This window comes from Lytechinus pictus, chromosome 9 (assembly GCF_037042905.1).
Source record: "Lytechinus pictus isolate F3 Inbred chromosome 9, Lp3.0, whole genome shotgun sequence".
In the NCBI taxonomy this organism is placed as follows: Eukaryota; Metazoa; Echinodermata; class Echinoidea; order Temnopleuroida; family Toxopneustidae; genus Lytechinus; species Lytechinus pictus.
The window spans coordinates 10,586,306-10,851,397 of NC_087253.1; the positions used below are offsets into that span (position 1 = coordinate 10,586,306).

General features: G+C 36.1%; 4 protein-coding genes and 1 long non-coding RNA gene across 6 annotated transcripts in view; 2 read left to right on the top strand and 3 right to left on the bottom strand.

Moving 5' to 3' along the window:
• Window positions 1-4,263, bottom strand: part of LOC135155496 (uncharacterized) — an 11,262-nt gene extending 6,999 nt beyond the window's left edge. Inside the window, exons 1-2 of the mRNA XM_064104650.1 lie at window positions 4,036-4,263; window positions 2,185-2,336 (exon numbers count right to left, since the gene is read on the bottom strand). Coding sequence (XP_063960720.1) covers window positions 2,185-2,320 — 136 coding nt within the window. The 5' untranslated portion in view covers window positions 2,321-2,336; window positions 4,036-4,263. The remainder of the gene's footprint in view (window positions 1-2,184; window positions 2,337-4,035) is intronic.
• Window positions 4,264-27,087: 22,824 nt separating this feature from the next.
• On the bottom strand, window positions 27,088-38,292 carry LOC129268307 (uncharacterized). Of its 2 annotated transcripts, none has more exons than XM_064104652.1 (4): window positions 38,087-38,292; window positions 36,245-36,396; window positions 32,928-32,997; window positions 27,088-30,587 (listed from the first exon to the last, which is right to left on the bottom strand). In XM_064104652.1, exons 2-4 carry the CDS (start codon window positions 36,378-36,380, stop codon window positions 29,441-29,443), a joined length of 1,353 nt encoding a protein of 450 aa, XP_063960722.1. In that variant the 5' UTR covers window positions 36,381-36,396; window positions 38,087-38,292; the 3' UTR covers window positions 27,088-29,440. The 2 variants fall into 2 exon arrangements, with proteins under 2 accessions (XP_063960722.1, XP_063960723.1); XM_064104653.1 differs by having other exon boundaries at window positions 37,986-38,180.
• Window positions 38,293-73,413: 35,121 nt separating this feature from the next.
• Window positions 73,414-147,676, top strand: LOC129267772 (uncharacterized). Its single transcript, XM_064105066.1, has 45 exons — window positions 73,414-73,426; window positions 78,682-78,789; window positions 83,701-83,805; window positions 84,977-85,117; window positions 86,261-86,368; window positions 87,307-87,600; window positions 88,409-88,441; window positions 89,402-89,562; window positions 91,118-91,276; window positions 92,059-92,203; window positions 93,073-93,242; window positions 95,783-95,938; window positions 96,424-96,574; window positions 98,252-98,404; window positions 99,738-99,934; window positions 101,332-101,482; window positions 101,758-101,986; window positions 105,933-106,090; window positions 106,703-106,834; window positions 110,274-110,440; window positions 111,819-111,987; window positions 113,004-113,166; window positions 115,152-115,384; window positions 116,466-116,638; window positions 118,026-118,224; window positions 123,074-123,496; window positions 124,486-124,722; window positions 126,053-126,137; window positions 127,263-127,450; window positions 127,686-127,856; window positions 128,100-128,213; window positions 129,790-129,906; window positions 130,633-130,752; window positions 131,346-131,495; window positions 132,112-132,228; window positions 132,924-133,043; window positions 133,961-134,072; window positions 135,534-135,665; window positions 137,637-137,708; window positions 138,766-138,837; window positions 139,387-139,464; window positions 140,004-140,792; window positions 141,148-141,416; window positions 143,340-143,632; window positions 144,601-147,676. The coding sequence occupies exons 1-45, from the start codon at window positions 73,414-73,416 to the stop codon at window positions 144,829-144,831; spliced, it is 7,758 nt and encodes a 2,585-aa protein (XP_063961136.1). The 3' UTR covers window positions 144,832-147,676.
• Window positions 147,677-165,598: 17,922 nt separating this feature from the next.
• Window positions 165,599-173,088, top strand: LOC135155402 (uncharacterized). The gene is made up of 3 exons (XR_010294595.1): window positions 165,599-169,234; window positions 172,237-172,266; window positions 173,017-173,088. It is a non-coding gene; the product is annotated as an uncharacterized LOC135155402 (long non-coding RNA).
• A 15,723-nt stretch (window positions 173,089-188,811) lies between these two features.
• On the bottom strand, window positions 188,812-204,421 carry LOC135155403 (uncharacterized). The gene is made up of 9 exons (XM_064104309.1): window positions 204,111-204,421; window positions 200,417-200,446; window positions 199,613-199,681; window positions 197,948-197,977; window positions 197,146-197,214; window positions 195,310-195,339; window positions 194,508-194,576; window positions 193,573-193,602; window positions 188,812-189,387 (listed from the first exon to the last, which is right to left on the bottom strand). Exons 1-9 carry the CDS (start codon window positions 204,184-204,186, stop codon window positions 189,374-189,376), a joined length of 417 nt encoding a protein of 138 aa, XP_063960379.1. The 5' UTR covers window positions 204,187-204,421; the 3' UTR covers window positions 188,812-189,373.
• Between the last annotated feature and the right edge of the window lie 60,671 nt (window positions 204,422-265,092).

The following is a 265,092-nucleotide window of genomic DNA, read 5'->3' on the forward strand; positions in this document are numbered from 1 at the left end:
ACATGGCAGAAGAAATGTTATATTGAATTTACAAAATCTTGTTTTTGGACAGTAGTTCACTCATAGATCACAAACAATCACATGCACTTTACTGCTCTTTTTAGATAACTATTTTTCCCCATTCATGTTGTACATAATAGAGTATACAGTGGTCAATGGCGGCCATTTTGAATATCAAGGAAATGAATACTTAAAAAAAAAATCATGCCTTAACCCAATCTTAACTGGGCTATTTCAGACCAGTAAATACTGGGGAGGGGGTCAATTTGACCCCCCCCCCTCTCAGATCTCAGCCGCTGATTGCGCGATTGCCGCGAAAATTTACACGAGCGTAGAGCAGGATGTAAACTACAAGACTGAATGGTAAAAGTAAAAAAAAACAATATGTATTTTTAATTAATTAATCATGCAAATAAGCGTATGAAATTTGCCTTAAAATATTTTTTGTATGTTTTTGTCTTTAACTCAATTTATATAGCTAGTAGAATGCTATTTTATGGTGGGAGTATAAATTATTACATTTCCAACAAATATCTACAAAATTTTTCAAAAATGTAATGAATCTCTTATATCTTTTTTTAAATTCTTATGTATTTCCTTTTTTTTTCAAACAGTTTTTGTTTTTTGTTCTTTGTCGGGGCCCCTATTGCGATTATATATAGTCTAAAATAAATAATTTTAAACCCAAAAAATAAAAATAATCATAGATTTATGATTTTTGGTTGAAAAACACAATTTGCATTGACTTTGTACACGGAATCACGGTTTTTGAGCAATTTTGGTTCTGACCTGCATTTACAAAATGTTGCGTAATTTCGAACCGCGTACCTGGGCGTCGCAAATTTGGTCTCAAAAGATGCGCAAGACTTGAAAGTAAAAAGCCAGCAAGCGGCGCGTTCAAAACATTTTGCACGACGGCGTAGTGACGAAATTTGTCGAGGGGGGGGGGGGTCATTGACCCCCCTCCCAGTTTAATAAGGGTTAAGAGACTTTTTCACTCCTGCAACATAATTACAGTCATTTCATAGACAATATGTAGGCAATTTTATGATTTCCATGTGTAATTTGCACGTTTTGGCAGCCATATCGGATTTTTGTCCATTTGTCAAGGTTGCGCGAGTGGCATCATTCAGTCTCGGAATCAGCACCGTCGAATTGACAAGACACCATTAAAAAATATTATATATATAAAGAAAACAAGGTCATGCCTCTTCTAGCCTGGACTAAACATGCTAAAAGGCGGCAAGTGAATACAAAGACGTGGTAGCGCGAATTAGCGCTTCACTGACTCTTTTTAACATCTTTTCCTGAGACGTGTTATTAAACTATTCCTTTAACTTTATACAGTTGGCATTCCGGTATTACTAGAAACAAAACATGTACATGTAGGCGCTATTTGTACACTGTGGGGTTTTCTCTCAGATGCATAATAATCATGATTATAGAAAGCGAACGCCCTGATCAATACCAAGCTTGTAAAAACACAAGCAAATGCTTAAACGCACTGGCTAAATAACGTTAGCTTTACGCATACGCTTTTTTAAAACAATAGCCTAATCGTCAGAAAAGTGTTAGCAACATTTTTGTTTCACAAGGGTGACATGTCATACAAACCTATACAATTTTTATTATTTCATGAAATAACATAAGAAAAGGGAAAGTTGGAAATGAAGTCATCAGCCCACTTATTGAATATCCATAACGGTGTTCATGAACTGTTTCACAAAATATTGCCAGCCCTTAAAATTGAATATTTATTTTTAAAGATTTAGATGAAATATTGCTCGACACTTTTTTTTGTTTATATATCATTATTTTCGGCCCGGAGTACCCCTTTCAATAAAATTCTTTCTGCATCGGACAACTGACAGATTATTAAAACGTAAAATCTATAAACTTCAGGGTTCCGTTTCATGAACATATTTGTCTGACAAGTTGTCAGATCTGACATCTTTCCTTGATTTTGATTGGCTGAGAGACACTGTTACTATAGTAACTGTCGGATCAAATGGGACTTGTCGGATAAAACGTCCGACAAGTCCTTTCATGAAACGCGCGCAGGCCATATTAAGTGGAGACTGTTCAAGTATATATCGCGCTGCGCACTACGAACGCGCATTTTTTTTTTACTGCAGAAAAGGGGAAACTTAAATTCTAACAAGAAAGTTTAAGAGAGGTTTATACCTGGTCGATGATTAGTAAGAGTGACTGAAACTAGGATGAAGATGAGAGATAATGCTCCAAGGAAAAAGAGGATTAGCCCAGTCCGGCGGGTACCGAGCCTCGTCACGGATCCTCTCGGGAAAAATGAGAACTCCATCTCCGTAGTCTACGTCCTGAAAATTCAATGGTCGAAAAATATTGAGCTCTTGATAGTATACATTTTGATCGAGGGGTTTTACATTCTTAATGATTGCGGGAGGTCATTACCATATAATGCGCATGCAATTCTTGTGCTCCTCCCCGAAATTGCGACCCAGGAAAAAAAAAAAAAAAAGGAGAGAAGAGAAAATGAAGAAGAAAGATGAAAGTTGACAGAAAAGTCAATAGAATGAAGGAGTAGGAAGAACTAGAAATATAAAAACTTTCAATTCATTATACGTGTACAATTATAATGAAAACTTAACTAAAAAGTTTCGCCCTCGAACTCCCTTTCCAATGACGCTAAAATTTCCCCTTTTTTCATTTACTGGTTTTCGCCACATTTTTCATTACTAAATTCTCGACAAGAAAATACATTTCTAGAATTTGACATAAAGATATTAAATGAACAAATAATTGTGTATACAAATCATCAAATGTATCATAGATAAACAATTTAAGCGCGCCATTTATTATTTATTAGTAACCTGTTTTGTATGTACCAGAGCGCTCAAAACGTGAATTCTGGGCATTTATTTGTGTAGGCCCTCTTTTGATGGAAAGTAAAGTTGCAAGAGAAAATTGTCATTTCCAATCTATTTTTTAATTAAAAAAAATATATAAAAATTCTATTAACTTAAGAGCCAATCGCGCGATTTGCATGCTGTCGCCAAGCGGAAGACAAAGAAATCAAGATGGCGACGTAAACACGGCCGTAAGCTCTTCCCGTCTTTTCATAAAAATTTTCTCGTTTTTTTAAATGAATTCTTGTTTAAAAATGAAATCAATGTCGTAGAAATGTCGGAAATGAAGTTGTACCCCATGTACACGATTTAGGGCTAGATCTTTTAGAGGGAAAGTAGAAATCTCGGGGGCGAAAGTATCAGGTTTTGGGGCCGTATGAATAGCCGGATGGAAAGCAATTCCAGGCATAGGCGGCGGAAGCGGGTGGGGGGGGGGGACGGGGGGACGCGTCCCCCCCTAAATTTTTGGTGGGGGGGACGGTCCCCCCTAAATCTTTTGTTGATAACCTTTTTTTTTTTTTTTTTTTTTTTTTTTTTTGCTTGTCAAATTTTTTTCCTGCGTCCCCCCTAAAATTTTAGGTTGATAACCTCTTTTTTTTATTTTGCTTGTCAAAATTTTTTTGTGGTCCCCCCTAAAATGTTTCGCTTCCGCCGCCAATGATTCCAGGCTCCATGGGGAGTAAGCCTACGTATAGTATACTGATTTTTACTCTCCAGGAGCCTCCAGGCTATGCTTACTCTCCACGAAGCCAGGAATTCCTTCCCATTCATCTGCATGTACCGCCAAAAAAACCTGAAACTTTCGCCCCCGAGATTTTTACTTTCCTTCTACAAGATCTACTGCTAAATCATGTTTTTTGGCGGTACACGCAGATGAATGTTAAGGAATTCCTGGCTAGGCTTCGTGGAGAGTAATTTAAGCAGATACGTTAGTAAATGATTTTTACTCTCTAGAAGCCTCCTGGCTACCCACACAGGGATTCCTAGTAGATAACAAGGTTATATCATTGAATGGGTGGCAATATTATGATTTTTGTTGTACCACTTACCACAAAAACAAATGAGGTTGAATCATGATGACTACATGTAAAATAGAATCGAAAGAAAAAATGCTCAGAGACAAAAAATAAAACATTGAAAGTTAATTTACCTCCAAGACGAATGATGAGACAAGAATGGTCAAGAGTTGGTTCTTGTCACTTTGCCTGAGAAGACAAAACGGGGAAGGCATGGAGGCCAATCATACGAACAGACCATAGTTTGGAGTTATACCTCGGTCACATTTTCTCTACGGTGGCCGTACGGCGAGTCGAAAACAGCCGTTTTATTCATTTCTATTCAAACCACCTATATGTAGCTGGTACAAAAAATGTTAAAACGGCTGTTTTCGACTCGCCGTACGGCCGCCGTAAAGCAAATGTGACCGAGGTATTACTTCATGGGCAATTTTGGCAAATGACCTTGCATTTCTTTCATGAATGAAAGGCAGATTTCAAAGCAATTTATTATGTAAGCATGCCTTACATAGCCGGATGAGGAAATTGAATAGACCAGGATACGAGCACACCAATGAACACTCTATGAAGGTATTTGATGCTATTCTATTTTGAATGCATTAACATGTGGTTATAACAATGTACTTGGCCAGCTGTGAAATGACAGTCGCTTGTGGACGCATTGTTATTGTTGTTTTTTGTTAGATCTAATGAATAACAAAATTCAAAACAATACATGGCTTATTTGTCGTCTCTTGCAGACTGAATGACATGTCACACCTTAACGAACTCTTTCTATTGCCCGATATATCAACAAGGAAGTTCAATCTTGGCAACTTAGTGACGAAACATTCCTTCAACCTGTGAATAACATATATATTTCAATAGTTGAAATCTACTTTGCATACATTATTTTCAGTTCGATTCAATTCGTATTAGGCAACAATATATTCTGTTTAATTTGAATATGTTAGCAAACAGGGGCCCGTTTCTCAACACCGTCATAAGTCTAACTTCTTGACTAAATCGGAGACAGTGAGCTACTTGTCCGCCAACCGTTTCACGAAGCCCTCTTTACCAAGATCGGGTACAACAACCTCACTAAATATGTATGACACCTCCAAACCTGTCATAACTTCTTTCTTAATGACGTAGTGGCATCACATGGGTAGACTATGACATGCAAAAGTGCCTAGAAATTTTAAAATCATAATCTTACGTAATCAATCATAGAGGTTGAAATTACATCACAAAACAAGTGGGTTAATGCATTCAATGATAATTGTAATACAAAGAAACTATAAAAACTGTTGGTAAAACGCCACAAAACCATTCATTTTGAAATAGTAAATGATTTAATCGGTAAAGATTCTACCACGTCAGGCCATCCATAACTGAACTCATATTTGTTGTTTTCAGACCCCTATTAACAGTTTGATAAATTCTATCTCTAATTTATGCATATAATTTGTCAAATATCGTATGTTTCGGTATCAATGATTAAAAATGTTTCGTCAAACTATATTTTGATGACGTTTGGAATCGTAAAAGACCGTATAATTATCATCATTTTCGAAAGAAAACCGTTAGGGTTTACTTTCGTAAACTATTAAAATTTGATATCCCGGATGTACCCATCTCAACGTCGACAAGTAATTTTTTAGTCATGAAATGAATTATTCATAATTTAATTTTCTCTGCTATTGAATGCTCCAGTCTTCATGGTCTAAGTATGTATGATGCATAATTCACCTGTTCTATTATTTTGAAAAGATTTATTTCCCAATTTATCACAATATTTGCAATTTTGTCATAATTTACTTTTTTAAAATTATGCTATTTTGTGACTAAGGCTACGTCTCGTCTGCTCTTTTTACTGATAGTATCCAGCCTTCACCAATAGGGGGGGGGCCGGAATTTTTTTTCAACCACATTTTCCCTGATAGGCCGCTCGAAGATAATTTTTTTTTTTTTTTTAAGGGGTAGTTTCTAATTACAAAGTGCGAGCTTTTTGTTTATTGTTGTATTTTGTCTTAAAATCTAAACATTTTGGGCAATGTTTATGATTCTAAACGACATGGGTATCCAACTAAATAATTGCTGCGAGCGCGAAGCGCGAGCCGAAATTTTTAATATGCGTTTTGATCTGATAAAAAAATGATATGTTAACGGCAGCTTGTTAGCCATGAAGACGTTACATATTTCAACTATCAAATAATGCGAGTGCGAAGCGCGAGCTGAAATTTTGACATTTTTACCTGAGTAATGGAAAACGATAAGTATATAACTAAATAATTGGTGCGAGCGCGAAGCGCGAGATGAAAAATTCGAGATTTAAATCTAAAATGGGACACTCTATTCATATTTTATAAATCATGAAAAGGATGAGTAATTGGAAATCTTCCAATATTAATAATGCGAGAAGTATATAACTAAATAATTGATGTGAGCGCGAAGCGCGAGCTGCAAATATTCGAGATTTAAACCTAAAAATGGGACACTCTATTCATACTTTGTAAATCATGAAAAGGATGAGTAATTGGAAATCTTCCAATATTAATAATGCGAGCGTGAGCAGATTTTTTTTTCTTTATTTTTACGTTTTGATCTGAGGAATCTGTTAACGGTTGCTTGTTAGCCATGAAGACGTTACATATTTTAACTATCAAATAAAGCGAGCGCGAAGCGCGAGCTGAAAATTTTAACATTTTTACCTGAAGAATGGAAAACGATAAATATATAACTAAATAATTGACGCGAGCGCGAAGCTCGAGCTGAAAAATTCGAGATTTATACCTAAAAATGGGACACTCTATTCATATTTTGTAAATCATGAAAAGGATGAGTAAATCTTCCTATATTAATGCGAGCGCAAAGTGAGAGCAGAATTTTTTTTTCTTTTTAATATACGTTTTGATCTAATAAAAAAAAGGATCTGTTAACGGCTGCTTGTTAGCCATTAAGACGTTACATATATTAACTATCAAATAATGCGAGCGCGAAGTGCGTGCTGAAAATGTTGACATTTCTTCCTGAAGAATGGAAATTCTAAGCACTTTTTGTAATCGTGAAAAGGATAAAGTATATAAATAACAATTGATGCGAGCGCGAAGCGCGATCGGAAAAATTCCTGACACTCTATTCATGATTTGTAAATCATGCATTTTGTAAATCATCAAAAGGATGAGTAATTGGAAAGTTTCCTTCATTAATATTGCGAGCGCAAAGCGCGAGCAGACAACTTTTGATATTGTGATCTGAAACTGGATAATGATTTAAATAGAGAACAATCTAAACGCGTGTTTCATATTTTGAACTAGAATTTGGGTATTCTAAATACCTTTCTTATCATGAAAACCAATAAAGCGAGCGCAAAGCGCGAGCTAAAAATACACTGTAAAAACGCCGGTGTTAATTTAACACCAGCCTGGTATCTATATCAGTCCACACCAGAGAGTGTTGAAACAAGACCAATTAATAATCAAACCGTTATTGGTTTAACACCAATTGGTGTTGCTTAAATGCCAAAATGGTGTTAGCCTAATGCCAAAGCGGTGTTGCTTCAACACCTCTCTGGTGTTGACCGATATAGATACCAGGCTGGTGTTAAACACCGGCGTATTTGCAGTAAGGGACAATTAAAGCTCTGTATTTCAAGCACTTTGTGGGAAAATTGTGAGGTGGATATGGATCACAGTTTAAAAAGAGCTGATATGTTTAATTATTATTACTTTGAGATTTGACATAGGACCGGGACATTCCATGAGGACATTATGTCATGATATGAAAATGATGACAATCTTCCTATTTCTCTTCCTAAGCATGAGAGCGCGAAATCTGTTAATATTATGGCCTGAAAACTGGACATTATTTTAAAACACTTTTGTAATTATGAATAAGATAATATCTTTCAACAATCAATGCGAGCGGTAATTGCGAGCCGTAATTTTTGATAAACTGTCATCAAATGGGGATTTTAAGTAGTTTGTTTTAGAATTAATATTGAGATATACATAACTCACCAATCAAAATGCGAGCGTGCAGGGCTAGCTGATACGTTTTGACAATCTGACCTGAATAGGGATATTTTGATAACTTAATGGAATACAGGAAAATAATAGGTACCTGACAAATCAAATTTTGCGAGCGCGCAGCGCAAGAAGAAAATGTTAATATTCAGACCATAAAACATAAATTTTTACACAGCACTTTTTAAAAATCAATTTGTAAAGCAAACAAAATAATGAAAGTTCAATTTCCTAGCTGAAATATGTTTTATATTTTTACTTCAAAATTTGATATTTTAAGCTCCATGTTGAACAAGATATGTAAATCACCTAAAAGGCAATGCGAGCGCGAAGCGCGAGCGAAAATTTTATATCCCGACATGAAAGATTATTTAAATTATTTTCCAAGTCTTCCCCCATCTTATTTTATTCACTCGTCTTCCTCCTCTTATGTTTTTTCTTCTTTTTTTCTCCTCTCTTTTCCCTTCTTTTTTTTCCCCTTTCTTTCCCTTTTTTTTCTTTTTTGCTCCGCCAATAGGGGGGGGGGGGGGCCAGGCCCCTCGGGCCCCCCTGGATCCGCCTATGGTATCGATATCAAGGTATTCTAGTTAGGAAGCCTTTCGAGAAACAGGTTTAGTAAGATCGGAACTAACTCCGTGGTTGGTGGATAAAGATATTACTAACTTGCCCATGTGTTGAGAAACGGGCCCCAGGTGCTTCGGGGATTCGGAACTTTTTTTAATGTCCTAATGAACATGTATCATGTGTTTTGACATTCATGGCCGTGGGGGGGGGGGGTGCTGTAGCACCCCCAAGATTTTCCTGCATGGAGGACCACAGCACCCCCTGGAAACTAGGTTTGTAGTCTACGCTATAATGTGGAAATTATACCCCAATTTACCTTTATCATTGACCGGCCCCCCTTTTGGCTAGTCGCATATATATATATATATATATGTATATATATATATATATATATCTTCATCCGACAAAGGAAATTATAATTGGTATAGTGTCGAAAATCTGTCTATCTGACGGTCAGTCGGATCGGGGTCGCCCTAGCCACTAACCCGTCTCTGTGGTCTAGTGGTTAAGGCACCGGCGTTCAAAGCTGGGGGCCCGGGTTCGATTCCCGGCAGAGACATTTTTTCGGCATCACCAACTTTTCCAAAGGGTAGATAGCTCTGGGGAACCTTGATTTAAGCTACGCCTACCATTGTTCTCTTCATCCATTTCTTTACAATATATATATATATATATATATATAATTCAGCGTCCCCCTCTCTAAAATCGTTGCCAGAATTCCAAGCCCCTGTTGAATACTCTCAAGCAAAGATTTTTCTTGACGAGCATCGGGGCCGATTGCACGGAAAGGTCTTTGCAAGGATCGTCTTGTCTTTCGTGTCGCCCGTTTTTTATGATGCGCCATGTGACACGCGTTTCAAATAAATTATCTGCCAACATATTTTATTCGTCCGTTAAAATAAACAAAATATTTGTTTATAAAACGATGTGATATCTCATGAAATTGTACAAATTTTTATTTAAAGGCACGCTAACGAATATTATTTGTTTATAATAAATTCAAGAAACACCTAGCCTCTTGTCGAGGCCCTGACGGCTGCTTCCCGAGCGAAGCGCGTGATTTCCTAATTCGCGAAGCGAATTAGGCCTGGCGAGCACTCTAGGTCTGCTTAACGCTTCGCGCGCTATATCCTCGCTTCGCTCTGGAAGCAGCCGCCAGTGCCTCGACAAGAGACTAAGAAACACCCCGTTTATAGCGCATCATAAAAGCTGGGCGACGCGAATGACGGTCCTTGGAAGGACCCCTAGGCTTATACGGGTAGATTGCCAGACATAGCAACTAATGTTAATATGCAAATAAAATTCCAAGTATCGAAATCCTTTCATGTAAGATGAATGCGTACATCCTTACTATGCGCAAATGACGGGAACATTGTACGAATCCTTTGGTCGACTCTGATACACATACTGTATCCTGCATTTTTTTACGTTCTTTTTTTCTCCCTTCCTTTATTTTTGTTTCCAGACGCGTATCCAGCATCAGATCATACAAAGATTTTCATGGGCCAAATTGTCTGGGGACAAAAGTGACTCTATTATTCTTGTGCATGGGCCCATACCGTATTTCTGCGTCATAGTTGATGCTGGATGCGCTAGTGGTTTCCTTCCCTCTTCTTGTCACTCCCTGTGGAACTGTCCTTGGCGTTCAATAGCGCGTTTTCGCCCAGCGTCGTACGACGTAGAACGTAAGGGTCGTGTGCAAAAATCGCCAACTTCCATGGAAACAGAGGCCCGAGCGTTCTTGAGCTCAAATCACGGACGGTTCTTCCGCAAATTAGCGGGCGTCCGCATTAGAACGTAGGATTTGTCAACAGCCGTCAACAGCCAATCAGATCGCTTGTAGAGCGAGCAAGCTGAGCTGAGCCGCGCCGACAGCCAGTTCATAGAGCGCGGGCGCGGGATTTTCCCTAGTAGTGGTGACGTCATGCAGTCTACGTACTTCCGGTCGATCCGGATCCGTTCAGCGATTTGCGAAACTGCTTACAAGCGAGAGTTGAGCGCGACGGACGCACGAACCAAGAGATCGTTCTACGTCGTAGATAGCGTCGTACGACACTGGGCGAAAACGCGCTATTATGTTAAAGAGGAAGTTCACTCTGATATGTCTGACGAAAAGTTTATTTTAGCAAAAACCAAATAGTGATGAAGGTTCAAGGGAAAAAATCCTTCAAAAATTAAAAGAGTTAACAGAATTCTAGCATTTTTTTTTCATTTTTAACGTCATATGCAAATAGCATCCCTATATATCATGTAGTAAAAAAAAAAGAATGAAATGTCACTTTGTTATAAAAAGGTGAACATTGTTTTAATTGAGCCTTCAGTATATCAACAGACAATTGAAGAGCTCACTGGCAAAAAGGGGTTAAGTCCATTTTTCATCAAATTTGATTTTTATGTCTCAGTGTATAGATTTTTAGTAGCTCTATAAGATGATACCAAAGAAAAGTTGACATTCCTATTAAAAAGTGAACTAAAATGGCAAAGAAAAATCACTTTTATTTCAAAGGGGTAAGGACATTTCAGTTTAGTTGCAAAAGGGATGGCCACACATAATTTTTTTTTAAAGAATATCTTAAAAAATATGAAGACAGGTATATTTCTTTTATACCCAATTTTATGTTCTCATGGTTGGGTATCATGAAAATTCAGTTTCGCATAAGAATATGGCAATATGGGAGAATAAAAAATACTTTCTTGGAGTGGACCTAACCCCCTTTGCAACCAAACTCTTCTGAAGAACTCATTTGTCAAAAGGGGTTAGGTCCATTTTTCATAAATTTTATTGTTTTCTGTCTCTAAATCTCTAAATTTTTTTGTCACTCTGATGATACCAAAGAAAATTTGAAATTAAAATGAAAACGTGAACGAAAGTGGCAAAGAAAAATAACTTTTTTGGTCAAAAGAGATTGGATTCATTTCAGTTTACTTGCAAAAAGGGTTAGGTCCACAATAATAATTTTTTTTTTAATGTATAGAAAAAAATTAAGACAGGTAGATTTCTTTAATACCCAATTTTATGTTCACATGATAGGGAAGTACATCATGACAATTTAGTTTTTCATAAGAATATTGCAATAAGTGAGAATAAACAAAAATATGGCTCTTCTCGGAATTGTACAAAGTGGACCAAACCCCATTTGCAACTAAACTCTTCAATTCATTTCACAACCGCCCCTTGCAGACACAAATTGTTAGTCATCATGAACCAATAAAATTGAAATTCATGCACTTAATATTACACTGAGCTGCTCGTAAATGATGTCACAAAATAATAACTTTGAATTTCAATATCTTTCTTAATCTTTAATGGAATTCCTCGATCCTTCACCATTGTTCTTTATATTTCTTTTTATACTGGAATTATTTTCGGGTATTTTTTACAACAAACTTTTCGTCAGGTTGAGCTCGAATGTTTTAGTGATCTTAAAATGAATATCTAACGAGGAGCCAGTCGAAAATGGGGCTAAAACTTAGCAACCACCGATTCTAACTTTTTGCACGTGTCCGTAAGTTTCATGCTCATCAGTGGCGTACCTAGGATTTTCCACAGGGGGGGAAAAACCGTCCGCCAAAAAAATTGACAAGCAAAAAAAAAAAAAAAAAGGGTCTTCAATCAGATATAAAGGATTTCGTACCAGAAAAAAATGACAAGCAAAAAAAAAAGGTCTTCAAGCTCGTCAGGGGGGGGGGGGGCAAAATAGGTCTTCAAGTTCGTCAGGGGGGGGGGCAAAAAAGGTTTTTTAAGCTCGTCAGGGGGGGGGGGCAGGGATACGTCCTTTGCATGGGTTGTGACTCGTCAGGGGGGCAGACTGTCCCCCCTGCCCTCCCCGTAGGTACGCTAGTGATGACAAAATAAACTCCATTACACCACGGTCACATTTGTTCTACGGCGGCCGTACGGCGAGTCGAAAACAGCCGTTTTATTCATTTATACTAAAACCACATATGTAGCTGGTACAAACAAAATGTTAAAACGGCTGTTTTCGACTCGCCGTACGGCCGCCGTAGAACAAATGTGACCAAGGTATTACTCTCATCAAGGTTTGACGTCGCTGATCTAAACAACCTCTGGAACGCGAGATTAGGGTCCGGTAACACAAAAGTTAACGATTAATCATAGACTCGATTTTCAAAATTGATTGTACATTATAGTCAATAGATTCAAACGTAGAAAAGTGTTCTACAATCATTGCTAAGCTTCGTGTTACAGGCCCTATAGATCTGCTTTTCGTGTGCAAAATTCTTTCACGCGATACCGTACCATGCATGCCATTCCAAATTGTTGAAATCCCGCGTTCATGCATGTACGACCATGACGACTGGTCTTCATAGCATATTATGCCTGCCTGAGCTCGCGACGGGACTGTACAATGGCTATCATGACTCCAGCTGGCTGGAGACATGCGAAATGAAGATTATGACATTGATAAGAAGGTGGTTTTTCAAACAAATCGAGTACATATTAAGTGAGGATAAACTTACTGAATTAAGGATTAGATACAGATCATTACATTCCATCAAATCGATATTGCATTTGAAGTGGATTATTGGTGGATCACTGGCAATTGATTCCATGGGTCAGATCACCTCTCCAGCCGAAACCATTTCGCATGCGTGTATATGTAGGCCTACACAGCATTTGCAATAGGCATATCGTGTCTGAATATCATCCGATTTTGCGGCGGTTTTCCTTTTGCTTGCTCCTCCTGCACAAACGATATGCCTCTAGCACACAATGTCATGGGCATTATGTTTTACTTTCCCCAGAAATGGGAGATTAGATTCAAACTTCCGTTGATGAGTGGATACCAGGCGCGACCGTGTGATTTCGAAAAGCACCCTAAACAAGGGAACAAGTCTTTTCCAGATCATGAAAATGCATCTCTTAACAAGCATTTGGCTTGTTAAACCCTACAAGTATTGGAAATATATCCCTCTTTTCAGTATATTAAACATCGTTTTTGACACCTTTATAGCGTTACATAGGCCTATACGTAAGGTACTTGTCCACTCTTTCCCTTTTTACGCGTGGTTGCGCCTGGTATCCACTCGTCAATGGAAGTGGGCCCCCGGGCGGCCTCTCGAGCTCTGGGAGGAATCAAATGTGGCTCTGGAAAGTCGTCCTAAATCGGACATATCGCTGTTACCATAGTAGCAACCAGAATTTTGCACAAGAAACGCAAAATGTTTCCGTTGCAGATGCGAAACGAAAAAAAATCCCATGCAGCGGCGTAGCAGGGGTCGGTGGCCAGGGGGGGGGGGGGGGGGGGGGGGGGCAAGAGCCAAAAATTTCCCGGTCATATCATGGAACAGGCAATGGCGTCATAAGGCAAAAATTTTGATGGGGCGATATGGCGTGTCGTGCATATATATATATATATATAAGCGAGCGAGCAAAACTTTTTTGACATTTTTATTGCAAAAATCAAATTTTGTGATAGATTTTGACATAATGTTAAAAAGATGATATCATATTCACCCTCCTCTCTTTCCTTTTCTCTCTCTTTTTTTTTGTACGCCACGCACGTATGTTCACGGCCTCAACTCAGTGGAGCGCGCCATTGAAAGGCCTTCTCGCCTAGCCGTATTGTTAGCGACGTTCGTGAGCATCACTTTGCTCACTCTCTAAAGTGTCTGCGACATTAAAATCATAAAAACAATGGAATCGTTAAATTTCAGTGAGGCTATGAATGTTTAACATTTACGTTGACTATCAGTGTACCAACATATACCAAATTTAAAAGCAAGTGTTGGTAAGACGTCGAATTATCAGTCATTTCGATGCAATCCCAAAATTGATGAAAATATAACAGAAATTTGATATAGCATTGCAAAATCCTTATTTTCGAATCCCCTTAAATTTTAATATTCTTTAAAAGCATCTGAGTACATTTCCTAGAATTTTTCATAACTGATAACGGTGGTGGATTATTGATTCCAGTTTTTTTAAGGAAATGACAGGCATTTGAAATCAGGTAAATTTTGTTATATTTTTAAAAGAAAATCGTTAGATTCGAACAACTTACTAATAGTTCTCCGAAAGAAGGGTTATATTCTATTTTTTGAGTTGTAAATGATACATGACGATACATTTTACGAGTATATCAATGCATGTTGGATAACCTTTTCCACGGTGAGTTTCGTAATTGAGAGAAAAATCAAGTTCATTCCTAGCACGCGAGCCGCAGAATGATACTATACCCTGGTCAGAAACAGACCATATACGAATGATAATACATGTACATGTCATGAGTATTAAAGGTAGTGGGTGGAATGGATTGCTGTGAGGGGAGGTTATGGAGGCCATCATAATGTGTCTGATTTTGGAAACCGTGCCGGAAAGCAAGTCATGGAAAGCAGCAATTTAGTCATGGAAAAGTCATGGAAAAGTCATGGAATTCTGTTTTCAAATTTCTGTGGGAACCCTGAATATAGAGGTGCTCTGATACGTTTGATAGCTAGATGAACAGATATATGTTATTATAGTATTCTCTCATTATAGTGCGATACGTTAATATACTTAAGTTACACTTTAATTATTCGGCAAGTAGGCCTATCTCTGAGTTAATTGATATATTTGTTTACATGAAAGGTCTAATTGCATTTACAATGTTTAAGATCAATGATAATACATTATTTTGGATCTTTACACATTAGGAGTTAGATATCAACTAACCAGATCACGTTTGTTGTGAACCGTTAAGATTCCAGCCGAGACCAAGGATTGTTTTGTTACAAATAATATAGGCCTAGGCTAGGTCTTGGCCTTGGTGACTCACATGAAGTCCCGTCTGAAAACATTCAGGCCCATGGTCTTCTTTCTACGTCTCAGTTTATCAACCGAATCAATAATAAAAAATGTATATACAGTGTAGTAGAATGTTGCCTCCTAACACTGGCGGATCCATGGGGGAGGGAGGGGGGGGGGGGGTGGCAGAGCCGCGTCACCCTTTTGAGAGGCACAATTAAACTTTGTAATGTAAAAAATGCCGTTAAAACAGAAGTGTGCCCCCCCCCCTTCGAAAGCGAAGTTCTATTTTTATTTTCTGGTTGTCAATTTTTTTCGTGGACGAAATATCCTTAATTTTGGGTTTAAAACCTAACTTATTTAACAGTCTTTATGAATAAGTATGTTTTCAACGTGGATTTTAACTTGGGTGGAGAAGAGTTCTTTACATATGATGGGGTGGTATTCCAAAGTGAAGGGGCAACATGGGCAAAGGACCGTTCTCCATAAGACTTGGCCTGAACACTAGGACAGTTCAAAAGGTCCTTCAGAGCGGATCTATGATTGCGAGATGGTACATATAAAGGTTGTACTTCGTAATTCCGAAGGTTCTTTATTCCGAAGGTTCGTAATTCCGAAACACGTAAATTGCCTATACCTCGATGTTCGTTAATCCGAAAACGTAAAAGGGTTCGTTAATCCGATCATTTGTGGCGTTATTCCGAAGGTTCGTTATTCCGAAGGTTCGATAATCCGAAAACGAAATAAGAAACGATGTTCCGAAGGTTCGTTAAACCGAAAACGAAATAAGGTTCGTTGTTCCGAAGGTTCGTTAATCCGAAAACGAAATAAGGATCGTTAATCATTTCGTTTTCGGACTAACGAATCTTCGGAATTACGAACCTCACTTCGTTTTCGGACTAACGAACCTTCGAAATAACGAACCTCATTTCGTTTTCGGACTAACGAACCTTCGGAATTACGAACCTTCGGAAATACAAACCTTCGGAATAACGAACCTTTGGAATATCCGAACCTTCGGAATAACGATGCTTCGGAATTACGAATGTATGCGCATATAAAAGGCCCCCTCACATCCAACCGAATTGTCCGAAATATGCCTTTGCCATAGCTGGCGAAAGGCTTCTTCTAAAAAATCGACTGTAAATCATATTTCGGTTCGTACACCTTCTGAACTAACAGCTGCGATTAATTAAATTCGCGCGGAAATTTTGAACATGTCTGAAATTCCCGACGAATTGAAAAAATCGTTGGTCATACGTTTGAGTTCGCACCTCGTATTTAGTCTGCAGTAATCGTTCGTGTGTTATTGTCACGCATGGTCCCTCATCGCGCTTTTGCCAAAGTGGACCGATCTCGAAAGAACCCTTAATGAAGCAGCACGATGACACAAACGTACAAGGACGCCCGAATCGGCCGATCTATTCCCTCGTCTTCGTTTCTCATCGCAAGCCATGTATATCAAACCATTGCTCACTGTTCGTCTTATTGGGTTATATCAACCCTTCGCTCGCAAAATCGATATCCTTTGCATGTTATATTTACCCGTCGCTTACCGTTCATTGATAAAAATTGACAATAGTTACTGATCGCATGATTTGACGGAAATTTTATTTGAATTCGTTGAATTCGCGTACATTTCGTGCATTTTTCCCATTCGTCACCCTTCGTCCGCCTACATTCTGTCAGGTGTGAGGGAGCTTTTAATTGACAATCACAATAAGATATTTTGGAGCCTTTGCGTGGAAACACTAATAAGTTAAAGCAGTGCTTTTAACATTGCATGCGAGTCGAGTCAGAGCCAATGCCGTATTTACGACACTGTAATTTTAAGGGAGCTAATCTTGTCCCTAATTACGAAATGAGGGACGTAACAGTCGTGATGGAGCGAGATTTCAGTCTTTCAAGAGTTAGTAATCATCTTTCAGGAGTGAAAGTGTGCATCTGTTTTTAACTTTCATTCCAAAAAGGGTGAAAATTAACTCTTGAAAGAATGTGTTCTTGTTATTCGTTCTGCGTCAAGCTGCGATATTTACTAGACTAAAAAAAGATGGCGCATAGCACATGGTTATTGTTACCGGAGAAGTTTCCGCTGCGAGCAAGAGAACATGTGGGTATTACAGGCCTAAAACATTTCCCATAGACTCGTTTGTTAAAATGGCACTTTAAAAAAATCCTGAAAAATAAAGATAATATTCTGGGGTCGAAAGTTAACTACCAGTGGATAGGATATATATCTGACAATCCATATCTGAGCAGAAAAGGGTCCGTCGACATGCTCATTTAAAAAATAAATAAATAAATTTAGAAAGGAATCTGACTCCTAAGGCATCAAATTCATCGTCTGGAACAGTAAAATAGCCCTTATCCTTCCTCCACTCAAAATATAATTCCATAGTTGGGGATATTTCTTTCGATTTGGGGAAAAGGAAGTTCAGTAATTACCAAAAATAAAATCACTGTTAGATGGACAATCATATTCATACACTTCAAAATTAAGAAAAATGAGAGAGAGAGAGAGAGAAAGAAAGATAATTTCATAAATGGCATGGCTTATAAAGAGGGGGGGGGGTAGACTAGGATTGGAGCACACAGCCACCCCCCTCCCTCCTTAGTTGAGCACAGTATTAGATACCTTACTCTGTGCCTTTTTCTAAATACCTTCTTGAAGGTACCACTCTAGTCCTCTTCAGTAAAGTTCTTAAAAGTCTAAAAATCTCCTCTCTACCCCCTTCCTTTTACATGAGTAATTTGTAAAGGTCTTTCTAACATTAAGTAGATGTGCACTAACACAAACCAATGATGAATCGGAATCGGAATTTCATTTTATCTTACTATTGTTATTCTTTTTCTACTTCATCATTTTTTCCTGGTTACTTGATGCCTTTCGATATATTTTGTGTAAAGCATTCAATGTAATAAATATGTATTCCGTTTCCACATTTGTTCGCCCAAAGTAACAACTTATATTTTCTCCCAATGGGAGCCTAATTTTCTACAAGCTCTGCTTTTTATTTAGGCTCCTTACTTTTTTTTACATTTTGTAGTGTACCTTATGTTTAAATACTTATGTTAGATATTTAATTTGATCTTTGATACACTATGTTTACGAATACATTTGTTATGTATATTATGTTATTTGTTTTAAAAGTGGAATCAATAAATGAATGAATGAATGAAGCGGCCTAGACTCTATACATTGACCAGTCTACATAGATTCCTGGGCTTACATACATATACCTAACCTACTAACGTTATCTGATATAGCCTTGCTAAGCCATTAATTCCATTTTTACCACTTGATGACGTTGAGAAATTGTTTGCTACTGAGGAGTTAAGGCAGGTATTCCATTGACTATAAGGAATTCCCCGATATGTGCCACACCCGTGAAACATTCCCCATAGACTACTGTGTTAAAATGGCACTTGTAAAAAAATTCTTTAAAAATAAACGTGAAATTAGAGGGTCGAATAATTACTACCATTGGATAGGATATATATCTGACATTCCATATCTGGCCAGAAAAAGGTTTCGTAGCCAGCCCATTTAAAAAATAAATCGCCATTTATGAAGATAACCGGGATCAAATTCATCAACTGAAACAATAAAATAGCCCTAATTCTTCCGCCAGTCAAGAAATAGTTCCAAAGTCATTGATTTTTTTTTTTTTTTGGTAAAATAACCATTGCTGGTCTTCTTTATTCATTAAACAAAATATATTCACAGTGCTAACATTTGCCTCCATTTCTGGAGGGAAATACATGGTTTTCTGGATTTCACATTTTCTTCTATCTGTAAACGATATCTTAATAGGTAAAACAAAATATTAAACAGCCTTTGAATCGTTATTTTCTTTTTAGATTCTTTTCCAGCGAAACATTTATAAATGGTATATAAAGCATAATTCAAAATTATATCTACATCATTTTTTTCTTTTGATCTAAATGAAATTCCTGATAATATATGACATGGCTGGAAATGAAAATTTGGCAAAATATATTTCTGTACATTTTCTTCAACTTTTTTCCAAAATATTATCATTATGTTACAAGAGAAAAACATATGACTGCAATCACCTTTTTGATCACAGTAAAAACATTGGTCATTTTCTTTTAATTTCCATCTCAAAAGGTTAGCTGGTGTTGCCAAAATATTATACATGAACTTAAAATTAAAATTGACCAGTACATTGTCCTTAACTAACTTTAACTTAAATAACCAAACATCTGTCCAAATTGGTAAACAGTCAAATACTAAGGTATTACACCAAAATTCCTCTGCTCTAGATTCTTCAGTTTTTATTTGGATCAATTCATAATATATTTTCCTAACTGTCAATTTACTTAATGAAATAATACTATCAACCAATCTAATATCATTATATACATTAACATTGGATCTAAATTCCGAATACTTCTTTTGTAATAAACTTGTATTAGAAAAAAGAGACATGTTGCCACATAACTCAATAGCCTGTCGTATACGAGCATACTGACTGTACCACCTTCCGTCCTTAACTACTATTTTAGCGCTAATCTTATCTATAGGTAGAAAACCCTTATCATCCATTAAATCCCCCACAAACAAAATATCAGAGTTTATCCAATTCATATAAAATAACATTTTCCCTTTGTATAAGATATCTTTATTTAGCCAAATCATTTCTTTTTTATAATTATCCTGTATATCTGCTTGAATATTTCTTGAATAGTTATACCTTTTTAATAAGAAAAACGTTGATATCAAGTTATAATAGAAATAAGGCATCCTGTTTTCCAAAAAACATTTGTTTTTAATATTATATTTACAATTCATAATAACTTGTATACCACCCAGTTGCTGAAACCAGTAATCAAACATACATTTACATCCAGGGTTTAACTCATCACTCAAATATTTACAAAGCCAAAATAAATTCAACGACGCAACTTTTGTTTCAACATCTAACATATTTAGGCCACCTTCCTCTATTGTACTTACTACATTAGTCCGTTTAACCTTTGCGGGTCGTCCTTTCCATAAGAAATTAAAAAATAATTTATCGAGCTCCTTTACTATTTCTTTAGGACAAGAAAGAACTTGTGTTGTATAAATTATTTTCGACATAATCAACGATTTTAATATTAAAATTTTCCCTCTTAACGTAAGGTTTCTCTGTTTCCATATTTGTAACAACTGTTTAATTTTTAATATTCTTTGTTCAGACCAATTCATTTCTAAACTTAAATGCTTCTTTTTGCAAAAATAAATACCAAGAGACTTAACATAAACGTCCTCCCATAATATATTTCCAATATTATTTGTCGGATTGTCGTTTCCCAGCCAAATAGATTTTGTTTTGTTTTCATTTAAATGAATTCCAGAATATGTTTCAAAGTTTCTAATGATATTAATAGCTGTATTGCCTGATATAACTGTCCTAACAAATAATGTCATATCATCTGCTAACTGCAGTATCTTAAAAGTATTCTTATTTTCATGTTTGTAACCAATGCTCAAACCTATGATATTATTATTTTGTCTTATCTGATTTGCAAGGGTTTCAATGCAAAGTATAAATATTAATGCGGATAAGGGACAGCCCTGTCTTATACCCCGCGATGGCTTTATATCTCTTGTTAACCATCCATTCGTTAATATATTAAGATGGGGATCATTATATATAAGTGAAATCCATTTCCTAAAACTATCTTTAAAACCATATATCTTTAAACAAGCATCAATAAACTTCCATTCTAACGTATCGAATGCTTTCTGAAAATCGGCAAATATAATTGCACCATCGGTTTTGTTAAAAATGCTATAATCTATAACATCCTGGATTATTCTGGCATTATAAATACCACTCCTGCCCTTGATATAACCTACTTGGTCTTCATTAATTAAATGAGTTAAAACCTTTTGGAGTCTGTTTGATAGTACTGTAGCAAGTATTTTGTAATCAGTATTAAGTAATGTAATTGGTCGCCAGTTACCCAATTCCATCGAGTCTCCACCTTTAAATAACAAAGTTACAACACCCTTTCTCTGCAAAAAACTAAGCTTACCTTTGCTATAACCTTCATTTAAACTATTTACAACAAGATCTTGTATATCAACCCAAAATTCCCTAAAAAACTCTACTGTTAATCCGTCGATACCGGGTGTTTTATTGAGACTCATTCCCTTTAACGCATTTGTGGCATCTTTAATTGAGATCAGTCCCTCGCATTCTTCGGCTTCACTACCACATAAATGAGGATGATTTATTTCTTTAAGATACGCTTCGATCAACAACAGATCGGGATTTTGTGTTGTGTATAATGAAGAATAAAACTTTTCTACTGACTTCATAATTTTGTCCCTATGAGTTACTATTTTCTTTCCTATCTTTATCCCTGATATATATTTTTTTGTGCTATTCCTATGTTCTAAATTTAAAAAGTATGAAATATTGCTCTCACTTTCTTCAAAATGTGTAACTCTAGACCTAACTTTTGCACCATCGCATTGCTTTTTGTAATACATATTAACCTTTCTTTGAACACTAATCATCCGTTCTTCTATCTCCGAATTACCTGCATAAAGTTGCACATGTAAACATTCTAATTCTTTTTCCAATGAAATTAATTCTTCCTTCTCGGCTTTCCTAAGCTTCTTAGCAAAAGATATAGTATAATCTTTAATTCTCAACTTACATAGGTCCCAAATATAATGAGCGTCACATTCTGTTTTAAATTCATTTTTAGTATGAGTGATAACATTAATGACACCAGTTTTATAATCGCTGTTTTTCAGGAGTGAGTTATTCAATTTCCAGTATGAAGAGCCACGGGCAGCATTACGTGATGAATGTATTGTCATAGTAGTAGCACAATGGTCTGGACACATTGATACCGGTTTAATGGACATATTATAAATGTAATCCACAAACTCATTTTGAACTAGCCAGTAATCTATCCTCGATGACATATTCAGATACTTACTTCTATAGGTATATTGTTTTTTGTTTTTGTTAATTTTCCTCCATACATCAACCATCTTAAATTTTTTAACAAATTGCATATATCCATTTGGTTTCTTATATATTGTTTTATTACCTATCACGTCAATACTTGGATCGTTAACACAATTAAAATCACCTCCTATGATTAAAACATGTGAACCAGTAGTCTTACAATCATAATTACTCATAATCTTTTCCAACTTTAAGAAAAAATATTCTTTATTCTTCTTCTCTGTCGGAGCATAAATATTAACCAAAAATACATTTTTGTCATTCATTTTAGTATCTGTAATCAAAATCCTTCCGTCGTCTGATGAGTAAATCAAATTAACAGGTATTTTGGAATTCTTTTTCACTAAAATTGAAACACCTCTGCTATGATTGCTTCCATATGAATTAAAAACTGTTCCATTCCAGTCTCTTTTAACAATGTTATTTAGATCTTCCGTGAAAAAAGTTTCCTGTAAGAATATAACATCTGTATTTTTCTTCTCCAAATAATGAAATAGTAACCTTCTCTTTTCTTTATTTCTTATCCCTCTCACATTGAGGGACAAAAGAGAGATTCCCTTTACATCATTCATTTCTTGCTCGAACCTTTTCTACGCCTTTTCCTGGTTTTTCTTCGACCTTTCTCCCGCCGACTACCTCTCGAATCACGTGATTGCTCGGATTCTGATTCAAACGACTCGCTATCATCGGATGAGTGATCGACTGGATCTGACGACTTCTCTTCTCGCGCCCACATATCTCGGATACTCTGCTGCTTTTTTTCTAAGCCTCTGTTCTTCTCTTTCGGCCTGACGTCTTGTGCTCTCTCTACCGTAGAACCCTCTGTTGTCACGTGATCATCTCGCTTTCTTTCAGAAGTAGAAACGGAGGATGCCGCCAGTTGCTGGTCACACTCGAACGCTCGATGTCCGGGATTCTTGCATTGTCTGCAGACAAAAGGCTTAGAACAGGTAGATGAGTGGTGCCCCGTCGCTAAGCACCGTGAACACGTTGCTACCGACGCTTCCGTTATCTGACCTTCGTGAAAGATTCGTGCCTTGAAAGTAGCTATGCTGACATGACGGGCAAGCGGCTGACGTGGCTGGTCGATGAAAACAACCCTGTCCCCATTAAGACATGTAGTAAGTTGACCTCCTACTCTCAAGCGTTGTCTAACGACTTTCCCCTTCACAACAAGTTTCCATCCTTCTAATTCAGCTACGATGAGATCATCAGAGACAGATAGTGGAACATCTTTGATAGTGAGCCTCACAGAATTTTCAGATTCGTATGAAATAAATGGGTTTCTGTCATAAACACTCACCATTTGTCCTCTAAGTAGAATTCCACTGCTAATGAGAGCGATCCTTGCCTCTTTACTATCTATGTAGATCCTCCACAAACCTCTAACCTTCTGCACTCCAGTTAAGCGTTGGTGATCAACCACTTTGGCCAAGGCTAGGTACAACTCTTCACCGGTTGCCATGTTATTTTGAACATTAGGTATGTCCCGTTGCCTGATGTAAACTGGTTTCTCTCCCTCCCTTTGAATCGCCATTTATGAAGATAACCGGGATCAAATTCATCAACTGAAACAATAAAATAGCCCTAATTCTTCCGCCAGTCAAGAAATAGTTCCAAAGTCATTGATATATCTTCCCAATTTGGGCAAGGGAAGTTCGGGAGTTATTATTTCTAGAATCAGTGTTAGATTTTCAATCAGATTCATACACTTTTGTCAATCAGCAATATCAAATTGAAAAAAAAAATCGAATGGGTTGGGTGGAACGAATATCTTTTGCCTTCCTGTTGTAATTAGGATGATGGCACCAGAAACATTACATTTTAATTAGCGCCCTCTAAGGGGTGTCTGTATTCTGGTGGCGATGGTGATACCGTTGAGGGTGCCAGAGGTGGTTTATTTTTATATTAAATTGTGGATTAACCATCGATGGACAATGTAAATTCGTGCAATTGTGAATAAAAGTACGTAAAAAAACGTGAATAAGTACAAGTGAAGAGCTCACTTGCAAATCTAATTTGATTTGTATGTCTTAATGTATAGATTTTTAGTAGCTCTATAAGTTGATACCAAAGAAAAGTTGAAATACCTATTAAAAAGTGAACTAAAATAGCAAAGAAAAATCACTTTTTTCAAAAGGGTTAAGGATCATTTCAGTTTAGTTGCAAAGGGGTTAGGTCCACTCAGATTTTTTGGGAAAAGAATATCTTAAAAAATATGAAGACAGGTAGATTTCTGTTATACCCAATTTTATGTTCTCGTGGTAGGGTATCATGAAAATTAATTTTCGCAAAAGAATCTTGCAATATGGGAGAATAAAAAAATGATTTTCTTGGAGTGGACCTAACCCCTTTTGCAACAAAACTCTTCTAAAGAAGCCATTTGTCAAAAGAGGTTAGGTCCATTTTTCATAAATTTTATTGTTTTCTGCCTCTAAACCTCTAAATTTTTAGTCACTCTGATGATACCAAAGACAATTTGAAATTCAAATGAAAACGTGAATGAAAGTGGCAAAGAAAAATCACTTTTTCAATAAAAAGAGATTGGATTCATTTCAGTTTAAAAATCATCATTGTGGACCTAACCCCTTTTGCAACTAAACTCTCTAATTGTTGGATGATAGGACGTGAAGGACTTGCCGCATCATACTTTGACCAAATATATAAATTATAGAATAGCAAAAGAAGGTAGGTCTATTAGTCTGGTAGGGAGATTGGGTTCCCATGCACCCCATTGATATATTTCTTTAACCTACTTTTTTTGTAATCCTTAAGATGTCTTGTGAATGAATTTTGATGTTCCCAAAACGAAATATTTTCCTATTGGGTTCAAATTTAAGATGGCGTCCAAAATGGCCGCCATATTCATGGGATTTGGATTTTTGTACATAGATTCCGACACAAACATTTATTTGCCACAAAATTAGTGTCATATGAAAAATGAATAGATTTTCTACAAGTTGATACTATTCATGGGTGATGTAAAGGTAATTCAGCTGAGAATTTAGTAGGAAAAGTGAAATTTTGATATTTTTTCCAAAAAAATTTGAAAATTTATGAAATACATGATTTACCATAAAAAAAATCTAAAGAAAATGTATGGATCGCCTCAAAAATTTCTAAAAAACTTTCCTAGTATACAACTATTAAGTGGACGAAATTCCAAATCGATATCATTTTTAGTCACAAACTTATAATATCTCAAACTTGAAAAGTCATATAATTACTACTGCCAGATGATGTGAGAGCAATTAGCCAGCTTAATGCTGCTAATTATCTGACTGATTCATGTTAAGTTGTTCGATTGCGTTCCTGAAAGTTGAAACATGTTTGAGTTTTTGCAGTGCACTAAAGTAGTACCAGACTCTTTGGATGATTGAAAAAGGAAAGTGCCATTTCATAAAGATAATGGACAAGTATTATCTTAAGTTGGTTAAAACATGATTTTTTAAATACTAAAATTGATTTTGAATAAAAGGGATTAGAATGCTTTCAAACTGCAATATTTGAGCCTGGAATTGACTGCCCCGATGGATCGTACTTTATTGATTGCAACCTCAACCTGCCCCGACTCCCACCATACCATACCACAAACACATTCTGACTCTGTGGCGATTTTGTTTTTATGTAGGCCTAATCCTTGTGTGTGTGTGTGTGTTTTGTATGAGGCGCCGATTGTACCAACATTATATAGAACAATTATTTGTTATAATCATTAAATAATAACTATTATTTATTTAATTTACATTTTATTTGTAAATAATTACTATTATATAAAATAACATTTGTAACTATTTATATATAATTCCAAGTAATACTTCATTATTTGTAAATAATAATAGTTCGACATTCCATTATCTATAAATAATGATTATTTAATTTTCATCAATTATAAATAATGAAAAACTAAAAGTCAATATTTATAAACAATGAAAAACAAATAATCATTACTTATAAATAATGAAAAACAAATAATCATTATTTATAAATACTGGAAGGTCGAATTATTATTATTTACAAATAACGAAGTACTATTTGGAATTATATATGAATAATTAGAAATGTTATTTTATGTAATAGTAATTATTTACAAATAAAATGTAAAGTATATATAAATAATAGTTATTTAATAAATAATGATTATATAACAAATAATTGTTCTATATAATTTTGGTACAATCGGCACTCATAGACTTGTCATCATGTATTTGCAAAATGCAGATTACATGGCTGAACATGGTTTACCAGAAGTCTTGTGTGCTGTTCTTCTCAGATGTAAATTCTGCCGACTGGACATTATTACTGAACAGCACTTTACCGACTGGTTTTGGCACTTTATAGGCCCACTCCATAATTTGCAAACTATATACTTCAACTTTGGATATTCATCCCACCCCATGTTCTTTACCTCGTCTTAATCGCCTCTCGTCATTTTGCAAAACTAGTGTGTAGGACAAATTGTAAACAACTGTGGAATAATTTTTCTCTTTCCTTTTTTTTTCTTTCTTTTTCTTTCCTTCCTTCTTTCTTTCTCTCCTCCTTTCTTTCTTTCTTTCTTTCTTTCTTTCCTCCTTCCTTTCTTTCCATCTTTCTTTCTTTCTTTCTTTTTCTTTCCTTCTTTCTTTCTTTCTTTCCTTCCTTCTTTATTTTGTTCTTTCTTTCTTTCTCTCTTTCCTTCTTTATTTTTCCCCCTTTTCTCCCCAGTCTTTCATTTTACCAACTGGTACATGGAATTGCCGACTGTCATTTTTATTTTACGGGGGGGGGGGGGTATCACATCCCTTACCCCACCCGTCCCCCCTCTGTAGCTACGGCCCTGCCCTCACACGCCCGTGCAAGTTTACACACCTTAACACAAGCACCAACACACGCACAAAAAGTGATTCATACTATTAATCATAGCCGCCAGTTTTATTAAATTTTTCCATTCATCGGTGTTATGATCAGAGTTTTGTTCCAAAAGGAGCTACTTCCACTTTAAATATTTTTTTTATTTTTTATTTACCACTTTCCCTTAACCACTGCTGTTTTATTTTGATAATATATGACAGTATTATCATCTTATATTAATTAAGTCATGATTTCAAAAATCTAACATTCACCATAAATTTCCACAAAAAAAAGAGAAATTATATCTTTAATGGATTTAGCTCTTTTTGGAACAAAGCCTTTATAAAATGTCAATTTTGCCGATTTAAACCTGTTTGACATTGGAAATTGAACACGATACACGTGAATATGGCTAGCAGCATGGGTGTCGATCACGGGGGGATGGGGGGGATATACCCCCACCCCCCCCCCCAATAATTCAAGTGGGGGGGACGGCCTGTATTATCATCCCACCCAATAATTTAGGGTAGAAAAATTATAATAATGATGAAAAAATGAAAAGTTTGATCATGATGATTATAGTGATGATTATAGTATGCTATCAATCAGTTTGATTCCCTCGCAATTTGTGTATTTTGTTATTAAATAAAACATTCTTTTCCAGGACTTTTAAACAGATGGCTGGAGGTTCAAGATGAAAAAGAATGAAATGTTTATGTATATGATATTTTTTAACACATGACATAAAAGGACCCCGACGAAAAACTTTTGTTGATAGGGTGTTCCATCCCACCAGTGGTGAATAACTCTGCGAGGAATTTGCAATGAGGTCTGACATGAGGCGAAAGATTTTCGGACATTATTGAGACTACCTGAAATAGATGTTGTTCTATTTCACTCTTTTTCTTATTCATTCCCAGAAAATTCAAAGAAAATGAAAAATACCTTTGCGTTTCTATAGAGTATAGGCTAATCACTTCATTTATTTGCATGGTTATACACACTTTACCGATGTATGTCATGGTAGTATTGTTATATATTAAGTTCGGCATTCAGTCAACCTTTGAACAAGAAAATATACCAAAAGGAAGATGAGCACAAAACGAAAGTCACCCCTACTTGTATATCCAAATACCTTGACTTGAACGATAAGTTTTAGTCAGTAATATTTTGCAGGAGAGCATTGATGTCCTCATTACCTATCTTTGTGGAAATGAGGTGCCTATAGTCATGAAAGAGTGAGCCCATATCAAATGCAAAAAAATACTTTTAAAAAGTGTCGTTTGGTGATCAGTAGCTCATATGTACGGTGCTTTTGCTGTATGCGGTTGGATGTAATTAATATGAAACATTTTATCATGCGACCCCATCAGATACCTCTCATGAAAATATTGAGGTTCAGTGAGCTCAATATAATATAATCATATTTTTACAATTTTTTTATAAGTGAAATCAATTAATGGTTTTAGAAAGATTAATCATTCATTTCTCTCTAAAGCGTATCTTCGGATATGAACATCGGATGTATTTCCATGTCATTTTTGTTATTGATATAGACTTGAATAACTAAACTTGATTGATTTGTTTTTCTCATTTTGGCAAAAAGAATTCTCTTTTGAGTTTGGAAAGGGATGACAGTTTTGCATTCTATATGAGCACACTCATGCGGTACGTAAATTTCATTTTAACACATATTATCTGATATTACACACTGATGGTTCAAGAAAATGTTGGAGAAATATCATTACATGAAAGTTGAGTTTTGATTATTTTTAAGTTTGTTTTTGTTTCATGCACTTATAAAGCAATTAAAACATGTTAAAATCCAGGGTTGAAATCGTCTAAGGAATGACGGTAAGCCCGATGGCGCATGAGAAGCCACACACTTTGTAATTTGTGGTAGTCTTAATTTGTTCGAATCTGAATTTTATCATCATGCATTAAGAAGAAAAAAAATATATTGCCAGTCGGGTTAGATTTAAGAGAGAAGTTGTATACATCATGCTCAATAAACAGATCACTTTGTACATGGTCCAGACAATTTTTGTATTTTTTTCTTTCGTATGAGTTTAGAATAGGCTTACTTGTAACACAAATTGAATTTTCAAAAAAATACACTGCAACAATGAAGAAATTTCAAAGAATACCATGCATATCAACCACTCCCAAATGTCCTAACTTGTGATTTTAGTGGGGGTAATGTTAAAAGATCCCCATCCACAAGAACATTTGTGTCAATCATCCCCCCAAACCAAGAATACCGATTGACACCCATGGCTAGCAGAATACACTTCACACCTTTTGTGATGGTTATCAATTGGAAATTCGCCCTTTTTATCAAGCATTTTGCCTCAACAGGGATATTGTCTGGATTGTTAACTTTAAGTTACATCTACATTAAACCAAATGCTAGTTTTTGATTGATCATAATTTCTTTCGCTTTTTGGTAGATCTGTATATCCTCATAGAGCGCATCCATTATGTGTGGATTGTTGCGCAGAGAGTCTTTCATTCTTTCAATTTCAGAACTGTCCAGTCCTTTCTTAATTTGTCCGACATTAATAACACCACGATAGTACTTTGGAAAAGGGAGTTTATACACTTCTTGAAAAAGTTCTAATGACGTGTCGAACTCTTCTGTAAGACCTATCACAGCAAACCAGTTTTCCAAATTCGCAAGGCAATGGTCGAGAAGAGCCCGTCGCTCGCTTGGCGTCATGCTGTATTGTAATGCATTACCCTTAACGAGGTTGGGATATTTCTGTTGAAGTCCCTTAGCAAATAGCCTAAAGTCTGCAGACCAGTTCTGGAAGCGGTTAGCAGCTGCTTTTAATGGGATATATCTCTGAAAATGCATAATGAATGACCTAAATAGGAAACTGCTCCAGTGGAGAGCCCATGCATCAAGCGAAACGTTGACCGAGGATTGATTACATTGTGTTCCATTCTGCTTACAGAATAGATAACTAGACACTAACCTCGAAACCGGCTCTCGGACCATGGTGAAATAAGAACATGGCCGATTTTTCAAATATTCACAGATACCAAAGGTACTTGCTCCCATAAATATGGTCTGGCTTGGTGTTCTACCGTCAATTTCATACTGTTTAAAGATACTTCTCCTACTCTTGTTGTCTATAAGAACCTTTTTGATATTGTACTTTCTACCCAAGTTTGTTATGATGGTCTTTAGCGTTGATCCGCCCGATTTAACGTTATGTAAAAAGGCCACATTCCCCAACCTATACTCGTCTCCATCGGATTCTAGACTTCCGTGAAGAAAGTAGTTTGGTAGCTGGTTGGTTAGTGAGGACGTTGTCAACATACGGGACAGTTTTTCCTCCTCGTTCAAGGGGAGAGGGCGTCCTTTCTTGGCCGAAATACTTCCGTTTATGGCAAATGCTGTTGTCTCTAGAGGATGTGCAGGAGCAGCATCATGGTCACCTCGGGCACCAGGAACTGTCCAGGGAATGTTGGGGTTATCCCCCATTCGGGCACGTGGGCGATAGGTTTGCGGTGGCTTCCTTTGAGCACCATCACTGGAATGAAAATAAGTAGAAGATATCCCTAGAGGTACATGTAATTCAAAGGGATTCGAAACCCAAATGGAGGTTTCCCAGAAAGAAAAGAAAAAAATCAGGAAGAATTGAGAAAATTGGTACAGAACCGGTGGGTGTTTCACCAAGGGCGGAAATCTCTCCCCAAAGGTAAGAGGACCAGGGGCTGGAAAATTTGACAAGCAAAAAAAACCAACAACAACAAAGGTAATCTCCCAAAAAGTAAGGTCATCCCGTCCAAAATATATGATTTATTTCGTCAGCGTAGGGTTATTTTTTGTTCGAATGGGGGGGGGGGGGGGCTCATCTATTGTTGCGCCCCCTCCATACAAAAGATAATCCTCTGCACTGATGACAATGGCAATGCATTGAACATTTTTACAATTAAACTATCAAGATAAACATCTCGCAATATTAGACATTTCTCTCTCTGTCTCTTTTTGTTGGGGGAGGGGATAGTTCAGTTCATTTCAGTTCAGTTATTCGTTTCTTAAGAACAATGAGTACAAATTATAAATATATATACATATTTATATATATATATATATAATAAACACAAGTTCACAAGGTTGACTGGAGGTTCATCAAATGCGAGGTGCGATCTTGCCTTGTGAACTTGTGTTTATTATTCAAAGCTTTTCCTGTGAAGGACATCGAGCACTCTATACAAGGATAGAATTCCCGAAGAACATATATATATATATATATACATATATATATACATACATACAACTATATATAAACTACATATAAACTATAATTCGGATATGTACATCAATAATTTAAAATATAAACATACACAAAAACTTGAAATTAAAATAAATACAATGATATTCGTGTATAATTAGGCCTGTGTACAGTGTACAGTAGCAATATGGTAAATGAAAAGGAGGACTTAAAATGAAGCCAATAGCGGCCTTGTGAGGTAAGTCTCCTAAAATAATAAATGATAATTTCGAGGTTACATTAGTATAATGAAAGCAACTATGAGAACTTAGGTTACAAAGATAAGTAATTAAGAAAACGGACGTACCGTGTAAGACAAGCAAAAAACGTAAAGCAAAATGTATGACGTCATATCACTCTTCATGTTTAATCTTCATTTTTGCCCCCAAATTTGCCAACTAAAAGACTTATTTCCCCCTAACTCTCAGATACACAATTACAATACACGTCAACATAACTTTATCCACCGACCTTATGTAAGAACTAATGTATCCTTAAATTATTTCATAACAACCTGTATCAAGGAGTGGAACAGGTTACCTTCTGATATTAGGAACTGTACAGCTCTTTATCGGTTTAAAGTGCAATGTAAAAAATACCCCTTTGAAAATCTATTATCTTAGTTAATTTAGAAAGTTTTTCTTCCATAGAGTCTATTATGTTTTACATGTATCTCGTAGTTGGCCACCCTAGTCATGTGTGTTTGCATGTGTGTGTGTGTGTGTGTGTGTGTGAGTGTGTTTATGCTGACACTTGTTTAATGTACATTTTGTACATATTTGTAGTTGATATATATGTTTATTATGTATTCTCCTTTGTCATTTTATACATTTAGATCTACATCTTATTTAGAGGTATATAGGGCCCCACTCACAAGCTGTGCTTCTTCGGGGTCCTAGAAAACCGTTCATATTGTATCATGTATTCTTTTGTACCATCTGATCATTGATTTGTACTCATAATATGTCTGTTTTTTTTAAATTGAACTTGAACTCTTCGGAAGGGGACTTGGTATGATCATTTAGGTCCATGGTTAGATCGCTTTGTCAACACAAATGACATTTTTGCAATCACGACGCAGACACTTTCCATAACACATAGAATCTTTCGTCACAAGCCCTTCAACGAACATTCCTTTTTTCTATATCGATGAATCCACGCAGCATTGTCGATCAGAGGCCCGTTACACAAAGCTAAGCAATGATAGTAGCACATTTTTTAACGATTGATTGCATTGAATACAATGTACTATCGATTTTGGAAATCAATCATAGGATTAATCACTAACTATTGTGTGACGGGACCATGGACTTTTGACATACGACATAATTATTTGCAATTTTTCTTCCAGTACGAATCTTCGGACGATTTGCTGCCCCGGTCCACAAACCTTCGACCAAAAACTTCTCAGCTGGCCAATGCGATTTGATTTGTCGAGCATTTCTAAAGGAATTTGTGCGTTGAAAGTGTCTGATCAGTGATTGCGAACATGCCCTAACATGGCGATGGGGTCGCCATGGCAAGTTAAAAATTTCGCGCCATTCAATCACGTCGATGACAACTCAAAGCTTCCGTATAAGTACAAGAGAGACATACCTGATTGATGGTTTAGAGACTTGGTCTCGTATTGGAATGCTGACAGATCTTTTGAAAAATCCTTTATAATCTATGGAAATAAAAAGAGAATTTAGTAAAATATTCTAGAGGCCGCCACATGAAAATAGAACATTTCAAATTCATAGGCCTCAAACGGAGGTCTTCTACAGAAAAGATGTTCCCTTATTCTGGACATCAACCTGAGAGATATTTACATGTATCTTTTTAAGATAAAGGAACATCATTAGATATAGTTAAACACACATGTTCTTCAAATCAGAAGGAGCCTGTTCCATGATATTTCCTTCTTTTTCTTGCGGGGGGGGGGGGCGAGATTTGGAAAAACTGACTTTCCATGGGGAGCAAATCGATCGTTTTGGGGGTAAGTACCATGCCGCTTGGAGTTCAGAGGCGCAACCATGATCAAAACTTATTACTGTAACAAATTTGCCATACAGTAACAGTTAAAAGCTAGTGAAATCCTCCGATTTCATTGGCTGATTTTAAACTTGTCATAGAAATTGTGCAGTTGTTACTCTAACAAGTCTTCATGAAATGGAACCCAGATTTTAATCCTAATTTCGACTAAGGAGCTAAGCTCCTTGATTTAAATTAAATAGGATTTCTAGCAAGATATATCATTTCTTCTGCCAGTTATAAAGTATTGTATTTTGAAATTCAAAATGATCTTTGTTGGCCCTAATATTGTGCACAATGTCAAATGGGGACAAATGATTTTCACAGAATTTGGCCTAGCTTGACTAAATGTGTTTTAAGAGTAAAACAGTGAATGCATTCAAATTATGCCACTCGTGTGACCTTGTGCATTTTCTGCAAATTGGCAAAATCAAATATGGCTGCCGGAACATGCAGATTAAACATGAAAATCATAAAATTGCCTACACATTGTCTATAAGATTCCTGTAATTGTGTTGCAGGAGTGAAAGAGTCTCTAAAAAAAATTTTATTGATTTTTGACAGAATATTCATTTCCTTGATATTCGAATTGGCCGCCATTGACCGTTCGATATGAATTGGGAAAATTGTCTGTCCCCATTTACAATTTTCAAAATACTTAAGGGCCTATGGCGGCCATTTTGAACTTTTAATTCCAGTTTATATCACCTACATGGCAGAAGAAATGTTATATTGAATTTAAAAAAATCTTGTTTTTAGACAGTAGTTCACTCATAGATCACAAACAATCACATGCACTTTACTGCTCTTTTTAGATAACTATTTTTCCCCATTCATGTTGTACATAATAGAGTATACAGTGGTCAATGGCGGCCATTTTGAATATCAAGGAAATGAATACTTTAAAAAAAAAATCATGCCTTAACCCAATCTTAACTGGGCTATTTCAGACCAGTAAATACTGGGGAGGGGGTCAATTTAACCCCCCCCCCTCTCAGATCTCAGCCGCTGATTGCGCGATTGCCGCGAAAATTTACACGAGCGTAGAGCAGGATGTAAACTACAAGACTGAATGGTAAAAGTAAAAAAAACAATATGTATTTTTAATTAATTAATTATGCAAATAAGCGTATGAAATTTGCCTTAAATTATTTTTTTGTATGTTTTTGTCTTTAACTCAATTTATATAGCTAGTAGAATGCTATTTTATGGTGGGAGTATAAATTATTACATTTCCAACAAATATCTACAAAATTTTTCAAAAATGTAATGAATCTCTTATATCTTTTTTTAAATTCTTATGTATTTCCTTTTTTTTTTCAAACAGTTTTTGTTTTTTGTTCTTTGTCGGGGCCCCTATTGCGATTATATATATAGTCTAAAATAAATAATTTTAAACCCAAAAAATAAAAATAATCATACATTTATGATTTTTGGTTGAAAAACACAATTTGCATTGACTTTGTACACGGAATCACGGTTTTTGAGCAATTTTGGTTCTGACCTGCATTTACAAAATGTTGCGTAATTTCGAACCGCGTACCTGGGCGTCGCAAATTTGGTCTCAAAAGATGCGCAAGACTTGAAAGTAAAAAGCCAGCAAGCGGCGCGTTCAAAACATTTTGCACGACGGCGTAGTGACGAAATTTGTCGAGGGGGGGGGGGGGTCATTGACCCCCCTCCCAGTTTAATAAGGGTTAAGAGACTTTTTCACTCCTGCAACATAATTACAGTCATTTCATAGACAATATGTAGGCAATTTTATGATTTCCATGTGTAATTTGCACGTTTTGGCAGCCATATCGGATTTTTGTCCATTTGTCAAGGTTGCGCGAGTGGCATCATTCAGTCTCGGAATCAGCACCGTCGAATTGACAAGACACCATTAAAAAATATTATACATATAAAGAAAACAAGGTCATGCCTCTTCTAGCCTGGACTAAACATGCTAAAAGGCGGCAAGTGAATACAAAGACATGGTAGCGCGAATTAGCGCTTCACTGACTCTTTTTAACATCTTTTCCTGAGACGTGTTATTAAATTATACCTTTAACTTTATACAGTTGGCATTCCGGTATTACTAGAAACAAAACATGTACATGTATGCGCTATTTGTACACTGTGGGGTTTTCTCTCAGATGCATAATAATCATGATTATAGAAAGCGAACGCCCTGATCAATACCAAGCTTGTAAAAACACAAGCAAATGCTTAAACGCACAGGCTAAATAACGTTAGCTTTACGCATACGCTTTTTTAAAACAATAGCCTAATCGTCAGAAAAGTGTTAGCAACATTTTTGTTTCACAAGGGTAACATGTCATACAAACCTATACAATTTTTATTATTTCATGAAATAACATAAGAAAAGGGAAAGTTGGAAATGAAGTCATCAGCCCACTTATTGAATATCCATAACGGTGTTCATGAACTGTTTCACAAAATATTGCCAGCCCTTAAAATTCAATATTTATTTTTAAAGATTTAGATGAAATATTGCTCGACACTTTTTTTTGTTTATATATCATTATTTTCGGCCCGGAGTACCCCTTTCAATAAAATTCTTTCTGCATCGGACAACTGACAGATTATTAAAACGTAAAATCTATAAACTTCAGGGTTCCGTTTCATGAACATATTTGTCTGACAAGTTGTCAGATCTGACATCTTTCCTTGATTTTGATTGGCTGAGAGACACTGTTACTATAGTAACTGTCGGATCAAATGGGACTTGTCGGATAAAACGTCCGACAAGTCCTTTCATGAAACGCGCGCAGGCCATATTAAGTGGAGACTGTTCAAGTATATATCGCGCTGCGCACTACGAACGCGCATTTTTTTTTTACTGCAGAAAAGGGGAAACTTAAATTCTAACAAGAAAGTTTAAGAGAGGTTTATACCTGGTCGATGATTAGTAAGAGTGACTGAAACTAGGATGAAGATGAGAGATAATGCTCCAAGGGAAAAGAGGATTAGCCCAGTCCGGCGGGTACCGAGCCTCGTCACGGATCCTCTCGGGAAAAATGAGAACTCCATCTCCGTAGTCTACGTCCTGAAAATTCAATGGTCGAAAAATATTGAGCTCTTGATAGTATACATTTTGATCGAGGGGTTTTACATTCTTAATGATTGCGGGAGGTCATTACTATATAATGCGCATGCAATTCTTGTGCTCCTCCCCGAAATTGCGACCCAGGAAAAAAAAAAAAAAAAAAGGAGAGAAGAGAAAATGAAGAAGAAAGATGAAAGTTGACAGAAAAGTCAATAGAATGAAGGAGTAGGAAGAACTAGAAATATAAAAACTTTCAATTCATTATACGTGTAAAATTATAATGAAAACTTAACTAAAAAGTTTCGCCCTCGAACTCCCTTTCCAATGACGCTAAAATTTCCCCTTTTTTCATTTACTGGTTTTCGCCACATTTTTCATAACTAAATTCTCGACAAGAAAATACATTTCTAGAATTTGACATAAAGATATTAAATGAACAAATAATTGTGTATACAAATCATCAAATGTATCATAGATAAACAATTTAAGCGCGCCATTTATTATTTATTAGTAACCTGTTTTGTATGTACCAGAGCGCTCAAAACGTGAATTCTGGGCATTTATTTGTGTAGGCCCTCTTTTGATGGAAAGTAAAGTTGCAAGAGAAAATTGTCATTTCCAATCTATTTTTTATTTTAAAAAATATATAAAAATTCTATTAACTTAAGAGCCAATCGCGCGATTTGCATGCTGTCGCCAAGCGGAAGACAAAGAAATCAAGATGGCGACGTAAACACGGCCGTAAGCTCTTCCCGTCTTTTCATAAAAATTTTCTCGTTTTTTAAAATGAATTCTTGTTTAAAAATGAAATCAATGTCGTAGAAATGTCGGAAATGAAGTTGTACCCAATGTACACGATTTAGGGCTAGATCTTTTAGAGGGAAAGTAGAAATCTCGGGGGCGAAAGTATCAGGTTTTGGGGCCGTATGAATAACCGGATGGAAAGCAATTCCAGGCATAGGCGGCGGAAGCGGGGGGGGGGGACGGGGGGACGTGTCCCCCCCTAAATTGTTGGTGGGGGGGACGGTCCCCCTAAATCTTTTGTTGATAACCTTTTTTTTTTTTTTTTTTTTTTTTTTTTTGCTCGTCAAATTTTTTTTCCTGCGTCCCCCCTAAAATTTTAGGTTGATAACCTCTTTTTTTTATTTTGCTTGTCACAAATTGTTTGTGGTCCCCCCTAAAATTTTTCGCTTCCGCCGCCAATGATTCCAGGCTCCATGGGGAGTAAGCCTACGTATAGTATACTGATTTTTACTCTCCAGGAGCCTCCAGGCTATGCTTACTCTCCACGAAGCCAGGAATTCCTTCCCATTCATCTGCATGTACCGCCAAAAAAACCTGAAACTTTCGCCCCCGAGATTTTTACTTTCCTTCTACAAGATCTACTGCTAAATCATGTTTTTTGGCGGTACACGCAGATGAATGTTAAGGAATTCCTGGCTAGGCTTCGTGGAGAGTAAGCAGATACGTTAGTAAATGATTTTTACTCTCTAGAAGCCTCCTGGCTACCCACACAGGGATTCCTAGTAGAGAACAAGGTTATATCGTTGAATGGGTGGCAACATTATGATTTTTGTTGTACCACTTACCACAAAAACAAATGAGGTTGAATCATGATGACTACATGTAAAATAGAATCGAAAGAAAAAATGCTCAGCGACAAAAAATAAAACATTGAAAATTAATTTACCTCCAAGACGAATGATGAGACAAGAATGGTCAAGAGTTGGTTCTTGTCACTTTGCCTGAGAAGACAAAACGGGGAAGGCATGGAGGCCAATCATACGAACAGACCATAGTTTGGAGTTATACCTCGGTCACATTTTCTCTACGGCGGCCGTACGGCGAGTCGAAAACAGCCGTTTTATTCATTTCTATTCAAACCACCTATATGTAGCTGGTACAAAAAATGTTAAAACGGCTGTTTTCGACTCGCCGTACGGCCGCCGTAAAGCAAATGTGACCGAGGTATTACTTCATGGGCAATTTTGGCAAATGACCTTGCATTTCTTTCATGAATGAAAGGCAGATTTCAAAGCAATTTATTATGTAAGCATGCCTTACATAGCCGGATGAGGAAATTGAATAGACAAGGATACGAGCACACCAATGAACACTCTATGAAGGTATTTGATGCTATTCTATTTTGAATGCATTAACATGTAGTTATAACAATGTACTTGGCCAGCTGTGAAATGACAGTCGCTTGTGGACGCATTGTTATTGTTGTTTTTTGTTAGATCTAATGAATAACAAAATTCAAAACAATACATGGCTTATTTGTCGTCTCTTGCAGACTGAATGACATGTCACACCTTAACGAACTCTTTCTATTGCCCGATATATCAACAAGGAAGTTCAATCTTGGCAACTTAGTGACGAAACATTCCTTCAACCTGTGAATAACATATATATTTCAATAGTTGAAATCTACTTTGCATACATTATTTTCAGTTCGATTCAATTCGTATTAGGCAACAATATATTCTGTTTGATTTGAATATGTTAGCAAACAGGGGCCCGTTTCTCAACACCGTCATAAGTCTAACTTCTTGACTAAATCGGAGACAGTGAGCTACTTGTCCGCTAACCGTTTCACGAAGCCCTCTTTACCAAGATCGGGTACAACAACCTCACTAAATATGTATGACACCTCCGAACCTGTCATAACTTCTTTCTTAATGACGTAGTGGCATCACATGGGTAGACTATGACATGCAAAAGTGCCTAGAAATTTTAAAATCATAATCTTACGTAATCAATCATAGAGGTTGAAATTACACCACAAAACAAGTGGGTTAATGCATTCAATGATAATTGTAATACAAAGAAACTATAAAAACTGTTGGTAAAACGCCACAAAACCATTCATTTTGAAATAGTAAATGATTTAATCGGTAAAGATTCTACCACGTCAGGCCATCCATAACTGAACTCATATTTGTTGTTTTCAGACCCCTATTAACATAAATTCTATCTCTAATTTATGCATATAATTTGTCAAATACCGTATGTTTCGGTATCAATGATTAAAAATGTTTCGTCAAACTATATTTTGATGACGTTTGGAATCGTAAAAGACCGTATAATTATCATCATTTTAGAAAGAAAACCGTTAGGGTTTACGTTCGTAAACGATTAAAATTTGATATCCCGGATGTACCCATCTCAACGTCGACAAGTAATTTTTTAGTCATGAAATGAATTATTCATAATTTAATTTTCTCTGCAATTGAATGCTCCAGTCTTCATGGTCTAAGTATGTTTGATGCATAATTCACCTGTTCTATTATTTTGAAAAGATTTATTTCCCAATTCATCATAATATTTGCAATTTTGTCATAATTTACTTTTTGAAAATTATGCTATTTTGTGACTAAGGCTACGTCTCGTCTGCTCTTTTTACTGATAGTATCCAGGGACGGATCCAGCCTTCACCAATAGGGGGGGGGGGCGGAATGTTTTTTTCAACCACATTTTCCCCGATAGGCCGCTCGAAGATAATTTTTTTTTTTTTTTTGAAGGGGTAGTTTCTAATTACAAAGTGCGAGCTTTTTGTTTATTTTTGTATTTTGTCTTAAAATCTAAACATTTTGGGCAATGTTTATGATTCTAAACGACATGTGTATCCAACTAAATAATTGCTGCGAGCGCGAAGTGCGAGCCGAAATTTTTAATATGCGTTTTGATCTGATAAAAAAATGATATGTTAACGGCAGCTTGTTAGCCATGAAGACGTTACATATTTCAACTATCAAATAATGCGAGCGCGAAGCGCGAGCTGAAATTTTGACATTTTTACCTGAGTAATGGAAAACGATAAGTATATAACTAAATAATTGGTGCGAGCGCGAAGCGCGAGCTGAAAAATTCGAGATTTAAATCTAAAATGGGACACTCTATTCATATTTTATAAATCATGAAAAGGATGAGTAATTGGAAATCTTCCAATATTAATAATGCGAGAAGTATATAACTAAATAATTGATGTGAGCGCGAAGCGCGAGCTGCAAATATTCGAGATTTTAACCTAAATATGGGACACTCTATTCATACTTTGTAAATCATGAAAAGGATTAGTAATTGGAAATCTTCCAATATTAATAATGCGAGCGCGAGCAAATTTTTTTTTCTTTATTTTTACATTTTGCTCTGAGGAATCTGTTAACGGTTGCTTGTTAGCCATGAAGACGTTACATATTTTAACTATCAAATAAAGCGAGCGCGAAGCGCGAGCTGAAAATTTTAACATTTTTACCTGAAGAATGGAAAACGATAAATATATAACTAAATAATTGATGCAAGCGCGAAGCTCGAGCTGAAAAATTCGAGATTTAAACCTAAAAATGGGACACTCTATTCATATTTTGTAAATCATGAAAAGGATGAGTAAATCTTCCTATATTAATAATGCGAGCGCAAAGCGAGAGCAGATTTTTTTTTTCTTTTTAATATACGTTTTGATCTAATAAAAACAAAGGATCTGTTAACGGCTGCTTGTTAGCCATTAAGACGTTACATATATTAACTATCAAATAATGCGAGCGCGAAGCGCGTGCTGAAAATTTTGACATTTCTTCCTGAAGAATGGAAATTCTAAGCACTTTTTGTAATCGTGAAAAGGATAAAGTATATAAATAACAATTGATGCGAGCGCGAAGCGCGATCGGAAAAATTCCTGACACTCTATTCATGTTTTGTAAATCATGCATTTTGTAAATCATCAAAAGGATGAGTAATTGGAAAGTTTCCTTCATTAATATTGCGAGCGCAAAGCGCGAGCAGACAACTTTTGATATTGTGATCTGAAACTGGATAATGATTTAAATAGAGAACAATCTAAACGCGTGTTTCAGATTTTGAACTAGAATTTGGGTATTCTAAATACCTTTCTTATCATGAAAACCAATAAAGCGAGCGCAAAGCGCGAGCTAAAATACACTGTAAAAACGCCGGTGTTAATTTAACACCAGCCTGGTATCTATATCAGTCCACATCAGAGAGTGTTGAAACAAGACCAATTAAGAATCAAACCGTTATTGGTTTAACACCAATTGGTGTTGCTTAAATGCCAAAATGGTGTTAGCCTAATGCCAAAGCGGTGTTGCTTCAACACCTCTCTGGTGTTGACCGATATAGATACCAGGCTGGTGTTAAACACCGGCGTATTTGCAGTAAGGGACAATTTAAGCTCTGTATTTCAAGCACTTTGTGGGAAAATTGTGAGGTGGATATGGATCACAGTTTAAAAAGAGCTGATATGTTTCATTATTATTACTTTGAGATTTGACATAGGACCGGGACATTCCATGAGGACATTATGTCATGATATGAAAATGATGACAATCTTCCTATTTCTCTTCCTAAACATGAGAGCGCGAAATCTGTTAATATTATGGCCTGAAAACTGGATATTATTTTAAAACATTTTTGTAATTATGAACAAGATGCATGAGATAATATCTTTCAACAATCAATGCGAGCGGTAATCGCGAGCCGTAATTTTTGATAAACTGTCATCAAATGGGGATTTTAAGTAGTTTGTTTTAGAATTAATATTGAGATATACATAACTCACCAATCAAAATGCGAGCTTGCAGGGCTAGCTGATACGTTTTGACAATCTGACCTGAATAGGGATATTTTGATAACTTAATGGAATACAGGAAAATAATAGGTACCTGACAAATCAAATTTTGCGAGCGCGCAGCGCAAGAAGAAAATGTTAATATTCAGACCATAAAACATAAATTTTTACACAGCACTTTTTAAAAATCAATTTGTAAAGCAAACAAAATAATAAAAGTTCAATGTCCTAGCTGAAATATGTTTTGTATTTTTACTTCAAAATTTGATATTTTAAGCTCCATGTTGTACAAGATATGTAAATCACCTAAAAGGCAATGCGAGCGCGAAGCGCGAGCGAAAATTTTATATCCCGACATGAAAGATTTTTTAAATTATTTTCCAAGTCTTCCCCCATCTTATTTTATTCACTCGTCTTCCTCCTCTTATGTTTTTTCTTCTTTTTTTCTCCTCTCTTTTCCCTTCTTTTTTTCCTTTCTTTCCCTATTTTTTCTTTTTTGCTCCGCCAATAGGGGGGCCCGGGCCCCTCGGGCCCCCCTGGATCCGCCTATGGTATCGATATCAAGGTATTCTAGTTAGGAAGCCTTTCGAGAAACAGGTTTAGTAAGATCGGAACTAACTCCGTGGTTGGTGGATAAAGATATGACTAACTTGTCCATGTGTTGAGAAACGGGCCCCAGGTGCTTCGGGGATTCGGAACTTTTTTTAATGTCCTAATGAACATGTATCATGTGTTTTGACATTCATGGCCGGGGGGGGGGTGCTGTAGCACCCCCAAGATTTTCCTGCATGGAGGACCACAGCACCCCCTGGAAACTAGGTTGGTAGTCTACGCTATGATGTGGAAATTATACCCCAATTTATCTTTATCATTGACCGGCCCCCCTTTTGGCTAGTCGCATATATATATATATAATATATATATATATATATATATATATATATATTATATATATATATATATATATATATATATATATATATATATATATATATATATATATATATAATTTAGCGTCTCCCTCTCTAAAATCGTTGCCAGAATTCCAAGCCCCTGTTGACATACTCTCAAGCAAATATTTTTCTTGACGAGCATCGGGGCCGATTGCACGGAAAGGTCTTTGCAAGGATCGTCTTGTCTTTCGCGTCGCCCGTTTTTTATGATGCGCCATTTGACACGCGTTTCAAATAAATTATCTGCCAACATATATTATTCGTCCGTTAAAATAAACAAAATATTTGTTTATAAAACTATGTGATATCTCATGAAATTGTACAAATTTTTATTTAAAGGCACGCTAACGAATATTATTTGTTTATAATGAATTCAAGAAACACCTAGCCTCTTGTCGAGGCCCTGGCGGCTGCTTCCCGAGCGAAGCGCGTGATTTTCTGCGTCATAGTTGATGCTGGATGCGCTAGTGGTTTCCTTCCCTCTTCTTGTCACTCCCTGTGGAACTGTCCTTGGCGTTCATTATGTTAAAGAGGAAGTTCACTCTGATATGTCTGACGAAAAGTTTATTTTAGCAAAAACCAAATAGTGATGAAGGTTCAAGGGAAAAAATCCTTCAAAAATTAAAAGAGTTAACAGAATTCTAGCATTTTTTTTCATTTTTAACGTCATATGCAAATAGCATCCCTATACACTAGCGTACCTACGGTGGGGGGGGGGGGGGGGGGCAGGGGGGGGGGGCACTCTGCCCCCCCTGACGAGCCACAACCCATACAAAAGACATATACCTGCCCCCCCCCCTGACGAGCTTGAATACCTTTATTGCCCCCCCCCCCCTGATGAGCTTGAAGACCTACAAAAAAAGGAATTAAATGTCACTTAAAGTGACATTTCATTCCTTTTGTTCACCTTTTTATAACAAAGTGACTTTGTTATAAAAAGGTGAACATTGTTTTAATTGAGCCTTCAGTATATCAAGTATATCAACAGACAATTGAAGAGCTCACTGGCAAAAAGGGGTTAAGTCCATTTGTCATCAAATTTGATTTTTATGTCTCAGTGTATAGATTTATAGTAGCTCTATAAGATGATACCAAAGAAAAGTTGACATTCCTATTAAAAAGTGAACCAAAATGGCAAAGAAAAATCACTTTTATTTCAAAGGGGTAAGGACATTTCAGTTTAGTTGCAAAAGGGATGGCCACACATAATTTTTTTTGGAAAAGAATATCTTAAAAAATATGAAGACATGTAGATTTCTTTTATACCCAATTTTATGTTCTCATGGTTGGATATCATGAAAATTCAGTTTCGCATAAGAATATGGCAATATGGGAGAATAAAAAATACTTTCTTGGAGTGGACCTAACCCCTTTCGCCACCAAACTCTTCTGAAGAACTCATTTGTCAAAAGGGGTTAGGTCCATTTTTCATAAATTTTATTGTTTTCTGTCTCTAAATCTCTAAATTTTTTAGTCACTCTGATGATACCAAATAAAATTTGAAATTAAAATGAAAACGTGAACGAAAGTGGCAAAGAAAAATAACTTTTTTGGTCAAAAGAGATTGGATTCATTTCAGTTTACTTGCAAAAAGGGTTAGGTCCACAATAATAATTTTTTTTTAAATGTATAGAAAAAAAATGAAGACAGGTAGATTTCTTTAATACCCAATTTTATGTTCACATGATAGGGAAGTACATCATGACAATTTAGTTTTTCATAAGAATATTGCAATAAGTGAGAATAAACAAAAATATGGCTCTTCTCGGAATTGTACAAAGTGGACCAAACCCCATTTGCAACTAAACTCTTCAATTCATTTCACAACCGCCCCTTGCAGACACAAATTGTTAGTCATCATGAACCAATAAAATTGAAATTCATGCACTTAATATTACACTGAGCTGCTCGTAAATGATGTCACAAAATAATAACTTTGAATTTCAATAGCTTTCTTAATCTTTAATGGAATTCCTCGATCCTTCACCATTGTTCTTTATATTTCTTTTTATACTGGAATTATTTTCGGGTATTTTTTACAACAAACTTTTCGTCAGGTTGAGCTCGAATGTTTTAGTGATCTTAAAATGAATATCTAACGAGGAGCCAGTCGAAAATGGGGCTAAAACTTAGCAACCACCGATTCTAACTTTTTGCACGTGTCCGTAAGTTTCATGCTCATCAGTGGCGTACCTAGGATTTTCCACAGGGGGGGAAAAACCGTCCGCCAAAAAAATTGACAAGCAAAAAAAAAAAAAAGGGGGTCTTCAATCAGATATAAAGGATTTCGTACCAGAAAAAAATGACAAGCAAAAAAAAAAGGTCTTCAAGCTCGTCAGGGGGGGGGGGGCAAAATAGGTCTTCAAGTTCGTCAGGGGGGGGGCAAAAAAGGTTTTTTAAGCTCGTCAGGGGGGGCAGGGATACGTCCTTTGCATGGGATGTGACTCGTCAGGGGGCAGACTGTCCCCCCTGCCCTCCCCGTAGGTACGCTAGTGATGACAAAATAAACTCCATTACACCACGGTCACATTTGTTCTACGGCGGCCGTACGGCGAGTCGAAAACAGCCGTTTTATTCATTTTTACTAAAACCACATATGTAGCTGGTACAAACAAAATGTTAAAACGGCTGTTTTCGACTCGCCGTACGGCCGCCGTAGAACAAATGTGACCAAGGTATTACTCTCATCAAGGTTTGACGTCGCTGATCTAAACAACCTCTGGAACGCGAGATTAGGGTCCAGTAACACAAAAGTTAACGATTAATCATAGACTCGATTTTCAAAATTGATTGTACATTATAGTCAATAGATTCAAACGTAGAAAACTGTTCTACAATCATTGCTAAGCTTCGTGTTACAGGCCCTATAGATCTGCTTTTCGTGTGCAAAATTCTTTCACGCGATACCGTACCATGGCATGTCATTCCAAATTGTTGAAATCCCGCGTTCATGCATGCACGACCATGACGACTGGTCTTCATAGCATATTATGCCTGCCTGAGCTCGCGACGGGACTGTACCATGGCTATCATGACTCCAGCTGGCTTGAGACATGCGAAATGTAGATTATGACATTGATAAGAAGGTGGTTTTTCAAACAAATCGAGTACATATTGAGTGAGGATAAACTTACTGAATTAAGGCTTAGATACAGATCATTACATTCCATCAAATCGATATTGCATTTGAAGTGGATTATTGGTGGATCACTGGCAATTGATTCCATGGGTCAGATCACCTCTCCAGCCGAAACCATTTCGCATGCGTGTATATGTAGGCCTACACAGCATTTGCAATAGGCATATACGTGTCTGAATATCATCCGATTTTGCGGCGGTTTTTCTTTTGCTTGCTCCTCCTGCACAAACGATATGCCTCTAGCACACAATGTCATGGGCATTATGTTTTACTTTCCCCAGAAATGGGAGATTAGATTCAAACTTCCGTTGATGAGTGGATAGCAGGCGCGACCGTGTGATTTCGAAAAGCACCCTAAACAAGGGATCAAGTCTTTTCCAGATCATGAAAATGCATCTCTTAACAAGCATTTGGCTTGTTAAACCCTACAAGTATTGGAAATATATCCCTCTTTCAGTATATTAAACATCGTTTTTGACACCTTTATAGCGTTACATAGGCCTATACGTAAGGTACTTGTCCACTCTTTCCCTTTTTACGCGTGGTTGCGCCTGGTATCCACTCGTCAATGGAAGTGGGCCCCCGGGCGGCCTCTCGAGCTCTGGGAGGAATCAAATGTGGCTCTGGAAAGTCGTCCTAAATCGGACATATCGCTGTTACCATAGTAGCAACCAGAATTTTGCACAAGAAACGCAAAATGTTTCCGTTGCAGATGCGAAACGAAAAAAAATCCCATGCAGCGGCGTAACAGGGGTCGGTGGCCAGGGGGGGCAAGAGCCAAAAATTTCCCGGTCATATCATGGAACAGGCAATGGCGTCATAAGGCAAACATTTTGATGGGGCGATATGGCGTATCGGGCATATATATATATATATATATATATATAAGCGAGCGAAGCGAGCGAGCAAAACTTTTTTGACATTTTTATTGCAAAAATCCAAGTTTGTGATAGATTTGGACATAATGTTAAAAAGATGATATCATATTCACCCTCCTCTCTTTCCATTTTTCTCTCTTTTTTTGTACGCCACGGTGAACAGGATTTTTGTTATGATTGTGAGCATCAGGGCGAAGCTCTATATGCTCGAGGGGGCCGAGTATGGCGCTTCTGGCAAGACGTAGCTTAATATAAGTCCCGAGCGAGCGAAGCGAGCGAGATAAAAAAAAATCACATTTTCATGAGAATCTAACATGAAGATCATGAAGATAGATTTTAACGTGATATTCAGAAAAATATAATACACTTTCCTTTCTTTCCTCATTTTTTTTGTTTGGTTGTAGAACTTTTGGGGGCCATGGTCCAAACCCATCCATATAACAGTGCTTTATGGGTGGGGTCCAGGGCAGAGCCCCGGAACCTCTTGATATCAAAGCCATTTTAAACCTTACAGATGGCCACTTATTTTAATCAAATTGCGTGCATATTTATTAAGCTTTAACACAACACATAAATTCAATGCAGTTGTGTATCGTAATCATCCAAATATTGTGAGGGGCACACCATAGCAAATGTGTGAAAATTTGTAAAAAGTTGCCAGCGAGCGAAGCGAGCCAGAAAAAAAAGGCCTGTTAAAATGAAATTCTAATTATGTGATTGATTTTTACATCATTATAGCAAATATCATGTCATATATTTTTTTTCATTCATCTCATTTCGCTGCCTCCTTTATTTTCTTTTATTTCCCCTTGACTGTGGAACCACCCCCCGGTACGCCAGTGCTTCAACGTAGAGCTTAATGCAGGAAGGGTCCATATAGGGGCCCGTTATAGAACCCATTAAAGGTTACAGATGAAGAGCCCCCACTGCACGGGGTCTTGACTCTTGGACAGAGCCTTTGGAGATTTAGCAAGTTTATGATAGACTTTCATACGACATTATGCTATAATACCATCCATTTTTCTTCCCGCTCGTTATCTCAATCCTCGGCTGCCCGGTAGTGTATACGTTATCTTGTCCCTATTCTTTATTTTCCAATTTAGATTTTGGCTAATTCCATTCTGCCATTATTTCCCGCTTTTGTTTGCCCTTTTTTCATCTTTAATTTATTTCCCTGTCTTACTAATCATGCTAATGTATTTGTATATCGGGGCGAATTGTTCTTTCTCACTTGTTCTTTTTTCCTTCCTTTTCCCGTTATCTTTCCGTTTTCCCTTTTTTATGATTTATCTTAGTTTTCTTTTCCCTTTTCCTTTCCCTTACCCTTCCCTTTCCCCTTTTTTCTTTCCTTTCCCTTCCCCCCTTTTTTTTTCTTTTTCCCGTTTTTTTTTTCCCGGTGAGCTCCACCAGGGGGGGGCAGCTTGCCCCCCCTGCCCCCCCCCCCCCGCCTGTTACGCCACTGATCCCATGTCACACGATTTGCATTGCAGGACAGAGTTTTACGACCATGACGACGGGCCCAAAAGTCTCTTCCAAAATCAACTACCGTCGTAAATAATGCTAAGTTCACACCAACGGCGAATGCCGCGCTTTAAATCGGCGATCAATTCAGCGTCATTTTTTGTTTATTTTTCAAAAAATCTCACGATCTCCTCAGATATGTTATGCTCTGGTAAGCTCTGATACGTAGTTCGTTCCCGCTTTGGGCGACAAATTATTTTCCGAATCGCTACGGCTTCTCACGCTTTGATGCCGATTGATCAGGATTTATTGCTCTTTAAATCACGCATGCTTTATTACTCTTTGATAAGCTTTGATGCGCTTATCACGCTTTAAATAACGCTCTGATACGATTATCAAGCTCTCTTGTGCATTGATAGGCTCTGCTAAGCTATGTTATGCAATGACAAAATTCGAGATTCTGATTGCATCCCGCCTCTGATCCAGAGTATATATAAAGATGCATCTCTGGCAGAAGAACAAGATACGGAAGTTCAATATGTACCAGAGTATGAACCATCTTATGATGTAGAGATGACATTTGTCTCCCCGCTATATAACTACATCCTAGCCCTCGAGGCAGAGGAGAGAGAGGAAGAACAGCAAAGACAAGAGGAGATTGAACTACCAGCAGGAGGGAGAAGACCATTCATCATGTGCTGCTGGACCAGGCCATGGCTCACTGAAGAAAGAAGACAGCAGTATGGCCAGTACACTATCCTCTTGGACACACAACCGAGGTTAGAGGACCCTGTTGTCTTCACAAACTTCACTATAGTGACCCCTGAGGTGTTCGATGAGATCCTTGCGAGAGTGGCACCAGTCATCCAGAAGCAAGAGACTAACTACAGGCACCCTTTGTCAGCTGGCCTCAAACTGGCAATCACCTTGAGACATCTGGCCACTGGGGACAACTACAGATCACTGGCATATGGTTTCAGATGTGGTATCTCAACCATATCAGAGTTGATTCCAGGAGTGTGCAGGGCCATTGTAGAGGCGTATAAAGATGAGGTCTTCAACATACCTACCACCCTGAAGCATGGAGCACCCTTGCCCAGCAGTTTGAACAGAGATGGAATATCCCCCATGCAATGGGTGCCTTGGATGGAAAGCACATAGCCATTAAGAAGCCAGTAAACACAGGCAGTCTCTACCACAACTACAAGGGGTTCTTCTCTATACCACTGCTGGCATTGGTAGATGCAGAGTACAAGTTCATCTGGATTGAGCTGGGAGGTAAAGGACACGTGTCTGACTTCCAGATATTCACATACTCTGAGCTCTTCGAATGCCTAGAAGATTGGTCCATAGGGCTGCCCCCACCATGCCCTCTCCCTGGAGAAAATCAGCCTGATATTCCCTACTTCATCCTGGGTGACGATGCTTTTGCCCTGAAGAGCTGCATGATGAAGCCATACAGTAGAAGAGGGATGACAGATGATCTGCAATTACATGATCTCAAGGAGGAGAAGAGTGGTGGAGAATGCCTTTGGCATCATGGCCAACAGGTTCCGGTGCCTGTTGGGAACACTGGAACAGAAGGTAGATAACGTCAGAGATTTGGTGGAGACTGCTGTGGTGCTCCACAACCTGCTGAGGAAGAGGGTGACGCTGGCAGCCAATGTGGTGGACCACGAATATGAGGAGCACAACTTCGCACCAGGGGCCTGGAGAGATGGACCTCGCTGGGAATATGTTCTGCAACCACCTGCAAGGGGGAACCTCGCCACTGTGGATGCCAGACATCAGAGAGATCATCTCAGAGAGTACTTCGTCTCTCCAGTGGGTGCTGTTGACTGGCAACAAAGAATGGCTGGGGTGGTACTTCCTGATTGGGTTAAAAAGGAGTGGCTCAGATATCGTCAGAAACGGATGATGAAGATAAAGACTTTTGAAGATAAAGACTTTCTGTAAATAAGAACATTCTCCCATATGCACACTTTTTTTTTTTTTGATATAAGTTTGAAATAATTTTTGTATTACGTGTACTTGTGAAGATGTTATTATTATTATTGATACTATTGTTGTTGTTATGGATTTCATCTACTTGTAAAAAATATAAATACAGACTTTATTGATTTTTTACCCATGAAAAATCAAATAATACTACTATTGAAAATCAGTAGTGAAAATTTAAAGGAATCAAGTTGCAGAATTTGAAATTTAGATATGTGATGATTGGCGCTCTGCAGCAGCCGGGCAGCAGCCAGGTAGCTCATTTATTAACTTTGATTTTTGCCTTTTACTCGTATATTGACTGTTATATTGTTTCTATCATCATCTGTGAGTGTTTTTGTCAAACCTGTGATTGAACTGAGCACAAGTTAGGATCTTAGCCATGCACAGTTATTGGAACTTGAATAGCTTATTTCTCCTGTTTTCCGCACTGCTGTGTTGGCTGTACATAGCAGCGATGTACGTTCACACATCGTCGATTGCACCATCGGTGCTGGGGCCGGACCCCGTGACTTCGCTATCGCATTCCCGCTCCATAAATTCACAGAGAATCGCGTACACCCGAGCAGAACTTTATTGCCTACGGAATCTGAAATCTCACCTCTCTCCAGAAACCATAAGAACTTGTAAAGAAGGTGGTATTTTAAAGAAACGTGGATGCAGAGGTGGACGGAAAGTTCAACGCAGAATACAAGTACATGTTACTACTACTAGCCGTCAATGCTTACCTCAGAACGTTAGAAGTAAACCTACATATCAGAATTTGAGGCAAATCTCTAGATCAGAATCTAACTGTATTCCTTTACCCTCAATCTTACCTTCTAATTTGCGCTCAATGAAAAACAAATTTGAGGATTTACTTGGCACATTATCTGTCAATAAACGTGATATTGCTGTTATTACTGAAACCTGGCTTCAGGATAACATTTCGTCAAGTTCACTCAGTATACCTGGCTATGACTTGTTCCGTAATGACCGCATTGGCCGTGTTGGTGGAGGTGTGGCGGCTTATGTTCGTTCTGACATTCAGACTGAGCGGATTGATAATCTTCATGAAGGTGATTTTGAGATTTTATGGTTGAAGCTGATTGTGCCACTAAAACGTATCATTTTTGTGGCTGCTGTGTACTGTCCCCCCAACCTGGGCGTGGTTTTGAACAACGTATATTAAACAAATTGATTTTCTCTTTTGATCAGCTCACAGTACAACATCCCATCAGTAATTTTATTATTTTTGGTGATTTTAATGACTTACATACATCCTCCCTGAGCAATGACCTATTACTAAAACAAATAGTTACATTGCCGACGAGAGGTGATAACATTCTCGACAAGATCTTTACGGATATGGCTGATTATTACTATGTTCCTGAAGTAATTAATCCAATCTCCAAAAGTGATCACAAAACAGTGATTATGAGAGCTTGAACAATCATACCCAAGAAGTCTTCAATAGAAATTGCCTTCAGACCTTTCCGGGAGTCTAACATCCGTGCTTTTGTTGAGGAGATCACGTTTACTAGCTGGAGTCACCTTCTCGAGCACCCGACTGTCGAGGATATGGCTGCTGATTTCCATTAGTTAATGTCAAACGCAGATCTCGGGATAAGCCTTGGATCACTAAACGCATCTTATCGCTAATTAAGAAAGGCAGAGTGCTTTCAAATCAAATAGGATGGCACACTATAGGAATCTTCGCAATCGAGTCAAACGTGAGGTACAAGTGCAAAAGGATAACTTCTATTCTCAGAAAGTCATGATTTTACGGAAATTTTACCCCAAAAGTTGGCATCAGCAAATTCGTAGCATCACTGGGATGAATAAAAGAGCTACATCCCTTTCTGGTTGTGAAATGTGCTCTATCGATCAAGCTAATCTTATTAATGACCATTTTGCTCGTATTTGTAGTCAACTACCTCCGCTTGACATCTCTAGTCTACAGTCTTTCTTACCTGCATCACAACCACCCCCTAGAGTGGAAGCCTATCAGGTTCATCAAGAACTGCGCAAGCTCAATGCTTCTAAATCCTGTCATCATGATGATGTACCTGTCAGACTCATTACTTAATTTGCCCCGGAATTAGCTGAACCATTGGACATGATCTTCAATAGTAGTCTGGAGTCTGGCATCTTCCCTGATTGTTGGAAGAACTCTGACATTGTCCCTATTCCCAAGACTTTCCCCTGTAACTATGTTGATCTTTTAAGACCCATATCTCTTACCCCCACCTTTGCTAATGTTTTTGAGTCATTCTTAACCAAGTGGTTGTATCAGGATATCGGTAATAAGATAGATAAGCAACAGTTTGGTAACATTAAAGGATCATTAAACTCCCACTATCTGATAAGCTTGATTGATTCAATCAAGGGTACTGATAAACCTGCTCATGTTGCCACTTTATGTACTATCGATTATGTTGAGGCGTTTGACCATATAAATCACAATGTATTATTTGAGAAATTGATTGACCTTGGCATTAATCCTAACGTTATTATATTGCTATGTAGCTATCTAAGTAATAGATCTCAAAGTGTTTGGGTTGGGTCTATTCATAGTAATTTAGCAAGAACTACCTGTGGTGTCCCGCAAGGGACAAAGCTCGAACCCATTCTTTTTTTTTATCATGATCAATTACGTTGCTACGACTACTCCCCTAAGATGGAAATATGTGGATGATTTGGGTGTTGCTGAAATCAGATACAAATCACAACCCTCTACCCAACAGGAACATATATCTTTGATTTCCAAATGTTCTTCTGATATGCAAATGACCCCAAAACCAGAGAAATGTAAAATAATGCATATATGCTTTTTAAGAAAACCTACTCCCATGCCGGAGATCAGTATTGGGGATGATGTTCTTCAGTCCATTGAGTCTGTTAAGCTACTTGGTGTCTACTTACAATCCGACATGAAATGGAATATACATGTAGATTATGTCATCAAACAAGCATATAAACGATTGTATATTTTTGGTGTACTTAAGAGATACAGTGTCCCAAGTAATGATTTGGTTGCTATTTATAGCATGTATATTAGGCCACTGGTCGAATATGCCTCACCAGTTTGGTCATCCTCCATAACTGCCCAGCAATTAGATAAGATCGAATGTGTACAAAGGAGGGCCTGTCGTATAATGTTAGGTTATGGTAACTTTATTGATTATATTCATGCCCTTGAGTGTTTGGACATCCCAAGCCTTGCTGATAGGCGCTTACAATTACTTACAATGTTTGTCAGATCTTTTGTACAATCAAGGCATGCATGCATGCTTCCACAACGTAGAGATGCCTTGCCAAATTTCCGTCAGTTGAGGAATTCTGACCCTCTTTGCCGCATACCTTGCCGTACTTCTAGGTACCAAAATTATTCCTACCTCAAGCAGTAAAGATAATCAATGATTTGAAGCTTGTTTGATTTGATTTCATTTCTAACTGGAATCTTTTGTTGATGACTTTTCCATTTTCTCTCTCCTCATTTGGCTTTTTTCTAATCTTTTCCCTTCTGTCTTCTGTTATTCTTTCTTTTCTCTCTCCTCTCTTGGAATTCTCTGCCCCTCCTTGCTTTTCCCCCTTTCCCTTTCCTCTCTCTCCTCTTCTCCTTCCTCTCTCTCCCCTTTCTTCCCTCTCTTTCTCTTTTCTTTTTTCTTTCTCTTTTCCTCTCTCCTCTCTTGGTATTCTCTGCCCCTCCTTGCTTCTTCCCCTTTCTCCTCTCTTCTCCTTCCTTTCTCTTTTTCCCTCTCACTCCCCTTCCTTTTTTCCCTTCTTTTTTTTCTGCCTTTTCTCTCCTATCTTTCTTCAGGAATTATTTGTTGTACTGTTTCAGGTTTTGAATTTAGATGGTTTGCAATTAATCTCCTCATGTGCAATATCAACTCAGTGCTTGGACTTCTTCTGGGAGTCTCTTTCCTCAGCTTTACTTTTCCCTTTTTTGTGCTCGATTCGATTCGATTATTACTTTATTTACATGTTAGTGACCATTGTTAAATGTCTTGTATTGTATAATGAGTTTTTTATTCTTAAGGTTGCCTCTTATTCTCTTTCCAATTTCCACCTCTTGCTTTCCCTTCTCTTGTCTTATCCCTATTTCTTTCCATTTTTTCATCTTTTTCCTCTCCTCCTCTTTCTTCCTAATCTTTCCTTCCCCCTATTCTTCATTGGTGACACTTTGTAGTAATTATGTTATGGCCTTTGATATTTATTTATGATACATTTCTTTTTCATCTGTATGAATTTGTATTGTATTTTATATTTATTTATTTATAATGTTTGCTTTATATTTTGTTATATTTATATTTGTACATGAAAACTTTCACTCATTTCAGTCTTTGACTGCTTGTGATTGTATTTTGATAGTTTTATTGCAATAAAATCCAATATATATATATATGTGCGATAAAATATCTTTAAAATACGCAATTTGTTGTTAAATTGATTATTACAAATTATTACAAATTGATTGTCTTACTAATTCAAAAATTAGTAAGAAAATCAATTTTATATGTGAGACGAATAACCCTTATTGTAACAGAGAAAATAAAACAAAGGAAATAAAATATAAAACATTGTAAAATTAAAAAATTGGTGAAAGAGCGTACAAAGTGGGGTCACCGCTCTGAACCAAGCTCTCTTAAACTCCCCGCTTTACGCAATCCGTGACAGATCGCTTCAAATTTTTAAACAGTTAAAAAAAATTTGGCGCTCTTCTTGCCGAATTTCCCGAATTGCTCAAAGCTTTCTCATGCTCTATTACGGTCTTTACGCTTTAATTAAGCTGTGTTACGCTTTGCCGCCGCTTTGCACGCCGCTTTAAAGCGCCACCAAAGCGCCGTTGGTGTGAACTTAGCATAAGCGTTCGCGTTCTTCAGCGAAAGGTCTGGAATAATCTAATTTAGGTCTCTCTGTTGAAAATGAATGGATTAAACCCGAATATCGTTCTCATTACGTAGATCCGGCAATCGGGTTTCATACACTGCCGTGATTTCACAACTAGCTAATGGCCCAAACAAAAGATGATGAGGTTTTACCAGACATAAGGAACGCACTCAACCAAGCGAAGACGCCAGAGTACCCTATTCAAACGCCATTCCAGTAAATGGTAGGAGAGAGTATCTTATGTGGTCGGCTGTTTTGGTATGGGGTCATTGAGCCGAGCCGCCCACCAAATTGGACGATTTCCTAACTACATGTACATGAAAGGAACCCGTATGACTGTCCACTCCGCGAGGTTTTTATCACAGGTCGCTACTAAACCACTGGAATAAGTAAATTGCTAATTTATGATCGAAGAGAAAACTATAGTATCTTCTTGCAAATCTCGATTTGAAGTCCAAATTATCGTATCATCTTTACTGAGTAAGTGTTTTCTTTTCTTTGCTTAATTTCCTTCTGCTTTGATTTGATAATCGTTCCTAGCTGTTGACCTAAATTTTACAGAAGATCCAAAAATACTATATATATATATATATATACACGTATGTTTCGCGACTTGGAAAGTATGGGATCTATTTTTGTTTCGAAATTTACTACAATTTTCGATAGGTGTGACGAGCTACGAATTTCCCACGAAAAGCGAACAAAACATGTGCTTTTAACTACCAATAATCAAATGCCAATTGAAAATTTTACGAAACTCTTTTGGTCATGACGCTTACTACACTCTTAACAAAAATCAGTCAAATTGACTAGACCAGTAGTCAGCCGGGTGCAACTGATATTGCAGTCACCGATAGTCACATTTCTGCCATATATTATAGTCAGAAATAACTCTGTTTTAGTAAAATACGACCAGAAAATAGTCAAATATGACTAGAATAACAGTTGCACCCAGCTGACCCTATAGTAATTTTTGACTGATTTTTTTTTTTTTTTTGTGCACGGGACTACTCATCACAAACATGTTCATTGAATGAGTGGGGCTACTCAATGTTGGGAAACTCGTGACTAAAAGACTCAAAGTAGCCTGTTCTTAAAAAAATGTAATGTTAAACTTAGTATCGATTGAGGGGAGTTGTGGGGGTGTATTTGTAATTTTTATTTTGTTTTAATATTTTGCATGTTTATATAAAAAGGGTTGAAATTAAGTTGTCATAATACATGTAGTTTCTATATATGCTTTTCATTCACTTTTCATTTTTAATGTAGACCTCTTTTCACGAAAAACTCCCCCCCCCCCTTTCCTCACGTCTATCTCTTTTTTCTCTATATTTCTCTCTTCTCATAACCTGCACTGTAAAACTGTGGTGTTAAAACTGACACCAGTTGGTGTCTATAGAGGACCACATGTACCCTGATGTGTTAAAATTACACCCGAGAGGTTAAACATAACACCAACGAGTGTAAACGTAACAACCATAGGTGTTTAACTTATACTACAAATTTAACACCGGTGTAAAATAAATTGTGTGGTCCTCTTTGCACACCGGTTAACACCACGGCTTTTGCTGTGTGTCTGACAGCTTCCCTTTCGTTTACTTCATGCATAAGAATAAGAATCCCCTTTTGTCATCTACAAATTTATGTGATTTCTTGTTAAACCATGCATGGTTAAACTACACAACTCTCCGGTGAATGTGCATGGAAGCCCTATAGAACTGCATACACCTGTAAACTGCTAAAATGGGAAACAGAGAACGTGTGATATAACATAATGTACTGCTGGATTCTGTACGGTGTTACTCTAGCGGACAGACCTAAACCGTTATTTTTTTATTTTTTTGTTGGGGAAGGGGAATGCTTCTACTCAGTAAAAACGATGTTTAAAAGAAGTGTTTATTAAACATCTTAAACAACAAAGTTGATTTTTTTTAATTATTCAATTTTCTCAATAAATTAAGCATGGTTGTTTGATCTGTTAATCAACTACTGTAAGGTTTATAAAGTAGAAAGCGTTGTATATTTTTTTAAACAGGTGTTTTACTATATATATTTGCTTAAGAAAAGCCTTCCCATAACGACATATCATCCGGACAATTACATGAATGTTAGAAAATCTTTCAAATTTTGTAGCAAATATACGGTATATAGATCATTGTTTAAATGACAGTCAAAAATTCATTTACAAGTTATGCAAAGTGGTCTCCAAATCCGCAAATTTCCTTTTACCAGTTTGGAGGACCATTCGAGCAATACATTAATTAGATACATAGGACCGACTATACACACAGTTTTTTTTGTACGCTTAAAGGACAAGTCCACTGCAACAAAAAGTTGATTTGAATAAAAAGAGAAAAATCCAACAAGCATAACACTGAAAATTTCATCAAAATCGGATGTAAATAAGAAAGTTATGACATTTTAAAGTTTCGCTTAATTTCACAAAACAGTTATATGCCTATGCACATCCTGGCTGGTATGCAAATGAGGAGACTATGACGTCATCCACTTACTATTTCTTTTGTATTTTATTATATGAAATATTCTAATTTTCTCATTGTCAAGTGATATAACGATTAATTCCTCCCTGAACATGTGGAATTAGCATTGTTTAATACTATATGGTTCAGTCAAGTTGGTCCTTTTTGTCAAATCTATAAAAAATGAAATATTGTATAATTCAAACAATAAAAAACAAAAGAAATAGTGAGTGATGGACATGATCGACTGACTCACCTCGTTGTGCATATCACTGTCTTGTAAAAAATAAGCAAAACTTTGAATTGTCATAACTTTCTTATTTTACATCCGATTTTGATGAAATTTTCAGCACTATGCTTGTATGATTTTTCTCTATTTATTCAAGTCAGCATTTTCCTGGGGTGGACTTGACCTTTAAGTAGCAAACATTTTTGGGGTGTCTTTTTATGTTTCCTGTTGGGTAATATAAAGGTCGTTATGTCACATCTAATAATTAAGTATAAAAATATAAACAAATGTGGAAAAACCTATCGAATTCGCAGTGCATTACAAAGAGAAACATCCTTAGCCAGAAACATAACCATGAATAATATTTGTTATAAAAATCAAGTTTGACGAAACTTCGGAGTCAAACTGTTTTTTTTTTATCTTCTCCAAATTAAAGGCGTCTCGGGGTTTTATTCCACCACCGGATTCCGTTTCACCTTCAACTTATAGTCTCCACCTCTCTCCAAAACAAGATAGGAAAAAAGTAATCTCTTAATCGGTCTCTTTCGTCTTGTCCGTGATTGTATACGACAATAATGATTACGTCAGAACAGATTTAAAAAAAAATGTCTTCTTTACATGTTTTTATTTGTCCCACTTCAGGGAAAGTCACCAGTGGATGCGTGCGTCATTATTAGTTGTCGGAGTACTATTCATCCGTTTCATCAAAAGGTTCTGTCACCAGCACCAAAGCGGACTTGATCTCGTTGGTGGTTCATTATCTGTCAGTTATTTCTAAAGACAATCATTTACGCCAACGCCAACAAGTAAAGACCTCCAAGAAATGTCCACTTCTTGAACATAACTGGCAAATATTCTCCAACTGAGATCCTGACGATTCTATCAAGAGACAACGTTTAAATTAGGAACCGCGAATATCTATCATCATTATCGACAGCAACAACGTCTTTTTACATAATCGGAGAGACTTCAACTGATGGAAATATAAAATTGATGTATTTATTTGAATCCAGAGCTCTGATAGTTAAAGCGGTAACGAATCCATCAGGCAGATTAGGATGAAATTCATTTTCGGGGGCACAGTTGTATTTTGCTACATTGCTACAAGTAAGTGATTCCTATCATTGGCATTACCATTATTATTAGTTTCCTCCCGTGTCCGTAAGTGATATCCATTCAATATTAATATTTGTTAATATGTTCGTCTCTTTTTCGGACGCTTCCAAGAATGAATCAACAATGGTACGCCAGGATTTGCGATCTGACATGAGAGTTGGTAAATAATGTAACAAATTATTTGTATCCCTACATAATGTATTCAACACAGTTTAAAGGTCTCCGTTCTCTGGTTTTATGAGGGAGGCGCAACAAAGCTATGTCAGAAATAACTTCCTTCTTACTACTCTTCTTAAACCCCACAAATAGTTTAGGAATCAAGTTTCGTATATATTTTATTTGTTCGTTACTAAAGCCACGGGATGAAGAAGGAATTATTGAAAGCTCCATTATTCCTCTTTGCAATGTGATCAATGTGATCAAGGAATGCGCAGTCCTCACAAATCATAAATAATTATGTCAAAAATCTCATTATTGCAAATTTGAAGTTTTCAGTATACAGAAAACTCACGCCTGGTCGATTATAATTCGTATAATGGATTGATGTGTTTGGGATAATCTTCACTTCAACAATCTTCTTTTAAACAATTAAGCTGTTGGTTTTCTACTTGAACAAACTTTTTTTTAATTTTTTTCTCGCCTTTTTTTTTCTCAAAGTATTGACTCTTTTTTTGGCAAAACAAATTGGTTATAAGAAATCAAGATTTTGGTTAGAAGGCGATGTATTTTGCAAAAGAAAAAATATCCTTCCTGATTTTGCCATGTTTGCCCTATTTTCTGAGTAACCGCACATCAAATTATAACAAAATCACACCAGTAAGCCCACAATTGAAAAGAACGATTAAACGGCTTTCAGGATACCACTTTCACTATTCATATTTTAGTAACACAAAAATACGCCATCCCTCAAACTTGAGTTGCGGAACTATTTTAAGGGTTTATATTCATTTTTATTTACTTCAGGGAATTCAAAATTAACAACCTCTATGTACTATGTATACCACAAACGATGGAAACAAAAGACTTGAGTAATATTGAAGATCAAAGTAATTTTCTGTATTACATCTATCGTTTGAAAGATTTTAAGAACAAAATAAATTATTTTTACATGCTTGTCGATAATTGTGTACTTCATCCCTAAAAAGTGGGGAAATACTACCAACGAAAATGCATGTAATACCGAAAAAGTCAGAAAAACTGTACACACCGAAATTGCATATTCAATTAACCAAATACACGTCATAAAAAACAAACTTTAATACACTTTCTGAAAAGAAATTTCCTTACAAATAATATGACACCATTCTTCTTTAGTATACGCTTGTACGCTTCGGTAATCAGAAGGTATTCTTGAACTTTGGGTTTTAATATTTCATTGCATTTATGCTTTTAAAGGAGAATGAAACTCTTGGAGCAAGTTAGCTTTTGTCAAAGCAGAAAAATCAAAGAATAAGATCAACAAAAGTTTGAGTAAAATAGGACTAGCAATAAAAGAGTTATGAGCATTTGAATGTCGAGATCACTAATGCTATGGAGATCCTCCCATTGGCAATGCGACCAAGATCTGTGATGTCACACACGTACAACTCTCCCATTTGGACACTGAAAATATACCCCAAAACATCTCTTTTTGCTCATTCTAATCATATGACAAATGATTCATCAATGATATAATGTTGTGAAACCTCTGTACTTGTCATCTCATAAAGAGAACACCTCACCTTGTGATAGACTCTATAAAAGTGAGAATATAAGTGAAATAAGTACTAGAGTAATGAGGGAGTTGTACGTGTGTGATATCACAGATCTTGGTCGCATTGCCGATGGGAGGATCTACATGGCACTAGTGATCTCAATATTCAAATGCTCATAACTTTCTTATTATTCATTCAATCTTCCTCAAACTTTCAACAATATGTTTCTTTGATGTTTCTCTTTGATATGGATTCAGCAGGTTTCAAGGGTTTCATTCTCCTTTAAGCAGATCGAACTTTACATCGCAACAAAGAATAGGCGCACCTTATGCTTAAGGAGGCATAAACAATATATCACATGGAAACGGTATCAAATTATGTGATAAGATATTCGTTCAGTAAATATTTTTGATAGTTTGATGTAATAATGATAAGGACCGTCATTAAATTGGTGATTTTCGAGGTGTCTGTATATATAGACATCGTTGGGTAAGTTTATTCATTTACCTATATATCAATTGATTAATTGATCATTCTGTTATTTTGTTTCACTTCAGCAGGGTAGCCCAATCAATAATAGACATGCTGCTTTACATGGGGACCCTGCACAAAACAAAAAATACAAACATTGACATAAACAGAAAATACTCAAGAGTGAAATATATCTATGGAAGCTCTGCTGGTCAAACTTATCAAGAAAACCATATCTTATGACAAAAACCTGAAAACAAATCAAATTATTAAATCACATTATAACGGGATGTGATTAATAATTTGCAATATTTAAGATCCATAAAGAATATTCTTTATCAAAGTATACCATGGTGAAAATCGAAGGTGGTATACTGGGTCTTGTATGAAATGCATAGTAAACCTGTAATTTTGAAAAACAAAAATCAAAGCAAGTATTTATGAATACAAGTATGTAATGATGATTCCCAACGTCATCAATTCTATTATTGTTATAATAATCAGTTACTTTCGCTTTCTACTTGAAAGGAATATACATGTATAGATGACTAAAGAATGGCTTGCAGTTTTAGATAGACAGAATAGTAGAGAGGAGAAAATAATAAAAATACAACATAATTTACCGAACTATAAGATGGTGCTACAGTATGTGAAAGATAAAAGGCAAATATCATTATACTTATTGATATGTGTGTGTACACTGTATATCCATGTGTATATAGGCGATATCAAAAAGTTTAATCCTCAAAAAATATTCTACACACAAAATAACTTATCAAAATTTCCTTTCTCATGATTTATAAAAATGCAGAACGTTTGAGAATCTCATTCTTTCAATAAGTTTTGAATGTTATAGATTTTATACCTCGTCGGAATTTCATTTGAACATAGTGACTTTAAACGTTCTGTTCCTCTAATTAAGGATTCATTCTCAAATGTTTAAGATCATTATTATCCAAAAAATAATTAATCAAATTTGTTTCAATATTATATTTCCAATATTCATTGAATTGATCTCAGATTTTAGTTATTTATTTACCATTTCAATGATCTTAAATGTTATTAACTGTCGTATCAATCATTGTAAATTTTAAGGAATTCAGCTGTAAGGCTGCTTTTTGCAATTTCTTTTTTCATACCGAAATGAATTGATAAATAAATCAATAAATTAGTAGTAGTAGGAATAGTATCATAATTTTATTATTATCGTTATCGGTATTGTTATCATTATAATATGAGTGGGCTATAAACGGGTGATTTTTGGTTTTACTGTGGCAACAGTTTTTTTGTATTCCTTTTACCTTATCTCAACATGAAATTACAATATTATTTGTCGCGGGTCCGAGAAAAAAGTGAGCCTGGCCAAAATCCAAAATGGCCCCCAAAACCCCCCCCCCCCCCAAAAAAAAAATCACAGTTTTGGCCACAACTTCTTTATTTGGTGGTCTTTTTCTCTGGTTTTGGTGTCTATTCATATGTTTTTGGGGGCAGGCCATTTGTTTTCCCTAAAATTAGTACTTATAAACCTTTATTTGTAGAGTTAAGAGGTGATTTTACTTAAATTTACCAATTTTTAGACCCTTTTTTTTTCAGCCCAAAATTAGGTTCCATCGTTTCGTGGTTCTTGGATATCAGACGATACTAGTTGACCAGTAGTAGGCAGCTTTATATAGCTATATTGCTTTTATTTCTCTAAATTGGGTTGGCGGATATTTGGGAAATAGGGCTACATCTTATCAAATAAAATAAAATGTCATTTATCCAGAGGGGCTGTACAGTATACAATATACTGTACATACTACTGTACACTGCATACATGCATTGACCACCATGACATAACAAGTCCTGTATATAAACTATAGTGTCATAGTAGTGAGCTCCTGAGGTTTAGAATTAGATTGTGACTTGTGAATTTGATTGCTTGTTAGCTGATGTTAGTGATGTACATGATGTAACCCGATGATAAACATAAATTGCACATAAGCATCACGTACGTGTACATAAATGTACGTACATCACATTTTAGCCATATCTTCTTCATTTGGAGGCTTGTTTTTACCTGGTGGTCTAACCCTATGTTTATGGGGTCAGGTATATACCATGGTAATGCTGATCAACGGCCAATCAGAATCAATGATTCCATGCAAGTTACCATTGGATGGCAAAGTTACCAAAATAGCCACAGTGTAAGTGCCATAATGAGGCCGGGGTTGACTATAATCTATTGTTAATGATATTTACCTCTATCTGCCCCCTGAATTAGCATAATTGACAAAAAATTTCTGAGACAAAACATACAGTATCTTCAATTTCTCAATAGCTCATTTCTATGACACTATAGTTTATATACAGACCTTGTCATGGTGGTCCATGCATGGACATACATGTATGCAGTTCAGTATGTATGTACAATACAATGTATGCTGTATAGCCCCTATGGATTAATAAAAACAAATATTTTATAATATATTTTTGGCAAATATCCATAAGACCCAAAGTAGAGAAATAAGAGCAATATAGCTATATGAAACTACTTGCTTTTGTGGAACTTGTATCGTCCAATATCCAAGAACCACAAGACGATGAAACCTAAGTTTGGCTGAAAAAAAGGGTCTAAAAATGTGTAAATTTAGGTAAAATCACATTTTAACTCTACAAATAATAGGTTTTAAGTACTCATTTCAGGTAAAACACATTGCCTGCCCCCAAAACATATGAACAAACACCAAAACCAGAGAAAAAGACCGCCAAATAAAAAAGTTGTGGCCAAAACTGTGATTTTAGGGGGTTTTGGCTGCCATTTTGGATTTTGGCCCGGCACATTTTTTTTCTCGGACCCGAGACCAAAAATATTGTCATTTCATGTTGAGATACATTACAAGGAATAAATAAAAACTGTTGCCATATTAAAATGACAAAAAAAGTATTTTTGACCCATGTATAGCGCACTCCTAATTATAATTATTTTTTATTGAAATTAGTGTTGTTATATTATCATTATATAGAGCCTTTATAACGATCAGAGTTCATTTTATCTTGCCTTTCAAATTGGCAAAAATCGCTAATTTCCCATTCTCTTTCGAACTTTAGAAAATATTCAAGTACGAATTGTCTAATAGAGCCATTTTTGTGCCATTGGCCCAAATTTGGTTGAACCCATGGCTTATGCAGATTTTCTGTACAAATTACGCTTATTTTCCGCGTTCATTGAATAATCCGGACCTTTCGTTTGAGGACGCGCACGCTTATTTACGACGTTAGTTGATTTTGGAAGAGACTTTTTGGGCCCGTCATTATGGTCGTCCTGCAATGCAAATTGTGTGACATGAGATTTTTTTTTCGTTTCGCATCTGCGACGGAAACATTCAATATGCGTTTCGTGTGCAAAATTTTGGTTGCTACTATGGTAACAGCGATATATCTCATTGAGGACGACTTTCCAAAGCCACATTTGACTCCTCCTAGAGCTCGAGAGGCCGCCCGGGGGGCCCACTTCCATTGATTAGTGGATCCCAGGAGCGACCACGCGTAAAAGGGGACAGAGTGGGCAGGTACGTTACGTATAGGCCTATGTAACGTTATAAGGGTGTCAAAACGATGTTTAAAATGCTGACAAAAAAGGGATATCCAATACTTGTAGGGTTTCACAAGCCAAATTCTTGTTAAGAGATGCATTTTCATAATCTGGAAAAGAATTACTTCCCAGCTTGTTTAGGGTATTTTTCGAAACCCCATGGTCGTGCCTGGTATCCACTCATTAATGGAAGTGGTCCCCCCGGAATTTGAATCTAATCCCCATTTCTGGGGGAAGTAAAACATAATGCCCATTACATCGTGTGCGAGAGGCATATCGTTTGTGTAGAAGGAATAAACAAAAGAAACAAAAGAAACAAAAAGAAACGAGTTCAAATGTATTACATAATGGTGTGCACATATCAACTCACGCGAAATGTTCGGCTGGAGAGGTTGATCTGACCCATGAAATCAATTGCCAGTGATACACCAATAATCCACATTAAATGTAATATCGATTCGATGGACTGTAATGATCTATATCTAAGCCTTCATTCAGTAAGTTTTTCCTCACTCAATATGTACTCGATTTGTTTGAAAAACCACTTTCTTATCCATGTCATAATCTATTTTAGGTCTTCATTTCGAATATCTCAAACCATCAGTCGTAATATACATGCTATGTATGGTGCGAGTGTCGCAGAAAAGGATTTTGCACACGAAAAGCAGATCTGTAGGGCCTGTAACCCCCCTGTAACACAAAGTTTAGCATTGATTGTAGAGCAGTTTTCTACGTTTGATTCTATTGACTATAATGCACATTCAATCTTAAAAATCAAGTGTATGATTAAGCGTTAACTTTTGTGTTAGGGGACCCTAATATTAGCGTCCGTGAGGATTGCGAAAGGTCCCAATTGTCCAATGCTGATGCGCACTTTCCTCACAGTTCTCCAAATTGACGCCTGTTGCCATGGTTAAGTACGCTAGTTTATTCATGAGTCCAATGTTTGAAGAGTGGACTCATGAATAAAATAGCGTGGATAATAGCGGCAACAGGCTTCAATTCGGCGCACTGTGGCAAAAGCGCGCATCAGCGTTGGACATTTTTTTATATAAACACGGTAATAAGCGTAATTTATACAGGAAATCTGCATAAACCATTGGTTCAAATGGTGGTTTTAAAAACCACCTTTGGAATTCGGGCCATTATGTTTGAATATCTACGTGATGAATACTTTTATTGTGTTTTAATATTAGGTTAATTTAAAAAAACCTGACTATTACTACGCAAGAAATGGCACTTTGGCATTGCTTGTTATTATCAACCACGCATTTTAAGGACACATTGTGTGCAATTTGTTGTACTTAATCTTTATACAATCGTTAAAAAATGAATCAACTTTACTTTGATGCCTACAGTTCAGTCTTTGCGTCTGTGCATTGATTAATTTCCAGTCACATTCACATCAAGCAGGTTATCTTGAAGATTAAACAAGGAAAGTCCTCTCCTTTTTAAAAACAAAATTAACGTGGCATGTTAAAGAGATGGTCCGGGCTGAAAATATTTATATCTAAATAAATATAGAGTAAAATTAACAGCAAAATGCTGAAAATTTCATCAAAATCGGATAACAAATAACGAAGTTATCGAATTTTAAAGTTTATCAATATTTTGTGCAAACAGTTAGATGCACATTGTCATGAATATACATTACGTGGGCTGATGATGTCACATCCCCACTTCCCTTTTTCTATTACATGAAATCGTAATTGTTTCATTTTTTCATACATGTGTAAATTATGTGCCTCCATTATGATGAAATAAGTTGCGGCAATAAATATGCAATGCACTTAATCAGTTGTCAATCCAATTGTTTTAGTTCTTGGTAGAAAATTTTAGAATAAACCCAATTTCGTATAATTAAATACTAAAGACCAAGTGGGGATATGACATCATCAGCCCACCTAATGAATATTCACGAAGACATGCCTAGAACTGTTTCACCAGAATAATGCAAGTCTTTAAAATTCAATAACTTCGTTATTTGTTATCCGATTTTGATGAAATGTTCAGCATTTTGCTCTGTGAATTTTACTCTATTTATTGAGATATAAATATTTCCAGCCTGGACCACCCGTTTAAGTGTTGAGGAAATATAGATGACAATATACAGGAAAAGTAATATGTAACATGAAACAAATATATATATATATCCATTGAATTTTTTAAGTGATATGTAAAACGAAAGGTATTTTGCCCACACAACAAGCCGGGTTGTGCTTGATGTAAAAACCAATTAACCTAAAATGAAAATTACACATTATATGTAAAGAACCAATTAACCTGAAATGATAATTACATATTATATGACAATAGGGCTTACACAATGCACGATGTCCCGTGAATTGTTTATGAGCACGCGAATGCTAAGAACGCTCTGTATAATTAATTGCCCACGTCTGAACGAAATCGAACATCGTTTCACATAAATCGATAACCTGACTTATAATGGCAGGATGATGGGGGGACATTGATAGTAGGGCATACAGACGCCTCCCATATCCTTGATTTTTTTTTCATTTCTTCGGCAAACACCATTAGTTACGGTTATTGTACTCCCATTTATAATGATCCACATGTATGTGATTGCCAAGGGATGGGAAATCGGGAAATCGCCTTGGTTGACTAGATATCGATTGCCAACTGAATAAATGGCTGAGGGAATAAAATTGCAATCGATCATTATATTTGACAGACTTGGTACACATCCTTTAAACCTATCTTTTAAATTTAGATTTTGAAAATTATAGACTACGCGGGGGTATACGATTATAAAAAAAATGTATGACAAAGAGAACTGGGTAAGAGCACTCAAACCATTAAAAAAAAATTAATATGATAGGGATGACGATGATGGCGATGATGGTGGTGATGATGACGAACATGATGGTGATGATGATGATGACCATGATTAAAATGAAATACATACAATTATGATGATGATACTACTATTACTACTACTACTACTACTACTACTATAATTATTGTAGATGTCAATAATTCAGTAATAAGGATGATGATGATAGTAATAGTAATAGTAAAAAGGATGATGATGATGATAATAAAAATGATGATGATGATGGTGATGATGATAATAATGAGGAGGAAAAATGAAAATAATAAATTAAAATGATAATTAATAACTATGATTAAGCGCTTGTTAACTCTGTGTAGTGGGCCTATTGAAGCTGCTAATTACTGAGTGTATTATTTTATCCTTATTTTTTTCAAATAAAAGTAAAAGGCCTTTTCTATTCAACACATGATCCGCGGTAAGACATAGATAGAAGCGGTAAAATGTAATGGCAGGTGATCAACGACATATTTTTCAGTAATAGCAGCAGCAGTAGAAGTAGTAGTAGTAGTAGTAGAAGTAGTAACAGCAGCAGCAATAGTGGTATTTGTAGTAGTAGTAGTACTAGTATTATTATTATTATTAGTAGTAGTAGTAGGAGGAGGAGGAGGAGGAGGAGTAAAGTTGCAGAAGGGGTAGTGGTAGTAGTAGTAGTAGTAGTAGTACTAGAAGGAGTGTAGTTACCGTAGTGGTGGTAATAGTAGTAGTAGTAGTAGTAAATGTAGTGAGAGCATCAGTTGGATAATCAGCAGTTGTATAGCAGTAGTGGTAGTAGTATTAGTAGTATTTGTAGTAGAAGTAGTAGTAGTAGTAGTAGTAGCAGTTGTAGTAATAGTAGTAGTAATAGTAGTAGGATCAAAGCAGCAGCTGCAATTATAGTAGTGATAATAGTAATAATAGTAGTGGTAGTAGAAATAGTAGTTATAATAGTAACAGTAAAAGTAGTAGCAGCAGCATCAGTATGAGCAGCAGCAGCAGCAGCAGTAGTAGTAGTAGTAGGAGTAGAAGTAGTACTAATAGTAGCAGTTGTAAAAATAGTAACCATAACAGTTACATTTTAGTAGAAGAAAAAGAAGAAGAAGAAGAAGTAGTAGTAGTGTGTTGAAATCGTGCTAAAGGGTGACAAGTTTGTTAAATGATGAACGCTTTATTTCAAAATGTCATGAATGTACTATCCAAAATGTGTAATGAAAATAAACGAAACCATATACTTGGAGATTCTAATCTGAATCTACTAAACGTGAGTACAAATCGAAATGTGAATTCACGAACTATGAATGCACTTTCTTTTTATCTTATGATATCAAAACCTACAAGAATAGCGCAGTCTTGTGCCACATTGATTGACATTTTCACTAATGACAAGTATTGGATCGTAAAGAATGGTATATTGATTGCAGATATATCAGACCATCTACCTATATTTACCCTGACTCAAAGAGATGCTAAATCATGCAAATCTTCAACCGGCCCTGATTGTCATATGTCTGAAAAAACGTTATTCCGAGTTTCGGAACACTTAAGTACTTCCTGGTAGAGAATCTTAGAAAGTGTAACGGTGGGAATGGCATATGACAGGTTAATGATTATATTGTGAATGATATCTTTAATACCGCCTTTTCAATAGTTAAAAGAAAAAATCTATAAACACGAAAGGAAGCCCTAGCGTATGCCTGGCATATTAATATCATGCAAGAAAAAGCTATTTTGTATTCAAGTTTTTTAAAGAATCCATCGGATATTAAACACACAAATTATAAAGGTATCGAAATATTCTTACAAAAACGATTCGAATTGCCAAACAAGAATACTATACCAAGAAAATATGTGATAATAAAAAAAAAGAGAGTAGAAAATTGTGGTGGGCTATTAAAGGAAGTCTTATATAGGAATATCTATAAAGAAAACTTTGTCTCTAAACTTCAATACAAATGATGGTTGTGTTATCGATGATCCTACTGTAATATCAAACAGATTTTACCAATAATTTCTAAATATTGGAAATGAATCTATCAATTCATCAAAATAATATTAAGATTTCTCATTGCTTGAGTTTCCTGAAAGGTCATGTGTTTCAATCTATGTATTTAAAACTGATAGACGAATATGAAATTTTTGAGGTAGTACACAAGTCAAATCAGAGGAAAAGTCCTGGTTATGATAATATTAGTACCATGATTGTAAAAAAAAACATAGACTTATTAACGTTACCACTTCATTATATTCAACTTGTCATTTGAATCTGGTGTAGTACCGCAGGGCCTTTAATCAGCTAAAGTGTCACCCATATATAAAAAGGGGCATGGAGATCTTTTTGTAAAATTTAAGTGTTGCCTCTTGAATGTCTATTTCATACACGTTTGCTTTCATTTTTAAAGAAAAATAAAATGTAATCATATTTTCAATATGGATTTAGATCCGGCCATTCAACCATATTAGCAGTCACCGACTTCTTAGATCAAGTGGTAAATGTTCTTGACAATAAGAAACATAAAATTGCTTTATATCGTGATATTTAAAAAGCCTTCGATTGTATCAATCATTAATTACTATTAAACAATTTACAATTCATGCAAAATCGAGGGATAGTGTTTGACTGGATTCAGGATTACTTAAATAACATAAGACAGTTTGTAAATTGTAATGGTGTTCACTCGAGTGAACTTCAAATTTCATATGGAATTCCACAAGGTTCGATTCTTGGGCCCCTATTTTTTCTAATATACATTAATGATCTTGCTAATGTCTCTGAAGTACTCTCATGTAAATTATTTGCAGATAATATAATTTTTTCAGTGATCCAGATTTAATATCACTAATGCATAAGATGAACAGATAAGTAAGTAAGGTTTTCGACTGGTTTAAGGTTGATGATTTAAGTGTTAACCTATATAAAACAAAATATATGCATTTTACTACTCCAAATACAAAATATGATAGAAATTTATTGAAATATGAATATAACAAATTCTGCTATATGTAACAGTATTACTAGGATCTGTTACCGGCAGCTTGTTAGCCATGAAGACGTTACATATTTCAACTATCAAATAATGCGAAGCGCGAGCTGAAAATTTTGACATTTTTACCTGAAGAATGAAAAAGGTTAAGAATATAACTAAATAATTAATGCGAGCGCGAAGCGCGAGCTGAAAAATTCGAGATTCAAACCTAAAAATTTGACACTCTATTCATATTTTGTAAATAATGAAAATGATGAGTAATTGGAAATCGGCTTCTTACATTGATAATGCGAGCGCAAAGCGCGAGCACAAATTGTTTTATTTATTTTTGATATACGCTTTGATCTGATCTGTTAACGGCTGCGAGTTAGCCATGATGACGTTACATATTTTAACTACCAAATAATGCGAGCGCGAAGTGCGAGCTGGAAATTTTGACATTTCTACCTCAAGAATGGAAATTCTAAGCAATTTTTGTAATCGTGAAAAGGATAAGTATATAACTAAACAATTGATGCGAGCGCGAAGCACGAGCTGAAAAATTCGAGATTCAAACCTAAAAATTGGACACTCTATTCATATTTTGTAAATAATGAAAATGATGAGTAATTGGAAATCGGCTTCCTACATTAATAATGCGAGCGCAAAGCGCGAGCACAAATTGTTTTATTTATTTTTGATACACGCTTTGATCTGATCTGTTAACGGCTGCGAGTTAGCCATGATGACGTTACATATTTTAACTACCAAATAATGCGAGCGCGAAGTGCGAACTGGGAATTTTGAAATTTCTACGTCAAGAATGGAAATTCTAAGCACTTTTTGTAATCGCGAAAAGGGTATATAACTAAACAATTGATGCGAGCGCGAAGCGCAAGCGGAAAATTTCAGGACACTCTATTCATGATAATTGTAAATCATAAAAATGAGTAATTGGAAATTTTCCTACATTAATAATGCGAGCGCAAAGCGCGAGCAGACAATTTTTAATATTGTGATCTGAAACTGGATAATGATTTAAATAGAGAACAAGCTGCGTATCTAAATAAACGCGTGTTTCAGATTTCGACTTAGAACATGTAGAATTAGGGTAATTCAAATACATTTCTTATCATGAAAATCAATAAAGCGAGCGCAAAGCGCGAGCTAAAAATATATGATATTCCGCTCTAAAAAGGGTCAATTTAAGCTCTGTTTTTCAAGCACTTTGTGGGAAAATTGTGAGGTGGATATGGATCACAGTTAAAAGAGCTGATAAGTTTCATTATTATTACTTTGAGTTTTGACATAGGACCGGGACATTATGTCATCATATGGAAATGATGACTATCTTCCTATTTCTCTTCCTAAGCATGAGAGCGCGAAATCTCTTTATATTATGGCCTGAAAACTGGAAATTTAAAGCATTTTTGTAATTATGAATAAGATGCATGAGTTGATATATTTCAACAATCAATGCGAGCGGAAATCGCGAGCCGAAATTTCTGATAAACTGCATGTGATCAAGTGGGGATTTTAAGTAGTTTGTTTTAGAATTAATATTGAGATAAACATAACTCACCAATCAAAATGCGAGCATGCAGCGCTAGCTGATACGTTTTCACAATCTGACCTGAATAGGGATATTTTGATAACTTTATGGAATACAGGAAAATAATAGGTACCTGACAAATCAAATTTCGCGAGCGCGCAGCGCAAGCAGAAAACGTTAATATTCAGACCATAAAACAAAAATCTTTACAGAACACTTTAAAAAAATCAAATTTGCAAATCAAACAAAATAATGAAAGTTAAATTTTCGAGCTGAAATATGTTTTGTATATTGACTTCAAGATTTGATATTTAAGCTCCATATTAAGCAAGATATGTAAATCACCTAAAAGGCGATGCTAGCGCGAAGCGCGAGCAAAAATTTTATATCCCGGCATGAAAGATTTTCTATTATTACTTTCCAAGTCTTCTCCTTATCTTATTCACTCGTCTTCCTCCTTTTATGTTTCCCTTTCTTTTTTTCTCCTCTCTTTTCCCTTCTTCTTCTCTTTTTTTCTTACTTTCCCTTTTTTCCCTTTTTTTTTGCTCCGCCAATAGGGGGGGGGGGGCGGGCCCCTTGATCCCCCCTGGATCCGCCTATGCTGTCATGCCGTGCATACCCACATGAAAAAAAACCCACCACGCACGTGCGGGTCTCCATGTGGGTGCTCGCGTGTACCCCGGCGTCGTACAGGAACGGCTCATAGACGGCTAGCTGCGCTGCTTTTGAACGCGAATTTACCCACCGTTAATTGCATCGAAAAGTTACATGACAGTTGTTTTTTTTCTTTATATTTTTTAAGGGGAATCAACTCTCATTTCCTTGAGAAGGTATGCACATATCCCCCCCCCCCCCAGATGGTCACACTTGTTTTGTGGCAAAAACATGGGGGGACATTTGATATTGTGTCCCCCCTGAAAAAAATCATGGGGGGACACGTCCCTCCCGTCCCCCACCGATTGACGCCCATGGTAACTGCGATGCATGATTTAATAAATACCATACCGAATAGCATATACACAGAAACAGCGCGAACAAGTCGTTATTAGAATGATATATGATAAACTCCAGAAACGGAGGGAAATGAGACTGCAATGTTTCATAAAGGAGTATGATTTAAAGAAAAATGATAAAGTAAATCTCGGTCAAACTTCATCTCTTTTTAACCTTATATCTTGTCAATATGAAAAAAAATAGTGTCATGGCATAAAGTCATGACTTTAGAAGGTACGGCCGATTTTATGACACGTTCAAGGTTGAAAATTGCATAGCCGGGGGATGTATCTCAATTATTATGGTCAGGCAAGGTTTAGCCGGTGACCGACACATCTTCATCATTGTGTTGGATTATTTAAACTGAGGCATTGATGAAAATACTGCTTTTATCTCTATTCATGCATTGACCAGGCCACTAAATATCGCGATATGTCTTGAATGAAAGAAATGAAAGGATGGACGAGACAATCAAATCATCATCATACTCGCCACGCATGATCCTTTGATGGACACGTGACCCACGCCCGTTCTTCCTCCGTAAAATGATCAGGGCCCCGTCTTACAAAGAGTTAGGATTGATCTGATCAACCTCAACTATATGGAAATCCGTCAAGGTCATAAATCTTTTCTACAGGAAATTTGGAGAATGTCATTTGCAAAGAAAGAAAACCGCACAGAATTTTCAACATGAAAAACCCCGATGGATGTCTGAATATGCAATTTATCTATATAATATTTTGAACAAAGATGCATTTTAGATGTCGACGGTGAATGCTTTATTATCTGTTGAAATCACATAAAAGCAGCAAAACCAATAAACAAGGTTACATTGCAGTAAACACGCGACATTAAGGGGATTAACCTCTTTTACGCCATGTATTTGAAGGTCCTTTTTATTGAGTCGGAATGTGTGTTAAAATGATGTTGATCACTCTCGGTTTTTTAAGATAAATCAAGGCCTATTCTTATGATGTCACATCACTGATATATTGTCGCATTTCGCCCTAAAATAAATTTTTTATTCAAATTCATTAAAGATACATAATATAATCATAAATCATATGAAACTAAGTCCGAAAGAAAGTTTCTCTCTGGGGAAATACACTAAAATAACTTCTTGCATTCATCTATTTATTCATCTTTATTTATGTATTATATTTTTCAAGGGGTTAACACACATGATTTTAACCCTAAACTGACCGGGGGGGGGGGGGGGTTGAATCACCCCCCTCAACATTTTCTGTGATTATTTCGCCGCACGAATTTTTTTTTACCGCGCCACTCACAGAGTTTATACTTTTCAGTCTCGCGCATCTTTTGAAACAAAATTTGCGACGCCCGGGTACGCGGTTCTGAAATTACGCATCATTTTGTAAGTGCATGTCAGACCAAAAATTGTTCCAAAACGTGATTTTGTGTACAAAGTCAATGCAAATTGAGTTTTCTCATCTTATTCATAAAGATATGATTATTTTTGCTTTAAACAGCTGAGATCAATTGATTTTAGCATAATTATGCTTCAAAAAGGTTGTGCAATAAATTTGGTGAAAAAACAAAGAAAAACAAAGAAATACATAAGAAATTCATAAAACAATAAAATACATAAGAAATTGATTTCCAAACCGAAGTTTTTTTCAATTGCGATTGTTAAGAATGCTACAAAAAGTATTTTCACCAAAAATAGCATTCTAGGAGCTTTATTTAGTGAATTAGAGCAAAAAGTATGATTTATGCATAAATTAGCATAATTAATTCATATAAAATAAAATCTCATTATTTTGGAAAATTTTACCATACAGCCTTGTAGATTACATCGCACACTACCAGCGTGCAAATGTTTGCGGCGCTCACGCGATCGGTGGCCGAGATCTCAGGGGGGGGGGGTGAATCAACCCCCCCCCCCCCGGCCACAGAACAGCCAAAAAAGCCCGGCCTATTTAGGGTTAATAGCATTATTATGATTATGGTGTTTGATTTGCTGCGGATAGATTTGATTGGTCATGTTCGAATTGTAGCAAGAATACCAGATTTCCAAAAATATGGATACGTTTATTTTTCATTCTCATATTAAGTTGAATGTAATTACATAGACGAACACTATTTGTCAAACTAATGAATGTGCTGGTGATTACCTGTCCGATCGAAGAGGCCGAAAGAAAAATAATCATCAACATCAGCCGAAATCCTAACATGCTTTAAAGGGGAATCCAGCCTTGGTCATAAAATGTTGTGTTGGAAAGAAGAAAAATAAATAAAAAAGAATGGTGAAAGCTTGAAAGAAATCGGATAAGCAATAAGAAAGTTATGACTGTTTTAAAATCGAGATCCCTAATACTATATAGATTTCAAATTGGCAACTGAGTAAGAACATTATGACAAGGGGCAAGGACAAATTTCTCGTAGGCCATGTACTTAATTATCAGGGATTTGTGATTTTCTCCTAAGTACCCTTTCCACTGGGGCAGTAATCTAAATATGACACAGGTAGCATATTGTTTTATGTCCTTATGAAAGAAAATTACAGTTTGAAGTAAAATTTTTGAAAATAATGACATTTTAGCCATTTTATGTATTGGAGTACATGGAATAGTAGTCATTGCCTTAAGGCGACCGCACACCTTACGACTGGTCTGCGACCCGATTTTGGAACAAATCGCATTTTTCTCATTTTCTGAAGATGTGAATGGGACATATCATTTTATTTGAGGTTAAAATTAATTGAAATAATAATATTATAACCATTTTGAAAGATTGCAAGCCCTTATTTTGGAGTAAAGACCAAATTAGTTTCAAGTCGTAGCCAATCGTACGACTGCTATGACGTCATTACGACTAGATATTAAATTCGCTTTTATTCTGAAAAGGATGATAGCATAGTCACAAATTTGATCATAGGTATTCATATGATGATTTAGAACATTACACAGTAAGATATTCCAAGTCTCAATATTAGCATAAAATTCTACTACATTTTATTCTGAAATCGGGTCGCAGACCAGTCGCAAGGTGTGCGGTCGCCATTACATCACTAATCCATCATACATGCGGCTAATTTGAAGTCTCCATGGCTATAGTGATTACCAATATTTACAAATTTTAAAAAAATCATAACTTTCTTATTGTTTGTCCGATATTGTTCAAACTTTTACCTATCAGCTTGTCTGATTTTTCTTTTTCCTCTAAAAACAAGTTTTTATTTTGGTTGGATTCGCCTTTAACCAATTTTGTAATTATGGCCACCATCTTTGTTATTTCTGTAGTAATATTTCGGACACACATGATTATTTTTATCTGTATACCATCCTAATTCATTTGTGTTTCATCGTTTTACATATGTTTATATATAAATGTAAGAAATTTTACATGCAAAGCATCTTTGGCAACTTTGGTCCATGGTTGATACATGTATATATATATATATATGGTAAATAGTGGTAATGAAAAACGAGCTGTGATTGGATAGATTAGTACCAAGTGACCTCTTTTCAAAAAGTTATGTTGTAATAATAATGATAATATTGGCATTCATGTAGCGCTTTATCAATCTACGACTGCTCAAAGCGCTTCACAATTTTTATTGTACATATGTACAATATAACTTTCGATTTTTTTTTAGGGTAAAGGAGAATATCGCTTAATGGCAATGCTCGCTTTTAGCCAGTCATTCCTGCGCGTCTGCATTTACGAAGCGCACGCAATGCGTCACTTGAATCTTGATTTTATAGTGACGTCACGTTTTCATTATGGACGGTACATTTGGTACGTGTGCAACCGTGACGGTACGAATGTTTAGCATTCAGCCTCCTATTTGCTCGCGTACAACAAGCTTAGTAGGGTTGTACAATGTACTATAGCATATAATGAACGTGCTATCATACAGTATTACTGGACTATATGAACTCCAAATATAAAGTTATCCATCGTGCAGATGTATTTCACCTCGGCCTTCGGCTTCGATGATAAACCTGCAGTCGGGATAATTTTATATTTGTCGTACATATAATCCTTTATGTTGTAAAATAGATCGTGCACTTTAATTATGATATGATATAAAATAATATATACATATATATGTATATATATATATATATATATATATATATATATGTATATATATATATATATATATATATATATACACACACAAACACACACACACACATGTATATATATATATATATATATACAGTGCGTATAAAAAAAAACACTTAGAAAAAATCCTGTAAAATTATACATTTGTAATATCCTGAAGATTTTTCCACATGTTTACATTGGTACAGATCCATTTAAGCAAATGATGTGTAAGTGTCGAACAAATATTTCCGCTTGAATAAGCACCACTTACCTTTGAAAAGTTAGTGATAAATGATTTGCGCAGAACTTTGACATAGTTATGCGAAAAAAAAGTAGACCTTAATCATGAAGAACACGTGGAATTTAGCTAGTAAAATTGATTTGAAGATATCTTTTACCTTTTTTAACTTGTTTCCTTGCCCAAAACGCTTCGAAGAGTGCATTACGCCCCACCCCACTCTGTCACAAACCGAGGCCATCGTGACGATATTTGCTTTACACTGAGCTGTGACTTACATGAAATGGCTTAGGCTTGATTTTTATTATGTTAATCATTGTCAAGCTTGGGAAAAGTGTGGAGAAACAAGTATTTAATAAAAAATGAAATGTAAACCCACTTTAAATGATAAAAACTTAGTGAAAAAATGCTGGAGATGTCTGATATAAACGTTTGTTCAGATTCAGTTATGTCCTCAGGTCCAGCTGCCACAAAAAGGGTAAAGGTTGTGCTTACTAAGTGTTGAAATTTAAATTTTGGTGGCAAAATTGTCACAAAATGCTTGAATGTATATCCGTTTCATTTCAATTGACTAAAAGTGCAAGGAAAACGTATGAGAAATGTTTCGCAAGGTAAGTTTGATTTCGCCCTTTCCCCTTGACACAGCGTGAAAACGAGCGTTTTTGCGCAAACAGATTTCTGCGAGCTTTACAAAAAATGGATAGTGCTCACTCAAGTGTAATATTCTGTCATAACTTTTACTTTCATTGGATAGATGAGACCCAAACTCAGGAATATATATGAAAAAATTACCCATATGTTTTATATTTTTTGATTCCCAGGGCTTTTACAAATTGTAAAAAAAAATTATATATATATATATATATATATATATATATATGAAAGAAATGAATGAAGAGACAATGGTAGGCGTAGCTTAAATCAAGTTTCACCAGAGCTATCTACCCTTTGGATGCCCTTTGTACATGCATAATTTCATAAATATATATATGTATATATATATATATATATATAAACATGATTTCGTTATTGTTATTCATAATATTGCCATCATTATTAATATCTTTATCATTATTACTTTTTCTCATTATTAATTTTTCTTAAGGATCTTTCTTGTGTGCCTTCTACTTACTGCGACAATCTTATTCCATGTGTCCCCCCCCCCTCCATACAGTTCTTGCTCAATGGGATTGCATCAGTTTGTTAAACCGAGGAGAATACTACGGGAACACAACTATATACTGCGATAATTATGCATGCGGTGACGAGTGCAACAGCTTTGGTAAGAACGGGCTCGCAAGAGGGGATTGGTGTATTAGCTCAGCTACCCCCACGCTTTCTTTAATAAACTTCCTGCACAAGATCCACCCCCCCCCCCACAGAAACACACTCACTTCATGAGTTTTCATTACATTTTGAGGCAAGAAATGGTTTATTCGATAAATATAATTTACATTCATTTATGATCTCAACCCGTGCCGGCCGAATGATCATATGTTATCGTAAATAATTCTTCTGGATGGATATTAAGTTTCCATATACTGCTGTTAATACTACTTAATACCCCTATTACTCTTACTACTACTACTACTCACTACTACTACTACTATAACTACTACTACTACTCATAATGGTTAGTTTCGGTCATGTTCGCTCATTAGGTTTACGTAGCAGACGATGCAGCCTGCTAGTTTATACTATATGTACGCAGACCCTATTGCAAATCAAAATCGATTCCGGACTCGATACATGTACTACTAAATATTTGCCATCTCAAACTAAAGCTATATTATAAATATCAGTAAACAAAGTTTTATAGTACAGGAACATTGTTACTTTCAACATTAAATATGTTAGTTAATTTTGTTTGGATTGTAAATGAAAAGGGTCTAGGAACGTAAACTATCATACGTTAGACTTGTGACGTTGTACTCAGAAATATGCCATGTTCTGCCTGCTCGATCTCAAAGTTTGGAAGAAAAATGAGATGTAACCACTCTACCAGTCATAAAGTATTATACATCAACATGTAGGTAATCAATTTAGCATTGAGATGCAATCAATCTCGACCTTTTTTACCTTTACGGATATTTCAGTGGGACAACAAAGATGCAAGTGTCTCGAAAATATGGGTGGTTTCGGACCGTTTGCCATAGCAAGAGTTGTGAACATGGACAATTTCAAATGAACAGCGAGACGTAAATAGTGAATTAATTGTAATAATATTTACAACAAATTAATGGAATTGGATAAAATATTCACACTATTATCAATTCGGTGTGAGATTATATATTAATAGTTATAAAGATATACCCGGATTTTGCAATATTACGCTCGTGAAAACGACTGTTCCCTGTGTTGAAGCTGTGTGTGTAGACTTTCGGACATTCAAATGCACGCGACTAGCCATTATGTTACTACTACTACTACCACCACTACTACTACTACTACTACTAATAATAATAATAATACCATTACCTATTGATAGTACTTCTACTGCTGCAACTACTATATCATACCCACTGCATACTTCTATTACTTGTACAGCTGCTACTACTACTATATAGTACAACTACTACTACTACTACTGCTGCTACTACTACTACTACTACTACTACTACTACTACAACTACTACTACTACTACCAATAATAATAATAATACCATTACATATTGATAGTACTTCTACTGCTGCAACTACTATATCATACCCACTGCATACTTCTATTACTTGTACAGCTACTACTACTATATATTACTACTACTACTACTACAACTACTACTACTACTACTACTACTACTAATAATAATAATAATACCATTACCTATTGATAGTACTTCTACTGCTGTTACTACTATATCATACCCACTGCATACTTCTATTACTTGTACAGCTACTACTACTATATAGTACTACTACTACTACTACTACTACTACTGCTGCTACTACTACTACTACTACAACTACTACTACTACTACTACTAATAATAATAATACCATTACCTATTGATAGTACTTCTACTGCTGCAACTACTATATCATACCCACTGCATACTTCTATTACTTGTACAGCTACTACTACTATATAGTACTACTACTACTACTACTACTGCTTCTACTACTACTACTACTACTACTACAACTACTACTACTAATAATAATACCATTACCTATTGATAGTACTTCTACTGCTGCAACTACTATATCATACCCACTGCATACCTATATTACTTGTACAGCTACTACTACTATATAGTACTACTACTACTACTATATAGTACTACTACTACTAATAATAATAATACCATTACCTATTGATAGTACTTCTACTGCTGCAACTACTATATCATACCCACGGCATACCTATATTACTTGTACAGCTACTACTACTATATAATACTACTACTACTACTACTGCTGCTGCTGCTGCTACTACTACTACTACTACTACAACTACTACTACTACTACTAATAATAATAATAGTACCATTACCTATTGATAGTACTTCTACTGCTGCAACTACTATATCATACCCACTGCATACTTCCATTACTTGTACAGCTAGTACTACTACTACTACTACTGCTGCTACTACTACTACTACTACTACAACTACTACTACTAATACTACTACTAATAATAATAATACCATTACCTATTGATAGTACTTCTACTGCTGCAACTACTATATCATACCCACTGCATACCTCTATTACTTGTACAGCTACTACTACTACTACGAATAATAATAATACCATTACCTATTGATAGTACTTCTACTGCTGCAACTACTATATCATACCCACTGCATACTTATATTGCTTGTACAGCTAGAACTACTATATATTAATACTACTACTACTACAGCTACTACTACTACTATTAATAATAATAATAATAATACAATTACCTATTGATAGTACTTCTACTGCTGCAACTACTATATCATACCCACTGCATACTTCTATTGCTTGTACAGCTGCTACTACTACTATATAGTACTACTACTACTACTACTACTGCTGCTGCTACTACTACTACTACTACTACTACTACAACTACTACTACTACTACTAATAATAATAATAATACCATTACATATTGATAGTACTTCTACTGCTGCAACTACTATATCATACCCACTGCATACTTCTATTACTTGTACAGCTACTACTACTACTATATACTACTACTACTACTACTACTACTACTGCTGCTACTACTACTACTACTACTACTACTACAACTACTAGTACTACTACTACTAATAATAATAATACCATTACCTATTGATAGTACTTCTACTGCTGCAACTACTATATCATACCCACTGCATACCTCTATTACTTGTACAGCTACTACTACTACTACGAATAATAATAATACCATTACCTATTGATAGTACTTCTACTGCTGCAACTACTATATCATACCCACTGCATACTTATATTGCTTGTACAGCTAGAACTACTATATATTAATACTACTACTACTACAGCTACTACTACTACTATTAATAATAATAATAATAATACAATTACCTATTGATAGTACTTCTACTGCTGCAACTACTATATCATACCCACTGCATACTTCTATTGCTTGTACAGCTGCTACTACTACTATATAGTACTACTACTACTACTACTACTGCTGCTGCTACTACTACTACTACTACTACTACAACTACTACTACTACTACTAATAATAATAATAATACCATTACATATTGATAGTACTTCTACTGCTGCAACTACTATATCATACCCACTGCATACTTCTATTACTTGTACAGCTACTACTACTATATACTACTACTACTACTACTACTACTACTACTACTACAACTACTAGTACTACTACTACTAATAATAATAATACCATTACCTATTGATAGTACTTCTACTGCTGCAACTACTATATCATACCCACTGCATACCTCTATTACTTGTACAGCTACTACTACTATATATTACTATTACTACTACTACTAATAATAATACCATTACCTATTGATAGTACTTCTACTGCTGCAACTACTATATCATACCCACTGCATACTTCTATTACTTGTACAGCTACTACTACTATATAGTACTACTAGTACTACTACTACTGCTGCTACTACTACTACTACTACAACTACTACTACTACTAATAATAATAATAATACCATTACCTATTGATAGTACTTCTACTGCTGCAACTACTATATCATACCCACTGCATACTTCTATTACTTGTACAGCTACTACTACTATATATTACTACTACTACTACTACTACTACTACTGCTGTTGCTGCTGCTGCTGCTGCTAATGTTGATGATGATACTATTACTACTACGGCGACGACGATCTACTACACTACATGGCGTCCCACAAAAAAGGAAATCCGTTTTTAGAGGCAAATTTCAAAATGATAAAAGCATGTTTTTACTTTGAATTTTATACGTATGATAAGAGTAGACTCTCATCTTTAATTTGAGACCAACAGCTTAACAAATAATTCATGCATGGTAGATTACAAACAATAAATATTGAGGTGTATCAAACGATTTGCGCAGAAACTCACGTGCTAACCTGAACCAACTCTCATTTTTTAGGAATCAGTGAGAGAAACGTAACAAAGAATGCAAAAGAAATGCTAATGAGCAAATCGCGGAATAAGCACGGTTGTCGTATCACGAATTAATCTTGTCCAACTTTACTGCGCAACCTGATATTGACATTAAAATTTCAAACTCGTCTTGCTCATTGATGCGTGAAGTTTTCGTCACGTATTAAGTATCAAAACGTAGAGGAATAATTGAATTGTAAGATGATGTAAGTGAAATATCATAATTAATTTGCCTTTAGAAAAAAGATGTTGGGAATCACAGTTTCCTTTTTTTGGACACACTGTAAATTATACCAACTCCATACAAGTTCTATTACTTTTACAACTACTACTACTACTGATAGTACTATTACTACTACGAGGACGATCTACTACTGCTTATACTGCAATTATTACTACTAAAAACAAAGTTGAGGAATTCTATCTAAGATAAATTTTGGGATGATAATCGATTTTATAATTTACCCAAAAACATCTTGATATGCGCCCCCTCCCCCTTCCAAAAACAAAATCCTTTGATCTGATATTCAAAGAAATAATATATATAATTTTGATATACTGCCAATTGTACAGGTTTTAGTCCCGGTCCGGTATGTGATTTCACGGGTTATGACTTGTTACCTTCGTGCTTCAATGACTTTGGTGATCAGGTGACGTGCGACGTACCGCCGTGTCATGGTAAGTAAACAGCAGATTTTCAATGCAATTGAAAAGTGGTCTTTCAGACGTGAGAAAACGTTCTTTTTTCCCCACAATCACGACAATTTACCTGTTTATTGGTAAGCTTTAATTCGCTAAATAGGCTGTAACCTTCGTCAGACCTTATCGGAACTGAAAATTAAACATGTTTATTATGCATGATAATATTGGTTAAAATTCTTTATTTTTTCATTTGATGTTATGTTTGTAGTGGTTGTTTCCATTGCTTTGACAACTATTCATTGTTCCTCATCGGTGAATTTTATGTAAGGCGTATCTTTATTTTTACTTCCCCATTTTATCAATCCAATATTCAGCATCCCCTTAAAACAAAAGAAAAACAAATAAAGATAAATAAATGAAACTTGAAACTATGGGGCAAATGAGGGGCGAATTAAATAACTTTTTTTTAATGAGGGGGGGGGGGGGAATTGCGCACACCAAAATTTTGCCTGTACGATAAAATCAAGTGCGGAGCGAAAACAAAACTTTTTAGTATAGGCCCTATACTGACTTGAAAAGAGACTTGTTAATGATTGTTTACAGTGACTCGTGGAGATGATATCTCAGCAAATAAATAATGCGGCACGAAGCGCTAGGTGAAAATTTTTAATATCCTGAGATAAGAACGTTATAAGCGCTTTTTGTAACCATGTATTAATAAACCAAATCATAATAATGATAATTATAATGATAATGATTATAACAATGACAATAATAATAATGATAATAATTATGATAATAGTAATGATATTTATATGATAATGATAATGATAATAATGATGATAATAATAATAATAATGATAATAATAATGAGATTTTTATGATAATGATAATGATTATAATGATAATTATAATGATGATAATCATAATGATAATAATGATAAAAATAATAATAATGATAATAATAATAGTAATGATGATAATAATGATATCTATATGATAACGATAATGATTATATTGATGATAATGATAATGCTAATAGATAGTAATGATGATAATGATAAAAATAATAATGATAAAGATAATAATAATAATAATGATATTAATAATTAATAATAACAATCATAATAATCGTAAATCGTAAGGTCTGCGGCGGCCTTTAATACTCCCGTGATATACTCCCTTTTATGTTAATTTGACCCTCCAGAGCATGCTGGGTGTTACTCAGTGACCACCAAGGGATCTGACTATCGAGGCCAAGCCAGCCATACCGAGAATGGTTACCGGTGTCAGCCGTGGAACGACGTCGTAGAGGAGTCCTGGGATGCTTCATCTTACCCCGACACAGGTAAATCGTAGTCTCGACGCACAGACATGAATTCCACACGTTTTACAATTAGTACACCGTGTCTAAAGGAGGAGACTATCATGCAAATTGTCAAAACGTAGGAAATTTGTTATTCCTTGTCTGATTTTGATGAAATTTAAAGTGTTTTTTTTTCTTCTGAAATTACCCTTATCTCTTCAGGTCCCATACTTTCCTGGTTGGAGTATCCGGCCTTTAGAATCAACCACTAAATTGTGATTGACAAACACTGTCTCTATGGCCCTACCATGAACAATGCAGATTTTTTTTTCCGTATCATCGCACTTCCACTTTAGCGCTCTTTGCGAGTTAAGAACCTTTAATTTACAGAAAAAAAATTAAAGTAGACTTAGCTCCCTTTGATAGAAAATTTTTCAAATACATTTAGAAATTGCGCAAGATAAAGGTACAATTATTATTAGTCGGGAGTTCTGACTTAATATGATTTTAAAGTTCAGGATTGCACCCTAAATGAAATGAAGTGATTCAAAATCACCTGCTACTGTACACAGCCTGAAATGCTTGTGTGGTCCATACAAGATGTGACTTTGCAAAGTGTCAGTTCCATCATATTATTACTTGCAACGTCCTTGATTGGTCAATCTTTGCACACTTTTAAAATAGTGCATAATAGTTTAAATGCCGTCATTTAAGGTGCAAGAATGGTACACGCATGCTGCTATTTTTGTCAACCCCACTGGTTCAGATTTCAATCCCAGTTTCATTTTGTGTGAATATGCTGATATCAAAGACTTCAGATTTTTAACCCCGATGTATTTACCTTTGTCCCCGGGGAAAGGGGGGGGGGGGGACTCGACTGATAACATGATGCCTTTGTGCCGCACTAAAAACGAAAATAGGGGGCCCTGGAGCGAAACTTTGGTCTTAAAATGGGAGTCTCCGGAACTGCTCTGGATTCAACGATTGCTAAAAATCCAATGCTCTGGAGCGGCGCAAATAATTATGTGTTTCTCCAGAAGGGAGAAAAGGGAATTGATATGGTTTTCTAAGCTGGAATAACATTTAAGGCTGAAAATGGGGGTCTCGATCGCGACACATAGGTATCAAACATACTTGTTAAAGCCCGACGCTTTTTTTTTTTTCCGTCCACTTCACTCAACCCAGGTTTAGAAGATAACTTTTGCCGGAATCCTAATGATCGGGACAGACCATGGTGCTTCTACGTTGATCGTGACGGTCATACCAACTGGACCTACTGTGCTATATCACCATGTAAGTGCATCAATTTTCATTGTAAAACTTTGCTTATTCTTGACAAAGATCATTCGACATAGCTTATTAGCATATTTTTTTCGAAAAGATGAATGTGCATTATTTTGTATTGTGAGACTGTATACAAAGTATCGGTTTTTTTTTAAGATTTTTTTTTTTTAAAGATGCAAGGGCATCATTGTGTATTTTTAGACTCTTTATTCTTGACAAAGGCCATTCGAAATAGTTTACTAGTAACGGAGGTTTTTTTTAGATCATTTATTTTTCGAAAAAAATGAAAGGGCAGCATTTTGCATTGTGAGACTTTGCTTATTCTTGACAAAGATCATTCGAAAAAGCTTATCAGTATCAAGGGTTTATTTTGTTTCAGATCAATATTTTCGGAAAGATGAAGGTGTATCATTTTGTATTTTAAGATTGTGTTTATTCCTGACAAAGATCATTTGAAATAGCTTATTAGTATAGGTTTTATTTTAAGGTCAATTATTTAGGAAATATGAAAGTGCATTATTTTTTATTGTGAGAATCTTGACAAAAATCATTCGAAATACATGTAGCTTATTAGTAACGAAGATTTTTTTTTTTTTTTTTTTTTTGGGGGGGGGTTTAAAGATCTATTTTCTAGAAAAAAAAATGGCACCCAATTCTTACAATGTCATTTTATATAAAGCAGCTTCATACACTCCCCCTGTTTTATGGATCGAAATTTCCTTAAAACAAATGATAGGCCTACAGTAGACAAATTCAAAACAGCTTTTAAAATACGTATACTTATTCGTTCTTCCAAACTGTTCCTCGATTCGACAAAGTGAACCCAGTAACACATCCAATCATTTTCTTTACATTCTGTAGCGTATAGGGACAAACTTGTAATTAGTGATAGGTACTGAAAATGTAGGCGTATGCATTTGGACATTTTAGACTTCTCATTCGCACAGGTAAAACCACCGCTCTCTCTGAGTTTACACGCATTAAAAACTCGTACAACACCGATGTACCTGATCCTCCGGGAAACAATTGGAATTCGCTATACTTCGACGAACACACTTTGGATGTAGAGGAGAAGTGCGCCCTCTTATGTCTGGAAGAGACGGAATTTCCCTGTCGTCAATTTCACGTAGCCCTTGGGCCTGGTTACTGTGAGTGGTTAGAGTACGGTGAATACCACCACGGCAACCCGGTCGATTATCGATACGACACGAAGGGAGATGTATTTCTAAGAAAAGACACTTGTAAGTACTTTAAACCCGTCAAGTTATTTAAACCTTTTAAAACACTTTGTTTAAAACATTGAACAATGGTTGTTACAATGACATGATTAAAACTGAACAACGTGTTTAACATTTTAAACAGCGTTTAAACATCGTGTTGTTGCCCCTAGATCAACTAAGTCCTATGCATAATTGGCTTAGAGCCATCACGTGACCATTCATCTATTTAAGCTTACAGTAAAATATGACGATGACTGGTAAATGATTGTTTCTGCTGACGGGTAATGCTTTTGATGTGAAAATTGTTAACACACAAGGATGCACAATACTATAATGCATGCATGCTATATATCATATTATATTATATATTTATATCATTATATATAGTATATATTATAGTTTTCTCAAGATACCCTTGCTCACGTGTCAGAACTGGTCAATCGTGCGAATAGTTCTGACTACAAAGGTAACCCCATAACAGAAATGTTCGAAAGCCAATTAAAATCAAGGATTACATGAAGGTACCAATGAACGGCAAAGTTGCTACAAAAGTAACTTTGTGTGAAACAGGACATTGGGCATCTTTAATTAAGAAAGGAAATTCCTGAAGTCGTCCGATAATTATGTAACAGAATTGACCATTTTATACAATTTCCCTTGTCACTGAGGAAAATGTCGAATTCCAAACCCCTTTAAATTTATATACACAGCGCTGGTATGAGGGTTCAAGTTAAATAAAAAAATATTCGCATTTATTCCAAACGGGATGCATACTTCATTTTTGTATTAGTGCCTATTTGTTTTAACATATGGATTCTGTCTTTTTCAGATTGTGACGGATTTTACCGTGGTGTCACTGCAAGTAAGTTAGCCTTTTTTCGCCAATTCATACAAAAGTCCAGCTTGTACCAAATCACGTAATTTATGAGGCATAAACGGAGGTGGAAAGATGACATTATTACATTCATTTCGTTATTCGCGTGCAACTTTCAACTTGAAGAAACGCATTCTGATTTGACTTTCATTTCCCAAAAATATAATTAGTACAAATTTTATTAATTTGAGATAAAACAAAACATAGTAACGGCATTTTGAGGTATATATATTTTTTTTTACAAATCATGTACGTTTCCTAATCCATGTAATGTATGACTCAATCCGAGGAATATGTGAAGCATAACGATCTAGTGGTTCTGACTCTCGCTTTTAAAACAAAAGATCTTGGGTTCGATCCCTGCCTTGGCGTTGTGTCATCCAGCAGGAAATTGTTCCACATTATTCTGCAATTAACTAGGGTGACGTATAAATGGGTACCCACAGGAAGTAACTTCTTAAAAAAACATACTGTAAGCACCGGAGTCGACTCGCCTAGTCTAGCTAGGGTAAAGTAGAAATGTCTTTAACTTCGAGCAAGGTTGATATCTTAAAAATACAAATCAGGGGCCGCGGGATAGTTTTCAAAATGGGGGAATGAGCCAAAAGTGGGGGGGGGGCTAACCATGCAAAAAGATCACAATCATATGGTCATTCTTACGTTTTTGTACACGTATTTGGAAAAAAGTGGGGGGCTGAAGCCCCCCGCTTCCGCGGCCCCTGCAAATAACAATAATATCATTATTACTGTTATCGTTAGTGTTTTCATTAAGTAGAATATAGTAGTATTAATATTAGTATTACATGTATTATAATTGTTTTATCATAATTAGTAGGAGGAATATCATCATCATTATTATTATCAGCATCTTCATCATCAGTACCGTCATCATCACAACCATTTCTTAATTGTTATATTTTCATTATTATCATGCTTGTTATCCAAAAGGCACATGCAGTCTACCTCTTGGAATGGAATCAAGCTGGATACCAGATGCTGACATCCAGGCATCCAGTTACCTTGATGAAGACCACGCCCCAAGCTTTGCTCGTCTCCATAGTGACTCTTCATGGATACCCGACCCAGCCGATCGCGAACCATTTATTCAGGTAGGTGTTATGCCATATCCCCCCGGTTCACTTCTCTGTCTTGGTTGTTACTAACGAATTTTCGCAACTACTAAGCGGACGCTTTCTGGAACGTTGATAATATAGTAGAAATGCCCTTCAAATCGCAACTGCTTAAATTTCATTGTCAAAAATTTGTGAACCCGAGCTGTTAAAAGATGCAAATAATTATGTCTCTTGTCCTGGGTTCACGACGACACTGCTATTTTGATTCACCATTTTCGACAAAGGCTGCTTTGTGATCAAGGGCTTTTGACAATAGATTCTCAACGTTCCGAAAAAGGTCTACGTAGTATTGCGAAAACTCCCTCTTAAATGCGTCATAAATCAGAAGCAGATCCAGAATTTTTCGTAATGGTTGCATTTAGGCCCCAGATATAAGGGCATTCTGTTCTGTGGAAGGGGGCATCTGCTCTCCATTCTAATGTTTTTTAAATAAATATTATGGGGTACACCCGTACTTTCCATCCCGTGGACAGTCCCCTGTTCATCGTAATTGGTATGCATTTTTACCTATTAATCACGGCGTCCCGAATTCAGATTCTATTCTTTAAGTTATCTGTTTTGATTCGGACAAAATAAGAGAATTTTCAAAACTTTCAAAGGACAGATTCAAGAATCTAGTAATTGTATTAGAAATGCCCGCCAAATGACAACAGATAAAAGTATTTGTTGAAAATCGTTGAAACGGAACAGCAGTTTCGTCCCGAGTTTTGGAGCTTTTGAAAAATTATCTCGTTTGTTCAGAGTGCAGGACGAAACTGCCCTTTTGATGCACCAATTTTTGACAAAAACTTCTAAATTGTTCTTTGTCATGACGGGCGTTTGATAATACATTTTCTATGTTCTTGAATACGTCATGCGTTGTGTAGCAAAAGTCCCCTAATATAGAATATTTTTCGTGTGATTGAATCTACTTGACTGCATTCTAAACTCCAGTTTAACTTTGGCCGTTGTCTAATTCTTAGCTTGAATTATGGAAAACCGAAAAATAAAGTCTCAAGTTTATTTCCATTACCTTTACTGTGCGATCTTTGTCCCATTTTTGAATCAATAGTTACAAAAAATGAAGTAAAATCAATGATAGTATATGCCTTTGGTAAGTTGCTAATTCATCTACTGCCGACTCGTCCACTAACCAAATGGTCTACTTTCATTTAGTCTAATGCCATTCCGTCCATCAAAATTTCGTCTAACGAACATTGATATAATACCCATTTGGTCCAATCATCACTTTGTCCAATCACCATTTCGTTTATGACCATTTCGTCACACAACCAGTTGGTCTAATATCCATTTCATTTTCATTCGTTTTGCACAAATTAACACTTTGTCCAATTAGACCCAATGGTTTATGAACTAGTGGACCAACATGTTATTAGACGAAATGGTGAGTGGACGAATTGGCAATCAGACCAAGTGGATGGTGTATAAACTAATGGTAGACCAAACGATAGTAGAGGAGTTGGCATTTGGACGAATTGGCATTAGACGAATTGGAAGTAACCCATGCTTTTAATGTTATTGACACATGCAGGTCAGGTTTCCAGAGCGGATGATGATCACTGGACTCCTGATACAAGGTGGTGGAGAGAGAGACACCATGTTTACCTCGCTGTTTCATCTGACTTTTAGTGTACCTGGATACGACCGTGTTATCTTTTATAAACGATCATTATACGATAACAGTATACAGGTTAGTTTAATATTATACGACCCTGGCAGTAAGCAGCCCCCCCCCCCCCCTCCCACAAAAAGTATCGCTTGTACAACGGTCACCAATAGAGTACACGAAAATCTACAATTTTACTTATGAAAATGCAAAAGCATGTCCATGACAAAATTGGGTTCTTCGTTCCTTCTCCTTCTCGAGTATTTTCCGAAAATTCAACGCGTCTTACACCATCCCCCCAAAAAATCTACAAATGGTCATGTAAATTAATGATAATAACAATAATAATAATAGCTTATTTAATTAACACTAGGAGCCCTCTTAAACTACTAACCTTATTTTTAACGGGCCCTGTATAACTTATGTTATTATTACCTTTCTTCGTTTTTCAACTCTGAGCACCTGACAAGAAGGTCCCATCTTTAAAGTATTTGGTGTGACTCGACTCGGAAAGGGATCGAACCCACGATCTCATTTTCATAAGGCGAGCGCTGTTCCACTGAGCGACAACCTTCCGTATTTCTTTGATTTGTAGATTATAGTTATTTATACATTTTACAAGTCGTTGTTTTTATTCTATGACCATTTATATACCCTGCAGTTTTTCTTTGGATGTAAAATGATTTTTTTTTGCTCATCCAATATGTCAAAAGATTTAAAATCTTACATGTTTTGGGATCTCATGTCTATCCACGTCTAATGCCATTACTTGTTTCGTCACTCTGAGTAGTCTAGAGTAACGTCCACATTCTGTTGTAGCATACAACTTCATGCAACTTGTAATGTAATTTTATCCTTTAACTCAGTTCTTTTCAGGAAATTTAGAGTCTACCTGCGTGGTCCAGGTCCTCTTTGAGAGGCCTATCTTGACTCATGAGATCCAAGTCTGGCCCTATGTACGATCTGGTCCTGTTGCTCTTAGATTAGAGTTCCTCGGGTGTAAAGACAATGGTAAGTCGACCATTTATTTTCTAAATTTTATTTAGCATTATATCAGATTTTGGTTCGTCTACATCCTTTTCGTTTTCTATCTAAGTTGGCAACTATTAGGCAATTTAACTCAATTAGACCTACAACATTGTCTAATTTGCAGTAGGTCTAAGGAATTACTCGTGTTGTCTGGTAATAGCTTGCTCTAAAACCACTTAATCTATATCATTAGAGTCTGATGAACTCTTTATGGATGAATTTCCATTTGAAAAGTGCAAAATGTCAAGTACACGAAGTGGATATGTAGGACCAGTTGTGAATTAGACTAAATGACGGTTAGACAAAGTGAACATTATACTAAGTCGGACGATAAGTAGACCAAATTGATAGTAAACCAAGGCCCTGTTGCATAAAAGTTTCTATTATGGTAACTTTGCCATCCAATGGTAACTACCATGGTAACGATGCTCAACAGCCAATCAACATGAAGGATTCCATGTAAGTTACCATTAGATGGCAAAGTTACCATAACGATACTTTTTATGCAACGGGCCCATGTGGGTTAAGCCATGATGGTGTTGGAAGACCTGCAAATTGTACATTTTGCAAGTAACTACGCGAACTACGCAATTATGAATACAAACTCACATGCAAGTTTGTTTGAGCGCATTCCTTATTGGCTTGAAATCCATTTGCATAACCATTTAGAGCCAAACTTCCTGGGAAAATAGAAACTGTCAATTATTTAATCATTATTGATGATTTCGTGACTGAATAATGGTTATGTAATGACACTCTCACACGTCAAAAGATGGTGGTCTTCGTTTATACCTGTTATGTAATTATTTCAAACACTGACAGCCTTTAACTATTTTCGCGTTGATTCACAGGCTGTGACGAAAGTATCACAGGTGACTCCATTCCTGCAGCTTATTTGGAGGCATCGAGTTTTGGGCAATCGGGCGATTCTGAGGGTGCTTTTCATTTAAACCCATTCAGAAGGGGAGATATTGGCTGGATACCCGGGCCACCGTGGAGAGACCCTAACCCGTGGTTACAGGTAATGGGGCTTTTTAGCAATCACTTCGTAGACGCTTTCTATAACGCAGAGAATCTGTTGTCAAAAGTCGTTCACAACAAAGCAGCCTTTGTCAAACATCACTGAATCAAAACAGCAATGCCGCCCTGGACATGTTTGCCATTTTGTGTCCGGTTCGAATCTTCCCACGATGTGCTGTCCCAGTCCATCAACATTCGACAATGACTTCTAAGCCGTCTATTGTGATTTGACCGGCATTTTCAATAGATTCTCAATGTTGCAGAAAAGTACACTGCAGAAGTGCTGAAATACGCAAATTAATGCGTTGCCCTTATTCTTTAGTAGAGTTCATTATGCTATAATTATGGGAAGCCAAACATGTAAAATATTAGTATGAATCATATATTTTCTTAAATTAAGTGTGCTCTATCCAAAAGCCTTAATGGTGAATAGAACTATTTTAGTTATGATTCTATGGGGTGTTGCAAGAAAATATTTACAATCAATTGCAAATATTCTGTTGCAATTTTACAACTGATCGTTCCATGTTAGATGTAGCAAATCAGATGAAACTTCTTGTTTCAAGGAGCAGATTAGCAATCAATCACTAATTTGCAATTAACTGCAAGACATATGATTGATTTAGGGACCAAAAATGCAACTTGCAACTAGTGATCGCAAGTTTCTTGCAACACCCCATAAGACAATTATGAATGATTCAAAGGTCAAATGAGCTGATAGAGACTTGGACTTTATAATTTGTGTCACAATTGGCTTTCCATAAAGATCAATTTTAAACTAGAGTTTGAACTAAACTAGATATGATATTACAGGCTAATGTATTGCAAGACCATCAACAAAATGTCATCTATTACACCGCTATGCAAGTTAAATTGGATAGTGTCCATCTGCAAATTCTTGCTCTTTTACGAATATCAGGTTATTTTAAGGCGTCATTCCTACAAACTACCCTACTTTACAACCCGTGCAACTAACTCTATGCCACCGTTACACAATAATACACTTCCCCAACACCTTCCACCTTCAAACACATCAACCCTCCACACCACGCCACCACACACACCAATCAACCCTTCATCGCCCTGTCGCCCTCATACACCAATTAATGAACACTCCTGCTTCCATCACACGGTAGTCCACCATCCTCCCACACCCTGTCAACTTAGCACTCTAATACAACCTCCCACAACCTGCTACCCCCAGACACTTATCTACCCCCCCCCCTATAAGCTGTCACCCTCACACACTTATCCACCTTCCTATACCATACCACCCCACACAGCAATACACCCTTACACACTAAAATACAATCCACACACACACTCATTCACCCTCCTACACTATGTCACCCACACAACAATGCACCCTCGCACATTAAAAGATCATCACACACACTTATCCACCCTCCTACACAATTACACACACACACACCAAAACGCCCTCACACACTAAAATACCATCCCACACCCTGCATCCCACGGACACTTATCCACCCTCCTACACAATTACACCCACACACCAAAACGCCCTCACACACTAAAAGACCATCCCATACCCTGGATGCCACACACACTTATCCACCCTCCTATACCATCCCACACCCTGCATCCTACACACACTTATCCACCATCCTATGCCGTGCCACCCCACGCACCAATACACCCTCACGCACTAAAAGACCGTCCCACACTCTGCCTTCCACCCACACTTATCCACCCTCCTATACCATCCCACACCCTGCATTCCTCACACACTTATCCACCCTCCTATACCATGTCACCCCATGCACCAATACACTTTCACACACTAAAGGACCATTCCACACACACTTATGCACCCTTCTACACCATGCCACCCAACACCAATACACCCTGACACACTAAAAGACCATCCACACTCTGCATCCCACGGACACTTATCCACCCTCCTACACAATTACACCACACACCAAAACGCCCTCACACACTAAAAGACCATCCCATACCCTGGATGCCACACACATTTATCCACCCTCCTCTACCATGCAACCACACACCAATACACCCTCGCACACTAAAAGGCCATCACACGCACTTCATCCCACACAGTAATCCACTCTCCTTCACTCTGCATCCGTCGCACACTTATCCACCCTCCCACACCCTACATCACTTACACACTAATGCATCCTACCATATACCGCCACCCCACACAAATACACCCTCCCACACAGCAAACCACCATCCCTCACTCAGTCACCCTCACACACCTATACCACCCTACCACGCCCTGCCCCGCACCACCCACCAACACACCACCCCAACATGTCACCCTAGCAGATTAATATAGCCTCCCACTCCTTGCCACCCTCACACACCGATACAACCTCAAGCACCAAGCGATCCGCACACAGCTGTCCACTCCTACAACATGGCACCCTCCCACAGCGAACGCTCCGACGCCATGCCACATGCCCCCCCATAACACACACACCCACAAACCATGACACCCGTCCACGCCTGTGTATTTATCATTCGTTGTAACAATTATTTTTTTTCTAGGTTACGTTCTTCCGGGGCCATAATGTGGTTGGCATGATGAGCCGGAAGTGTGCGGATGAAACTCAAGGGCTCGGATGGCTGACTGTGCTTGATCTAGAATGGGCCTCCTCTGGAAATACAATTATTTCTCAAAATAACAGCCAAAAACTTTATAATGTAAGTTATAAGGATTATTACTCTTCCTCACATCAGTTTGTTCATGACAAGTTGGAAATCGCCTTTTTCTCTTCCTCACAACAGTTTGTTCATGGAAAGTTGGAATTCGCCATGTACAGCCAGCAATACAAAAGCTGATGAGGGATGATGATAATGGTTTAAACAGTAAAATAATTAATATGTCGAACATCAGTCATTCATCAAATGTGAAATTCGCCATGTAAAGCCCCCATTACAACATTTGATTATTATCACTATCACTATCATTATTAAGTAGACCATATATTTAAAGTCCAATGATAAAGACGAATAAACAAATGTGATTAAGAATAATGCTTTTAATAAAGTGCTAATCTTTTTACCAACACTTCTCTTTCTCTCCTCTTCCTCTCCTTTGTTTTCTCAAGCGCGTATAAACTTATTTGTTATGTGTTATGCGCTATACAAATACTTATTATTGTTATTTATTTCTATTACTCATCCAGCTTGTTCTAAACTACACTGGAGAGGGGTCACTTGCTCGACTGTACTTTGAGGATGTGATTTATGACACCCGTGTTGTTCGAATAATTCCTACAGAATGGGGCGGAGAGTACCAGTGTTTGTCAATGGTTCTGATGGGTTGTGACTACAGTGGTAAGTAGTGGCGTACAGATTGGGGCTTGGGGGCACTTGCCCCCTCCTCCTTCCCTAAAAAAAAACCAATATATATTCACGACCAAGAAAAAAACATGAAAGGAAATATAAGAAAGGAAATATTACTTTGAATTTATTTATCAAAAACCTTTATTCAAATCTTTGTTTATATGTCATTGTGAATGTGCTTACATATAACATTTGGTCATCCTTCTTTCGAGTGAACATTGAATTCAAATTCAAAGTACATAAACCTGCACATACCTGAGGTCTGTTCTATGAACGTTACAACTATCTTGACAGCTACCCGTGGTAACAGGGCCCAGCTTCCAATACCGGTGACATTTCCATGATAATTACAATAATAGCAAACCTACAATAGTCTTTTTGAAATGAACCCCTCTTGTATGGATTTCTTCTGGCCTACCATGGGTTCAGTGCAAACACAGTTAAAACACGAAGAACGTGTTTGAACATTATTGATACCAATTGCCCTTCCCCTGCTCTCTTTGCTACCCACTTCTTCTCTCCTCATTATCGTTTACCACTTCCGTCATTCTGTACGTTGGCCGATAAACCGGACATGTTGGCTCAGTGGTAGAGCTCCACCTGAGGAACGAGAGGTTGTGGGTTCGATCACAGTCCGAGTCACACCACAGATTTTTTTTAAATGGGACCTGCTTGCCTTCTTGAAAAGCGCTCTACATATTAAAATGGAGAATGATAATACGAGTTATGTTATGCAGTGCCCGCAGGGAGAACAGTTCATAAGAGCTGAAGCGGTTACCCTGGGTAAATGAGAATTATTATTATTATTGTGATAGTGGTGGTGATTTTAACACCTGATAGCTAAGAAAGCCTGAATGTTTGTAAGCAAGCAACCAGAGGACTGACGGCTTAACGTCCTCTCTGAAGGACCTGGTAATTAGGATTAAAGTTGAAGTTCACCGCACAAAAATGTTGATTTGAATCAATAAAGAAAAAGCGGACAAGCATAATGCTGAAAATTTCATCAAAATCAGATGTAAAATAAGAATGTAATGATATTTCAAAAATCCGCTTATTTTTCACCAAATATTTATTTGCACATTTTAGTTACATGCAAATCACAGAGTTGATGATGTCCCTCACTATTCAATTTTTTTTTATTGTCTGAAATATACAATTCAATTTTTGCAGATTTGACAAGAAGGACAAACTTGACTGAACCATAAAATGCTTAACAATGGTTATTCCACATGTTTGTTTCACAAGACAACAAGGAGAAAATATGAATAATTATGTCATATTTCATATAATGAAATACGAAAGAAAAGTGAGTAAGTTATGTCATCAGTTCCCTCATTTGCATATCGACTAGGATGTGCATGTAACTGTTTTGTGAAATTAAGCGAAACTTAAAAATGTCATAACTTTCTTTTTATACATCTGATTTTGATGAGATGATTATGCTTCTTGGATTTTTCGCGTTTAGTCAAAATCACCTTGTTTGTTGGGGGTGGACTTGTCATTTTATACCTTACCAAAGATCACTAGCGCACCAAGCGGGAATCGAACCCGGGTCGAATCCGAAACCCCCGCTCTACCGACTGAGCTATCGCCCCTCCTCATTACTATCATTATTATAATTATTATTGATATTAGCAGTAGTATCATCATTATTGGTGTTGTTAACAGAACATTCGGAGAGTCTTGATGACATAGATCATGAGCAACTGATCACTGACGTAACCTGTCTTGGATGCAATACCAATAGTCTATCGCAGTGGCGTCTTCACCACTACGCATCTGATGGGTCAAGTGGAATTGCATTCCCAACACAAACTGAAAGTAAGTTTCCTTGCTTCTTCCCACCACTATAATACAATTACAAATTAATCGAAATATAATAGATGAAGTAAAAATAATCTGTGATACAGGATGTTTCATAACAAATTGAAAGCAAGAACCACCGATATACTTATTTATTTATCACGTTGTTTATTCGCGTATCCTTTAAAAAGACAGGGTTGTCCAGGTCAAGCCTTTCAAGGGAGCCCTGTCAGTGTGCATTCATACAAACATGGCATATATACCGAAATAAAAACAGTGAATGAAAATAAATAATGACAGAGGTTTTTCAACCACAAATGAAGGATATTTCGTACCCGAAAAAAAATGACAAGCAAAAAATAAATAAAAAATTCCTATCAAATAGCTTCGTTGACCTGAGGAGACCAGTCAAGATGCTGGTTTATATCGACTCCTAGATATTTAGCCTCGTTTGTATTCTGAAACGTTTCACTATTCATTTTTATTTCTAAATTTCTGTTTTGCAAACAACATGACTTTGGTTTTATCTGTGTTATTAATCATACCGTTCTTCCAAAACCATTCTGTAAGGATATCAATGTTTCTTTGGATCTGTTTTTGTGAAAAATTGCTTCCATTACTTTGGATGAAAATAGCTGTATCATCTGCATACAGAGATAAGTGTGTTTTAGGTTGGAATGGCAAGCTAGTAACATCATTAACGTACATACAAGAAATCAACAGATCAAGGGCCCCAGAATAGAGCCCTGGGGCACTCCTGAATAAACAGGGAGAAAATCACTGAGGGTGCCCTCAAAATATACACACTGCATTCTATCGACCAGGTACTTTTGCAGTCTCACTCCAAACCAAGTAAAAAATCACTCTTGAAAGATTGAAATCTCATTCCGTCAGGACTGGTCCCTCATCTCACTCAGAGAGGAGAGTGATTAGGGGCCAGATTAGACTCAATGGCCCGTATTCTGAAGTCGGGTTTAACTTAACCTCAGGTTTAAAGTTGTGGTTTAAGTATGGGAAGCCAAAAGTGTCAAAATTTGTATTAAGTTGTATGTTTCTTATGTTTACTGTGCTCTTTCCTGATTCATCGATGGTGAAGACAATCATCTATTTATACTTCCTAGACAATTATGAATGATTTGAGAGCCAAATGAGCTGAAATATGATACCTCTATGTTAGTGATTTATGCAACAATTGCCTATCCATACTTAACCACAACTTTAAACCTAAGTTTAAGTTAAACCCGACTTCAGAATACGGGCCTTTGCATTTAGAGAGTACGCCCCTCAAAAGCACTTGGATACTCTTATTTCGGTGTTAATATTGACAATGTTATACTTGTTTTCTCTTCAGAATGGGTTCAGATTCAGTTTGGACGGATGTTCATTGTCTCGGGGTTAGACACACAAGGAGGAACTGGACTGAATATATCGTTTGTAACCGATCTTGAGAGTCACATAGATGAGTACACCCTCTCCTACCAGACAACCTTCGATGAGGACGAACAAGGAGCTTGGAGAAAGCTCGTTGATATGGGAGGAGAACCTTTGGTATGAAAACAGGGTGACACGACATGTGCTCCGTTATTGATATCTCAGAGGGCAAAGGATGAGAGTCAGTACTGTAAAGATAAGGATTAGGGTTTATTTGATATTGAAGTTAGGTTGTATGTTTGGCATATAATGGGCAGATTCTCCTTCGTAGCGATTGTCGCCAGAGCAAATGTCATGGAAACGAAAACAGAAACTCTGGCCCGATTCAACTGTGGCCATGGTTTAACTCTGTGTCACAATTATTGGAACCTACCAATTAAAAACAAAATGGAAATACATAAATTAAATGTGCACATGGTTCTTTCATCGTGATTTCAATGATGAAGAGACGTGTTTCAATTTTTATCCCGAGTCAGTTATGAATAGCTAGGTGTCAAGTGAGCAGACCAATTGAAATTCTTCTATGACAAATACCTGTCATTATTGGCGATCCATAGTTAAACTACAATTTTAGACTAGAGTTTGACTTAGTCTCAGTCTCTTCCTTCATCGCTCCCTTCAGTATTTTACTCCTTCTCTCTCTCCTCCATTCTTCGTTATGTCTTCTTTTCCTTTGCATTTCTGGCATCGTCTCGTATTTCCTTCATCTGATTATTATTTCTCGCCATTACTCATCGTCTTTTTATTCCTATTATTTCATTTTCACATATTGTATATTCTTACACCTACACATGCGAATGAGTCCCATATTTTTTCATTCTTTGATATATCATTTTAGGGGATCCACGCTCTACATGTAGAAGCAATGTTTTTTAGTGGATCCCCTCATTTTCATACAAAATTTTGTTTAAACTATTTTACAAAGGTGTTGGACTTTGAAGTAGATTTGTAATCATTGTAATCATATTTGATTTTAATTTGTAATTGTTTATATAAGATGTATATTTGATTTGTATTTGTTTATAATGTTAATGTTGGAAATAAAAATTAAAAAAAATTATGAACTAGACCAGACCAAATACGGGCCAATGTGTCCTACATGTACGTCAGTTTAAAATATATTCCCTTCTCTTTCTACTCCGCCCTTTTTTCTTCATTTTCTTTTCCCCTTTCTCTCCCTCTCCTCTCGCTACGTCAAGTTATACCTTACCTTCAACCTTTATAGAATTTCCTCTTTTATATTCCTGATGGTAACGACTGATTTCGATTTGAAAAAAGGATACATCTTTACAAAATAAGGGTTTGTATGCTTGCAACATTTTACAAATCTCTTTCATCCATTTTATAGAAAGGATGTTGCTTATGTCTTCATAATGATCGATTGTTTTCCATAAGAGCCAGAACTCGCATCTTCTCTACAATGCTTATAGAACAGAGACGAACAATATAAGTCCGTTCGGGTGTGCAGTTTGAACTGTTCTAAGAATTGCTTCTAATTTATTTCATCCAATCAGATCTTTTACGGTCTCAGAGATCCATTCGGAGTGACTACCAGCAAGATTGATCAACCCTTCTTGGCGGTCCGTCTTCGCATTCATCTGCGTCAACGTGAATACGTATATTGGGGCAGGGTGCGCTTCCGAATACGGGGGACTGAATTAACTGGTAAATATCCCGCTCCCCCTTTCCTATCAGTGACGTACTTTGTTTGACCAGGTGAACTTAAGCCACGTGAGCCACTTTAAGGGGATACAAAAATGGACGGAAAGGGGAACAAAAAAACGACACACGACGAAAGGGGAGGTGAACATGTCCTTGAAACTTTATCCCAAAAAAAGTAAGCCGTCGGTATAATATATACATACATAAATATATACATGTATTAACCTCTATCATGAGTTCGTATCCTCATGATATCCTTCTGTATCGATTTCTTTTAGATATCTCTCAGTTGTGCACTGACAATCAGATCCTCTTCAGAGGCTACTGCATCGGGGTGATTGAAACCGAAGGCGACGGCATTTGCAACGATGCCTTCCTACCGGGTAGCTACCCGTTGGCCATCAAGTCGCAGGACATCCAGAATCTCCTCCTGGAGAACCGAGAGCGTTTGCCGGTGGCAAAGGAACTCGTCATCGGATTGAGGTCGGATGTGAATGGAGTTTACAGGTAGGTGTCGTTGTTGGCGGTTCCAGGGACGAATTCAGGACTGACCTGGGCCTCATCTTTATTTATTTATTTATTAACTCATTGCAACCATGACAGTTGGATTATTGACAATGCAAAAATGAAAGTAGTACAATTAAATACACAATTACATGTGGAACAATGTACACTGTACATCAATATCAAAACAAACCGGGAAATAATCAGTATAAAAAGGAAAACGGAATATAAAGAATAAGCAAGGAATGAAAACAAGAATATCTATTCAAAGTTGACAAAATACTCACAGGTCGAAGAGTTGCTATTGTCAACCTGAACTATGTGGAAACTTGCACTTTATCCTTTGAAAACAAAGAGGTGCACATCCAATTGGCAAAACAACGATGAATGTATGGAGTATACATCATATTTAGAGAAAGTGTTGCATTTTTTATGTTGGCGTAGCAGGCTTTCCAAGTTCTGGTTAGTCGGATCAATCACAGCTCTTTATACAATTGGCCCCTGGAGAGGGGAAGGGGTCTACATATGTCAAGCAAATTAGTCCAGGATAGAAGAGGCATAACCTTGTTTTTTTATATATACAATATTTTTTTATGGTTTCTTGTCAATTCGAGGGTGCTGATTACGAATCTGAATGATGCCACTCGTGTAACCTTGAGCATTTTCCGCAAATTGGCAAAATCCAATATGGCCGCCAAAATATGCAAATTACCCATGAAAATCCTAAAATTATCCACACATTGGCTATGAAATGCATGAAATTGTGTGGCAGGAGTGAAATACTCTCTGAAAAATTAACTTTTGACAAAATATTTATTTTCCTGATAATTAAAATGGCCGCCAAAGGCCCTTGTATACTCTATTATGTACAATATGAATAGGGAAAACGAATTTTCACAAAAATTAGCACTAAAGTGCAAAAAATCGCGATGTATGAACGAAGTAATATATGCAAATCATCATTACTAACGAGATATATCATTTATTATGTCATATATGGGAACATTTCTGTATTTTGATATCTAAAATAGCCGCCACTGGCTCAAAGAGTATGTATAATGGCAATGGCCGAGGCCAAAAAAATCACAAGAGTGATCACTAAAATGCATATTATTAAGATTAAACGAGTGGAATACTGACTAAAAACATAATTTTTAATCGAAATATATTATAAATATGCCATGTATGTGATGAATGTTTTATTTTGATATTCAAAATGGCTGCCAAAGGCCCTAAAAAGTATTATGCACAATGAGAAAGAGGAGCAAAGAAATCACAGGAGAGAGCACTAAAATGCATATATATGTGATAAATTAATGGGATACTGTCTAAAAACATATTTCCTAACGAAATATATCATTCAGGTTTCAAGTTTGTGTTAAATACTGTATTTTGACTTTCAAAATGGCCGCCATAGACATTAACAGTATTATGTACAATTCAAAGTGGGAAACCAATATTCACAGGAGTGAGCACCATAAATGCACGTAATAGTGATCAATGAGTAAAATATTGTCTGAAAGCATAATTTCTATTAAGATATATCATTTATTCTGCCAGTTAGGTGATAAATACTGTTATTGGAAAGTCAAAATGGCCGCTACAGGCCCTTATGGTATTATGCACAATGTGAATGGGAACAATTATTTCAACAGAATTTGACTTTGCTTGGCCAAATGAGTGAAATATTGTCTGAAAACATGATTTATAACAAAATATATCATATCTTATGTAATTTAGGTGATAAAACTGTATTTCAACACTCAAAATGCCTGTCATATGCCCATTTTGTGAACATTGTTTATCTCCACTCAAATTGTACGATAAGGGCCTATGGTGGCCATTTTCAATTTAAAAATGCAGCATTTATCAACTTAATTACACATGATGATATATCTCGGTAGAAGCCATGGTTTTAGACAATATTTCACCCTTTCACAATTCACAATTCACAATTATATGCAATATTTAGAGTCAAGCAAAGCCAAATTCTGTCAAAGTTATATGTCCCATGTTACAACGTACACAATACTTTTAGGACCTATGGCAGCCATTTTGGATTTCAAAGTACAGCATTTATTACCTCCACGACCAATGTGTGATGTATTTAGTTAGAAATCATGTTTAAGACAATTTTTTTACTCGTATATCACAGTTATATGCATTTTATGATTCTCACTCTTGTGAAAATTAGTTTGTCCATTCGCATTGTACATGATAAATATAGGGCTTATGGCTGGCAGCCATTTTGAATGTAAAAATTCAGTATTTATCACATAAATGGCATATTAATGGCAATTATGTTTTTAGTCAGCATTCCACTCGTTTAATCTTAATAATATGCATTTTAGTGCTCACTCTTGTCATTTTTGGCCCCGGCCATTGCCATTGTACATACTCTTTGGGCCAGTGGCGGCTATTTTAGATATCAAAATACAGCAATATCCCCATATATGACATAATAAATGATATACCTCGTTAGTAATGATGATTTGCATATATTACTTCGTTCATATATCGCGATTTTTTGCGGTTTAGTGCTAATTTTTAGTGAAAATTAGTTTTCCCTATTCATATTGTACATAATAGAGTATACAATGGCCTATTGCGGCCATTTTGAATATCAGGAAAATAAATATTTTGTCAAAAGTTATTTTCCAGAGAGTATTTCACTCCTGCCACACGATTTCATGCATTTCATAGCCAATGTGCGGACAATTTTAGGATTTTCATGGGTAATTTGCATATTTGGGCGGCCATATTGGATTTTGCCAATTTGCGGAAGATGCTCAAGGTTACACGAGTGGCATCATCCAGATTCGTAATCAGCACCCTCGAATTGACAAGAAACCATCAAAAAATATTGTATATATAAAAAAACAAGGTTTGGTCAAGTTTCTATGGGGCCTATCCTGGACTAAATACTGAATAGAAGAGTTTTATTCAAATGTCGAAACTTGTCAGATTAATCAGAGATTAATAACAATAATAGCTAATTTTTCTAAAGCGCTTATCCCAGAATGGCTCAAAGCGCGTTACAGCATATTATTACCCCGGTCATTGGATTCATTTCAATCCCGCTCGAAAAAGTGCACAAATTCCACTCCCTGGGGAGCATCCCTTGCTTTCATCGCAGCCTCATTATGGCGCTGGCAAAATCAAACATACAATATCTTTCGCATCCTACCGGGTACCCATTTTGCACCTGGGTCGAGAGTGGCAAAGTGTGGATTAACGCCTTGCCAAAGGACGCTAGATCGCGGTGGGATTCGAACACACGACCCTCTGTTTACAAGGCGAGAGTCAGAACCACTACACCACAGCTCTTCTAATACTGTAGCAGGAGGGGCATCGGTAGGCCTATAGCACCCAATGTGTATCCCTTCACTACCATTAGTGTTATAATCATGATGTCAGCTGTATGATATTATTCATGAGGATTAAAATTCCTTATTTTCGTATCTGTATCCTTATCTTGTATCCTTAAAAGGTTATTCATCTTTTTCGTGGTTTCAAAGGAAATAAAAATATCAACACGAATAAGAAGGCTTTATGAATATACAACAAATGAAGTTTATTGCAGACTATTGATGGATCAGGCTCATCGAACTAATTTAAATGTCTAATTTTCTATACATTTATTTGTTATGTATTACATGAATTATTGATTTGATTATTTGATTTGTGGACAAAAGGTGAATAAGGTCTTTCTTTGAAAGAAAAATCTTGGATCCTTATCCTTATACCCTTATTTAATAAACCAGCCATATTTCAAAATCGTGTCCGTTCACTAGAACTAGTCATTAGTAAAATACATTAGCCAGCTTTCATGTAACCTTAAAAATAGATAAATGGTCACGTGATAGATTTTAGCCAATCATTTGACAAGTATTCATATCACCATCAAGCTTCTCAAAATATCTTATTATCTATCTTTTTTCAACTTTAGCTGGCCAGATGGCACTCCTGTGCTCTACGACAACTTTGCCCCTTTCACAGTGGCGCCGATAGGAAAAGAAAAGTGCTCTTTCATTAATTTCTTCAACTGTTTTGTTTGGGAGTTATATGATTGCACCCCTTCAGATCGATCTACAATATGCCAGGGTGGTAGGTCATATCTCTCTTATTTATCTTGTTTGATTGGCATTGTAAGAAGTGTTAACCCTTTTTCTTTAAGGTCAAGTCCACCCCAGAAAAATGTTGATTTGAATCAGTAGAGAAATATGAAATGAGCATATTGCTGAAAATTTCAGCATTAGTTTGGTAGTAGACAGTCACACATTGGCTCGTATTCTGGGCCCCGTCTTACAGAGAGTAACCATTGATCCAATCAATCTTAACTCTATGGAAATTCATCAGTGTCATAATTTCTTCTACAGGAAATTTGCAAAATGTTCTTTGTAAACAAAGGAGATCACACCAGATTGTCAAGAAATCAATGAATTTATGGATATACATTCATATCTATAATTTTTTGAACAAACAAGCATTTTATATGTTGACTTTGCTGGCTTTCCATAGTTGCGATTGATCGGATCGATCGCAACTCTGTGGTAAGACGGGCCCCTGAACTTGTGTTCAAGTTAAGCTCTGATTTAAAGTTGCGGTTTAATTATGGAAAGCCGGGTGTGACACAGCATTCAAACAGAGGAGGTTTGAAAGGATGGAACAAATGTGGCATTATAATATTTTGTATTATACTTCTACTCGAATCCATAGATTTGAACGAATGTTTGGTCGCTGGTCATAACTGTGCTCACAACTGTGTCAACGATGATGGAGGATATCACTGTGAATGCAGAGATGACTTCCGACTTCGGGTTGACTTTCAAGAACATGAAGAATGTGAAGGTAGGATATTCACTCTTTGAAATCAATGTGGATGCATGCCTGACATATCATTCCTTATTCTAATCGAACAACCCACCCAAATCATGAGTATCATAATGTTTAGTACGATGGATGTTAGTGATTATCATTCAGAAGAAACAATGCAAATCTTGTTTTCTTTTTATTACTGTGTCAGTTGGCGTAGTAGGCCTGATGGATATAACCATATTTATATCTACTGGCGTAAAGTTTCACAATTTTGTAATGTCATTAGTATGAAGTTTAACGACCGACACTCTCTTTTTCTAATATTCTTCCTGTCTTATTTTTTTTTATATCGTTACTATAAGTTTTATTGTAAGTTTTATTGTTTTCATCACTATCATCATCATTAGTAGTGATATTGTCACCATTATTGTTTCTACAAGCATTACCATTGTTTTATTTATTTATTTATTTCAGTTTTATTTACGCAGGGTAGCCCTTTCAGTTATAGAACTGATTTACAAAGAGGCCCTGCAACGATAAAAAGAACATATACATATTTTACAATGGACATATGAATAAGATTAAATCATACAATAAACATAACATTAGGAAACGTATACATGTAAATTAAAAAACAAATAACATTAGGAAGCGTATACATATAAATTTAAAAAAATCCAAGTGGGGTCTAAAAGTAAGGCTTCAGCTGAAAGAATTTGCATTTAGTTTTGAATGCTTGAAGGGATGTCGAATTTCTAAGATTAGAAGGAAGCTTATTCCAGAGGAACGGACCATAATATTGAAAGGACTTTTTCATGATTTCAGTTTTAGGTTTGGGAATAAGGAGAGGGGAGTTTAAGGCGTATCTGGTTTGTATCAGAGGAGAGCGAAATAATATAAGATTCAAAAGATATTCTGGGGCAAGTTTATTTATAACCTTAAACATATATAAACAGAATTGATAACTGACTCTTTGAGAAACAGACTGCCATTTTAATTTTTCAAGTAGAATAGTGTGAGGAGTAATAAAGTCAGCATTTAGAATTAAGCGAGCATATCGATTTTGTAAGCGTTGTAATTTTTTTTATTAAGAATTGTGAAGATTTGCCCCATATTACCAAACCGTAGTCAATATGTGGGAGAATGAGCCCATTGTAAAGCATAGTGAGGACTTTGTCGGGCAAGTATTGTTTAATTTGACGTATAAATCCATTGGTCCTTGAGATTTTCTTACAAGTTTTATCAATATGTTCATTAAATTTGAGTAAATCATCAAAGATAATTCCAAGGTACTTAAAGTTATTAACCTGCTCAATAACTTGAGAATTATATTTGATCATAATTTGTATTGAGATAATTTTCCTACGTGTACCAAACAACATTACTTTACTCTTACTGGTATTTAACTTTAAATCATTCCCCTCAACCCATAACATTAACTTATCAAATTTGGATTGTAGCCGAGCCTGGATTGAATGGATGTCTTTACCTTTACAAAAGAGTGCTGTATCATCAGCATAAAGACATATGTTTGTATCTTCCTCGAAATTTAAATTGCATATATCATTAATGAAAATTACAAAGAGTAGGGGCCCCAAAATTGATCCCTGTGGTATGCCTACCTCAATATCACAAATCGTTGACAATTTACCATTAACACATACACTCTGGGAGCGACCCAATAAATAATTTTTAAACCATGTCAATTCAGAATCCTGGATACCATAGTCATACAATTTATCAAGCAAAATGCTATGGTCAACAAGATCGAATGCCCGTTTAAAATCCAAGAACAGGGCTCCAACAATGTACCCATAATCAATATTAACATGTAAATAATCATTAACATCGATCAATACAGTGGTTGTTGAGAATAGAGGTCGGAACCCAGATTGGGAACTACTGAGTATATTCTTTGATACAAGATATGTGTACAGTTGTTTATGTAAAGCCCTTTCCAGTATTTTCATAATATGACTCAATACAGATCCATGTATAGGCCTATAGTTGCTTGCCAGGTTTTTATCACCCGATTTAAAGACAGGGTTGACTTTTGCCAATTTCCAATCAGGCATTGAGAGCCCAGTTAAAATAGAGACATTAAAAATATGCGTTAGGGGCTTACTGATAAAATATGATACTGCTTCCTTCAATAAACGGGGGTGCATACCGTCAAGTCCACTTGACATATTTACAGACATATGTAAGAGTTCTTTAGAAACGAACTCCTCAGTTATCTTTTCAAAGTGGAATCTACTAAGGGTGACTGGGTTTTGCCTTGTATGCCTGGTTGCATAACTATTGCCTACAGTTGTTAGAAAAATACTCGTTAAAAGCATTTGCCACATTAATGTCTTCTGCCAATACACCACTTTCGGTACGCAATCCAGTACAAAAGGAAGTCTTAGACTGTTGAGACAGACTTTTTAAAGTTTTCCAAGTACGACCAGCATCACAAATATTCTTCTCAAATTCACTGATGTAGTATTGTTTTTTTAGGTGCTTACCAAGATTATTAACCTGATTTCTAACTCGTTGAAATTATGTGTATTCTATATTCTTTCATAAATGACCTTTCCACTTATAAATCATGTGGAAAATTGTGATGAGACATAACGCATCCAGGATAGCTGTTCTCGACGAACAAGTTACATGGACGAGAACATGAGGAGAGTGCGCTGGTATGTTGGCCAAAATGGTGGAGCGTCCGCCTCACAACCGTGAGGTCGGGAGTTCAAGCCCTGGGCAGCGTCAGACCATAAAAGACTAACATCTGTCAGACCAAAATACGTTCAAACACGGGAGTTGCTGTAGCTGTGATTGGCGATCAATGATTTAAGGGATATAGAGCAAATAGAGCAAGGTCGATCTGCGGGTCGATCTGGCGCTGCCTCAATAATAATAATAATAAACAGTTCTTGTATAGCGCATATCACGATTATGAATAATGTCTCTATGCGCTTCCAAAGGACTTGGATATTATTACCCCAGCTGTAGCTTGGCAGCCGTAATTACTAAGATTACAGCGCACACGCATTTCAAGGAATAAATTCCTGCCAGGTACCCATTCACCTCACCTGGGTAGAGTGCAGCACAATTTGGATAAATTTCTTGCCGAAGGAAATTACGCCATGGCTGGGATTCGAACCCACAACCCTCTGTTTCAAAGTCCGGAGACTCCGGAGAGTCCGGAGAAAAATAGCTGCAGGGCCCGCGATCAATTGGGCAATATGGATGTTCGGCGGATCTTTATTTCTCGTTTATGTTTCGAAATATAAAACATGGATTTTTTTTTTTTTATCTATTATGAAAACACATTGACAAACCATTATATTGAGAGCATACTAAACAAGTTTGGCAATAAATCATAAATGTATTCATTTGATGGATACGAATTACATTTTCACAACTATCACCACTATTATTGATTAGATTCAGGAATATTCAGACACAAGACATTTTTTCATTTCAGATGTATGTTTCAATTCATTTGATGCTGGCTATCTTCCATGGGTGAACCTTCGCACGGGAACCTGCTTTCATCCAGTCATTCAGAGCGGAACCTATGAAGAAGCTGTAGAGAGCTGTCAGCTTATTTACGGAAGATTACCTAGTCTACTGGAAGTGAGCCATTTACAGGTGAGTGCATTTTGACGTTGAACGTGTGCCTTTAAAAAAATCGTAGCCTTAGATCATCACACCAGCAACTTCTTAAGACTCCCAAGACACGTGGAGCATATGGTGCGCGAGCTTTCTCTCCCTCAGCACTTTACCTCTGGAATGATTTGCCGTTGAATTTAAGAATTATACCATCACTGGAGACCTTCAAATCAAAACTGAAGTCTCATCTTTTCTAACAGTATTAGTTATTGGCACTTTGACACTCACAATAATAATAATGATAATTCAATATTTATATAGCGCCTAACAAAATTTCTCTAAGCGCTTTACATCACAAAACCTAACTACTTAACTTAATAAACTAAACTCACTTATCAACTTAACTACCTTACATAACTAAACATCCAACGTAACTTCCTTACATATCTAAAATACTAACTTAACTACGGGCATATTAACTGTAAAAAAATCATACTATTTACGGAAGAGAAATGTCTTAAGTGCTACTTTAAAGGAACTTAGAGAAGAATGTGATCTTAAGCTATAAAACTCATCCAAACTTTCTCATTCTTTCTATTCCTGTGCGCCTCGGAATAGAATATTTCTAGATAGATGGCGCTATATATATATATAAATGCCTATTATTAATATGTGCAAAAGAGATTATTTCTTTTCTATTCAGGGAAAAAATCATTTTTTACAAAGTACGTTTTTTTTTATTTTGTCGATTGATACGGGTTTTTCCCCTCTGCTTTCACATTGTTATAGAAGAGAAATTTGGCAGTTTAATTTCATTTGTAATCATTTTAAAAATATTCGTAATCTCATTGATATTGATATATTTATTTGTTTGATTGTTTATTGATTGTATACATACACAGAATCTTTATTTATATGAATTGTGATTGTAAACTTATTGATTTGAAAGAAGAAGAAAATAAAATATTATTTAAAAAAAAAAAAAATCATTATTATTATTATTGGCAATCACTTTCAAAGATTAAATTAATCAGTATCGGTGCAGTGTTGTAATATGAATAGCAAGGAGGAGCGCTAGAGCTTACTTAAAAAAGACTTACTGAAAAATGTTGATGGTTTATTGCAGGTATATGTATGATAATTTAGACAGGGCAATAAATCATGGCAATTACATGATTATTCTTGTCTAGAACCCAAGCCCAACATGTTCCAAAATATGCCTACTTCCCCCGTATATTTTTCAATTAAATGCCACTTGAAGTGAAGTGTGTCGATCTTTTCATTATTTTTAACGAACCTGGCATTAGGTTGCATTGTTCATAAATTTTGGGGGTCTTTTAAGACTCTCTGCATGTGGGCTCTTGTGAAGTTTGATATAATAGCCGAACATCATTTGTTTTATTTTTGTTATGTACAGGACTTCTTCAATATCACGGGTGAGTTTCTTTGGGCAGCACCACCTCCCGGCTTTGAAGCACCCAAGACGAACAACCCTCTCTGTTATGCAGCCGAATTTCCTGCCGTTGGCAATATATCTGCCGGACTATCTCCATGCAACGGGACACTGCAGTTTGCATGCATAAGAGGTACGGCTAAATCTATAATGATAATAATAGTAGTAATAATACTAAGTTTTTATAATAATAATGGTAATAGTAACAATAATAATATTGATAACAATATTAATGGTAATATTATTGATGATAATGATAACAATAACAATAATAATGTTAATGATAATATTAATTAAAAAAAAATAATACTAATAATCCAAATAATAATAGTAATAATTATAATGATAATGGTATTAAAGAGAATATTTTATATTGCGCAAGTACTTTAATAATGTATTCGACATCGATACTGCACCAATATTGATAATGCCTCCATTTCTATTGCGCACATGTCGATTCAAAAGTATGATCCGGGCGCTTAATAATATAACGTTGTAAATAGTAAATTTTCAAACGAATTTCTTACATACATGAATGAAAAAAAAAGGTCTATAGGAGAGTTTATTTGGAATAGCTGAAGAGAAGATGAGATATGAATTGTGTCGGCAATCGAGTTCCAGAGACGTGGTGCAGCAGCAAAGAATTCCTTATTTCATGTCCATTTTGTTCTGGGTTCTTTAAATTGATGAATTAAATGCGATATTACATGTAGTAGAAGAGGGATGAATGAGACAGGATATATAAGAAGATGCTCGGTTATAATCTCTAATATTACCCTCTTTATCTAGTGTACTGTAAATATGTGGGGGGGCTGCTTCACATTTTGGTAATATCTTAATTTTAAGTCAGTTATGCAAGTTATTACTTTCCTGGCTTATATGTTTACATGTATATCGAAACTAAGGACCCCTCTGTAAACCAGCGTTGATATGTTGTGAACACTGAGTAGGGCACCCCCCCCCCCCCGTCTTTTAATTAATCTATTTTCTGTAATTGTAAATATTATGTATATCATTGTTACTGTTTTAAATTGACGGAAAATAAAAACAATGCAGAAGTGAAATTGAAGTTCTTTCAACAGAGTATCCTCTACTATTTTATTTATTTTTTCACTATTGTTTTATTTACTTTTTTGTCTTCGGCCTCAGACGTCTCCAACACGAAGATACAGGATCTCTTGGATGATGACGTCAGGAATATTACCCTCGATGTCTCATTCGGGTACATTGAATTGCGTGCCTACTCTCCGTGGTATTATACAGGGACCACAATATCTATTACCATCGTTGGACTTCCCGGACTGCAAACAAGGTAAAATTTTAAAAACCCGAATTTTAGGAAGACCGAGATTACGTTTAAAGCTGTCCTGCTGGGTTCCTACGGGAGTAACCATAAGCAGAAACATGAACAGAAACAGATTGAGGTCGTGTGGTCCAGTGATTAAAGCATTGGACTCATAATCGAAAGGTTGTGAGTTCAAATCCACACTCTGCCATTGTCTAGCGCTCTCCCCCCTTTTCACATTTGATGCACCCGTCCAACACAATGATGATGATGATGATTATGATGATGATGATGATGGGTTCTTGTAAAGCGCCGGTTTCCGCCTCAGCTGGGCGCTCAGGGCGCTTGCTCAAAAAAAGGAAATATCTCACAAATTTCAATAATTTCAAACAGTGTTTAGAATCATCATTCAGTTCAAATACTGTACTAGTAATGCTACAATTGAGTTATTCTTGCGATAATGTTGGAGTGGGGAACAGAAAGGTCTTCAGTTAAGACTAAAAAGTTGATTGGGTCTGTGCTCTCCTGATAAATTGGGGAAGGCTATTCCACAGCTTTGGTCCAGAGATGTAGAAGGCTCTGTCACGCGATACACAAACAATACATAAACAAGCACACTCACACCCCATCCCACACTCACCCTCTCCCCCACACACAAACCTTTACACGTGGGTCCAACTTTGTTTTCGTTATTAACTTTCTCCGTCCGTTACGTGTGCCTATACGCAGCCAGATGCATACATAAATGAAACGCTACACTTTACATTACTTTTTTTTTTCTTTCATATAAAGATTTTATTCAAAATCAAACACGAAATCAATTCAATTTACAGAAAAATCATGAAGCGAACATGTTTACAACAACTGTACAGGCGTACTATTATCTATTGATAAAACAAAATTATGATGTTTTTGACTAAGAACCCTTTCAATTTCACAATAGCGTTTCAATACGTTCTTAAAAGAACTAAAATACAACCGATCTCCCTTACAACGTGTCGAAAAAATAAAATATTTAGCGTAAAGAATATAACGGTTTACAGTAGAGTATTGAGCGTCAGGGCAACCAAACAAAAATAAATTCTTATTCAAATACAGGTTTACATTACTTACAAAATGTTTTATTATAATAAATGACGTCATCGACACAATCATCATAATTATTGTCATGTGGGTACCACGGTTGTTACAAATAAACATGAAATGAAGTCTCTCTAGGTGTTTCGCGTTTCATGTTAAATGTCGATTACTGAATCTGTTACACAATACAAGGCGGTAGGATTTTACACAAAGAACACAATCATGCATTTGTGGAGGCGTCGTGATGTAGAGGTTCCGTCACTTGACTCTTAAACCAAGGATCGAGCCTCGAGGTTTCGAATTCCACCCAGCGCTAATTTCCTTTGGCAAGGCACTTATCCCCGTTTGTCACTCTCCACCAAGGTGTTAAATGGGTACTCGGTAGGATGAGAACGTCACTTTTGTTAGATTGGCACGTGTGCACCGATAAACTATTGCCTAGCCAGGATACTCCTGAGGGAGTCGAGATGATGGACTTTATGTGTGGAACAGTGATGGATCCTATGACCGCGGGGTGATAATAATTAAAATGTAAAGCTCTTAGAAACCAACGTATGAAGCGCTGTATATGTAACTGTTATCATTATTATTATTCCTCTATACAGGATCAAGTCCGTATTTTTTCTTGCTCTAACAAAAAGCACCAAATTATTTCAAGTGCAACTAAGAACTTTACACCACTAGTGTCCAAGAGTCTTTCTTATCAATCTGGTTGTACCCAAGATAGCTGCCTTCTGAATGTCGTACATCCAAAGGTGAGGAGAGATCTTGGTTATGCAGGCTTCCATTCCCTTCTTCACCATTCCTGAGTGACCAATGACGACTGGTGTGACCTCTGCCTTTACGTTCCACATCCTCTCGATCTAAATCCAAAATCTCAAAATATTATTATTATTACTATCATTATGAATTATCATTTCTCATCCCTTTAGGATAGATATATTAAACATGGAATTGCGGACCTTCAACGATGGTGTGCTAGGTAACAGATGCTTGGATACACTGTCTATCTACGATCCCACCACACAAGGCTATCGTGAAATATGTGGACATCTTCCACCGTTCCGTCTCATCATGCCACCTGATATCGTATTAGAGATATCGATAGGAGAGCTCCAGGCGACCATGGAACCCCTAGGCTTCAGTCTGTACTACGAGATAGTTGGTAGGTGCCCCCTTTTTCATAATGGGTGATATGCATATTTAGTTAAACCTGGGTTAACTCAGACCACAATGTTGTGGATTGCCAGTTGTCAATTCATTCACCAATTAAAAATTTATTCTTATCCTGCTGCAAAAAAAAATTAAAAAAATTAAGATTGAGTCCTGAAATGGAAAGAATAGGAAAATGCAAAATATTATTAATTTCTCTAAATCAGTCGATATTTTATGATTGCCAGCAACATGGATTAAATATTATGAGGCCCAGCATTCCATAGAAGTGTCGTTTATAATTAGAGTTTTATTTAGAATAGGGTTATAAACCTAGGTTTAATCATCAGAATCCCATCCAATTAGGATAGCAATTACTTAAAATCTTTTGTTTTTCTTTTGCTTGTACTACGAGATTTGGGTAGGCGCCTTGGAATATGTCGATTCTTGAATTAGATTTAAAAATAAGATACGATTTGGAGAGGAAGGGTTTTTTCTTAGCTGGTGGAAGTTGGCGTTAGGTATCAGTGGGATTGGGGGAGGGAGTATGTGAATCAATCTAGTGCAAATTTCAGAAATACAAGAACTGTTAAAGGTCATATCCAAACTAGAGATTCTAAATACCACATCTTCCCCATTTAACACGATGATATTTTCAGCATTATGTGTATTATATTTGTTTTACTTGTTATTCAAATCCACATAAACAAAAAGTTGATTTTAATCAAATAAAAAAAAATCTAATAAACATAATGCTGAAAATATCATCATGTAAAGTGGGGAAGATGTGATATTAAGAATTTAGCTTATATTTCCAAAACACAGTGATATGCAAATGAAAGAGTCGAAGATGTCACTGACTACCTATTCTTATTCTATTTTACTGTTGGATTCATACAATTGAATGAATCTGAGTTTGATTAGACAGTTTATATATTTTCTGTATTTGATTTCATTATTTCTCATATTTTTTAATTGAATTATAACTTTTCAAGACTTTCAGAGGGAGCAATGCATTTGATTAGACAGGTTCCATATTTTCTGTATATAATTTGGTTATTCTCATAATTTTCATTTAATTATAACTTTTCAAGACTGTCGGCGGGAGCAGTGCATCACGGGATGCGGAGAGAGCAGTCTGGTATATGAAGACGGCATCCTAGGAACGTCTCCCTTTCCATCAACCTTCTCACCATTCAGCGAATGCCAGGTCCAAGTATTAGGACCACCAGATCAATACATCGCGATCAATTTCACGGACTACAGAGTAATATTTTAATATCTTTTATTAAAAAAAATCATTCAATTCAATTAAAGTATCTATTTCCTCATTCATTAAAAAGAACACAATTAGAACAAAATTATCTATAACACAAAGAAAATATGAGTAACAACAAAAACAAAGGTTTCAACAGAACATAACCGAAAACAAATAGTGCTATTAATAAAATAACGGTCGGTGCATAGTGATAACAATATAGATGAACAAAGTAATGAATGGTAATGTGGCATGCGCGAAAAAGCCATTAAAAGGCTTATCAAAACGCGCATACTCAAGATATGTTAATCATTAAAATGAAATTCAATATTTGATGTAGATGCGGTAAGTGGAAAAGAAATAGAGATACGAATTATGATTTCATCCAAAACAAAGCATCTAAATCAAACTAACGTGAAACAACCTTTCTTTCGATATCTGTTTTCTTTATGCCAATCAGTGACGAAATGAGCCCCCCCAAAAAAAAAAAAATAATAATAATAATAATGATAATAATGAAAAAAATTACATTATTACATAATATTTAGAAAATAAAATCATATCCTACCCCTTTATTTCTTTTAATTTCCTTCTTTATTTTTTTTTTTTTGGCATTGGGCTTTTTGCGGGTGGGGTCATGCCCCAAGCCCCCCCCCCCCCTTCTGTATGCCAATCAATTTAATGAAATGCATATTCAATTAAAATAATTGTTTAATAAGTTGAGCAGTTGAAGCTTTTAAATGCTGAAATGGTAAATGGTAGTAACTTTTTTACCTGATTGCTAAGATAGCATCAATGCTTGTAAGCAAGTAACCAGAGGACCGACGACTTACGGTCTTTTCCGAGGGACCTGTTAATGAGGATCTAGATGCCTTACCAAAAGGGCACTAGCGCACCAAATGGGAATCGAACCCGGGTCACCGAAATACGAAACACCCGCTCTACCGACTGGGCTACCACGCCTATATATTCTGGTATCTTTAGAATGCTAATGAATCATACTTTTGTGTAATATCAGTTGCATGATTATCTCTATTGGATAATTCTCTAAGAAACGGTCATGAAACTCAGATTTTTTCTTTTTATTGATACGTACACCCATATATACTAAGATAACCATGCAGGTATCATAAGAATGCTAATAAATAATAATTGTATTATTACCAGTCTCATAATTGTCAATTGGATATTTCTTCTCAGCAACACTTATTAAAGTCAGGGTTTTTATACACCCATATATACTTAGATGACCAGTTCAGGTATCTTTAGAATGCTAGTAACTCATACTTCTATATAATATCAGTTTCTTGATTGATTATCAATAGGAAAATTATCTCAGAAACACTCTCATTAAAGTCGGGTTTTATTTTTATTGATACACCCTATACGTATTTAGATGAACATGATGGGGTCTATGGACATGTGCTCTGACCTTCTTGTGCTCACATCACGAGGTGATTGGAATCAACCTATCGAGAGGGGATGTACCGTTTTCCCATCATTTCTCATCACAAACACCAGTCAAGTAGATGTTCGTCTCTCTCTTGGTTTAGAAATGACTTCAGACGGATTTCAAGCACATGTCACCTTTGTTGGTAGGTTAAGTTTATTTATTTCTGGGGGCCGTTTCGTAAAGCTGTTCGTAAGTTAAGAGCGACTTTAAGATTGACTGGTGAATTTTTCTAGATAATGCGCTATATCATCACCATTGAACATTTTGGTGCGTACAATTTACCACAAGAAAGGATACCAGTCGTTCTTAAATTCGCTTTATAACTTATCATCATATCTTATCCTATCCTAAAATCCTACATCCTAATCCTACATCCTAATCCTACATCCTATTCCTTTCATCCTACACCTATCCACTGAATCCTGTCATTGATTCCTATATAAAGAGCAACTTTTCTACACTTGGCAGAATACAGTTAATATCATTTTCCACATTTAACCTTGAAAATTTCACTTAGAATAATATGTTTCGACTATAAATGATATGGTAATGGAGCCACATACTTTTCTGAAACTTTTCATGGTGGAAATTTAGAATAAACATAAATACTAATTATTATAGCAATATTACCTAAAATTTTGGTCATTTACTGATGTAATGAATATTCATGAGTGCATAATCATTATGTCCAGATGAGGCAGGTATGGCAGCGGTGTTCCGATGTTGGTCCAACGTTGGGTAACGTTGATCCAACGTTGGTCTAATGTTGGTCCAATGTTGATGGAAAGTTGATACAACGTTAGTCCAATGTTAGTCCAACGTTGGCGTAAACGTTGATTCAATGTTTGTCTAATATCGGTTCAACGTTGGTGTAACGTTGCTTCTTTGTTGGTCTAATTTTAAACAAATCCAATGATGCGCCATTTCCATCAGTTTTCAACACTGTGCCATCATCATCTGTAACCTGTTCATGATTCTGTCAAAAAACATTACAACTATTATTACAACTATTCATTTCTTTTCATTTTTTCTGTTACAAGTCTCTTCACATAATTAAGAGGAATCAAGAGAATTACGTGTGATATTTATTGAGGCCTTTGTAGCATTTAAACACTTTTTACATCCTCTTTTGCTCAAACAAGACTAATACCAAACATAGGCATATGTAATAAGAATCAAGATGTATTACATTTTCTTGCGAGTTGCAATCTCTGTTTCTGTCTACAATTGTTTGATGACTCGGTATGAAATGCCAATTGCAACGTCAGTAATCATCACAAAAACTCACATGTGTAATTGCAGTCTCTCAGTATTTACAAAATCTAAAAAGGAGGTCGCGTAACTTGGCCTCACTCAGAGTAACGTAGCTACTGCCTGCTGTAACTTAAGAGCGCCTCTTTTTCATTAAGATCAAGTCAACTGAGATCTCAATATGCAAGGCCATGGCCTAGTCTCGCTCATGCCATAACTCTTAAATGATATTTCAGCGTTAAGTGTAAGCATGCCTCACGTAGCACCTACAGGTTTGACTGCAGTTGGAAAACACTCCGTCCAGGCTAGGCCAGGCACGACCGACCAGGTCAATTCAAGGCAGCGTATAATATAATAAATAAGGCAGGAATGCCAGGAAGCAAATCATTGGGTGATTTCAAGTACGGCCGGTGTTCGGTGTTGAGAGCGTGAAAGGGCTGCTGAACTGAGCTCCAACACCGAGTGTAATATTTTTTCATTAAAATGTATTAAAACTCTAAATTGCTCTCATCTTAACTGTAAAAGATAATTTTACGGGGATGGTTCGTCGTGTTCGCCCCCTGTCCGTGAGCTACAGGAGGCAGTGCAGTGACTGGTGTTAAGTACTTACACGAAAATAGTAGCGTCGGACTGTATGCACACAGAAGCTGACTCCGGGATCTTTCGGAGGGGATCAACAGTTGCAGTTACCGACTATCTGCAAGTGCAAAGAAAATTTCACTGTAGTTTGTAGGTCCTAAATATGCAGCTAGATATTCGGGAATTTAATTGTCTATATCCAGTTCAAATTCTGCCAGATTCTTCAAGTTCAAAATTGAAGGAAGCAGACTACACAGAAGAAGGAGTCTGACGTCGACGCGTCGCGACTAATTCTGCGCATCAGAATAGTATGGTATTTTTAAATAGGCACATTTGATGCTTGCATTTCCTTCAATTTCTTCTAGCTATGTGCAGTAGGCCTATATCTCGTACTTACTGTGAGAGGCCTAGCCAGCTGCAAAGGACGAGGGCGTTTCTGGAAATTCTGGTCTTGAACTGCATTTGTTTTCTTGTTTTTCTCCTTTATTTTCTATATATTAATCGACACATTTTCAGCCCCCGGTAGCCTGATCTATTCTATCCCGTCTTTATTTTTGTTTTCCCCTTTAAATTCCTCTTTCCCTTCCCATTATTTTCATTCTCGATTTCTTTTCCCCTTATTGCTGGGAGGATACAAGGGTGACATGGATAGACAAGCAAACTTACTTGATCACCCCCCCCCCCGGCCCCATTGGATTTTATGCGAGTAGTTGTCGTCTGTATATCAATTCTCAAATGAGCCAGTTCTGTTAATTCTCAACACTGTGTATATTATGCCGGGATATTATGTTGACGGTCAAACAAATATCCACCAAACTATAATTTCCAACATTGTGTCAATGTTAACTGTCAACAACTCTCCAATAAACTAGTTTCCAATGTTGTCAACGTTGTGCCATTGTCGGTTGTTCAACAAATCTCCATCGAACTAATTTCCAACATTGTCAACATTGTGCCATTGTCGGCTGTTCAGTAACTATCTAATCAAACATGTTTCCAACGTTGTGCCATTATCGACTGTACAACAAATCTCCAATAAACTAGTTTCCAACGTTGTCCACGTTGTGCCAATGTCCGTTGTTCAACAACTCTCCATCTAATTAGTTTCCAGCTTAATTGTCAACGTTGTACTCATTGTCGACTATCCAACTAATCTCCAACCTACCATTTTCCAACATTGTGCCATTGTCGATGTCCCACTTGGCACAAATGTTCCTTGACTCAAGAGAAATAGATTCTTCCAAAGAGACACGCTGTATCTATGCAAATAAGCAAGAAATTTGCATAAATTTGCATATTATGTCGATATAGTGAAAACAAGTATTTAAGAATATATATTTAACCAGAACTGCCAGAAAATTGGAAATAAAGACTTAGGGTAAGAAAGGGAAGAAAATTGTCATAAAATGATTGGGATATCCTTGTTTATTATTACCTAATTTACATAATTATGCAAATTATAATTTAAAACAGAGTATTTTTTCATGAATCCTGAACTGTTTTATAAATAACAGCAATTAATACACAATGTCAACATTCTACCTGAAAGAGAATATATCAGCGAAAACATCGATATGCTTCATGACAGTATTAGTGTCTTAATTTGCTAAGAAAGAGGTCAAATATGTCAAAATGTAAGACGTGGTTTTGCGCTAAAACGAGACCAAAACAACCTCTATGTCACAGGCACACTCTGAATTCCAAAGGGTGCTGTCTATGGAGAATAATACACGCAGCACACCCCCCGGAAAATCTTGCGGGTGCTTCAGCCCCCGCTTCCCAGTGTCAGGACCTCCTCTATATAGTGTAGATGCTATCTTTAAAAGTGCCCTTTTCCAGATGAGGGCTTCATTGAGACGAAATTTTTAAATGTACATGTATATTGTCAAAACAAAATAAAGGGTTGGGCAACTTCGACAGGCCACCGTCATGTACACGAACTAATTTTATGCGATATAAAACAATGCCTTCTATGTTTTTTTTTTTTCAAGAGGAAAAACTAAAGAGGCTTTACTGTGTGTAATAGAAATGCATCTTTCTTCCGATTGGGCTCTAAAAATATTTAAATTTAACATAGAGTGGAATCAATAAAGGGGTTTGAGTATTTTAGAGCTTATGTGTGGCTGTTCTTCAATGTACCACAGCTCTTCTACATGTCAATTGTAGAGTATTTTCTCAATCTATTCCAAGATATCAATACAAACAAAAGTAATCTTTTAAGAGTTCTAAAGACAATAAACTATTTTTTAATACATAAAACCAAAAGGGGAAAGGGTATCCTAGGCATGCTCCTGTTGGGTTACAGCCTTTACTGTGTTAGAGCATTATTACAAACGGCAGAGCAATAACAATAATAATAATATTAATAATAATTATAATAATATCAATAGTGATGAATTTAAATATAAGAATATAAATATAAAAGTTGCTTTATGATACCCAAAAAAATACAATTTGCCTTGCCGATGTCTTTAAAACAAGATATTTTTGTATTTAGTGTCGAAATACGGAGAGGGGATGGGGTAAATTCGGAGGGCTCCCGTGGGCTTAAATATTAAAACAAAAATAAAAAACTTTTTTTCAGGAATCATGTTAACTGATGTCTCATACATCTGTCTTTTCCAAGTCGATTATACTAGTCAAACTGGTTTTGTAAGGTAGCGGGAATGCCGTGGGGATGCAGTTTTGCCACTTCGGGGTCTCCAAAAAGATATATGTTTTAATAAAGTTAAAATATGGATTGAGGTATAGGATACATTTGTCATGATTCATGTGCCAGAGCTTTATTAAAGCAGTAACCTGCAAAGCAGTGTCTCCTGTAAATTTTCCAAGAGAAACAAATAAAACAAATGCTGTTTTACCGATACCGAAATGCATTTTGCCCGTATATACCATAGATTACGGTGTGGCAGACACACCAACACAAGTTTTGTAGAGTGGCCGAACATTACCCCTAGGCAATTGATTAACCCGTTGACTGCTGAACTCCGTAATTCCAATATACTTTATAGAGTACGTGACCATCCAACTCAAGTAGGCAATTTGGTTAAACTGTTGACTACTGGATTCTGTAGTTTCCACATGCTTTGTAGAGTGACCAAACAGTTCCAGTTATGGCAATGGGTTAATCGTCTCTCAATGTTCTTAAAAACTGTATCTAGATAAGCCCGGATGTTTTGAGAGCAGCTTAGACCAATGCATGTCTACTCCCTACGAGTGTGGTGGAACCTCGGGCATCATCCTTTCCCCGAACTACCCAGAACTCACCCGAAGTGTCGAGGTGTGTTCGTGGACCATCACAACTCCAGTGAATTCCTACATCAGGCTCAACATCACAGACTTCGTCTTCAACCTTGATTGCCCTCGCCAACGTCTGGAGATTATCGAGCAAAATGCAGAGACAGGGGTGCCCACCCAACTGGCTGTATTTTGCGGAGATAATCCACCATCGGGGATCTTGGAGAGTAATCTGAATTCTGTATCTGTTGTGCTATACCTCGAAAACCGCCTTTTGGGGATAAGACTGTCGTTAGAGTACGAAGCAGCCTACTTCGAACGGCCCTATTCCAATGGATCAGTTTCAGGTAAGAAATAAGCCCCCAGGGGAGCTTTGTCATTGCAAGATGTATACACCAGGCTCGTCCACAAAGGCACTAAAAAGGACATGTTTTACGATCGGGCCATGTACGCACGTGCAGTGAAAATGGTATCACAATAGTCAATATATTGTATCATGTCACAAAACTTTTATTTAAGTAGATAAAACGTGACTTGCTCCGGTACGTGCTCTGAAATCGAATCCAGATTGCAAATTATAGGGGGCCCTTTTCGAAATTCATACGAGATCGGTGTCCACCTTCAAATTCAAATTAAGATTAAAATTCATTTATTTCACATCTCTTGAAAAAAGTATATCAGAGTATCATAAAGTAAACACAACAATAACAAGTGTACAATTTAGACAGTAACAAAAGGAAATTGATCTAGGCTACTCCCTTTAATATTCATTACTGGTAATAAAACCAAACAATATCTTCCAATCAACTTTTGAGATTGAAAACAAAGATCTCAAAATCAAACCAAATCAGTAGACTGGTAGAACAAAAGAATAATTAAAAGCAAAAAATAAAAAAATAAAAAAACAAGGATGTGATGACAGTGCCACCCACTCTCCTGGAAATACTCAGGGCTGTAGGAAAAATGGTCTATGTATTATAATAGTTCATTTACTTAGCGCAATATATATAGCCTCTTGGTGAGTCAACTGTGCCTAATTGTAGACATTTTCACCCCTAAAAACTTTAAAATCCACTCTTAATAGGCGCAAATCTCACACCCTCGGGACCGGTCCTTCGTCTCAATCCGAGAGGAGTGAGATAAGGGGCCAGTTAAGTTCTATTGAATTTAATGTGTATGTGTGTGTGAGAGGGTGTCTATGTGTGTGTGTGTGGGAGGAGGTTCTGTGTGTGTGAGAGGGTGTGAGGGTGTGTGTAGGCAAACCAGGATGCCCGGTGTAGGCCTAACTTAGTAACTATACTTCACTGTTGTCTATAATTATGATTTTAATTTGTAGAGCAACATTGCCCACCCACTCGAGCAGGTGACGCAAGAGCTTGGGACTATTTCAACGGGAATTGCTATCTATTCGTCCAACATCCAAATGATCTGACATGGATGGCTGCCGAAGACGAATGCACAACCGTTGCCGAATCGGGCCATCTTGTCAGTATACGAAGTAGGGAAGAGGCGATGTTTATCCACTACATGCTGACGTCACAATGGCCTGTGCAAGGAATTGACACGTACATCGGTACGTAGAATGTTCTGTAATTTATATTATATCCGAATATTAGTGATTTGAACATATAGAGTAAAATCAATAAAAGCAACGCCCAGAATGAAAAATACGGTGCTTAATTTCCGATAGTTCTCTTTAGAGTGCACGTCTTTAAAACCTTAATTGTGATAATCGCAAAATTCTAGTACTTTCAACTAGATGATTAACGTATGAAAGTCGTACTATTCGAAAATCATGATTGCGTTTCTTTCGAGCCCGCCAATAACAATTGTTCTATTGTTCATTCCACTTTTCACAATTAAATCAAATTAACTTTATGGTGTTACTAATCAAGGTGTTTCTATCTCGGGGTGTTTCGTGTGTCTTAAAGTCGCACGTAAATGTCCAGTTGCGTGATATATGAAATTAAGGCATCAATGACTTGGTCAAAGCTGCAAAGTGGACGCTTGCAACATGGATATTTATCAATAAGAATGGGTGCCAGTGGGCATTAGCACTAAACATGACCTTTAAGTCATACTTAACTCTTTGTGACCCCCCCCCCCCCCGGCCAATGCATCAAGTTTATGCAGGCACACCAAAACAGTATGAAAATTGTGCAAAAACACACTGTGATTTAGATTTTTAGAAGTTAACGTTAACTTTTGTTAATATTTACCATTATATATATTTACGCAGATGATGTAAGTATGATACACATTTTATATCTTAAAGTGATCATTTCACTTTGTTCTGATTTAAAAAATTCTCCTTTTGGTTCCTGAAAATGGGCTAAACATTAGGCTTATAGTGTAAAAATACCATCCCAAAAGTTTCAAAGTATTATATTTACAGGATCAATTTTAAAACCTTGGAGATGTAAACCAAAGTTTGAAATAATTGGGAGTTGGTTTCAATGACTATGTGTATACAGGGAATCTGTGCACCACAACACATTAATTCTAGATGAACACAGCATGACCAACATACAGTGTGTACAAGGTATACGCTGAATGTACAGTGCAGCTAATAGTGTGTGTATAGGAGATACACACAACAGAAGGCAGTCAAAATAGCCAACGGACTTTTTGAATTGGAGAAAACTGGTCATAAGCTGCACCCGTCTACTAGACGGTTCTCAAAATCAGGCTAATAAATTGCTACTTGTATCTAAATTAGAGTTTTTCATCCTATATTGTGGTCTGTTTCAGGGTTTTTGAGGACAAATACAGGCACTCATACGCACGTTTCAACTCAGTTTGAGAATTTTTTAAATCAGCTGCTCACAAAGTTAAACGATCCCTTTAATATTTTGATAATTTTTTTGTCTGTAATATTCAAACGCGATAATATATTATATCAGGTTTGGGTAGCAGAACTTATAGTGGTATATTTCAATGGACGGATGGATCCCCGATGACGTACACCGATTGGTATATTCCACCTTTGTAAGTAAATATTATCTATACCCATACTAATCATATTAACAATGACATTTGTGTAGTTGCTTTCCTGCAATTATCCACATACTGTACATAAAGACATACTTGCATACACCCTGTCACACCCCAAGCCTCTCTTTCTCACGCACACGTTCACACGGCACACACCCACACCTTAAATGCACATTCATTCTAAGTATACGATCGCACACACGCATATACACCAATGGTATACACACATAGCCTCCACCACACATTAATGTGCACACCCTTAAACACACACACACACACACACACATACACACCCGCACTGTAGCCTCAGCTTCTCTGTAAAGCACACACCCTCACCCACACGACCGCTTACCTTTTCTCTCTCACACACAAACACCCAGAACATCTCCCCCATAGGCGTACACACATCATACGTACACACACGCACAATACCACCCCCCCCCCCCTCTTTCTCTCTCTATCTCTCTCTCTTGGAAATCCACAACCTATCGAAAAATGCAGTAGAAAAGTTCCCTTTTTTGCATTAATCACTAGTTTGCACAATCACGTAGGTTCACTGAATACTCTAACTTAATGATGACCCAAACTGTCCTGCAGTGAGAAGCTAAAGATGTAATGATGATGATGCAAAAAAAAAACTGATAATAATAATTGTATAATGATAAAAGAAGCATTCTTATGGAGCGCACTCGTCTTTTCAAAAAAGATATCAATGCACATCAAGGAAAAAATAAGAAGTGAATGGCGAAGGGAAGTTGCTGAAATGTTATAATTGTATCATTGTCAGACGATATATATTCTCAATGCAGATTAAAATTGCAAAATTGCCTTAAACTTGCCTGAACTTGCCTTAAAATGTGTGTGATCGTATTCCAGAGTTTCGGCGCTACATGCGCTAGCCCACAATAAGTCCTTCGAGAAAGATCTTCGATTTTGAACAAGTTCATGTTTCTCAAGTTACTCAGACGTGTATGTCATGAAATCACTTAAATTAGAGTCACAAGGTCTCAAACTATTACGTGACCTGACCAACAACCACTGCAATGGTCTAAACACAGATGATACGGATTCATATCATTTTGTGGTAAAGAAAGTAATAATTTTTCAATATCGTCGTAGCCCGCAAGGCCAGCCGGATAGTGAAATTATTCGACCCCTAAACGAGCCTGATGGAGGTGGACTTGATGCCTGCACTCAGATTGAGATTAATAGCATCCGATCGACTGCCTCCTGGCATGATATCCCTTGTCTGGCTCGATCCAGTAACCAGTTCATCTGCAAGGTTCCAGCCATATCAAGTAACGCAGGTATTCTTTTATACTTCCTTTTTGGCAACTTTGGATAATATTATATTCGCGAGATAATTATCATGGTTATTTCTCATCAATTTCACCTTTTGGGAGTAAACCTCACCATGATTTAGCACAACATTACAGATTAATATTCAGACACAAATTGTCAGAGAATTCGTTTTTTATCTGCCCAAAGGATATCCCAACACTTGGTCTTAGTCTTCTTGGTTATTTTTTCTTTTGCTTTCAGATATCAGGAGCATGGTCTCAGTGCAGCCCGAATACATAAATCCATCCAGTGTTCCTAACTGCCCGACTACGATGATTACATGTGGGACTAGGGAGTGTGTCCATAGTGTGTATACATGTGACCGACATGAAGATTGTTCGGATGGCACCGACGAAAGAAATTGCCCAGATAGTGAGTATCGGATAATCTTTGATAAAACCTGAAAAAAATGAACATAAAACCTATATTTTCACATTGCTTAAGGTTTTTTGGATGCAGCGATTTTGTTCTTTTCTCTCGAAGCGACGAAGATCATGATTAAAAAATATGACGCCGTAGATACTGAGCAGTGCTACGCTAATTCAAAGCTATCTGACCTTAAATTCCATCTTAAATATACACATAAAACTGTATTTTCCACTTCAACATTAACAGTTACAAGCTGTTCGTCATCCGAATTTCAATGTGAGGATGGTGAATGCATCCCGATCTCCTTTTATTGTGACAATATAGACAACTGTGATGATGGATCAGATGAGGAAGATTGTGGTAAGTAAAAATAAAACAAATAATCACCGTTAATGAATCAGCCCCACTGAAAAGTGCACAGGGCCCCCACAGTGAGTGCCACAGTTTGTTCACAGTGTGTAATTCAATGTGTAATCCCCTTCACACTATTGATTTTGAACATTTAAATAGTGTGAATCATATATGCACATTGCCCACCATGTGAACACGCTGTGAACAGTCACACCGTTGAGGTTTCCACAGTTATCTTCACATTGTTGAATTTGAGCCTTTTAACAGTGTGAATGATACTTTCACATAAACAGAGTTTGGTAACGTAAACACACTGTTATCACATTGTGTGGCACTGTGTTCTTACCAGGGGAAACTATCAGGTCGAAGCGAGCTCGATGTGGCAATTTGTTTCCGTTGCGAAGCTGAGGAAATGTGATATGTCATGTGTAATATGCCCTATAATGTGTGCAACCAGCATGACCAGCTCGCTGAGATCATCACCTGAAATAAAACAGTGATTATGTGCTTTATATTCCTCATAAAGGAAGATAATAATAATCGTAATACTCTACAAGAATGAAAATGTATGAAAATCGAGGTTTCCCTGAAAATTTTTAATTCACTCGACTTGATTTTATGCATTGTCCCATCTGTAAAATAGTTTGACACTCTTTGAGCGGTCTAAAGCAGAATATTGTAAGCATAATTGTTCAAGCCTCCTGGAAACTAACCCTAAATTGCATGTATTTAATAATGATAATAATAAAACATTGCTTATATAGCGCATATAACGATGATAAAATCATGTCTCTATGCGCTTTAGAAAGAAGAATAGAAAGAATGGAGAAGAAAGAAAAGCCTGTTCACAGAGGAGCAAATATATAATATCAATTAATAGGTACATGTATATCTTATTTTACAAAAAGGAATGTCTTCAAAAGGGACTTAAACGATTCTACATTATTAGCTTGTTTAACAATATCAGGTAATTTATTCCAAAGTTCAGCAGAGGACATTTTGAATGAACGAGCGCCGTAGAATTGAGTGTTAATTTTGGGAACTACAAGGAGAGATTTGTTGTTTGACCTTAATTTTCTTTGGGGTACATACTGTTCAATGAGTTCTTTGAGATAGAATGACGATTGACCTTGTAAGCATTGGTATGTTAGGAGTAATATCTTGTATTCAATACGGGATTTTACAGGAAGCCAGTGTAATTCTTGTAGTATGGGTGTTATGTGTTCGCTGCGCCTCGTTCTTGTTATGAGTCTCGCTGCCGAGTTTTTGATCCTTTGAAGTTTACGAATTTGATTATCAGGAAGGCGATACAAAATGCTATTACAAAAATCAATACTTTTCAAGTGGGGCCGAAATCAATGATCATGCCCAGGGATGATTACGCGATGTTCTTTAAATAATAATGATAATGAACACTGGTAATAATATAGGTACGTAATAAATGATAAGTTGCATTCCAAACTGCTGTTAATTAGTTTGCTGCTTGATATATTTCAAAATCCTTTTTGTGCGCGTTAAATTCAGAACCTCAGTATTTTCGGTTCATATTATAACTTTTAATCGGGCGTCCATTCTCTCTTTTTAGCACCTTACACCTGTAATGAGGGGCAATTTCGCTGTGATAACGGCCGGTGTATAGCGGATAATCTAATATGTGATTTGGTGGATCATTGCTTTGATAACTCGGATGAAACTAGTTGCGGTGAGTAGACATGTAGGCACTCTATTCCGTTCGCTATTTTTTTTTTGCCTGATTACAATATATTTTACTTAATTGGGAAATACATTGCAATTATAATATGCGATCTTATATCATGTTAGCTATGGCTTATCAAATAATTGATTTAGACATCATAGAGGGAATTATCAGGGTAAATCAGGAAGTGTTGAGCTAAGCAGAGATAAAAGTGCTAACGGATGGTCAGAAAAAAAGGGAAAATTACGAGGTAATTTAGATAAAGAATGGAGTTATATTCATCTTTGTAACATATAATCAAAATTCTTGTTGGATGTTAGGCATAAGATTTTCCGTATTATTGCTTCATAATACCACCGAGTAAGTATGGAAAGAACTTTGTATCTAAAAAATAATCAGTTCAATGAACAAACACATCAGGGACATTGTTATATATTATGGAATGGTATGTTCTCTAGAATAATTCATCTGGTACATTTTTACGTTTGGATAATCAAGGGTTATTCTTTGCTGTAAAATACATTTAAATTCGATTTGTGTAAGGTATGACTGCAATAAATATTCCAGATGTCTATGAAGTAACAGTTCTGCATGAGTTGCATTTAAACTTTAATCAAATTTGTTTGCAAAATATACTCTCACTTAAATCAACACGAAAATAGATACTTAAAAGTGTTTATTACACAATCGTAAAAGTATACTCTATATAAGCCAGTATCTGTATATGTTTAGGGTCTTCTTCTGAGAACATCTTCACGTGTTATAGCGGTGATGATCATCCACTCTCTGTGCAATGTGATGGCATCGTGGACTGTATTGGAAGTTCTGCAGAAGATGAACTGTCGACATGTGGTAATTGATTAATCAATTAATTCCCTTTTATCTTTTCTTCTAAATATTCTTTGTACAAAAATCGTCGGTATTTTTGGTACGAAATATTCTATAAAGGCAACATAACCACATGGAATAGGAGAAATACAACTTGGGCATCTCTTTCGAAAATATTTGTTAGCGTGAAAAGAAAATGAAAAAAATATATATACTTTTCGATTTTTTTTTATGAAGGGAAGCAAAGATCTTTCTTCAAATGTGATTCTGTTCAGAAACCATGCAACAAATTCTTCAATTTTGTTTTACTTTCTTGTCTATGTGTAAAATGAATGTTACATGCCGCATGAAATTTAAAAACAAAAATATTAGTTTTACGAAAGTGATCCATTTATTACTTTGAATTATGAAAACATAATATCACTGTAAAGTATTAATGTTTTGGGGAGTTTTGTTTTAATAGAGGGGACCCAATTACTCTTACCTTCACTAGAGCAGGGGGGGATTCTAAAAACGTATATCAATCATTACCTGTTCTATTCTGTAACCTCAAATTGCGTTTCTCCGTCACAAAGATATCATGAATTGTTTTGTTTTGGGTTTTTTTTTCTCTCTAGAATACAGACAACTGAACCATGGATGTAATGCTGATGAAATCCAATGTAATAACGGTGCTTGCGTGAGTAGAGACTCGCAGTGTATCTATGATATTGATCCTAGTGCCTACATCACAGGATGCCGAGACGTGTCCCATCTAAGGTTGTGTGGTAGGTTGACAATCCATTCCGGTGCATGCATCTTCCGATAATTACAACACTTTGGTGTTAATTGGTGTACGTAGACGGCCACACCAACCATTCAACTCTGGTGTTAAGCGTTTGGTGTTCAACACTAATTGATCTTTTATACACTCTGGTGTTATGTTAAATCTATAGGGTGTAATTCTAACACCTCAGTGTGCTGTCGATCTACATGTGGGGGCACGAACTAATGCCAGTTTTGACACCCCGATTTTTATAATATCAAGTAACAATGTTCAAGTGGTGGCAATTTATCATTCATATGTTTTTAACTGAATTATAAATGCTTACTGATTAGCATGATTTGAGCTGGGCAATAGTTGTAACATTTACTCAGCCCTGCTAAAAATATAAAACAAATATAGACTGCCCTTTTATTCATACATTAATTGAAACAACCCTCAATTATTGTAGGACTGGTATAAGCTTTACAGTTTCCATCGACATTCAATCCTGGGATAATAGTAGGACTATTATAGTATCAAGATCACTTCGGGGCAATAGATTTTACTATTGACCTAATGTGCAGTCAATATCAGGGCACCATTTTGCATTTATTACGTGTTGTCTTCTATCCATGCAGATGACTTTGAATGCCCGGCCTATTTCACGAAGTGCCCCGGATCATACTGTATCCCGCTGAGGTTTCGATGTAACGGTGTCTGGGACTGTGCAAATGGAGAAGATGAAATGGAATGCAGTGAGTAGATTTAATTGGTATATTACATTCCCATCTGTGTTCCTATTGTTCAGAACATACTGAAACTGTTGGTTATTTATTTTGGGAATGCCCCTTCACCCGTTGATTTTTAGATCATTTTGAAATATTTTTTTTTGGAGATATGATATGCTAAGTATTATATATCAAAACACACCATCCATTACTTGTTCCATATTCCAACGTTTGATACATTAATTTCCCCAAAAATATCATTTTTATGATTTATCGATAAGTCGCAGGTATCTTGAAAGTAGCAAGGATTTGATTTGCTTTTCTTCCTTGTTTTTTGTTTTATATGTAAACAATTTCAAATACAACACACTTTAAATTTCAGGGTTTTGTACGGTTTTATGTTGGCCGGTGTATTTAAGATTCCCTTAGAGATATACTGATATGGTTAAGTCATTGACATTCATTTAGTTTTTTTTTTCAACCGTGATAAGTTTGGGATCTCCATGGGATAAATGGGTAATGTGTGTGCGTGTGCGTACGTGGGTGTGTGTTGAATGAGAGTTGAGCGGGCAAGCCATGGCCTGATGACCGGAAATATATATATATATGTGTATATATATCGGGTAATATATCTGTATAGCGCTTAAAAACGTTGTTGCGATGTACATAATGTATTAAGTACAGTATAAAGGCAGATTATTATCATTGTTACTTTTCCACAGGTAGTTTCGTGTGCCCGACAGGAACATACAGCTGTAGACGCTCGACAATTTGCCTTCCACCGAACCAGGTCTGTGATGGAATTCGACATTGTTCCGACGCTGACGATGAGCAATTTTGCGGTAAAACTATTCCTCTTGTTCTCTTCTATTATTTGATTATGAAATCTGTCCTTATTATGTTTTGCCATATTTTTGAAGAAAAGCTCAAGGACAGAATCAATCTTAATGGAAGGAGTAAAATGAGAGGAACAATTCGACACAGGTTTAATCGAAATCGGTTACAGATTTATTGAAAGGTTAAGAGTGATGCAACGCTTCCTATAGGGATCCTCAATCTGGCAAACGTTCTTGCAAATGGCTGATCTTGTGGACATTACTCCTTTTTTTTGTACACACATTTTCAGATTTCCCTTTTATTTTGCACATTCTAATGATCTATTTCTGATCTTAATATATGTGATATAAATTATCTTTCCAATGACATACGTTGTCCCGCTCAGAAGGAGGGAAGATTTTTTTAAAACTTAATAGTGCATTATTTTATAGAATTAAACCAAAAATCAAAATAGATCAAAATAATGCATCATTTTAAATAATACTGTTAAACCGGGTTTAAAATTTCTACATCTCAATTTCTTTTTCTAAGAAATTTTGTAATAAAGGCTTTTATTTATTCTCCTGTGGGAGAGCCTTAATTGGTGTAGTGGTTCTGACTCTCGCCTTGTAATCAAAGGGTCGTATGGCCTAGCGTCCTTTTGGCAAGGCATTTAATCCACATATTGCCACTCTCCACCCAGGTGCTAAATGGGTATCCGGTAGGATGCAAAAGTCAGTGTAGCTTGTCCAGTACTGTATGCGCCCAACCGGCGACTGACTGGAATACTCCCCAGTTAGTGGAGGATATGTTGCGTGCGGGAATGACTGCTTGAATCCGATGAACGCGGTAATAAAATATCTGTAAAGCGCTTAGACACGTCGTTCCGATGTATTAGGTGTTTATATGAAAGCTGAATATTATTAATATTTTCTCCTGACAGGTGTAACATGCCCAGTTGGTTGTAACTGTACTGGGCTGGTCTTCTCCTGCGATCGACCAACAACTCAAGAAGAAGATCCTTCTTACGTTTTCTCCCCGACAGCTAGAAAGATGTGAGTATGGAATACTCCACTCCTCTCGCGACAAAAAAAGATCATCATTGATAAAACCTAATAGTAATACTAACCCTGAACGATTATTTTAGGACAGTATGAAGAAGATACATTATTATTTCAGATAAAATAATTTCCTTTTTTCTTGTTTAATATAATATTTTTATTTAAAATCAAATCAAACACAAAAACAATTCAATTTACAGGATGATCAAGATGCAAACATGTTTACAATAACTGCACATGCATACTTTTATTTAATTATAAAACAAAATTATTTTTTTGACAACAACGTTTCAATACATTCTTTAAAAAGCTTCGTTTTTGTCTCACCTGCATAGCAGAGTCAGACTATAGGCGCAGCTTTTCCGACGGCGGCGGCAGCGACGGCGGCAGCGGCGTCGACACCAAATGTTAACCGAAGATTAAGTTTTTGAAATGACAGCATAACTTAGAAATATATGGACCTAGTTCATGAAACTTGGACATAAGGTTAATCAAGTATTATTGAATATCCTGCATGAGTTTCACGTCACATGACCAAGGTCATAGGTCATTTAGGGTCAATGAACTTTGGCCAAATTGGGGGTATTTGTTGAATTACCATCATAACTTTGAAAGTATATTGGTCTAGTTCATAAAACTTGGACATAAGAATAATCAAGTATCACTAAACATCCTGTGCGCATTTCAGGTCACATGACCAAGGTCAAAGGTCAATGAACTTTGGCCATAATGGGGATATCTGTTGAATTACCATCATAACTTTAAAAGTTTATGGATCTGACTCATGAAACTTGGACATAAGGGTAATCAAGTATCACTGAACATCCTGTGCGAGTTTCAGGTCACATGATCAAGGTCAAAGGTCATGTAAGATCAATGAGCTTTGGCCATGTTGGGGGTATTTGTTGAATTACCATCATAACTCTAAGTATATTGGTCTAGTTCATAAAACTTGGACATAAGAGTCGTCAAGTATCACTGAACATCTCATGCGAGTTTCAGGTCACATGACCAAAGTCAAAGGTCATTTAAGGTCATTGAACTTTGGCCATTTTAGAGGTAATTATTAGATTGCTGTCATAACTTTCAAAGTTTATAGATATAGTGTATAAAATGTGGATATAGGGGTAATCAAGTATCACTGACAAAATTTAGGTTACATGATCAAGGTCAAATGTCAATGAACGTAGTATTGTATCATTATATGAATGGTGTTTTTTGTGAATAATTATTTTATAGTAGTTTTCAAAGTCAGCACTGCTGCTATATTGAATCGCGTGATGCAGGTGAGACCGCCAGAGGCATTCCACTTGTTAATTGTTGAGGAGCAAATTAATATTTAAGCTAATAACAGAGAACCGTCCCTGGCGACTTGGTTGGAAGCTTAGGTCACATTTTGTATCATTGTATATTATTTTCAATCAACTCTCATAAGTTTCTCTTGCTATAATACAGTTCCATAATGTCAGTGCCTCTCATACTTGGACCAGACGTTCATACATTAGACGAAGATCAGGTGTCAGACGAAGATCACGTGACACCCTATTATTCCTTCAATCCAGTCGATCATCCATTCCTAGCCGAATTGTAAGTAATATGTTCGCATATAATGACATTAATAATGTTGATTATCATAGTCATTATTATAACAATAGTATCAATTATTGTTATTATTGTTACCATAATTATCATTATCACTGAAACAAAATAATAATGAAAGAAAGCCAAGTCCAGAGTGGTCTGTGGTGGTACAGATATTTTATTCCAAGAAAAACAGCCTCGCTGCAGAGACATAAATAATAAAAATACATTGTAAATACAAATTGATAAAATAAAATCATATGACCCATGAACAACATTTATTCCATGTGACAATTTCCAATTATTTCAATAAATAGCTTATACAATATGATAATTATAAGTCTCAATATGACATTTCTTTATTCTTGCGTCACACATGAGGGTTGATAAAAATATACATATATATCGTCCATAACTAAACTGCAGTTTGGATAAAAATGCAAAAAACAATTTCTGAATATTACATAATAAAAAGACAGGTTTTATTGCAATACGATTCAATTAAAATGAACTCACCGCCCACACTTCTCAATTCCTCTGGGTTAATGTACTCTGGTAATTACAGTGTATGCAAACATCCTTTAGTAAATCATTGCATATATGTTGAGCTAAAGGGAAAATAAAACAATAAACTACAATCAACATCATGAAACAGATCTGACGGTAAGTGGGTTACAGTCGCATATTAATGTAAAAACATTTATAAAAATCTTAACTTCAACCAGTAAAAGCTTAACTCATGCCAACAAATCAATATTACATATTCCCTGTGGTAAATCTGTATTTGTAAAATCATAGGACTTCGGAGGCATAAAATATGTCAGTTTACATACTAAAAATTCATATAAAGTAATCCCGAAGGCATCAATAATTATTTAGTAAGAGTAAAATACATGACCATACAAAGTTTACAAGTATACAGTAGTATAATAACAATAATCATTAACTTACTTGTACTTTGACTCAAACTGACACGGGGAAGACAACCTGCTTCTTCAAAAGCTCAATCTCTTCTGCCCTCTTCCCGCCAATTCTTGCGCTAGCTGGCTTGAAAAGAAAGCCTCCTATACCTATTGGGGGTACATTATTGCTACCCCCAATTGACTCTTGATTGGTCAAGAGATCAACCCAGCCAAGTATATCCAGGGATGCTTAAATGCATACCTGAATACACTTTGAACAATATTTGTTCACCAAACTACAGCTAATTTAAACAGCCTGGTGCAACCCAATAGGGGTAGCCAATTTCACATTACAACAATAATAATAACGATGATAATGAATTTCCTTCATAGCCTCTTCAGCTCCTATGAACTGTTCCCCCCAGCGGGCCCTGTCATGCCATTATTATCCTTCTCCATTTAAATACGTCGAGCGCCTGACAGGAAGTCAGAAGGTATTATATTTAGTACTATTCGACCGGGGATCGACCCATGACCCCCCGCTCATCTACCACTGATCCACCATGTTCAGTCCACTTCACCATTACGTTCTATGTTTTGGGGGTTTACGACTTAATTTATCATGTGAAAATGATTATTTTTTATAATTTTACGACAGCATATTGCTTAAATTCACCTTAACTCATCGTCGGGCCTTTAACTATCCCCATCATGGTACACAACTAAAGTACATCAAATTTGCAACTTTTTCATGGTATTGTCATGGTAATACCATGTCAACCACGAAAAGATAATGTCATGGTAAATTAAGAACATGAAAAAATAGTATTACCATGGTACTATAGAAGTGGCGAGGGAGTAGTGCGCACGCAATTGGGGTGGAGGTGTGTTAATTTGGTTTTGTGTATGTGTGAGGAAGTGTGTGAGAGGGAAGGGTGTGTGGGTATGTGCGTGTGTGCCTCATGTTACATTGAATGATGTATTCATATCAAAATAAAAAACATAGATTATAAATAACTTTATTTAAAAAGAAAAAAAATATAATCCGTTTCTGTATTCCCATTTTTTTTTCTAGAGAGCTTGTGGATGATAATATCGAGACAATTCCCTCCACTTCATTCACCCAAAACCAAGATCTATACTACTTGTGAGTAATCTTTACTATTTCGTTTGTAAGGGGCTTAATATTCTCGCTCTGTCTTTGAAAGTGTCTTCAAAATATGTTGATCGAAATGTCATGATAATGAAGATTGAAATACTCTAATAGCTCTTTCACCCCCTTAGTATATCTGTTTAATATAATATAGTATACTGCCATGATTGTTTAATGAATTATAAGGGGAAACTTTTGTGTTGCCCTCCAGTATAGAATGTAGAATAATTGCTAGAATAAAAGATAATGCCCTATTTGTTACCCATGCAGGAAACTCTCCTCTGATTTGAACAGAAAGAGAAGATTCCATCGAGCATGAAACTGAAAAATTCATCACAATCGGGTGTAAAGTAAGAAAGTTATGATATTTCAAAGTTTCGCTTAATTTTACAACACAGTTATATGCACATCCTGGCCTGTACGCAATAGAGAGGACTGATGACATCGCCCACCCACCATTTCTTTTTCTATTTCACTATCATATGAAATATGGAATATTTAATATGTGAAACAAATTATTATTCCTACCTCAACGTGTGAAATCACCATTGTTTTACCATTTTGTGGTTCAGTCATTATCGTCAAATCTGAAAAATTGAAATATTGTATAATTCAAGCATTAAAACACAAAAGAAACAGTGAGTGAGGGACGCCATCGATTCTCTCATTTGCATATCACTGGGTTGTGCATATATTAACTTTTTTTGAAAAATAAGCGAAACCGTTGAAAATCATAACTTGCTTTATTTTACATCCGAATGTCATGAAATTTTGCTCGTTTGATTTTTCTCTGTTAATTAAAATCAATATCCTTCTACGTTGGACTTGATTTTTAAAGAGTTTGCTGTTGATCTCAATAAGTTCCTATATTGTTCAAGTAAGAAGAATAATGACAATACGATTAGAATGCCTTTCCTCACCATCAAAATTCCCTGGCGCCGCCAATGACTAGTACCTATTTCATAATGTCAGTAGTAGTAGTAGTGACTCTAGGATCTTTATGATAATCGTGCTTTCTTTTTATTTTTCCTTTTCGCGTTTTTTAATATAGGTCTCTCCGTCAAAATCCAATTCAGTACATTGAATTTGGTGCTTTCGCCAACTTGACAAATCTCCGAGTATTGTAAGTATAAATCTTAAGTATATTCAAATAGTACACCTGTCAAGTGTTCGTAATAAATATGAACACTCCTATTTAGGGACAACAAAATTGCCATTTCGACCCTTATGAATGGGTTATAAATTACTTATTTTCCAGTTATGCATCATTTTAAAGCTTAGGATGAACCTTTTCAAGCTGTAAGAAATCTCAAAATTCTTTTTGGCAACCCACCTTTGCTTTTGGGGCGGGGTCACTATTCTACATCGTGTTAATTTAGATGAATAATCTCGGGAGCGTTTCATGACAGGACTTGTGGGATGTTTTATCCGACAATTGCCATAGTAACAGTGCTTCTCAGCCAATCAAAATGAAGGAAGATGTCAGAATTGTCCACGAAGTGCTCCATAATCAATACGTAATCATTGACCTGTTGAAATGTGATGTCTTTGATCAAAACCAATCGATAATGATCAAACTGTATACCGTCCTTCGTTAAGTTTACAAGTTACTTCAATGCGTTTTACCATGCACACTCCTTTGTTTTTATCATTTTAATCCAACCTATTTCAGGGATATACGGGAAACAACTATACCCAGTACCGATGCCATCCGAAAAGCTTTACAGGAAATTCCGTCTCTTGATAAAGTGTAAGTAGTCTCTTGTGCTAATAGTACATTCGTCTTATCACTATGTTTTTATACCATCATCTTCAAAAGCCAGTTTCGCTGTGATATTGCAGATTGAAGTATGGATAAATACTGTAATGTAAATGTTTGACGGGAGTAATGTTACTTTTTATGGAGCGGTGGAACCTAATTAATCCGAGCGGGAGATTCAATGCGAGGGCAGAAAGGGAGACACACAATTGGAATAAAATAGACCTATCTTACATTTTCTTTAAAAAGAGCATGTAGTATACCAAGTTGTACACCACACAAGTTAATAAACCATCTCTTAATATCGTTACTTGCTTCTGGCTTTGTTTCAACATTCATGCCAGCTTTCACGTTTTGTACCTTTCAACAATCTGGCAAAACATGAATGATTTGTATTGTTACAAGTTAATATGAGCTCGAAGGAATTTCACAAAACTTATTCTCACGTTATTCCAAAGGAGGTTAAGGCTGTTCTTAATGATATTTTCTCCGAATTGATGACCTATTATTTCTATATTTCTTGCCACCAGGTATGCAGATAGCTTTGCGTTTTGCTGCATGTTGGATCTTCATCCAGCTGATGCGTCGGACAGCAGCGGTTGCATCGCGCCAATAGACCAGTTTTCATCGTGCGACGACCTCCTGAAGGAGAACACGCTCCGCGTGGCCATGTGGATCCTAGGTATCAGCGCTCTGGCGGGTAACCTCTGCACTATTGGTCTCAGAGTATTCCGTCGGAAGTCGGTCTCGTCCACACGCATCCAAGCGAAATTGATCACCCACTTGGCCGTATCCGATCTGCTGATGGGTGTTTATATGTTGATCATTGCCATCGCCGATCAATACTACATGGGGGTTTACGCAATCAATGCAGATAGGTGGAGGGGTAGTGTGGTGTGCCGGATAGCCGGTCTTATGTCCACGCTCTCCAGTGAAGTATCCGTTTTCATTATCATGCTCATCAGCGTAGATCGCGTCCTTTGTATTGTGTTTTCCCGGCATCACCATCTACAGTTCTCAAACAAGTCCTCTTCGGTATGCCTCGCGGTGATGTGGGCCGCCGCTCTTGTCATTTCGCTGGTACCAGCCTTCCCCCTGAACTACTTTGGTGATCGATTCTACGGCAGGTCCAGCGTATGTCTAGGGCTCCCTCTTTCGGCGGACAGACCTGATGGGTGGGAATACTCCCTTTCTATATTCCTGGGGTTGAACCTTGTTTGTTTCCTGATAACCGCCCTCTGTTATGTTGCCATATTCGTCACTGTTCATCGGTCGGCCAAAAAAGTGGTGAAGGCTAAAGACACAGGCAGACACGTTAAGTGAGTACAAAGAACGATGATTTGTCTTTCTACACCATAAAATGATATTACTTGTTCATTTCTATATTTTTTTATAGTGGACAGTGGGCCCACCCCTCCCCTTCCCAAAGAGATCAAATCTTTCTTTTTTTATATGATTTTTCCATCATTTGGAAACTGCAGCTCATAATTCTTTGAAAAATATAAAACTCGACAAATCAAATGAACATAAGTTAAACATAACCAAAAGTAAACATTACTTTTTCTCTGCAATCTTGAGAATGCAGTTTCTCAATTATCTGATTATGAAAATTCGCAAAATGTCCATCGATTTAGTGACTTCAAATTTTGCATCTGCACATTCTTTCTTATACAGAAACGGAACTAGTATGCAGGTCAAATTGGCAACGCGAATGGCGATGATAGTGGGTACGGATTTTATATGCTGGATGCCAATCATCATTATGGGTTTGCTGGCATCAAGTGGAGCCGTTGAAATACCACCCGATGTCTACGCGTGGACAGCCGTCTTTATCCTCCCACTCAATTCATCTCTTAATCCTTATCTCTATACCATCTCCACCGTTTGGCAACAACGTAAGGCAAAACAGAGACAGAAGGAGTTGAGAGAATCGGAAGGAACACGTGAGTTTGATATGTTTATGAGGTTGAAAATCGGATTTCCACGTCCAGTATGTATTCAGATTAATATGAACTTGTTTGAGATGGTTATCGGATCTCATTAATGATATCCAATGAAAGTGTTTCCTCGTCTAGTTCAAAGGTCATTTGAGGTCAAAGAACTGACAGTTTATTATCAATATGTTTTTCTTCATAGTTTTTGTGAAAACCATTTCATATGCTTTCTTATTCTATGAGGCTTGAATGAAATGACTATCAAGTTCCCAGGACGATAAGAGTAATAATAATAATGATAATAGGCATTTATATAGCGCCATCTATCTAGAAATAGTATATTCCGAGGCGCGTTGTTATTATTATTAACCGGGCTTTAGCTCGAGCTGCCTTTCAGCGATCATGCATTCAAAGAATAAATCCTGCCGGTTACCCATTTACCTCACCTGGGCTGAGTGCAGCACAATGTGGATAAATTTCTTGATGAAGGAAATTACTCCATGGCTGGGATTCGAACCCACGACCCTCTGTTTCAAAGTCAGAAGACTAATCCACTGGGCCACAACGCTCCAGAGTAGCATTGCCCCTTGGGTTAAAGTAAGGAAAACAGTCTAAAAGTAGACCTTCACACAAACATCTTTATTTTGATAAGCCTGAAATCGCAACGTAAAGTAAGGAAAATAGTTCAAGTCGTTTCAAAACAAAAATAGAGTAGACTGACATCATGCCACAAAGTAAAAATATATGGTCTAAAATATATGCAATTTCTTTATTCTAAAAGGATTTATACATATTAATAGGCCCGTATTCTGAAGTCGGGTTTAACTTAGACCATGTCTAAGTCTGTGCTAAAGTTATGGGAAGCCAAACGTTTCAAAATTTTGTTTACAATGAATGCTTCTCATGATAACTGTGCTCTTCACTAATTAATAAATTGTGAAGACAATTGTCATACTTATCCTTCCCAGGCAGTTAATAATATTTATATAGTCAAATGAGCTAATACATTGAACCTCTACTGTTAGAGATTTATGTAACAACTGGCTTTCCATAGTTAAACCACAACTTAAAACCAGAGTTTAAATTAAACCCGACTTCAGAATACGGGCCGTAGGGTTGGTAAATATTTAGAAATAATAGCTGCTGTTGTTAAAAAATCAAAAGGATTTTTTTTTTCAATTTTGTGAGAATCATTAAAAGTAATCCCTATTTAAAATATTTTAACAAAATTATTTCAAAATAGCAGATATTATTCAAATACAGAGCCTGGCAGGAATACCACAGGGAATTGGTACAGTACAAAAGTACCACAGGGAATTTTATAATTTGCATATCACAGGAGTATAATACTGACATTACGAACGTCTGTGAGACAAACTTAGCTCCTTCGGTAATTTTTCATTTTATCACACAAGTACCACTAGCAACACGTGTGCAGTGCCACAAGAATTTGGATATGCATTTCACCCTTGTGGTAGATTCGTTGTCCGTGCTATTACAGTTTACCGTGAAGGACAACAGCACTGTTGAATGGTTTGTGTGTGGTATATTTTGTGGGTTTTTTTCTGAGTGGTATTTCCTGTGATATTTTAGTACTACACTTCAGCCGTAGATTTTATGAGGTACTTCATTTTCCCTGGTCTTTTTTTCGGTAGTACCAACAGAAATACCACAGGCATGGCAAAGAGTATTTTCGTGATGATTGTATTTTTTGTTTCATGTGTTCATGTCACAAAGTCAACACAGCTGATACATTGAATTGTGTAATGCAGGCGAGACTGCCAACGGCGCGTTCCACTTGTATGAATTGAATTTGACTAATTTGATTAATGTTGGCCAACTAGCTATCTACTTTTGCAAACTACGTCGCTGTTGACGCATGTCTCTAAATAGCTCAAGTCACATAACTATTTCTGTTCTCTCTATTTACAGAATTATCTGTTTCCGCAGCTGTGGTTGCATTACCAGAGAGGGCGCCATTTAACGGTGTTCCTCAGGAGAAGTACACCCACCTTACCACCGAATGTATTCTCACACCTTATAACGCCCAGAACATTGCCAGGAATTTAGTTCCGCTATCAAAATACATCGAAGATAGAGGACATCCGCCCTCTGTTGTTGACTCTTCGTTGATTTTAAGTGATGTTCGGAGGGCCCTGGCTTACCTCAAATCGAAGTCTATCACGAATTTCTCAATAACAGAAGATCGGATTGCTCTACAATTGGTGAGGAACGGTTTGTTTGTTTGAAAATACTTGTAGTTAACTCGTAGCGAAAGACTAGTATTATTTGTGTGATATGTTTGTGTTTGCTTGGTAAGATGATGTAAGACAATGTGTATTCTGTCGGAATTAACTATTGTTGGTATTGCTATTAAAGGATGCCAACACACCAAAAAAATATGGAAGAAAAGGAAAGGATTCGTGCTTAAAAATATATATAATTATATTGGAAGTGTGAAATATATTGTAACACATTTAACATTAACATCATTGAGGGAAAATGATGACGTCAGCTGTATGGTGCCTTGTCCCCCCCCCCCTTCATCAAAATACTCCTGCTCCAACCCTGTGGTTCGTCATGTCAAGTTGCCATAAATTACCATAATTCATCAATTCACTCTCACTGCCAAATGTGGCAATGAAAGAATTAATACTATTTCATCTTTGTTGGGAGATTTTGAAAAAAGAAATGTTTAGTCTGACATTCTGACTGCAGCAATTTCGACCATTTAAAGAACGAACAGAAAGAGTTTTGGTCAACCCTCAATGCTTCCTCATCCAAGATTGATAATAACTGTGATAAAATTGAAAATAGCACAGTTGTTGTAAACGTTCATATATGCGCTTCTAAAAGACTAAGATAATAATAGAACGATCATAGAAATAATAAGGTGTCAGTATTGTTATTACTATTAGTAGTAGTAGTAGTAGTGGTGTTTTTTTTTTCAATTATTAGTAGCAGTTGTAGTAGTAGTAATTTCACTCCATTATAACAATGATAATAATAATTATTTTCATTTTAAAATGAATTTTCTACTTTACTAATGTTATCATTATTATAATTGTTGCTGTTGTAAATATTATATCCATGTAATGTATTTTGTTAATTGTACACTGGTTATGGACGTGTCAGTATCCAGCCTGAAGGCAACCTACTCAATCGGTCTATATCTTCTTTACATCTCTTTCAGAACTCAAATGAAGAAGTCGTTCGAGCATTCCTCGTGAATTGCGACACGGCCCTGCTCGAAGCAACCTCTTCTCCTAAAACCGACAAGAGAGGGAGTATTCACAGACATTTTATGAATACTCTCATGGAAAACATTAAGGATTTGAATACAGCAAATGGCCAACCAAATGGACAGGGATCTTTTAAAACAGGCTCGGCAAGGAAGAGATCAACGATAGAAAATACAAAATAATTCTCTGATGAATTATATAATTGTCAGTCACTGACAATGTATTAAATAGATTACATGGTTTGCGGTCGATTTCAAATCTTATAGACTTAAAATGAAAAATATATATATTATGCAATATGTTTTGATTGTAATCCTACGGAATTTACGAACATTGAAATGAATTGAACATAATATGACAATTATGTAACGCTCAAACCTTCTTTGAATTCGAACGAGGAACAACATTTTTATGATACGGTTCGAATATGAAAATTAGCCAGCCGACGGTATATTTTCTCTGCCTATATTGCATGTTATTATATAATTTTTTTTCAGTCCAGTTTAATTCATTTATTTCAATTCTAAATCTTTTTATAATAATTCATGAAACATATGAGCAAATAGAATAGAGACATTCGTTTACATTAAACATTAAAAAGAATAAAAGCTACAATACATGAAACTGAAAACCATTAATATCAGTTTGTGATCGAAATAGTAAGAAATCATATTTATTTAAACTTTTTACACCAAGAATGTAAAGACGGCATTGACAAATTATTTAATGTTGAAAATCATCATTGCTGAAAGTTATTTTTACACGAGAGGCATATTTTGTACACATAACTTTGAAAATCATCATTGCTGAAAGTTATTTTTACACGAGAGGCATATTTTGTACACATAACTTTGAAAATCATCATTGCTGAAAGTTATTTTTACACGAGAGGCATATTTTGTACACATAACTTTGAATTACCTGAGTCTTCTTTTTATCGGATTTTCATCAAATTCTAGCCCTTTGCTTGTCGAATTTTTACTCTATTTATTTTAATACTTTTTTTAGCATGTGCACTTTTTAATAATGTCTCGTGTTTTTGTTTTGTTTGGATTTTATGTGTTGGGGAGTAAAAGAAAAGATGGCTGATTCCCAATGGGGAAAAATACAGTTTACATCGTGTATGGCAATGTGAACACATAGACCAACGTTGATATTCTGATCTCGGGCGTGTATTAAACTCTGGTTCAAAAGTATTGTTTACTATGGATAGCCGATCGTGGCACAGATAATAGTACTATACTACACTTTTTATTCATCAACTCATTTGACCCTGATATCCTTTTTCAAAGTCCGCAAATGATAAGTGAACTATGGCATATAAACAGATATTTGCATTTGTTGGCTTCCCGTAGTTTAAGTCAGAGTTAGACCGTGGTTTAAGTAACTTAGACTTAGTTAACTTAAAATTCAACTGGACTTCAAAATACGGACCATAGTCAAGATATGCAGGCCATTACGTCCTAGGCATGTAGTGAAATATTTCATGCAGGTAATGTGTTGTTTCGAAAACATAGTTTTTATTTCGATTTCATCCATTTACAAGGTCAGAATATATTTCTCTTAAATAAAGAAATGTCATGACAACAGAAAGAGTATGCATTTTTGTACCAGTAAAGGAAAATGTTTTCAGCCTTTTCCTGGTATAGGAAATATCTCAGATATTATATGTCGGAAACCGTCGGAAGGGAAACGAGCGTAATGGTTCAAAATATTGTCTAAGGATCACATTTAAATATATCCTTGCGAAATCTAAAGACAGTAAAATACAACTCTTTAAAAGATTTTTTATACTGTAAATATATGGGATCTTTATATTAAATATCAAGCACAATTTTATTATATGCACGGAATTATGCCTGTGATCATTGATGAAATTATTTTTTTTTATTAAATTGACAACGAGGCTATGAAGAAATTTTCTATCTATTTTTATAGAATGGTTATATATATTTTTGTTTCTTGCAATATCTTTTCGACATCTTGTCTTTTTCATGATGCTGTAATGCATTATGCCTTGATAATCTTTTTCATAGTGTGTGCGCTGGAAAATTGCACACTATTATCTTTACCATTTTACAAACAGATGGTACCCACACGGTACTACGGTTGTACCTTAATGGTACACAAGATGTTTTTATTGGTACCACAGGAATGAAAGGTGTACCACACACGTTCAATGGTATCACTGTGTGATACTCCTGTGGTACCCGTGGTGTACAAATGAGTACCACAAAAATTTCCAATATATTGTTAATCTTATCAGCATTATTATTATTATTATATCATTACCATCATAAATAGCTACGTCGCAGGCTTGTAATAGTTTAAGGAGTTTGAATCTTTTTATTTTATCTATTGAACATGACTCGATAATCAATTTGTTTATTACTCAATGTTTATTTGACATTCTTCTCCATGTAGTATACATTGATGTTATTCAGGTGAACAATATTCAGTAGCCTATCATTCATTTCCTATAATTTCATTTCATTTTTGTTTATATTCTTTCCACTACTTCACTCACTCTTTTAAAATTTCTTTTTTTCTATCTCGTTTTTCTCCTTATTTTTCTTCTTTTTTATTTTATGTACGTCAATGATTAGACTTGTCTGCCTGTAATGCAATTTTACTGCTTTAACTTTCCCCCCTTCTTCAAACCCTCCTCCTATTTATCCTTCTACTTCTTTATCTCTCTCCTTCTACTCCTCCTCTTTCTTCTTTCTCTTCTATCCTTTTATTCCTGAATTTGTATGTTTATTCTTTTCCCTTTTTTCCTATTTCGCCGGCCGTCCATGCCATTTACCTATTTTATTTCTCCCCGATCCCGTTACACGATGAAAAGAGGGTATTAATCATATCTGCAACATTTAATCAAATAATTGAGCCAAGGCAACGCTTTTAATGTGAAGTGGCGTTTTTCTTTCGTTATTTGTAATACAAACAGATGTTCAACATTTTCGCAAAAGTATATTAAGATACCCCCTGTCTGCACGATGAATTTGAATAAAACATTTCAGAAAAAGATGATTTGCGTCAAGAGTTATATTTCATTTATTACATCAACACCTTAGTATGTGACATCGTTAGTGTATATTATATGCGACAAAGATATTTTATTCCTACAAGTTCAAATAAGGTTACTAATTCCAATAGCAATACTCGGCTTTTATGTATCGTTAATAATAATTGGAATGACGTGTCAAAACGTTTTTCAAGCAATTTCTAAATGGTCATTGGATCTTAGCATGCACGCACACAATTAAATACACTTTCTCCACTCCCTGGGGAGCACTCTTACAAGAGCTTTGAAACAATTCTAAGCAGACTACATAGATTTTCACATTCTAAATAATACATATCTAGCACAAAATGGGTGGATATTGACTAAGAGCAGATCTACGCCTTGCCTAATTAATTCAATTCAATAAATGGTTTATTTAGCAATAAGCATATATAAAGTTCATCTTAAAGGTGATGACCCCTTAAAGTATACATCCAAAGAAAATTCACGAAAGTGATGATTATAGACAAATTATATATGAATGGAAAGGTCTTGCAAGAAATGAAATTATTAGAGACCCTTCTCAGCCGCCCCCAGACAGACAATCACGCGATCAAAAACAGTCAAGAATAATGACGTCACATGATCGACTCACTCGGCTCTCTGTGCAAGCCAGCAGTACACTGATAACTGATTCACCTTCCTGGTCTCTATTTTTCTTCGAATTTACCGTTTTCTTCATGTATTGTGATATCCGAATTCTGTTTTCGACAACTTTAGACTATAAGGGAACCAGAACTGTGTTATTTTGCCAGTTTTTTATTGAATTGTGAACTGGAAAGATCGATTTTGTCCACTCGACAGTCTTCGTTGTGTTGCTCTACTAACTATTGAAAAACTCCAAGCTGCACGGTCCCATTCACTTGCTCCCGATGCATGTTGCAGGCTACGCTGTTTGATCCAGTCAAAAGTCAAGGTAAGCATGTTTGGAAACTGTACTTGTTCTGACGATGCATTCAGGTCAGATGACAGATACAGATCTGATATAAGTTTAGAATCATGCATTTTGGCATAACTACTATTAAAATTTAAAAGTTTTTATTTTAGAAATAATGTTTTTGCACAATTCCAGCAGATTTTTTCTTCAGATTTCTAAAACTGGTCAGGACTCAGGCAGGCGATTAAATTATTTAGGAGCACTGGTAAGGACCATGGCTGAAAATCTGCTGTTTCAGAGGAATGTTTAAGTTGTTATTATACACATAATTATATCACCATGATAGGGGAAATAAACCCTCCCAAAACAATTAGTGACATAAATTGGTGCGATACTTTTTTTATTTTTTATTTTTTTATTTTTTTTTTTTTTTATAGTTATAATAATAAGTAAAGAAATGAATTGGTCGCCAGAAAGGTTGATGAAAATAAAACTGATTTTGAATTCATGGAGGCAAAGAAATTTAACGTATAAAGGGAAAATACTTATTTAAAAAACTCTTGTGATATCAAAGCTCGCATATATAGCACAAATTGTGCCATGTCCGCTTTATTAAATCTATAGGAATATGATAAACTTTTCCAAAATTTATCATGGGGCTCAAAAATAAAAGTTAAAAAGGAATGTAATTTATGATAAATCCTTTTCAAGACGGGGGTTTAGGTATGAGAGATATTCAGACACAATTTATGTCTTACAACCTAAAATGGTTGTTTAACTTTTTAAGCAGTCTTGATTCGAATGTTAAAACGGGAAAATGGAATATACTTTTTACGTACTGGATTGATAAAATTGGTATTGAAGTAGTAATGAATTGCAATTGTTCACCAAAACATCTACGATTTATTAAAGGTAAAATACCTGAATTTTATTAGGAGTTGCTGTATACTTGGTTCATGGTCAAACAAACACCAATTTCAAAAGAAAAAACAACTTTCTTATAAAATAAAGGAGTATTTAATAAAAGAAATGTTATGGCTGAATAATGATATTACTTTCAAAGGAAATGTATTGTTATTTAGAAATTGGATAAGATCCAACATATTATTTATTGGTGATTTAGTTAGTAATTTAACCATTTTCTAAACAATGAAGAACTTAAATCCAAACTTGTATACAAGGATGGTAGATGGTTAAGTGAATATGCCAAAGTGAGAACAGCAATTAATCAACATTGGATCAAATGCATAAAGGAAAATGAACGGATTGTAAATAGGCAAATACAGTTTACGTACTCTACTGTGAAAATTGTAAAAACACGAAGTAAGCGTAGAGTGTGTTAAATTGAAACAAATTTATAATGATCTCTTGACTTTAAAAAAGAAGACGTCTAGAGCAATTTGTTACTGGAATAAAATTTTTAACCCAAATCCTGCGATTAATTGGAAATCCCTTTGGTTATATAAGTTAAAATATGTTTGTGATAATTCTCTCATTCAATTTAATTTTAAGTTTATGGACAATATTTTGCCAGTTCCATCCAAATTGTTATGGAATTTAAAAGACTCTGATATTTGTAATTATTGTGACCAAAAGGGAGATTTAATGCATGCATTTTTCTTTTGTGATTCAGTTAAACCATACTTTAGGCGAAACATCTGTTGTATAAGAATTTTGTGTTTTTACCTCAGTTTGCCATATTTAACTTAGGTACAAAGATAGAAAATATCAATGATATAAGATTATTTATTAACTACGCACTTTTTCTATTTATAGAGCAGCAATTATACATATAAGAAACAAAAATGCGACACATAATATTTTGAACGATTATTTGTCTTTATTGTTAAGAGATCGTATAGAGGTAGAAACAAACAAAAGCAAAACAAATGAGATAAATATTGAGTTGTGGAAAAGGGTCCTTGGAGGATTGTAATTCCTTTTTAATTCAATTCATTGCTGTCATCGTATTCCGACAATCTGTAGTTTTCCTTGTCTGTACCTTAAATTATAGTATAGGCCTACAGTGTTGTTTTGGTTTTTTTTTTCATTTGAAAAAAGGAAATTTTGTAATAGCCTGTAATTTTTATGTGGATTTGATATGTAATAAATGAGACCAGAAATGGTATAAAGAGAAAAAAAAAATCTTGATCATGTCAATTTTTCATCATTTTATTATGTCACCATCATCATCATCACAATCATGATCATCATCATTATCATCATCATCATCACCACCACCACCACCACCATCAGGCATCTTCATCATCACCACCACCATCAGGCATCACCACCACCACCACCACCACCATCAGGCATCACCACCACCACTATCACTCAGGCATCACCATCATGGCATGACTAAAGGCAAAGCCCGGACTAAAGTAAAGACTTTTAAAGTATAATGTCGAGATAGACTACATGTATATACGCTAGACATGATATCATTCATTATTTCATATCATTGACTAGACAGGAATAACCGTCGTTTCTGTGGATTTATTCAACAATTTGTGACATTTTACTATACTCCCCATTCACCATATGTGTTGGTGAGTGAGCCAACGCAGTTCAGCGGAACAACCAAAATACAGAGACTGAAGCTTTTGCCTTTGGTCTAATCATTGACATTGTCTCATATCATTGATGATCATTGTCTCATCCAGCCAAATTAAAAGTTAAAAAAAAACCTACTGTACCTTCAAATTCAATATAAGAAATCTCGTCTACTGCTATCTCATCAGTAACCTTCCATGTGGAGATAATTGACTCAGTAAGTGGAATCAAAATTCTTGAAAAAATTCATTCACTCACCCATTCATAGACTAGAGTGCGTGAATATAGTACGTGTACACACGGCATGCAGTCATAAATACATTCAGCACACATGCAATCGACTCTCATTTGTTTATTACACGACTTTTCGACAACAGATGGGGATATTCGAAAAAAAATCGCAGCTCAGCGATCAATCCACTCAGAAACTATAATTATCTCTATCATTCCCCGGCCCCCCACTCGGGGTCGGAAGGACATCATGCGTGTTCCCAAAATGTCCGGTAAAGGGGTACCGGTACTTTTTCGCGGGACAAGTCCGGCCCGCGAATTGTAAAAAAAGGGGGTGTATTTCTTTTTTCACCCGGAGATTTCTTTAAAAAGGGGGTGTTTTTTATCTCACTCTTTATCTCCTGAGAAATTTCAGGGGGTTATAAAATATTTTGAATAACATAAAAAAATTGATCAAATCCCGGGATCAATAAAATTCCTGAAATTCCTGCTAGTTTTGAAAGCTCATCATTCAGGGTGATTTCATTTTGAAAAGTAAAGTACGGACCTTTTGTTGGAATGATAGCTCACCTGAGATAGGGGGTATATACAAAGAGCAGTGTTCCGGATCTAGGGGGGTCTGCAAGGCAAATCCGGCCCGCGAATTGTAAAAAAAGGGGGTTTATTTCTATTTTCACCCGGAGATATCTTTAAAAAGGGGGTGTTTTTTATCTCTCTCTTAAGCTCCTGAGAAATTTCAGGGCCGGGTTTATAAACTATTTTGAATAACATAGAAAAATGGATCAAATCCCGGGATCAAAATTCCTGAAATTCCTGCTAGTTTTGAAAGCTCATCATTCAGGGTGATTTCATTTTGAAAAGTAAAGTACGGACCTTTTGTTGGAATGAGAGCTCACCTGAGATAGGGGGTATATACATAAAGCAGTGTTCCGGATCTAGGGGGGTCTGCAAGGCAAATCCGGCCCGCGAATTGTAAAAAAAGGGGGTTTATTTCTATTTTCACCCGGAGATTTCTTTAAAAAGGGGGTGTTTTTTATCTCACTCTTTATCTCCTGAGAAATTTTAGGGGGTTATAAAATATTTTGAATAACATAAAAAATTTGATCAAATCCTGGGATCAATAAAATTCCTGAAATTCCTGCTAGTTTTGAAAGCTCATCATTCAGGGTGATTTCATTTTGAAAAGTAAAGTACGGACCTTTTGTTGGAATGAGAGCTCACCTGAGATAGGGGGTATATACATAAAGCAGTGTTCCGGATCTAGGGGGGTCTGCAAGGCAAATCCGGCCCGCGAATTGTAAAAAAAGGGGGTTTATTTCTAATTTCACCCGGAGATATCTTTAAAAAGGGGGTGTTTTTTATCTCTCTCTTTAGCTCCTGAGAAATTTCAGGGCCGGGTTTATAAACTATTTTGAATAACATAGAAAAATGGATCAAATCCCGGGATCAATAAAATTCCTGAAATTCCTGCTAGTTTTGAAAGCTCATCATTCAGGGTGATTTCATTTTGAAAAGTAAAGTACGGACCTTTTGTTGGAATGAGAGCTCACCTGAGATAGGGGGTATATACATAGAGCAGTGTTCCGGATCTAGAGGGGTCTGCAAGGCAAATCCGGCCCGCGAATTGTAAAAAAAGGGGGTTTATTTCTATTTTCACCCGGAGATATCTTTAAAAAGGGGGTGTTTTTTATCTCTCTCTTTAGCTCCTGACAAATTTCAGGGGCGGGTTTATAAAATATTTTGAATAACATAGAAAAATGGATCAAATCCCGGGATCAATAAAATTCCTGAAATTCCTGCTAGTTTTGAAAGCTCATCATTCAGGGTGATTTCATTTTGAAAAGTAAAGTACGGACCTTTTGTTGGAATGAGAGCTCACCTGAGATAGGGGGTATATACATAGAGCAGTGTTCCGGATCTAGAGGGGTCTGCAAGGCAAATCCGGCCCGCGAATTGTAAAAAAAGGGGGTTTATTTCTATTTTCACCCGGAGATTTCTTTAAAAAGGGGGTGTTTTTTATCTCACTCTTTAGCTCCTGAGAAATTTCAGGGGGTTATAAAATATTTTGAATAACATAAAAAAATTGATCAAATCCCGGGATCAATAAAATTCCTGAAATTCCTGCTAGTTTTGAAAGCTCATCATTCAGGGTGATTTCATTTTGAAAAGTAAAGTACGGACCTTTTGTTGGAATGAGAGCTCACCTGAGATAGGGGGTATATACAAAGAGCAGTGTTCCGGATCTAGGGGGGTCTGCAAGGCAAATCCGGTCCGCGAATTGTAAAAAAAAGGGGGTTTATTTCTATTTTCACCCGGAGATATCTTTAAAAAGGGGGTGTTTTTTATCTCTCTCTTTAGCTCCTGAGAAATTTCAGGGCCGGGTTTATAAACTATTTTGAATAACATAGAAAAATGGATCAAATCCCGGGATCAATAAAATTCCTGAAATTCCTGCCAGTTTTGAAAGCTCATCATTCAGGGTGATTTCATTTTGAAAAGTAAAGTACGGACCTTTTGTTGGAATGAGAGCTCACCTGAGATAGGGGGTATATACATAGAGCAGTGTTCCGGATCTAGAGGGGTCTGCAAGGCAAATCCGGCCCGCGAATTGTAAAAAAAGGGGGTTTATTTCTATTTTCACCCGGAGATTTCTTTAAAAATGGGGTGTTTTTTATCTCACTCTTTAGCTCCTGAGAAATTTCAGGGGGTTATAAAATATTTTGAATAACATAAAAAAATTGATCAAATCCCGGGATCAATAAAATTCCTGAAATTCAAGCTAGTTTTGAAAGCTCATCATTCAGGATGATTTCATTTTGAAAAGTAAAGTACGGACCTTTTGTTGGAATGAGAGCTCACCTGAGATAGGGGGTATATACATTGAGCAGTGTTCCGGATCAAGGGGGGTCTCCAAGGCAGAAAAAGCCCGCGAAAAGCCCTCGAAAGGGGGTTCAGAAACTTTGGCAGACCATCGATAGGAGGGTGCTTTCAAAGGGAGGGAACGAGCATAGGCGTGCCCTAATTAACACTGAGTGGGGGGGGGGGCGGGCGGGGGAAGTTCACTCTGACAAAAAAATATTTAAACAAATCAGTTCTAGATTTAATGGGATTGATCTCAGATTCGTAGAGGAGTTGATACATGTAAATGCTAAACCTTTTTTTCTTACTGTAACCCCTTTTTTTGGTTATTGGTATTCCAGACCAACAATTCCTAAATAGGCCTCAACTTTTGACAGTTTTGTTACCTTTTTTTCTCTAAAATATCATCTGTCGTATTAGCCCAATTTCATATTGGTATACCCCCATCCAAAGAAAGATGTATTGATTGCCTGTTTTAAAAAAAATATCCTTGATGAAAATATTTTTTTCTTTTATCAAATAGGCCTATTCATTTAAAATATAAAACCCCGACAAAACGTAAAGCACTGAAATCCTATACGAAACAGAAATAATAATAATATAACAAATGTGAATACAGCCAGATGCGGATCCAGGATTTTCCAAAAAGGGGGGGGGCAAATTTTTCAGAGGAAAATTTTGACCCAAAAAAAGGTTTTCAACCACAAATAAAGGATATTTCGAACCCGAAAAATTTTGACAAGCAAAAAAAAAAAAAAAAGTCTTCAATTTAAAAAGAGGGGGCACACCTCAGTTTTAATGCCATTTTTACATTACAAATTTTAATTTTGCTTCTCAAAGGGGGGGGGGACGTGCCCCCTGTGATACAAATGAAAATGATACAAATTTATTATTTTTAACATAAATATAATGTTCAACAGCCCGGTAGTAATTTAACATACAGATTGGAAAGCGTTTAATGATAATGAATATCTGGATTTGTTTAAAATGACACGATATTTGGAGTACAAAGTAATGAAATTTAATTGAACTACTATTATGTTTATATAATCCAAATAAAAAAATACTTAAAGTGACTTAATTAAACAAAACTAAGTAAAAAAAATTAAAAAAAGAAGGGGGTTGATTGGTTTAACGATTTGTTTACTGTTTTATTCTATACTAGCAGAGCCCGTGGAAATTCCACGGGTTTTGGGGGTGTGATTAAGTTAAATAGAATTCGTTGTATATTGACAGGTTTATTCAAGATAGGGAAAGAAATAAACATTTGCATTTCTTAAGGGAAGGTTGTGGTTTGAAAGGAATGTGAAAGTTAGGTTTTTATTTGAAGTCGTAATTTGTTTTGAAAAATATATGATTGATTAAAGGTAATAGTGAGAAAGTAAAAAGTGATAAAGAGTCTAGGATTTGGTTAATAAAAGAAATACAGATAAGAGAATTAAAATGCTATTAAAGTTGGACGAATATGATATTTAGTTAAAGTAGGGTTTAAAAATATTGCCCTTCATTTTAACTATAAAAAGGGAAGTTTAAAAAGTATTTGGTTTTGGAGGATTTACATTAACCCTTTTATTTACTTGTTCAACGTATTTCATTGCATTAGCTGATATTCATTTTATCGCCCCCGCCTTTTATTTATTTTTTTTTTTTTACTGTTTTTCATTTATATTGGTCCCAAAAAGTAAAGAAGGAAGAAAACATTTTAAAAAGACGCAAGTTTATTTTTTTTATTTTATTTTTTTTTTTTGGTCCCCTTAGTCACTAAAAAAAAGGAATACAGAAAGAAAATAATAAGGAAGTATAAAGGTAAGAAAGGACGAAAGAAAAGAAAGAAGAAGAAGTGTAAGGTAAAGAAAGGATAAATAAAAGGGAAAAAAGAAAGAACAAAGTGAAAGGAGTCAAAGGGGAAAAAATGTAAAATAAAAAGAAAAAAGTATGAAAGCAATGGGGAAAAAACAAAGAACAAAAGAATCAAAGAAGGAATGAAAGAAATGAAGCAAGCAAATTAAGATAGAAAGAACGAAAGACAGAAAATTCATAAAAGAAGAGGAAGGCCTTATTTGGCGCAGTTGGGAACATTCATTGTTGATGTTAATGTATATCTATTATAAGGATATAAATGAAGAATAGGAAAAAGTAAAAAAATAAAAATAAAAGTATGGAAGGTAACTTATACGAAACGAAGAAAGAAGGATTGACAGAAGGAAAGAATTTAAAGAAATATAGAAGGAAGGAAAGAAAAGTGAACATGTGTCCAATTACTGATTTGCATATGTGCATTCCCTGCATACCATGCAAAGAGTAAAGGAGAAGTCCACCCCACCAAAAAATTAATTTGAATTTAAGGGAAAATAAAGTATTGCAGAAAATATCATAAAAACTATGATTCAAAATTTAAAAAATTACTATTTTGACATTGAGAAATTTGCCTAATTTTACAAAACAATTATATGCTCATCTTGGTCAATGTGCAAATTACAGAACCCATTATGTCACACACACACTCTAATTTCTTGTGTATTTTTTTTTTGTTTGATACATGTACATGACATGTATATTTTATTTTAATTTTCTCATTTTCTTTAACAAATTTTGAGAGGGATTTTAATTCCTCCATTAACATTCGTAGTTTCCATGAATGTAACATATTGTGATTCGATGAAGAGTTTTTATATCAAATTTGCTAAAATTGATATAATAAAATGCAACCAAAATTTAGAAAGTAATGTGATGTGAGTGACATAATCAACTCTATTTGCATACCATTGTTTTGTGTATATAACTGTTTTGTGTTAAAAAAGGGAAATTTCTCTATTGATTCAAAGATTTTTTGTTGATGTGCACTTGACCTGTAACTCACTTCCCTTCCCACCCCTGCCCAAATAAGTGTAATCAAGAACTTGAAAATCAAAAGTGATTAAGAAGAAGTAAGATTTAATCATAGTTATTAATAGCTCCATGATTTAATAATACAGGCTTAAATAGAAATTCACATGAAAGTAAAAAGAGAATAAAGCTGGGTAGGAACGGGGAAGGAATATGATTTAAAGAAAAAGCTAAAATATATCCACACCACCCCCGAAAAAAAAAGACTTCTTCCGTCGTGTTCGATCCAGGGTCCCTGCAATCGTTAAACATTGTACTTGTGGGTTTTTAATGCGATACCAAATGTTGTTAGTCTGTGCGCTGCTGTTGACCATCAGAACGCGGCGTTCGGAGCGAGACGACCCACGTGACGCGTCTGTCGTCTGTCATGGTCGAATGTCGGGCTACAACACGCAAGTCTACGGGGATTTTCGGTGGAAGAATCGGACGATGACTTGGGCGTGCGAGGTCGTGATGGGCTTGGAGTGCGGCGAGTCCGTGAAGTGTGGCAGGCCCGACACGCGGTGCGATTTTGGAGCCCGGGCGTGGCGGATCCCGGGAGGAGATACGGTTCAACCGATCACCCCCGTCCGGGCTTAGAGTATTTATGTAATAGATAATGTATATAGAGTTGCTCTGATTTGTTTTCTTTTTTATTTGTTTCCCTTGTTATGTAATGTACTTTGCAAGGATATTTTTTCATATTTTTTGTTTGTCTGATCTTATATGTTTTAAACGATTGATTAAGTAAGTTTATAACATATTCTCATCCATGTTGCAACGTTCCATAATATATAATGTAGTACATGTTAATTTTTTTTTTTTTATGAGTTCCATGTCCTTAACTTGTGGAGCGTTGTGGCCCAGATTTAGTCTACGGACTTTGAAACAGAGGGTCATGGGTTCGAATCCCAGCCATGGCGTAATTTCCTTCGGCAAGAAATTTATCCACATTGTGCTGCACTCGATCCAGGTGAGGTGAATGGGTACCCAGCAGGATTAATTCCTTGAATGCATGAGCGCTGGAAGGCAGCTCGAGCTAAGGCCGGGGTAATAATAACAACGCGCCTCGGAATAGAATATTTCTAGATAGATGGCGCTATATAAATGCCTATATATTATTTATTATTATTACCCGGTAGGATTTATTCCTTGAACGGCTTTAATTAGCGCCTATTAATATGGCGGCTTAGAGCTACAGCCGGGGTAATAATATGATACCAAGTATCAAAGCGCAGTTGAGTATTATGCACATAGTAACTGCGCTATATAAATGGATATAATTATCATTATTAGTATGCAATACTATGATTCATTCATTCATTCGTTCATTCATTCATTCATTCGTTCATTCATTCGTTCGTGCAGTCATTCGTTCGTTCGTTCATTCATTCATTTATTTATTTATTTATTAAACAATATTTCAATAGGGTGCCCTTTCAGCAAAAGCTGGTATCAAAAGGGGCCCTAAAAGCATAAAAACAAGACATGTATATACAAGTGGTAAAACATACAAGGTTAACAAGGTAAAAACATTATATAAATCATACATATTAGAACACAGAAAGGCATGCAAAATTGAGTTATTAAAATATTTGTGGCACAGGAATCATTGACATTTTAACATTTGCTGGACATTATATATGATTTGAGTTCTTTTTTAAAACTAGAGAGGGTGGATAGGGTTTTTAAATGAAGGGGTAAGGAATTGAACATTGATATTGAGGAAATAATGAATGAGCATTTATAGTATTCAGTATTGCATTTTGGGACATCGAGCTGTAGATTGGAGGCGGATCGTGTATTTACGTTATGTTTTTCGGATACTAATTTAAAATTTTCATTAAAAAAGTCGGAAGATAAGTTATTTAAGCTCTTAAATATAAATATACATCGAAAATACATTACTCTTTGGGGAAAGGAGAACCATTCAAGTTTTTTAAATAACTGATCAGACGGGGTGAGGACGTTTGCTTTGAGTATTATTCTGGCAGCACGTTTCTGAAGTTTTATTATTTGATTTGTTTGTGTGATAAATCTTAAACCCCATACCTCACAACAATAGTCAATTTGACTTTGGATTAAACAGTTATAGATTAGTTTTGCAGTGGTAACATCAATGAATGGATTAGCCCTTTTCAGTATGGCGAGAGCAGCACATACTTTTTTACTAACGTGTTCTACATGATCATGCCAAAGAAGTTTATCGTCTATTATGACACCTAAACACTTAGTGGAGTGAACCTTATTTATTACTTTACCATCATTCGTTCGTTCATTCGTTCATTCAGTTCAAAATTTTGAATGTTGCATCATCTTAAAGATTATTCAAAATATTTCCTTTTTTAAATATAAGGCATTTTAATTTGCACCATTGAGCTATTTACACGTTTTTGGAAGTTCATACGGTGGCCTGCGATGGCAGGGGCGGATCTAGACCAAAAGCTTCGGTCTCTGTTATGTTGGTTGTTCAGCTGAACTCCGTTGGCTTCACTCACCAAATACAGAGACCGAAGTTCTAGCGCGATCTGTACAGGGGACTCAATGGCCATATGTTTATGTACTTAAGATCGGATAAAACGGGGAAGTGAATTTGCGCGACAGCCGAGGTAAGTCACTGTTTTTGTTCCTTTTAACTTGATTTTTCTCCGTTTTTTGGCAATTGATGCCAAGAGGGAATATCAATTTGCATTTTGGTCGCGTGAATTTTCAAAATTTTTACTCATTAAAGACAAAAATTGAAGAGCCCCGACGGGGGGATTTTGCATTGCAAGTCCCCTAATGGTGGCTGCACGCTAGCGAGCCGTCTGTGTATGAGGAGAAATTAAAAAAAAAATAAAATGTTAAAAAACTCCTCGAAACAGACGGCTGCCAGCTGTCTAGGGCGGATCCAGCTTTCGCCAATAGGGGGGGGGGGCGAACAAAATTACCCATATTTTCCCCGATCGGCCGCTCAAAGTTGATTTTCATTTGTTTCTTTGAAAGGGGTAGTCCTAACAGTCACTTCTTAGCTTTATTCTCCCAAAACATATATAAGCCCTAATTGAATAGTACGAGCACGAGCTATTTTTAAAAGAAAATTTCATGTATTTTGTCCTGAAAATTGAACATTCTGAGCAATGATTGCGATCAGTTCGATTATCTATTTAGTAAGCCTACGTCATATGCACGGAGTTGACATCAAGAGTTACAAGTTGATATATAGGATGATATATGATTAACTTATGACTAATATTTGGTAATGTAAGTTAGGTGGCTATTTATAAAAGTCTTTCCTCGCAGTATATAGACATACCTCTGGGTCGTGTGGTCTAGTGGTTAGAGCATTGTAAGGTTGTGAGTTCGAATCCCCGCTCTTCCATTGTCTCCACTTTGATTAGAAAAAAACCCGAGAGTAAATTCTGCCATCGACAGTGTCAGCTACTACTACATGTATGCATGATAAACATAGAATTAAAATTTTCCTATGCACTTTATGAGTTGTGACCGACTTTGTTATGTTCAAAAACAAATTTATCGTCTCTCGGCAGCCGCTATCAGTGAGTCTTCATGTGCCGAACCATACGGAATGCGGTTCAAAATATGGTTTGGAGCAGTGAGATCAATCAACTTGTTCGGTTTTCTAAGACATATTTCATCATTTTTATTAAAAACAAAACCAATCATCTGCGTAGACAACGAGATTTATTCTTAAAGGACAAGACCACTCCAACAAAAAATAGATTTGAATAAAAAGAAAAAAAATCTAACAAGCATAACACTGAAAATATCATCAAATCGGATGTGAAATAAGAAAGTTATGACATTTTAAAGTATCGCTTAATTTCACAAAACAGTTATATTCACATCCTGGTCGTTATGCAAATGAGCGGACTGATGACATCTCCAACTCACTATTTCTTCTGTATTTTATTATTTGAAATATTCTAATTTTCTCCTCATTGTAAGTGAAAAAACGAGTAATTCCTCCCTGAACATGTGGAATTAGCCTAGCTTAATACTATGGTTCAGTCAAGTTCGTCCCTATTATCAAATATGTTAAGAATGGAATATTGTATTATTCAAACAATAAAAAAACCAAAAGAAATAGTGAGTGAGGGACACCATCGACTGTCTCATTTGCATGTCACTGAATTGTGCATATCACTGTTTAACAAAATATAAGCGAAACTTGAAAATGTAATAACTTTCTTATTTTACATCCAATTTTGATAAAATTATGCTGGTTTGGTTTTTATCTATTTATTCAAATCAACATTTTTATGGGGTGGACTACACCTTTAAGTGTGAAGAGGCAAATAAAAAAAATACTTTCCGGTGATATGTGGTAAGGAAATAAAGTGCAGTCACATCATAATGATGTAGGTAATATTACATTTCACCACATTAAAATGGATAAATTAAGGTTTGTGATTGAAAATGACTGAACGAATTAAGAGCATAGAATAATGAACTCGTTGAAACTACGTACATACATGGCATATGGACGGATGTCGAGAGATACGTATATTCAACCTTCAAAGACGACAAATAAGTATTCTCAACAAGTTTATCTCAGTTATACTGCACGTACTCGCACGATTCTGCAACTTATTTTGATGCAACCCAACATACACTACCTGAAAATTCTGAGACATCCTCCACAGCAAAAAAATGTGGTGTTAACCGGTGTACATAGATGACCACACCGGTAATTTTACACCGGTGTTACTGATTGACAGTGTTAGTTTAACACCTGTAGGTGTTATTACAACGCCTTTGGTTGTTACATTTACACTCTTTGGTGTTATGTTCAATCTCTAGGGTTTAATTTGAACACCTCAGGGTGTGGTCCTCTATTAACACCAACTGGTGTCAGTTTTAACACCATAGTTTTTACAGTGCGGGGGTTGTCGTGTGGGCTGCTTATGTCTAGTGGCTGTCTCACGGGCCATGTTTGTTTAATTTTGGTCTCGTGGGTCAACTTTTATAGGTCACACGGGCCTAACTACAACTGGCAGGCCAAAGATATTCATTCGAGCCAACTCATTGCTCAATTTTGAAATTGATATTGCTGATTGACAAAAATGAATGAATATGATTGACAATCTAACACTGATTCTAGGGAGGGTACCTACTGAACTTCCTTTTTCCAAATTCGAAAGATATATCACTACTTTGGAACTATTTTTTTTTACTGGCGGAAGAATTAGGGCCATTTTACTCTCTCAATTAAGTGATGAATTTGATCCTGTCAGGTGTAGTCTTCATAAATGCCGGTTTATTTTTAAAATGAGCCGGTCGAGGTACCCTTTTCTGGTCAGATATGGAATCTCAGACATATATCCTGTCCACTGGTAGTAAACCCTCGAATTTCCTCCTTATTTTGTATGAATTTTTTTTAAGTGCCACTTTAACACACGAATCTATGGGAAATGAATTAGGCCTGTGATACCTTTATGTAGTGTCTATCTCGTAGACCTTTAACGTCCAGTCTCTATCTCTAGAAAGTTGTCGGATTCGTGGGACTATTTTGATTAAAGGGGTACTCCAGGCTGAAAATAATATGATTTAAACAGATAAAGACAAATCAGACAAACCAAACATTGAAAATTTGATCAAAATCGGACAACGAATAACACAGTTATGGCATTTTAAAGATTTGCATTATTCCGGTGAAACAGTTCTTGGCATATCTTCATGAATATTCAATAAGCAAATTGATGATGTCATATCCCTACTTGTTATTTTGTGTTTTATTATATGAAATTTGGTTTATTCATTTTTTCTACCAAGAACTGAAAAAATAGGATTGACAACTGATTTAGTGCATTGGATATTCATTGCTGCAACTTATTTCATTATAGAGGAGACATATTATTCATACATGTATGAAAAAATGAAACAATTACGATTTCAAGTTAATAACATAAGAAAAAGGAAAGTGGGGATGTGACATCATTAGCCCACCTAATGACAATTCATTATGACGTGCATAATAACTGTTTTCACAAAATATTGCTAAACTTCAAAATTCAATAATTCCGTTATTTGTTATCCGATTTTGATGAAATTTTCAGCATTTTGCTTTGTGGATTTTACTCCATTTATTTAGGTATAAATATTTTCAGCCCGGAGTACCCTTTCTTTTTCCGTTGGCCTATTTGACAGAGTGTCGATCTCTTTGGACAGATGACTCGCGGGCTATCGGATTTGCCGGCTGTCGGTCTCGCGGGCGGTCGGTCTCATTGGTTATCGCTCTCGTGAATGCCGGCCTCATGGGTTTTACCCCTATACCTTGGGAACACCCCATCCACATTCTTTTTATCAAGGAATTTTGTTCATTAGCGCTTACAAACTGTTTGCGAATTGTTACAGGTACTTCTAAAACTCCAAGGCCTTTAAATGATTATTCCATGCACGAACTAAGTTTGTTTGAAAGTTTGTACATAAGTATTTGATGATGGTATATCAATCAAGGCCCTGGTTATAGGACTAGAACAACGCCTATGGTATGATTCAATTATCTTTATTATTATATCAAAAAAAGACACTTAGCAATTACTCAAATAACTGTACAGTCTTCAATCCTTTGTTAATTCAGACTACATTTCAGAATTTACAGAGAATATATATACAGAAATCAATATTGATCAGTTTAATTATCTAGGCCTATACAGTAAATATCATGGTCTACATTACAAATACTTGAGTTGAAATCAAGAAATATAACTTACAAGATGCATACATGATATAATTTAAAAACCTTTGCTCTATACTTGTGGGTCATGTGGTCTAGTGGTTAAAATATTTTTCAATTCAATTCAATTCAAATAAACATTTATTTTCTTCCATTTCAAAACACTTTTCATAAACATTAGTTCATACAAAAATCAAATTGTTATGAGGAATATAAATATGTACATGTTTGGTATAAAGAAGAAGGCGTATACCCTAAAAGCCGAGGCTTGTGACGGGATACGCCTATAGACAGAAATACAATACAAAATACAATACAAATGAAAGGGCAGAGAAAAGAAGAGAAGGAAATGGAACGAGAGAGGGAGACGTGAGCGGGAGGCGGGCATGAATTACTGTATAAAATAGAATGCTCAACAAATGTATCAGTGGGGGCAAAAATATAAATGCCGCAACAACAATTGTCCATGGTTCATGTTAACTTAAAGTCAAAAGGAAACGTAAGTTGAAAAATATTCATATATAAAATGACAGAAGAAGTTTTTTCATTTTATACTTAAAGCTACTTGACGATAGAGATTGTTTTATGTAATCCGGTATTTCGTTCCATATTTTGGGGCCAGTATAACGAATGTTGTGTTGAAAGATTATTTTTCTATGTTTGGGAATGAATATTTGATTATTTGAGCGGGTATCAAAATTATGTATGTTGGAAACATGCGTAAATAAATCACGAAATCTGTGTGGAATTTGAGAATTTAAACACCTGTAGAGAAACTGACATTGTCGAAGTTTATTGATGTCGTCTAATTTCAACAATTTTAGGGAATGAAACAAATTTTTACTAGTATTTGCTAGTGGTATATTGTAATCTGGAGAAATAATACGCACAATTTTATTTTGAAGGGAACATAATTTCTTAAGATGTGTTTGGTATGTGTTCGCCCAGACCAAATTACAGTAATAAAAATATGGCAAGATTAAAGAGCAATATAATGTACGCAATACAGTTTTAGGCAAGTAAAAACTTAGGCGATGTATTATTCCAATATTTTTTGCAACTTTGTTCTCAATTTCATTTATGTGATGTATCCATGTTAAATTACTATCAATAATAACGCCAAGAAACCTTGTATTTTCAACTCTGGGAATAATTTGGTTGTTAAGTTTCACCACTACATGATTAAAATCAATACGCCTTGTGGAGTTACGGAATATAATGTAATTGCATTTTTTATAGTTAATGGTAAGCTTGTTTGCACAAAACCATTTACAAACATTTGTTAGTTCAGTATTTACAGTTTCACACAAGTGATGAAGATTTCTATCAGAATAAACAATATTGGTATCGTCGGCGTACATGATAAAGGAAAGGAGATTGGACGAACGATAAATGTCATTAATAAATAGAATAAACAAAAGTGGGCCAAGCAATGACCCTTGTGGTACTCCACATTTAATTGTCTTAAATTCAGACTGAACGGAGTTATAAACGGTGCATTGTTTCCGATTTGAGAGGTAACTAGAAAAAAGGTCGAGGGCAGTTCCACGAATACCATAGTTAGTTAGTTTTGATAAAAGTATAATATGATTAATTGTGTCAAACGCCTTTGACAAGTCAATAAATATCCCTATTGCGAATGAGTCGTGCTCAAAGGAGTCAATTATGGTATTTGTTAATTCGAGAAGAGCTAGTTCTGTTGAGTGGTCACTACGAAATCCGTATTGAGATTCAAAAAGACACTTGGTATTTTCAAGAAAATTATAGGCCCTTTTATAAATAATCTTGTCCAATATTTTAGAAAATATACAGAGCACTGATATGGGTCTATAATTACCGATCTGCTCTTTGTCACCAGCTTTAAAAATTGGAGAAACTCGCGCAATTTTCATTTTTTCAGGAAACACCCCAGAGGTTAACGATAGATTGAATATATGACATAAAGGTTCGCTAATTAGTTCGATTACAAGTTTAACAATCTTAGGTGAGCATTCATCAAGACCTGGGGCTTTATTGTTATCGAAACGCATGACAATGTTACATATTGCACGTTGGCTTACCGGATTTAAAAACAAAGATTTTGAATTTGGTTCAGATAGATAAGTTCTGAAATCTGTATTATTTTGAGGAGTGATATTAGCTAGCTTTGGACCGATTTCAACGAAAAAATTATTAAAAGCATTTGCTATTTGGAACGGGTCTGACGACCGACCTTCGTCACAAACTATGGTGTTGGAGGTTGATTTTTTTCTTTTATTTAATATTGATTTGATCATTTGCCATGTACGATTTATATTATTTTTATATTCTTCAAATTTAGATTTATAATAATGTTTTTTAGCCTGCCGTTTCAAACAGTTAACTAGTTTAAGAGAATCTTTGTATTTAAGTTCGTTTCTAACTGTTGGTTTATGGATATATTTTTTATATAGATTGTTTTTATGTCGAATAGATTGAAGCAAACCATCGGTCATCCAGCATTTCAGTTTGATTTTCTTACTAGGTGTTTTTTTTTATGGAAAATTGTTATTATACAATGTAGTAAATTTGGTTATGAATATATCATATGATTCATTAGCATCCTGCATATTAAAAATTTCATCCCAATTTGAATTTTCGATTTCGCTTTTAAATTTCGCAATATTTTGTGATGTAAAAGACCTACGGAGTACGTTATGATTTGTCGATTTAATTTTACTAACATTCATGTAAGTTATATGAAATATTGGTAAGTGATCTGACACGTCAGAGTATATCACTCCACCGTTACTATCTAAGTCAAATTGATTTGTCAAAAAATTATCTAAAAGGGTGGCACTTGTCTTAGTAATTCTTGTGGGCCTGTGAATTAAAGGGAGAAAAAAATTACTGAAAAGACAGTTCACAAAGTTCTTACTTTGAGAATTTGAGTTGTGTTTTAAAATATCTATATTTAAGTCGCCCGTCAAAAATACCCTTTTATTTTCCCTAAAAAGACGGATCAAAAGGCTATCAAACTCTTCAATAAATGAATTAATGTCCAACGATGGGGCTCTATACAGGGTTCCTACAATGATATTTTTCCCTGAGCACTGTTCCAGTTCGATGAATAAAGAATCGCATGTTGCTTCGCTTAAATTAAGGTCACTGCGTACTACGAAATTAAAAGAGTCATGGATATACATTCCAACTCCACCACCTCTAGAATATTTCCTATTATTGCAAATAAACGAGTAGTTAGGCATATAAACAAGGGGACTTTCGAATCTTAGCCAGGTTTCGGATATGGCAATTATATCAAATGTAAATTTCAAAGAGTTAAGACAGCTTGAAATGTCATCAAAAGAATTTAAAAGACTTCTGGCATTAAAGTGAATGCTTGAAAATTTACCGCTGCTCGGGACACCAATATTTTCAAAGTTTGTATTAAATTCTTCATAACAATAGTACCGAGAGTCATTTGAACTCTCAGTATAGAATTGGAAGTCTGGGTCAACATCGTCATTTGGGACAATGCTTTCATGTGCTAAAAAAGGATCAAAATGTAAGTGAGAAATTCTATCAAAATTGTCTTCTAAGGGTTCATCAGCCGATATTACATCATCGAGCTCGTTATCATTCAACTGGTTGAAAGGAAATAATTGTTCAAGACAGTGTTTACAACAAGAAAAATATTCGTTCCAGTCATGGTTCCGACACATTTGCTTACACATGTAACAATATATGCGATTTAGGTCACTGAATTCTTGTATAGGTTCACTCGTCATCAAAGTAAAAATTTGTCGCTTTATCATGTAGGAATTTCAATCCAGACTGATACCTAATTTGACAAATGTCATTAAAATATATTAGGTTACATACTATGTGTATTGTAGCTTTGGCTTTGGGAAAGATAACAAAACCTATGCAAATTGTTGTTGCAAATTGAATGAGTGCGAACCAAATAAATACATATTGAACGTTAATTGCACGTCGTTTGGTATACACGGTAAAGTCATGCCCACAAGAAGGTTGGAGGAAGAGAATAAAGTTAGTAGAAAAGGAAATATGTGAAGAAGAAGAATTTGCCCTTATAATTAAGCTAATTTGGTACAAAATTATAAACATCGTGGATATAAAATCAGTAGAAAAGTTCATCGTATAACCACTAATAACCACTATAAGGAGCCATGCAATTATAAGGCAAAAGAATGATTAAGTGGATGCGTCTGCATCAAAAAGTAATATGCATTACGACATGAATTATTCAAAATAAATTGCTATGAATGCTATCATATCTCTTTCCTTATACACATTTTGGGAGTAAAAATAAATACCATAAATCTGATTTTTTTTTTTAATACATTTTTCGTGGTCTTGTCATAAATAAAGACATGAGTTCTTCTTGAGAAATTAACAATAGTTGGACAAGATAAACTTCAGACAATCAAAACTATAAAAAATAGATTGAATCAAAAGACGAGACTACCTGCATACACCATAGTTTGATGATTTTTTTTATATATAAAGACAATGAGACAAGTATAAAACGCAAATGCATGCAGTTAACTTTCCATCCATATCTTTTTTACATAACTGATATGTGCATCTATATTCTGTAATCAAGTAAATTTCCAAAAATCTTGACAGTGCAATGTTGCTATATAGAATTAAATACTTCATATTCTTCAAAATTGTGATAAAGAAACTTCGTCTAACAGTAAAATGACCCTTCAGCAGATTCTTGTTTTATCTTATTCTTTTTGTTTACAAGCTATAGGTACATCAATTTGTTTACAATAGTTTTGTTTCATAGATCAAAGTTGCACATCTGAGCAGAAAAAAAAAGAGAAAAAAAGAAAAAAAAAAAATTGAACTCATCATCGTAAGGTCGTGGGTTCGAATCCCCACTTTGATTAAAAAAGACCCATTTTCCGCTGTCTCCTACTATACCTGACTATCTTAGACGTAAAAGGCTTCCTATGTTATCTAAAAGTTGTGATTGACTTGATTGAAAGTTCGGAAAATAAATTTCTAGTCTCTCGGCAGACAGCTGAGTGGGAAAAATGATTATAAGATAACATTTCTATTAAGAGAAAAACACAAGCAATCATTCAGGTTACCAATGACTTTCAATCTTGTCTGTGACGCGGCAAATTAAAGAAAAACCAAGAAAGTGCCATCACATCATGATAATAGTATAACCTTCCACCACATTTAATGATTGGATTTGGTGATTGAACACGACTGAATGAAAATCATATAGAATAATAAACTCGTTGAAACTACATAAAGAGGGATGTCTTTACAGATACATACTCAGACGTCGAAGACGACAACGGTATTCGCTTAATTTCAACAAGTTTATCTGATACCTGACTGGCACGATCCTGCAACCGCTATTCCGGTCTTGAAACAAGATGAAGTCCGCACGACTCGCCATCCCCCTCTTCTTGGTATTCATCTTCTGTGTTTACCAAGCTTCTTCAGCTCCTGGTAAGTAAATAATGACAATACAGTTTTTCTTTCCAAATGTTTGCTTGGGTAAAGATAGAAAGAATCAAAGAAACAAATCAATGACATTTTGAGGAAACACTGCATGCAGAAATAATAATAATGATAATGAGCATTTGAATGTTGAGATCGATGTAACTTCTGAAAGCTTCCATCCTTCCTGGGCAATTGTTGGTCCTGAAAAGGACCTACCCAAAACCATATGTTGCGATCGCTACATGCTCCCGTTGGTAATGCGACCAAAAATGTATGTTTCAGGCTTGTATATACAACTCCCCATTTACTTTTCTGCATGCATATTTTGCTTAACTTGTTATTTTTCCCAAGTCTAACCTGAGCTTAGGACTTTCAGTCTTGTACATGATTCCCCAATTACTTTTTTTACACACTGCATAAACTCCGATGTTGATTTAGTACCAGCCAGGAATTATTATGTACACACCAGGGAAGTGTTAAACAACACCAGTTTGGTTATGGTCTAACACCAGATAAGTGTTTAACTTTATACAACACCAATTAGTGTTAAAACAGCATTGGTTTGATTCCAAACTGGTGTTGTTCCAATATCTCTCCGGTGTGGACATATTTTTCATTTCATTTTCATTTCAAATAAACATTTATTTTCCTCCATTTTACAAAATTTCTTCGTTTTTGTTAACAAGAATTCATATGAAATCAATTTCCATAAAGAATATAAATATATACAACTTATGTGTACAGAGGAAGGCATAGGTCCCTAGAAGCACATGCTTGTGGCGGGATACGCCTGTGGACATTTGAATATATATAATACACAAAATACAATACAAAGATATAGAATACAGGCTGGTGGTAAATCAATACCGGAGTTTTATGTGTTATTTTTTCTTCATGGGAGGACATGCCAGAGGTTTCATGGATAAAGAGTATTATGAGAATGATAGAAATATACATTTTGGGGGTAGATTTTCCGTATATAGGCCTCCAAAGGGCCAGAACACATCTGCGTACGACATAGGGTCGCATTGCCAATGAGAGCTATATGATCTTCGTATCATTTCGAAATTCAAATGCTCATGACTTTCTTTCTGTTCGTATATACATTTTTTTCTCAAGCTTTCATTGATATTCTTCTATTTTGTTTCACTACGGGCTCACTTATGGTTCTAGTTTTTCGTTCTCTTTTAATGGGAGCAACACTGATTCTATACTTATACTGATCGTTAATGTAGTGATTGTTGTTTAAAATCATAAAGCTGTGTCATTGGTGACTGGTGGTGATTTTTTTTTACCTGATTGCTAAGAAAGCATGAATGCTTGTAAGCAAGCAACCAGAGGACCGACGGCTAAAGGTCCTCTCCGAAGGACCTGGTACTGAGGATTAAAGGGATGGTCCGGGCTGAAAGTATTTATAGCTTAATAAATAGAGTAAAATTCACTGAGCAAAATGCCAAAAATTTCATCAAAATCGGATAACAAATAACAAAGTTATTGAATGTTAAAGTTTAGCAATATTTTGTGAAAACAATCATCATGAATATTCATTAGGTGGGCTGATGATGTCACATCCCTACTTGTTCTTTTGTATTTTATTATATGAAATTAGGTTTATTCAATTTTTTTCCTCCAAGAACTAGAAAAATTGGATTGGCAACTGATCTATAGTGCATTAGATATTTATTGCTGCAACTTATTTCATTTATTATGAAAAAAAAAAAAACTTAAGAAAACGGAAAGTGGAGATGTGACATCATCAGCCCACCTAATGAATATTCATGACGACTGTTTTCATAAAATATTGCTAAACTTTAAACTTCAATAACTTTATTTTCGGCATTTTGCTCAGTGAATTCTACTCTATGTATAAAGATATAAATATTTTCAGCCCGGACCATCCCTTTAATGCCTTACCAAGTGGCCCTAGGGCACCAGGTGGGAATCGAACCCGGGTCACCGGAATACGAATCCCCCGCTCTACCGACTGAGCTATCGCGCCTGAATAAAATAATTTTGATGAGATTTTTAAAAGATTGAGTCGAAAGATATACATTTTTTTTTTTTCAGGGAGGCTACATGGAAATCCACAATGTGGGGCATGCGTGACAATATGTGATCTTCCCCCATTTTTTAAAATAACATTTTGAATGACAAGGTTATCAGAAGTGGTGATTGAGATGAGTGTAAATTGGCCCGTCGTAATTCGGTATTAAAATAAAGATTTAATAGTTAAATTAAGATATGCTAATGTTTTAGTTGTTCACTTTTCATTTCATTCATGAATCAGCACCGCAAACTTTTCCGAGGAAAATTTTGTAAAGGCCTCCCCCAGGTTTTCAACGACAAATTAAGGATATTTCGTACCCGAAAAAAATTGACAAACCAAAAAAAAAAAAAAAAAGTTTTCATGGCATTTTTACATTACAAATTTTTAATTTTGCTTCTCAAGGGGGGGGGGCACGTGCCCCCTGTGCCCCCCTGGATCCGCGTCTGTTGTCATTCAAAATGTAAAAAAAAATGGGAGAAGGTCACATATTGTCACGCATGCCCCACATTGTGGATTTAGCCTCCCTGAAGAAAAAAAATGTATATCTTTCGACTCAGTCTTAAAAATCTCCTCCAAATTAGTTTATTCAATTCTTAGCTCTCAATGCGCCTCGAGCACTCTACCATGTATACAGAGTGAATTTTACGCTTTACAAGTAACATTTCGAATATACTTCTTATTTATTTTAATAAATTAAAATAGCTTATTCCTATTAGAAACATTCGTCGAAATAACTGGGGGATGGGTGGGGAAAAACTGAACGGCGAACACGGGAATGTGGAAATGGTGATCGTGTAGTTAGGGAGTTATTTAAAAAAAAACAGAAATGGATAATTTCAGGATGCAACTTAATAACATAAAGAGTAGGCATCATAAACTCGTACTCAGTTTTCTTTAATAGTAATTTCAATAACTATTCTCCTTCTTTATTCAATATCTTTGATTTCTGTTCTACATGTAGCTAAAGATGGGGCCGAGGAAGCAATATATGGTAAGATTGAATCCTACTATCTAATTTGATGCTTTAGTGGAGATATAATAAAAAAATATATATAATGAAGAAATGTGTCAAATAAACAGACGGGAGATCAAAAGAATAAGAATAAGGAATTAGATAGACAAATATCACAAGGATATTAACAAGAAGAAGAGGGAGAAGAGGCAGTAAGTGTGTATGTGCATGACCTTTAACTGACCTTTGCGTAATTTAAATGTCCAGTGATCCATAAATTTACATTTGTTTTTCATTAGCTTTAATTTGATACCAAATATGGTATGTTTATTCCTTAAAATAAGAAAATCTTAATTAAGAGGTGTGTGAAAAAAGGGCTTGGGCTATGACGGCAATATGAAAAAATGCGCAAGGGTGCCGAGGTGGCACCCGTCGGATTTTTGAAATAGACACCCCATACTACAACTTCCAGCAAAAAAAAATTGCAGTCGTACCCAATTTGACTGTCATGCAATAAATTTGATCATATCTACCCGACTAATATAATAGACTTCAATGAACACTGAAAATCATAAAAGTCAAGCGCGGGGTCAAGCGTACGTACGATTAATAATCAATGACCATGGTGTGTCGGGACCCCGGTGACGTCTTTCGCAAGGTGGCGTTGATTCATATCATATCAATTCAATTATTTTACTATCCATTTTCAACTGTTCATATTTACAATGATGACACAGTTAGCATAGCATAATGCGATCACTTTTTACAAACATCTTTAACCCTATTAAGGCCCGGGTATGATAAGAGAACACAAAGCTGAAATGCGTGAGGATGGGAACGTGAAACTTGACACCTTTGGTAGGTGTTATATTCTTCAGTGCTTATAGTAACATTCATATTTACAATTATTATTCATTGATAGCTTCTTTGAGGTAATTGCTATTCAAAACAAAGTCTATAATTATAATTCAAATCAGATTTCCATGGAGAATTAGGTTAACTATTTTCATTAATGTCAATTCTACTTTTGAAAAGTGAAATTAAGATTGTAAAGTTTTAAAAGACATTCGAGTCTTTTTAGTTATTTCATGTCATTTCGTTATTAAGTATTTCATTCGAAAAAAAGTCACGATTGTTTCCCTAAATTAGTTCAGTCGAATTACTGTCTAAAATATTCACCAATCAGCCGAATTTATATTATTTTCAAACCTGAAAATTTATATCGTTTCTATTACAAACATTCCTCGAAATGACTGGGGGATGGGTGGGGGAAAAAAACGAACAAACACGGGAATGTGGAAATTTAGCCTGTAATCGTGTAATGAGTTAGTTATTTAAAAAAATGAAATTGATAATTTCAGGATGCAACATATATAATAACATAATTAGTAGGCATCATATACTCGTACTCAATTTTTTTTAATAGTAATTTCAATAACTATTCTACTTTATTCAAAATCTTTGATTTCTGTTCTACATGTAGCTAAAGATGTGGCCGAGGAAGCAATATATGGTAAGATTTAATCCTACTATCTAATTTGATGCTTTAGTGGAGATATAATTAAAGAAAAAAACATACAATGAAGAAATGTGTCAAATAAACAGACGGTAGATCAAAAGAATAAGAATAGGGAATTAGATAAACAAATTTCACAATGATATTAACAAGAAGAAGAGGAGTGTATGTGTATGACCTTTAACTGAACTTAGCGTAATTTAAACGTCCAGTGATCCAAATACGGCTTGTTTATTCCTTAAATTAAGAAAATCATAATTAAGATTGTGAAAAAAAGGCGTGGACTATGACGTCAGTGAAAAAATGCCGAAGGGTGCCCAGGTAGCTGCACTCGTCGGATTTTAGAAATAGACACCCCGTACTACAACTCCCAGCCCCCCAAAAAATCGCAGTCATCATGCAATAATCTACCTATTAAAGCAATATACTTCAATGAACACTGAAAATTATAAAAGTCAAGCGCGGGGTCAAGCGTACCAAGGAGCTTCAATTAATCAATAACATTTGTGTTACGGGACCCTTGTAACGTCTTTCGCATGGTGGCGTTGATTCATATCATATCAATTCAATTGTTTTACTATCCATTTTCAACTTTCTATATTTACAGTGATGGCACAGTTAGCAAAGCATAATGTGATCACTTTTTACAAACATCTTTAACCCTATTAAGGCCCGGGTATGATAAGAGAACACAAAGCTGAAATGCGTGAGGATGGGAACGTGAAACTTGACACCTTTGGTAGGTATTATATTCTTCAGTGCTTATCACTAGCGTACCTAAGGGGGGCAGACTACCCCTTGACGAGTCACAACTGATAATAAAAACAGACGTGTACCCCCTCTTTTGAACCTGAAGACCTTTTTTTTTTTTTGCTTGTCAAATGTTTTTTTGGTAAGAAATCCTTTTTTTTTCATGTCATTTCATTATTTTATTTCATTCGATAATATTGCTATTGTTTCCTTAAACTATATCAGTCGAATTACTGCATAAACTATTCATCAATCAACCGATTCTATATCATTTTCAAACCTGAAAATTTATATCGTTTCTATTAGAAACATTCGGTCGAAAAGACTGTAGGATGGGTGGCGGGAAAAACGAACGAATACGGGAATGTGGAAGTTTGGCCGGTAATCGTGTAGCTATATAGAGAGTTATTTAAAAAGAGAATGGGATAATTTCAGGATGCAGCTTAATAACCTAATGAGTAGGCATCATATAATCGTACTCAGTTTCTTTTAAAGGAATGCCAATGGTAATTCTCCGTTTTTTATTCATTTGATTTCTGTTCTACATGTAGCTAAAGATGTGGCTGAGGAAATATTTTTTGGTAAGTTTTAATCTTACATTCTAATTGTTACCTCACGTCATTGATGCTTTAGTGGAGATGTAATCAAAGTAAAATAAAAAACTTAAGGAAAAAATGTGTCAAATAAACAGACGGTAGATCAACAGAATAATAATTATGAATGAAATAGACAAATCTTAGGAGGATAAAAACAAGATGAAGAGGGAAGAGAGGAAGTAATTGTGTATGTTTGTAGCCTTTATTCGAGACCAGATACATGTTATGTTTATAGCAAACGCCTACCGACTGAAAACAAGCTAATTTTGAGTCCTTGTCACGTCTTTCGCATGCTGGCCGTAACAAAAACCTTAGCAGTGATTGAATAACACTTTTCTACGATTGATTGCATAAACTACAATGTACAATTAATCGTGAAAACCAACACAGCAAAAACTGTGGTGTTAACAGGTGTACATAGAGGACCACACCAGCTATTTCACACCGGTGTTAATTTGACAGTGTTAGTTTAATACCTATAGGTGTTATTACAACACCTTTGGTTGTTACATTTACACTCTTTGGTGTTATGTTAAATCTCTAGGGTGTAATTTTAACACCTCAGGGTGTGGTCCTCTATTAACACCAACTGGTGTTAGTTTTCACACCACATTTTTTACAGTGAAGCGTACGATTATTCGCTATCCTTTGTGATACGGGACCCTGGACTCGTCTTTCGCATGGTGGCGTTGATTCAAGTCAAATCAATTGTATCTACTCTCAACTTTTCATATTTCTAATGACACAGTTAGCATGGCATAATACACTGTAAAAACTGTGGTGTTAAAACTGACACCAGCTGGTGTTAATAGAGGACCACACCCCGAGGTGTTAAAATTACACCCTAGAGATTGAACATAACACCAAAGAGTGTAAATGTAACAACCAAAGGTGTTGTAATAACACCTATAGGTGTTAAACTAACACCATCAATTTCACACCGGAGTGAAATAACTGGTGTGGTCCTCTATGTACACCGGTTAACACCACAGTTTTTGCTGTGTATGATCACATTATCATCAACACAGACTCTACAAATCGAAACAAACTATTACTAATTGAAAGGGAGGGCCGGCAAACTAAAAAGCAGAGCTTGCATGATGATGTAGGCTCCTTTAAAAAACACACAAAAGAAGAAACTTTAAAGGTCGGACCAGACCTTAATAATTATATCTGATTGATTATTCCCAGCATATTTTTTATTAGATTTCATTTCAAATTAAACATCACGAATGAAACGATAAATAATATACAAATATATCAGGCTTTGAGAAAGTAATTTGGTCGTAAAATCAGAGGAGGACAAGAGTTATCAGCATTATTGTGATGCTGCTATTATCCGCATAATAGCGGCATCGGGACAAGATTTTGAGTTTATGAACGTATTTCCAAATAATGCGGATAATTTCCATGGTGCGGTCACAAGGTCACCCTTTTCCAACACAACCGCATCGGAGGGGGCGTGTCCAGTTGTCATGACGATTATCCGCCTTTTTCAGGACGGGCGCTCGTAAAAATAATGCGGATAATTTTCGGAGTTTGTGAACGCAATTTTTATTGAATTATCCGCATTACTATTAGGCGGCTAACTGGAGGATATGCTTTATTGGGTTTATGAAAGGGGTATTAGAGAGGTGTCCTTGAGAGTAATCATATTGGCATTACAGTACTTTCAATAACTAAAAAAAAAATGGAATTTATACCTGGTGTATTTAACATCAGTCATCAGTATGATACAGGGGCCGCGGAACGGTTTCCAAAGTGGGGGTGGGGGCTGAAGCCCCCCAGCGCCCCGCTTCCGCAGCCCCTGTGGTATCAAATTATTCGATTTCGATGTTTACGCCACTTAGGGTATCAAATTAGGGGATTTCTCTGTTCACGCCACTTAGGGTGGCTTTTCTCATGGGTTACGCCATTTAGGGTTGCAAATTTAGTTAATGTAGTTACGCCATTTAGGGTGCGTTTCTGAGGTTGTTGGACACGGGTGGGTAGCAGTCCATGTGGAGAGTGACCCCCAAGATTAGACCAATTCTCACGTTGCCGGATGTAACTAGTTAGTCCTACAAATGCAGGCCTGCCGAGCTAATGCTAACCAGTTCCTGGGTAGACTGCGCGCGGCTCGCTTCTACCCGACTGCAGTTAATGAGAGGGCCGCTGCGCCGCTGTTGTTGCAGTCAAAATCAAATTGTAAACGCGCAGGCTAAGTAAGGGATCTTGACTCACATTGTTCCTAATTGTTAGGTATAATTTGAATAATCCTGTATGAAAGGCCGTCATGGAATTACATTTTTTGCATTATAATCTAGACCCATTCCACATTGTTTTTTTTTTTCAGATTGCCGGTAAGCAATTTAAGCGAGAGCTTGTATTTTATTTTGTTTATTTATTTTTGCGGCTATCGGGTCAGGGAACATGCGCAGTTCACCGTTGAGAGAACATATAGAGCATGAGCATGCGCACTTCTCCCAATGATAGTATAGTATATCGAAAAATATACGGAGCTATAGGAAAAAACTACAGAGCTATTTGCAGCAATGTGCTTTCCTATTGAAATTATAATTTGTCACATGATCGCGAATTGGCCAATCGTTTATCTATAATACTCATGAATATTCATGAGGGATATAAAATTAAATAACAATAATAATCATTGGAATCATTGCATAAACATAATACACATTAATTATGACAGCTATATATTAGCAAAAATTGTGGCCATTTATTGTAGTTATGAATATTCATGAGTAACTAATATTCCAAGCATTTTCCTGATATTACCATCTAATATTACTCCATTTACCCAATATTAATGGACTCCGCATGGGTTGGATCATTCGTAATAGGTCCATGGTTGGATCGAGGTCTCGTTTCCATCTGGGTCCTATCTGGGCCCCATGTGGGTTCAAGTAGGCCTATATGTTTTCATCTGGGTTCGATGTTGGCCCTTATGGGACCCAGATATCCCAGATAAGAACCATATGTGATCCATATACTTTGCTGCCTGGGAATGGAAGCGTTTCAACATTGCCCATTACTCCTTATCAACCTGCTGTAACTCGGTAAAATATCGGTTTCATCAGGGTGATAACAGTAATTTTTTTTTAATGGAAGATTTCGCTGGGATTGCTGTGAGATTATTATTACTCAAGTTTACAAGGTTATAACCAATGGAAACCATTTAACATTACCCATATCGCCTTTCATCACCATGCTGTAACTCGGTAAAATGTCGGTTTCATAGGGGTAGGCCTATAACAGTATTTTTTTTTGAAAATTTTGTTGGGATACTGTTATTACTACAGTTTGCAATGTTATAACCAATCAACCCATTCATCATTACCATATTACCCCTCATCACCCAGTTGTAACTCGGTAAGATATGGATTTCATCGGGGTGATAAGTTATTTTTTGGATTCGAAAATTTTGTTGGGATTGCTTTTAGATTACTGTTATAACTAAAGTTTGCAATGTTATAAACAATCAAAGCCATTCATCAAGTTACCTATATTACCCCTCATCACCCAGTTGTAACGCGGTAAAATGTAGGTTTTGTGCAGGGTGATAACAGTAATTTTTTGGACTTGAAAATTTCGTTGGGATTGCTGTATAAGATTACTGTTATTACTAAAGTTTGCAATGTTATAACCGATCAAAGTCATTCAACATTACCCTTATTACCCCTCATCACCCTATTGTAACTAGGTAACTGTCAGTTTCATCAGAGTGATAACAGTACAGGTAGCAACAGGAATTATAATTTCGGTAATAGCATGGTAATAACGGTAATATTTGGTGTTACCCAAATTTCCGGGTGATATTACCGGTAATATCCGGTCGGTAAAATTGGTAATCGGTGACGGATTGCCCAGTGGGACTGTGCCGTAGGCGTGGGTACTCAGGTGTCTATCAAAAATTTTGTATAAACGGAAAAAGAGGGGGGGTGGTGAAAAAGAAAATAAAAGGCCGAAGGGAATTTGGATACAATAGAAAGCTAGTTAGCAAATTCATGAATAGAAACAGAGATCGGCTATCTTTGCATTTATTCTGTCTTCGAAAACGTAACCTTTGCGTATGCAATATATCATATTATATTATTATATTATGGGGATCACTGTGGCCCAGTGGATTAGTCTCTGGACTTTGAAACAGAGTGTCGTGCCGTCGTGGGTTCAAATCCCATGCAGGCATGGCATAGTTTCCTTCAGGAAACAAAAATGTTATCTCCAATGTGCTGCACTCAATATAGGGGAGGTAAATGGGTCCCGGCAAGCAGTAATCACGATGTGAAAATCTATCATTCTTGAAAGTCAAACTGTATATCAATTTTATACGATGCACGACAATAAAATATTTAAACGAATTAAATTGAAGATGTGGGGACATTATTTTCATTCTTCGATAACTGGGTGTATTAACCCGACGCTTTGTAACAGACATTAGGGAGGTTTCGCATGTACTACGGAGACACTTTCTACAACGCAAAATCAAAATGGAGAGCTGTGAGACTTTTGTTGAAAGTTGGTGGACAGGGAAAGCAGATCATCCGAAGATTTTCATCGGACGATACGTACCAGTCTCACTAAACAAACAATTCGAGCGCGGAGCGCGAGCTGAAATTGTTGTTTACCCCTAACAGGAACATTTCAAGGACTATTTTCAGAAATTCATGAAGAGTATACACATCTCACCTTAGTCATCTATAGCAAACGCCAAGCGCGTGGTGATTTTTTTAAATAGAATTACATCTAGACACGTGAAGAACTTTTGCAGTATTGTAATTATAATTATGAATATAATTCGTATCTCACTAATCAACATTGCGAGCGCGAAGCATGATCTGAATGTTTTTTTTTTAATATTAAGACATAAAGAGGGGAATTCTGAGGATTGTTGATATTCAGACCAGAATAAAGAGACATTTAAAGGACTTTAAAAAGGAATTCTTGAAGAGCCACACCTCACCAATCCGCCAACATGCGAACATAAAATAGGAATGAAACGTTTTATATTCAGACCGTAAAAGGGGGCAATCACTTTAAGCAGTCATGAAAAAGAAGCATATTAAGGCCCATGTCACTGCATCAAATAATAAAAGCTCAGAGTGCGAGCAAATGTATGTGATGTATACTGACTTGAAAACGGGATGTTTTATTACTTTAATACCCTTGAACAGGAATATTTATCTCATTAAGCAGACAAAGTGAGCACTAGGAGTGACAAACACATAGGTCCTTAGCAAATTATGTTTCATAAAGTTATGAGAAAAATACATCTTATGTATCATAATATAATATATATATTATAATATAACATAATATAATGTAATGATTTTCTTCTTGCCCCACTACGTTTCTCTTTCCTTCTCCCTCTTTTTCACCTCCCCCTTTTTGTGGAAATTCTACGGGGTGCGCCCGCACCTTCAGACCCACCAAAAAAAAAAATGCGTCCGGAAATGCGCGAGGACGGAAACGTGAAATCTGAAGCCTTTGGTGAGTATTGTATGTATTCTTCAGTGCTAATAGAATACCGATTTATGCATCCTACAGGTTGACCATTCGTGGAAGCTAAATCCGGGGCCGGACCTTGTAATATGCGACAGAAAAAAACTGCCCTGCATTGGGGCATTTTCGGAATCTCGCTTTTAAATGTTTCCATGGCTTTTGATGCAATATAATAACAAACATTATGAGAGAAACAGAGTGAGTGAGATAGATGATATACTGCATGGACAAAAATATAAATAATTCCAAAGTAGATATAACAGTATAATAGACAAGACTAAAATGCATCAAATTGCGTCTTTATGATTTATGAATCGACTCAGCATCATGACGATAAGCTAATACCCTTTTTACACAGGATTTTCTTAACCCCGGACTATCGCTAACCCCGTACTATCCTTAACCCCGTACTATCTTTTTTTCTTTTCACACATGCCAAATCGTTATTGCTATCCCCGGATAAGGAATGCTTGCTTTTCACACATGAAACTCGCTAACCCCGGACTAGTGGTAGCTCACGAATATTCACGAGCGCACTGAGGGTTCATTCCTTTTTACACACGCTAAAATTTCCTTAACCCCGTACTATAGGTGGGGCTAAATTGCCATTTAGCCCCACCTATAGTACGGGGTTAAGCTTAGCCCACTTTCGTTTTACACTAGCGATCTTAACCCCGTACTATCCCTCTTAGCACCGCAATTGCTGGGATAACCCTGCTTTTTTGCAGGGCCAAATAATCCCGTACTATAGGTGGGGTTAGCCCACTTTGCAAAAATGCTGTGTAAAAAGAAAGTGGGCTAAGCTTAACCCCGTACTATAGGTGGGGCTAAATGGCAATTTAGCCCCACCTATAGTACGGGGTTAAGGAAATTTTAGCGTGTGTAAAAAGGGTAAAAGAGGACAATGCAGGTAATATGAATTCGTTTTTAGATTTTGTTATGATTATTCTCATGCACGCCTTAATTCAATATTCAATTTTTGATCGATTCATTATCACATATTTTCTTTTTACACAGGAGATGTTGCATAATGTCGTCAATCGAAATGGATAATCCTCATAATGTCGTCAATAGCAATGGATAATCCTCATAATGTTGTCAACCGAAATGGATAATCCTGAGTGCATTCATAGGCCTCCTTCCAATTCTACATGTACACGCCTGCATTAAGCAATATAATGATTTTGAATCAGTGCTTTTAATCACAAAATATTCATGAAGTTCACTGTGATCAACAAATGCGATTACATCACCTTAACTCTTTTTTTTTTCAAATCAAACTATCAACAATTTCAACGTTATGTCAATCGTTATTATTGTTATTGGGGCCTGTTGCAGAAAGAGTTGCGTTTAAACGCAAGTCAAAATATCAAGCGCAAGTCCCAAATATTGGTGCTTCATTGGCTGAAAATCAAGCTGCGCAAGATTTTTTTAGTTGCATTTGATCGCAACTCTTTCTGCAACGGGCTCCAGACCTGCAAACTGGCAGCTTAACAGCATTAATTCTATTAAATGCACATACACCAGAATATTTATATACATTGAAAAAAAAGTGACATGAATTCACGTGTTATCCATTAAAATGATATAGAAAGATGAAACGTAATGTAGTTTTTGTCATTTCCAATTGTGCTATTGTCGACGTGAATATGTTGTTCATTCTGGCGTGTGCTAACGTACAAAGTATTCCCATGAATCGTCCTCTCATGTGCTGACTAAAGCCCCTTTCACAATTGACGTACGACCATTTGCGACCTTTTGGTCGTGCGACAGGCTGCAACAGGCATCAATCGCTAGTCATCTCATAAGATCGCACAGAGGCTTTCACAGTTGCAACAGCTGTCGTACAACAAAAACAACCAGTAAACCCCGTTGCACGAGTAAGTCGCATATGCTCTTATTGTGCTCGTGCGATCACATGCGAGTGTTGCACGAGCGATTGCGAGTGGAACGGTCGCATACATGCGAATGAAACGGTAGTGCAATGTTGTAAGCCGTTGCGATCAGTCTTGCAACAGTCTTATGGCCCATATTATTATCGCAACCAGTCGCAAGACAGGTCTCTGTACATGTAGGTCGCTTGCACATGTGCAAGTGTTGCACGACCTCCAGTCAAGTAAATGCGACTACTTAGTTGTGCCACCTCTCGCACCAAGCCGTACAACGTTGAACAACACTCGCACGATGATCGCCCGACCGATGGTACGACCCCGGGTACGGCCTGATGCGAGTGAATCGATCGTATTTGATCGCGTTCGGATTTTGAACATGTTCAAAGTTCAGATGTGACCAGTCACGACCACCTCGAGTTCGTGCGACCGTCTACAACGACTGCGAGTGCTCGCAAGACACCAAGAGATCGATCGTGCAACAACAAGAAAAAACTGTTGCAGGCGGTCGTAAACTGATCGGACGTCAATTGTGAAAGGGGCTGAACGGTCGCATACATGCGAATGCAACGGTAGTGGAATGTAGTAAGCCGTAATTTCGATCGGTCTTGCAACAGTCTCATATTATCGCACCCAGTCGCAAGACTGGTCTCTGTAGGTCTCCAGCACATGTGCAAGTGTTGTACGACCTCCAGTCGACTAAATGCGACTAAACATAGTTGTGCCACCTCTCGCACCAAGTCGTACAACGTTGAACAACACTCACACGATGATCGCCCGACCGATGGTACGACCTGTTGCGAGTGAATCAATCGTATTTGATCGCGTTTGGATTTTGAACATGTTCAAAGTTCAGATGCGACCAGTCACGATCACCTCCGACCACCTCGAGTTTGTGCGATCGTCTACAACGACTGCGAGTGCTCGCAAGACACCAAGGGATCGATCGTGCAACAACAAGAAAAAACTCTTGCAGGTGGTCGTAAACAGGTCGTACGTCAATTGTGAAAGGGGCTTTACACACACTGTAAAAAAAAAGTGGGCAAAATTGTAACCAGCACTTACTGGAAAATTTCCTTGTATTTCACCCATCAACAGGCGACGTCCTATATACTCTCGGGGACGTCCCCGGTTGGTGGGTAAAATGCAAGAAAATTTCATTTTAAACCGTTTCATGTAGTAAATATGAGTTGTCAGCCAGTTAAATTCGGGTTTCGAGTGTGTAGGCGATTATTGATAGAGGTGAGTCTCCGATGGTCAAATTACAATGGTGTGTGTGTGTGTATGAACGTGAGAGGGCGCGTGCATGTGTTGTGGTCGAGTGTTTTAATTACCAGACCCAAAATAAAAGTCCTGATTCCGATTCCCGACCACGGAACCTATGATCGTGAGAACTGGCTGATCCGGGGGAGGCACTTTTAAAAGTTTTAATGTAAAAATGCTGTTAAAACAGTGCCCCCCCCCCCCCTTTGAAAATGAAGACCCTTTTTTATTGGTTTGTCATATTTTTCCTCGGAAAAATGTGCCCCCCCCCCCCTCTTTGGAAAATCCTGGATCCACCCCTGCTCGTGAGCAAGGCATTTACCTCTTACAGTGCCAAGGAGTTTCAATTGTTTCAAATTTAAACAAAATAAAACCAATACATAGTTTTTTAAGTCTTTAATCGTAACTTCTTTGCAGATATAAAAAAAAAAGTTGTAGAAAATTTAGCATTCTTTCAAGAGAAACCGAATTCTCATAATTTACTTCATTTTAAGATTGAAGATCATTTTGAAACAGGCCCTAACTGAGTTTCCTTTTCGCCCATGACTTTTTTTCAATCACAAAAGTATAAATTTTCAAAAAGTGTGTTGCCATAGTAACAGTATATTATGACAAAATTAGATAGAAATCTTGCAGTTAGAACTACTTCCTTTGTTTATAAAAAATTATCTTGAATTTTGGCACACACATTGGTATTTAAGTAAAGATGTGCAAGGCACATTTTTTTTGTGTGTGATTCAGAAATTGTGTTGCCATGGTAACAGCATATTATATGGCAAATTTAGGTAAAAACCTTGCGATTTGAACTACTTCATCAGTTTTCAACCAATTCTCATGAAATTTGGCTGACACATTGGCCTTGGGGTAAAGATGTGCAAGATACATTTGTCAGACAATGTGTTGCCATGGAAACCACATACTGAAGCCAGAAATGCAGGAAGACTCCTTGTAGATCAAACTACTCAGTTTTTAGCCAGTGCTCATTAAAGGTGGCACAAATATTCATCTTGGGGTAAAGATTCATATTCAATGTCAAAGGGGAATCCAGCCTTGGTATAAAAAAAATGTTGTAGGAAAGGAAAAAAATAAAGAAAACAGAATGGTGAAAGTTTGAAAGATATCGGACAAGCAATAATAAAGTTATGGCTGCTTTAAAATTGAGATTCCTAAGACTATGTAGATTTCAAATTGGGAACTATGACAAAGGGGCAAGGACAACTTTCCCATAGGCTATCAGGATTTGTGGTTTTCTAGTAAGCACCCATTCACTTGCAGGCCGTAATCTAAATATAAACCAGATAGTATTGTTTTATGTCCTCATGAAAGATATCATTTGAAGTAAAACTTTTGAAAAAAAGACATTTTAGCAAGGAGCTTCCTTGATTTTAGTCATCTTATGTATTGGAGTTCATGGAAGAGTAGTCCTTGCCTTACATCACTATGATATCTCATATGCGGCCAATGTGAAGTCTTCATGGGTATAGTGATTACCAATATTTACAAATTTTAAGAATTCATAACTTTCTTTTTGTTTATCCGATAATGTTCAAAGTTTTTTTTTGGGGGGGCGGGGAGGTCCGTAAAGGACAAGTCCAGCCCAAGAAAAAGTTGATTTGAATAAAAAGAGAAATATCCAACAAGCATAACATTGAAACTTTCATCAAAATCAGATAAAAAAAAGAAAGTTATGACATAAAACAGTTAAAATTATGCACTTCCTGGTTAGTATGCAAATGAGGAGACTGGTGACGTCATCCACTCACTATTTCTTTTGTATTTTATATATGAACCGTTCTAATGTTTTCCTCATTACCAAGTAAAACAACGATTAATTCCCCCAGAAACATGTGGAATTAGCATTGTTTGATTGGTTGGTCCCTATTGTCAAATTTGTAAAAGAAATGAAAATATTGATTGAATTGAAATATTGTTTTAATTATACAATAATAATTATTATTTTTGTATAATTCAAACAATAAAAACAACAATATAAATAGTTAGGACATCATCATCTGTCTCATTTTGCATGTCACAGAAATTGCTCAAGCTAGAAAACTTGATTCGTAGACAATTAGAAAGACGATGTAGGTCCACAAGGTTGGAGATTCACATGAAGATATATCATGACCAAAGCAACATGTCAATAAATATACTTTGATAAAGAATGCTAAGTTACAATACCATTCGAAAAAGGTTGAGGATTGTTGGAAAGACACAAAAAATTGTACAAAGTTACCAATTATTTGCTTTACAGGAAACAAGAATCTCCTAAAGACGGACAGTCAACCTGCCCGAAACGTCGAGTCTCTCTACTACTCATCATCTCTACTCGCCGACTCAAGCCAGCATCTCCTCACTAGCTCTACTACTCAAGCTGTTCTCAACTCATCAATCTTTCCTGGTTTACAGTCCTTTTCAGGACTACTTTCAAGAAAGAATACTCTACTCTCAAATCTCCACTTTCTCGCCTATCCATTTCTTCTCTTCTCCTATCCACTGTTTCTACAACACTTCACATGGTGTACCGCAAACCACATCAGCGATTGTACATACCACCATGCAAACCTTCAAACAACATCCAAGAATCTCCTTACTATCACTTATGGTGATCAGGCTGAGCTTGCTAATTGCTTCGATCAGTATTCTGTAGGTAATATTCTAGCAATCCGGCTTCCGGACTCCTGCTTTTTACGCTCAACAGCTCAAATGACACTGTTACTAAAATTTAGTCTGAATAAAGGGAATTTCGACCTGTCACTATAAGTGAGATGGAAGTATTTATCAAAATGTCTCCAAGCAAATCATGTGAACTTACCCCAATCCCAACAGATTTGGTTAAAAAATGGACGTGCCACAGTTTTGGCGCCTGTCATTACTAGAATAGTAAACATGGTAAATACAAGTCTTCGTTCGGGAGTTGTACCACACGTCTGTAAAAAAGATGTCATCCATCCGACGCTGAAAAAAATCAGGCTTAGATCAAGAGTGTCTGAAAAATTACCGCCCAATGTCAAACTTGTCCTTTTTAGGTAAACTGCTGGAAAGACTTGTTTTCCTCACAGTTAACATCATATTTACAAGAGAATGATTTATATTACCCACATGAATCCGCGTACAAGCCTGGTCATAGTGTAGAAACACTACTAGTTAACTCAACAGTATCTTTCGAGAAATGAATAATGGTAACATTACGGCTCTTATTATGCTTTATACAAGTTCAGCATTTGACACAATAGATCACACTATCCTAATTAAAAGGCTTAACTCATTAGGTATCAAGGGGACTGCCCTTGCTTGGTTCATATCCTATCTATCAGAACGATCTCAATATGTTACAATCGGTAGTTCTATCTCAGGTTTAACTAATCTGAAGTTTGGTGTACCCCAGGGCTCCGTAGGAGGTCCGCTGCTCTATTCCCTCTATATGCAAGCAATCAGCAACATATTTCGTAAACATAGCATAAAATTCAATTGTTATGCCGATGACATACAACTCTATTTGTCTTTTCAAACTTCAATGTCGTCACCAACCTCGGCTATCACAAAACTTGAAACATGTCTACAAGACCTTAAGACATTGCTTGTATCTGCCTGAAACTGAATGTTGATAAATCAGAATTCTTAATAATTAGATCAAAGTTTATGCATAGACAAATTGACTATCAGTCATGTCACGTCCATCTTGGTAACTCTTGTATCACTCCGTCTAACACTGCCCGCAATCTTGGGGTTATATTTGATCAGAAAATGTCTTTTGTATCAATCAAGTCCAACAAAATGTCAGTTATCAACTACGTAATTTGAGTATCATCAGAAAGTCGCTGCCTAAACCTTCAGCCGAGATACTTATCCATGCTTTGATTTCCTGCCGTTTAGATTTTAGAGAATTGGTTGAAAATTGATGAAGTAGTTCAAATCGCAAGGTTTTACCTAAATTTGCCATATAATATGATGTTACCATGGCAACACAATTTCTGAATCACACACAAAAAAGTGCCTTGCACATATTTACTTTAATACTAATGTGTGTGCCAAAATTCAAGAGAATTTGTTATGAACAAAGGAAGTAGTTCTAATTGCAAGATTTCTACCTAATTTTTGTCATCATATACTGTTTAATACTATGGCAATACACTTCTTTTTTAATTGATACTTTTGTAATTGAAAAAATGTCATGGGCGAAAAGGAAACTCAGGGCCTGTTTCAAAATAATCTTCAATCTTAAAATGAAGTTAAGTACGAGAATTCGGTTTCTCTTGAAAGAATGCTAAATTTTCTACAACTTTTTTTTATATCTGCAAAGAAGTTACGATTAAAGACTTAAAAACTATGTATTGGTTTTATTTTGTTTAAATTTGAAACAATTGAAACTCCTTGGCACTGTAAGAGGTAAATGCCTTGCTCACGAACAGGGGTGGATCCAGGAATTTCCAAAAGGGGGGGGGGCACATTTCTCCGAGGAAAAATCTGACAAGCCAATAAAAAAAGGGTCATCACTTTCAAAGGGGGGGGGGCACTGTTTTAATGTTTAACAGCATTTTTTACATTACAACTTTTAAAAGTGCCTCCCCCGGATCAGCCAGTGCTCACGATCATAGGTTCCGTGGTGGGGAATCGGAATCAGGACTTTTATTTTGGGTCTGGTAATTAAAACACTCGACCACAACACATGCACGCGCCCTCTCACACTCATACACACACACACACCATTGTAATTTGACCATCGGAGACTCACCTCTATCAATAATCGCCTACACACTCGAAACCTGAATTTAACTGGCAGACAAATCATATTTACTACATGAAACGGTTTAAAATGAAATTTTCTTGCATTTTACCCACCAACCGGGGACGTCCCCGAGAGTATATAGGACGTCGCCTGTTGATGGGTGAAATACAAGGAAATTTTCCAAGAAGTGCTGGTTACAATTTTGCCCACTTTTTTTTACAGTGTGTGTAATTCAGCACATGAGAGGACGATTCATGGGAATACTTTGTACGTTAGCACACGCCAGAATGAACAACATATTCACGTCGACAATAGCACAATTGAAAATGACAAAAACTACTTTACGTTTCATCTTTCTATATCATTTTAATGGATAACACGTGGATTCATGTCACGTTTTTTTTTCAATATATATAAATATTCTGTTGTATGTGAATTTAATAAAATTAATGCTGTTAAGCTGCCAGTTTGCAGGTCTGGAGCCCGTTGCAGAAAGAGTTGCATCAAGTTAATGCAACTCAAAAAATCTTGCGCAGCTTGATTTTCAGCCAATGAAGCACCCATATTTGGGACTTGCGCTTGATATTTTGACTTTCTGCAACAGGCCCCAATAACAATAATAACAATTGACATAACGTTGAAATTGTTGATAGTTTGATTTGAAAAAAAAAGAGTTAAGGTGATGTAATCGCATTTGTTGATCACAGTGAACTTCATGAACATTTTGTGATTAAAAGCACTGATTCAAAATCATTACATTGTTTAATGCAGGCGTGTACATGTAGAATTGGATGGAGGACTATGAATGCACTCAGGATTATCCATTTCGGTTGACAACATTATGATGATTATCCATTGCTATTGACGACATTATGAGGATTATCCATTTCGATTGACGACATTATGCAGCATCTCCTGTGTAAAAAGAAAATATGTGATAATGAATCGATCAAAAATTGAATAGTGAATTAAGGCGTGCACGAGAATAATCATAACAAAATCTAAAAACGAATTCATATTACCTGCATTGTCCTCTTAGCTTATCGTCATGATGCTGAGTCGATTCATAAATCATAAAGACGCAATTTGATGCATTTTAGTCTTGTCTATTATATCTACTCTGGAATCGTTTATATTTTTGTCCATGCAGTATTCCATCTATCTCACTCTCTCTCATAATGTTTGTTATTATATTGCATGAAAAGCCATGGAAACAATTGAAAGCGAGATTCAGAAAATGCCCCAATGCATGGCAGTTTTTTCTGTCGCATATTACAAGGTCCGGCCCCGAATTTAGCTTCCACGAATGGTTCACCTGTAGGAGGCATACATCGGTATTCTATTAGCACTGAAGAAGTGAGATACGAATTATGTTCATAATTATAATTACAATACAATACTGCAAAAGTTCTTCACGTGTCTAGATGTAATTCTATTAAAAAAATCACCACGCGCTTGGCGTTCGCTATAGATGACTAAGGTTAGATGTGTATACTCTTCATGAATTTCTGAAAATAGTCCTTGAAATGTCCCTGTTAGGGGTGAACAACAATTTCAGCTCGCGATCCGCGCTCGAATTGTTTGTTTAGTGAGACTGGTACGTATCGTCCGATGAAAATCTTCGGATGATCTGCTGTCCCTGTCCACCAACTTTCAACAAAAGTCTCACAGCTCTCCATTTTGATTTTGCGTTGAAGAAAGTGTCTCCGTAGTACATGCGAAACCTCCCTAATGTCTGTTACAAAGCGTCGGGTTAATACACCCAGTTATCGAAGAATGAAAATAATGTCCCCACATCTTCAATTTAATTCGTTTAAATATTTTATTGTCGTGCATCGTATAGAATTGATATACAGTTTGACTTTCAAGAATGATAGATTTTCACATCGTGATTACTGCTTGCCAGGACCCATTTACCTCCCCTATATTGAGTGCAGCACATTGGGGATAACATTTTAGTTTCCTGAAGGAAACTATGCCATGCCTGCATGGGATTTGAACCCACGACGGCACAACACTCTGTTTCAAAGTCCAGAGATTAATCCACTGGGCCACAGTGATCCCCATAATATAATAATATAATATGATATATTGCATACGCAAAGGTTACGTTTTCAAAGACAGAATCAATGCAAAGATAGCCGATCTCTGTTTCCATTCATGAATTTGCTGCCTAGCTTTCTATTGTATCCAAATTCCCTTCGGCCTTTTATTTTCTTTTTCACCACTCCCCCCCCCCCCCCCCCCCTCTTTTTCCGTTTATACAATTTTTTTTATAGACACCTGAGTACCCACGCCTACGGCACAGTGGATTACTCTGCATAGCAACCGAATGGTTTAACCATTATAAACTGTGTGGGGTGTGGGAAAGTGTGTGTGTGTGTGTGTGTGTGTGTGTTGAATGAGTTTTTACAGACGTGTGTCTTTTTTTTTTATATCATGTATAAACTTTGATTATTATTGTTATTTAATTTTATATCCCTCATGAATATTCATGAGTATTATAGATAAACGATTGGCCAATTCGCGATCATGTGACAAAGTATAATTTCAATAGGAAAGCACATTGCTGCAGATAGCTCCGTAGTTTTCTCCTATAGCTCCGTATATTTTTCGATATACTATACTATCATTGGGAGAAGTGCGCATGCTCATGCTCTATATGTTCTCTCAACGTTGAACTGCGCATGTTCCCTGACCCGATAGCCGCAAAAATAAATAAACAAAATAAAATACAAGCTCTCGCTTAAATTGCTTACCGGCAATCTGAAAAAAAAACAATGTGGAATGGGTCTAGATTATAATGCAGAAAATGTAATTCCATGACGGCCTTTCATACAGGATTATTCAAATTATACCTAACAATTAGGAACAATGTGAGTCAAGATCCCTTACTTAGCCTGCGCGTTTACAATTTAATTTTGACTGCAACAACAGCGGCGCAGCGGCCCTCTCATTAACTGCAGTCGGGTAGAAGCGAGCCGCGCGCAGTCTACCCAGGAACTGGTTAGCATTAGCTCGGCAGGCCTGCATTTGTAGGACTAACTAGTTACATCCGGCAACGTGAGAATTGGTCTAATCTTGGGGGGTCACTCTCCACATGGACTGCTACCATGGCTACCCACCCGTGTCCAACAACCTCAGAAACGCACCCTAAATGGCGTAACTACATTAACTAAATTTGCAACCCTAAATGGCGTAACCCACGAGAAAAGCCACCCTAAGTGGCGTGAACAGAGAAATCCCCTAATTTGATACCCTAAGTGGCGTAAACATCGAAATCGAATAATTTTATACCACAGGGGCTGCGGAAGCGGGGCGCTGGGGGGCTTCAGCCCCCACCCCCACTTTGAAAACCGTTCCGCGGCCCCTGTATCATACTGATGACTGATGTTAAATACACCAGGTATAAATTCCTTTTTTTTGTGTTATTGAAAGTACTGTAATGCCAATATGATTACTCTCAAGGACACCTCTCTAAGCCACTTTGAATAGCCATCTTTTAGCCTAAATTAATGAATGTAAGTGAAAAATGTTGCTTGTCTTGACTGACTGATGCATCACTTACCATTCGTTTTACTAATTTTATCAAAACTTGAAAGAATGGAATCCATACCAGTTAATGTGTAGAAAAAATACACACATTAATCATATTCATTTGTTTGCATCCCTGCAAGCCAAGCATAGTCGCTTGAAACAGGCCCGGTACATGATAGCATTCCTCTGCGATCTGTGAGCGTGTGGTATAGGTATAACGCAGAAAATAGTGATTGCCAGTCCAACCTCGGATAAATGATTCCCACTATACTTTCTCAAAGCCTGATATATTTGTATATTATTTATCGTTTCATTCGTGATGTTTAATTTGAAATGAAATCTAATCAAAAATATGCTGGGAATAATCAATCAGATATAATTATTAAGGTCTGGTCCGACCTTTAAAGTTTCTTCTTTTATGTGTTTTTTAAAGGAGCCTACATCATCATGCAAGCTCTGCTTTTTAGTTTGCCGGCCCTCCCTCTCAATTAGTAATAGTTTGTTTCGATTTGTAGAGTCTGTGTTGATGATAATGTGATCATACACAGCAAAAACTGTGGTGTTAACCGGTGTACATAGAGGACCACTCCAGTTATTTCACTCCGGTGTTAAATTGATGGTGTTAGTTTAACACCTATAGGTATTATTACAACACCTTTGGTTGTTACATTTACACTCTTTGGTGTTATGTTCAATCTCTAGGGTGTAATTTTAACACCTCGGGGTGTGGTCCTCTATTAACACCAACTGGTGTCAGTTTTAACACCACAGTTTTTACAGTGTATTATGCCATGCTAACTGTGTCATTAGAAATATGAAAAGTTGAGAGTAGATACAATTGATTTGACTTGAATCAACGCCACCATCCGAAAGACGAGTCCAGGGTCCCGTAACACAAAGGATAGCGAATAATCGTACGCTTCACTGTAAAAACTGTGTAATGAAAACTAACACCAGTTGGTGTTAATAGAGGACCACACCCTGAGGTGTTAAAATTACACCCTAGAGATTTAACATAACACCAAAGAGTGTAAATGTAACAACCAAAGGTGTTGTAATAACACCTATAGGTGTTACACTAACACTGTCAATTTAACGCCGGTGTGAAATAGCTGGTGTGGTCCTCTATGTACACCTGTTAACACCACAGTTTTTGCTGTGTTGGTTTTCACGATTAATTGTACATTGTAGTTTATGCAATCAATCGCAGAAAAGTGTTCTTAAATCATTGCTAAGGTTTTTGTTACGGCCAGCATGCGAAAGACGTGACAAGGACTCAAAATTAGCTTGTTTTCAGTCGGTAGGCGTTTGCTATAAACATAACATGTATCTGGTCTCGAATAAAGGCTACAAACATACACAATATTACTTCCTCTCTTCCCTCTTCATCTTGTTTTTATCCTCCTAAAATTTGTCTATTTCATTCATAATTATTATTCTGTTGATCTACCGTCTGTTTATTTGACACATTTTTTCCTTAAGTTTTTTATTTTACTTTGATTACATCTCCACTAAAGCATCAATGACGTGAGGTAACAATTAGAAAGTAAGATTCAAACTTACCATAAAATATTTCCTCAGCCACATCTTTAGCTACATGTAGAACAGAAATCAAATGAATAAAAAACGGAGAATTACCATTGGCATTCCTTTAAAAGAAACTGAGTACGATTATATGATGCCTACTCATTAGGTTATTAAGCTGCATCCTGAAATTATCCCATTCACTTTTTAAATAACTCTCTATATAGCTACATGATTACCGGCCAAACTTCCACATTCCCGTATTCGTTCGTTTTTCCCGCCACCCATCCTACAGTCTTTTCGACCGAATGTTTCTAATAGAAACGATATAAATTTTCAGGTTTGAAAATGATATAGAATCGGTTGATTGATGAATATTTTAGACAGTAATTCGACTGAACTAATTTAGGGAAACAATCGTGACTTTTTTCGAATGAAATACTTAATAACGAAGTGACATGAAATAACTGAAAAGACTCGAATGTCTTTTAAAATTTTACAATCTTAATTCCACTTTTCAAAAGTAGAATTGACATTAATGAAAATAGTTAACCTAATTCTCCATGGAAATCTGATTTGAATTATAATTATACAGGGGCGGATCCAGCTTTTTATAAAGGGGGGTTTGGGGTGGTATGCGAGGGAGCGTAGCGACCGAGTCCAAGCGAGCGGAGCGAGCGAGGGGGGAGGGTGTGGGAGGGGGTGTCCCCCCTCCCACAGTAGGGAAAATTTTTGAAAATCTGTGTGTGAAACTGGCGTTTTCTAAAATTACAAGTTTAAAAAAAAAGATAAGATTAAAAAAAATGGTCCCCGGATTTTTTTTTTTGGGGGGGTTGCAACCCCCCCAACCTCCCCTCTAGATCCGCTTCTGTTATAGACTTAGTTTTGAATAGCAATTACCTCAAAGAAGCTATCAATGAATAATAATTGTAAATATGAATGTTACTATAAGCACTGAAGAATATAACACCTACCAAAGGTGTCAAGTTTCACGTTCCCATCCTCACGCATTTCAGCTTTGTGTTCTCTTATCATACCCGGGCCTAGATAGGGTTAAAGATGTTTGTAAAAAGTGATCACATTATGCTATGCTTACTGTGTCATCATTGTAAATATGAACAGTTGAAAATGGATAGTAAAATAATTGAATTAGTATGATATGAATCAACGCCACCTTGCGAAAGACGTCATCGGGGTCCCGACACACAATGGTCATTGATTATTAATCGTACGTACGCTTAACCCCGCGCTTGACTTTCATGATTTTCAGTGTTCATTGAAGTCTATTATATTATTCGGGTAGATATGATCAAATTTATTGCATGACAGTCAAATTGGGTACGACTGCAATTTTTTTTTGCTGGAAGTTGTAGTATGGGGTGTCTATTTCAAAAATCCGACGGGTGCCACCTCGGCACCCTTGCGCATTTTTCACATTGCCGTCATAGGCCACGCCCTTTTTTCACACACCTCTTAATTAAGATTTTCTTATTTTAAGGAATAAACATACCATATTTGGTATCAAATTAAAGCCAATGAAAAACAAATGTAAATTTATGGATCACTGGACATTTAAATTACGCAAAGGTCAGTTAAAGGTCATACACATACACTCCTCTTCTTCTTGTTAATATCCTTGTGAGATTTGTCTATCTAATTCCTTATTCTTATTCTTTTGATCTCCCGTCTGTTTATTTGACACATTTCTTCATTATATTTTTACTTCAATTATATCTCCACTAAAGCATCGAATTAGATAGTAGGATTGAATCTTACCATATATTGCTTCCTTGGCCACATCTTTAGCTACATGTAGAACAGAAATCAAAGATATTGAATAAAGTAGAATAGTTATTGAAATTACTATTTAAAAAATTGAGTACGAGTATATGATGCCTACTAATTATGTTATTATGTTGCATCCTGAAATTATCAATTTCATTTTTTGTCTCGCCTGCATAGCAGAGCGAGACTATAGGCGCCGCTTTTCCAACGGCGACGGCGACGGCGGCGGCGGCGGCGTCAACATCAAATCTTAACCTAAGGTTAAGTTTTTGAAATGACATCATAACTTAGAAAGTATATAGACCTAGTTCATGAAACTTGGACAAAAGGTTAATCAAGTATTACTAAACATTCTGCCTGAGTTTCAGGTCACATGATCAAGATCAAAGGTCATTCAGGGTCAATGAACTTAGACCATGTTGGGATTTTTTTTTTTTCAAAATCTTAACCGAAGGTTAAGTTTTTGAAATGACATCATAACTTAGAAATTATATGAACCTAGTTCATGAAACTTGGGGATAAGCTTAATCAAGTATTAGTAAACATCCTGCTCGAGTTTCAGGTCACATGACCAAGGTCAAAGGTCATTTAGGGTCAATGAAATTTGGCCAAGTTGGGGGTATTTGTTGAATTACCATCATAACTTTGAAAATGTATGGATCTAGTTCATGAAACTTGGACATTAGGTTAATCAAGTACCAATGAATATCCTGTGCGAGTTTCAGGTCACATGACCATGGTCAATGGTCATTTAAAGTCAATGAACTTTGGCCGTGTTGGGGGTATTTGTTAAATTACCATCCTAACTCTGAAAGTTTATGGATCTAGTTCATAAAACTTGGACATAAGAATAATCAAGTATCACTGAACATCCTATACGAGTTTCAGGTCACATGATCATGGTCAAAGGTCATTAAAGGTCAATAAACTTCGGCCATGTTGGGGGTATTTGTTGAATTACCATCCTAACTATGAAAGTTTATGGATCTAGTTCATAAAACTTAGGATACAAGAGTAATCAAGTATCACTGAACATCCCCTGTGAGTTTCAGGTCACAAAACCAAGGTCAAAGGTCAGTTAAGGTCAATAAACTTAGGCCATGTGGTAATTGTTGAATTGCCATCAAAGTTTATGGATAGAGTGAATGAAATGTGGACATGGGTGTAGTTGACAAGTCTTAGGTCACCGTTCAAATGTCATTTATGGTCAATGAATGTGGTATTATGTCATTATATGAATGGTGTTTTTGTGAATGATTATTTTATAGTAGTTTTCAAAGTAAGCACTGCTGCCATATTAAATCGCGTAATGCAGGCGAGACTGCCAGATCAGAGGCGTTCCACTTGTTTAAATAACTACCTCACTACACGATTACAGGCTAAATTTCCACATTCCCGTGTTTGTTCGTTTTTTCCCACCCATCCCCCAGTCATTTCGAGGAATGTTTGTAATAGAAACGATATAAATTTTCAGGTTTGAAAGTAATATAAATTCGGCTGATTGGTGAATATTTTAGACAGTAATTCGACTGAACTAATTTAGGGAAACAATCGTGACTTTTTTTTTCGAATGAAATACTTAATAACGAAATGACATGAAATAACTGGAAAGACTCGAATGTCTTTTAAAACTTTACAATCTTAATTCCACTTTTCAAAAGTAGAATTGAAATTAATGAAAATAGTTAACCTAATTCTCCATTTAAATCTGATTTGAATTATAATTATAGACTTAGTTTTGAATAGCAATTACCTCAAAGAAGCTATCGATGAATAATAATTGTAAATATGAATGTTACTATAAGCACTGAAGAATATAACACCTACCAAAGGTGTCAAGTTTCACGTTCCCATCCTCACGCATTTCAGCTTTGTGTTCTCTTATCATACCCGGGCCTAGATAGGGTTAAAGATGTTTGTAAAAAGTGATCACATTATGCTATGCTTACTGTGTCATCATTGTAAATATGAACAGTTGAAAATGGATAGTAAAATAATTGAATTAGTATGATATGAATCAACGCCACCTTGCGAAAGACGTCATCGGGGTCCCGACACACAATGGTCATTGATTATTAATCGTACGTACGCTTAACCCCGCGCTTGACTTTCATGATTTTCAGTGTTCATTGAAGTCTATTATATTATTCGGGTAGATATGATCAAATTTATTGCATGACAGTCAAATTGGGTACGACTGCAATTTTTTTTTGCTGGAAGTTGTAGTATGGGGTGTCTATTTCAAAAATCCGACGGGTGCCACCTCGGCACCCTTGCGCATTTTTCACATTGCCGTCATAGGCCACGCCCTTTTTTCACACACCTCTTAATTAAGATTTTCTTATTTTAAGGAATAAACATACCATATTTGGTATCAAATTAAAGCCAATGAAAAACAAATGTAAATTTATGGATCACTGGACATTTAAATTACGCAAAGGTCAGTTAAAGGTCATACACATACACTCCTCTTCTTCTTGTTAATATCCTTGTGAGATTTGTCTATCTAATTCCTTATTCTTATTCTTTTGATCTCCCGTCTGTTTATTTGACACATTTCTTCATTATATTTTTACTTCAATTATATCTCCACTAAAGCATCGAATTAGATAGTAGGATTGAATCTTACCATATATTGCTTCCTTGGCCACATCTTTAGCTACATGTAGAACAGAAATCAAAGATATTGAATAAAGTAGAATAGTTATTGAAATTACTATTTAAAAAATTGAGTACGAGTATATGATGCCTACTAATTATGTTATTATGTTGCATCCTGAAATTATCAATTTCATTTTTTGTCTCGCCTGCATAGCAGAGCGAGACTATAGGCGCCGCTTTTCCAACGGCGACGGCGGCGGCGGCGGCGTCAACATCAAATCCTAACCTAAGGTTAAGTTTTTGAAATGACATCATAACTTAGAAAGTATATAGACCTAGTTCATGAAACTTGGACAAAAGGTTAATCAAGTATTACTGAACATTCTGCCTGAGTCTCAGGTCACATGATTAAGATCAAAGGTCATTTAGGATCAATGAACTTAGACCATGTTGGGAATTTTTTTTTTCAAAATCTTAACCGAAGGTTAAGTTTTTGAAATGACATCATAACTTAGAAAGTATATGGACCTAGTTCATGAAACTTGAGGATAAGCTTAATCAAGTATTAGTGAACATCCTGCTCGAGTTTCAGGTCACATGATCAAGGTCAAAGGTCATTTAGGGTCAATGAACTTTGGCCAAGTTGGGGGTATTTGTTGAATTACCATCATAACTTTGAAAAATTATGGATCTAGTTCATGAAACTTGGACATTAGGTTAATCAAGTACCACTGAATATCCTGTGCGAGTTTCAGGTCACATGACCATGGTCAATGGTCATTTAAAGTCAATGAACTTTGGCCATGTTGGGGGTATTTGTTGAATTACCATCCTAACTATGAAAGTTTATGGATCTAGTTCATAAAACTTGGGATACAAGAGTAATCAAGTATCACTGAACATCCCCTGTGAGTTTCAGGTCACAAAACCAAGGTCAAAGGTCAGTTAAGGTCAATAAACTTAGGCCATGTGGTAATTGTTGAATTGCCATCAAAGTTTATGGATAGAGTGAATGAAATGTGGACATGGGTGTAGTTGACAAGTCTTAGGTCACCGTTCAAATGTCATTTATGGTCAATGAATGTGGTATTATGTCATTATATGAATGGTGTTTTTGTGAATGATTATTTTATAGTAGTTTTCAAAGTAAGCACTGCTGCTATATTAAATCGCGTAATGCAGGCGAGACTGCCAGATCAGAGGCGTTCCACTTGTTTAAATAACTACCTCACTACACGATTACAGGCTAAATTTCCACATTCCCGTGTTTGTTCGTTTTTTCCCACCCATCCCCCAGTCATTTCGAGGAATGTTTGTAATAGAAACGATATAAATTTTCAGGTTTGAAAATAATATAAATTCGGCTGATTGGTGAATATTTTAGACAGTAATTCGACTGAACTAATTTAGGGAAACAATCGTGACTTTTTTTTCGAATGAAATACTTAATAACGAAATGACATGAAATAACTGGAAAGACTCGAATGTCTTTTAAAACTTTACAATCTTAATTCCACTTTTCAAAAGTAGAATTGAAATTAATGAAAATAGTTAACCTAATTCTCCATTTAAATCTGATTTGAATTATAATTATAGACTTAGTTTTGAATAGCAATTACCTCAAAGAAGCTATCGATGAATAATAATTGTAAATATGAATGTTACTATAAGCACTGAAGAATATAACACCTACCAAAGGTGTCAAGTTTCACGTTCCCATCCTCACGCATTTCAGCTTTGTGTTCTCTTATCATACCCGGGCCTAGATAGGGTTAAAGATGTTTGTAAAAAGTGATCACATTATGCTATGCTAACTGTGTCATCATTGTAAATATGAACAGTTGAAAATGGATAGTAAAACAATTGGATTGATATGATATGAATGAACGCCACCTTGCGAAAGACGTCACTGGGGTCCCGACACACAATGGTCATTGATTATTAATCGTACGTACGCTTGACCCCGCGCTTGACTTTCATGATTTTCAGTGTTCATTGAAGTCTATTATATTATTCGGGTAGATATGGTCAAATTTATTGCATGACAGTCAAATTGGGAACGACCGCAATTTTTTTGCTGGGAGTTGTAGTATGGGGTGTCTATTTCAAAAATCCGACGGGTGCCACCTCGGCACCCTTGCGCATTTTTTCACATTGCCGCCATAGGCCACGCCCTTTTTTCACACACCCACCTCTTAATTAAGATTTTCTTATTTTAAGGAATAAACATACCATATTTGGTATCAAATTAAAGCCAATGAAAAACAAATGTAAATTTATGGATCACTGGACATTTAAATTACGCAAAGGTCAGTTTAAGGTCATACACATACACTCCTCTTCTTCTTGTTAATATCCTTGTGAGATTTGTCTATCTAATTCCTTATTCTTATTCTTTTGATCTCCCGTCTGTTTATTTGACACATTTCTTCATTATATTTTTCTTCAATTATATCTCCACTAAAGCATCGAATTAGATAGTAGGATTGAATCTTACCATATATTGCTTCCTTGGCCACATCTTTAGCTACATGTAGAACAGAAATCAAAGATATTGAATAAAGAAGGAGAATAGTTATTGAAATTATTATTAAAGAAAACTGAGTACGAGTTTATGATGCATACTCTTTATGTTATTAAGTTGCATCCTCAAATTATCAATTTCAGTTTTTTTTAATAACTCCCTAACTACACGATCACCATTTCTACATTCCCGTGTTCGCCGTTCAGTTTTTCCCCACCCATCCCCCAGTTTTTTCGACGAATGTTTCTAATAGGAATAAGCTATTTTAATTTATTAAAATGAATAAGAAGTATATTCGAAATGTTACTTGTAAAGCGTAAAGTTCACTCTGTATACATGGTAGAGTGCTCGAGGCGCATTGAGAGCTAAGAATTGAATAAACTAATTTGGAGGAGATTTTTAAGACTGAGTCGAAAGATATACATTTATTTTCTTCAGGGAGGCTAAATCCACAATGTGGGGCATGCATGACAATATGTGACCTTCTCCCATTTTTCACATTTTGAATGACAACAGACGCGGATCCAGGGGGGCACAGGGGGCACATGCCCCCCCCCCTTTGAGAAGCAAAATTAAAAATTTGTAATGTAAAAATGCCATGGGGGGGTTTGTCAAATTTTTTCGGGTACGAAATATCCTTAATTTGTCGTTGAAAACCTGGGGGTGGCCTTTACAAAATTTTCCTTGGAAAAGTTTGCGGTGCTGATTCATGAATGAAATGAAAATTGAACAACTAAAACATTAGCATATCTTAATTTAACTATTAAATCTTTCTTTTAATACCGAATTACGACGGGCCAATTTACACTCATCTCAATCACCCTAACCTTGTCATTCAAAATGTTATTTAAAAAAATGGGGGAAGATCACATATTGTCACGCATGCCCCACATTGTGGATTTCCATGTAGCCTCCCTGAAAAAAAAAATGTATATCTTTCGACTCAATCTTTTAAAAATCTCATCAAAATTATTTTATTCAGGCGCGATAGCTCAGTCGGTAGAGCGGGGGATTCGTATTCCGGTGACCCGGGTTCGAATCCCACCTGGTGCCCTAGTGCCACTTGGTAAGGCATTAAAGGGATGGTCCGGGCTGAAAATTTTTATATCTTTATACATAGAGTAGAATTCGCTGAGCAAAATGCCGAAAATTTCATCAAAATCGGATAACAAAAAATAAAGTTTTTAAAGTTTAGCAATATTTTATGAAAACAGTCGTCATGAATATTCATTAGGTGGGCTGATGATCTGATGTCACATCTCCACTTTCCGTTTTATTATGTTTTTTTTTTCATTATTCATACTTGTGTGAATAATATGTCTCCCTTATAATGAAATAAGTTGCAATAAATATCTAATGCACTAGATCAGTTGTCAATCCAAGTTTTCTAGTTCTTGGAGGAAAAAAATTGAATAGACCTAATTTCATATAATAAGATACAAAAGAACAAGTGGAGATGTGACACCATCGGCCCACCTAATGAATATTCATGATGATTGTTTTCACAAAATATTGCTCAACTTTAACATTCAATAACTTTGTTATTTGCAGAAGCGGATCTAGAGGGGGGTTGGGGGGGTTGCAACCCCCCCCCCCCCCAAAAAAAAAAAAATCCGGGGACCATTTTTTTTAATCTTATCTTTTTTTTTAAACTTGTAATTTTATTTTATTCTATTTCTATGTATTTATTTTTCAAAAATTTTCCCTACTGTGGGAGGGGGGACACCCCCCTCCCACACCCTCCCCCCTCGCTCGCTCCGCTCGCTTGGACTCGGTTGCTACGCTCCCTCGCATACCACCCCAACCCCCCCCCTTTATAAAAAGCTGGATCCGCCCCTGATTTGTTATCCGATTTTGATGAAATTTTCGGCATTTTGCTCAGTGAATTCTACTCTATTTATTAAGCTATAAATACTTTCAGCCCGGACCATCCCTTCAATCCTCAGTACCAGGTCCTTCGGAGATGACCTTTAGCCGTCGGTCCTCTGGTTACTTGCTTACAAGCATTCATGCTTTCTTAGCAATCAGTTTTTAAAAAATCACCACCAGTCACCAATGACACAGCTTTATGATTTTAAACAATAATCACTACATTAACGATCAGTGTAATTAAAATCAGTGTTGCTCCCATTAAAAGAGAACGAAACCCTAGAACCATAAGTGAACCCGTAGTGAAACAAAATAGAAGAATATCAATGAAAGCTTGAGAAAAAATTTATATACGAACAGAAAGAAAGTCATGAGCATTTGAATTTCGAAATGATACGAAGATCCTATAGCTCTCATTGGCAATGCGACCCGATGTCGTACGCAGATGTGTACTGGCCCTTTGGAGGCCTATATACGGAAAATCTACCCCCAAAATGTATATTTCTATCATTCTCATAATACTCTTTATCCATGAAACCTCTGGCATGTCCTCCCATGAAGAAAAAATAACACATAAAACTCCGGTGTTGATTTACCACCAGCCTGGATTCCACTAGCGTACCTACGGGGGGGGGGGGCAGGGGGGCACTCTGCCCCCCCTGACGAGTCACAACCCATGCAAAAACGTATCTTTGCCCCCCCCCCCTGACGGGCTTGAAAAACCTTTTTTGCCCCCCCCCCCTGACGAGCTTTAAGACCTTTAATGCCCCCCTGACGAGCTCGAAGACCTTTTTTTTTTTTTTTTTTTTTTTTTTTTTTTTGCTTGTCAATTTTTTTCTGGTACGAAATCCTTTATTTGTGATCGAAGACCTTATTTTTTTTTTTTTTTTTTTTTTTTTTTGCTTGTAAAATTTTTGGGCGGACGGTTTTGCCCCCCCTGTGGAAAATCCTAGGTACACCACTGCTGGATTCTATATCTTTGTATTGTATTTTGTGTATTGTATATATTCATATGTCCACAGGCGTATCCCGCCACAAGCATGTGCTTCTAGGGACCTATGCCTTCCTCTGTACACATAAGTTGTATATATTTATATTCTTTATGGAAATTGATTTCATATGAATTCTTGTGAACAAAAATGTAGAAATTTTGTAAAATGGAGGAAAATAAATGTTTATTTGAAATGAAAATGAAATGAAAAATATGTCCACACCGGAGAGATATTGGAACAACACCAGTTTGGAATCAAACCAATGCTGTTTTAACACTAATTGGTGTTGTATAAAGTTAAACACTTATCTGGTGTTAGACCATAACCAAACTGGTGTTGTTTAACACTTCCCTGTTGTGGACACATATATATTCCTGGCTGGTACTAAATCAACATCGGAGTTTATGCAGTGTGTAAAAAAAAAGTAATTGGGGAATCATGTACAAGCCTGAAAGTCCTAAGCTCACGATAGACTCGAGGAAAATAACAAGTTAAGCAAAATATGCAGAAAAGTGAATGGGGAGTTGTACAAGCCTGAAACATACATTTTTGGTCGCATTACCAACGGGAGCATGTAGCGATCGCAACATATGGTTTTGGGTAGGTCCTTTTCAGGACCAACAATTGCCCAGGAAGGATGAAAGCTTTCAGAAGTTACATCGATCTCAACATTCAAATGCTCATTATCATTATTATTATTTCTGCAGTGTTTCCTCAAAATGTCATTGATTTGTTTCTTTGATTCTTTCTATCTTCACCCGAGCAAACATTTGGAAAGAAAAACTGTATTGTCATTATTTACTTACCAGGAGCTGAAGAAGCTTGGTAAACACAGAAGATGAATACCAAGAAGAGAGGGATGGCGAGTCGTGCGGACTTCATCTTGTTTCAAGACCGGAACAACGGTTGTAGGATCGTGCCAGTCAGGTATCAGATAAACTTGTTGAAGCGAATACCGTTGTCGTCTTCGACGTCTGAGTATGTATCTGTAAAGATATCCCTCTTTATGTAGTTTCAACGAGTTTATTATTCTATATGATTTTCATTCAGTCGTGTTCGATCACCAAATCCAATCATTAAATGTGGTGGAAGGTTATACCAGCATCATGATGTGATGGCACTTTCTTGGTTTTTCTTTGAATTGCCGCGTCACAGACAAGATTGAAAGTCATTGGTAACCTGAATGATTGATTGTGTTTGTCTTTGAATAAAAATGTTATCTTATAATCATTTTTCCGACTCAGCTGGCTGCCGAGAGACTAGAAATTTCTTTTTCGAACTTTCAATCAAGTCAATCACAACTTTTAGATAACATAGGAAGCCATTTACGTCTAAGATAGTCAGGTATAGTAGGAGACAGCAGAAAATGGGCCTTTTTTTTAATCAAAGTGGAGATTCGAACCCACGACCTTACGGTGATGAGTCCAATATTTTAACCACTAGACCACATGACCCACAAGTATAGAGCAAAGGTTTTTTAATTATATCATGTATGTATCTTGTAAGTTATATTTCTTGATTTCAACTCCAGTATTTGTAATGTAGACCATGAGATTTACTGTATAGGCCTAGATAATTGAACTTATTAATATTGATTTCTGTATATTTTCTCTGTAAATTCTGCAATTTATTCTGAATTAACACAGGATTGAAGACTGTACAGTTATTTGAGTAAATGCTAAGTGTCTTTTTTTATGTAATAATAAAGATAATTGAATCATACCGTACACACTAAGAAATAAAGGTTCAAAATTGAACCCCGAAAGGTTGATGCAAAATCAGCACCCTATGGGTTCAAAAATTGAACCCCTGGTTGGGGTTCATTTTTGCACCCTGCGGGTTGAAAACTGCACCCCTAGGGGTTCAATTTAAAATTTAGGGGTGCAGTTTTGAACCCGCAGGGTGCAAAAATGAACCCCAACCAGGGGTTCAATTTTTAAACCCCAATCAGGGGTTCAATTTTTGAACCCATAGGGTGCTGATTTTGCATCAACCTTTCGGGGTTCAATTTTGATCCTTTATTCCTTAGTGTGTAGGCGTTTTTCTAGTCATATGACCAGGGCCTTGCTTGATAAACCATCATCAAATACTTATGTACAAACTTTCAAACAAACTTAGTTCGTGCATGGAATAATCATTTAAAGGCCTTGGAGTTTTAGAAGTACCTGTAACAATTCGCAAACAGTTTGTAAGCGCTAATGAACAAAATTCCTTGATAAAAAAAGAATGTGGATTGGGGTGTTCCCAAGGTAAAGGGGTAAAACCCATGAGGCCGGCATTCACGAGAGTGATAACCAACGAGACCGACCGCCCGCGAGACCGACAGCCGGCAAATCCGATAGCCCGCGAGTCATCAGTCCAAAGAGATCGACACTCTGTCAAATAGGCCAACGAAAAAGGAAAGGGTACTCCGGGCTGAAAATATTTATACCTAAATAAATGGAGTAAAATCCACAAAGCAAAATGCTTAAAATTTCATCAAAATGGGATAACAAATAACGAAATTATTGAATTTTGAAGTTTAGCAATATTTTGTGAAAACAGTTATATGCACGTCATAATGAATTGTCATTAGGTGGGTTAATGATGTCACATCCCCACTTTCCTTTTTTCTTATGTTATTAACTTGAAATCGTAATTGTTTCATTTTTTCATACATGTATGAATAATATGTCTCCTCTATAATGAAATAAGTTGCAGCAATGAATATCCAATGCACTAAATCAGTTGTCAATCCTATTTTTTCAGTTCTTGGTAGAGAAAATGAATAAACCTAATTTCATAAAATAAAACACAAAAGAACAATTAGGGATATGACATCATCAATTTGCTCATTGAATATTCATGAAGATATGCCAAGAACTGTTTCAACGGAATAATGCAAATCTTTAAAATGCCATAACTATGTTATTCGTTGTCCGATTTTGATCAAATTTTCAATGTTTTGTTTGTCTGATTTTTCTTTATCTGTTTAAATCATATTATTTTCAGCCCGGAGCATCCCTTTAAACAAAATAGCTAGAGTCCCACGAATCCGACAACCTTCTAGATATATAGAGACTGGATGTTAAAGGTCTACGAGATACACTACATAAGTGGAGCGTTGTGGCCCAGTGGATTAGTCTTCGGACTTTGAAACAGAGGGTCGTGAGTTCGAATCCCAGCCATGGCGTAATTTCCTTCGGCAAGAAACTGATCCACAATGTGCTGCACTTAACCCAGGTGAGGTAAATGGGTACCGGTAGGAAGTAATTCCTTAAAAAGCTGTGTGCGCTATGAACGCCTAGCTTAGCCGGGTAATATAGGAGCGCCTTGAGCACCTAACAAGGTGGATATGTGCGCAATATAAATACCCTATATTATTATTATTATTATTATAAAGTTGAACCATGAGACCAAAATTAAACAAACCTCATGAACATGGCACATGAGACAGCCACTAGACACAAGCAGCCCACACGACCGCCCCCGCACTGTAAAAACTATGGTGTTAAAACTGACACCAGTTGGTGTTAATAGAGGACCACACCCTGAGGTGTTCAAATTAAACCCTAGAGATTGAACATAACACCAAAGAGTGTAAATGTAACAACCAAATGCGTTGTAATAATACCTATAGGTGTTAAACTAACATTGTCAGTTTAACACCGGTGTAAAATTACTGGTGTGGTCATCTATGTACACCGGTTAACACCACAGTTTTTTGCTGTGGAGGATGTCTCAGAATTTCAGGTAGCGTATGTTGGGTTGCATCAAAATAAGTTGCAGAATCGTGCGAGTACGTGCAGTTTAACTGAGATAAACTTGTTGAGAATACTTATTTGTCGTCTTTGAAGGTTGAATGTACATGTATCTCTCGACATCCCGCCATATTATGTCATGTACATGATGTATGTAGTTTCAACGAGTTCATTATTCTATGCTATGCTCTTCGTTCAGTCATTTTCAATCACAAACCTTAATTTATCCATTTTGATGTGGTGAAATGTAATACTACCTACATTGATTTGATTTGATTTATTTATTTCCGTTTCACAATTGTACATAATATGATAAACATAACATAACAAGGTCGAACTACAAGACAAAATATAATATATATAAACACAATTCAGTAAATAAAGATATATCAAATGACATTTGTATTTAAAAGTAAAACGGAGGGACTTGCCGAAAAAAGCAAAGCTTGTACAAAAGACAAGCCCCTATCTTAGTTACATTACAAAATTACAACAAATAAATATTGGGTCTTAATAATAATTTTGTTCAAAAATAAATACAAACAATCTTTGTGCACATCATTATGATGTGACTGCACTTTCTCTCCTTCCACATATCACCAGAATGTCTTTTTTTTTATTTGCCTCTTCACACTTAAAGGTGTAGTCCACCCTAGAAAAATGTTGATTTGAATAAATAGAGAAAAACCAAACCAGCATAATTTTATCAAAGTTGGATGTAAAATAAGATAGTTATGACATTTCAAAGTTTCGCTTATTTTTTTTAAATAGTGATATGCACAATTCAGTGACATGCAAATGAGACAATCGATGGTGTCCCTCACTCACTATTTCTTTAGTTTTTTTATTGTTTGAATAATACAATATTCCATTCTTTACATATTTGATAATAGGGACCAACTTGACTAAACCATAGTATTAAGCTATAGGCTAATTCCACATGTTCAGGGAGGAATTACTCGTTTTTCTCTTACAATGAGGAGAAAATTAGAATATTTCATATAATAAAATACAAAAGAAATAGTGAGTTGGTGATGTCATCAGTCCGCTCATTTGCATAACGACCAGGATGTGAATATAACTGTTTTGTGAAATTGAGCGAAATTTTGAAATGTCATAACTGTCTTATTTCACATCCGATTTGATGAGATTTTCAATGTTATGCTTAATTGTTAGATTTTTTCTTTTTATTCAAATCTATTTTTTGTTGGAGTGGACTTGTCCTTTAAGAATAAATCTCGTTGTCTACGCAGATGATTGGTTTTGTTTTTAATAAAGATGGTGAAATATTTCTAAGAAAACCGAACAAGTTGATTGATCTCACTGCTCCAAACCATTTGAACCGCATTCCGTATGGTTCGGCACATGAAGACTCACTGATAGCGGCTGCCGAGAGACGATAAATTTGTTTTTGAACATAACAAAGTCGGTCACAACTCATAAAGTGCATATGAAATGTTTATTCTAAGTTTATCATGCATACATGTAGTAGTATAGCTGACACTGTTGATGGCAGAATTTACTGTCGGGTCTTTTTTTTAATCAAAGTGGAGACAATGGAAGAGCGGGGATTCGAACTCACAACCTTACAATGCTCTAACCACTAGACCACACGACCCAGAGGTATGTCTATATACTGCGAGGAAAGACTTGTATAAATAGCCAACTAACTTAAATTACCAAATATTAGTCATAAGTTAATCATATATCATCCTATACATCAACTTGTAACTCTTTTTTTGACCGCCAATCTTTTTTTTTTTTTTTTTTTTTTTTTAACTTGTAACTCTTGATGTCAACTCCGTGCAGATAATGAAGGCTTACTAAATAGATAATCGAACTGATCAATATCAATTTGTATATATTCTCTGTAAACTCTGAAATTTAATCAGAATCTATTAAGCTTTTTTAAAGATACAATTAAGATTTTTATCTATTTAATTATTATAATTTAATCATACCGCATGCGCTTTTTCTAGACCTATCCGGGGGCTTGATTGATACCATCAAATACTTATATACAAACTTTGAAACAAACTGAGTTCGTGAAATAAGATCTTGGAGTGTTCTAAAATAACAAGCGCATATCCAGATTTTTGCACCCCGAGGACCCGACCTAATTTTGACTCCCCTGTGTACTTTTCGAAAATTGCCCCCACCCCCCCCCCCCCCTCCCCGCCAGGCAAACATAGGTGCCTTAAATGCGTGCTGAATTAACTTATTTAATAATCACGTGAAAAAAGGCAGTTGAAGACCACTTTTTAATGATGTGTTCATAAAAAAATATCCATAAATATGATGTAATACCCCTTTTTTTGTTAAAGAATAGGCCTAAATGCGAGCAGAAAGCATAAAATTTCAGGCGTTTCAATTTAGTTTTATTAACTTTTCATCAGAATAGGCTCTACTAGAATTATGTGAGCCGGAGCTTTACAACGTCGGGTGGATCTAGCTTTCACCAATGGGAGGAGGGGGGTTCATCCATATTTTTCCCGATCGGGAGTTAAATGCTGTTTGTTTGTTTTGTTTTTGAGGGTGTAGTCCTTCAGTACTAAAATCTATCGGGCTTATTAACATCTTAGCTTTATTCATGCAAATAGGTTAAGGAAGATCTATTTCATAAGTCCAAATAAATAATGCGAAAGCGAAGCGAGAGATATTTGGGGGCATTTTATGTACTTAAGCCTGAAAATCTAACATTCTGAGCAGCTTTTGTAAGCATGGTCAGGATGGGTATCTTTCTAAACAATTAATGCGAGCGCGAAGCGCGAGCTATAAATTGTTGATATTCCGATCCAAAGCTGGACATTCTAAGCACCTCTTCTAACCATGCACAGGATCGACACCCTACTAAACAATTGATGAAGATTCTTTGCTACATCGCTCCTTTGAAGAAAACAAAAAGATAATTGAGAATAATTGCGAATGCTGGCTAGGAAATCTGCAACACCTTCTTAAGGGATTTAACATAATATATTTGGATGTGAATAAGAATTGTGTAGAACGAGGTGAGATAGTCGATAGTGATAGAGTAGTAGAAGAAGAAATAAAAAACAAAGTTGAAGATATTTCCAATCGCCAGTTCTTATTGGATTTACGTAATGATCGATCAAATGATGTTGAACAACATAAATTGAGAACTTATAAACTTTTTAAACAGAATATACAAACAGAGAAATATCTATTAACTGTTAAAAATCTGAAAATATAAGTTCCCATAATTTACCCATTGAAACTGGAAGACATAGACGTCCAGATAAAATACCCTCACATTTGAGAACGTGCAATAATTGTAATTCAGGAAGGGTTGGGGGTGAGTATCACATGATGATAGAATGTAATGTACACACAACTGAAAGGGTGGTGTTTTTTGACAAAATAGCTGAAATGTATAAACAGTTTAAGAACCTTAGCGATGAAGACAAATTTATATTCATAATGAAACTTGATAATGAAAACATAATTGATAATTTTTGTAAGTTCTTCAAAGCGATTATAAATAAGAGGGGAGAGCTTTAACATCAAGTACATTTTTCTTTTTAAATTTCATTCAAGCTATCTAAAATCCACCAAAGCCACCATTACCAAAGATATATCTCTAACGTTATACATTTATTTACTTCCTGATTTGTATTCGATAATTAGATAACTTATGTATATTGCATTATGCTACACCTTCTTTATGTTAAATTTCAATTCGTCATTTCTCTTTGTATATAGATGTATATCTTTATAATAATTGGAAATCTATGTATTGATGTATTACTGATTTATACGACATACAGTTATGAATGTTTTTGTTTATGTTATCATTGTATATATTTTAAAACAAAATATTCATGCCATATGAACGAAGTTTGTTAATAAATTCAAGGGATATTCAATTCAATTGAGATGCGAGTGCGAAGAACGAGATGAAAATTTTAATATTCTAACCTAAAATTTTCACATTTTAAGCACTTTTGGTAATCACGAACAGGATGTCCATCTAAACTAATCATTCGATGGGAGCTGATTTTTTTTAATATTCCGATCCAATACTGGATATTCTAAGAACTTTTTAAACAATATATGTGAGCGTGAAGCGCGAGCTGTATCTTTTTTATATTCCGACCCACTGGCGTAAATCCGGTCCGAGCAGGATGTAACACTATCATATTTTAGCTAAAGGCCAATAACAATTTCAATATTGTAATGGATTTGTTGTGATGTAAAGTAAATAATTACAACTATTATCAATATGCGAGCGAGCGAAGCGAACATTGGAAGACAAAATGGTGTCCAAAAACCTTTTTCAATTAGTATGTAATTATCATTATCACGGGCAATGTTTACATCTACTGTAAATGTGTACATTATTGTACCGTCTTTCAGATAAAAGCTTCTCAAGAATTTTTCGATGGTTATATTGAAATGGAGCTGTCATATAAAGAATCACAATTAATATCAATATACGAACTGTAATATAATAAATCACAGTTAATATCAATATGTGAGCGAGCAAGTTGGAGGGGTTGGAAGACAAAATTGTGTCGATAAACCTCTTTCAAGTGGTGTGTAGTTATTGTATCACGGGCATGGTATATACTGTAAATGTGTATATTATCTTTCAGTTAAACGTCTCTAACGATTTTTTCGATAGTTGTATTGAAATGGATCAGTTATATAAAGAATTAGAGTTAATATCAATACGCGAGCGAGTAAATTTCCAATAGATGGAATATAGAATGATGACCAAAATCGTCTTTCAAGGAGTGCGTATAGTTATAGGAGAATGCAGCGAGTGAGCGAGCCTTGAAAAGAGTTACTTCATTCGTTTAAAATAATGTGCATATATTATACATATTCAGAAAAAAAGTAAATCGCAATACAAAAAGTAATTATGTAAGGTGTCCATATTTTACTCAATGAAAACTCATTTGCCCATGTGGTTAAAGATGAGATGAGATTATTTAAACAAAATGTTGTATCGTGATTATAGGGATTAAGGGTACTTGATGAGGTGATAATGGCCATCACAGGCCACTATGAACTTCCAAAAACGTGTAAATAGCACAATGGTGCAAATTAAAATGCCTTATATTGCAGAAAGGAAATATTTTGAATAATCCTTAAGATTGTAATTGTGAGATGATGCAACATTAAAAATTTTGAACAACATTCTTATTTATGATATTAGATTATAATGGAATTAATGTGATTTAAAGGAAAGTCTCCTATAAGCCGATGAAATATTAAAGTGTGTGGGAATTATTGAATGAATGAATGAACGAATAATTTGTTTTTCGTTTCAATTCCAACAACAGCATCAGTAAATCATCGTATTACAAGTTAAGGACATGGAACACAAGTAAATAAAATACAAAATAATATATATACTACATGTACTACATTATGGAACGTTGCAACATGGGATGAGATAAGATGGAAATGAAACGTGGTGACCTACTTAGAAGCTGAGCTTGTGGGCCATAGGCCACCAGAAACTTACTTAACGAATCGTTTAAAACATAAGAACAAACAAACAAAAAATATGAAAAAAATAATCTATACAGAATACATTACATATAACAAGGGAAACAAACAAAGAAAACAAATCAGGGCAACTCTATGTACATTATATGGCATGAAATAGTAAACAAATCGTCAAACCAATCAACCCACTCTTCTTTAATAATTTTTTATTTGGATTTTATGAACATAATATGAGTTTAAATGAATTTCATCATTTTGTACGCCAAATATCGTGTCTTTTTAAACAAATCCAGATATTCATTATCATTAAACGCTTTTCAATCTATGTTTAATTACTACCGGGCCGTTGAACATTATATTTATGTTAAAAATAATAAATTTGTATCATTTGATAGGATATGGAGAAACATGATTTTGCTGTAGTTTTTCATTTTGATTACGCTGTATTCACATACGTTGTATTATTATTATTTATGTTTCGTATAGAATTTTAGTGCTTTATGTTTTGTCGGGGTTTTTTTTTAGTCGAAAGATATTTTAAATGAATATTTGATAAAAGAAAAAAACATTTTCATCAAGGATATTTTTTTAAACAGGCAATCAATACATCTTTCTTTGGATGGGGGTATACAAATATGAAATTGGGCTAATACGAGAGATGATATTTTAGAGAAAAAAAGGTAACAAAACTGTCAAAAGTTTAGGCCTATATAAAGGTATTATTGTTGGTCTGGAATACCAATAACCAAAAAAAAGGGGTTACAATAAGAAAAAATGGTTTAGCATTTACATGTATCAACTTCTCTACGAATCTGACATCAATCCCATTAAATCTAGAACTGATTTTTTAAAAAATCTTTTTGTCAGGGTGAACTTCCTCTTTAAAGAGAATGATAGAGATAATTGTATAGTTTCTGAGTGGATTGATCGCTGAGCTGAGCTGCGATTTTTTTTTCGAATATCCCCATCTGTTGTCGAAAAGTCGTATAATAAACAAATGAGAGTCGATTGCATGTGTGCTGAATATACGGTATATGCCAGCATGCCGTGTGTACACGTACTATATTTACGCACTCTAGCCTATGAACAGATGAATGGGTGAGTGAATGAATTTTTTCAAGAATTTTAATTCCACTTACTGAGTCAATTATCGCCACATGGAAGGTTACTGATGAGATAGCAGTAAACGAGATTTCTTATACTGAATTTGAAGGTACAGTAGGTTGTTTTTTTAACTTTTAATTTGGCTGGATGAGACAATGATATGATTGAATGATATCAATCATGTCTACAGACTACAGTCTAGCGTAATATTAACCCAGAGAGCTCCCGCCCGCGTAGCGGGCGGGAGCCCAGAAGCTTACCGTGTATTTTACCATTGTCACCGGACTAGGGTGATTTATGGTCTAAATATTTCTCCAAATGAATTGTGAAAACGGAAAGTATACAATTACCACGATTATATGGATGAAGGTCTAACGAGTGGCAGATTCCTGACATCTGGGCACAGTCTGGAACCTCAAAAAAACGAAAAGTTCTCTCCTTCTACCCAGTCTCGATCGGCCATTTTGTTACGATTTTTAACAAAAATGGCCGATCGAGACGGGGTAGAAGGAGAGAACTTTTCGTTTTTTTGAGGTTCCAGACTGTGCCCAGATGTCAGGAATCTGCCACTCGTTAGACCTTCATCCATATAATCATGGTAATTGTATACTTTCTGTTTTCACAATTCATTTGGAGAAATATTTAGACCATAAATCACCCTAGTCCGGTGACAATGGTAAAATACACGGTAAGCTTCTGGGCTCCCGCCCGCTGTGCGGGCGGGAGCTCTCTGGGTTAGCGTAATATAGTCTATCTCGACATTATACTTTAGTCATGTCATGATTTTGAATTTTGATGCCTGAGTGATGGTGGTGGTGGTGATGCCTGATGGTGGTGATGATGGTGATGGTGATGCCTGATGGTGGTGGTGATGATGATGGTGGTGATGCCTGATGGTGGTGGTGGTGGTGATGATGATGATGATGATGTCGATGGTGATGATGATGATGATGATGATGCTGATGATGACATATAATAAAATGATGAAAAATTGACATGATCAAGATTTTTTTTCTCTTTATACCATTTCTGGTCTCATTTATTACATATCAAATCCACATAAAAATTATATACAGGCTATTACAAAATTTCTTTTTTCAAATGAAAAAAACAGAACAACACTATACTATAATTTAAGGTACAGACAAGGAAAACAATACAGATTGTCGGAATACGATGACAACAATGAATTGAATTAAAAAGGAATTACAATCCTTCGAGGACCCTTTTCCACAACTCAATATTTATCTCATTTGTTTTGCTTTTGTTTGTTTCTACCTCTATAAGATCTCTTAACAATAAAGACGAATAATTGTTCAAAATATTATGTGTCACATTTTTGTTTCTTATATGTATAATTGCTGCTCTATAAATAGAAAAAAGTGTGTAGTTAATAAATAATCTTATATCATTGATATTTTCTATCTTTGTAACAAAGTTGAATACGGCAAACTGAGGTGAAAACACAAAATTATTACAACAGATGTTTTGTATAACTATTTCTACAGTATTCCAAAATGGTTTAACTGAATCACAAAAGAAAAATGCATGCATTAAATCTCCCTTTTGGTCACAATAATTACAAATATCAGAGTCTTTCAAATTCCATAACAATTGGTTGGAACTGGCAAAATATTACATAAACTTAAAATTAAATTGAATGAGAGAATTATCACGAACATATTTTAACTTATATAACCAAAGAGATTTTCAATTAATCGCAGGATTCGGGTTAAAATTGTTATTCCAGTAACAAATTGCTCTAGACGTCTTCTTTTTTAAAGTCAAGAGATCATTATAAATTTGTTTCAATTTAACACACTCTACGCTTACTTCGTGTTTTACAAGTTTCACAGTAGAGTACGTAAACTGTATTTGCCTATTTACAATCCGTTCATTTGTTTGTTCATTTTCCTTTATGCATTTGATCCAATGTTGATTAATTGCTGTTCTCACTTTGGCATATTCACTTTTAAACCATCTACCATCCTTGTATATACAAGTTTGGATTTAAGTTCTTCATTGTTTAGAAAATGGTTATAACTAAATCACCAATAAATAATATGTTGGATCTTATCCAATTTCTAAATAACTATACATTTCCTTTGAAAGTATATAATGTCATTATTCAGCCATAACATTTCTTTTATTAAACACTCCTTTATTTTATAAGAAAGTTGTTTTTTCTTTTGAAATTGGTGTTTGTTTGACCGTGAACCAAGTATACAGCAACTCGTAATAAAATTCAGGTATTTTACCTTTAATAAATCGTAGATGTTTTGGTGAACAAGTGCAACTCATTACTACATCAATACCAATTTTATCAATCCAGTACGAAAAAAAGTATTAAATTTTCCCGTTTTAACATTCGAATCAAGACTGCTTAAAAAGTTAAACAACCACTTTAGGTTGTAAGACATAAATTGTCTGAATATCTGTCATACCTACCCCCGTCTTGAACAGGATTTATCATAATTATATTCCTTTTTAACTTTTATTTTTGAGCCCCATAAGATATTTTGGAAAAGTTTATCATATTCCTTTAGATAATAAAGCGGACATGGCACGATTTGTGCTATATATGCGAGCTTTGATATCACAAGAGTTTTTAAAATAAGTATTTTCCCTTAAATACGTTAAATTTCTTTGCCTCCATGAATTCAAAATCAGTTTTATCTTCATCAACCTTTCTAGCGACCAATTCATTTCTTTACTTATTATTAAAACTAAAAAAAATAATAGTAATAAATAAAATAAAAACTAAAATAAAATTTTGCAAAAGTATCTCACCAATTCATGTCACTAATTGTTTCGGGAGGGCTTATTTCCCCTAACCACATTGCTTTCGTTTTTATATTTATTAATTCCAGACATGGTGCTAAATTCTTCAATGACATTAATTGCCTTGACACCAGACTTTACGTCTTCGACGAAAAGTGTCATGTCATCAGCCCATTGTGCTAACTTTATTTCCACTGCTGTAAGGCCTATTTTCAGGCCTTTAATTGTATTATCTTGTCTTAACTTGTTACTAAGAACTTCAATGCATAAAATAAAAAGTAAGCCTGACAGGACAGCCCTGTCTAACACCTCGAGAAGGTGTGAAATTTTCAGTTAACCAACCATTTACTAAGACAGATAAACAAGGTTTAGCATATATAATACAGAAACCCAATGCCTGAACGACTGTTTGAAACCGTATAATTGTAAACACTTCTCAATGAAATTCCACTCTAAACTGTCGAAAGCTTTTTTAAAGTCTGCGAAGATGATAGCACCATTGTTGTTAGTCATAGAAGTATTCAATTACATCTTGAACAAGTCTTCTAATGGAAGAACCACTTCTGACTTCTCCCTTTCAAATACCCAACCTGATCTTCACTAATTAATTTATATAACACCTTTTGTATTCTCTTGGTTAAAACCATCGCCAATGTTTTATAGTCAGTGTTTAGTAAAGTCAAAGGTCTCCAATTATTGAGTTCTTCTTTTTCACCACCTTTAAACAATAAGGAAATTATACCTTTTCGTTGGAGATAACTCAATCTACCTTTTCCATAAGCCTCGTTTAAACTTTTAAGTACAATGCCTTGAACTTCAGGCCAAAACTCCCTGTAAAATTCAACACCTAACCATCTACGCCTGGAGCTTTGTTTAATTTCATCTGTTTGACTACCGTACTTCTGTTGCTTCGGCTGTGGATACAACGCCTTCACAAAAATCTGCATCCTCACTACTCAAACGTGGACACTGTATATGGTCAATTCCAGCGTAACGGACATGACAGTCAGACAAATTTTTGTAATTTAAAGTTTCATACAGTAGAATTGGCAGTCTTTGAATCATTGTTAGTGAGCTTATCAGACACATTCAAGTATCAGTAACATACACATGAAATTTCAAATTGTTTTGTTGACCAGTTGCAGAGAAAATGCACTCTTTGTGAGCGTAACGGACATGACACGAAATGGACGAAGCATTTTTACCTCCTATTGTTTATCAAAATTCCTGTTAATTCTTAGACTGTTAATTACACCTTAAGATCATGTTCTATTCATAAAATGAAGTTCAACAACAGTTTTTCAGTGCATTTTGTATTCGTAGCTATCAGACAAGTAGTTATCTATCATTGTGTCATCAATTCTATTAATATACAGAGTTGAAAAAGATTTTTTAACAAACGTATGCACTTTTCTTTGTTCTTGCACAATCTTCCCACCAATCCTTAGACTTGAAATAGTATGTTTCACACATTTTCTCTTTTCTAAACCCAGAAAATACTTGGAGCATATTTCATCCTCTTCAAAATGTTCAACTCTTGCTCTGATTCTGGCTCCATCACACAAGTGTTTATAATATTTTTTCAATTCCTGGCGAACTTTGATCATTTCTGCATCTCTATCTTCATTTTCATTAATATCTTTGTCCTGAAGTTCAATGAATCTCCTCTCCAAACTACTCACTATTTTTCTTTCATTTGATTTCTGTAATTTCGAGAAAGATATAGTAAATTCAGGAATTTTTACTTTACAAATATCCCACAAATATTGTGAACTCGTCTCGAGCTTGTGTTCTCTTTTTACCCGTTCAATGACAGTTCGAATACCTGTTTTATATTCATCATTTTTCAATAGAGAGTTGTTCAACTTCCAATATGAAGGACCTTTAGGGTCTCCTGAAATTATCACAGACATACCGGTAGTTATTCCACAATGGTCTGGGCACATTGGCACAGGTTTAATACAAGTACTTAGTACAAAATTTATAAAGATATTTTGTACTAACCAGAAATCAATACGAGATGCCATTTTCAAATGTTTATTTCGGTATGTAAACTGTTTGGCTTCTTTATGCATTTTCCTCCAAATGTCTATCAAGCTATATTTTCTTATTAGCTCTTTGCATTCTTTTGGCTTTTTATATGTAGACTTACTGCCAATATTGTCAAGAGTTGCCTGATTAACACAATTGAAATCTCCCCCAATAATTAGAGTATTGGAATCTACATCATCTATCTTTCTGATACATCGTAACACTTTTTTGAAAAAGGCATCTTTTAGATTTTTTCTGTAGGTGCATATACGTTAATAAGCATAAATTTACTATGCCCAGCATCAAGTTTCACAATGATAATTCTACCATCACTAGATGAGTACATAATGCAGGGGCCGCGGAACCGGGGGGCTGGGGGGGCTTCAGCCCCCCCCCCCCCTTTTTTTCAAAAACCGTGTACAAAAACGTAAAAATGACCATATGATTGTGATTTTTAGCATGGTCAGCCCCTCCACTTTGAAAACCGTTCCGCGGCCCCTGTAATGGTCGAGTGAAAATGTACATTTTTCTTCACAAGTATTGCAACACCTCTACTTCGTTTACTACCCCATGAATGAAAAAATTCTTTACCCCATTCTCAATCAACTTTTTTTCTATTCTTCTGTTAAGAAAGTTTCCTGCAGAAAAATAACTTCTGCGTTTTGTTGAGCAAGAAACTGGAAAAGCATTCCATGTTTACGTGCGTCGCATAAACCTCTTACATGATCAAGATGATACTGATGATAATGTTAATATGATCATGATGCCATGAAAGACAGGGATATATTTCTTTATCAGTAGATATAATTCACTCATTCAATAATATGATTGAACAAGGTTACCACCTAGTTCTCACTCCCAATGTCAATGTGGGGAAGTACACGTAAGGTAGACAGCTGGCAGCCGTCCGTTTTGAGGGGTTTTTCAACATTTTTAATTCTTAAAAGAAATTCTCCTCATACACAGACGGCTCGCGATGGTGCAGCCGCCATTAGGGGTTAACAATGCAAATTTCCCCTGATGGGGCTCATCAATTTTTGTCTTTATTTCATGAAAATATATTAAAAGAACTGGACCAAAATAAAGATTATTATTCCATTTTGGCCTGAAATGCACCAAAACAGGGGAAACAAAGATCTGTGACTGTGGGGGGGGGGGGGGAGGGGGGCCAGTCAAATGTATTCCTGTACACATGCGTCACCAAATTATTTCCAAACACCCCCAAAAACAAGTTTTTCTCTGTGTGCAAAATAACCCCCCAAACAAGTTTTTTGCGGGATCTATTTACACATTTTGGCCCCTAAACAAGTTGTCGCCAGAATATGACCCCGTTGAAAAAGCTTGGGAAAAAAACATACCCTAAGCACATTTGGCTAGTCTTAAAAAGAAGCTTTAGAAAAATAAACATACCCTATTATACGTGTGACCCCACGATTGACCATTGACCAGTCTTTCAAAACCAAGTGTTTTTGATACCCTTAACGAGTGCCCGCGTGGCCCGCGTCTAAAACTGAAAAAAACACCCCTTTAAACGTGTTTTTTGGTCACGCATGTGTACAGCAATATATCCATTTTCACTGACATGACTGAGAACAACTAGTTCGATAAAAAAAAACTTGTATTTCTCTCTCTCTAGTCTAGAAATGTTAAGCTCTTTACGCTACCATAAAGGAAGATTCATCCACAAATAAGTGATAGCTCATTGAAATCACAACCTTTTGGGAAATGCTCATTTAATAATATCTCTGTCAGCACTGCCTGTCTTTCATTGCATCATAATCTTTACATTTAATCATCTCACATACTAGTATGTAGCTACACATTTTGCAAGAATCGCACTATTGTTGATAATAGAGACTTTTAGGAGCAGTGAACGAGAATGACGTAGCAGTCGTCTGATCGTTCGAGTCAACGTCTTTGTCTGCCCTTGTTTACTACAGATGCGAATACTTCAAATTTCACTCAACTTGTACACGTGTGCATGTACGTACGTCCACGTGAAACAGCGCGATAACCAGCGGGTCATGACATGCTGCCCAACCCGGAAGATCTGGCCTACCATCGCCTGGCGACCCGGTCGGGTGATGCGAAGGTGCAACTTGTGCACACTTGCCCTTTCACTTGCTTTGATTCCTTTTTACGGAGTTAGGATATATATCGATATATATTTTGGAGATCAGAAAGCAATTTCAAATATGATAAACATAATGCATCGTACAACTTACATTAATTTTGTGAAAAGTCACTGAAAACTGTGTTTTAAAAGGGAAAGGTTGATCTTCATGCTGGGCTTGAACGATAGTGGATGTGTGTGAGGACCTGAGGCATATGGAACGCCAAAAAATGACGTCATCTCGTCTATGTCGACGTGCATTTCTAAAAGTGCTCATTAGCAAAGTAGGCCTACTGTTGAGAAGTGAAGCATGATATTTTATGTTTATTCCTGGCAGATCTGCAATCATCTGCTACTGTACATATATCAATCTAAAATGACATGTAGCATATATTCAGTAGTTTGGAAATTCATGTTGAATTGAATGATATACTGTAGGCCTACATATAGACTCTACTTTAATTGAGTAAGATATTGTATATATAATGGGGGGAGGATGGGAAGAAGAATTGCTTCATCTTTTAAAAGAAGAGGGTCCTATTTTGAAGCATTCCATTTTCTTTGTTTTTCCTAGTATTGTTTTTTATTATACATAAAATGAAATTATTCAAGATAAGCCTGCAGGAGAGGGGGGGGGGGGGTCCTTGGGTGCCTTCGCAACTACGTTCGGGTCTTTGGGATGTGGGGAGGGGACAGACCAATAGAGAATGAGGATCATCACCTTCACCAACAGTGATTATTTGCTGTATAATTCATTTTATAAAATTTCATTATTTTGTATAATTTTCCTATTCTTTCCATTCGTGTCTTCATTTTGATAAGAATCATTTTGATTGATGAATGAGTCGACAACTGGCACTCCTTAAAAGTGTGGTCTAACCGCCCTTTCACACGGGAAAAAAATTGTAATTTGAATGATGAATCCAGTGAAAAATAAGGCTAATGACGAATATTTAGCATGTGTGAAACCATGGACCTAATAGTAAAGCCGTGGTAATAATAGCAGCGCTTTGTATCCTCTGGCAAAAAGCGCTTTATAAATCCAACTATTATTATTATTATTATTAGTAGGTCCATGGTGAAACCAAACTAGAACTTGATTAGAATCACGAACGCTAATCACAGTCACGATTACAATAGCAATCAATCAATCATCATTACAATGATGATTCAAGATTGACGTGTGAAAATGCCCTTGTGAAACCATGGTTTTCAGAATACTGGGACGTATAGTATGTGCCTTATAGCATTTCTCCTTGGCTTATGTATCACGTGTTCTCCATTGTTGATTTTTGTCTCACCTGCATAGCAGAGCAAGACTATACTGTAAGCACCGCTCTTATGACGGCGGCGGCGGTGACGTCGTCAACATTGAATTCGTAACCTAAGGTTAAAAGTTTTTTAAATATCATCACAACTTGATAAGTATAATATATGGACCAGTTCATGAAACTTGGACATATGATGGTAATCAAGTAATCCTGCCTGAGTTTGGGGTCACATGTCAAAGGTCAAAGGTCATTTAGGGTCAGTGAACTCAGACCATGTTGGGGGAATCAACATCGAAATCTTTACCAATCTTAAGTTTGTTAAATGTCGTCAGAACTTTGAAAGTTTATAGTTTCAGAGTCAGCACTGCTGCTATATTGAATCACGTAATGCAGGCAAGATTGCCAGAGGTGTTAATACCAATTGTGGTAACAATCTCAAAATGAGTTCGAACAGAATCCAATGAATATTGCGTAATTGCTGAGAAATTAGCAAAATAAGCACGGAATTCCATCAAAGGTCAAGTATTTTTGGAAGCAATATTAATACACTTACTCCCACATATGCTTTTCTGGGTTAGTGATCATCAGAATTATCGATTTGGGGCTAAGATTTCAAGATTTTTCAAAGATAAGTTTGCATTAATGTACCAGATCTAGATGTATGATAATATTTTGACAATTTTAAGACTTTCACATGAAATAATTGTTTGCTGAAACCAGTGCTGTCTTTTACCTTTAATATTAAAAAGTGGAATAAACTGAACTGAACTGATCATCATCATGATCACTTCTCTTGAATAGCCTATCATCAGTTATTGATGCTTTTGGTTTTTGAGGTTTTTACTTGTATATCTTTCCTGGTCCTCGTTTTTAATATTTCTTCCTTAGAATACCCCCCTGTTGTTATTCATGTGCAGTGTATCATTGTTATTGATTTTCCTCCCTTCAAAGTTTTTGCAATTCAACTGTGATTCTTGGCGTACATCGGCCACACATCATGTTTAGCCTATAAAATCCAATTGTCAACCTTTTTTACTGTCTCGCCTGCTTAGCAGAGCGAGAATATAGCTCGCGGCTGACGGCGGCGGCGTCAACATTGAAATCTTGGTTAAGTTTTTTGAATGACATCATAACTTAGAAAGTATATGGACCTAGTTCATGAAATTTGGACATATAAAGCATAGTCAAGTATTACTGAACATTCTGCCTTTTAATAGTGTCTGGTCACATGACCAAGTTCAAAGGTCATTTTAGGGTCAATGAACTTTTATAGTCCATGTTGGGGGAATCAGCATCAAATCTTAACCTAAGGTTAAGTTTTTGAAATGTCATCATAACTTTAATAAAAAGTATACAACTGTAGTTCATAAAAAAAATGGACGTAAGAGGAGTCAAGTATTACTGAACATCTTGCCCAAGTTTCAGGTCACATGGCTAAGGTTAAAGGTCATTTAGGGTCAATGAACTTTTTAAAATTACCATTCTAGTTAGCATAGGAAGTTTATGGATCTAGTTGATAAAACTTGGACATAGGGGTAATCCATAGAGGTGGATAAGTTTACGTCTATGGGGTAATCAGGTATCGCTGATCATCTTGGACAAGTCTTTGATCAAGGTCAAATATATGTCCTTTAGAGTCAAATTCAAGTTCAAGTTCGTCTTTATTTACCCATATTGGAAATTTGTTTTGTTGAACTTCAAGTCAATAAACATAAAAAATGCCTTATTAAACATGTAAAATAGTAATATAAATTAGTAATAGTAATTTATAAGAATTAAATGTATATACAGTGAAAGTAAATACCCGTTTACATAAAGACTAAAGCCATAAAGCCAGAAGAGTTAACATTAATTCAATAAAGTAAAAAAGTCCATGAATGTAGTATTGTATTCATATATATTAAAGTGGTGTTTTTGTGAATAATTAAATGAGTATAAAGCTGCAATATGATGTTGAGATCATTTAATTTAGTATTGGTATTGGTGGTGATTTTTTACCTGATTGCTAAGAAAGCATTAATGCTTGTAAGCAAGCAACCAGAGGACCGACGGCTTAAGGTCCTCTCCGAAGGACCTGGTACTGAGGATTAATGCCTTACCAAAGGGCACTAGCGCACCAAGTGGGAATCGAACCCGGGTCACCGGAATACGAGCATACCTGCCAACCATTCCGATTTTGGCGGAATTATACCGATTTTTCGACCTCCATTCCGAATTCCGAATTTTAAAACCAAAATTCAGATTTTTGGGTTAATCAATATAGTGTTGAAATTATTGAAACGGCTGTATAATGCGACTAACGCATGCACGGCTGTAAGATGTGACTAACACATAAACGACTGGAGCGCACGGCTACGCAAATGCGCTAGCTACACGATATACACAGAGAGCGACTTTAAACGGCGTGCGAACACTGCTAAGTGCGCAGTTCCATTGCAAATACATGTGAAAATTAACGAGCGTACACGCAACGGCCGCACTTAGGGCGCTACATTTTGAGGTGTTGTCGTTAGCGTTTACTTCCGGAAAAAAAATGGCGGCTGACATCGGCTAGCGGAAGAGCTAGTTTTTAGTGAGGACATGTTTTCATAATCCACGAACATCGGAAAAAACTGTGAAAAAGTCACCTTTTTAGACCCCTTGTTTCCTAACTACGATGTTAAGAATCACCGATGGTGATATTTTTGACGGGAAACATGGTGATTTAGGTAAGAAAATTTCACTTTTTATTTGAGGTTTTTGCCCATGTCGCCGGATGATTTTGTAGTGTGGGAGTGAGTTAGTGATGTAGCGTACATGTCTAGAGTGTGTTGGTGATTACAGTGGTATATTGCTGAGTCTGCTGATGATGATGAACGGCTGAAGGTCGCATGAACACCGGCCCCCGTCCGGCCGCATACCGACGCAATTGCTCTTAAGTTAGATCTATCCCTACGCAATTTTAACATTGATCTGTACTTTATTTTTTGAATAATTGTCAATTTTTTGAGGAAGGAAGATTATCAACTTTCGATCTCGGGTTGAGCCTTCGGAGCCGAACGCCAAATCTACTTTACTTGCTTCGCTTGCCTAAACTCCCGGCGCCCGCCCAGTGGCTGCGCCTCAGCCTCCCCGTCTTACCTGGGCACCGCAAGTGCAGTGGTGGGTGCGGGTCGGGCGCATGCAGCCGTTAGTTTCGGCTCCGTTTTTGTCATGGTTGAATATCTGCTTTCTTCTACCAACAAGCACTTATCCAATGTAGGTTATGATATAACCTTGTCCTCAGTCAGTAACCCCTGTGTGGTGCAATAACATGAATAAGACAATGTCAATGTTTGGCTTATTTTCTCTTGATGCATGAAATGATAGATAGGCTGGATAATAAATGTTTGATTTTTTGGCTTGTCAGTTTTTAATACAGTAGGGATAACTTAAATCTAAATTCATCATAACAAATATGCCTTGGCCCAAAACTCAATTGAAATCTTGAAATTATTTTTTGTCTAATTAAAAAGAGAATCTATGGAGATGAAGATCTGCATCAATCTCACTTTCCAGCAATAGAGGGCCTCACAAAAAATGCTCAAAATCAAAGTTTTCATTCAGACCGCAGGTCCCTATGCTAATGAGCAAAAAGGCAAGATTCATCCAAATCATCTCGTGGCTGAATCCTCCTCCTTGCAAAATCTCGTGATTCGTGAGATTTTCTTTCTCTAAGAATTTACCTGTTTTAACCTCAAGTTATATGAAATATTATTGTACCATCAGATAGAGTAAATGTTACTCTTTCATATTGGTCATTTATTTTGTATACAATATTTTGTTAAATAAGTAAATTTCTGGCCTGAAAATGTGCCTCAAAACTGAATTTTCTTCCTCTGTTTTCTTTTGCAAATTGTGCAAAACTTTTTATTTTGAGCCTCAATGATATCTATATCACCATAAAGCTGAACTTCTGTACTTTCTCACAATGTCACTCTTGATATGCGGCACCTTTTAATCGGGTCAAGATCACACTTTTCCCACCAAGGTACAAGACGAGATTTCTGAAATTTTGTACTTGCATGAAATCTAGAGTTCTGATTGGCTGGATAAGGTTCAGAGAACAACAGGCGCAGGGTATTTGAGGAGATTACCACATGGGAAGTGTGACCTTCCCATGAACCCAGGCACTGGAACCGTTGGAATTTGCCAATGAGTGGTCTCTTTGACCAATCAGAGTGCAGTATCCTTGTTTTCAAGCTTCTTTATGTACTTGGCAAATGAAAAGTGTGATCTTGACCCGATTAAACCAATTCTTATTTTGAAACCTATATCATTTTAAAGCATACATATTCAGCTTTATCATGATGTAAAAATCATTTGGGCTCAAACAAAATTAAGTGTGAAAATAGCAGCTTTTGTCAGGTGAAAATAATTATTTTGTAGCATATTTTAGATCAAAATTTTAACCTATATTACAAAATCTTTGAATAAATTCAAAGACATGACCTAAAAGAGTGATTCTTCTTCTTTACAATGATATCAAATTCATGAAATTCGATGCACAATTAAAGCAGCATTGACCGAATGAAAAGAGGTGTTTTGGTCCGCATCAAGCTCATTAAATATGCAAAACATCTCAAGTCATGAATATCACTTGGATGAAAGAAGCCACTTTCTTGGGACCTGCCGTCTGACTGTTTTTAGAGAGCTCTGATGAACAAGAAAAAATATCCTTAAGTCTATATAGATTTAAATGAAAACAAATCACACCTGAATGAAACTGGGTGTTTTTTGTCACAGAAGTGATATTTTAAAGACCTTTTTTTATTTTTAGTTGATAAATGAAGGTAGACTCTACATGTAGGTCATCCTCTGGTGTGGTAATGAGGGTAAATTTGCTTTAAAAAGTGTAGGGAAATGCTACTTTTACATGCTGAAAATGCAAAGAGTCCCTACCGTTGGAGCGGGCCGGACACCCGCTCGACGCCCTCGGAACTTTGATACTGATTTTTTATTATCAAAGGTTGGCAGGTATGTACGAGTCCCCCGCTCTACCGACTGAGCTATCGCGCCTCCATAAAATATGATATTTTGCCTACTCAACCCCCATAGACATGTACACTATGATCGGTTCTATCATAGAGCTATTACAGTAATAGCTCTATGGTTCCATGGCATTTTTGCTCTGGCGACTATGGTTTGGCAGTGGCTCTAAATTCCACTTCAACCCAGGGTTGAACACTTTACCCTACCCTGGCTTCACACTAACCCTTTTTTTCTACTGGTCCAACCTATTCATGTTGGACCAGTAGATACCCAGTATTTCCACTTTTTACTGGTCTGTACCTAAAATTTACTGGTCCCCCAAAATTAAGGAAATCATAAAGACTTGTTTTTTTGCTGTCTTTTATTGCTTTTATTGCCCCCCCCCCCAAAAAAAAATACTTATAAACGGTGAACACATACACACACGCAACATTATACATGAGAACCATTTCTCAATTTTGGAAAACCATTTTTAAAGGTGCCAAAGCCATTTCTAATTATTTACTAAAGAGGAGAAAATATCATTTATATTAGTTTGATAAATGTTTAACTTTTTTTTGTAATTCATGTTTTATTGATCCTTTTCATCAAAATATACGTAATAAAACATTCATGATATAATGGATCACATATAAAAATTCAGATGACGTTGGCATATAGAATAACATGTCTAACATACAAAATAGTATAAGATAAGAAAACATATATGTTTGTTTACAACAACAACAAAAAATTCAGGCACTTGGCCTATTTGAAAAAAAATAAAATAAAAATAGCAAAAACAGCAGAAGGCTGTTTTTGTTATAAATGTTTTACTGGTCATGTCAGACCAGTATATATCTGGCTATTTCTGAAAAGTTACTGGCCCCGACAGCAATTTTTACTGGTCTGGGACCGTCGGACCCGTGCCAGTGTCGCGCGCTAACCCTAAACCCTACATCTTTAATAGACGAAATTAAGCCCGGAGCAATTGTCGCAGTGAGCAAATGTTGTGTCACCACTCTATCAGCCACCTTTCTATATTTCCAGCTTAAACCATTGTGTTTTAAAAATAGTACCTATTTATAATTAACCAGAAGTTGGACTTCAATTGATTGTTCAAACATTTCATAGGTAACGCGACCTATTTGATGAATGGTGTGTGCATGCAGTGCCATTGTCAGCACTGAAAAAGAACACGATGAGAATAACTCTAGAGATCATGCATGCATAAAACGCGGTTGACCTTAAACTGATCTACATTTTATTACAACTGCTCTCTGTATGCGGCCCGCACCGTATCAAGGTTATTTGCTTGTGTACATTATGACTGACTTTACAAGTGTGTATCAATTTGTGTGTTTTCTTTTCTGATCAGCATACATTCGGTGTACACACACACATGGTGATAGAATAATGTGTTTACAGTGTGTTTGATCAGAGTGCATAGGTTTTTACTATCGCACACCTCTGTTGATCACACACCTCCGTGTTGATGAATGTTCACCAGTAAATAATTCTGACTATTGCACCCAATATTTCACCCATATTTTGCAGCACGTTTTAAAAGGATTTTGACCTGAAGAGACTGCATCTGGGGGCTGCATACAACAAGCCTCCGTCTGTGTTATTGGACCCTAAATTCACCAGGCACAGCATGGATTAGGTAAATATTTTCATTTGAGCATTGCCTAGGTCTACCTGAATGTGGTTTCAGATTTAATATCATATTAAAGATGTAATGTTATACTTGTAGGCCTATTAAACACTGTCCTGATTGAATTGCAAAAAGGCCTAATTTGATTTAAAGATTTTGAATATTGTATTTCTTTATCATGCATTTTAATTGTATGCTTGTTTATATGTACAGTGCTATTCAATGTTTGTTAGTTAGTACCAGGGAGTTCTGGTTGGTACCATCAATCAACTATAAAAGTAAAGTCCTAAAGCCTTGAATACACTTGGATCTTTCATCAATTGGTCTAAGGCTAAAGCTGTACAAAGTCCACTATTGATAAATTATATTTTGCAGTTAAAAGTCGTTGACAGTTACATTCGTCATGTTGAAATTAGACTTGAGAAAAATAGTGGATCGATAACAATGAAAACAAGAAAATATGAATATTTTCTTTGTGTTAGGATTTAATGGCTTTTAATAATGGTAAACGTAAAGGAATGTAGTTGCAGCAACAAAGGTTAAATCCATACTTATTTATTCTTTATTGTTTGAATTTGAAATTTGAAATTTAAAGGGCCTTCTTCAAAAATTCATTTGCCCAATTGCCAGCAGCCAATGTGCAGTGCTAGATTGACGTTGCTCTATCGTTGGAACCCCAAGCGGGGTAGCAGCAACTCCCATTTTCTAATATCTTTACTCATGCGGCCAGGGCTTGAATTCCGGACCTCACGAGTGTGAGACAGATGCTTTCCAAAGATTCCAAGGATTTAAAATAAATCCAGTGATATAAAAAAAAAAAAGTGAAATAAATAGTGACCAGCCGAATTTTGAATTTATTTTCAATCTTAAGAATTAACTTTTAAATCTCAAAAGATTTAAATTCAAATCTTTTAGATTTATATTTAAATCAACAAGGTTTAAATATAATATTCGGCTGGTCACTATTCACAGCCGATCAGGATTTATTTTAAATCCTTGGAATTTAGAGTGTACCAACTGCGGCAATTGCACACCGGTCATCACCAATTATGGTATCTTGATCGGGTTTAATTGTTTTAATACATACATGTATTTACAGAAACCCAACTCTGTGAAATAATAAAATCTAAAGCTGAAAAATTTCCTCAGTGAAGATCACCAACACAGATGAGAACATGTTGGACGATGTATTAATATTGCTCGGGAACGACTAGCCCGTATACCAAGGCTCCACGTTAACTTTTTTTGGTGGTGGCCCGTTCGGGCCACCAAAACCTTCAAATAATTTTTTTTGGTGGCCCGATATAAAAGTTTGGTGGCCCGAAAAATATAAAGAAAAACATTAAAAATGAATAAATGGGTATAAATGGTTTAACCACTGTCAAAAAAAATGAAAGAAAATAATAAAAAGGCAAAAAAAAGTGTGAGAAAATTCCTTCCCTGAATTTGCCAAAATGTTGGAAAAATTCACATTTCATATTAATGAAATGCCTTCCCAAAGTATTTACTTTCTCAAGAGTTGTTTAAGAAGTCATTTATAAACAAGAAAGAAGGTAACTGTCTGTTTATTTTTGGCTAGAAAAGACACAGCTTCGAAAGAAACCAAGTAGCAACATACATACAAATGCACATGTGGGACTGTGATGTACTCACCTATGTGTTTTTATGTGTATTATTTTCATTTGGAAATCGGTCTTTTTGAGTCAAAAGAGAGGTCATGATTCCTCTTTTTAATGCTTGCAAATAATCAGGATACACCAGATTTTAGCAAAAAGGTCTGTAGAAGGGCATTTCATTGGTGTAAAATGTGACTTTGACTTGGATTTTCACAGTTCTGTGGAAGATTTCTTACTAGTTAGTAATAGTAGAAACATTTCATATTGCAGCTCCCTGAGTCTGAATAGGCTGCTAACGCACAGCTGCTTCAAGCATGCAAAGCTCACGCAAGCCGGCCGGCGCGGCCGGCTGGATAAAAGCTACTTAATGCTATAGCGGTAGGCCAACTTTGTGTGTGTGTTTGTGTGTAGATCAACAAAAAGGGCGCATGACGAACTGGCTTGCAATTTGAACTGTAGAAAGTTGATAAATGCGTGCAAAATGGGGAGAAAAATTTCGCTATTCAGAAAATTATTGGTTGCCCGATTCGGGCCACCAAAACTTAATATTTTTCAATAATGGTTGCCCGAGGTGAATTTCTGGTGGCCCCGGGCCACCGGGCCACCGCTAATGTCGAGCCTTGCGTATACCATATTTATGCTTCTTTCTCAGTAATATGCAATTTCATCTAGAATCTTTTGGCACATACACTTAGATGGTCATTTTATAGGATACTGCACAAACCCATTTTCAAATTATTACCACAACTGACATTTGTCTTTAATAACTTCTGAACATGATATGACCAAATGTTGAAATTTGATAGCAAGGCCCATATTTTATGTTTTCATTTTTTATCCTTATACTGCTGTTGGCACGCCTTTTCCTTTTAATTGGTGCTTCGGGAGGATCGCATCAAGCAGGCGCCGGTCCAAACACCCATTGGGCCCAGGCTCGACACCGAACAATCGTGAACACCACAAAACTCCACACCACATTAAAAAAACACCACACTGATATGGCCAGAATATTTTGGCACGTACACACACTTTAATAGGTGGTCATTTTATAGGATACTGCTTAAATCTCATTTTGAAATTATTGCCACAACTGACATTTGTCTTTAAAGGGATGGTCCGGGCTGAAAGTATGTATAATTTAATAGAGTAGAATTGACTGAGCAAAATGACGAAAATTTCATCAAAATCTGATAACAAATAACAAAGTTATTGAATTTTAAAGTTTAGCAATATTTTGTGAAAACAATCATCATGAATATTCAGTAGGTGGGCTGATGATGTCACATCTCCACTTGTTCTTTTGTATTTTATTATATGAAATTAGGTTTATTCAATTTTTTTCCTCCAAGAACTAGAAAATTTGGATTGACAACTGATTTAGTGCGTTAGATATTTATTGCTGCAACTTATTTCATTATAAGGGAGACATACTTTTCACACAAGTATGAAATAATGAAAAAATTATGATTTTATGTAATAACATAAGAAAACGGAAAGTGGAGATGTGACATCATCAGCCCACCTAATTAATATTCATGAAGACTGTTTTCACAAAATATTGCTCAACTTTAAACTTCAATAACTTTATTATTTGTTGTCCGATTTTGATGAAATTTTTGGCATTTTGCTCAGTGAATTATACTCTATGTATTAAGATATAAATATTTTCAGCCCGGACCATCCCTTTAATGACTTCTAAACATGATATGGCCAAATGTTGAAAATCGTTAGCAAGGCCCATATTTTATGTTTTTCATTGTTGATCATTTTCTGCTGTTGGGACGACACCAAACAATCGTGAACACCACACACCACATTAAAAGAACACCACACCACCAAAACACCACACCATAAAAACACCACACTACCAAACACCACATCACTAAAACACCACACCACACAAATGAGTTACTACTTGACCACACCAAACATCACTCCACACGATAACACACACCACACCACAACTATGGCATGCATAGAATTAAACATACTGTATCTCTAAAGTTGCATTTGAATTTTACTGAAATTATGCTTTCAGGTCCACGAATCACTGAGCATCATTAAATTTTTGTATGGAAATTGAAATTCCCTTTCAACTCATTTTTACATATCTAAAAATTCCCATTATATTTTCTGTTGCTATGTATGTTCTTGCTTTTGAATATTCAACAACCTACTTTCTAAACTGGCTCTCTTTAAGTCCACTCACACTAGAATCGCACTTTTGAAGTACCATTCTCTACAAAATATATTTTGCAAAATTTTTTTTTTTTAGGGGGGGGGTGACAGGGGTCATGATATTGCGACTACATGTATGCAAAACACAAACATTAAATACTGAGATAAATGCCTTTTGAAAGGTGATACTGGTCACTCGTATACCCCCTTTTATAAATTTGTGAATTCAGAAATAGTCTGAATTATTTTGTACAAGTGCAGAGGAAGTAGTGGGGTTTATCATGGTTTGTATTAAAGTCAGTGCAGTGCATGTGCTTGGGATAAAAACCTTCAACTGGCAAATAAGCCCTGTTTTTCAATTTTTTTCAGAATCCTGTTAATGATTTAAAAATGAGATTGAATGCGTGGAAGGAATTCAACTTTAATAGGCCTAAAGGCGATGAATGTTCAGAAAAAATAGACAAGTACAAGCTTTCACGCTAGGAATGTTTTCCATTAAAATTGGTTTTGTCAGAAAGACCAGGGATTCCACTCCCTGGAAAGACAGTAGCTGTGATGGACAAGAGTGTTAGACCACCCGTACTCATGTTACTCACATGTGCTTTCACACCCACTCAATTAAAAAAAGAAAAGCCTTGTATTTTCATTTTGCCAGTGTGAAAACAATGTCTACGGTATACAAATGCCCTTCAAAAAGTACAAGTGACTTGTAAACTTTAGGCAGAGTGTATGTTTTTCTGGACTGAAAATATGCTTCAAGTGGCATTGGGTGAGTATTCAGTTGACACAGTCTCAGAATAGTATTCTCATGTATCCCATCGCAATTTGCTTTACAATACTGTTGCGTGCCCTTGCAAATCACTATATTTCTGGTCATTTTCACAAGTGGGCAAGACACAACATCGCTTATGCCTTGTTTTTATTACTGCTACACAAAGTAGTGCAGAAGATTTTTTCATGTACATATCAAGGTCTGGTCCCACTGGCCGACGGACACAAAACGTATATTAACGGATACAGCCGGCAAACAAAATTTCAGGGTGGCTCCATCCATTTTCATCCGCTCCGGACAAAATGGGCGAGCAATGAAAAGACTTGGACTGATGCTGGATGGGCATAGAACGTATGTAAAGTGCATAACGGATGGCAAGATTCTTGTCCGTTTTACATCTCTGCATCCGTAAGTGCAATGGGAATTACGTGTTGGGCTGCTCAGAACATCTATAGTGGAGAGCTTTTCTATTATAACCAACTTTGGAAATACAAATTGATTCCCTGGAGTTTATTTGACATATTTTCAGAAAATTAATGACTTACGCAGACATTTCTCTGATTATTGTCAGAGCATGGATTTTTTTAGACCAAATGGTATGGACTAATTATGGCTATGGGACCAACTGGTTATTAGACAAAATGCTGAGTGGACGAATTGTCAATTAGACCATGTGGATAGTGGACGAACTGATGGTAGACCAAATGACAGTAGACGAGTTGGTGATTGGACGAATTGGCATTATACTGATTGAAATATACAGTTGAGGCAAAAAGTTTACATACATGAAAAAAATTCTGTAAAATTTTTTCACTAGCCAAACATCGTAAAATTTACCATATCTTTAGAAATATAGATATATGACAAATTTGGTATTAATTGAAAGAGCGTATTAAGCTCTTTCACATGTTTTGGATGCTGTTGGGATTTAAGTATATTTCAGGTGGAATTTTCTTTGAACAAAAAAAGTAATATTTGTGCCAAATGTATTCTTTTGTATGTCATTATATTTCAAACATTGTTTCATAGAAATATAAAAATGTCAATATTACATTTTCTATCATGATATGTCACCACTGAACAAAAAAGTGTAATCTGAAATGTTTTTGTTAAGAATTAACTAGCACAAATATGAAATGTTTTTGTCAAGTGTTTATTTTTAATTTGTCTAAAATATGAAGATTTTTTGGGGAAAAAATGACACCTATATATTTTTCAGCTCCTGATGATAAAGCAATGTGATGAAGGGGCATGACATGCTCATTTTTGTTTAAATCAAATTCGTCATGATAGCACAAATATGTCATAAGATATAGTAAATTTTATGATGTTTGTCAAGTGTCAATTTTTCTTTGAATTTCCTGAGTGTATGTACTTGTAGCCTTCTAGCCTCGACTGTATATAAACCTTTTTGAGTATCTTGATTTCACAGTTTACTACCAATTTTTCCAATGCCGATTGGTCTAATTACCAACTTGTTTAATAACCAATTGAATTGGTCCAAGATTAATGTAGTTATTAGTCCATATACCATTTGGTCTATGAAATTGGACTAAGTGTTAATTGGGCAAAATGAATGAAAGTAAAATGGGTATTAGACTAACTGGTTATCAGACGAAATGGTCATAGACGAACTGGTGATAAGACGGATTGATGATTGGACCAGAATGGTTATTGGACCAAATGGTTATTCGACGAAATGTTGATTTGATGGACGTAATGGCTTTAGACTAAATGAAGGTAGACCATGTGGTGAGTGGACGAGTTGGCAATTTTTAATACCCTTTTAATTTCTCATGTGTTTTTGTGATTGGGCGGGTGTGAATACAGCCAGTCTCTCACTATATGATTCAAATCTGAACAGCTTCTCAGGGATTTCACATTAATCTGTCATGACAGTAAGCGAATCCTGTGAGACTAAATTAGCTGATGACAAGTGCTGTCATATTCTTAGTTAGAATGGGGGAAAGCATGATGAAATTTTTTACATAAATGTGATTAGGGAATATTGGGGGAATTTGGAAATGGTAGGGTAATTACTTATTTAGGGTCCATTTAATACACATTTATAGGACAGATTGGAGAAGGGGGAAGAGGGGACCACCCCCCCCCCCCCACCATTCCAAGCTCTTTTCTTATAATTTCATTCTCTTACGGTAGTAAGTGTTTGCAAAAAAAAGAAAAATCCCATTTATAGTGTGTATCAGATAATCTGGAGACATTTGCTCTATAGGTCAAGTCCAACCCAGAAAAATGTGGATCTGAATTAAAGAAGGAAATCAAAACAAGCATAATGCTAACAATTCCATCAAAATCAGTATTAAAAGTTTATTATGACCTGTATTTGAAAGAAAAATTAAGGTTTCAAGTAGATAATGCTTGCCATTAATACTGAAGGAAAAATTTGACCAAATTTTTTTTTATAATAACATGATAATAAAGGTCCTCACTAACGTACATGTACGCACCTGTGCGACAGATCCCGTAACAAATATTTGTTATGCCTCTCAAGGATGGGGGGTAGTCTGCTGTGCAAACCCTTCACTCAAGTTAAGGGTCTGATGTGCAGCCTATACTCATGCTTTGTGTACTGAATATGTATATACATGTATAGGCGTAAATATTCATATCTGAATGACACGCGCCTTAAAACCTATTAAAGTTAACAACAACAACACTGAAGGCCTGAAACAGCGAGTTTTGTATGAGCTACATGTAGTCTTTGCGTGGAGACACACTTGTGGATCAAAGTTTCAATCAGGGTCTGTGCCTGCAGACAAGGGGGGGGGGGCGCAAAGGGTCTGAGGTGCCCCATCTGGATCTGCCCATGGAGTCGTTGCTGTCCCTCACTAGTGACGTGTATTTCTTCTTTTTTTTTCCCCCAATATTTCAATATCCACAGAATGACGATAATGACCTTGGAACTTGACTGAATGACAATGGTAATTCCACATGTTCAGTGAGATGTATAAAAGTTTCACATGATAATGATGAGAAAATTAAAGTATTTAATATAATAAGATACATGTACAAAAGAAGTAGTGAGTGGGCGATATCATCAGTTGCCTCATTTGCATACATCCCAGGATGTGCATATTCTATTTTGTGAAATTAAGTGAAATTAAAATGTAACTTCATAATTTTCCATCCAATTTTGATGATTTTTCAGTGTTTTATTTGTTATTTTTATTCAAATCAACATTGATTTAAATGTTTTTTGTAAAGGTCAAGTCCACTCCAGAAATTTTTTTATTTGAATGACGAGAGAAAAATCAAACTAGCATAATGTTCACTGAAAATTTCATCAAAATCAGATGTAAAATAAGAAAGTTATGACATTTTAAAGTTTCGCTTAATTTCACAAAATAGTTATATGCACATCCTGGTCTGTATGCAAATGAGGAGACTGATGACGTCATCCACTCACTGAAAATTTCATCAAAATCGGATGTAAAATACGAAAGTTATGACATTTTAAAGTTGCGCTTATTTTTCACAAAACAGTGATATGTACAACTCAGTGACATGCAAATTCTGAGACAGACGACGATGTCCCTCACTCACTATTTTGTTTTTTATTGTTTGAATTATACAATATTTCATGTTTTACAGATTTGACAATAGGGACCAACTTGACTGAACCATAAAGTATCAAAGAATGCTAATTCCATTGTGTTCAGGGAGGAACTAATCGTTGTTTCACTTGACAAGGGGGAGAAAATTAGAATATTTCATGTAATAAAATACAAAAGAAATAGTGAGTGGATGACGTCATCAGTCTCCTCATTTGCATACAGACCAGGATGTGCATATATTTTGTGAAATTAAGCAAAACTTCAAAATGTAAAACTTTCTTATTTTCCATCCAATTTTGATGAAATTTTCAGTGTTATGCTTGTTGGATTTTTCTCTTTTTATTCAAATCAACTTTTTGTTGAGGTGAACTTGTCCTTTAAAGGATGGTTTGGGTTGTGACTAGTCTGCCGCCGCAGACCCTCTTCGAAACTTTCAATATCAATACATGTGAAGTACTAAAGTGGGTCGTGAGACAAGTTTAACACAAATCTCTTTTCAACCTGTTTCTAAAGGCACTGTCACATCGTTCCATGCAAGCCTTGCGTGTGACTTGGGGTAGACTATTATTATTGCTACCCACAGGTCGTCCGCATTGACAGTATCTCGCAGAAGCGCATGCAAGTCTGAATTGCACGCAGAAAAGTTTGAACATGCTCAAAACTTTGTTGCGGGCGAGATGCGGGCAATAATTGCCAATCACTCACAACTCACCTGCAAGGCTTGCATGGAACGATGTGACGGGGCCTTTGAACAAATTCAATTCAACATTTATTTCAAAAGATAAAAGCATTATATATAATACAATTTAAAAAATTAACAACACAATGGAGGTAGCAACTCTGTAAGCAGTGCTTGTGACAGGTGCACCGTGACATACAATAAAGACATAAATCACAAAAAAAAACAAAAAACTTATCCATACAAAGTACCTTACATATACCTGTATGTAACAAGGGAAAAAAACAAAAAAGAAAACAGATCAGGGCAACTCTATATACATTATATATCATATAAAACAGTAAATAAATTGTGAAACCAATCAACCCACAACTGTCTATAACTTTTGAAGCATAATCTCTCAATTTAAGGACCGGATGTATTAAAGTATTTTCTTAAGTTTTGTCTTGAAGCATTTCAAAGATGGTGAATTTCTGATGTCTTTAGATAAACGTTTTCGGACCTATAAATCAAATAGTATGTTGATAAGAACACGTCCTGTGTCTTAGCAAATGAATTAATGAAGAAGTGCATGTATTGTATTTATTTAAATTCTGATTTGTATTAAACGACTGAGAAAATTGAACAGGCATAAGCCGATTGATACACTGATAAATAAAAAATAAAAATTGTGTGAACACCCCCTAAGTGAAGAAGATGATGAGATGAAGTTAAAGTCAATGATGGATGGAGCCAAATGGGAGTTGGATAAGTGAGGCCTAGCTAGATGGTGATAAAGGGTTTCCTTAAAGATAAATTCCAGTAGTTGCAGTAAACACTGATTTCATGAGAAAGTCTGTAAAACCAGGTTTAATTGTCAGTATATCATCGAGGATCTAGATCTGGTACAGTTACATAAACTGAACTTTGTGAAATCTTGAAATCTACGCTGAAAAATGTTCACACTGAAGATCACAAACACAGATAGGCACACGTGGGACAGTGTATTATTATTGCTGGAATAAAGACCCGACGGAAGTGACCGAATCCGCGCTTATTTTGCTTATTTCTCAGCAATTACACAATTTCTTCCAGAATCCTTTGGCACATATTTTTTATTCATACAAACAGACACTTGGGTGGTCATTATATTAGATTCTGTAAAAAGTCATTTTGAGATCGTTACCAAAACTGGAATTTATCTTTAATGATGATGCAATGTTTTAAAGAGTCTTTGTTTTTGCCATTTGGGCGGTGGGCCTCAGCGATTACTCCAGAATTGTGACCCTCTCCATTCTTCTTTTAATATTAGAAAGTAGAAGCTTGCTCTGGCATCAATCTGGTTTTGATAAAAGTAGAAAGCTAGAATCATGGTAGGAAATATTGTTTTTATTTTTTAGGGGCTACCTTTTTTTCCACAATAGGGCGATTTCAGAATTTTGGGGCTATCTCTTTCATTTGAAAGGCTACTTTTTAGGGAAACAAGCAATTATGCAGTAAAAGCAAATATTATTCTGCATAGTTAAAATATTTATTTACTACATAATCTTGAATATTGTTTGCGATTGTTTGGTCCTCGACACAAATTGGAGCTCGTTTCATATAGTTCATACCCAAAAAAAATTTAGGGGGGGGTTGGGTATCAACAAAATTAAAGGGGGGGTTGAACACCTGTAACCCCCCCCCCCCTGCGTACGCTACTGGGGATAATCATACACCTTCTTTCGCATGATTCCCTTCTGTGCCCTTTTTAGAAAATTATTCTTGCTCTAAAGATATCTCCATTTAAAGGTCAAGTCCACCCCATAAAAATGCTGATTTGAATCAATAGAGAAAGATCAAACAAGCATAATGCTGGAAACCTCATCCTGGTCTGTATGCAAATGAGGAGACTGATGACGTCATCCAGTCCCTGAAAATTTCATCAAAATCGGATGTAAAATAAGAAAGTTATGACATTTTAAAGTTTCCCTTATTTTCACAAAACAGTTATATGCGCAACTCAGTAACGAGCAAATGAGAGAGTCGATGGTGTCCATCACTCACTATTTCTTTTGTTTTTTATTGTTGGAATTATACAATATTTCAATTTTGACCAATTTGACATTTAGGACCAACTTAACCGAACCACATATAATGTTAAACAATGTTAATTCCACATGTTCAGGAAGGAACAAAACTCGATTTCACATGACGGGGGAGAAAATCAGAATAATTCTTATTTCATATAATAAAATACAAAAGAAATGGTGAGTGGGTGACGTCATCAGTCCCCTCATTTGCACATCAACCAGGATGTGCATATAACTGTTTTGGGAAGTTAAGGGAAACTTTAAAATGTCACAACTTTCCTATTTTACATCCGATTTTGATGAAATTTTCAGTGTTTTGGTAATTTGCTTGTTGGATTTTTCTCTTTTTATTCAAATCAAGTTTTTGTTGAGATGGACTTGTCCTTTTAAAGTGTGAATCTGAAAGTAATTGTTCCAGCACTTGTTGAATAGAGAATTGTAAACCCAAAGTAGGCCTGTATTTTTCATTTAATTTGAAAAAAAAGGGCAAAAAAACAATCACAACATTACTGTAATGAAAATTTTAAATAGTACATGTATGTAAAATGAGAAAGTTACCAATCAACGCATGGCTATTTGTGTCAGGTATGTTAATATGTATAAGTAGGAACATTAGGTTTCACTCACCAAACATGTCTGTACAAATATCGTTTATAGCATTGACTTTTTATTAGAACAGTGGGGTTTGAAAAGTAAAATCTGGGGTGTTGACATTGACACCAATTGGTGTCTGGAGACTACACACTGAGGTGTTAAAATTACACCCTAGAGATGATCATAGCACCATCAAGCACCATCAAAGTACTTCACCAAAGGTGGTGTAATATTACCCGATTGTTTTGAATTTGAACCCACACCACTGTGGGATGGTTATTTTGTCAAGTTCCTACTTTGTTTATTTCCTTTAAAGGACAAGTCCACCCCAACAAAAAGTTGACTTGAATAAAAAGAGAAAAATGAAGCAATTACATGTATAACACTGAAAATTACATCTAAATCGGATGTAAAATAAGAAAGTTATGACAGTTTTATGTTTCGCTTAATTTCACAAAACAGTTATATTCACATCCTGGTCAGTATGCAAATGAGGAGACTGATGACGTCATCCACTCACTATTTCTTTTGTATTTTACTATATGAAATATGGAATATTCTATTTTTCTCCTCATTGTCAAGCGAAACAACGATTAATTCCTCCCTGAACATGTTGAATGAGCATTGTTTGATATTATATCCCTTACTTAAGATCGTTGTATTGAGAGTGTACACAAGGAGAAAAAGAATAGTTTTACTACGAAAAACGTTTGCCATGAAATAGTTCATTTTCCTTGCTGACGTCACGCATAGTCCGTTTTTTCCCTAGGGAAAAAGTGAACTATACGTTTTTTTGACCCCCCCCCCCCTACCTCGCGATTTGCGAGCTGTGCGGTGCGATGCGAGCAGAGCGCTGCTCAGCCAGACGGTACTCTCCACTGCATGCCACGGGAAACTTTCGGCGAGCTGCACTAACCAAGTACCGGGCCAGGTGCGCTCGCTGAACAGACGATCCATACGGCAAGACCTATCATTTTCTCAACGATTGTTCAATCTATATCGACTTATTTAAAATCGTTTCGCTGTAAAATGGTATGAGTGGAAGGGATATAAAACAAATATACAATGACCCATTCTCGGAACAGGCTAAAACTATTCGCACTCAGGAACATCACATAGTACTATTCTCCCTCGGGCCGATGGCCCTCGGGAGAATAGTACTATGTGATGTTCCTTCGATGCGAATAGTTTTAGCCAGATCCTCGGGTGTCATTGTATATTTGTATACTATATGATTCAGTCAAGTTGGTCCTTATTGTCAAATCTATAAAAAATGAAATATTGTATAATTCAAACAATCAAAAACAAAAGAAATAGTGATTTGAGTTGTGCTTATCACTGTTTTGTGAAAAATAAGCAAAACTTTAAAATGTCATAACTTTCTTATTTTACATCCGATTTTGATGAAATTTTCAGAGTTTTGCTAGTTTGATTTTTCTCTATTTATTCAAATCAAAATTTTTCTGGGGTGGACTTGACCTTTAAAGGGATGGTCCGGGCTGGAAGTATTCATAGCTTAATAAATAGAGTAGAATTCACTGAGCAAAATGCCAAAAATTTCATCAAAATCGGATAACATATAACAAAGTTATTGAATTTTAAAGTTTAGCAATATTTTGTGAAAACAGTCGTCATGAATACTCATTAGGTGGGCTGATGATGTCACATCCCCACTTGTTCTTTTGTATTTTATTATATGAAATTAATTTGTTCAATTTTTTTCTTCCAAGAACTAGAAAACTTGGATCGACAACTGATTTAGTGCATTAGATATTTATTGCTGCAACTTATTTCATTATAAGGGAGACATATTATTCACATAAGTATGAAATAATGAAAAAAATATGATTTTATGTAATAACATAAGAAAACGGAAAGTGGGGATGTGACATCATCAGCCCACCTAATAAATATTCATGACGACTGTTTTCACAAAATATTGCTAAACTTTAAACTTCAATAACTTTATTATTTGTTATCCGATTTTGATGAAATTTTCGGCATTTTGCTCAGTGAATTCTACTCTATGTATTAAGATATAAATATTTCCAGCCTGGACCATCCATTGAAATTGTGTTTTCTTCAGCTGTTTTACATTTCTGTTCTGTCTAGACTTGAGTTCATTTGCATTTCTTTTCAGCACTGCCCTTGCAGTCTGAACCTACATGTTGTAGGTTATTTAAGTTGCCATTCATCTTTCTTCATGTTCCTTGCCTCTTATTCACTTTTGTCATCTTCATTCCTTTTCTATTCAGGTTTTCCACTCATTCCATCCCTCACCTGGCTCGATTTATTTGCGTCTCACATAGGGCCTTTTCACACGCTCACTCGAAAACTGTGATTTGATTTTTAATTCCAGCGCGAAGGCGGTATGTGTCCTTGGTGACTTGTCAATCAAAGCACTGCATCGCAAATACAAACTACAATGAGGGCATGACAATTGTATCATCTACGGAAGTGCTTGAAAGGTCACGTAAGCTCTGCCCCCGAAAGATGTGAAACTTAACGGGAATTCACCTCCGGAGTAGAATTTGAATTTGTGATTAGCGTTCATGATTCTAATCATGTTCTAGTTTGGTTTCACACATGCTATTTATTCTCGTAAAATTTTAGCCTTATTTTTCACTGGAGTGGAAGTGTTGAATCGATCATCATTCAAATGCGATTTTTTTTTTTACCATGTGAAAGGGTGGATAGTTTCATTTATTTTCCCTTTGGCTGATTGATAGGATGATTTGAGTTTGCTGCTTTGAACATACATGTATCATTCATTTCTACCCCTGACTACACTTATGATTTTACACCTTACACCACAAATAACCAGGGTGTTAACATTGAAACCATTTGGTGTCTATAGAGGACTACTCACTGAGGTGTTAAAATTACTTTCGAGAGATGATTATAGCACCAAGCAGTGTTAAAGTACAGCAAAAGGTGTTGTAATTTTACCCAACTGGTGGATTTGAACTACTGTAATACCGCAAATAACCAGGGTGTTAAAATATACACCATTTGGTGTCTCTTGACTACTCTCTGAGGTGTTAAAATTACACCCTAGAGATGATTGCAGCACCCAGCAGTGTTAAGTACTTTTAACAACCAAAGGTGTTGTAACATTACCCAAGGATTTTGAACCAACACCACAAATTTATTAAACACCAGAGTAAAAAGTCTGTTGTGTTGGTCATTTGAACACCACAGCTTTTGCTGCGTGCTAGAATCTTTGAGCATCGATCGGCATTTAGTATCCCAGATCAGACAGCTACATGTATTCTCGTGTGTTCTATATTCATTTTGATTTATGACTGTCTAGCCTTATTGCAGTGCTTACGTGACAATGCAACAATTTCTTCTCCCATACAAACTGGTCTCAGTACCCCTGTTGCCATGGATACCATAGATTCTAGGGACTGTCCCTTCTACATTACATTTTCTGTATGCTCTATCGTGTATGCCATTAATGGACGCTCTGATGGGGGTGGCAGCATCTACATGTAATCACTTTCGCATTTTAAGAGGATTATAAAACTCCAGCATAACATCAACAGTTTTTCCTCACGGCCTTGAATGTTTTACCTCTGAATTAGGTACATGTACATGTATTGTTTTTCCTTCTTTTTTTTCTTGTCTTAAAAAAAAAAATCCAACAAGCTCAACACTGAAAATTTCATCAAAATCGGATGTAAAATAATTCTAAAAAATTTCTAAAAAAAAGTACTTTCTACTACTTCCTGTGCACTTCCTGTGAAGGCATCTATCACTTACAGACAAAATAATTAAGAGTAATGAAAATATATGAATTTCCATTAAACATTTCATTTTGACCTGTTACAATAAGAAAGTTATGACATTTTAAAGTTTCGCTTAATTTCACAATTTAACAGTTATATGCACATCCTGGCTGGTATGCAAATGAGGAGACTGATGATGTCATCCACTCACTATTTCTTTTGTATTTTATTAAATGAAATATTCTAATTTTCTCCTCATTGTCAAGTGACACAAGGATTAATTCCTCCCTGAACATGTGGAATTAGCATTGTTTGATACTATATGGTTCAGTCAAGTTGGTCCTTATTGTCAAATCTATAAAAATATGAAATATTGTATAATTCAAACAATAAAAAACAAAAGAAATTGTGAGTGATGGACATCATCGACTGACTCACCTAGTTGTGCATATCACTGTTTTGTGAAAAATAAGCGAAACTTTAATTCAAGTCAGCATTTCCTGGGCAGGACTTGACCTTTTACATCAAATGTCTTATAAAATGATTTCCAATATAGAATGATAAAGACTCTAGCTCTGGGCCCTGTCCTACAAATAGTTACGATTGATCAAATCAACAGACCTGCCAACCAGTACGTTTTTTGGCGTATTTAGTACATTTTTTGGCGTATTTAGTACGTTTTTACAACCAAAATACGGCAGTATGTTTTTTCTTTAACCCTTTGCATGCTGATGTTGCAATCTTGCACATTCGTACAATTAAATTCAACAATCGTAATGGATAGTTTTCCCCCCTACCTTCAAATTAGCTAATAAAAGGCAATAGTTCTTGGATAAAATTATACAATAATAAGCATCAATGCTGCAATATGGAAATCTTGAATTGAAGAAAATAACATGGAAACCATTGTCATTATTATCCCCCAAAATTAATCCAGCATGCAAAGAGTTTTTTTTTTAATACAAAATCGTAATTTATTGAGAAAAATCATCCCTATATGTCCCTATTTCATAAAACTTACACAAATATGGTTATTAGATAAATGTAATTTCAGGTAACTTGTTTATTTTTTTCAATCATTTTGTTAAAACTAGGGTGAGATATACACATGTTTAAATGTTTTTTTTTTTCATCTGCAAGAGCAGTGCACATTTTAGCTTGCATGCAGCTTGAGCGCCGCGATGAGCGAGTGCGCCACGCATTTTATTATGAAATACACTTTTTTGGGAAAAATACACTTTTTTTTATCACAGAATACACTTTTTCATTCACAGAGGTTGGCAGGTCTGAATCAATCGTAACTCAATGGAAATCCATCAGTGTCATAATTTTTTTCACAGGAAATTTGCAAAATGTCCTTTGTAAACAAAGGAGAACACACCAAAAAAAACCAATGAATTTATGGATATACATTCATATCTAAATTTATTTGGAACAAATGTGCATTTTATATGTTGAATTTGCTGGCTTTCCATAGTTGGGATTGATCAGATCAATCGCAACTCTTTGTTAGAGGGGTCCCTGCTCTCAAAGTTCTTAGATTAAAAAGGAAGGATCAGAGCGAGTAATGAAATGGAATAGTGATGTTTACTTTTGATGGGATTTTCAAAAAATTACCATGCAGTCACCCCCAAAAAACAAAAAGCGTGAAAGTTTCACTCAAGGCGTTTTCATACTGCAGGCAAGTGGAGTTCCTCCGGAGTAACTCCGGATTGAGTTGATACGCTTTTACTGCTGACCATCATTACACCCCCTTTCAAACTGGCAATCTCCATGCAGCGGTGTATCCACAGTCGTTTCCATGGTTTCCAAATGAGTTTGCGCCATATGAGGGCACGCAGAAACTCCCTCATGCGGAAATGAATGAACTTGTGCGCAAGATAGGCATACTGCACTTCCAATGTGCACTACAGAAACTCCGCGTTTGTAACCCTCTCCTCGAAGTGGGTTGAGTACTCCCTTTTGAATCCGGATCAAAGTAGTCCTAGAAATAGAATCTTCATACTGCCCTCCAAAGTCGAGAAACTCCTTCTGGACTCTGGAGTCCACTTCGGCTTTCAGTATGGAAGTGGTATGAGATTGCATCGTGTGCAAATCTCATGCTCGAGTGAAAATGAAGTTGATCAACCTTGTTTTCGACTTATTTTATGAAGCTCTCATTACACTTCTTCTTCATTAAATCAAGTACTTGTATTGTTGATCAATTTCAACAATTGATAATATTAATTTTGAAGCTTTGATGTGCCTTTTCAACTCAATAAAAATCTCAAAATTCAGTTTGGCCCAATTATGGTTGGTTTGGGGGTGGCAGCTAGGTCACATGTATGTACATGTACAAAATAAACAACTTTTCACCCTTTCTTTTTCCAGCGTTTTCATGAAGCCCATCCTGATCAACGATTTTGAAGCCGTTGCCATGGAAACTGAGCAACGTAACGGTGTAGCATCATCGTCAATGGGTAACATAGATCAGCTGAACCTTGTCATCCCAGAAGAACTGCCATCACCCCTCTATTCTTTGGAGGATATTCCCGATGTCGACCTTACATTTCCAGGTATTACAGTAGGCCTATTTACAAAAGGGGGGCAAAAAGACTAAGGGTTTCTTATTGACAGTGGCCCGTATTCTGAAGTCAGGTTTAACTTAAACTCAGGTTTAAAGTTGTGGTTTAAGTATGGGAAGCCAAAAGTACCAGATATTTTTATTAAGTTGTACATTTTTTAATGTTTACTGTGCTCTTTCCTGATTCATCGAAGGTGAAGACAATAATCTATATATACTTCCTAGACAATTATGCATAATTTGAGAGCCAAATGAGCTGAAATATGATATCTCTACCGTTAGTGATTTATTTAACAATTGGCCATCCATACTTAAACCACAACTTTAAACCTGAGTTTAAGTTAAACCCGACTTCAGAATACGGGCCTGTATGTTTAATGCATGTACATTTACATACATGTAAATGCTGTTGTTGTTTTAGCTTATACGACGCATACATGTATCATTCAGCGGTGAATATTTGCGCCGGAATAGCTGCCGGTATCAGTCTTGAATTAATTTCCAAGGTCGTGGGTGGCCAACTGTGTGTGTGGCCTCTCATTGACTGTGTGTTTTGCATGTAAATAGCTAGCCTTAAAATATAAATTCCAAGGTCGTTGGTAAATGTAGCAGTGCGGAATTTAATTATGAGAAATGTCTAAACCTAGCGAGCAGTGACTGTAAGGCGCGAGTGCCATCTCCTCGCCTGCTAAACCAGACCACACTGCACATGCTCCTATGTGTGCATGTACAACTCTTAGAACTTTAAAGGACAAGTCCACCCCAACAAAAAGTTGATTTGAATAAAAAGAGAAAAATCCAACAAGCATAACACTGAAAATTTCATTAAAATCGGATGTAAAATAAGAAAGTGATGACATTTTAAAGTTTTGCTTAATTTCACAAAACAGTTATATGCACTTCCTGTTGGGTATGCAAATGAGGGGAATGATGACGTCATCCACGTGGAGCCCTTATCCTACAATATACATAATCATAATTGATAGCATGAAATAACTTTTAAATAGTAAGTTTAAAAACAAATCATGCTCTTCGATAAATAACATATCTAGTGTATAAAACAAATGAATAGGTCTAGCACAGTAGGGTAAAAGCAAGAATTGCCTACAAATGAATTTAATAATATTTACAAATGATTGAGGAACACATGAATATTCTTGTATGAAAATGTTTTTAAGTGCTCTGCGGAAGGAATTTACAGATTTAAGCCGTTTTAATTCATCAGGAAGGCTAGCTCTTCCAGATTTGTGAACCCATAAATGAGATTGAGGTTTTGCCATGTTCACTACCTGAAGTTGTGTTTGACTCAAACTTTTGACCTTTGGCAAGCATACATTAAGGTCAAATTGAGGCCTCAGACTATGCCTTGACTTCAGAGGAAAGCTAGAATATTTGGCAACGATGAATTTGACACAGAAGAGACATAAGAGGTTTCAGACCACCTCGAATTTGGTCAGTTCCAGGTCTTTTTTTTCTCGCCAATTTGAAAGCAAATTACGCATACATTGTAATTTCCTCAAAAGAAAGTGGTAGGTACCTGTAAAAATTACCGGTACAAGAACGTTCGCTGGGATTTTCCCATGGTCGCAGGTGTATAGTATGAAAGCAAAGCCCAGCGTGTATTTGGGCGTGGGTGGCTGCTGATGGGCAAGCGATTTTGAATCTTGCACCTAGCTTGCATGCTTTATCAGACCATATACTGCACATACTTGTAAAGTACACTCCACAAACTCCCCCCCCCCCCAAGGGTACGCTTCAGGGGGGGGTGGTGTGAATGCAGGAATAATTATGAGGTACATGTATGCTAACAGGGATTATTGTGGTCGAGGCGGTTTGAAACCACCTATTGTAGTTTGTTTACGGGATTATTGTTATGAAACACATGAATCATACATGCTTGGTTTATGCATGATAGGTGGTTTCAAACCGCCTCGATAATAAGAATCCTAGTTTAAAAAATTTTTAGGCAAAAAAATACCCATTAATTATTTCTTTATATTCACACCGCCTCGAAACATACCCTTCGGGATAAGTTCCTTAAGTTACGAGCATGCGCAGTATGGTCTGATAAGCAGGCAAGGCGCGAGATTCAAAATCACTAGCTCAGCAGCACGGTGCCCGCGCCCAACTACATGCTGGGCTAAAAGTTCCCGTAAATTGCTTTCACATTGCCAAAATACCTGCGACCTTGGAAAAATTCCCGCGAAAGTTCTCGTAATTTTGACAAGTACCTACTATTTAGTGGGTATTTTCTTTTGGGGAGATTACGCGTAATTTGCTTTCACATTGCCAATATTACCTGGTATTTTCTGATCGGGGTAAATTTCCCAATCAGAAAATACCTGGAACTGACGAACCTCGAGGCGGTCTGAAACCACCTCATGTCATGGTTCATGTTGGAGACTTTATGTGGTCAACATTTCCTTGGAGGCGGAGTTTGTTTTATAACAGCTGTGTATTGTGAATCATTTTTTTATTATGCTGAACATGCATACTATATTTGTACTTGCTTTAAAGGGGTACTGAACTCAAATCAATCTCCTGTGATAACGCGACATGTACACCTGTACATATACATCAGGATAGTCTTGATCATGTTAAGATAAATGTTGATTTGAATAAATAAATAGAGAAAAATCAAACTAGCATAACGCTGAAAATTTCATCAAAATCGGATGTAAAATAAGAAAGTTATGACATTTTTTAAGTTTTGCTTATTTTTCACAAAATAGTTCAATGCGCAACTCAGCGATATGCAAATGAGAGAGTCGATGATGTCCTTCACTCACTATTTCTTTTGTTTTTATTGTGTGAATTATACAATATTTCATTTTTTACAGATTTGACAATAAAGACCAACTTGATTGAACCATATAGTATTACATGTAAGCAATGCTAATTCCTCACGTTCAGGGAGGAATTAATGATTGTTTCACTTGACAATGAGGAGAAAATTTGAATTTTTATATAATTAATAAAATACAAAAGAAATAGTGAGTGGATGATGTCATCAGTCTCCTTATTTGCATACCAAGCAAAACTTCAAAATGTCATTACTTTCTTGTTCTACAGGATATGGAACCTATTCATTATTGTAGTGGGGGCGGGTCCACGAGGCCGATTATTTTTCTCACAGAGTTTGTCTGTCGGTGAAAAAGTTTCCGCTTTATTCTCCAATGAAGTTACAACTGATGACGGGCATTGATTTGGTGAAGCTTTGATAAATCTCGACAATATAATTTATGTTCCTTCCCATCATTAAAAAATGTAGCCGTTTATGCGGCTAATAGCAGCATAATTTGGTCGTAAAATCAGAGGAGGACAAGAGTTATCCGCATTATTCTGATGCTGCTATTATCCGCATAATAGCGGCATCGGGACAAGATTTTGAGTTTATGAACGTATTTCCAAATAATGCGGATAATTGCCATGGTGCGGTCACAAGGTCACCCTTTTCCAACACAACCGCATTGGAGGGGGCGTGTCCAGTTGTCATGACGATTATCCGCCTTTTTCAGGACGGGCGCTCGTAAAAATAATTTATGGAGTTTGTGAACGCAATTTTTATTGAATTATCCGCATTACTCTTAGGCGGCTAATTGGAGGATATGTTTTATTGGGTTTATGAAAGGGGTATTAGATCATATTCTGAAATCTTCAGCCCATGATGATTAACTTGTGCTTACATGTATCTTGTATAATTCAGATGTTGAAAGTGTGTGTTGTGCTATCAAGCAGGAATCCCTTGATAAAAGCATTATGCAGGCGTGGATCCAGGGGGCAGGCCGCGCGTTTCCGTTTTACACCCTGGCGAAGGCATTTTCCGGAAAAATAGCCACAAAGCGACTAGTGAAGAGTCTACGTCTACGTTTGTTTACATAATCAGCTGGGCGCTCGATCCAAAAGTCCGCACCGAAGATATCCGCAGAAACATACGTGCAAATGCAGCTGAGCTTATAGACCAAACGCTTTGCAGTCTCTGTATTTTGGTTGTTCCGCTGAACTACGTTGGCTCCATTATTATTATTTTTTTTACTTTATCGCACATGATCGTTTATATGAATGAAAACGAATAATAGCTGAAATATTGAAAAATAGAACACATAATTACCTTTTTTTCTTCATATTATATCTATCCTTATATCTATCATATCTGTCTATCCACTATCTATGTTATAAATCAATCTATGGAACTACATGATATATCTATCTGTCAATTTGTCTATCTACTCTGTCTCTCTCATTCTCTATCTGCCTATCTATCTGTCTATCTATCTATCTATCTATCTATCCATCTAACATCTATCTCTCAAATTCTCTATATATATATCCATCTGTCTCTCTTTTATTTCTCTCTATCCATCTATTAATCTATTCATGTGCAATATCAACACTGCTTCGACTTCCTTCGGGAGTCTATTTCCTCAGCTCTACTTTTCCCTTTTTTGTGCTCGATTCGATTCAATTACTACTTTATTTACTTGTTACCATTGTTAAATGTCTTGTATTGCATAATAAGTTTTTTTCTGAAGGTTGCCTCCTCGGTGCCTCCTATTCTCTTTCAAAGTCCACATCTTGCTTTCCCTTCTCTTTGTCTTATCCCAATTTCTTTCCCTTCTCTCACCTCTTTCCTCTTCTCTCTCCTCTTTCTTCGTAATCTTTCATTCCGCATTTTTCTTCTTTGGTGACACTCTGTAGTACTTTTGGCCTTTTGTATTTATTTATGATACATTTCTTTTGTATTGTATTTGATATTTATTTATAATGATTACTTTATATTTTGTTATGATTTTATTTGTATGTAAACATTCACTTATTTCAGTCTTTGACTGCTTGTGATTGTATTTTGATAGTTTTTATTGCAATAAATCCAATATATATATATATATATGTCTTAAATTCTCTCTATCCATCTGTCTGTCTTTTTCTCTCTCTCTATTTCTCTCTATCCGTCTATCTATCTCTCAAATTCTCTCTATCCATATGTCTGTCTGTCTCTAAAATTCTCTCTCTCTCTCTATCTATCTATCCATCAGTCTGTCTTTTTCTGTCTATCCGTCTATATATCTATCTCTCTCTATCTAACTATCTATCTATCTATCTATCTATGTAACTACAGTATCTATCTTTCTGTTAATCTTCTCTGTCTCATTCTTTATCTATCTAACATATATCTATCTCTCAAATTATCTATCTCTCTCTCTATCTATCTACCCATCTGTCTTTCTCTAGTTCTCTCTCTCTCTCTATGAATCTATCTATCTATCTTCTATATATCTATTTATCTATATATCTATCTATCTATCTATCTATCTATCTATATGTAACTGCAGTATCTATCTATCTGTTAATTTGTCGCTCTTCTCTGTCTCTCTCATTCTTTATCTATCTATCTCTCAAATTCTCTATCTCTCTCTCTATCTATCTATAGTCTATCCATCTGTCTGTCTTTCTCTCTCTATATCTATCCATCTATCTATCTATCTATTTATCTATCTATGTAACTACAGTATCTCTATCTGTTAATTTGTCGCTCTTCTCTGTCTCTCTCATTCTTTATCTATCTATCTACACAGCAAAAACTGTGGTGTTAACCGGTGTACATAGAGGACCACACAAGTTATTTTACACCAGTGTTAAATTGGTGGTGTTAGTTTTACACCTATATGTGTTATTACAACCATCTTTGGTGTTATGGTCAATCTCTAGGGTGTTATTTTAACACCTCAGGGTGTGGTCCTCTATTAACACCAATTGGTGTCAGTTTTAACACCACAGTTTTTACAGTGTATCTATATATTTATCTAACATCTATCTATCTTTCAAATTCTCTATCTCTCTTTCCCTCTATCTATCTATCTATCCATCTGTCTGTCTTTTTTCTCTCTTTCTCTATTTCTCTTTTTCCGTCCATATATATATATCTATCTATAACATCTCTCCATCTCTCAAGTTCTCTCCCCCCATCTATCTATCTATCTATCTATCTATCTATCTATCTATCTATCTATCTATCTATCTATCTATCTATCTATCTATCTTCTATCTATTTATCTATCTATATGTAACTACAGTATCTATCTATCTGTTAATTTGTCTATCTTCTCTGTCTCTATAATTCTTTATCTATCTATCTAACATCTATCTATCTCTCAGATTCTCTCTTTCTCTCTCTCTCTATCTATCCATCTGTCTGTCTTTTTTCTCTCTTTCTCTATTTATCTTTATCCGTCCATATATCTATCTATAACATCTCTCTATCTCTCATATTCTCTCCCCCCATCTATCTATCTATCTATATATCTATCTATCTATCTATCTATCTATTTATCTATCTATCTATCTATCTATCTATCTATCTATCTATCTATCTATCTATCTATCTATCTATCTATCTATCTATCTATCTATCTATCTATCTATCTATCTATCTATCTATCTATCTATCTATCTATCTATCCATCTCTCTGTCTTTCTCTCTATTTATATCTATCTATCTATCTCTCTATCTATTTATCAGTCTTCTATATCTATCGTTCAGCATCTAAGTGTATCAATCCATCAAAATTCAATTTTCTTTCTATTGTATGTATCTGTTTATTTTTATTTTGTCTGTCATTCTATTCATTTAGTTAATAATTTATTTTTAGAAAAAAAACTTTTTCATAACTTTTAATTAAAAAAACGCAACTGCAAAAGCATGTTCGGATTCCACTCATCTGCTCTCTGTACATGAAGTGCCGAGGAACTCTATGCTCTAATCATAGAGCTATTAATAGCTCCATGCTCTAATCAGTAACTGTGTAGATTGCATGCGGTGGTGTGGGACTCGCCTGTGTCGCACGCTGCAACCAGCGACGTGTGTAGACTCTTCACTAGTCGCTTTGTGGCTATTTTTGCGGAAAATGCCTTCGCCAGGGTGTAAAACGGAAACGCGCGGGCAGGCCAGGGCTGAAGGTGCGCTAGCCCCCCGTAGGCTTAAAAAAAAAACCCCAAAAAGACGAATTGAATAGATTTTCTTGCTTGTTAATTTTTTGGCAGAAGAATGATTGACTTTGAATTTAGGTGACAACCTTTTTTTTTTTTTGCTTGTTAATTTTTTTGGCAGACAAATTATTGACATTAAATCTAGGTGACTTTTTTTGTGCCTGTCAAATTTCTAACGGGTAAAATGTGCCACCCCTTTTTAAAAATCCTTGATCCTGTAGCATCGCGTAAAATTTCAACTGTGGATCCGCTCCTGTTATGCCTCTTTTAGCTGTTTTCTTGCATTCTTGCAATTGGTGAAAGGTGCAAGTGGGACTCCTACTAGGGAGATGAGGCTTTGACTTTTGAAAATTATGGTGCTTGAACCATTTGAAAAAGTAATACCCTCTTCACACTGGCCACAAACACAGCTACAGTACCGGGATTGTCACGAGACTGTAGCGGTGTCACCTTCAGTGTGAATTCTTGGACCCGCAATAAACTAGCCCGGGATAACCTCGCCTCGCAATAACTACGCAACAATCTATCGCTAGGCAAGCCATAGTAATAGCAGCGGGACAGCCCCGCGGCTGTGGTGGTGTTTCTTCAGTGTGAAGGCACACCGCTACAACACTGGGAGAAACCACTTGTGAAATGTTTACTATAATGTGGGGGCTTCGTGGTCTAGTGGTTATGACTCTCGTCTTTCAATCTGAAGGACATGAGTTCGATTCCATGCCCTCAAGTATTTCTTGTGTATTAGAGTCAGGTCACTTATGGGGTCACAAGCCTACACGTGTTTTGTTAGGGAGATCATAAAAATCACCTGCTGCAGTGTGAATGGTACAAGGAATTTATCCCAGGACTGTGCTGGGATAACTTTTCTACTGTGAGTGCATTAATAGCGGTGTCGCCGTCCCGTGACAGCACCGGCATGAAATATGAAAACCAGTGTGAGAGGGGTATAAAAAGTGATGGATTTGATCTTCGTGTATTGGGACGTGGATGAGAGGAGGGTTTCAGCAATGATTGATGTGGAAAATGATATAATGATCCAGGGATGAAATTCTTAATTCCACAATTATAAATCAGAAAGTGGGTCGTTTGTGGATCTTAGCATATTTTGTTATGTGTAGGAGGAAAGATGGTAATCCCTTCTCACGTTGTAAGAAGTGTATTTTTGATCAAGATAAAATGTCTCTGAATATATTCCAATCACTTCCCTTGATGTATCACATTATCCAAGATTGATTTTGAATGGAAACTATCAAACTAATAAGATAATTTATTAATTGGGTGTTTCCTTTAACGCCTATTGAGTTTAATATCATAGGTCTTTCATTTTTGTCTCACATGCATAGCAGAACGAGGCTATAGGCACAGCTTTTTTTTACACTAAAATTTCCATTCCGAGGCATAGCATTTTTGTCTTATTGAGAAAAAGAACAAAGAAAGTCGCTCCAAAGTATAGCATATTCTTCTTATCGAGAAAAAAGAAGAAAGAAATCCGCTCCAAAGCTTCGCATATTTTCCGTTACGCCGTTCCGGCCGCATTGATCTGCTACAATGAGCCGCAATTTTGGTGAAAAGCGGCCGCAGAGCGCTGTCCGACCATCGCCTCTGCGCTAGCGCCCGTGCCGCCGGGCTAGCTGCATGCACGTCCGTTCTGAAGCCCGTTCCGAGGACCCTCTTTTTTACAATAAGCCTGCTCCAAGGCCCCCGTTTTTTGTCTCGCCCGCGGCACATACCTACTAATTTTTTGGTCGAGTACCCCCCCCCCGTGACAATTTTTTTTTTTTTTTCATATTTTGAGAGAATACCTTTCAATGATTTTTTATGATACATGGGAAACTGCTCGCATATGACATGACAAATATTTTTTAAAAATTCAGTTCAATTAACTTGTGAGATCTTTGATGAATTTCCTCAAATTTTTACCAATATTTTTGTTTTCTGATATTTTTATAATAAACTTTTTTGTCAGGGTGACCTTCCCCTTAAGTAGTTTCAAGATGTTTGTGCTCATATATGTACCATGTGTTTCCCCATAAATCATTCAAGGTCTCCAAGGTCTGGAGGCATGTTATATCCGGTTTTGATGAGCTGACTCGATCGCCCATGTTTGCATCTTTTGCCTTGTTGGCTCAACTTGAGAAAGCTGAATAGCCGACTTGCCAAGAAATTCTGAGAGATGTTAGCCATGCCAAGAGAAGAGAGAAAGAAAGAGGAGACAGAAGGTCCGTCTTCACCAGCCCGAGTTTTCAAATTAGCGCGCTATCGATCTCAACAATCTCGAGATTATTTGTAATGGAGAAGCAATTATCGCGCTCTAGATTGCGATACCAAGTCAACTTGGGACTATTTGGCATTATCCCGCTAATTCGCAGGTGCAGATGCACTCGGGATTATTTATTCACGGCATCAGACCATAATACATTGATGCCTCGCTCGAGCAGGAATCGCTTTTCTTGCAATGGTGGAGACAGGTTTCTTGAATCTCGAGATTAATCGCGAAGAGGGCCGATCGGGCTAAAATCTCGAGATCGAGCAAACTAAGGGTGGTGCAGCACCGCCTAGAGAAATGGATGAGTGATAGAGAGAAGACCCTTCAGTTGGTTTTCTCTCATATACTGTGCCTACTCATACCAAAGATCTGATTTGCCCAGGGGGGGTTCAAATTATAACATGATACCTACATGTATGTGCCACACACAAAAAAATTAAAATAGGGGGCTCTGGAACTTAATTTCCTGGTCTTGAAATGGGGGCCTCCAAATCTGCTCTTGGGTCAATGATTGCTTTGGTAAAAAATGCAATGCCCTGGAAGAGCACTGATTCCTGCGTTTCTGCGCGACAAACCAATCAGTGGTCTCTGAATTGCTGTGCAGAGCTTTGGCTGTTTGCTGAACATTGTTGGCAATTTGCCACCGTGCTGCGCTGAGTATGAGTGGGCACTCGAAAGAGAATAAACAAAATCGAGGGTCTTTGGAACAAGAAAAAATAGGAATTTCTTTGGCTTTCTGAATTGGTGATGTTTTGGAGCAAAAATTTAGATTGAAGAATGGGGGTCTTGACCGCGGCACATACATATCATACATTTATGCTAAGTACCCCCCCCCCCCCCCGGCTTATTTGCCTACATACTAGGGAGTATAAAATATAAACATTTAATATTGAAATTAAAATCAAACTTTGAAATAAAGCTTCATTACAAGATAAAAAATATGGGTATCAAATTAAAACGAGCTTAAAAGAAAACAAAGGGTACCAAAACATCAATTGATACAAGAAATATAAAACTAGAAAACAAAAGTGTGGTAAAAGTTAATTTATAGTGGAATTGTGAGATTTTAAAAGGGTGGTAATGACATTCATCATGTTTATGCAGGTTTATCCCATAAACAATGTTGAAGTAGGATTTTATGTGATGTTGAAAACTCAAACTAGCCTTATTATACATATGATCCGATAAGAACCAATTATTTTTTTGTGAGATTACTACGGAAATCAGGCCTGCCAACTTCACATACTCCTTTTTCTAGGAGTTACCCCGTTTTTAAGAATTTTTCTCAACCAAAAAAGGAGCACTCCGTTTATCCATTTATTTAAGATAAGAAATAAATCAGCCCATGCATTTCTGTGGTTGGGTATGGGTGTAGTTTTTCAACACTTGTTATTTCTCAATGTTTCTCAATAAGAATGCTATAACATGTCTTAATTAAAAAAGTTAATGTGACACACCTGACATTGAGCAGGAAAATTAGGGTGATTAGGCATCCTTTTTTGTCTCGCCTGCATAGCAGAGCGAGACTATAGGCGCCGCTTTTCCGGCGGCGGCGACGGCGGCGGTGACGGCGGCGGCGTCAACATCAAATCTTAACCTAAGGTTAAGTTTTTGAAATGACATCATAACTTAGAAAGTCTATGGACCTAGTTCATGAAACTTGGACATAAGGTTAATCAAGTATTACTGAACATCCTGCCTGAGTTTCAGGTCACATGACCAAGGTCAAAGGTCATTTAGGGTCAATGAACTTTGACCATGTTGGGAGAATTATTTTCAAAATCTTAACCGAAGGTTAAGCTTTTGAAATGACATCATAACTTAGAAAGTATATGGACCTAGTTCATGAAACTTGGACATAAGGTTAATCAAGTAAAAGTGAACATCTTGCTTGAGTTTCAGGTCACGTGACCAAGGTCAGAGGTCATTTAGGGTCAATGAACTTTGGTCAAGTTGGGGGTATTTGTTGAATTACCATCATAACTTTGAAAGTTTATAGATAGAGTGAATGAATGTGGACATGGGTGTAGTTGACAAGTCTTAAGTCAAAAAATTTATGGATCTAGTTCATGAAACTTGGACATTAGGTTAATTAAGTACCACTGAATATCCTGTGTGAGTTTCAGGTCACATGACCATGGTCAATGGTCATTTAAGGTCAATGAACTTTGGACGTGTTGGGGGTATTTGTTAAATTACCATCCTAACTCTGAAAGTTTACAGATCTAGTTCATAAAACTTGGACAAAAGAGTAATCAAGTATCACTGAACATCCTGTACGAGTTTCAGGTCACATGACCATGGTCAAAGGTCATTAAAGGTCAATGAACTTTGGCCGTGTTGGGGGTATTTGTTGAACTACCATCGTAACTCTGAAAGTTTATGGATCTAGTTCATAAAACTTGGGATATAAGAGTTATCAAGTATCACTGAACATCCCTTGTGAGTTTCAGGTCACAAAACCAAGGTCAAAGGTCAGTTAAAGTCAATAAACTTAGACAATGTTGGGGTAATTGTTAAATTGCCATCATAACTTTGAAAGTTTATAGATAGAGTGAATGAATGTGGACATGGGTGTAGTTGACAAGTCTTAAGTCACCGTTCAAATGTCATTTATGATCAATGAACGTGGTATTATGTCATTATATGAATGGTGTTTTTGTGAATGATTATTTTATAGTAGTTTTCAAAGTTAGCACTGCTGCTATATTAAATCGCGTAATGCAGGCGAGACAGCCAGAGGCGTTCCACTTGTTAAGAATTTTTCTCAACCAAAAAAGGAGCACTCTGTTTATCCAGTTAAAGATAAAAGAAATAAATCAGCCCATGCATTTGTGTGGTGGGGTATGGGTGTAACTCGTGTAAGAGTAAAATAGTTTTTCAACACTTGTAATTTCTCCATGTTTCTCAATAAGAATGCTATAACGTGTCTTAATTGAAAAAAGTTAATGAGATTGAGACACGTGTACCTGACATAGAGCAGAAAAATTCAGGTGATTTGAACTCCTTCTTTTTCATTTTCCAAGCAGCTGTGTTAAGCATGATGTTGTTTCAGTTCAGGGAAAAAATTGCATGAGGGCTGGGGGATATTTAGCCCCTCCCCCATGCTCACATGACGCCTGGAAACTAAAAAAGAAGGAGCCCTGCAAATTCCCTTTCATCTAAATGTTTAAAGCTTATGCTTTACATGTATATCCGACGTTGCAGATTTAAACCGCCATTCCACAGAGAGCAAGACCACTGAAAGACTGCTGTAAGACCATGAAATTTGCTTGATCTTTCAAGGGTCCTTCAACGAACTTTCAAAGATCTCCGAGGTCTTTCACGATTCCTGATTGATCTTTCAATGGTCTTCACGGTCCTCGTGAGTCCCAAAAATTTTGAAACGGTTCAAAACAGTCTTTCAGTGGTCTTTTGATGGTCTTTTGATGAATTTTCAAAGTTCTTTTAGTCTTTCCATGACCTATCAACAGTCTCAAGATTTTTATGGAGATCACTCCTATGTGGAAAATTTCTTATTGTGTTTCCATTTAAATGTTAAAAGCAGAGTCTCTATTAAAAAAGACCCCTGTAACATCTGAAAGTTTCCCTACCCGAGACCCGACCGAGTCCACTTGCAACCTTGACTGGATTATTGGTGGATTAGCTTCGAGTCCGAAATGTGGTCTGTTTACATCACAGCATTCATTCCCTCCCCTATCGCTACGGTTTCGAGCAGTATCCGATTGCTGACACCAAAGGGCGCTCTCGATCTAGGCTCTGAATAATTTGCGCGCGCTAATTGAAGTTGTTTACATTTCGTTACACTCGTTGGCTGCTAGCTCGCCATTTGGTTATGATCGGATAGTGTACGTTAGTTGTTATTTCTAGATATTTAAAACCCCGAAAAGTACAGACCCTCGAATACATTCTGAAGAATATTATTATTAATGTGTATTTCCTGATTCGAAGAATGACGGGGCTGGGGAGGGGATAGCGCGCGCTATGACGTAATTTGACAGCTGGCGAACGGACCGAGATAGGTTCGAAAGCTTGTGTGCATTTACATATCTACGAATCGGTGGACCGGGACCGGCCCGATACCTACCCGAGACTACCTCTGGATGTGGTCTCGGGTAGGTTCGCTAAAAGGTGGCCCGAGGTAGGTTTGGGATGTTTACATCTGATTTCTTTCCGACCCGAGGTAGGCCCCGGGCCGGCCCGAGGTAGGGAATCTCTCAGATGTAACAGGGGTCTTAGTTGCAAACAATGTTTAACACAAATGTTGTGTATCCTGTTTTCAAACTCATCAAATATATATGAGTGGCATGCTAGGAAGTAATCTTTGTGGGGGCGTGGCTTTTTTTTCATGTTCACTTTATTGTTGAAAGTTAGGGGTTATTTTTTTTCATTGGAAGAACAACGTTTTTGTGCAATTAAGAAGCAATTATCTGGTAAAATACACAGATGTCTATTGTTTTATGATATTGAAATTATTGGTGTCAATTAAATTCTTTTTGGCAGATCTTTAATAGGGTGAAGTCCTAGATGGTCACCCCAAATTTATTGTATTCGGGGCATTTTAGGTGCGATTTGGGCTCTGATGAAGGGTGTAATCGTCCCTCGTCCTCCTGTATTTACAATGTTGATGAGTGGTTTCCACACTAGGGGATAAAACACGTACATGTAAACGGATATATGTCATATTAAGTTCAATGTTATAAAACTTCTGTTTTCTTAATCATGTATGGAAAATGAAAAAGAAAAAAAATGTAAAAAGAAGAGAAATCATTAAAAATATCCGGGGGGCACTTCCATTGATAAGTGGATACCATGCGTGACCCAAAATACTTTACAAAATGTGATGTTTTTTGTTTATTATAAACTTGAACTTGAAATGTACTTTTTGCCCCAACACTACGTGTTTAGGGTCCGATTTTTATAGTGGGGTGTGTGGGGTAGTACTAAACCCCAATGAAAATAAAGGTAAAGCTGACGTCCACAATTAAAGGTCAAGTCCACCCCAGCAAAATGTTGATCTGAATAAAAAGAGAAAAATCAAATTAGCATAACAGGGCAATTCCAGCGTAACGTACATGACGTTCAGACAAATTTTTGTAATTCAAAGGTTTATACAGTAGAATTAGCAGTCTTTTGATAATTGTTACTAAGCTTATCAGACACATTTAAGTATCAGTTACATACACATAAAATTTCAAATCGTTTCGTTGAACAGTCGCGGAGAAATTGCACTCTTTGTGAGCGTAACGGACATGACACGAAATGGACGAAGCATTTTTACCTCCTATTGCTTATCAAAATTCCTGTGAATTCTTAGATTGCATGCACCTGACGTTGGTGTTAATTTAACCGTAAGATCATGCTCTATCCATAAAATGGTGTTTAACAACAGTTTTGCAGTGCATTCTGTATTCATAGCTCAAAATGTAGTGTAACGGACATGACGCACGAAGCGTAACGGACATGACAGTTTCGTCCACCTTTTGTAAGCGAATATAATTATTTTATTACAAATATGGTACAAGTCTAATTGTTTACATGTTAAGGCTAGAGGTTAGAGACACACATCATAACTGGTAATCTGTAATACATGTATCTCCTATTATTTTGCAATTTGAGAGGGGGGCTTTTCGTACAATATTTATAAAACAAAAAAATATTTAGAAATATTTCTTTTACACAAATTAACAACAGTTAATGAGTATTTTCCAGTTACTACCATCCGCCACACCTAATTAAAGGAGAAAAAGTTGATAGTAAAGATTATTTTTTATTCATGGCTTACTATTTGATAATATACATTAGCGTAACGGACATGACACCCTTAGGAAGTGAACTTCATCAGCACTTCTTAGTTTCAAAATGAAAGAAATATGAATAATGAATGTAATAATGTAACAGCAAAGTACCTTTACTAACATTCTTAAGAAAAATATGTAGATATTATTGGCAGGTATCATTAATTTAATAGCTATAGCCTACATGATAATTTTATATAGAATACAATGTTTATCGTACCACTACGGCACTCTGAGAAGACCAAATCTCATTTTTGTGAGAAGAAAACAAAATGTACCAGACCTGTATAAATCCAAGATGAACATATTATGAAATGTGTTTATGATAAAGAATATGTACTAGTATTAATGTCAGTTTTAAGATTAAAAAATGACATTAAAAAGTATTTTAAAATTTAATAGCAGGACTTGGAAACCAGTCTTTCATTATCGATTATGTATGAGTTGAATGGTAATCGGAATGTTTGTAAATCGCTTCTGAGATTCTTTTTCATTCAAAATAAATATCATCCTGAGTATAATCATCCTTTCATTAAATCTTGAATGTTCTAAATCTTACGATCTTGCGTGCTTACAAATGTGGCTGTATCTAATTTCGTTGCGTTGTCCGCGCTGCTTGTGTACAATGAAGATACATCATTCAAATCGTGATTATGGCTGACCAAAATACTATGATGACATAATTTATTGATTGCGCCACATTCCTTCCACAGCCCCTTTGCTTTGTGATATTGCAAAGAAGTGCCACTGTAGATTCATAGATTCATAGAGCTACATCATGTAACACAGATATCTGAATCAATACAAACTTGTTTTTAAATGTGAGCCCGTGCCATCACTGAATAAGTACAGGTTGGTGAAAGTCAGATACTTTGAAGCAATATCATCAATGATCTCATGAATTCACAAGTTGGAGTTTTATCATGCTCCAAACTGTCAGTGCAAACAACTAAGATAATCAATTGTATTGTTCAAACACAAATGATGCAGATTGTGATCTGAGTATCTTGCCAGATCTAGCTGCATCATATCTTAATATTATGTGGCATACCGTTAATTCTTAGAAAAATCTACCAGAACAAGAGCTGAACTTTCATCATTCACCAACTTCTAAGAATAGCTTGAATGACATGCAGATTCTAGGAGTTATTACATCCAGCTATCCTCAAGCAATTGAGACTGGCCTCAGTCTGTGACACTGAGCCTAATATTTTGTTTTTGTGCATGCTGCCTTTTGTCATATAAAAGGCGTCATGTCCGTTACGCGAATTGTCATGTCCGTTACGCCATTTTTATGAAAATGAGAAGTGGTAAGGGAAAATGATTGCTACACATGGTAGGGGGTTTAATTCTAACATAGAATCTGAATCTGCAGTACCTTTAGACAAATTTCCTGTAAGCTGTGAAAACTTTAAGTGAAAAACGTAACGGACATGACAGTGATAATGGTAAAGAAATCACACAAATCTAGAGACAGATTTCTCTAAAATTGATGAATGGCATAAAATTTAACAATGATTTTCTGTTGATTTAAACATTAATCAACTATTCAAAAGATAAAAGAGACCTCTGAGACCTTGTTTACTTTTAGTAGAGACAGGAAAGATGAATTGTTTAAAAATAGCCATATTTTTTACATTTTGCAATTTACTATTCTATTTTTTTGATGATGGAAAAAAATACAAAATTTTATCAATATCGCGATTTTTCTATTGGAAATTGAGACTTTATAGATTACTTTTTAAGAAATTTTGACTGCTTAAGTAAAATCTGAAACTTCATTTTTTCTCTAAAGTGAACATTTTTCATGGAATTGCCCACCACTGAAAATTTCATTAAAATCGGATGTAAAATAAGAAAGTTATGGCATATTAAAATTTTGCTTATTTTTCACAAAACAGTGATATGCACAACTCAGTGACTTGCAAATGAGTCAGTCGATGATGTCCATCACTCACTATTTCTTTTGTTTTTTATTGTTTGAATTATACAATATTACATTTTTTACAGATAAGACCATAGGGACCGACTTGACTGAATCATATAGTATTAGCAATGCTAATATCATATGTTCAGGGAGGAATTGATCACTGTTTCACTTGACAATGAGGAGAAAATTAGAATATTTCATATAATAAAATACAAAAGAAATAGTGAGTGGATGACGTCATCAGTCTCCTCATTTGCATACCAACCGGGATGTGCAGATAAATGTTTTGTGAAATTAAGCGAAACTTTAAAATGTTATAACTTTCTTATTTTACATCCGATTTTGATGAAATTTTCAGTGTTATGCTCGTTGGATTTTTCTCTTTTTAATCAAATCATTTTTTTGTTGGGGTGGACTTGGATATCATCGTACATGTACGTGTTTAGGGGGTCAATTTGGGGAATACTTGTCAAGGGTGCCATTTTGTTTCCAATACTTTTAAAGGGTATGGTTTCACACGCCAATGCTTGTTAATAAGGGGCGCATGTTCAGAGCATGGAAAATACTTGTTTAGGGTGCTTTTCGAAACCCCATGGTATCCACTCGTTCATGGAAGTGCCCCTTCCCCCCCCCCCCCGGGACAAATATCCATGTGAGCTTGTGCCATTCCTGAGTATTGCCATTTGACTTGAGCCTCTTGAAAGCTAATCATGTTGGTAGTATGGTATGAAAATAAGAAAACTTGGTTAGTTCTCCATGCGCTCAAGTTAACACTGACGCCTTTTTCACAAATACGTGTTCAACAGCCGAGCTCTTAAAGGGATACTCCGAGCTGAAAATGTATTTAGTGTGAAATTCACTGAACAATACGCTGAAGCTTTCATCGAATTTGGTAAACAAAGTTATTGAATTTTAAAGTTTAGCAATATTTTGTGAAAACATTTGTATGCACATCATCATGAATATCAATTTCACGAGGCCTTTATCAATTTCAAGCTCGAAGCTTAAGATGGAGGTCTCCCACATTTCAAAATATATTATGTCTATATATTTATAATATATATATATTTTTTCTTCTATTTGTTTTAATAATTAAAGAAAAAATTCATCGGGTATAAATATATTTCAATTAGATTGTTAGATTTGCATTATAACAAACCGAAAACAACATTCGAATATTATCCTTTCCCCCTTTGTAAAGGTTTTTGGTATTCAAGGTGATAATTTTCTAAGATTCATTTTCCTTGCTTTCAAATACTATGTTCACTTTTGTAAATTTAATAACAAAAACCCCAATATTGTGGAATTCAAAGCTCGTATCAAAGGTATTAAGGATATTGAATATGTTTTGGCGAAGAAAAATGGTAAATTACCTGTACATTTTAAAAAGTGGAGATTTGATATCTAATTTGTTTTATGTATCTGTCTTGACAAGTATATACCTACATGTACTTAATAAGTGCTGCTCTGTTTAATCATGTAAATAGCTTGTTGATTTGTTTGATTTGTACTGTGATTTATTTTTTGATCAATAAAGATTGAAAAAAAGAAAGAAAAAAAAAAAGATTTGCATTATTCTGGTGAACCAGTTCTAGGCATGTCTTAATGGATATTCATTAGGTGGGCTGATGATGTAATATCCCCACTTGTTCTTTTGTATTTTATTATATGAAATTGAGTTCATTCAAAAATTTTCTACCAAGAACTAAAACAGTTGGATTGACAACTGATTAAGTGCATTCTATTTTAATTATTTATTGCTGCAACTTATTTGTCATAATGGATATGAATAATTTAATTCACATATATGGAAAAAAAATGAAACAATTATGATTTCATGTACATGTAATAGCATAAGAAAAAGGAAAATGGGGATGTGACATCATCAGC

What these genes read in the sequence shown, in the direction of transcription:
- LOC129268307 (XM_064104652.1), bottom strand. Translation starts at nt 36,380, where the DNA reads ATGGAGTTCTCATTTTTCCCGAGAGGATCCGTGACGAGGCTCGGTACC. An exon ending in TCTTACTAATCATCGACCAG is followed by an intron (nt 32,998 to 36,244) that starts GTATAAACCTCT and finishes TTATTTCCATAG; the next exon opens with ATTATAAAGGATTTTTCAAA. An exon ending in GTCTCTAAACCATCAATCAG is followed by an intron (nt 30,588 to 32,927) that starts GTATGTCTCTCT and finishes TTTTCATTCCAG; the next exon opens with TGATGGTGCTCAAAGGAAGC.
- LOC129267772 (XM_064105066.1), top strand. An exon ending in GCAGTTTGCATGCATAAGAG is followed by an intron (nt 111,988 to 113,003) that starts GTACGGCTAAAT and finishes CTTCGGCCTCAG; the next exon opens with ACGTCTCCAACACGAAGATA. An exon ending in AGGAATTGACACGTACATCG is followed by an intron (nt 124,723 to 126,052) that starts GTACGTAGAATG and finishes ATATTATATCAG; the next exon opens with GTTTGGGTAGCAGAACTTAT.
- LOC135155403 (XM_064104309.1), bottom strand. Translation starts at nt 204,186, where the DNA reads ATGAAGTCCGCACGACTCGCCATCCCTCTCTTCTTGGTATTCATCTTC. An exon ending in CCAAGCTTCTTCAGCTCCTG is followed by an intron (nt 200,447 to 204,110) that starts GTAAGTAAATAA and finishes TTCTACATGTAG; the next exon opens with CTAAAGATGTGGCCAAGGAA. An exon ending in CGTGAAACTTGACACCTTTG is followed by an intron (nt 197,978 to 199,612) that starts GTAGGTGTTATA and finishes TTCTACATGTAG; the next exon opens with CTAAAGATGTGGCCAAGGAA.